A 288,358-nucleotide genomic window follows, 5' to 3' on the forward strand; every position below is an offset into this window, starting at 1 on the left:
CAGGGATCCCCAAGGTGTCAAAAATTCATTTAGTCTCAGTGTGTTTGACCCCCAAAGCAAATCCTGCTGTAGTTTCTTCACGGCTGTGTTTCATAATTACCGCCCTACACTGTGAACTGTGTCCTGAACCCTAAATCTGCATAAGTCGTGGCATTTTTCTTTAGTGAGTCCTGTAGGCAAAGGGGCTTATCACTATCTGCTATACGGGGGGCCGGGAGAGCAGCGCTTTATAAATAAAATATTATTATAAAAATAAGTGGCAGCCAACAAATTCTCTAATCCCTTCCATCTTTTAAATGGAAGGGAAGAAGTGAAATCCTTTTGCCAAACAAACATTGTGGCTTCAGGGGAAACTGCCGGAGCATTTCTGCTAACAAGGGGAAGTCTTTTATGAAAGGAGTGATAGGTACTGGGTGTATTATTCTGTACCCACAGTGCATAATATTTTCCCCAGGCCATATGTTAGAGGTGCCCCATGCCATGCTTTGTTGTCTATGGGGGACTGGGCAGCTGGACGCAGCACCTAATGCCTCTATGGTTCCTCTTATGTCTCGTCTGGGCTCTATACAGAGCTGGTTCTCAGCTACAGAACTGCTCAGTGTTCAGTTGTCCAATTTGCAAGAGATGAGCTTACATGAAGTGTAAATTTAGTAGCCCCTGTAGAGGGCATCATCATCTCTTTGTAGGAATTAGGGCACCAGTAACATGATGGCATGGAGGGATAACTCAAAGTGGCAAAAGTACAGGAGGAGAACTAGAACCTGCTTGAAGAGCCAAAGCTAGAAGAAGGCTTGGAGGTTGCTGTGGGAGACATGGACTTGAGGAGCAAGTGCTGTAGGGCTGTGGAGTGAGAGCCAAATGTTGGGGGAGGAAATAGTGAGTGGGGAGGTGGGGCATAGGTCCAAGTTGCAGTTCCTTGGGCAACAATACTACTTGCCATGGCATCATGTAGATCATCTCCCTATGGCACTTACTGAGGCCTACAGATAAAGCTTGGCCATTCACAGACAGCTGAATCTACCCCACAAACATTAACTTTCACTTGACCCCTGGATGGAGAGGAACCAGTGATAGGTGGGTGTATCCCTCACATCTGTCACTGGTGCCTCTCCATCCAGTGGTCAAATGAGAAGATTGCCTCTTCCATACAGGAGGTACAGAACTATTCACTATACAAGAGGATGCCCTTGTAAGAATTCTGAAGACACAGAACCCACAGCAAAGGGAATTGGAAAAGAAGCATCACAGAGGTAAGGACAGGCAGAATATGGGATGCCACTACAATAGTCTCAAAACTAGAGAAAACGTTCAAGAGGTTAACAAAAGAAACCCAGCCACCGGCTTTAGACCCTTGCTGAGCCTTAGTAAACCAGTTTGGTGTCCCATATGAGGCCCCTATCAGTTTTTCAAGCCAACATTGTTATGGAGATGCCTTTCCACCAACAGTAGGTTAGATATGAGAGGCCCCTATAATTTTTTGGGCCAACATAGTTATAGAAGATGCCTTCCACCAACAGTAGGTCAGATATGAGAGAATATTTCCTATCATGCATACCCTGAAGTTAATATATCCTTGTTATGCCTTTGATTTTCTAATGTCTTGAGGTTAGAGACAGCTCTCTCCTCTTATGACTTTTGAAATGACCTCATGTCAACCCCCAACATATGGAAGTTTTTCACATAAGCAAATAAAGATATTGCCATTGATTTGGAAGTCAAATAGGTTAATTCTATCGCTGTCTCCAACATAAAAGATATTGCCATCTTTAGTTCTGCAAGACCCATATTGATGCCAGCAGTTTCTGTACCCTCCAAAATAGCTTTATCCAGACCATTGAGCCATAAAGATATTTCTTTCATGACAGAAATATTTGCCATCCATCGCATACATGAAATTTCATGTGATTTCATCTCAACTTCTCTCTTCATGGTATCTTTCAAAATGGTCAGTTGGGCACCACCCCATTCCATAGAGATTAATTCTAAAACTTATGGAAAATGGGAAAATAATTATTTTTGTTTAGAAGTTTAAGGGAGGACCTTTTACTTCTTCTGACTTTCTACAGCCTCCACCAACCCAAAGACTGACTAAACAGCTTTTTAGCAAAGTGTTATCCAAAGACAAATCAAATATTTCAGGTTCACCTTTTTGAGCACCTACAAACCCCAGTGGTTGTCTCCAGACCTCATTCTGATGCAGCTGATGTCAGTTCACTGACATAATATCCCTAACCCAAAATCAACCTTGGGAGAATGGCCCTTTGCTCTACTAGAAAACACCTGAAAGCCCAGCTTGAAGGTCAGTTAGGGTGAGACTTAGGATGAATGTTTTTTTTTTTTACCCTAGATATCATGGCAGAGTGGCTAATACAACAATATATACCTATGTCTGTGCTTGTTTCATGAGATAAGGGGGTTCGTGACAAATGATTGGACATTCAAGGGGAGGGGGGCGTGGGCCACAGGTTGGACATTAACAGGGCGTTAAAATAAAGACATATGAAAACCACACACAGTCACTTATATTCGTAACCTGTGACCCAGAAACATAGAACCTATGCTGGCACTTCCGTCCAAAGGTTCCATGATCCAAGGAATGGGAAAAGGTTAAGACAGATGGGGGATTATGAAGAATAAGAATTGTCTAACTGTATTTCTTCAGCCCAACGCTCCAGCTTGGATGCCGGCTATATTTAATTTAGGAAACAATTTAATATGAATCATCCTTTAGCTGAAAGCCGGAGGCTGGTGACAATAATGAACGTGCCAAATATAAACAATAATTTAAGTTTCAACAGAATTAAATGGCCCATTATAATGAGGCGAGTAGAACAGGGCAATCAATTCCGAACTGTAACCTTCCCAAAATGTGCTGCTCCAACCACTGTGTTTGATGTTGATACTTCTCTGTACTATTCCAACCTGCCCATAAGGCAGCAAAATATAGGCCATTCCACTGGAGTGTCTTCTGCTGGTAGTTAGGTAGGTAGGTAGGTAGGTAGGTAGGTTGGTAGGGTGGAGGTGAGAGTGACAAGACAGACAAATAAAAAATGCTTCTCTCACATAATGTTGGCAGTTGGCACTTATGCAGCTGAAGCCCATGAAGATCCTAATTAGACTGCTAATGAGGTTCTCCATGGAAGTGATTAATGTGCAACAGGAGAGCTTTTCCTGCTGCCAACGAGAGGGTGCTAATGGAGCAAGTATTGACAGTTTATGTGAGCCCCGGCGCCACTAATTATTTCCCCTAGTTCCTTAATCGGAAGCCACCCAGTTGGCAGGAACGTGAAACAGAATAACAGTTGCATCACTGCCCGACCTGCAAGCCTTTGGCTGCTGTTAAAGGACAATGAAATGCCAAAACACTTGGTTGGTGACAATTTGTTGGGCACTGCCACTAAGGCAAATCATTAACCTTCAGGTGTGTCTTCCATTCAAATTGCAGTGGCCCAGGGTACTTTCTTCTAGAGCACTGTGACTCCATGTTTTATCTTATCTTATCAAGTGTAACCTGCCCTGGTATACTTGGGGCACTTGATAATTGGTGAGAAGAAAAACCATGGTGGTGCAGTCCTTTAGTATGTAGATACCATGGCCGAGGGTCACTTTTATGGAAGACAAGCAGGGCCAGAATTAAGGTTAGACTGGTTAGGCCTGTGCCTCAGGGGCAGCTGAGGGTTGGTGTGACCCGCGTGGAAGTGATAGACAAGGCAGTGTAGGACAAGGGAGCAAGAGCTAGGGGGCGCTATGTGGATTGGAGGATTGAGAGCCAGAGGGGGGGGCATGCAGACCAGTGGTGCAGAGCATGGTCAGGGGGCAGGCAGGGTGCTCAAGAAAGAAGTATTGCCTTGAAGGGGTGTTCCTGCCATGAGTGAGAACCTTGAGGAGCACCAGCCCTGACCAGAAGGTTAGAGACTTGGTTGATGCCCGACACATTGGTCACCACCAAATGTTTCAGCTTTATTTTAACCTTTAATTGGGACATAGCTGCAATCATCTTGTCTTCTTCTAATACCCCCATCCCAACTAGCAATGTTGGTTTTGTACCTGAGACCCAGTAAATTCACCCCAGGACTAATAAGACCTAGAGTGTCACGCATTACAAAGGACCCAATGGTGACAACAAGGAACTGGTGCCCCCCCATATGCCTCCTTCATTGTCCGATTGATTCTTTTTGCTAAATTTTCATCCAATTTACGTTTCTTCCATCCATGGTGTCTCCCAGACAGAGTTGGATCAGGTATTCAGGTTTATTCGCAGCTTCTCCGCAGTACTCCAAGCAACAAAGCAGATTTTTTTTTAACTGAAATCAGAGGGAAAGTGTCCTTGGATATAGAGGGAATGTACCTGTGGCAAATACCAGCCTTCTCTTTCCATCCTCATTTACCTGCAAGCCAATGACAAGAGCGGAAATTTTTTGGGGGGATATCTCGCTGTTGGGACTTGTTTTAGGAGAACGAGTCTGTTTTAGAAACCCAGGGTCAATTATTCTTGGGGAATTTATATAAAACAAAGGAGCCAGCACAGGAAACTTCGCAGACAATATCTGATGTCACATTGAAAAGAATTGGCGGCTTTCTTAGGGGGTCACTTTTGGGCCCCGACGTGAGGGCCTGTTGTAAGAATCCGGACTCTCGTTGCATGCGGTTTTCTACTGAATTAAATGATGCTCCCACTACAGCCCTGTCTTATTCTTTAACCCATTCATGAAAATAAAGGAAGAAGTCCTGGAACAAAAACAGGATGATTAAAGGGGAACTAAAACTCAAAAAAGAATTAGGCTAGGAATGCTGCACCTTATGTTTTGGGTTTCTGTACCAGCTTAAAACCCTCACAGCCCTTTAGCAGAGAAGGTATGTGCCCCCAAAGATGCCCCATTTTCCTTTCTGTTGATTCCCAGCATATGCTTTGGGCACAGGGCCTGATTTCTGCCTTCAGCGCGCCGCTGGGTCCTAGTGACCACAAACGTCATACGCAATCCCCTGTTCCCCCTCAGATGTGTGTGTCTGCATGCAGGCAGAAATCAGTGCAGTCTGCATTGGACTTTAATCAATAGCCCTGTAGCATCAGCTACAATTGCAGACAAAAACCACTTTCTGGTCCAGATTTGATGATTCCCCCCAATCCCTAAGCTTAGCTGCCCAACAGCAGCCCAGAGCCCACTGAGCATATACAGTGCCATAGGGGGGCATCATACTACCAAGTTAGACGGACCATCCCCTAGGGGGTCCCAATTATTAGCCAGCAAGAACAGGTATGGGATCCGTTATCCGAAAACCTGTTATCCAGAAAGCTCTGAATTATGGAAAGTCTCTCATACACTGCATTTTTTCCAAATAATCCAAATTTTTTTTAAATTATTTCCTTTATTTTTAATAAAGCAGGAAATTGTACTTCATCCCAACTAAGATAGAATGAATCCTTATTGGAAGCAAAATCAGCCTATTGGGTTTATTTCATGTATACATGATTTTCTAGTAGACTTTAGGTACGAAGATCTACCAAGATTATCCATTATGCAGAAAAACCCAGGTTGTGAGCATTCTGGATAACAGGTCCCATACCTTAAAGAATGAGCCAGAGTGGAAAAAAACACCTGAAACATATAATTAGTTGCTATACTCTGATTGGCCACTAGGTGTCAGAGGTGTATAACAAATAAGTGAATTTTCCTTGGCTTTTAAAGGCAATGTAAACCCCAAATACAGTTCCAAAATACAGTTCTGCCAATGTACATTAGAGTTATTGCTGTTAAACTGGTGTCTGTCTTTTTCTGCACAGCTGGTTCCATCTCTTCAGATACTGTAGCAGAATGTAGTCTTCCCTCTATATTTAAAGAATAAGAAACCTTTAAAATAAGTGAATGTAAAATTAATGAGGGGGCTATGCTAAGCACTTTTGTCATTTACGTTCATTATTTATTTTCTTTTAATTCCAAGATATTAAGGGATACATGTACTGTTACTATGAATTAATTTTTTTCCACCAGCGCCATCTGCTGGTCAGTTTCAACCAGTCTGACCACCAAGTAGTCAAGGAAGTTGTCAGGAGAAAGAAAGAGGCTGCTCTGATGTTCTTCTGCTTAGGAATATAATTAGAAACCTTTCTCACATCTTTCCTAAGCAGAAGAACATCAGAGCAGCCTCTTTCTTTCTCCTGACAACTTCCTTGACTACTTGGTGGTCAGACTGCAGGTGGCGCCGTTGGAACAAAATTAATTCATATTAACAGCACATGTATCCCTTAATATCCCTTAATAAAATAAATAAATAATGAATGTAAATGACAAAAGTGCTTAGAATAGTCCCCTCATCCATTTTCCATTCACTTATTTTAAAGGTTTACTTATCCTTTACTGAAATTCGTTCCATTGATGACATTGTCTGTCTTTCTTTCTGGTGGTCGAGTTTCCCTTTAATGGAACAAATAAATCAGATTGCTGGGAAAATAACATTGTGTTTCAGGCTGCAAAGTGGACAAAGTTCTGGGGCTTAATGGAATGTCCCCAACTTCGGGCTGTTTATCAGGGGTCCCGTTGGTACCAGCAAGTCAGCGGAGCTCCATTTGGGTCCCATCAGCCAATAACACTGATTTATTATCCACATTAAATAAATAAGTCCAGAGTTTCTTTCCATTTGCCAGAAATGGTTTTTACAATGAGCTATCAGCCCCCCGAGTACAGTCAGGGCCAAAAAGCAGATGTAATTGCACAAACATCCATTATTCCATGTTGTCATTGTTCCTCCTGCAATTTGTTTGTATTTGGCCGGACGTAGGCTCTACAGCAAGTCATGATGCCATGCGGATATTTGCACAGAAATAGAAGCTATGCATGTACAAAATTATTCAATATATCACATCCCCCCCCTGAAAAAAAAAAGTTTCCCAATCGCAGGAATAGAGAGTGGTCAGGAGGCTGATGCTGTCATTGGGGGGCGCCCAGCTGGGAAAAGCTGTTACTGAATGAGAAGAATTCAAATCTGTAAATGTCAGAGGAAGAAATTAAAGGCAAAATTACACTGCTTGTTCCCTTTTATGGCTAAAATTGAATCACAGAAGAACCGATGGGGAAAGTCAGCCGTGAGCTACTGGAAAAAAACGGAATGTTTCCTTATCAGCGTCAGGTACAATATTTAAATGAGAGAATAATCTTCCCTTTCTTTGCCTTTACATCAAAACAAGGTTGATAAAATAGGAGAACATTCCATAACAGGAGCCACTCATAACAAGGTTACAGATATATAGAAACATTGGGGTAACAGTTACCCTGCTATAGTTCCAGGGGTACCCAGGGCACAAATAAGCACTCACCCCAAATCTCTCCCTAACTGGCCTTCAGGCTGGGCCCCCTTAGCTCATAACAAGGTTACAGATATATAGAAACATTGGGTAACAGTCACCCTGCTATAGTTCCAGGGGTACCCAGGGCACAAATAAGCACTCACCCCAAATCTCTCCCTAACTGAGCTTCAGGCTGGGCCCCCTTAGCTCATAACAAAGTTACAGATATATAGAAACATTGGGGTAACAGTCACCCTGCTATAGTTCCAGGGGTACCCAGGGCACAAATAAGCACTCACCCCAAATCTCCCCCTAACTGACCTTCAGGCTGGGCCCCCTTAGCTCATAACAAAGTTACAGATATATAGAAACATTGGGGTAACAGTCACCCTGCTATAGTTCCAGGGGTACCCAGGGCACAAATAAGCACTCAGCCCAAATCTCCTCTTAACTGGCCTTCAGTCTGGACCCCCTTAGCTCAGAAGGTAACAGATTTTAGACAATTGGGGTAACAGTCACTCTGCTATAGTTCCAGGGGTACCCAGGGCACAAATAAGTACTCACCCCAAATCTCCCCGTAGGGGTCTCCTTAGCGCATAACAAGGTTAAAGATATATAGAAACATTGGTGCATATACAATGTATGTATGTACGTATATTTTTATTTGTAAAGCGCTCCTCGAGGGCAAAGCACTGTACAGCAAAACAATAAATTAGTAGTAACAAACAAGGGGTCATTGAAATAAAAAGTAACAATAAGTGCATTATTAGAAATACAATTCACATAAATATCAAAAATATAATTACAATACAGATTAAGTGCTCAGTGTCAAGGAAACAAAAGGCTAGAGGATCCTACGCCGTAGGGCTTACAGTCTAAATGGGAGGGTAACATACAGACACAATTCAGAGGGGTATTAAGGTGCTGTGGGTTACAGTTTGTTACACTGTTATAAAATAAATATATATATAACAGGCTAAAAAATTATGTTACTTCCCCTTTAAAATACATATCCAGGTGCTTAGGTTTATATTATCCAATTCTTGGATGTAGGTTACATGTCCACTGAAAATGGTAACATTATGGTTACAGGACATGATGAAAAATCATATGAGTTTCATTCCCTTTCCCAGTGTCGGACTGGGACACCAGAGGCCCACCCAAAAACCTTTGACTATGGGCCCACCAATTAATCTTAGACCAGGGGCCCACTCTTAGTATGATTATTCTTCCTTTCCTCCCTCATCTATTCTCCTTTTCTTTACATACTATAATCTATTATTCCATCTATTTAGCCACTTTGTTCTCATAGAAATAGGGAATGACCATGAAATGGGCCAAATGTTTAGCAGCATGAGAGCCTTCTGACCTTGGCCCACTGGGACTTTTCCTGGTATACCTGTGGGCCAGTCCGACACTGCCCTTTCCTGCCTATTTGCCATAAAGGGCACATGTTACAGGGCTCCCATTGTAGTAGTACAGAAGGTTTAGCAGAAGACAGTTGTCAGTGACAAAGGACATGGAATGTAACCTTTTAGGGAAAGTGAACAAAACCCTGGGGCTTTATGTAATACACCCACAAGTACTTAAAGAGCTTAGTTCATTTCCAGCTAGGCCATTATTTAAGATTTTCCAACCCAGTTTTTCTCTGGTTTAGGCCCAGTGAAATAACAGAAACGTTGATGACTTTTCTGCTGCCCCATTCCACCACCCACAGACCTGTGGCACCAGATATTATGTAGATGTTGGCTCATTTAAGATTTCCTGAGTCTGTTTATCTCTGGTATAAGCATAGTGAAATAACAGGAACATTGATGACTTTTCTGGGTTAAACAGTTTCAGCCTGACAATTCTAGACCTGCAAGCTTGACATCTGCACTGGGGAATTGATCCATAGGTCTATAGTTTAATCCTTGATGCAGAAGGACCTTTTGGACAATAAACTGAGCCAACAAACAACCAGGGTGCCTTTTGGGTCTGATTCTGCGTTCCCCCACCCACAGACCAGGGGCACTAGGTGTTTTGTAGATGTTAGCTGCTCTCCCAGCAGTTGGGCGCCTAATTCTAAAACACAGACAGAAAGTAGCAATGCACCGAATGCCTCTGTTCTTATGTAACACTGCTTGTGGAGAAAGAATTCAGCTTGTTCCATTGTTGCCAGCCATGAGGAGCTTGCAATCTAATCTTAGAAAGCAGACGTTGATAAGGCAGCGATAAGCCAAGGTCACAAGATGAGGGATGGTGTTCATCTGGGTCAGACAAGGCCAAGATATCTGATACATGTATGTGCTCAATGACGAAGATAAACATCACCTTTTGCATAGAAACATAGATACCCGGTAAATTCTTTCCCTTCAACCCCCTTCAATTCCTTCCTTCTGAAAGTTCATTGAGGTCTCTATCTATGGGAGCCTCATGCCCATCCCAGGCTTAATTCTCCTACTGGGTTTTACTATTACAGACCCTCTGGCCTGAGCCTATGAAGAATTGCCCCAATAGGCATGAAACGTGTTAGACCCTATCCTTTCACACTTTAATAAATGATTTTGTATTTTAACTACTTTTGTTTTGATTTTTGGGAATCTCACACCACATTTCTATCTTTTAATTGGTAGTATGCCCCCTTTGGGATGCTCAGACTAGATCCTTGTGAAGGCTGCAAGGAGAGGGGCAGGGAGTCTGTGACTCAGTCAGTGGGTGGGACTAAAAACTTTGATGGCAGCTTACAGGGGGAGGGACAGGGAGTCTACAACTAATGCAATGGGCAGGAGTGTCAGGTACAGGTCTTGTCAGGTGTTATGGGGCATGTTTGACTGGCCAGATCATGGTAAGATAGGCATATAAGGCACCATTATTTCTGAAGGTAGACCTTTCTAATGTCAATTTACAGGAAGGAGAAGCAAATTAGTTTTTTTATTTTTTATTTTTATTATTTATTTTTGTAGACATCCCTAAAATAATCATCTTTTTTCTACTATTAATGCCTATCAACTAAGTGTAGATTATAAAATCCAAGAGCCAGGGGGTACCGGCAAAGGCTTCAACAACAGAAAGGCTGCACAGTAGACTTTCTTGGTCTAAAATCATCAAAATGATTTGCAGGTTTGTCCCTGCATTATTGCCTTTCACCATGAAGTGGCAGCAGAGCATCAGTTATAGAGGCGTGGTTAGCGGTACCTGCCTACCTTGTAACAAGACTAGATAACCTAAAGTTTGTTTTTTATTATTCAACTCCCAGAACCTTCAGTGGGCTGTAGTTCTGCACGAGCTGGAATGGCCAAGGCTGCAAACTCCCGAATTAGATCCATCTGGGGAATAATAATCCTGGGGGTTTAGCCCGTTATTTGAACCTTCAGTGCAGCCCTCGATCATCATTCCAATAAATAAACAATGAAACTGTTTTTGGCGAATGGTGAGTTAATAAATACGGTCTCACTTGCGAAATACTTGACATTTTTCGGATGAGCCAATAAAAAATAAATACAGTGTTGAAAAACAGAGCAGTAACAAAAGCCAGTGCTCAGTGCGAGTCCTCCTGCTGAAATCTGCTGAACCCCCTCTGGAATTTTCCACACAGATTTGGAAAAAACACCAACATGATACTCATTTATACTCCCCTGTATCGCTTCCTTAATGGTCTGGTCCATAGTGCTGTTATACAGGGAACTCTGACTAGTATCTGTATTATAAGGGATAATGTTCCCCCTACTGTAAATTATGATATTAGAAGTCACTGGGGGGTTCTGTGACCATATAAAGGCACAAGGCTGCAGGCTGAGTTATACAGGGAACTCTGAGTATCACTCATGTATTATAAGGGATAATGTACTCCCCACTGTAAATGGTAAGGATATTAGAAGTCACTGAGGGGTTCTGTGACCATATAAAGGCACAAGGTCACAGGCTGAATTATTCAAGGAGCTCTGAGTATCACTCATTTGTTTTAAGGAATAATGTTCCCTCTACTGTAAATGATAAGGATATTAGAAGTCAATGATGGGTTCTGTGACCATATAAAGACATAAGGCTGCAGGCTGAGTTATTCAGGGAACTCTGAGTATCACCCATGTATTATAAGTGATAATGTACCTCCTACTGTAAATAATAAGGATATTAGAAGTCACTGAGGGGTTCCGTGACCATATAAAGGCACAATGCTGCAGGCTGAGTTATACAGGGAACTCTGAGTATCCCTCATGTATTATAAGGGATAATGTACCCCCTACTGTAAATGATAAGGGTATTAGAAGTCACTGAGGGGTTGTTCTGTGACCATATAAAGGCACAATGCTGCAGGCTGAGTTATACAGGGAACTCTGAGTTTCATTCATGTATTATAAGGGATAATGTACCCCCTGCCGTAAATGATAAGGATAGTAGAAGTCACTGAAGGGTCCTGTGACCATATAAAGGCACAAGGCTGCAAGCTGAGTTATACAGGGAACTCTAAAGATCACTCATGTATTAAAAGCGATAAGGTATCCCCCAACTGTAAATGATAAGGATATTAGAAGTCACTGAGGGGTTCTGTGACCATGTAAAGGCACACGGCTGCAGGCTGAATTATTCAGGGAGCTCTGAGTATCACTCATGTGTTATAAGCGATAATGTACCCCCTACTGTAAATTATAAGGATATTAGAAGTCACTGAGGGGTTCTGTGACCATATAAAGGCACAAGGTCACAGGCTGAATTATTCAGGGAGCTCTGAGTATCACTCATGTGTTATAAGGAATATGCCCCCCCCTACTGTAAATGATAAGGATATTAGAAGTCACTTAGGGGTCCGGTGACCATATAAAGGCACAAGGCTGCAGGCTGAGTTATACAGGGAACTCTGAGTATTATGCATGTATTATAAGGGATAATGTACCCCCTGCTGTAAATTATAAGGATATTAGAAGTTACTGAGGGGTTCTGTGACCATATAAAGACACAAGGCTGCAGGCTGAGTTACACAGCAAACTTTGAGTATCACTCGTGTATTATAAGGGACAATGTACCCCCTACTGTAAATGATAAGGATATCGGAAGTACCTGAGGATTTCTGTGATCGTTGTCATTCAACCTGCAGCCCTTTGCTTTTATATTATCACTGGTGAAATGTAATTTCCCTACAATATACAGTAGGGCGTCTATAACCCTGTGAATATATTCAAACATACTCAGGGAAATGCCTTTCCCAGCAGCTGGATATTAAGCAGATATTTAGCCCAGAGCCAATATAATCATATTTTTATTTTCCATTCATAAGGAAAGCATCATAATATTTCCATAAATAAAAAAGGAGAAGGAATGACACAAACAGAGCTTGGATTTATTTATGGGTTTTTTTTATTTATCATTGTCATTGAAATCATTAGGCTTTTAAACAAAACATCATTTTCATTTTCAGAATGTAAAAAAAAAAACAACAAATAGACAGACACATCCATGGAACCCATTCATACAGCCAACCCAGTAATAAAAATAAAGCACACAATATACAATTTTCATGTAAAAAAAATAACTTTTTTTGGATTTGTTAAGACAATACAAAACATAAACAGTAGAATTTAAATATGTGTGTGTGTCTCTTTAGGAAGACAGTGATTGCACTTAAGGTTTGAAGTTCAAGTATCAGACAGTGATCACCGAGGAACCAGGTTCACCCGGGTGGCACTTTAAGAATAATCCATTTAATGAGTCTCTGTAACAAGTCCATGGGCTGTTAGAGAATAGGGGAAAGGGGAGCAAATAGCACAAACACATCCCCACCCCCTGAGTAACCAAAAGCAGGATTGTCTATAAATCTCTGGCCACCACAAGGTGGAGCTATTGGGACCTCCTGGTCCCCACACTGAGGTTTCTAGTTAAGCCTGGAGGCTTCACTCTGCTTATCCAAGGTAAGGTGAACCCGGTATTTCAGCACTCAGCCAGTCCCAACGGGGTCAGGCTCAAGAGTACACCCACCCTAAGCCAGTATCCACTTCATGTGTGTACGTCCCTTCCGTGCTGTCTTTGCAAAAGTCCAAAAAAGTGCAAAATAAACCAGCAAAATCCAATAGGCGGAGCTTGGTTCTTTTTTTCTCTGCCATGTCCACAGGTTCCACATGTCCACCTGGAACCTGATCCTTCGTTGACTTTCTAACACTTTTTACGGCATTCCCATCCCCTTTGACTGGGAATCACAGCAGGAATTCCATGAGCTTCTCTAAGGAGAAGACCTTTCTGAAGAAGTTGCTACATCTCCACTCGGATGTTCTGTTCTTCTTCTTTTATTTTTTTTAAGTCTTGAGCAACATTTGCAACATTTTGCCTTTTTTCCAGGTTTCCCTGCCTTGTCTGGGTTTTCCTGCATAAATAACATCCAGGAACTTTGGCTGGGAGCCACCAAGCTGGTTCCCTGATGTGCTGGTGCTCACCCAATGTGGCTTGATGTGACCATCCATAACAGTCAACTGGAGCTTCTTGTCAGGGAGAGACCTTCTCCTCCGACCATACCCCTGCGAGCTGATCTTGTTCACTGGGGCTGTGCTGTCTTTGTCTTTGTCGGTGTACTGAAAGATCTGGTGTGCCAAGTTCTGCACCGTGCAAGTCCCAAATCTGCAGCCCACTTTCACCGACTGCAAGTGGTGGAAGTTGTGTCTGTATCTCTTTACACGGATGTGGGCATCATTGCTGCAAAGGAAAACAGACAATGGTAAAACAACTAAACCTTCTTCAGACCAGAGAACCCACCACCCAATAGAGTAAAGCAAAGATATAAGCCAATATCCTTCCAAAGCAAAGAATGATAAGAGACCTGGAACCCTTTGGATTGGTGAAGTAATATAAATAAGACCAACTCCATCTAGAATATATGTATCTGCCAACTGTCATGTATCTAAAAAGCCTTCAGAGATCCAAAATGACCACTCCAGAACTATAACTAAGAACTCTAAGAGAGGTGAACCCAATAGAGAGAGAACTGAACACCCTCTGAACACCCTCCAGCCAAAAGCATGCAGAGAACAACAGAGAACTTCAGAGGAACTGTACACCCTTCAACTCAAAGTATGAAGATGAAGGCACTTCCAACCTATACAACTGAGAACTGCAGAGGAACCGTACACCTTTCAGCTCAGAGCATATCCTCTAATTATCCTGCAACACCCAAACCTCCTAAAACTCCAGCACCCACCCCTTTCATTCTGCATCCCCATTGCTGGCTCATTCAGAAAAATGCTTCCACTTAAAATAACAGAGATGACCCTTGCCCAGCAGGTTAGCAAATGGACTGTGCTTAGGCTGCAGATTAGGGTGCACCTGAATACTTTCTTACCTGCCATGCTGGAAGTTCAGGGGATCCTTAACATCCTCGTTTTTGACGAATGAGGATTCTAAGGCTGGATCCGTCACCGGCGCTGATTGGACTGCCACCTTCAAGTCCCTTCTTAGCCTGTGCATCCCAAGAGAGCTCCATCTGCAAAGGGCACCCAACAGGTTTTTGTAAGTGGCAAGGTCCTTCTAAGAATGCCAGTGGGTCTGGACTTGACATTTCAGTAAAGGGCAACTGCAGCCAGAGTTGAGATACTTACTTTTTTCTGTCTCCCGGGATAAATTCCATTCTGCCCGCAACTAATCCCAAGAAGGTCAGACAGATGAAGTGCAGCAGGAGAATGGCTTGACACAGATCCATTGTGGACTGGATTCCTGGGTGGGAGAAGAGGGGGGAAATAGTCATTGTTATTATTATTATTATTATTATTATTGACTTTATAGATGCCTATGCAACAGCAGATAACAATCTATCAAATTCTGTGCAGGTGTGTCACCTGCAATGTATCTTTTCTCAAAAAAACTGATGCAAAATCTTCTTACAAAGTGCATTGGAATCACTAAGTTTCCCCCCAAATTCTATTTAAAATAATCACAAAAAAATAAATTTCTGATCCTAAATGTTTAATTTAAGCTTAAAAGCTGCCTTACCTGTTCTGTGTGATGATAAAAAGTATAATCCGACAAGGTTCTTCCAATCAGAATCCTCCAAGCTGTTAGGAGAGAGAGCTAGAGAGAGAGAGCTGCTTTCTGTTGGCTGCTATTTAGTAACAACTGGCTCTCAGGGCTGCTCGGCTGCCTTATGTACAGAACTAAGGGGCGGGGCTTAGGATGAGTGACAGCTCTGCTGTCTGCAGCTCGCTTGCAATCTGTATGGAGAGTTCTGTGCTCTATAGTGTAATTCTAATGTACAGGTTACAAAGACTTGGGAGCAAGACTAAGACTAAGAGCTTAGGTAGGAATATTTGGAGGGCCAGGAGGATAGAAGAAGGATATGTGGGGTTTATAGGGTATGAGCTAAGGTAGGAATATTTCGGGGCTAGGGGGATAGAAGAGGTATTTGTTGAGTAACTAGGAAAAACCCTACTGACAGTCAGGGTGAATAAATTCTCAAGGTCATTAAATCTATCAGCTTTCTTCTGAGCTACTGGAATAGGGGGTTATATTTCAAAAAGACTTTAGGGTAGGGCATAGGTGAAGTTCATGATCTGGTTTCTGGGTTCAAGTCCCCCCTTCATTCAGACAAAGGTAACAAAAAATATAAATAATACATGTAATGCTGACCCTGCTATAGAAGAAGTATCTAGGGCAGTAAATAAGAACTGACCCCTAACCTAGAGCATTCAGGGATGGGGACAGATACAGCTATCTCCCCACTTTCCATATAGAAGTCAGATATCAGTGGTTGGGGTATATATATATATATGAATAAGGGTAAGGAGAAAGCTGTTGTTGGGCTACAGCTCCCACCATATTTCCTGGTGCTGAAGGAGTTAAAAAGGTACATTCTAGCATTCCTGGGCTGCTTATTAAAAGCAATTAGGCATCTCTAGGATATGCCCGAGTCAGATCCGTGCAATATTGTTTGCACTTGCCCACTGAAGCTGGCGTATGGATATCAGCACTACACTCCCCTCCCTTTGTTTGTTAGTTATTGTGCACTACTTAAAGGGAATATACGTGACAGGTTAAGCTGAAAGCCTCATGACATGGCATCTATACTTTTGGGCTGAGTCACCCCATATTGTCATACAACTAGATGAGGCAGATGGGGGGGGTGAGATGTAGCCTCCCTTGTGATTTGGGGATAAATCAGCCTGTGAGTAAGGGGAATGGTATTTGCACCTTCTAAGCCCCATTGGTGCTCTTTATTGTGGGAGCTCCAAGTATCTCTCCAGACTTGATCCCATGATCTAGGTGTGGGGGGGTCATTTGGTTCAGGATCTTTATCAAATTTATAGAGACTGAGACACACAGGGAGAAAGAAACAGCTTTCAGCACACTGGGAGATTCTGCCAACATTGCAGGACCAACATTGGTCTACTGTACTTTACAACATGCTGAGACTTGGGGGGTGTTCTTCTGACAGAAGATGACCAGGCAAGGGGGCTAACTCTGAGCTTCAGTGAGACTATCCCGGGGAGTGCCATGGTTCAGTACTCCCTTCCTCTTCTCTCTAGCAGTGGAGTGGAGATTTTGTTGGTATGCTCTTTAACTAAATGGAGCTCCAATTTTCCTCTCTGAAGTAGGTAGGGGGTGCTGTGGTGGTGTTGGTGGTGTGGAGAAATGGTAATGCTGATCCAAATCCTTTGGTAGAGATAGGGTAAGAGACCTGACTCTCATAATCTCATCACCATCTGATCTCAAACACATGGAATGCGGTGGTTTGACAAAAACATTGTGAAATGTCCATCTGCTGCTTGGGTCTAAGGCACATGGGTAACCCTGGAGCTTTGGTGTAACCATCTGTGGAACCCCTTGGAGCTTCTAATTCCAAGCAGTCAAGGCAATTGGGTTGAGGGCAATAGTGGAACACTGTTCTAAGCTCTTCTGCCTGCACAGGGTTGCCTTGGAGTTATAGAGGGAGACTAAGACTAAGTCTTGGAGGCAGTAGACCCCAGGAGAGTAAATGGACCCTAGTGCTAGACAAGGGTTGAAACCCATGGAGCTGTACAGTGTCTTTCTCCTTCTCTTTATACCAACCACTGGAGCAAGAAGGGATTATTGATCTTTGGTAACAGAAGAACCTATGTTGGTGACAAGTTGTGAAACTCTGCTCTGTACAACTCTAGTCTCCAGCACTGAGGGGTAAGCACGGAATTTAGATTGCAAGCTCTATGGAGCAGGACTGTTCTGGAATGATACCTCCCTCCTCCTATTTCTCATTCTTGTTTCTTCCATTGCACTTGTCAGGGTTCTAAGGAGTCACACATGTCTCCAAACAGTGGGAACCCCCACTGAGTAGATACCCAACAATATCTCAGGATCTTCAGTCCTCCATTGGATGGGCTTGTATTTAACCAGGCTCAGCTTTCTTGTATTCTCCATATAAGTATTTCATTCTTTGGCAGTGACTAGCAAGGGCAGGTGAGGGTGTGGCTAGGGCAGGCGAGGGTGTGGCTGGGCCAGGAATCCACATCAAGTGAAGTCTTTTATTTCAGAGAGAAAGGGAAAGGTGTAATTGACCCGTCTGGGTGTATAAATTGCACCCACCCCTTCTATTGGCCTTTTTTTTGGTTGTTAGTTAAGTTTTACTTATTGACAGCATCACGGGACAAGGTTATTGCATCCATCTCTGCACCACAAACATGAGAGCCGGCACGTTTAACTCCCAGGCTGCTGCATTGTTCCATTTCCATTGGAAAAGGGAGATACTTTTGTGGGGTGCTGCCTCGGTGGAAGAAGGGGTGCAGATTTAGACTTCTTCTACCTGTGCTCATTTTGCTGGAAGAGGGTGTCGCAGGTTCAAGCCTAGCAGGGGAATGCAATAAAAGGTGCAAAGTTTGCCCAGGTCTAGTTTAAGCTACTGATTACCTGATGATTGGTTGCTATGGGTTACTAGACCAATAGCAAACCTTGCACCTTTTATTATTGTTATTTCTTTGAAGTGCAGCTCATCCTGGAGTTGTTCTAACACTGTCTGTGTGCGTAAAAACCTCAAACAAAGTTTTTTTATTAGTGCATAAGTATGGTTACCTGGTGCCTCCTCTGACATCATGTACAAGGGGTACACACCAGAAGCCCAGAGTCCTTTTTTTCACTGCCCCCCTTGTTTCAATGGCCCAGTTCTTTTGGGCCCCTTGGGATTTAAAGGGCCCTAGGCTATAACTCAGGCTTCAAAACAGACTGGTCATTGCAGATTTCAAGAGGATATTTCACAGAGCAGTGATTTTTTCCACCTGTGGATCTCAGTTGTTGCAGAACTAGATCCAGCAGCAGCCAGTGCAGGTAGTTGTAGTTGCAGTTATTAAAAGGGTTGTTTACCTTTAAATTAATTTTTAGTATGATGTAGAGAGGGATAAATAATTCAGAAATTATAAAAAATTAATTATGCAGACCAATGGAACAGTTGCTTAGAATTGGCCATTCTATAACATACTAAAAATTAAGTTAAAGGTGACCCACCCATCTAACACAACAGACTTTCCTCCATGTAGATGGAAGAACAGGTGGGATGGTGCCCCCCAACGTAGGAAGCTTCTTCCATTGACTGAGCTCCTGGTTGGTGAGTGGGCTCAGAGTCTCTGTCTCCTCCAACAGATGCAATAAAATAAGTGATGAGTGCAACACGCCCAGCGAAACTATAATAAAAAGCACAATTTGCTTCCATAAATACAAACTGTATCATTTGTGCACATCGAGGTGCAGCAAGACTCGCAAGCAACTCAATGGCAGAACCGAAACCCACTCACTCCCACTCTCTATAGGGTGTAACTGTACTCTGTGCTGTTCCCAACTACAACTCCCAGCATCCTCAAATAGCCCTGGGCAAGAGGGAAAGCCCAGCAGTTATTTGGGTTTATTCCTTATCCCATAATTGACCTCTAAAGGTGGCCTTATACATTGAGGTGGGTGATATTGGGCTGATCCAATCGTGGGCTCTGGGGCCCAACGATTGGATCATAATGTATGGCATATGGACGGTCGCATTGCAGGGCCGCATCAATAAGCAGATGCTTTTTAGCCCTGCCCGATCAACAGTGTGTGGGGCCTCCACGATCAATATCTGCCCAAAAGTATGACTGGCCCGTGTATGGCCAGCTTAAGGCAGAGGTGTGGGGTGCAACCCCTCCCCATATTAGGTATTAATGGGGTGGTTCACCTACATTAACTTTTAGTATGTTATAGAATGTTCAGTTCTATACAACTTTTCAGTTGGTCTTTATCTTTTCTCTTTTAGTTTTTAAAATATTTGCCTTTTTCTTTTTTCTGTAAAGCTACAAATGTATTGTCATTGCTACTGATACCCCTGGAAGCACCATTCATCATCCCCAGTGAAATTTAGGGCTCTTTAATGCCTAAAGGGGCAATAAAGGGGAGGTGCACATTTAAGTTAACCTTTAGTATGTTATAGAATGGCTAATTCCAAGCAGCTATTCAATATCCATTTTTTTTTATAGATTTTGAATGATTTGCCTTCTTCTTCTGCCTCTTTCCAGCTTTCAAATGGGGGGTTCAGTGTCGGACTGCCCCCCCCTCCCCCGATGCTTGTTTTTTGAAAAAAGAAGGGATCTTTGTTGATACGCAGTGTGTGCATGCACGCCGATGGAGCGCTGTGTGAGCATGCGCACTGAGGGGGCGCCGCACGGCGCTTTGCAGCAGGGGGATCGGGGGGCCTGTAAGGGGGGCCCTGGACTGGAGTCCCGGTGGGCCCCGGGCCCCCCAGTCCAACCCTGGGGGGGGTTACTGACCCCATCTAAAAATAAATGCTCTGTAACGCTACAAATGTATTAAATGTACAAATGTGTTATTGCTACTTTTTATTACTCATCTTTCTGTTCAGGCCTCTCCTATTCATATTCCCGTCTCTTATTCATATCGATGCATAGTTGCTAGGGTAATGTGGACTGTAGCAACTAGATTTCTGAAATTGCAAACTGGAGAGCTGCTGAATAAAAAGCTAAAGAACTCAAAAAACACAAATAATAAAAAATGAAAAACAATTGCAAATTGGCTCATAATCTCCCTCTCTACATCATACTAACAGTTAACCTCAAAGGTGAACAAACCCTTTAACTGTCACACTGTTATTGTTGCAACTGCTCCTGCCGCCTTCAGCATTGGTGCTTACCCCCCCCCAACTATTGAATTTGTTGAAAGCGTTGCTGAGTTCTATCAAAGTCAGAATCTATTCTAATAATAATAATAATAATAAAATAAAGAATAAAATGCAATAAAAAAGGCTGCAAAGTGTTTTATTTATTTATTTAGGCAATTTTGGACTGGGTTCAGGGCGCAGATGAAAGAAAGTTGACATTGGCAGGACTACAAGTGCAACACCACGGCCTGTTGTCTGGGAATTACGATAACACGGCAGGATCCCCTCCCAGGGTCAATATGTGGGGTACGGGGTGCAGCACCCAGAGATAAGTGCCAGCTTGAGCAGAGATGAGTGCACTGAATATTCCAATTGGAATCCATTGCCCTCCCTCGGTGTTAGATCTGCCCCTGGGGGCATTGGAACAGTCTCTTATTCCAAACTGGCATCTCTGGTTGTGCAGCAGGTGCATCTGGCTCACACTCTCCTTATATCAGATAGGAGCACCCTCTGTTTCATAGGGGAGCACAATAATCAGAGGGTGCTATTCAAAGCATTCACCAATGTTCTTACCCCCCCCCAACTATTGAATTTGTTGAAAGCGTTGCTGAGTTCTATCAAAGTCAGAATCTATTCTAATAATAATAATAATAATAAAATAAAGAATAAAATGCAATAAAAAAGGCTGCAAAGTGTTTTATTTATTTATTTAGGCAATTTTGGACTGGGTTCAGGGCGCAGATGAAAGAAAGTTGACATTGGCAGGACTACAAGTGCAACACCACGGCCTGTTGTCTGGGAATTACGATAACACGGCAGGATCCCCTTCCAGGGTCAATATGTGGGGTACGGGGTGCAGCACCCAGAGATAAGTGCCAGCTTGAGCAGAGATGAGTGCACTGAATATTCCAATTGGAATCCATTGCCCTCCCTCGGTGTTAGATCTGCCCCTGGGGGCATTGGAACAGTCTCTTATTCCAAACTGGCATCTCTGGTTGTGCAGCAGGTGCATCTGGCTCACACTCTCCTTATATCAGATAGGAGCACCCTCTGTTTCATAGGGGAGCACAATAATCAGAGGGTGCTATTCAAAGCATTCACCAATGTTGCACCCATTTATACTGTAACTCTTTGAGACAAGGACCTCATCTCTATGGAATGTTCTCATGGCATTGGTCTTTACACACAGACACAATATGTTTGTTAAGTGTAGCACTTTGGGATGACAGTTAGTGAACAGTAATAGACAGGAAGTGACACTCTGTGCACATTGGGCCCAGCGGCACCGATCGGTCTCACCAGAGAGTGTTGCACAATTCGGCTCTAATTAGCCCCATATTTGGCTTTTGTTGTGTAATTATTACAATTGGATGTCCTAGTTAGGAAATCCAATTACCCACCCTGAGTGAGGGCAGCTGCCTTGTACCCAAACATGCACAGCACCATATATAGAGCTGCAGCTCACTTGTGACATCATCCGTGGTTGTAAGGTTTCCCCAGTCTCCACGTGTTTCACGTTCCGCACAGAGGCAAAACAAGCCGCAGCCTGGAGAAAACATGGAGACTGTGGCTGTATGGGTGTCATGGTGATGCTACTTACCTGCGCAGGTAGCCCTGTCATTCTACCTTTAATACTTACCTGCACAGGTAGTCTTGTCATTCTACCTTTTATACTTACCTGCACAGGTAGCCCTGAAATTCTACCTTTAATACTTACCTGCATAGATAGCCTTGTCATTCTACCTTTAATACTTACCTGCACAGGTAGCCTTGTCAATCTATCTCTAATACTTACCTGCACAGGTAGCCCTGTCATTCTACCTTTAATACTTACATGCGCAGGTAGCCCTGTCATTTTACTTTTCATACTTACCTGCGCAGGTAGTCCTGTCATTCTACCTTTAATACTTACTTACCTGCACAGGTAGCCTTGTCAATCTATCTCTAATACTTACCTGCACAGGTAGCCCTGTCATTCTACCTTTAATACTTACCTGCGCATGTAGACCTGTCATTTTACTTTTAATACTTACCTGTGCGTAGTCCTCTCATTCTACCTTTTATACTTACATGCGCAGGTAGCCCTGTCATTTTACTTTTACTACTTACCTGGGCAGGTAGCCCTGTCATTCTACCTTTAATACTTACATGCGCAGGTAGCCCTGTCATTTTACCTATAATACTTACCTGCGCAAGTAGCCTTGTCATTCTACCTTTAATACTTACCTGCGCAGGTAGCTTTGTCATTCTACCTCTAATACTTACCTGAACGGGTAGCCCTGTCATTCTACATTTAATACTTACCTGCACAGGTAGCCCTGTCATTCTACCTTTAATACTTACCTGCGCAGGTAGCCCTATCATTCTACCTTTTATACTTACATGCGCAGGTAGCCCTGTCATTTTACTTTTAATACTAATCTGCGCAGGTAGCCCTGTCATTCTACCTCTTATACTTACCTGCACGGGTAGCCCTGTCATTCTACCTCTAATACTTACCTGCACGGGTAGCCCTGTCATTCTACCTTTAATACCTCCCTGTGCAGGTAGCCCTGTCATTCTACCTTTAATACTTACCTGCGCAGGTAGCTTTGTCATTCTACCTTTAATACTTACCTGCGCAGGTAGCCCTGTAATTCTACCTTTAATACTTACCTGTGCAGGTAGCCCTGTCATTCTACCTTTAATACTTACCTGTGCAGGTAGCTTTGTCATTCTACCTTTAATACTTACCTGCGCAGGTAGCTTTGTCATTCTACCTTTATTACTTACCTGCGCAGGTAGCCCTGTCATTCTACCTTTAATACTTACCTGCACAGGTAGCCCTGTCATTCTACCTTTTATACTTACATGCGCAGGTAGCCCTGTCATTTTACTTTTCATACTTACCTGCGCAGGTAGCCTTGTCATTCTACCTTTAATACTTACCTGCATAGGTAGCCTTGTCAATCTACCTCTAATACTTACCTGCACAGGTAGCCCTGTCATTCTATCTTTAATACTTGTAAAATGGATATTGGGGAGCACCTCCCATCAAGTAAGAAAAACAGAAGATGGTGTGCAAGGTCAAGTAATAAATCACAAGAAAACGAAAAAGAAAAAGAACTGACCCATATATTTGCACCCTCCCATCAAAACGTGTCCACAAACTCATGTTTATACATACATAGGATTTCATTTAATATATTAGCAATAAAAGTTAGGTTTTAAGTATGTGTAAACGTGAGTTTAACGTGTGCAAGTAGCACTGCCATGGTGCCTTTACTACTTACCTGTGCAGGTGGCAGTGTGAGTCTTTTCAGGGTACTTACCTGCACTGGTGGTTCCTGAACTCATAGAGATACTTACCCAAGAAAAAAAAATCAACATGGGGGAGCCATAATGTATTTATGATAGAAGCAACAATGCAGCCTACAATGCATACTGTATATATCAGCTATAACCAGCGCCAGGGGAGAGAAGCAGCAGTTGCAGCACTAAGCCTCACAGCACTAATGCATAGGGCTGCCGTGAGATGTAAACTGGTTACATTAAAACTTTTGGATAAAGGTGCCCATTAGGCAATGAGAGCATTGGAGAGTGAGTAAAGTTACTCGCATGTTACTAAATGACTAGATTTGCCAGGCAAAGTACACACTAATCCAGCACCCACCAAACCAGCTGCCGCTCATCACCTGGCACAGGATTAATCACAATTGTCTTGTGCTTCTATTATGGCAACAGGGATCCAAAACTAGTGTCACCCAGCGCATAGCAATTATATGGATTTTAAGATTAAAGGGCAAGTCGACACAAGGACTAATCATCAAATGAATACTGTTCCAAAGCACCTATTAGTTAGGTGTGAGATACATGTGATTTACATATTATAGGATTGCTTGGGTTTGGCAAATGTCCCAAGAATATAAGGGGCTCGTGCATTGTACTTGCCTGTTGACTATTACACTATAATGAAACTTTAGAAGGCAGGAGTGTCCTTTAAAGGGGTGGTTCACCTTTAAATTAACTTTTATTATGTTATCGAATGGCCAATTCTAAGCAATTTTTCCATTTACCTTAATTTTTTATTTTTTTTTATAGTTTTTGAATGATTTGCATTCTTCTTCTTCTGACCCTTTCCAGCTTTTGAATGGGGGGTTGCTGACCCCTAAAAAAACGAATTCTGTGTAAGTTCCAAATTTATTGTCATTGCTATGTTATTACTCATTTAGGCCTCTCCTATTCATATTCCAGTGTCTTAGTCAAATCAATGCACTTTGGCAAAAATAATATAAATGCAAGTTATACACTAAATGGCAGTGTGTTGGGAGTTTCCTTAAATGAGAAGGATCTAGGGGTTTTTGTAGGTAACAATTCTGGGCAGTGGCATTCTGTGGCTACTAAAGCAAATAAAGTTCTGTCTTGCATAAAAAAAGGGCATTCACTCAAGGGATGAAAACATAATTATGCCTCTTTATAGGTCCCTGGTGAGGCCTCATCTGGAATATGCAGTGCAGTTTTGGACTCCAGTCCTTAAGAGGGATATAAATGAGCTGGAGAGAGTGCAGAGACTAAGTGCAACTAAACTGCTTAGAGGGATGGAAGACTTAAATTATGAGGGTAGACTGTCAAGGTTGGGGTTGTTTTCTCTGGAAAAAAGGCGCTTGCGAGGGGACATGATTAAACTTTACAAGTACATTAGAGGACATTATAGACAAATAGAAGGGGACCTTTTTACCCATAAAGAGGATCACCGTACCAGAGGCCATCCCTTTAGACTAGAAGAAAAGAGCTTTCATTTGAAGCAACGTAGGGGGTTCTTCACAGTCAGGACAGTGAGGTTGTGGAATGCACTGCCGGGTGATGTTGTGATGCTGATTCAGTTAATGCCTTTAAGAATGGCTTGGATGATTTTTTGGACAGGCATAATATCAAAGGCTATTGTGATACTAGGCTCTATAGTTAGAATAGGTATGGGTATATAGAATTTAATTAAAAGTAGGGAGGGGTGTGTGTATGGATGCTGGGTTTTCATTTGGAGGGGTTGAACTTAATGGACTTTGTCTTTTTTTCAACCCAATTTAACTATGTAACTATGTAATGCATGTTGCTATGGTCCTTTGGTCCCTAGAAACCAGAGTACTGAAACTACAAATGGGATAGCTGCTAAATAAAAAGCTGAAAAATTCAAAAACCACAAATAATAAAAAATGAAGACCAACTGAAAATTGCCTCAGACTATCAATCTCTACATCATACTAAAAGTTAACTTAAAGGTGAAGAACCCCTTTAACAGTCCCACTGTTATTGTTGCAACTGCCCCTGCTGCCTTGAGCCCCCTGTGGGGACCTTCTTACCCCCTCAACTAGTAAATCATCAATCAATCTTCAATTTCTAATTTTTTTTTATTGTTTTTGAATAATGTATCTTTGTTTTTTTGATTCTTTCCAGCTTTCAGATGGGGTAACTGACCACCCTCTAAAAACAAATGCTCCATAAGACTACGAACGTATTATCATCTTTCTATTCAGGGCCCTCTACTATTCATATTCCAGTCTCTTATTCAAGTCGGTGCAGGGTTGCTAGGGTAATATGGACCCTAGCAACCAGATGGCTGAATTTGCAAACTGGAGAGCTGCTAAATAAAATAACTCAGAAATCCCAAATAATAGAAAATGAAAACCAATTGCAAATTGTCTTGGAATATCTCCTCCTTTATCATACTAAAAGATAATTTAAAGGTGCACAACTCATTTAATAGCCCTCGCCCCCCCCCCCCATCATGTGCTGTGATCCCTCACCATTTGGGACCCCCAAATCCTTACCAGACCTCCCCACAATTATGGGATCCTACCCCCATTAGTTATGCCACTGTCAGAAGGGCTGTATGAATGCAAAATAATGTGTTTAATGCCTCGGGCAATTATAATACGACATTGAGGGGGGTACATGGAGCAGGTACGTTTCTTATTGGTGGATCCTCCTGCATTAAGTGGGTCATTGAGATCTGGGGAAATGTTTCACTGAGCGGGGTCTAACTACAGCTCCCATCATCAGTATCAGTCTAGCCAAGCGTGGATATACAGCTCCCTGTGCACAATGCCCTTTGCCCTAGGGATTTACTTGTACAACAAAAAAGGAAGTGAAAGTGAAAATGAATTAGAAGGAAGAAAGAATTTCATCTTGTAAGTGGAGTTTGTGTAGGAAGCTCCAAGGGCCATTGGTACTGGGACTGAACTATTGATATTCTGCTTAATTTATAAACAATGAATTCAGTGTATGTATATATATATATAGTATATATATATATATATACAGTATATATATATATATATATATATATATATATATATATATAGTATATATATATATATATTATATATATATACTAGAAAAAAGAGATCTAAATAAAACATTTTTTTACTTTTTCACAAAGCCCCTGAGCTGCAACAGCTCTCTTTTTTTCTAGTGTATATGTATATATATATATAATATATATATATATATATATATATATATATATATATATATATATTATATATATATATATATATATATAACATATTCTGCTGGCTCCGGGGCATTATTTCCTTTTAATATATATATATATCTCCTTAAACACTTTAGCACTAATGTTGTACTGCCACCTCTGTTGGCTCCAGTTCTCCTTTTCTCTTGCTGTGCCCTTGGTTGGTGCATTGCTACCACTTGGCTCTGTGTCCTGCCCCTCTAACAACAGCCCAGGATCTGCATCCACATACCTCCCAAAATTTTGGAAATAGAAAGAGGGACAAAAAGTTTTGCCTCGCAGAGCATGGCAAATTTTTATCCGACCAGCCAATTTTTCACGCCACACCCCCTAATTGAACACATTTCTGTGTTTTTTATGTTTTATTACAGTTTTGCTAATGAAGGTGAATTGCCCTTTAAGCTGTGAGTCAAAGTTCTCCAAAGAGACCTGCTTATCTTAAATAGTTAAAATTGTTACATTGCTTATCTTAGATTGTTACAAAAGTATCTAAGTGAACCTGCCACATATTCTGGGCTCTCTTCTAAGTTTTAGAAACTTTGTATCTTTTTCTGGCTGTTCGGTGCAGGAGAACTAAAATCTCCAGCCTTGATGCCCCTTGTAATGCCCACTGGGAGCCAATGCAATGTACATCCCTAGCCCTGCTGGGAGTCAGTGCCCTTGTAATACCGCTGGCAGTGCCATTCGTCATCCCTAGTGGAACACTGATAAGTCAATGCCCCTTAAAGGGGCATTAAAGGGGTGGTTCACCTTTAAGCTAACTTTAAGTATTTTATAGAATGGCTAATTCTAAGCATATTTTCAATTTCCCTTTTTTAATAGTTTTTGAATGATTTTCTTCCTTCTTCTGACACTTTCCAGCTTTCAAATGGGGGTCACTGACCGCATCTTAAAAACAAATTCTCTGTAAGGCTACAAATGTATCGTTTTTGCTACTTTTTATTACTCATCTTTCTATTCAGGCCTCTCCTCTCCTATTTGAGTCTCTTATTCAAATCAGTGCACGGTTGCTAGGGTATTTTGGACCCTAGTAACCAGATGGCTGAAATTACAAACTGGAGAGCTGCTGAATAAAACGCTAAATACCTCAAAAACACAAATAATAGCGCAAATTGTCGCAGAATATCCCTCTCTGCATCATACTAAAAAATAATTCTAAGGAGAACACCCCCCTTTAATACCCACTGACAATGGCAGCATCCAGGGCCTCAGCGCTGGCGAACTGGGAAGATCGGTCCCGCCCACTCCTGGGAAGCTCTCCAGTGCGCATGCGCATCGCTCAGCTTTCCCTGCGCCCCAAACATGGCCGAGCTGCTGCGGCCAAGATGCTGAGATTTTCCGCTAGAAGAGAGGAAAGAACGCAGCCATGGCTAGGCTGGCCGACTACTTCATTGTGGTGGGCTACGACCATGAGAAGACGGGTAAGTGCGAGGGTTGCGGGCGAGGCATTGGGAATGTTGCCCTGGCACTGGAGCTGCGGGGGATGTTGCCAGGCTGGGGACACTTCTGCACATGCAAACTCCCCCTTGTACCCCTGGCATGGCGTGGGACTTACCATGTGATACAAGTAGGGGTGCGGCGAGGAAATGGGGTGCACGGCCTGTGCCCCAGTGTTTTATAACTTGTTCTTGTGTCCCTCCACCCCTCATGTCACATCCTGAGTGACGCAAAGGGGGATGTCCTCCTCTCCGAGCACAACACAGGACCAGGGATCTCTGGGATGGGATGTAGCCTGACATTCCCAAACTCCTTGCCCCAGGGTTTATTGTATCTGCAGCCTCAGTGAAGGCAGGGCTTACCCACTGTGCACCCCACTATCCACTGTGCACCAACCAGCTGTTCATTTAGAAAATAGAAGAAAACCCTCCAGTGTAAGCCCAATAAATTTATAATTTATAATCCCACACCTGCAACTCAAGGTGGAGGTATTCAAACAAACTGAAGATCCCACAGACAGGCTTGTAAAATAAATTGTTTTTATGCCAAAAGTAGATTAATACATAGCCTTATGCGTTTCTGCGCTTAATCAACTGCTGTGCATCCCTTTCCCATCTGTACATAGGGTTGCCACCTTTTCTGGTAAAAAATACTGGCTTTCCTATATATTTATCTTTTTTCCCTATTAATAACATTGGGATCAACCATCATTTTAACCGGCCAGGCCGGTAAAATGCTGGCCAGGTGGCAACCCTACCTGTACAGGAGGCAAAGGGAACCCACAATGCAACTGTACAGGAAGGAAAGGGAACCCATAATGCACCTGTACAGAAGGCAAGGTTTACCCACTCTGCACCCCAGTCTTACAGAAGGCTGTGCACCCCAAGATTAGGGAAGGGTTATGCTGTCTGCCCCACCACAGGAAGGAAAGGAAACCCACAATGCATCTCTACAGGAGGGAAAGGAAACCCACAATGTACCTGTACGGGAGGGAAAGGGAACCCACAATACACTTGTACAGGAAGGAAAGGGAACCCACAATGTACTTGTACAGAAGGCAAGGGTTACCTACTCTGCACCCCAGTCTTACAGAAGGCTTTGCACCCCAAGATTAAGGAATGGTTATCCTGTCTGCCCCACCACAGAAAGGAAACCCACAATGCACCTGTACAGGAGGAAAGGGTTACCCATAATGTACCCGTGAGTAGGAAACGTCCCTGTTGCTCCCCAACAATAAGGAAGTGTGACATCCCCCTCAGCACTCTTATTGGAGGGAAGTGTTGCCTGTTCTACGGCTCTTAGTGGGAAGGGTTAGCCGCTCAGCATCCCCACTGTAGGCAATTGCTGCGAACTCTGCACCCCCCACAGAAGAGAAGGCTTTAACTGCACTGCAGGCCCAGGAGGCAGAAAGGGTTGCACCCTCAAAGCAGTGGTGGGTTTCTTCAATCTGCCTCCAAAGAGCCTAAAGCTTGGTCTCTTCCTCCCGCTTTAGACGAAAGGGTTCACCTCTTGCCATTTTACCCCTTGCTGTTGGGGTGCTGGCTGTAAGCTCTCCTGTATAGGAAGCCGGAATGTCAGTGCACCTGCCTGAAGGCTCAGGGTTATTATCTTTGTCAGTATAGTGAGAAGCGCACATTGTGCAAAGACACCTGCAAAACCTGTTCCTACTGTGTTTGAAAAGGATGCTCAGTGACGTGTGTGGGAGAGAAGCAGAGGGGAATAGCCGAACAACCCTGATATGTTGTGTTATCAGTGCCAGTGAGATACTGAGCAGCAGTATAGAGCCTATACAATGGGTGCTGTGGATATGAAGTAATGTTATAAAGGCCACTGAGAATATGGAAATTGTTATGCCAAATGGTAGATTATCCACTATATTTATTCACAAGGCTCAGCTTCCATTTTTTTTTCTCTTTTAGGAACAGCATAATCTGCACGGAACATTCCTTAGCTGCCAGATTGCATGGCTGCTTTTGCGTAGGGGCGGCCATGTTGCTCTGCCAGCTGAGGAACAGAACAGCAACTTTATTGCTTCTATGTAGCTGGCGCTTTGTTGGCTGCATTGGAAGGCTATACACCTCAAGATATATTCCAGCTCCTTTGCATCAATGCAAATAGGCAGAGAAGGAATGTGTTGAGTGGGCAGTTCCATTACTGCATTTGCAAATAACATTAAACCCACTGAGGAATGAGTATACACTGGGAAGTTTCATAGAATTAACATTTATGACTGGCTTTATTTCCCCTTTTTAAATTCCTTCACCCAGATTATCATCCTATCTGCGTCAGGTCAATTGTTCGGTCTTCTTAAAAATGCATTTGGCTTGTTACATGGGTCAGGCAGGGGGAGGAAGTTGCCTTTGGGGGCTAATGCGGTTATTTGGGACCCTTGGCGTGGCCCTCACATGCATGCGGCTAGTTCTAATGTTGCTGACATTGTGCATTCAGTTTACAACAGGAATAATATTGAGTGCCCTGCTTGGGGGGTATCCATGGCAAGAACCATATTGGAACTCACTGGCAAGCTCAGAGCTTTATATATAGTCATGTGACCAAGCTTTGGGCTTCTCCATTGAGTCTGTATTGCATGTGCAGTATGGCAGCTCCCACTCAGTGCTCTTTCACTTATACTGATTTCTGCATACCCCCAAAATAACTTAAATGCAACTCCTAGCTGTTCAGCTCCATCTTCCTAATGAGACAGCTATGTATTCAGTCTGGTACATGTTCCTTCTCTCCATCATTGACGCCCACATACAAGTATCTCGCTGATTCCTGTTGAAGTGTTGGGCAAGGCGGTGTATGACGTTGCCATGGAGATGTCTCCGAAGATGTCGCTGGCCCGTAATTAGCAGAAATACCTAAGTAATCCATTCGGTTTTGTTCCGGCAGCTGACGGGTTGAAGGCTTGTTTGAATCGGTGACATCTGTGAGTCACCCAATCGGGTTTTGCTCTGTATGTGAATATCTAGGTGGCTGCCATATTACGATATTCATAATAAAAGGACATTTTTCCTTTCCCATGTTTCCTAGACTCTGAACTATTAAAATTGCATACATTTGTTGCTGGCGTTTTAAAAAAAAAAAAAAAAATCCAGCAACAAATGTATCAAATTGCAACAGTTACATTGTATTAGACTTTGGTAAATGCTTAAGGTCAGGGAGCATGCTCAGTAGGAGGCTTCTATCTGCTGCTGCTGCGAAGAACTGCTGCGAAGAACTGCTAGCAACTAATAGATCGAATTGTAACAGTTGCTCTGTAAAATCCCTTTGCTTGCTAAGTAGTGACCATGTCTGCTGCTGCTTAGAAATGCCAGCAACTAATATATATCGAATTGTAAAAGTTGCTCTGTAAAAGACTTGAGCATGCTCAGTAGGGTCTGTATCTGCTGCTGCTTAGACATGCCAGCAACTAATATATTGAATTGAAACAGTTGCTCTGTAAAAGACTTGAGCATGCTCACTAAGTTCTGTGTCGGCTGCTGCTTAGAAATGCCAGCAACTAATATATCGAATTGCAACTGTTACACTGAAATAAATATTTGCATCCTTTAAGTCAGGGAGCATGCAAAAGGTCTCCAATCTAGAAGCATGCTCAGGGACTATATCTACTGCTACTGAGACATGCCAACAACTAATATATCCGTTTATATATTGTATTAACATGAACAGCCTGGGAAATGAAAGTAAAGGGACCTTCCATGGAAAGATCAATGCTCAAAAGTAATAGCGACAATAAAATTCGTTGCAAAAAAGTAGCCAATATCCACGAAACCTGACCGGGTAAAGCCTATTAAAGGCAAAGTTCACCTTTAAATTAAGTTTTTTTGATATGTTAGATCGTGACTTATCTGTGAAACCTTTCTGTTGGTATTTTTCATGCTTTTTTAGATCATTATTATTCCTTTATACAGGTATGGGACCTGTTATCCAGAATGCTCGGGACCTGGCGTTTTCCAGTTAATGGATCTTTCTGGCATTTGGATCTTCATACCTTAAAGGGATACTGTCATGGGAAAACATGTTTTTTTTCAAAATGCATCAGTTAATAGTGCTGCCCCCAGTCATGTGATTTGTGCTCTGATAAACTTCAGTCACTCTTTACTGCTGTATAGCAAGTTGGAGTGATATCACCCACTCCCCCCCAGCAGCCTAACAACAGAACAATTGGAAGGTAACCAGATAGCAGCTTCCTAACACAAGATAACAGCTGCCTGGTAGATGTGACAGTATCCCTTTAAATCTACTAGAAAATCATGTAAACATGAAATAAACCCAATAGGCTGGTTTTGCTTAGAATAAGGATTACTTATATCTTAGTTTGGATCAAGTACCAGGGAATGATTTATTATTACAAAGAAAAAGGAAATTTTGATTATTTCATTAAAATGGAGTCTATGGGAGACATCCATTCCGTAATTCAGGGCTTTCTGGATAATGGGTTAACGGATCCCATACCTGTACCTAGTTTGTGCCAGCCAATGAAAAAGCTGGCTGCGTGTTTGGGGTTACCAACCCCTGCAGCTGAAAGTGCCTTTTCTATTGGTCATTAATTCTGACTTCCAAACTGCTGCCTAGTTGCTGGCAGGGATGCATCGAATCTACTTTTTTAGGATTCGGCCGAATCCTGAATCCTTTGTGAAAGATTTGGCCAAATACCAAACTGAATCAGAACCCTAATTTGCACATGCAAATTAGGAAAGCAAGGAATTTTTTACTTCCTTATTGGTGCTATGAAAAGTCATGTGACCTTTGGATTCGGTTCGGCCAGTAAACCGGATTCGACCGAATCCCAATACTGCTGAAAAAGCCTTGAATCTTAGCTGAATCCCAAAGCGAATCCTGGAGTCGCTGCAACCCTAGTTGCTATGGTAATTAGGTTTGGATTTTTGGCTGCTAGGGCTTGAGTGTATATATATATATATTATATATATATATATATATATATATATATATATATATATATATATATGACTGTCAGCAGGTGTTCACACTCCATATTATATTGAGTTTAAGTGTATTTATATCATTCTGTATATGTTTTTTTCCCAGCCGGCACATGCTCTGTACCTCATATACGGACGTGAATGATTGCCAATGCCATAGGGGAAGTATAATATATATCTAATAAATTAATCATCCACAGAGTCGGGACTGAAAGGTGTTTTTATTTTGGGGGGGAAGTTGTTGATTGTATCAAAACAAGTCATAATATTATGATCTGGATTGAAGATATACATTTCTTTTGTTTGTGGCATTGGACAGAATGATCAGGCTTCATTGCTAAATGCAGTTTAGATGCTTTGGATCTGAGCACTAGGCATAGAGGAAGCCTTTGTGGCCCATAGATATCCTACACCCTTTAGGCAGGGTGTGTGTGCAGTTTGTTTTCTGTTCAGAATAGCTTATTCTCTGCGTAGAACATTCCATCTCTGTATAGTTGTGTGTGTGTGTATATATATATATATATATATATATATATATATATATATATATATATATATATATAATATGGGTAGGAGGTGCCATATTGATTCCCTTACAAAGTACTGTAAGAGGGTATAGCTTATTGTTTGCCCAGAACATTCCTTCTCTGTATATTTGTATTTATACATATGGGTAGGAGGTGCCATATTGATTCCTTTAGACAGTACAGTATGAGGGTATAGCTTATTGTGTGCCCAGAACATTCCTTCTCTGTATATTTGTATTTATACATATGGGTAGGATGTGCCATATTGATTCCCTTAGACAGTACAGTATGAGGGTATAGCTTATTGTGTGCCCAGAACATTCCTTCTCTGTATATTTGTATTTATACATATGGGAGGAGGCGCCATATTTATTCTCTTAGCCTTTGCATATTCAGTGTAATGCTAAGAGTCCCTGCATTATGTACGTGACTTGCAGACAAGCCTTTCCAATCATAATTCTGCGTATTCTCCCAATTCCGGGCCATCTGGGCAGCAGGGTGAAGGAAAGAAGAGCACAGAGGTCGGAGGATGACGTCTTGGCTGCAGAGTCAGTCTTTACAGTACGAGGGAAAGGGATTCGGTTACAATATCACATGAATAAGTGTAGGACGTGCTCTCACAGCTCACTGGATGATCATTTCTGGGGCTTGTGGGTTTTTAATGAGCAACCCCCCCCCCCCCGATAATGAAATGTTTCAGTTATACAGACATAACAACATTGTGCGTGCAGTGAGGAAATGAGGAAGAATTGGCATGCGGTTTAATTGGAGTGAAAATTGCCATGAAATAGTCCAGTTTATTCAGATATGTAAAATTCCCTAAGTACATGAAATACATATAGTTCCGAATACGCAAAACTGTGGCAATAAATCATTGTGACCAATAAAAATGTTGCTTTCATTTCCTTGGACTGACCGGAGCAATTTCTTATGGGTCACAGCTGCGGAGAATAATGGCTCCAGTTTTGTGAATTCCACTCCTTTCATTTTGTATTATTTGTGGTTTTTGAGTTATTTAGCTTTTTGTTCAGCAGCTCTCCAGTTTGCCATTTCAGCAACCCAGTTGCTAGGGTCCAAGTTACCTTAGTAACCATGCACTGATTTGAATAAGAGACTGAAATATGAATAGGAGAGGCCTGAATAGAAATATAATAATATATTTATTTCTATAATATTATAGAAATATAATAAAAAGTAACAATAACAATAAATATGTAGTCTTACAGTAGAGTCCTGCGCAAAACCAATTTCTAAGACCGCGACCCGAACCGCAACTCGCATATTTATCCACTATCCGACCTGGACCTGCAACTGCCTTATCCGCAACCCGACCCAAAACCCGCTGACCACCGTCAAACAGGATGTGATGTTGCTTCAAACCGGAAGTGACATCATCAAAAGTGATGTAAAAGGACTAAAAATATAGACAATATATCATAAGATAAGAAATTTAGATGAGACCCGACCCGCATCTACCCGCACCTGAAAATCCTATCCTTATTCCGTAGGGTACCCGCGTTTTATTTCGGGTAACCCGCGGGTACCCGACCCCCTGCAGGACTCTACCTTACAGAGCATTTCTTTTTAGATGAGGTCAGTGACCCTATTTGAAATAGAATCAGTCAAAATAAGGCAAATAATTTAAATACTATAAAGAATAAATAATGATGACCAACTGAAAGGTTGCTTAGCATTAGCCATTCTATAGCAAGAAAATGTGAACCGCCCCTTTAATCAGCTGACCTGCTACAAAATTTCAGTAGTCAGAGAATATCAACAGGCAGACACAGCCTTCAGGAAGTATGACATTTCCGGGACTGGTATGGGATCCCTTTTTCCAGAAAGCTCCAAATTACTGAAAGGCTGTCTTCCCATAGACTCTATTATAAGCAAATAATCCAGATTTTTTAAAAACGATTTCCTTTTTCTCTGTAATAATAAAACAGTCGCTTGTGCTTGATCCAAACTAAAATTAATCCTTATTGGAGGCAAAACCAGCCTATTCTGGTTTATTTAATGTTTACTGGATTTTCTAGTAGATTTAAAGGGATTCTGTCATGATTTTTATAATGTATTTTTTATTTCTAAATTAAACTGTTTACACTGCAAATAAATCACTCTACAATATAAAATATAATTCCTGAACCAGCAAGTGTATTTTTTAGTTGTAATATTGGTGTGTAGGCGCCATCTCATCTCATTTTGCCTGGTCATGTGCTTTCAGAAAGAGCCAGCACTTTAGGATGCAACTGCTTTCTGGCAGGCTTTTGTTTCTCCTACTCAATGTAACTGAATGTGTCGCAGTGGGACCTGGATTTTACTATTGAGTGCTGTTCTTATATCTACTATTCAGCTGTTATATTGAGTTAGGGAGCTACTATCTTCTTACCTTCCCATTGTTCTGCTGTTAGGCTGCTGGGGGGGGGGGGAAGGAGGGGGATGATATCACTCCAGCTTGCAGTACAGCACAGCATTAAAGAGTGACTGAAGTTTATCAGAGCACAAGTCAAATGACTTGGGCAGCTGGGGAACTGACACTATGGGGCAAATTTACTTACCTTGAAGTTGCGCCAGAGTTGGCTTTGCCACACTTCGGCAGGCGTAAATTCGCCAGGGCTACGCAAATTCACGAAAATCCAAAGTTTCGCACAAGTTACAGATCGTTTGCAAAGTTGTGCTAGCGATGTTACGTTAGCATACGGCGTGCAGTTAAAGTCCAATGGCTGTATATGTAGCAGCAAACACATTACACTACACAAGGCCAGGGAACCTTAATAAATGTGTTCTAATGCCCTACACATGTGCCCGCAGTATAGTTTAGGTGCCATATGTTATCAAATGTAGGGGGGAAGGAGGGTACCTTAAGTTTTTGGGACTTTTTTGGAGCAATCCCTATCTACTCTATTGCACTTCGCCTGGTCTGAGGTTGCGAAGTAAAGTCTGGCGCAAGAGGTAACATTCACGAAAATTTGCAACTTAGTGAATTAGCGTAGTTACGTCCCTTTGCCAGATCGCAACTTCGCCTGGCGTAAGGGTGGAAAGTAGCGCTAGAGTAGGTCCACTTCGCTAGCGAATTTACGCCAGCACCCGTTAAAAAAATGACGTCACACTGGTGAATTTTCACTAGCATTAGCTACTTCGCCCTTTAGTAAATTTGCCCCTATGTCTAGATTTCAAACTTAAAAAAATCTGTTTGCTCTTTTGAGAAACTGATTTCAGTGCAGTGTTCTGCTGGAGCAGCACTATTAACTGATGTGTTTTGAAATTTTTTTTTTCCCATGGCAGTATCCCTATGGATCCCAGTATGGTATGAAGAAACTACAGAAAGACCTGCTATCCAGAAACCCCCAGTTCCTGAGTATTCTAGATAACATATCCCGTACCTGTAGAGCTTTTGGAAATGTATATTGTAAACTTGTTAGAATTTCACAGTTTTGGGAGTTCCCCTTTAAGAAATAACTGGCAAAGAATGGCTGGTGTGTTTTCCCTTTAAGCAATCAGTGTCCAGTGTGTTTTATTTTAATCCCCAATTAGAAGAGGAAATGGGGTGTGTATGGAGCGCAGTGTAATTGGATTGGCCCAGGTTGTATGGTGCCTCTGGGATTTCTGCGCTTCTTTTGCATTATTACAAATCTTCCCTTTCCCATGTTCTGCAGCTCCGCATGACGGAAGGCAGATGGGTTTGTGGCAAGTGGACAGATGTTTGCAGATCTGACACGGGGACATGGGAAAGGGCTTTCAACTTGACTTAACGACTTCTGAAGGGATGAGGCACCAACACGGGGCCCTCACTCCTCTCACAGCTGTTTGTCATCTCCCAGCTGTCCCCTGTAACCAGTGAAAACACAAAGTGCTTGAGCCTCTTTGTGTTACTGGATGTTGGCACCTTCCTTAATCTTATTAGTGGTGTCTGATAAATACTTACCAGTTGCATTGCTTTCTCAATGTCTAATCTCCATAAAGAACCCTTAATCTTTGTTAAAGGGATACTATCCTTCCAACAGCTCCCCTTCTAAATGATTTCTTTTTTATTTTTATGTTCTTTGCTAGAATTTAGACCCCCGACACACATACGTTTTTTCAGCGTGATTTGGACGTGGTTTTTAAAAAAGCTGACTACCGCGTAAATACACTAGAAAACGTGGCAGAAAATGTATGTGTGTCTGGGGCCTTATAGCCATAAAGCAGGGCGGGACTGCTGCTTCCAATGGAATGAGATAGGATCTCAGCTGCCATAAAGAAGGGCAGGACTGCAGCTACCAATGGGGATCAGATAGGTTCTGTGCAGCCACTGGGACAGAATGCTCTGTTATACAGATGGCTAGAATCTCAGCTGCCATAAAGCAGAGCAGGACTGCTGCTTCCAATGGGGATCAGATAGGATCTCAGCTGCCATAAAGAAGGGCCGGACTGCAGCTTCCAATGGGGATCTGATAGGATCTGTGCAGCCACTGGGACAGAATGCTCTGTTATGCATATAGCTAGAATCTCAGCTGCCATAAAGCAAGGCAGGAGTGCTGCTTCCAATGGGGATCAGATAGGATCTCTGCTGCCATAAAGCAGGGCATGACTGCTATTTCCAATGGGGATCAGATAGATTCTGTGCAGCACCTGGGAAAGAATGCTCTGTTATAGAGATAGCTAGAATATCAAGCCATAAAGCAGTGTACGACTGCTGCTTCCAATGGGGATCAGAAAGGATCTGTGCAGCCACTGGGAAAGAATGCTCTGTTTATACAGATAGCTAGAATCTCAGCCATAAAGCAGTATACGACTGCTGCTTCCAATGGGGATCAGAAAGGATCTGTGCAGCCACTGGGACAGAATGCTCTATTATACAGATAGCTAGAATCTCAGCCATAAAGCAGGGAAGGACTGCTGTTTACAATGGGCACCTGATGTCACATCATCCCCATAATACATGTAAGAAAACAGGTACACTGCGTTGCTTTATGTAACCCGGAACTGTTACGTAACCGAAAACTAACGAAGCCTCTAAATGAAATTTGATTGTTGAAAAGAGAACATGCTAATTGGGAAGCATTTTCCTCCCTATAAAAGCAGCCCACATTAGAGGGTTTAGGGAAGCAGTAAGCCTGAGTGGCATTTATACCACAATAAACAATAGAAGAGTCAGACCCATGAGCAACGGGCCCCGTCGCTGCCCACAGAATTCTCAGAAAATCACTGTGGTTAAAATATGATTCTCCCAGTCACTCTTTGGGGAGAAAGTGATTCAATAGGATTTGTTATATAATAGGATATTAAAGTGACGATTAATTTGTGTATAATATATTCTTAAATATCCTTTATGGGTTTCATACACTGCCCTGAGCTTTATTTTTGAATTATTAATGGGTGCCTTTCTCTTCTAACACCCTTAACCCTACTTTTCATTATTTGCCTGCTATCACAAAGCTTAGTGGACTCCTAGGGGGTTATATATCAAAATCCGTTTTTGTTTTTTTAACGATTTTTTAAATTAAAAAAAAAATGTTACTTTATATTATTTATCATTGAAAAAACTCGATAAAATCGGTTCATAAAAAAACTCTAAAACTTAAGGTTTTTGCTTAAAAAAAAACTTTTTTCCAGCTTTATGCCTGAAACATTTTTGTGAAATTGCTCGAAACCCCTGAATTTTTCGGATTTTTGGTCGAAACTCAGTGCAGGCCATGAAATCTTCAAATTTGAAATGGGACCTTTGCCATTGACTTCTACAGGACCCTGTCCGCTTGGGGGTGGAGTATTTTCAGATTCGGACATTTAGCAGCCTTGGGGTTTAATAAATCACAAAAAAATTGAGGGTTTTTTTTTCACTAAAAATGAGAATTTCATGTTTTTGGCATTCTGATTTTCATAAATAACTCCCCTAGTGTCCTGGGCCGTGGAGTCTATAAGGATTTCCTTTGGAAGAAAGAAAACATTTCCGGAACAGAGCAGGAATACTTTCTCTATCTCACTGCGTAATGCAAGCCCCTCTAACAAGTCTCACAGAGTGTCTCTCCCTCCATATTGTAGCCTAGGGCTGCTGTAAAGGTTTTAGTGGGCAGCAGCCTCCTGCCACTTTAAGTAGCATTGCCTTGCAGCTAAGGATGCACCAAATCCACTATTTTGGAATTGTCCTGAATCCCTGGAACCTTTGTGAAAGCTTTGGAATCTGAATCCTACTTTGCATATGCAAATTAGAATATGGGAAGGAAAAGGTGGAAAAACTTTTTTTTACTTCCTTATTTTGTGACGAAAAGTCATGAACTCCCTTCCAGACCCTAATTTACATATGCAAAGTCGGATTCAGTTTGACTAGGCATAGAGTCCCAGGGTTGGGTACCCTGCGGGTTGCGTGTAGAAGTTCCGGGTGCGGATATAGGCACAGGTTGGCGGTTCTGTTACGGTGGGGTACGGTTTCCAAAAAATGGACCCGCACAGGGCAGGATTTGGATTCGGCAGAATCCTTGTGCCTAGTTAAAGAGGCCAGATCCCGAACTGAATCCTGGATTTGATGCATCCCTACTTGCAGCCATTACTTACATCCCTTATTTCCCAAATTTTGTTAGTAGTGCACATGCACTGCACAGGGTACATGGTTCAATGCCCTTACAACAGGAGATTGGCATTGCTGGATCCCAAAGGTTTAAAATCTGTTTATAGGGGATGGTTCACCTTTAAATCAACTGTAAGGGGCAGATTTATCAAAGGTCGAATTGAGAAGTTATGTGAATTTTTTTCAGCTCCAATAAATTGGAATTTACACACAACTCGATGGGAGGTCATTAATGAAAAACTCTCTGAATTAAACGTCTTAATATTCAACCGAGTACGAACAACCCGAAAATTTGAATCGAAATCCGAAAAAAAACTTGAATGTCAGGAAGGCAATTAACATCTTCAAATGGTTCAACGGACCTCTGCCATTGACTTGTAAATGAACTCAGCATGTTTTAGGTGGCAAATATTCAAATTAGAACCGTTTCCAGGGTCGATTTGAAATTCGAATTTGTGAGTTTTGACCAAAAAAAAATGTTAAAATTTTTTATTTACCATTCGACCCTTAATAAATCTGCCGCTAAGTGTGATGTAGAGAGAGATGTTCTGAGATAATTTGCAATTAAACAATTCAAAATCCACAATTAAAAAAAAAAAAAAGATTAACACTTCGTTCAGCAGGTCTCCATCTTGGAAATTCTGCAGCTATCTGGTTGCTAGGGTCCACTTACTCTAGCAACCAGGTAGTGGTTTGTATGTGACGCTGGAATAAAAATCGGAGAGGACCGGGATAGAAAGATAAGTAAAAAAAAAAAATAATAATATCAATAACAATTAAATTGAAGCCTCACAGAGCAACATTTTATGGGCTGCAGGGTCAGTGACCCCCGTCTGACAGTTGGAAAGAGTCAAATGAAGAAGGCAAATCATTTCAAAATTGCAGGAAAATGAGGATCTATTGGAAGGTTACTTATATTTGACCATTCTAGTACTAAAAATTATGTACCGTAGGTTATCCTTGACATTTAACCTGCCCCTACATGTCAGCTGCCAACCGAGATGACAGTTTCATGGCCCATGTATTAGTACTTCCTGGGAAATATCTAACCAGGGATCCATATAAATTGGATTGGTTTGAATATTACATCCTCTACAAAATATATGGTCAAATATTAAATTGAATCTGAATCTGGTGTCTTTGTCTAATTTATTCTATAGGAATATTGTTTAGAATATTTTTTAACCATCAGCAGACTTGTGCTACTTTTAACAAACCATCCTTAGGATTAGGATGTGAAGTGATTCTGTAGTGGGACCCAAGGAATGGGGGGGGGGGGGGGGCTAATGAGCAGAGCTTCCAACTACTGCTTTCCCTCGAACATTTCATATAAAACTTTTTTATACCTCTCATAAACACCCCAGGGGGAACAGAGCACCAGGCACTAATTCTATTTTCATTCTTAGTAATAGAAGAGCTGTCAGCACTCTGCTTTATGGCACCGTGGTGCTGATCCATGGAAAGTCCTGTTTAGCCGGTCTATTGCTGGGACCCGTGTGACTCCCCATGGCTGTTTACACCTCTCAGTGCTTGTCCTTGGCTCAGACAGAGTAAAAGGAGTATTTAAAAATATGATGCTTTATTGGTTGTTTGGAATTGACCTTGGATGTTTAGTGTGGGGGTTCACTAACAAGGATTAAGGAGCAACTGTACCTCCATTGATCTTAATTTTGTATTTGAAACATAAAGAGCTGATTCTTTATTCAATGTTGTCCCCTTAGCTGCTATGAAAGCATCAAGCACCTGAAGGCCAGTTAGGGGAGATTTGATGTGAGATTAGCAGAATGACTGTTACCCCAGTGTTTCTATATATCTGTAACCTTGTTTTGAGCTAAGGGGACCCAGCCTGAATTCCAGTTAAGGGGAGATTTGGGGTGAGTGCTTATTTGTGCTCTGGGTACCCCTGGAACTATAGCAGGGTGACTGTTACCCCAATGTTTCTATATATCAGTAACCTTGTTATGAGCTAAGCGAGCCCAGCCTGAAGGCCAGTTAGGGGGAGATTTGGGGTGAATGCTTATTTGTGCCCTGCGTACCCCTGGAACTATAGAAGGGTGACTGTTACCCAATGTTTCTATATATCTGTAACCTTATGAGCTAAGGGGGCCAAGCCTGAAGGCCAGTTAGGGTGAGATTTGGGGTGTTCACCTCAAGGTGTCTAAAAACTATCATTGAAGGTGGGGAGGGTTTGTGTATATAAGTTGGGGTTCATTGGCAAGGAGAAAGTACAATTAGTTTGGCAGTTGTGTCTGTTGTAAATCATGAACCCTTTATGATTCATTAGGGCATGGGTTGGACATACTTTCATGATCCCAGCCCCCATATTTCTTCAGTGCAGAGAAGACATTTAATCAAATGACTAGTCCTCAGTTAAAATTCCTGTGTAATTGGCACCTCCTTATCTGTAAACCTGAGACCTGGATAAAGGGCTGCTTTGTACAGAGCTTGTTAGGTCTGTTTTTAACTGTAGGTAGCAAAAATAATCTGTCCTTTCAGAGTGTATGGAAGTAGTGAGATGGGATAACCAGTCCCTTGTCAAGTATAACCATCGTAACCAGGATCATTGTGGTGCCATAACTGTAACCATTGTAGTTCAGTAATGGATAGTTGGTTGCTATGGATTACAGTTGAATTCAGAAAGAAAAGACAATAAACATATATACAAAGTTGCAATGCATTTCTCCCTCCTCCCCAGAATTGCTTTGTCCCCGATGGACCCAGACCTTGGCTGAACCCTCAAACCCACTTCCTTTGCGCTTGCACTTTGCGCCTCTTGGGACCCCCACACACCCATGCTGTTTTTTCCGCTTGACATTTTTTTCCATCCGCTCATTTTAATCCCAATTCCCATTGCACCCAACAGCTCCATTTCCCCCTCGCTAAACTTGACCACAATTTAATTTAAAACACTGGGATTATTTTGAAAGTATGCATGGTGCCTGCATTTGGCTATGAGTTGGCACCATAGTGTAGCCCCTGCTGAACACAAGCAGCCAAATTACACCCCATTTTTCGATATAAATCTGTTTATTTTGTACGGCCTTAAAGCGACCTTCACATAAAAGCGTGCTTTTGAAAGAGGCTGACCACAATTAATTGGAGGTATCCAGCTAATCTAAGCTACACATTTTCTCAGAAATGGCATCAAAGGATTCCATTAATCAAAAATAACAAGAATAAGCCGCTTAAACCAAATACACGTTTGTTTTGTTCCCGTAATGTTTGTTATCAAAATTCAGTTTGTTACTGGAGGCAAGTGTCGCTGCCCATAATGTATCTCTGGAACCGAGCCAGGCTGCAAGCCTTTCTCTTATTTGTATGCTCCTTGTATTTTTAGTTATGGATGGGAGGTGCCGTATTGATTACCTTAGAAAGTACAGTATGAGGGTATAGCTTGTTGTGTGCCCAGAACATTCCTTCTATGTATATTTGTATTTATACACATGGGAGGAGGTGCCATATTGATTCTCTTAGACAGTACAATATGAGGGTATAGCTTATTGTGTGCCCTGAACATCCCTTCTCTGTATATTTGTATTTATACACATGGGAGGAGGTGCCATATTGATTCCCTTAAACAGTACAGTATGAGGGTATAGCTTATTGTGTGCCCAGAACATTCCTTCTCTGTGTATTTGTACATATGGGAGGAGGCAGTGTCAGACTGGCCCACCGGGATACCGGTGGGCCAAGGTGTCAGTGGGCCCTCATGCTGCTAAACTTTTTGCCTATTTCATGGCCATTCCCTATTTCTATGAGAACAAACAGGCTAAATAGATGGAATAATTGATTATAGTATGTAAAGAAAACAGACTAGGAGAATAGAGGTTGATTGAAGAGATGAAGAATAATAGTACTGAGAGTGGCCCCTGGTCTAAAGTTTTATGGTGGGCCCCTGGTCTTAGGTTTTTGGGTGGGCCCCTGGTGTCCCAGTCCGACACTGGGTGGAGGTGCCATATTGATTCCCTAAGACAGTACAGTATGAGGGAATAGCTTATTGTGTGCCCTGAACATTCCCTCTCTGTATATTTGTATTTGTACATATGGGAGGAGGTGCCATATTGATTCCATTAGACAGTACAGTATGAGGGTATAGCTTATTGTGTGCCCAGAACATTCCTTCTATGTATATTTGTATTTATACATATGGGAGGAGGTGCCATATTGATTCCCTTAGACAGTATAGTATGAGGGTATAGCTTATTGTGTGCCCAGAACAGTCCTTCTCTGTATAACATGCATCTCACTGTTATCTGAAAGCAAATATGAGCAATGATGATGTATCCCTTACAAATACTCCAGACAGTTTTAAAGGGTATATGCGCATAAACTTTCATGGGGTTGTTTAAGTAGAGGTCATTATGGAAGATGCATTATAACAGGGGCAGAGTTTTTTTTGTGTGTATAATTTACTGCTTACTCACTGCATCATTTTAATGAGTTACTGTGGCTTTATCATTCATTGGCCACAGACATTAATCACGAGCGGAACTAGAAAGTCACATTGATTAATTTCTCAAACAAAAATATGCTTTAAATGGCTCCAATAATCCATGTTTTGTTTTCTTATGAGCACGGGGTCTTCTTTTCATAACTTCACATTCTGTACCAGTCCCACAGATCTGTCTATACTATTAACCTCTGTGTCAGCTGGAATCTGAGTCTACTTAAGGGTTTAAATGGGAAGTAAACCTTGTATATTGCAAGCATAGGCTAATTCACTAGTTATTAATCTTATAAACATGCGCCTAATCTGTATGTCTTTTATAGAATTCACCGAGGTTTTAAAGGGGTTATAAACCCCAAAATAAATTTGTGGCCAATGAAAGAAAATGTAATTTTAAGCAACTTTTCAATATTCATACATTACACATCCTCACTGGTTTTAGAGTTCTATACAAATGTAATTTCTATTGAAATCCGCATCTGTGTGGCCATTTTTCCCTCTCCTGGCTCCGACATTTCAAATAAGGTTGCAGAATTCAGTTCCCCTCCAGCAAAGACAGGTCTGGTAATCAGCTGTTTCTGTTACATTGTGCAAATTTAGAGAGAATAGCAATGGAGAGGCAGACACTGCTGTCAACAGCAATCACATTGCCTTATAACTATAAAACCAATAAGACCGTGTAATGAATGCATATTGGGAAGTTGCTCACTATTAAAATATCTTTAATTCGGCAACATTTTATATTAGGGTTTATATCCCCTTTAATTCATTCTTCTTGGGGTTACAATTGGGAATGACAGCAGTAACGTGACATATTTTATTGGATTACCAGCAAAAATATAACAGATATAGGCTGCTCCGTCTAAAATCAGCCATTGACCTTACTGAGTTCTGATTGATCCAGACTGAGCGAGATCCTGTACTGACATTTCCAACTAAAATTAAGCACAGCAATAATTGTCAACATGAGTTGTCATTGTCAACATATGTGTTTATAATGCTTTTCAAGGGCAACTTAAGGGAGCCTGTCATTGCCTAATAACCTCCTGCCGTCTTGTAAACATAACTTTTGCTGTGCTATATAGTTATGGCTATATTAGTTAGTTATATATATATATATATATATATATATATATATATATATATATATATATATATATATATATATATATATATATATATATATATATATATATATTTTTTTTTTTTTTTTAAATATATTTAAAATTAGCCAGCACTCACGTTCCAAAAAATCTAAGTGCCTGGGTGCAGTCATAATAGAATAATCGATTATTGTTGATCCCCATTGAAAGTAACAGTCCTGTCCTGCTTTATGGCTGAGATTCTAGCTATCTGTATAATAGAGCATTCTGTACCAGTGACTGCACAGATCCTATCTGATCCCCATTGTAAGAAGCAGTTCTGCCCTGCTTTATGGCAGCTGAGATTCTAGCTATCTGTATAACAGAGCATTCTGTGCCAGTGGCTGCACAGATCCTATCTTTTCCCCATCGGAAGCAGCTGTCCTATCCCTTTCTTCTGTCTCTGAGCAGTGATTGCTGCTTGTGTAAGGTGTAGCAGTGCCTGTTGTACAAGATAGCTATTCTAACTTAAAAAGCAAGAAATAATCTGGTAGGAAATAACTATGTATCCCCACTTACATTTATGCTTTCATCTTCTATCGTTTTGGGAAAATTCTTTCCTAGAGATATCGAGTGCACCTTTTAAAAGCACACATGTGTCCCTATAATCCCTTTACATCATATATCCATAGTGCTGAAGTCCGTATCACACAGCCGGTTTATTTTCAGGATTTGGGTGAGAGGTGAAACCCGTAATTAGTTCCCTTCACCTGTTATTGGTTCATAAATAGAAGATAGTTGACAAGATGCGGAAAATCCAGGTTAGCGGTATCATGAGACCCTGTTCCTGCCTAATTATGGTTCCAGCACCTCTTCCTTAACCTCGTCCCACCTGCTGCACGTTGAACAATTCCAGTATGGGAAGTAAAGTGGTTCTGTCCCGGTGACTAAATGGAAATTGTGAACATTCAGCCCCCCGACCCTCCTGGGGGAAGGGGTTGGAGCACCTACTATACTTCCAAGGAGTATCTACATCAGGGGGGTCCAACCTTTTGGCTTCCCTGGGCCACATTGGAAGAAGAAAAATTTTCTGGGACCACACTCGAAATACACACAAACACTAACGTTAACTTTTGATTTATTTTATTGTAAAAGAAAAGAGGGTATCGTAAACCTAATGAGATTTTTGACATTGTGTTTGAGAAACTAATCTATCAATATCTGGTTCAATGGAAGTAGTTGCAATTCTTAGTGAATTCTCAAAGTGTGTTCATTCTTGAGAAAAGTTGCTCACAAATGTCGGCGCTGCATATATCCCTAGCATAGCCAGCGATGCCGCTGAAGAATGCTTACCTGCCTTTGTAAGTAACCGAACGCTCACTTGTTAACTTTTCCTGCTCTAGAAAGCCACACATGCACACCCCATGTAAAATTTAAAGTACACATGCACACAATTAGCAACCATGTACATACGCGTTCTGTGCGTGACATTGCAACATGACGTTTCCTGGATTGGCGGAAGTTACAGCTTGGCCGCATTCATTTCCATCCTGGGCCGCGGGTTGGACACCCCTGATCTACATCATGGTAGATTTGGGTTCAATGTGACAGTTTGTATATAAACTGAGTTATATAATAATTATATATAATATAGCTTTCTATTGCACAGAGCAGTGCTTAGAGGGCGTTACTGTTGCTAATTGTTAATCTTGACTGGTTCTCAGCGAACTTTACTGCAGGATAAACAGGACAAACCTTCCCCTGTCTACCTTCATCAGTTCAACCTTCACCTGCTAGCACTACCATCTGCCTTCTCTATGTATCTTCAGCTCACTAGAGACTGGGCAGTATCTCTACACTGCCACCTGTAGCTGGGGTAGTTACCTGTCTTCAATTTAAGTCATGGATACCTCTATAAACATACGCAGGATAGAAACATTATTGGGTAGGTTTATGAGCAGGGCAGTTCTAGGGAGCCTAGTTGATGATGTTCAGACCCTATAGATTCACATTTCTATCACAAAAACCAGCCTCTGAGTTCTCTGTGACTTTGCCTTAAAGGGACGCATCAGACAATAGTGCTGCTCCATCAGAATTCTGCACTGAAAACCATTTCTCAAAACAGCAAACAGATTTTTTTATATTCAATTTTGAAATCTGACATGGGGCTAGACATTTTGTTAGTTTCCCAGCTGCCCCAGTCATGTGACTTGTGCATAAGCTTTAGAATGTAACTACTTTCTGGCAGGCTGTTATTTCTCTTACTTAATGTAACTGAATCAGTCTCAGTGGGACTTGGCTTTTACTATTAAGTGTTTTTCTTAGATCTTTCATGGAGCTGTTATCTTGTGTTAGAGAGCTGCTATCTGGTTACCTTACCATTGTTCTGTTGTTAGGCTACGGGGGGGGGTGATAACACTCCAACTTGCAGTAAAGCGTGACTGAAGTTTATCAGAGAACAAGTCACATGACTGGGGGCAGCTGGGAAACTGACAGTATATCTAGCCCCATGTCAGATTTCAAAATTGAATATAACAAAATCTGTTTGCTCTTTTGAAAAATGAATTTAAGTGCAGAATTCTGCTGGAGCAGCACTACTAACTGATGCTTTTTGAAAAAAACATGTTTTTCCATGACAGTATCCCTTTAAGGTATTATAACACAATAGGAGGGCTATATATATATATATATATATATATATATATATATATATATATATATATATATATATATATATATATATATATAGAAAACGTAATGACGGACAGCACTCGCTTGTAATGCTCAAAAGGTGTCTTTATATCAAATATTAAAAGATGACATCACCATATGTGTGCACATATAAAAGCGACGTTTCGAGCCTATATAGGCTCTTTATCAAGCCATGTGAAGCTATGGTATCAAGAACAAACATAATCCATGTGAATATTTAAGGATCATCAAAGGAAGTGACATCGCAACATATTCATTATCCTCTATACAGGGTTGATACATTGTATACTGAACAATGGTTGAATTAGATATATAATATTTGTAGAAACAGATATAGTTACAAAAATAAATACAAATTGTAGTCCTTATTAAGGCCTGCTGGATGCAGTGAATTTAACCTTTTAATCCACCATACTTCTCGTTGTTTAAGTCTAAGTTCACGATCTCCTCCCCTAACTAGGGGGGTACATGTTCTAATATCATAAACCGTAATTGGTCCACAGTGTGCCCCTTTTCTTTAAAATGACGTGACAGTGGTAAGGCAACATTTCCCAGTTTAATGGTGGACTTATGTTGTGATATCCGTGATTTGGCCTTTTGGATAGTTTCCCCGACATAAATCATGCCGCAAGGGCAAACTATCGCATACACTACAAATTGTGATAAGCAGGTGTGGTATCCCATAATTTGAATGGACTCTCCAGTACCTGGATGTAAAAAGAATTTACCTTTGATCACATGTCGGCACTGTTTACAATCAAGGCAAGGATACATCCCACTGTTGCGTTGTCCTAAAAATGTGCTTGCGGCTGGTTTACATATTGGCACTACAGTCTTATTCAATTTGGACCCTATAGTTTTCCCTCTTTTGTATGATGTCAGTGGGGGGGAAATAAATTCCTTCACCATAGGATAGGCTCTACATAGAATCGGCCAATGTTTCTGTAGGATGCCATTTATTTGTCTAGAGAGTCCACCATATTGTGTAACAAAGGTGATTCTAGGGTCCTTCACTTTTCTAGATTTTGACTGTCCTACAGCCTTTTCGGCCTTATCCAATACTTGTGATGGATACCCCCTCTTTTTAAATTTATGTCTCATTTGTTTGATTTGGACATCCCTAATCACTGGGTCACTAACCAACCTATGGACTCGTGTTAATTGGCTAATTGGTATCGAATGCTTGGTGTGCCTAGGGTGGTTGCTATCAAAGTGTAAAATCTGATTTCGGTCAGTAGGTTTGGAATATAATTTGGTCTGTAGCCCTCCTTCTCTATAAACCAATATGTCCAAAAAAGAAATTTCTTTAACATCATGAGTTAGTGTAAATTTGATGGAGGGGTGGAAGCAATTGAGATGATCGTGGAACCGAGATAGGGAGTCAATAGGCATGTGAATGGATGTTACGTGGAAGTAATCAGTATCAAGACTCACAAATTCAATTTTTTCTGGAGGCGTTAGAGATTATATTGAGACTGAATTATTTTGTTTTTCAGGAAACATTTTATTTACAGTTACGTGGAACCGCGATGGGATCTAATGTCGCCCCGTGATATGCCAATACCTTCATGGTTTGGCTTGAAGAACTATTCATATATCGTGATGCTCTCTACCAGGAACATTGTATGGCCTGGTGGAGATATATCGACGATATTTTTGTTTTATGGCGGGGTGACATTGACTCCCTATCTCGGTTCCACGATCATCTCAATTGCTTCCACCCCTCCATCAAATTTACACTAACTCATGATGTTAAAGAAATTTCTTTTTGGACATATTGGTTTATAGAGAAGGAGGGCTACAGACCAAATTATATTCCAAACCTACTGACCGAAATCAGATTTTACACTTTGATAGCAACCACCCTAGGCACACCAAGCATTCGATACCAATTAGCCAATTAACACGAGTCCATAGGTTGGTTAGTGACCCAGTGATTAGGGATGTCCAAATCAAACAAATGAGACATAAATTTAAAAAGAGGGGGTATCCATCACAAGTATTGGGTAAGGCCGAAAAGGCTGTAGGACAGTCAAAATCTAGAAAAGTGAAGGACCCTAGAAACACCTTTGTTACACAATATGGTGGACTCTCTAGACAAATAAATGGCATCCTACAGAAACATTGGCCGATTCTATGTAGAGCCTATCCTATGGTGAAGGAATTTATTTCCCCCCCACTGACATCATACAAAAGAGGGAAAACTATAGGGTCCAAATTGAATAAGACTGTAGTGCCAATATGTAAACCAGCCGCAAGCACATTTTTAGGACAACGCAACAGTGGGATGTATCCTTGCCTTGATTGTAAACAGTGCCGACATGTGATCAAAGGTAAATTCTTTTTACATCCAGGTACTGGAGAGTCCATTCAAATTATGGGATACCACACCTGCTTATCACAATTTGTAGTGTATGCGATAGTTTGCCCTTGCGGCATGATTTATGTCGGGGAAACTATCCAAAAGGCCAAATCACGGATATCACAACATAAGTCCACCATTAAACTGGGAAATGTTGCCTTACCACTGTCACGTCATTTTAAAGAAAAGGGGCACACTGTGGACCAATTACGGTTTATGATATTAGAACATGTACCCCCCCTAGTTAGGGGAGGAGATCGTGAAATTAGACTTAAACAACGAGAAGTATGGTGGATTAAAAGGTTAAATTCACTGCATCCAGCAGGCCTTAATAAGGACTACAATTTGTATTTATTTTTGTAACTATATCTGTTTCTACAAATGTTATATATCTAATTCAACCATTGTTCAGTATACAATGTATCAACCCTGTATAGAGGATAATGAATATGTTGCGATGTCACTTCCTTTGATGATCCTTAAATATTCACATGGATTATGTTTGTTCTTGATACCATAGCTTCACATGGCTTGATAAAGAGCCTATATAGGCTCGAAACGTCACTTTTATATGTGCACACATATGGTGATGTCATCTTTTAATATTTGATATAAAGACACCTTTTGAGCATTACAAGCGAGTGCTGTCCGTCATTACGTTTTCTATATTGTGGAGGACCGACCGGAATCCCCAAGGGACGTGCACCGCTGAACTTGCGATAAAGCGTGAGTGCTGTTACTACTTCTTCTTTGTATATATATATATATATATATATATATAGATGACTGATAAAGAAGCATTCTCAAGACAATGGCTGTTTAGAAAAGACTGAAGCTGTGAGTTGAACTTAGAAGCTCAGGGGGGCCACACACTCCTTTAGGGATGGAATATTTGAAAGGAAACGTGTAGCTACGGTGAGAGCCGTGTACGTGCGCGTGTTCTTTGCGTGTTGCAGTCGGTTTTAGCAGCTGTTCATCAGGACAAATCACAATATTATTGTTTTTGGGTTGTAACGGAAATGTTGATAGGCAGCCTGCTCCCGGGCGACCCATGAATTTGTGCTGTCGCACGACGGCCATTAAATCCATACCATCTGTTAAAATCGAGTATAACTTAAATATATAACATCCTCCAAATTCCCATAACATCACTATCCCCCCCCCCACAACTATCTATCTAAACAAGTACATGGGCAATAAATTGTCTGCAGAAATGTCAGCTGCCTGCCACATTGTCTGCTTGTGTTGTAAACCCTTTTTAAAGAGCAAGTAAAGCAAATACCCGTCTGCTTCATTCTGTTTTTTTGTTTTGTTTTGCCTTCTTTGAACTTGAACTGCAGCCAATATAATAGGAGTTTTAGCATGTACAGATATCTGGAAGAAGATGGTATTGGTACGGTTACAGTCAGTTAAGAACCAGCCTTTGTTCTGGAAGCCAGAGAGTTCATGAGACATGAAAATAGAGACAATGGAGTAGAAATAACTGCTCTCTTGTGGCCCAATCCTTCTCCTCCAGAGGTGTCCAACCTGTGGCCTCGCAGTTCCAGTTCAACAAGAGCTATCAATGTCAGTGCCCTGTACCAAATACAGGTATGGTATTCTGTTATGCGAGAATCAGTTATCCTGAAAATTTACGGAAAGGCCAGCTTCCATAGACTTAATTTTATCCAAATAATCTAAAAATGTAAAAAAGTAATTTCTCTCTGTAATAATAAAACAGGAGCTTGTACTTGATCCCAACAAAGTTATAATTAATCCTTATTGGAAGCAAAACCAGACTATTGGTGTTTATTTCATGTTTACATGATATTCTAGTAGATTTAAGGCATGAAGATCCAAATTATAGAAAGATCCCTTTTCCGGAAAACCCCAAGTCCTCGGCATTCTGGGTACCTGTATAAGTTATATCATTTGGAGATCACTATTCAGGGGACAGGTGTAATTTTAAAGCAAATCTGCATCCAGGCCTTTTTTTATGTGCCCATCACTTAATCCACATGCTGAAGAATTTGAAGATCCAAATTATAGAAAGATCCCTTTTCCGGAAAACCCCAAGTCCTCGGCATTCTGGGTACCTGTATAAATTATATCATTTGGAGATCACTATTCAGGGGACAGGTGTAATTTTAAAGCAAATCTGCATCCAGGCCTTTTTTTATGTGCCCATCACTTAATCCACATGCTGATAGTTGGGGTCCAGGGGTGCAACTACAGAGGACGCAATGTTTGCTTTTAACCTGTTGAAATAAAGTTCTTCGTTTTAAACTACTGAGTGGACGTGGAGCACTCGCCGATTTCTCTTCTACTACAATTCACCTCTAGCTACGGGTTCGGGGCGATGCACCCAGGCCACTCTCATTTGGTGACTGCAATTCCCCCGCTTGTTACCCTCACATTTGTTTGAAGAAGTTTCTGACCCAAGAGCGGGACCCGGGGTTTACACACACCCGGGTCATTGTGTCTATAGGGTGAGCTTTAGATTCTGCCTGCTCCAGGGATAACTGCTTTGATTTAAATTATTTAAATGGCAAGGCCTTATCATAATTTAGCTTTAATTCTTGGACGGCAGTATAGCACCTGTTTTCAACTTACTGGACTGAGCATAGTTTTATTTTCTTACAGAGGAAGCAGACCCTGCGGCTGCAGGCAGGTCTCAGGGGGTATGGGGGGCCCTGTGATACCCTAATTAATGAGTTGTTTCAAAATATATTGGTAAAACAGGACAGCCTCTGGATATTAGGGGGGCCCTAAAATTAATAAGCATCATCTAGTTACACCACACCTGGGGGTCAGTGACCCTACCTGCAAGTGGTAGAGATAAGCAAATCCAAGAGAAACAGTGCCTTCTCTTCATTGAATATGGGAACAATTTAGAGAGCACCCAGACTAGTGGCAACTGCAGCTCTGATTCACCCAGAGGACCCCACAGAGCCCAGAACCACCAAGTGTGGGACGTTCCCATGTAATTGTGGTCTATGTGTTTTACATGATGGAGGGAAATAATGCAACAATTGAAACAGCGTGACAACCTAAAACAACATCATGTGTCACAGAGTCAGCAACACTAATAAATCCCCCCCAAAATGCTGCACAATGGGCAGCTGCCCCACTACATTGTAATAGAAATATCCATTCATTGTCCACCTAATGGTGGGAAGCAATTAGGTCATTTTACCCCTTTTGTCTTTCTGGAACACCCTGTTATAGATATGAAAAATATTTTTGGAGCTCACGGGCATCGGAAAACATGTTTGCTTTCCGGTTATGGGTCCTTGGGGGGCTGCGGTTTGCGCTCCAGTGGGTTTTTGCACAACATCCAGATGTCCATACGTCCTGTTTAATGTGTGTGAAAGATGAGGAAGAATCGGATTTTAAGAGTAACGCCTTCCGTGCTGAATTCAGTGCAAATTGTTGTTTAGGTTGCCCTTTATTTATGGCTCATTTATCTATACAGCACTGAGGCCCACATCTAGTCTACCTATGCCCTTAAAGGGGTGGTTCACCTTTGACTCCACTTTTAGTATGTTATAGAATGGCCAATTCTAAGCAACGTTTCAATTGGTCTTCATTATTTATACTTCATGGTTTTTAAATGATTTGCCTTCTTCTCATTCCCACTTTCAAATGTGAGCATCTATAAGCCGATGCTCTGTAAGTCTACAGATTTATTGTTATTGCAACTTTTTATGACTTCTCTTTCTATTCAGACCCTCTCCTGTTCATATTCCAGTCTCTTATTCAAATCAATGCATGGTTGCTAGGGCAATTTGGACCCTAGTGACCGGATTGCTAAAATTGCCAACTGGAGAGCTGCTAAATGTGTCAAAAAACCACAAATAATTAAAAAAGGACAACCAATTGCAAATGCTCTTGCAATATGAAACTCTAATCATACTAAAAGTTAATTTAAAGGTGTACCACCCTTTCATGTGATGGCAGTATCCCTTTAAAATGGGCCGAAGGCTTTCTCCTATGTGTCCCAGTGAGGAAATTAAATACCACAACCCTTGTTAGAATATTATCCCCCTCCCATCACAGCTTATTTACTTTTGAATCACCCACATTATTTTCTATAAATACACAATGTATCGGAGTGCTTACTGTAAGCAGGCCTGTGGGCTTGGGCTTGCCCTCATTTACCCGAATTTTGTGGGTTGGCTGTGTGCTACATGGGCGGTTAAATAGCTGAAAAATAATAATAATAAAGTTTGTTTGTTAAACTCATCCCACTTTGTCCTTCCTGATGATTAACTATTCCGGTACCAACTACTCCCCCTGCCCTTGTGTCCCCGTGCCCCTTGTGTCCCCGAGCCCGTTAGAGGTGCCCCTGCCCTTCAGCTTCAGTTTGTACTGGAAGTAGGTGAGGCTGAGAGAGTTTCCAAGAATTGGTTCCTTATCTCATAAACACCAACTGCCAAATTCATAGATAATTGAGTTAGTTCTGAGGGGAAAAGCTGTAGCTGATTCATGCCCTCCAGGTACCAGGGACTCACATGTCTCATAAATGAAATGTTTTATGGAAATCTTATAATTTACTATAGTTTATTGTTCTCGGCACACAATAAGCTATACCCTCATACTGTACTGTCTAAGGGAATCAATATGGCACCTCCTCCCATATGTATAAATACAAATATACGGAGAAGGAATGTTCTGGGCACACAATAAGCTATACCCTCATACTGTACTGTCTAAGGGAATCAATATGGCACCTCCTCCCATATGTATAAATACAAATATACGGAGAAGGAATGTTCTGGGCACACAATAAGCTATGCCCACATACTGTACAGGTATGGGATCCATTATCCGGAAACCCGTTATCCAGAAAGCTTCGGAATGGCTGTCTCCCATAGACTCCATTATAATGAAATAATCCAAATGTTTAAAAATGATTGCCTTTTTCTCTGTAATAATTAATCAGTACCTGGTACTTGATTCAAACTAAGATAGAATTAATCCTTATTGGAAGCAAACCCAGCCTATTGGGTTTATTTAATGTTTATATGATTTTCTAGTAGACTTTAGGTATGAAGATCCAAATTATGGAAAGATCCATTATCCGGGAAAACCCCAGGTCCCGAGCATTCTGGATAATGGGTCCCATACCTGTACTGTCTAAGGGAATCAATTTGGCACCTCCTCCCATATGTATAAATGCAAATATACAGAGAAGGAATGTTCTGGGCACACAATAAGCTATACCCTCATACTGTACTGTCTAAGGAAATCAATATGGCACCTCCCTCCTCCCATATGTATATATGCAAATATACAGAGAAGGAATGTTCTGGGCACACAATAAGCTATACCCTCATACTGTACTGTCTAAGGGAATCAATATGGCACCTCCTACATACATAATTAAGGAATGCACCTTGACACAGTTAGCAGTGACCCTCATACTGTCCCCTCCATATATAATGTATTTCGCATTCAAGGCACAAACGCCACTTAGCATCTGTCAGGGTTAAGGCAAATAATTTGTCTTTGTCGGTGTGTATGACTGGATAGAACCAACTGAATCTGTACCGGGAACAACCTATATAGTGTGCAACTGTCAGCTATGAGAATTTCACGTGGGTTAAAGCTTTTAAACCTCTGCTGATAGCATCTCCCATTATTTAAAGGAGATTCAAAATGATATAGTGTTTTTATTTGTTTAAACAAAGTATCCCAAGTATTCCGGCAAGGAAAGTGTTAAATATTAACTCAATTGATGTCTCCCTGTTTTATTCTTATTCATGTTATTTATTATTCATTCTGATTGGCTGCTGTTGCACCCCTTCCCTTGCCACTTGTTCATAGAACCCAACAGGTTATTATAGCTCCCTGTTCTAGCAGGTTCACATTGTAGATTTTTGTTCTGAAAGGGAGAACCTGGAAGGGATTTTAAACAGTGGAATTCTGTCTTTACTGCTGTATTTTATTGCTGCTCTCTGTAACTGAGTGCCGCCTCACTTAGTGTGGCCGGTCATGCCTTTGTGCCATTCATGTGCACGGATCTGGGTTAATGGCTGAGCTGTTTTCACTTTCGTATTTGAATGTTCTGCCCGCAGAATATAAATAGCTTTGTCTTCTCTCCCGACAGCCGGCGTTTGTGTTTAAAGGGCAAGCAAACCCCAAAAATAAACCTTTTCTTATGAAAGAAAATGTAATTCCAAGCAGCTTTCCTCTAAATCTTTTTAAATGTAGTGTTTTGTTCTCCCTTTCTGCACTGTTGGTTCTGACTTCAGAAACAAGGTACAGGTATGGAACCTGTAATCCAGAATGCCCGTGACCTGGGGCTTTCCGGATAACAGAGCTTTCCTTAATTTGGATCTTCATACCTTTAAGTCTACTAGAGAAATTTCCAAATTAGAAAAATTGGGCAGGACTCTCGGATTGACACGGTGATTGACCTATCACCAGTTGACACATCATAGCCCAGCAATGTTACTGCTGCCCTGTGATATCACTACCCTGCCCAGTGATGTTGTCACCCACCCCCCTGGTGGGGAAAGGTGGCAACCCTACTACAGGTGTGGGACCTGTTATCCAGAATGCTTGGGACCTGGGGTTTTCCTGATAACGGATCTTTCCATAATTTGTATCTTCATACCTTAAGTCTACTAGAAAATCATATAAACATGAAATAAACCCAATAGGCTGGTTTTGCTTCCAATAAGGATTAATTATATCTTAGTTTGGATCGAGTACAAGCTAATGTTTTATTAATACAGAGAGCAAATTTTAAATATTTAGATTATTTGGATCAATTGAAGTTTATGAGAGGCGGCCTTTCAGTAATTCTGAGCTTTCTGGATAATGGGTTTAACAGCATACCATACCTGTATTTGGTACAGGGCACTGACATTAATAGCTCTTGCTTAACTGGAACTGCAAGACCACAGGTTGGACACCTCTGGAGGAGAGGGATTGGGCCACAAGACAGCAGATATTTTTACTCCATTGTCTCTCTTTTTATGACTCATGAATTCTCTGGCTTCCAGCACAAAGGCTGGTTCTTAACTGGCTGTATGCAAAAAGTAAATAGGTGGTAACAGGTAACTCGTGTATAGATCAGACCAAGGTTTGTAGATAAAAAAATGGATACTTTATTTATACAATCATCTCTTGCCTGACGCATTTCGTGTCACTAGGACACTTAATCACAGCCTATGATTGTGTCCTAGTGACACGAAACGCATCAGGCAAGAGATGATTGTATAATTAAGTATCCATTTTTATCTACAAACCTTGGTCTGATCTATACGTGAGTTACCAGTGTGTCCTGCACCTACATTTACATTTTGCATATGGATTGTCCACTCGTTTGAGCTGAGGGCCTGGGGCTGGAGCACCGGGGCCACGTTTCTATTTTGGTGAGTGATTCTACAAGATTGATGTTGTCTTATGCTTAAAATGTCTTTGGTTCAGACTTAACTGGCTGTAACCGTGCAAACACCATCTTCTTCCGATATCTGTATGTGCTAAAACTCCTATTTTATTATTACAAAGAAAAAGAAAATCATTTTAAAATTTGGATTATTTTTGTTTCTGTAATTCTGGATAACGGGTTTCCCATACCTGTAGCATAAAGAAGCCTTGCGTGCAGAACACGTTGAGGATGCAGGCATATACAGCACAGCAGCAGTTGAAGTTGATAAATGACATCTGTCCATCAAGTTTAGCCTTCGTGAAAGCTGCCAGACTTCAAAATAACCTTGAAGTTCCAACGCCTGTAGGTGTTTCTACTGACTTAAAGGAGGAATCTTTGTGCACTATATTGAGTCTATGTCGAAAAATGTGGTAGTACAGGTGCCCTTGGAGAAGGGCCCACCAGGAACCTGTGTATGTAGCGTTACAAATGTGCACTGCTGTCTGGAACCAATGCCAGAGTAGCGTAACGGAACAGAGATTCTCTCGCTGTCACCAAGCTTATAGTTCAGTTCTGTCCGTTAAATATGATGTCTTTTTGGGAATTTATTTATCTACTTGGGCCTTGGCACACACGGGTGAAATGCCATAACAATACCAAGTCAAGGCCAAGTAAGATGATTTTCTGCAGCTAGACGGCTCTTTCAGGCAGAAGTAGATATGGCTCCTGCCTTTTGCCCCTTAAATGGGTTGATCTCCTTCCAAACACTTTAATTTCAGTTCTATTGTTTTCAGATTGTTCTCCAGAAATAAAGAACTTTCAGTTACTTTCCATTTTTTATTTTTTAACCGTTTTCCCAAAATTTAAGTTGAATGTTCCTGTCTCTGGTGTGTCAGTCTGGCAGCTCAGTGATCCAGGAGCATCTGAACTGTTCCAATTTGCTACATTAAGTTGATACTAGGGATGCACCGAATCCTCTATTTTGGACTCGGACGAATCCTTTGCGAAAGATTCGGCCGAATACCGAACCAAATCCGACTTTGCATATGCAATTTTAGGGGTGGGAACGGGAAAATATTTTATACTTCCTTGTTTTGTGACAAAAAGTCACCGGATTTTCCTCCCTTTGGATTCGGTTCAGCCAGGCAGAAGGATTCGGCTGAATCCAAATCCTGCTGAAAAAGGCAGAATCCTGGCTGAATCCTGAACAGAATCCTGGATTTGATGCATCCCTAGTTGACACAATTAGTTGATACATTTCTCAGCAGCATCTGTGGAATATTAGCAACTATTGTATCAATTCTAACAGTTGCCTTTAATGAAATTCTTTATTTCTGGTGAACTGTCTGAAAACAACTGAACTGGAAAAAGTGTTGGAAGGTGAACGACCCCTTTAAACATATTTTGGATTTTTTCACAGTTTGGGTTATGGGAGCGGCTGAATTTTAATATATTTTCCTGGCATGCTGTGATTAACCTGATTGGAGTTTGCTGCAGAAAGGCTGGGATTTCGGCTCATACCTGCGTCATTTGGAGCGAATACAAGATTTATGGTAAAGGAGAGAGTGATGGCAGATAACGGTGATAAAAGCCAAGGCATCAGTGCCCTTACTCACCCGAACCCATTAGATCTTCTTTCATTTCGCTCTATCTAAGAATTTAGCTGTAAATATTCTCCCACTGACGCACATCAGGAGCCTGCGCTTCTTCCCCAGTGTCGGTACCGCTCGGATCTGGTCTTCTGTTTGTGCGACCCACCTTCAGTTTCCTAGATACGGCCACCCAACAAACACCTTGTGCCGGCACGGCCTATGACACTGTATAAGCTGCATGGAATTCCTACTCCCTCTTTATTCTGCTCGAAGGAGGCATTGGGGAGGGGGGATTAAAAAATCATATTTACTCTTAATATTTAATATTTGCCCCATTAGAATTAACTGTATCTGATCTTTATTTCCAAGCCTGTCAATCTCAGAACGTCTTTGATGTTAAGGTTGGTGACCCTAGCAACCAGATACCACTTTAAAGAAAACCAGAACCAGTTCTCCTTTAAAGAAGAAGGAAAGTCATCCTACACTTGGTGATGCCAAATGTTAGGCACCCCCAATCAGTATTTACTTATGATTTTAAACCCCTATCAACAGAAAACTGCACCGGCCCAGGGTTATACCAGTGAGCACCACGGAGCAATCCTCTTCCGGCTTCTTCTTTCTTCAAATTTCCTGGGGCAAACAAATGCACAGTTGAACGAAATAGCCGACTTTTTAGTTAAAAGTTCAGCTTTTCGTTGAACTGCGCATGAAGAAAGAGGAAGATGGATGAGACGCGCTCCGTGGTGCTCACTGGTATAACCCTGGGCTTTCAGTTAAGTTAATACAATCACTTGGGGGTAGAGTCCTGCATGGGTCCATTTTTTGGAACCCGTACCTGCAAACCGCAACCCGCATTCTTATCTGCTTGGACCCGCTACCTGACCCAACCCGCAAGTACCTTATCCGCAACCCGGACCCGCTGACCATCAAGAATCAGGAAGTGCTGTCATTGTAAACCGGAAGTGGCATCATCGAAACTAGGCATGATCAGAAAAAAGGAGTAAAAATCGCTATTGAGAAGACCTACAGCCCGACCCGCAAACCGGCAGAATTGCCGACCCGCATCTATGCTTGCACCCGGAACTTCTACCCGCAACCCGCAGGGTACCGCAGGTTTTTGCGGGTAACCCGCGAGTACCCGACCTGCTGCAGGACTGTACTTGGGGGTGCCTAACATTTGGCACCCCCAAGTGCAGGATGACTTTTTTTCTACTTTAAAGGAGAACTGGTTCTGGTTTTCTTTAAAGTGGTATCTGGTTGCTAGGGTCACCAACCTTAACAACAAGACATTCTGAGATTGACAGGCATAAAAATTTGGCACCCCCAAGTGCAGGCATATTCTGAGACCATTTGTAATTGGCTTTCAATTTTTATTATTTGTGGTTTCTGAGTTATTTAGCTTTTTATTCCGCAGCTCTCCTGTTTGCAGTTTCAACAGTCTGTTTTTTAGGGTCTAAATTACCCTAGCAACCATGCACTAATTTGAATAAGAGACTGGAATAGGAATAGGAGAGGGACTGAATAGAAAGATAAGTAATAAAAAGTAGCAATAACAATTAATTTATAGCTTAACAGAGCATTTATTTTTTAGATGGGGTCAGTGACCCCCGTTTAGGGCTATTCCACACGGGGAGATAGCCACGCGTTTGCGGTCGCGGCGACAAAGCGCCACGACCGGCGCAGGCGACAGTTTTGTATGGGCGCCTATGTAAAAACGCCTGTGCTAACCACACGAGGCGATGCGCTTTTCAACAGTCGCCTGAAAATGCCTCGCCAGGCATTTTCAGGCGACTGTTGAAAAGCACATCGCCTCGTGTGGTTAGCACAGGCGTTTTTACATAGGCGCCCATACAAAACTGTCGCCTGCGCCGGTCGCGGCGACTGGCGCGGCGCTTTGTCACCGCGACCGCAAACGCGTGGCTATCTCCCCGTGTGGACTAGCCCTTAAAAGCTGAGAAGAATCCAAAAAAAGGCAGATAACCAAAAAACTATAAAAAAATAAATAAATAAAAAAGACCAAATGAAAAGTTGCTTAGAATGGGCCATTCTATAAAATACTAAAAGTTTATTTAAAGGTGAACCACTCCTTTAAATAAAGTCCGACCAAACTAGAATCCACGATTTGCCCTTTTTTATCAGTAAAAAAAACTAAACATTATCGGATTGTCGGACGAAAACCCTGAATTTTTCATGATCGATGCCTGAAAACCACCAATTTGACTTTTCGCAGGCAAAAACCAGTGGCAAACCCCAAAAAACGAAGAACATTTGGTGAGAGTTAAAACATCTTCAAATGGTTAAGGACACATCTTTCATTGACGTTTACATGAATTCGGCAGGTTTTCGATGGCGTATTTTCTGATTTGGACTTCATGAGCTTTGGCGCATAATAAAAATAATAACAATCAAAAATAGTACATTAATAAATAACCCCTACAAGTAAACACTTTTTTTTAAATATATTTTGATGACACTAACCCTTTTAGAACACATCAAATGTTTTGGGTGTAGTTGCCCTTTGGCTGACGTGACCGACTGACAGTGTTGCTGATTTTGAAGAGAAAAAATGCACAGGCAGGATTAGAAAGAAAAATAAAAACAAATTCTTGTCTTATTTGCAGTGTCCTATTTTCATTCTTCTCAGCCCAAAACATTGTCGGAGTCTTTGTTTCCAGCTCCTTCACTCAATAGGACACTTCATATGTCTTGTTTGGCGCCCAGAACCTGGTGCTGAGGACAGGACTTGGCTCTTGGCTCTTCCTTACAGCCAGCTCTAATTAGGTGCTGATCACATTCTGCTCTGCGCAATTTGACATAATAGGAACCACTTGGAATGAACGGCAGCTTTCACTGCTCACTGAATTATCAGCCGACATGTGATTGGTGACAAGAGAACATGTTATTCTGCTGCTCCTTTATCTGTATTTGTATAGCCAAATTCCATTTCTCATGTTTGCTTAAATCAGTTTAAAAGGCTAAATATAAAAGCTGCCATATTGATTCCCTTAGTCAGTACATTGTAAGGGTATAGCTTATTGTGTGCCCAGAACATTCCTTCTCTTTATATTTGTATTAATGCATATGGGTAGGAGATGCCATATTGAATCCCTAAGACAGTACAGTATGAGGGTATAGCTTATTGTGTGCCCAGAACATAATTCTCTTCATTCCTTCTCTGTATATTTGTATTTATACATATGGGTAGGAGCTGCCATATTGATTCCCTTAGACAGTAGAGTATAAGGGTATAGCTTTTTGTGTGCCCAGAGCATTCCTTCTCTGTATATTTGTATTTATACATATGGGTAGGAGGTCACGGGTGCCATATTAATTCTCTTAGACAGTAGATTCTACTGTCTAAGGGAATCAATATGGCACCTCCTACCCATATGTATAAATAAAAATATACAGAGAAGGAATGTTCTGGGCGCACACTAAGCTACACTCTAGTAGTATAGCTTATTGTGTGCACAGAACATTCCTTCTCTGTATATTTGTATTTATACGTATCCATAGTAGGTGCTTTATTGATTCCCTTAGACAGTACAGTAAAAAGGTTTAGCTTACTGTGTGCCCAAAACATTCCTTCTCTGTATATTTGTATTTATACATATGGGAGGGAGGAGGTGCAATATTGATTCCCTTAGACAGTACAGTATGAGGGTATAGCTTATTGTGTGCCCAGAACATTCCTTCTCTGTATATTTGTATTTATACATATGGGAGGGAGGTGCCATATTGATTCCCTTAGTACAGTACAGTATGAGGGTATAGCTTATTGTTTACAAATCTCTGTGTAATAGTCCCATGGGTCAGGCTTCCAGTAATATCTAGAGACGTGCCCCCCAAGATATTACTCTAAGTGGCATTTGGGCCCTTTTTACAGTGTTGTCCTTGTCTCCTGATGTATTTGGAAGGACAGACAATTTAATGGAAATGATGGAGATGATGAAGTTGTTGGATTCATTGTATCTATTGGGAGACGGGAGCGCCATGCTGAGGATTGTGATGCACATGGGGAGATACTGAGTCCTGAGTCACTCACTTCTCCCAATAGAGACCAGTGCAGAACAAAAGGCCACATTGACATATATTTTACAGATTTATGTTATGGAGATCACATTCATCCCCCAGGAGCACACACATTATGCTTTGAGGCAATCAGATGGGGGCGGAGCTTGGCAGTCCGTTTAATCACACATTTGATATTTACTCTTTGTGTTAAACTGTAAGATATGGGATCAGTTATCTGGAAATCCGTTATCCAGAAAGCTGAATTACGGAATGCCCTTCTCCCATAGACTTCATTTTATCCAAATAATCCACATTTTTAAAAATGATTTCCTTTTTCGCCGTAATAATAAAACAGTACCTTGTACTTGATCCCTACTAAGATATAATTAATACTTATTGTAAGCAAACCCAGCCTATTGGGTTTATTTAATGTTTACAGGATTTTTTAGTAGACTTAAGGTATGAAGATCCAAATTACGGAAAGATCCATTATCTGGAAAACCCCAGGTCCCAAGCATTCTGGATAACAGGTCCTGTACTTGTATTAGTCACTCAATAGATTCTATATCCCCCCATCCATCCTATTATCATTGTGGGGTGTTCCTCCAAATCGGACCCCACATCTGAGCTGTATTTCTAGGGGTTTATTATAAGGGTGAGAATTTAACTTGCTGTTTCTTGTTGGGCAGCTGACAGTGATTTTCTTCTCATTTGGGCCACTCACAGCATGGGCTGCCATACTTATTGCTAGGGCTTTACAGTGGGCTCAATTGGGCGAGAATTTCTCTTTATTTAACCCCTGATCTGCCTCTGTATAAGAGATTTGCTGTGGCAAAGTGTATTGTTTCCCAACGTTCATGGAAAACATCACCAGTTACTGTGAAAAGGAAACGTGTGGTTATACAGTAACATAATGAAGGACATGGTGAAAGGTTTAAGTCCAAGGATTATAACCTCACCCCCCCCCAACTGGTAATAAAGGGGCCCCTTTAGAGTAAGTCTGCTGCTCATCACATTGTGTATAGCCTCTTCCAGTGGCCTGGTCGAAAACTGCCCAAGTATGTATATGGTCCTCTTGTGACATGTCTATATTTGTTGGGGGTGGGGGGTTTACCATAGCCTGTACAGAGAGATAGGTATTCCCCTTTACTAAGCACAATTCAGCAGGAACAGCCCCCTAAGTTTGCTCATAGTCTGTAAAGAGAGATACCATAAAACTATGCTAGCAAAGGCAGATCATGCTGTCAGCAGCAATTGTATTTACTAATCATGGTTGCATATTTGCACTGAATGTTTATAAGGTTGTTTTGAATTACAGTTTGTTTTACTAGGTAATATGTTATTTTTGTGATTGTTTCCCCTTTAAAGATAACTGCTAATTGGTTGGCATAAGTTTCTGTATGTGGCTGGCCATTGATAGCAGATATGATTGTATTGATTCGTATCATAGGAACAAGACACATGATAAACAAGGTTAATAGTGAAACCCAATGCTGCTTATTTAGGCTCAGTGTGGTGCTGTACCCCTTGCGGGGGAAATCCTACGGCCAATCAGCACTGGGCGTCCAAATCAATTGTGAGTTTAGCTCAAGCGACTCATGAAATGGATATCAGTATGTCATTAGTGGCTCGCTTAATGGAAACATTTGTATAGTGAGAGGTATCAGTTTTATATTGTTCCCATTCCTGCTTTTATTGGGCCCCCGCGGGATTTTCATCGTTTGCGCGGCAAACCCCTAATATATCACGGCATCAGAATGATAACCCCACGCTCTGCAAGTATTTCCCACCAATGAGTCCCAGATCTGCTGCGTGTTTCAATGTATCGTTTTATGGGCTGAGGCTTATTTGGAATGGGGTGTTCTATGTTTATTATTGTCCGAGGATAAGGGGCAGGAAGAGGTTAAAGATAATGATCATTTAACAGCGGATCCTTTTCTACGAGCCAATGAGGTCACTGTTTATTCTGGAATACTTGGGCATCTTGGGGACCCCGTACTAACAAACTATGGATTTACAGAACAATAAAGGCTTTGAAACAATTAAGCATAAGCCAGTTGGTTCACAGGCATGTGTAGAGTCATTTCAGCTGCGTTGTTTCAAGAGGCAGAACTAACAGTGCAGAAAGGGATACTGTCATGGAAAAACACATCAGTTAATAGTGCTGCTCCAGCAGATTTCTGCACTGAAATCCATTTCTCAAGAGAGCAAACAGAATTTTTTTATATTGAATTTTGAAATCTGACACGGGGCTGGACATTTTGTCAGTTTCCCAGCTGCCCCAGTCATGTGACTTGTGCCTGCACTTTAGGATGGAACTGCTTTCTGGCAGGCTGTTATTTCTCCTACTTAATGTAACTGAATCAGTCTCAGTGGGACTTGGCTTTTAATATTAAGTGCTGTTCTTAGATCTACCAGGCAGCTGTTATCTTGTGTTAGGGAGCTGCTATCTGATTACCTTCCCATTGTTTTTTTTGTTAGGCTGCTGCCCCCCAGAGGGAGGGGTGATATCACTCCAACTTGCAATACAAGGAGTGATTGAAGTTTATCGGAGCACAAGTCACATGATTGGAGGCAGCTGGGAAACTGACAAAATGTCTAGCCCCATGTCAGATTTCAAAACTGAATATAACAAAATCTGTTTGCTCTTTTGAAAAATGGATTTCAGCGCAGAATTCTGCTGGAGCAGCACTATTAACTGATGTGTTTTGAAATAAACATGTTTTCCCATGACCGTATCCCTTTAAAGAGGTTGTTCACCTTTGAGTTAACTTTTTGTATGATGTAGAGAGGGAGATTCTGCAACAATTTGCAATTGGTTTTAATTTTTTTATTACTTGTGGTTTTTGAGTTATTTAGCTTTTTCTGCAGCAGATTGCAGTTTGCAGTTTCAGCCTTGTGGTTGCTAGGGATCAAATTACCCAAGCAACCATGCACTGATTTGAATAAGAGATTGGAATATGAATAGGAGAGGGCTGATCAGAAAGCTGAGTAATAAAAGGTAGCAATAACAATTCATTTGGAGCCTTTTCTTTTTAGATGTGGTCAGTGACACCCCTGCTTTAAATAGGGATGCACTGAATCCAGGATTTGGTTCGGGTTTCGGCTTTTTTCAGCAGGATTCGGCTAAATCCTTGTGCCTGGCCGAACCGAATCGCAAATTAGAATCGGGAAGGGAAATTGCAGGACTTTTTGTCACAAAACAAGGAAGTAAAAAGATTTCCCCCCACTTTTTTTCTTTCCTGTCCCTAATTTGCATATGCAAATTAGGATTCAGTATTTGGCCGGATCCAAAATACTGGTTTCGGTGCTTCCCTAATTCTAAAGCTGGAAAGAACCAGAAGAAGTTGACATATAATTTAAAAAAAAGTATACAAAATAAATGAAGACCAATTGAAAAGCTGCCTACGATTGGCCATTTTATAACATATTAAAAGTTAGTTCAAAGGTGAACCACCCCTTTAAAATATTTTTTTTTAAAGGGGTATTAGGGAAATTTTATCCCTGACTTTCCCCGACCCCTTTAATCCTGTGCAGTCCTCTGGGTTTTTGAGTGGGAGTTGCCATACTATATGAGAGTCCGAGATCATTCATGCATTCCATTGCAACTATGAGCCCTTCAGGATGTAATGTAAAAAAATGGGGGTTCTTTATTGAAAAGCAATGGGAGTTTCCGTGTGCAATGTCACAGTGGTTAGGTGGTGCCCTTCATTTGTAAGGTCTCCAGTGGAAGTTCTAGTTTCCATCCCCCTTATGAGCATAATAGGGAAATAAAACTGTAAGTGCCACTGGGTCAGGGACCACGTGAATAATTAAATGTTCAGTGGGAGTTGCAGTGATGTGTTGGAGTCCTATAAATAAGGGACACTAACACTGGAGTGCAGTCCTCATCCAAAGGCTGTAAAGTCTGCCCTCTAGTGGCCAAGCTGTCTTCCTTCTTTTTAGCTGATGAGTGGACCAAACCATCTGAGACCTGGAATTTATGTGCCAGCCACCTCTTATTTGACTTGATTGTAGGCCCACAGAATGGTACATATAGATTTATTCCCCCTAAATCCTTCTGGTCTCACCCCAGTGGTTTAGTCATCTTGGAGGCTTTGGGGAACCGTTCACCTCTTTAGTGGTACTGCTTGCTCTGCTGAGCATCCGGGAGTCCTCAATGGTGAGTCTTTCGAGGAGCAGAAGAATATTCTAATCATATCTAGATGGCATGTCATGGTTTTCCATATTTCTGTTGCAGAACAATTCTGGGGGGGGGGGGTAATGAGAACCATTTCTCGGAAACACAAGTTGGTTATTTTTGGTTGTTGCAAAACTGTTTCCTTAGAGTTGGACAAAGAAGAAGCAGAGTTGAAGCCAATGAAAACATGTTGGAAATTACAGAGCTAGTGATCCATGGGCTTGCCATGTCTTGACATCTTCATGGAACTCCTGAAGTTGTTCTGGTGCTCCTAAACCTAGAACCATTTTCCTGGAGTCATTCTGTATGTGGTGCTAGACCTAGAACCAACCTCTTGGAGTCAATATGTGCTTGGTCCTGGAATATTTTTCTTATAGTCTTTCTGTAACAATTGCTAGACACTGGACATGCATTATGGAGTTATTCTGTATGTGGTCCTAGAACATTCCTCAGTAACAGTTAGTCGTTCTTTATATGTGTCTAGACCTAAAACCATACTGTTGCAGTTGTTCTGTTCATAGTACTAGACCTAGAGCCATCCACCTGGAGTCATTCTGTGCATTTTCCTAGACCTAGTCTAGAGCCATTGTCTTGGAGAGAGTCTATACATAAACCTAGAACCTCTTGAAGGCATTCTGTACATGGCCCTAGACCTAGGGCAATTAGTCCGGGGGTATCATTCCATAGGTGGCCCTACAACATTCATCTATCCATTGTGTATATGGTTCTAGACCTAGAACCATTTGCTTGGAATCATATTGTACATGGTCCCAGACCAAGAGCCATGCTTGCAGTCTTTCTGGATGTGGTTCTGGAACATTTCTCATTCTGTATGTGATCCTAGAACACTACTAATGTCATCATTCTGTGCATGTTCTTAGACCTAGAGCCAATGATGATCCATACATCATTGTGTAGGTTGTCTAGATTGTCCATTTTGATTTCTGCTGACTGTAGTGCTGTGCTACAGGGCAGAAACTTGGACCTTTTTGTTTAAATCAATATTTACACAAGATAAGATCCTCATTGTTAATCTATTCGTTTCCTCTGCCTTTACAAACAAAGCAAGATTCTGAAATCCTGTGCGGCAGCTGAAACAGGCCACTCACAGCTCAGTAGGGTTTATGGGGGGCTTATTAGTTAATATCAAGTGTGTTCCTCTTCTGGGAACTGTATGTGATGTGTCCAGCATAACCATAGAAATGATAATTGCATCCAAAAGTTTATAGATGGATGATACTATGGGGCAAATCCACTAAGATTCGAAGTTGCGCCAGGCGCAACTTCGCCGCACTTCGCCAGGCGTAGTTTCGCCAGCGCTCCGCAAATTCACTAAAATCCAAAGTTGCGCACAGGGGTAGCGTAAGTTTGCGAAGTTGCGCTAGCGTTGATTCGCCAAGCGAAGCGAAGTTTCGCTAGCGATGGTTCATTTGCATACGGCGCCAAATTCAAATTTCAATGGAGGAATACGTATCAGCACTACAAATGCCTAGAAAACCTTCAAAACATCAGATAAAAATTTTATTTTGCCCTACACATGTGCCCACTGTATAGGTAAGTTGCCATGAGTCAGGAAATGTAGGGGGGAAGGAGGGGAGCCCTAAAAAAAATTTCGATCTTTTTCAGCCTATCACCCATAATGTAGAAAACACGCCAGCGTTTTTTGGGACTTAGAAAAAATTTTGACTTTTTTTGAAGCAATCCCTATCTACTCTATTGCGCTTCGCCTGGTCTGAGGTGGCGAAGGAAGTCTAGTGTAAAAGGTAGCGTTCAGTACACTGCGCGCGTTAGTGAATTTGCGTAGTTACGTCCGTAGCGAAAATTCGCCAGGCGTAAGGGTGCGAAGTAACACTAGCGAATCTACGCCAGCGTTCGTTAGTGAATTTGCGAAGTAACGAAAATGCCCAACCCTAGCGAATTGACGCTAGCGTTCGGCGCTTAGTGAATTTGCCCCTATGTTTTATATGTAGGCCCAGAAAACTCCTTCTCTGTATATTTGTATTTATACATATGGTAGGAGGGAGGTGACATATTGATTCCCTTAGACAGTACAGTATGAGGGTATAGGTTATTGTGTGCCCAGAACATTCCTTCTCTGTATATTTGTATTTATACATATTGGAGGAGGGAGGTGCCCCATTGATTCCCTTAGACAGTACAGTATGAGGGTATAGCTTATTGTGTGCCCAGAACATTCCTTCTCTGTATATTTGTATTTATACATATGGGAGGAGGTGCCATATTGATTCCCTTAGACAGTACAGTATGAGGGTATAGCTTATTGTGGGCCCAGAACATTCCTTCTCTGTATATTTGTATTTATACATATGGGTAGGAGGTGCCATATTGATTCCCTTAGACAGTACAGTATGAGGGTATAGCTTATTATGGGCCCAGAACATTCCTTCTCTGTATATTTGTATTTATACATATGGGAGGAGGTGCCATATTGATTCCCTTAGACAGTACAGTATGTGGGTATAGCTTATAGTATTTTGTGTATGTGAGGATATTCATAAGAAATAATGGTTTCCTATTTGCTACACAGCCCTGTGATTGGCTAAACTACATTCCCCACACTCAGACGGAATGGACGGGTCAATAAAATGTCAGTAAATAAACATTTTGCAGCAAATTTCATCCATATGGGGGGCTGGAGGGAGCATGTGGTTTCTTGATCTAAACATGTTACGTTGCTTATTTTACACAACAGAAAGAAATGGATGGAACCTGGGCCCATAAAGGGGAAGTAAAAGTGAAACTGACATGGAATGCTCTCCCCTGACATTTAGTGAATGCTGTCCTCCTTCCCAAAACATTCCCCCCCCCCCTTTACATGTGCTTCTCATAATCTCCACTTACACCTGATGCTCTTGGCTGTGCTACTGAGTAAATTAATCACATGCACAACAATCCCATACAACTATATTTTGGCCTCAAGTATACAGGCACAATTCAGCAGGAAGAGTCCATATATTTGTCTATAGACTGTACAGAGAGCTGCCTTAAAACTATGGCAGCATAGGTATTCCCCTGTACTAAGCACAATTCAGCAAGAACAGTCCCCTCAGTTTGCTCATAGCCTGTACAGAGAGATCCCAAAAAACTATGGCAGCATAGGTATTCCCCTGTACTAAGCACAATTCAGCAAGAACAGTCCCCTCAGTTTGCTCATAGCCTGTACAGAGATATGCCATAAAAGTATGGTAGCATAGGTATTCCCCTGTACTAAGCACAATTCAGCAGGAACAGCCCCCTAAGTTTGCACATAGCCTGTACAGAGGAGATAAAATATATAGCGGACCCTATACAGACTATTTACCATGTAAAACTGCATATGACTGCAATGGAGTCATATTGATTTGTGTGAGAGCTGTTGGTTGTCCTCTAAACCTGAGAAGCTAAATATTGGGATGTAGTATGTGGGTAATACTCTCGTGTTTGTTCATTGCTTAGTACAAAAGTCCCCACACAGCAAAGCCACATGTACTGTACTGTGTATGTGACCTCTGGACAAGTCAGTGGGGTTTACCCTGCAGTGGGTAGAGCAGAGAATAGAGCTGCGGGTAGAGCAGTGTGTAGTGCATTGGGTAGTTCAGCGGGTAGTGCAGGGGGTAGAGGTGCGGGTAGTGCAATGGGTAGTGTAGGGGGTAGTGCAGGGGATAGTGCAATGGGGTGGAAGGTTGGGGTGTATAGCAAGTAACTAAATGTGGGCTGTTGCTGCTTAAGAATGATTGCATTGCTTTGAAAGCCCATTATTATTCTAGGAGTTAACCCCTAAGTGTTATGTGAGTACACATGGCCAGAACTACCCCCCATAGGCATGAGGGGTGTTAGCAGCAGCAGTGAATGTGTGACAGATGGTTGGAGGGGCCATGGTTGGAGCTGTCCAGGGTACAATGTTTTATGAGGGGGACAGTTCCCTAAGCAGGTGGATTCCCCAGTCAGACGCAGATTTACCAACTCCTGCTACATTGTTTCAAGATTCAGAACTAGGCAATAGACAGCGGCAAACATGCTGCTTACAGCAACAATGACATTTTTACACAACTTCATAAACATGGAACATTCAATTCAGCCCAGTGACTTCCAATGCCCTGAAATGAAAGGCACGGTTAAACCACAGCTGCCTGAACTGTGACTCTCACGTAACACATCCCCAAGCAGATTAAAGGACAAATTAAACTTTTAATTGTCCCAGGCGCTGTTTAATGAATGTTAGTAATTGTTTCTGCATGACTCCCTAATCATTCTGTGGCACGGGATTTTAATTTCATTTGCATTTTTTTTACATTTTCCCCCAAAATCATGTTTTTTCCTTTCCCATTAATCAGGTTAATCATTCCGAATTTAGATCTTTTATTTTGGTTTAATTTTTAACCCTAAAACATGTTTGATTTCTTTCCACCAAATCTGGCTTATTATGGGCAACGAATGTGCATCTTATCAGTTTTTGGGAATTTTCCAAAAAAAAAAAGATTCCCGCTACGTTCACCTATTTATTCAGGCGTGGGTGAATGTATCCCAGAATATCTTTGGCTTCTGTAAAGGAGGAGTTATTTAGAATTTTTGGGCAGATTTGTGATGGAGCCAGTAATTCTCTCAGGGAGATTGGTGAAATCAAACTGACGCTCTGTGGCCCCATCCTTGCACTTGGGGTACCACCCGGCTCCGCCTCCCTACCTAAACTTTCATTTCATTCCTGCGTTCTTTAAGTGCGTTGCGTATCTCCCATCCCAAATATTTTCCTACACATTGTATTGGTCACGGGATGTGGACATGGACCCAGTGAGTTAAATATTAGCCCTGGACATGGCGGGTGGGCGCCAGTTATTTAGCTAAGTGCCACCTGTAGGGATAAAGGTCTGGCTCCATTGTATAGAATAAGTGTGGAAAACAGGCAGTTTAAAACACCTGCTCCTCTCTGTTGACATCATGTGCAATAATGTTATTCCTTCCATACTCTGAATGTTACAATGTGTGATTTGGTTGCTATAGACTGCAGGCTGTGTTTGGAAACAGTCCCAATTCAGGTTGCTAGGGAGCTGACCTAGACGTGGTATCTGGGCCGTAACACCTCCACTGCAAGACTAATGTTCTTCGTGTTCTTTCTAATTTGGGGGCAGGGGTTATAAACGTGTTTGCATAAAGCTGTTCTATGATGAAGTGCAGTGATAACGTCTACATTACAGTCAGGGGTTTACTTGTCCTTTAAGCACTTCTGTCACATGTGCTCGCACTTTCCCCGCATAGCTACGACTAGTGACATTAATGGGACTGCTGAATTGTGCACTGATGCGAGACAGACGTTTATGTAATGGATGCAGGGCCAAGGTGAACTAAAATGAATCAGTTGGGACTGCTAGAAGGCGTTCCCGAGACTCTGCAGGGTGGCACTGGCTCCGTATCAGCATGTGGCACCGCCACTGGATGGAGAGAGGAGCGGCACTGCTGCATCCACGTGTCTCCTGGCAGAATTAAAGCAGAAAACCCCATTCATTTCACTGACTGAGACCGTACTTTACTTTTTAAAGGCAAACTAAGCCACAACTGTGTCGTACAGCTTCCTACATGCAGCAGCCTGTCTATTTCAGGTTAATGCCTCCCTTGGATTGGCTGGTTGGAATGAATTAGCAGTGATGTGACTGTGTCCCTTTTCTGTATTCTACGCTGCTCACCTGGGCACAAAAGAACAATAGACCGAAGATTTGGATCTGTTGTTGCTACTTCTTAAATGGCTGGTAGCGCCAATAAAATAAGAAAACTGCATGCACAATAAAACAAAATAATTTTTTTTACCCCCAATATTCCCTTTAAATGGCAGTATCTGTAGCTCTTTAATAAAACCGAGTTGATTCTACGTATTCTCACAAACAGTGAGGTTAAAGACGTATTAACCACGTGCAGACCGCAACTGCCAGCCACATTAAAGGCAAAGCACTCATCGCGTCTCTCGACTGTTGGTGGTTTTCTACCTACACGCAGAGGAAGGCGATGGGAAAGGAACTCATAACCTAAACCTTAGAATTAGATGAACTGACGATACAGAAGATTATATGTTATTCTTTGTATTTAAACTCAAATACAAATGCCTCATTTCTAGGGTTGGGGGTGGCAGCTTTGACAGGTGGAGAAGAAATTAAATGTGGGGTCTTTGCCAAAGCAGAACCATTCAAAATCTTCTTTTAATTTAGGCACAGAAGGATTCGGCAAAATAATCCAGAGGTTTCCTATGACAGATTGGAGCGACACTCCCTTCCCCCAAGGAATAGAACTGGTAAGTGTAATATATACAACTGCTCTATCTATCTGCTCTCATCTATCTATCTGTGTGTCTCTCTGTCATTTATCTATCTATTTTTCTATCTGTCTGTTTATTTGCCTGTCGTCTGTCTTTGTCATCTATCTATCTATCTATCTATCTATCTATCTATCATCTCTCTATCTCTATGTCATCTATCTATCTGTGTGTCTCTTTGTCATCTATCTGCTATCTATCTATCTATCTATCTCTGTGTCATCTACAGTATCTGCCATCGATCCATCTGTCTATCTGTCATCTATCTCTCTTTCACAAGAACCAGAGTGTTGATCTTGGGAAGTCTAAATAGTGTTCTTAAACTTGGTCCTTCAGTGAAATCTATATTTATATACAGGATTTGTTTTGGAATGCTGCCCCAGGCCTACTCTTACTAGTCAAAAAACTCTGAGTTGTCCTTTAGCATAGAAATTGGGGCAGAGAGAATGCACTGTCCAGGATGTAGATGAAGGATGCACTCAATGCACTCATAGGAATGTAATACTGGTGGCAGTGAATTCCCCTTAGCTGAGATTGCACACACTAATGGTTTCCTACTTGTTGAAACATTGAGATGTTCTCTGTAATTCCATGTGCAACACGGTGTTTCCCACTGAGATGCCCTTCTGCATTATTGACTGTAATTTTGTCATGTCAGGAAAACATAAGGCTCATTCCAAACCCAACAATAGGCTCAATTAATACACTATTGGGTCACTATCTGGACAAATTGTTGGCCCAAAGTATTTAGACTCCACTGACTGCGACTTCTACAGGTCTTCTGCTATTTACCTCTAGAGCAGTGCAAAGTTGTTGTCTGTTGTGACAAATCTCATATCATCTGGCAGTCTGATGGATGAGTAATTGACAGTTTTGTGTTTGTGGAACAGATCAGGGGCCCCTTTTCTGTTCCAGCACAATAATGCCCCATGCACAGAGCCAGGTCCCTACAGAATGGATTTGCTGTGAGCCTGATCCCCAACATCAGTGCCCAACCTCACTAATGCTCTTGTGGCTGAATGGAAGCAACTCCCAGCAACAATGTTCCAAAATCTAGTGGAATTTTCCCAGAAACATCTACTATATAGAGGAACCTGACTGCACAGAGCCCTGACCTCAACCCAACTGAGCCCCAACTGTGAGCCTGATCCCCAACATCAGTTCCCATATTTGCTAATTCTCTTGTGGCTGAATGGAAGCAACTCCCAGCAACAATGTTCCAACATCTAGTGGGAACCTTCCCAGAAGCCTCTATTATGTAGAAGAACTTGACTACACAGAGCCGTGACCTCAACGCAACTGAAAACCTGTGGGATGAATTGAAACCCCGACTGTGAGTCTGATCCCCAACATCAGTTCCCAACCTCACTAATGCTCCTGTGGCTGAAGGGAAGCAACGCCCAGCAATAGTGTTCCAGTATCTAGTGGGAACCTTCCCATAGAAGTAGAGGGCACATACATTGTAAAAAGAATTAAAAAATGTGATAAAAATGGAAATGTATTGGCATACATTGAAGAAAACAATTCAGAGGGAAAATGTATCTCTTAGCAACTAGACAGCTTCTGAAAATAAGAGGGTACTTTCCATAAATGACTGCTTAATTGAATCAGCATGCGCCGTCTGGGACACCTTTCCCTAAATGAACAGTATGTCCGAAGGAATGCTTGCCAAGCGTGAGGCTTCGGAGTTAAGAGCAGCTGCATTCAAATACTGGCGCACGAGGATGAACCAGTCATTGTTGTCAATGACCCAGTTTGAACTACAATTCCCAACACTGACCTTGGGTTTGTTTGCATAAAAATTATTGCATCTGAATCTTTTATGGGTCTGAAAGCAACACAGATTGGGAATGTTTAGTTTTTTTGATGGCAGTGTCCCTTTAAACCAATGCTTATTTATAGGCCTGTTTGCCATTTCCCTCTGCTCATTAGATCCACTTTTGCTTTATTTTAATGTGCATAGAAGGGGGCAGCTGGCAGTGTTTTGATGGCAAACCCTGGATCCTACTTTTCCATCATGTAATCCATTTTTTAATAGAAACCAGTTTTGGAATTATAGCCGTTGTTCCGTGTTGCTGGGAGACCAAACACAGAAATAATGGCAGCCTGGATACAGTAGTCTGTGAGTCATTTGCTTCCAGCTACAGTTGCCCGTGTGTAATGGGACCTATGGGCTGAAAGCTGATTGGTTGTTAGAGGTTGACCTGCTTGGGTGCCCCTCGCACCTGAGAATGAATGTGATGGAGAGAGACCTTGTAGATATTGGGCTTTGTTTCCAAGCTCCATGCCCCATGCTTAAAGGAGAACTAAACCCCCAATGAGAAAAGCACCATCCACTACCCCCCCCCCTCATTGGTATCCATTCCTTGCTTCCTCTCTGCATAGTACATTAGTGCGGAGCTTCAGGGCATCATCGGCCCATTTTTTCGTTTTCTTTAGAACGGGACCGCTGACATGGAACTATTGGCGCATGCGCAGTTGTAGCCGGTCTGGTATTCATGCCAACTGTGCATGCTCCAGAAAGTCGTAAATTGCAGAAGAGAAGACGATCCAAAGAAAACTAAAGATGTGAAAGGTGGCGCCCCCTGGAGCTCCGCTGCTCCACTCTGCTTGAAGAAGTGAGATTGACATTTGGAGACACTTTTTGCACTAATGCCCTATGCAGGGAGGGGGACTGTAGGTGGTGGGGGTTAGTAAACAGGGCTCTTCTCATTGAGGGGGTTTAGTTCTCCTTTAAGGAACCATAACCATGGCTCCAACCAATTATGCTTACAAAATTGTTTTCAAGGCTCCATGCTCAGGGGAACACCCTTGTTCTTACCACTTCTCCAAGAAGCAGCTTGGTGGGTAAAAACCAGGGGTGACTGAAGGGTTTTAATTCTGAAGGGAATTGGTCAATCTGAGCTCATACAAGATTACGTTTATTGGTTAATAATTAAAACAAAAAATCTTTTGGATAATGATTAGATCAGACTCAATTGATAGACTTTTACCGGGGATGTTTCCTTTTGATCCTACTGGCTGAAATATTATGTTTGCTCTTCTTTAACCGCTTCTTTCATTGGACGAAATTCCATTCAAGGGAAGCCCTCTAGATGGAAATACACCATGTGCCTCCGTGCATGAAGAGACGTACGTGTGATTAAGAGCTTGCTCCCAAACTAAACGGGTGGTTCATCTTTTTTTTTTTTTTAACATCATAACTTTTATTGTGCACATAACATGACATACATTTGCATTCACAATCATTTTGAGTTTTATACCAGTTTCAACAGTCATATACTGTACATCCCTTAATTGGTTGAATATAAGAACTTACATCATTTGCATGTCAAGTTACTACATATTATGAGCATTGTATTAAGCCAGTAAGAACAGAAATTAAAAAAAGCAGGGGAAAACGTTATTCTAACTAAATAAGTGTGGGAAATTTTGTACCATTTTAGTGGCATTTGAGGAGTCCAATACTTTATGGGTCTGTTTCTCCCATTTTTACTTAGGGAGAGGGCCAATTGCCCCATATTGCCTCACATTTTTCTAGAGATGCTCTCTTGATGTACAGGTATTGCATTCTGGTGATATGTATTTTCATTTGATCCAGCCAGCATTGATGCGTTGGAGGTACTGTTTTTTTCCATTGCATAGTTACACATCTACGGGCTTGGAATAGACATTGTCTAATAGTTATCATTTGGAACTTATTATATTGGGAGCTTTCACCTATACTTAATAAGGCCAGTTCTGGAGAGGGATGTAGAGTTACTCCTGCAGCTTCTGAGATCGTTCTTAACACTTTTCGCCAGTAATGATACAAGCTAGTACAATCGCACATCATGTGAATAAAGCATCCAATGACAACTTTACATCTGGTGCACATTGGAGAGTGTTGTGAGTTCATTCTATTCAGATGGATTGGTGTGAAATATGCTCTAGGTATAATATACCTCTGTATCTTTTTGTGGTCAGCATTTGGGGAGACAAAACGAGGGGCATCCAGGGCATCCTGCCAATCATCTGCTGTTCGTGCGGGGATATCTTTTTGCCATATTGTATATAGGTTTGAACTGAGTTTATCATGTTTGCAGAATCTCAATATCTCATACAGATTAGATGCTGGTTGTATTGCAGCTCTAATACTCTACAAAAAGGGGGTTTACTCATCTTGAAGTGTTCAGATTGAAATGCGTGCTTGACCTGCGCATACAGTAGCCAGGAAGTATCTGGGATCCCAAACTCCTGTTTAAGTGTTTCGAATGGTTTAATTGTATTTTCTAAGAGTATGTCCCTTATTAATTTTATACCCTTATCAGTCCATAATTTGGTTGATGCAATGTTTTGGAATTCACGGAGTCCCATATGGGAATGTCTGGGTGCTTTGCCAGGGATAAGCATATAAGTTGAGCATGCTTCCACATTTTCTGACCTAGTGGCATTAAGGGGTGAACCAGTTCAGGAGTTCTGCCAGGTACAATTCTCAGCAACCTATACAAATTTGGCATTTCAGGTTCCCCTGTTGCCTCTAGAAGAGCTGTTGATAAGCATTGGGGGTCCGTGGTGATCCAGGGCTTTATATGGGCCAGTTGCGTAGCCAAAAAATATAGCTCAAAATCCGGCAATGCTGCCCCCCCCCCATGAGCTGCAGATCTCTTTAGAATGTCAAGACGTAGTCTGGGTCTACCCGACCCCCAAATAAAGGGCCCCATTAGTTTGTCCAGTTTACAGAAAAAGCTTAAGGGGATAGCCATGGGAGAGTGAGATAACATGTATAACATTTTTGGGAGTATGGTCATCTTTATCAGACTAATTCTACCTTGCAGATTGAGGGGAAGGTTTGTCTATTGTTTGAATTTGGATTCCACCAAACCCAGTAGTGGAGACACATCAATTCCCAGTAGGACGAAGCGGCAGTGAGACCTCCACCACCAAGTACTTGAATTTATAGACTACCGCCAACTCGTGATTATTGGGAGTAAGGGTATCTGGGTGGGTGTCTACTGGTAACAGGCTGGACTTGGAGAGGTTCACCTTCAGGCACGAGAAGTTGCTGAACGCCGTGAGAACATTAGCCAGTTTCTCCAGCGACTTGTCACTATCAGCCACGTAGACTAATGAGTCATCTGCATATAGTTGTATTTTTTCTTGAATGGACCCACATACCCAACCTATGATCTCTGGGTCCCTTCTTATAATGGCTGCAAGAGGTTCAATTGCCATGGCAAACAGGAGTGGGGACAGTGGGCACCCCTGTCTCGTTCCCCGTGAATGTTAAATGCGTGGACGGTATACCATTAACTACCACCAGCGCAGAAGGTTTAGAGTACAGAAGTTGAGTGAGCGCTAGGAATTTTGGCCCAATCCCCATTTTGCTCATCACCTGCCACAGGAATTCCCACTGTATCAAAGGCTTTAGCAATGTCTAGTGCTACCAGTACTCTTTTGCCTTTGTTAAATGGGTGGTTCATCTTTAAGTTAACTTTTAGTGTGTTATATAGAATGACTAATTCTAAGCAACTTTTCAGTTGGTCTTCTTCATTTATAAGTATTTGTATTTGAATTCTTTTGTCTCTTTCCAGCTTTCAAAAGGGGGTCACTCAACCTATCTAAAAAAACATATGCTCTGTAAGGCTACAAATGTAATGTTATTGCTGCTTTGTATTACTCATCTTTCTATTCAGGCCTATCCTATTCATATTCTAGTCTCTTATTCAAATCAAGGCATGATTGCTATGGTCATGTGGACCCTAGCAACCACATGACTGAAACGGCAAACTGGAGAGCTGCTGAATAAAAAGCGAAATAACTCAAAAACCATGTATAATAAAAAATTAAAACCAAATGCAAATTGTCTCAGAATATCACTCCCTACATCATATTCAAAGTTAATTCAAAGGTGAACAACTCCTTAAGCTTATTGAGGGTAGGGTTGTCAGCTTTAAAAAAAAAAAAAAAATACCGGCCAGTGGTGGGGGCGGGTAATAAAGGGGTGGGCCGTGACGCAAAGGGGCGGAGCCGACAGGCAGTGCCGTAAAAAGGGGCGGAGCCACATGGTAGCACCGCAAAAGGGCCGGGGTCACATCGCAGAAGCCAAAGGAAATGTAAGTTTTTACTGAAGGACAAGGGCTTTTGTAAAGGGTATTACAAATTACCGGCAGCTACATTGCCAGTAAATTTGTAATACCGGCCCCGGCCCTGGCAGGTGTTTTTACCGGCTAGGCCGGTAAAATACCGGCCGGGTGGCAACCCTAATTGAGGGGACCAATTAGGGCAACTACAAACATTGCTGCCTTCATATAAGGCAAGTATCGCTCCTAATTTCAGGGCTGTGGAACAATAATGTTACTGGAATCTGCATGATCCTGAGACGATACAGAGAATAATAAACATAACCAGTTCAGTATTTGTTTCATAAAACCACATTCTAAGTGATCGACTTGACACGAGGGCAGCCATGCTGGTTACTGTGGGCGGGGCTAAAGCTTTCAGCCCTTATAGTCAACTCAGATGGGTCCAAAGTTTTAAGGGAAAACCAGCGCTTACAGCACGAGGTCAGGCTCACAGAGAAAAGAATAAAAGAGAAGAGAGAGATTTTCAGCAATATGGCGTAGTATTTTCCAAATGTGTTCACACGCCTTTTGTGATTATCTTATATAATGAATAAAGTGTCCCTTATATCCACTCAAACGTATCTTTGTGATTTATTAACCACTATCTCAAGCCTTGTACCGTGAGGATTTGTATAGGGGGGTACTCACAGACGTTTAGGAAAATGAGAAGTGGATATCAGCAGCGGATTCTGCATGCGGCTCCAAAACTTCATCCCACTATAAGAATGCGCTAACATAGTGTAAAATTGTAAACATTTTAATTAACAATCAAAAAAAATACACTCCCAATGTTCCAGTGATAAGTTCACATATAATATTATGTTCCCCCCAGTCACCGCTTCTGCGTTCCTAAGAGTCTCCAAGCAGTTGGTATATGTGCGAAAAGTAGCCGGCGTCTTTTCCCACCGCGTGCAGACCTCAGGCGCTTAGCGATGGCGTAATACCCTTCTCCTTCTGTCTACACGAGTTTCCCTGCTCAGTGATCCTCCATGTAGTCCCCACTCAGATGGGTTCCTTTTGCCTCATTCCTCAGCCTTTTGTCAGAAAGTAAGTGAACGCAAGAGCCACAGTGGAAGTTCCTACATTACAACAGTAGATAAATCCCAACATATGGGTAAAATTAATTTCTTGTGATTTTTTTTAGTCTGTTTTTTTGCTTTTCCTAGAATAAATATGATTTTGTTTGAGGTTCCCCATAACACAAACTTGTGTTACATATACATTAGTCTCTCCTTGTGTTCCTTTCAGGAATTTCTTTTTTCTTATCTCAAACTAAACAAAGATGGAAATGTCCAGCAAATGCACGGAGGGAGGTAGAACCAGTAGTAGGGAATTAAAACCACTACATGTCCTGTCAGCGAGTCAATTGGAAATAACTTGTTCTGGTCAGTCCTGTGTCCCCCTGGGGCCCTTGTGAACTGTCAACATTTTTTGATGTTTAATCTCTCCCCCACAAATGGGAGTTAACTTTACTCAGCTGTTTGGAAAATAAATATAGAATATATACTTGCCTTAATATTAGTACAAAGTCTTCCAAACTGAACATGGGTAGGTGGCAAACCAGTGGAGTTATGTACCCCTGGAACTATAGCAGAGTGACTGTTACCCCAATGTTTCTATATATCTGTAACCTTTTTATGAGCTAAGGGGGCCCAGCCTGAAGGCCAGTTAGGGGGAGATTTGGGATGGGTGCTTATTTGTGCTCTGGGTACCCCTGGAACTATAGCAGAGTGACTGTTACCCCAATATTTCTATATATCTGTAACCTTTTTATGAGCTAAGGGGGCCCAGCCTGAAGGCCAGTTAGGGGGAGATTTGGGATGGGTGCTTATTTGTGCCCTGGGTACCCCTGGAACTATATCAGGGTGACTGTTACCCCAATGTTTCGATATATCTGTAACCTTGTTATGAGCTAAGGGGGCCCAGCCTGAAGGCCAGTTAGGGGGAGATTTGGGGTGAGTGCTTATCTACTGCCCTGGGTACCCCTGGAACTATAGCAGAGTGACTGTTACCCCAATGTTTCTATATATCTGTAACCTTGTTATGAGCTAAGGGGGCCCAGCCTGAAGGCCAGTTAGGGGGAGATTTGGGATGGGTGCTTATTTGTGCCCTGGGTACCCCTGGAACTATAGCAGGGTGACTGTTACCCCAATGTTTCTATATATCTGTAACCTTGTTATGAGCTAAGGGGGCCCAGCCTGAAGGCCAGTTAGGGGGAGATTTGGGGTGAGTGTTTATTTGTGCCCTGGGTATGCCTGGAATTATAGCAGGGTGACTGTTGCCCCAATGTTAACATTGTTATAACTAAAGAGATCTCTCACAAAGTTGAAAAATGGGGAGCTTTGTCCAAGATTTCTGGAAAACCAAGTACATGTATAGGATCCATTATCCGGAAACCTGATATCCAGAAAGCTCCGAATTACAAAAAGACCATCTCCCATAAGCTCCATTATAATCAAATAATCCAATTTTTTAAAAATGATTTACTTTTTCTCTGCAATAATAAAACAGTACCTCATACTTCATGTAAAATAAGATGTAATGATTCCTTATTGGATTCAAAACCAGACTATTGGTTTTATATAATGTTTACATGATTTTCTAGTAGACTTAAGGTATGAAGATCCAAATTACGTAAAGATCCATTATCCGGAAAGCCCCAGGAGCATTCTGGATAACAGGTCCCATACCTGTAATAGCAAAATCCTCACTTCAGCTGTGCAAATGTCATTCTCTTGAATAAAATGAACTTCCTGGCATTTATAATGTTGGGAAGATAAATGAAGGTTTATTTTGGAAATTATCAAACAAGTTGGAATATTCCACAGTTTACAGTCAGAAAAGCTGAATTGTGGTTGGGGGAGTCTGGCTGATAACAGATGTGCTGTCAGTCTGTTTTTCCCATTATAGTTAGATTACTAAATCCCAAATCTGAAAGCAGGTTGAGCAAAAAAAAAAAAGCACCTAAAAACTGTGAAAAAGGATATTCCTGACCCGAAAGGCAAAATAAATAACCATAAAATTCAGAGGCACGACTGCAAAAATTCCATATAACATTCAATTTCACATAAACAGATTTTAAGGGAACTTTTACTGAGTTGGGAATCAGCCTTTTACCGACAACAACAAGATTAAATGAATAAATAAACAGGAAAATGAATCAGTGGGTGGAAATGTTGGGTGCCTTCCCTTCACAAGGTACAGTTGGCTAATTAAACTGTCATCTTAGTCATTTGAAAAGAATAACTGCACCTGAAACAGAAATATCAGCAAAAAGTATTTTTAGTAAAAATCAGTTTCTACGCTTGTGCCTACAGGGGTACCCAGGGCACAAATAAAGATTCACCCCAAATCTCCCCCTAACTAGCCTTGGAGCTTTGTTGAAATATAGTATAGCAGACCTTATAAAATCAGTACCCTTTTCTTCCATCACTATCAGAATATTGGGGCCCTACTGTGAGAGTGAGTGTGATGGCAGACATCCAGGAATGTAAGACATATCTATAAAACTAATATTTATTGTACTGGAGGTCAGTAATATATTTATGTGGCTCCCCAGTAACTGTCAGACTCTTATGTGCGCCTCGATGAAGCATTACGTGCTAGTTTCCAACAGATCGGCACTCTTCCGCAAATCAACAGAAAATATCACTTTTAGCAATTTGTCAGCATGTGGAAATTTCAATTTCCTTAAGACGTTTTTTAAAAAAACAAACAAACATATTTTTAGGTTCTGTTTTGTAATCAGTTGCAGGAAACTTGGTCAATTTCTTTGTTGTGCTTTCCGGAACTGAACCAATACAGTTACTGTATCATATACAAATACATGTGTGTGTGTGTGTATATATATATATATATATATATATATATATATATATATATATATATATATATATATATATATATATATATATATATATATATATATATATATATATATATATAAGATGGCAGATGAGAGAGATAGATAGAGATTGGTAGAGAGAGCGAGATGATAGATAAATGACAGAGAGACAGACACATACAGTCAGTCAGTCAGATAGACAGATAGAGATTGATAGAGAGAAAGATGACAGAGAGAAAGACAGAAAGATAGATAGATAGATCTATAACAGATAGAGAGATAGAGAAAGAGAGAGAGAAAGAAAGAGAGAGAGAAATAGAGAGAGAGAGGTAGATATATGTAGAGAGAGCGATAGCTAGAGGTGGGTAGGTAGGGAGAGAGAGAGAAGTAGATAGATTGACAAATAGACAGATAAAAAGATAGATAGATGACAGAGAGACAGACAGATAGGAGTAGGTAGATAGGAAGAGAGGGAGAGAGAGAAAGATAGGTAGATATGTAGATATGTAGAAAGAGATATATAGGTAGGTAGATAGATATGTAGAAAAAGATAGGTAGGTAGATAGATAGATAGAGATATACAGAGAGAGGTAGGTAGAGAGAGATAGAGAGACTGATAGGTAGGTAGATAGAGATATTAAGATAGAAAGCTAGATAGAGAGGTAGGTAGGTAGAGAGAGAGAGAGAGAGATAGGTAGATAGACAGGTAGGAAGAGTGAGAGAGAGATAGTTATAGATAGTTGGAGAGGTAGACATATCAACAGATAGAAAGAGATTGATAGTGATAGATAGATGCGTATCATTTGCAACCCTCCAAATTTTACTTTGGATTACATTTTTGATTGGCTTGGGCTCCATCCTTAATGACCCCTCCCCCATTTTAGGATATTCCAGCTGTATTTGCCAAGATAGGTGACCCCCCATCCCCTTTTTCATCTAATGCCAACAAAAAGAGAAATCTCTTTTATCTAATTTCTCACTCCCAAAAAAACAGTAGCGCAGCTTTGTGTTTTTGTGTTGGTGGCGTAACACTGATAAGATCAAGTGTAAATGAAAGGAAAGTGTTCCGGAACTCATGCACCTTCATGCCTCCTGCACCTGCAACAACAGCAGTGTTATCATATTATTGCAGCCCCTATCAGAACTCTCATATCTGTTTCCCAGTGATCCCCTCTGTGCCCATTAGATTTGATCATTATCAGTGGCTTTTAGTTTTATTTTTTGTTAGAGGAAAGGCAAGTTTGGGAGTTAAGGAATAGTTTAAAGAATTGTGCATTTTTCAGTACCCCTGCTAGAACCTCCTTTCTGTTTGTTTTTCTCATTTGGTCACTATATTCACTATACTCAGCCCATCATGGGAAAGGTTCTGGCCTGTTTTAGACAATTGGGGGTGTACTCCTGAGGGGTGATGGCTGGGGGTGATCACTGGAATGTACTGGGTAAAATAGGCCCAGTTCCACCTGTCCACAACCTGCTGCTCTGTGCCAACATAAATCTGTAGGTGATATTTGTAGTATCAAACCCCCCCCCCCCCCCCACATGCTACCCCCTTGGGTTTATCATAAAAACATGGGCATGGAGGGAGGATCCAGATGATGGAAATTATGCATACAGAACAGTGGCGTAACTTCATATTTATTATTTATGCCCCACAGCAAATTACTTTTCAGGCTCCAAAATATCTAGAAGTTGACCTGTTTTATCAATATTTATTAGGGGTGCACCGAATCCAGGATTTGGTTCGTGATTCGGCCTTTTTCAGCCCTGCCCTGCCGAACCAAATCCGACTCCTAATTTACATATGCAAATTATGGGCAGGGAGGGAAATCGTATGACTTTTTGTCACAAAACAAGGAAGTATAAATGTTTTCCCCTTCCCACCCCTAATTTTAATATGCAGATCCGGATTTGGTTCGTTATTCATCCAAATCTTTCGCAAAGGATTCGGGGGGTTCGGCCGAATCTAAAATAGTGGATTCAGTGCATCCCTAATATAAGTAGCCCTTATGTGGACTGGCAGCCTACAGGAGGCACTACGTGACACTACACCTAGTTTTAAGCAATTAAAACTTGCCTCCATGCCTTGAATTAAAAATTATGGACTGGCAGCCTATGGCAGGCTCTGTTTAGCCATAACCCTGTTTTTTAGCCAACCAAAACTTGCCTCCAAGCCTGGAATTCAAAAATAAGCACCTGTTTTTAGGCCACTGGGAGCAACATCCAAGGGGTTGGTCAGCGGCCTCAAAGCAGGTGCTTATTTTTGAATTCCAGGCTTGGATGCAAGTTTTGGTTGGATAGAAAACCAAACAGAGCCTGCCATAGGCTGCCAGTCCACATAGGATCTACCAAATAGCCAAAGACATTCTTTATTTGGCACCCCCAGGAACTATTTTCATGCTTTTGTTGCTCCCCAACTCTTTTTACATTTGAATGTGGCTCATGGGTAAAAAAGGTTGGGGACCCCTGGTCTAAGGGAATCAATATGGCACCTCCCTCCCATATGTAAAAGTACAAGAGAAGACTTGTTCCCTGCATAAAAACTTCTCATGCTGTAATTTTTGTGTAAGGAGATGCATTTGCCCTTTAAATGTTTTTCCTATCTCCCAGCTTGCCGTGCTGATGCTGTGGTGATAGAGTAGCCGAGTGGCTGTGAGTCAGGTTGCAGATTAGCAGAGTCAGGAGATGGGGGGGCACCAGTACATGACCTGTGTCACTGACAGATAGAACAGTTATTTGCTTGGAATGTGTGACATTTCAGCATTCAGCTTTTCTGGAATGCGACGGGGGAACTTCCGGGAAACGCATAACTTTGCCTTGAGAGGAAAGAATGAGGCTGCATGGCAGGGAGCCTATCCATGAAAATGTCTATTAATTAATGACCAGTCTTGCACTGCTGGTTATAGCTCAGTATTATGCCTTTGCACTGCTGATTATAGCTCAGTATTATGCCCTTGCACTGCTGGTTATAGCTCAGTATTATGCCCTTGCACTGCTGGTTATAGCTCAGTATTATGCCCTTGCACTGCTGGTTATAGCTCAATATTATGCCTTTGCACTGCTGATTATAGCTCAGTATTATGCCCTTGCACTGCTGATTATAGCTCAGTATTATGCCCTTGCACTGCTGGTTATAGCTCAGTATTATGCCCTTGCACTGCTGATTATAGCTCAGTATTATGCCCTTGCACTGCTGGTTATAGCTCAGTATTATGCCCTTGCACTGCTGGTTATAGCTCAATATTATGCCTTTGCACTGCTGATTATAGCTCAGTATTATGCCCTTGCACTGCTGATTATAGCTCAGTATTATGCCCTTGCACTGCTGGTTATAGCTCAGTATTATGCCTTTGCACTGCTGATTATAGCTCAGTATTATGCCTTTGCACTGCTGGTTATAGCTCAGTATTATGCCTTTGCACTGCTGATTATAGCTCAGTATTATGCCCTTGCACTGCTGATTATAGCTCAGTATTATGCCTTTGCACTGCTGGTTATAGCTCAGTATTATGCCTTTGCACTGCTGATTATAGCTCAGTATTATGCCCTTGCACTGCTGATTATAGCTCAGTATTATGCCCTTGCACTGCTGGTTATAGCTCAGTATTATGCCCTTGCACTGCTGGTTATAGCTCAGTATTATGCCCTTGCACTGCTGAAATGGCTTCTTGCTTTGATAGGGGAAGAGGTGCAAGAACTGTAGGGACCCTATGTTGGGTTGCTGTGCTGTATGTTTTGTGTTTTTTTTAGAGATGCAACGAATTCGGGAATTTGGCCAGGATTCAGCCTTTTTTCAGCATGATTCGGCCAGAATCCTTGTGCCTGGCCAATCCGAATCCTAATTTGCATATGTAAATTAGGGATGGGAAGGAAAATCATGTGACTTTTTGTCACCAAACCAGGAAGTAAAAAATGTTGCCACACCTTTTCCTTTCCAGACCCTAATTTGCACATGCAAATTCTGCGGCACAAATCTTTCCCGAAGGATTCAGGGATTCGGAATCCCAAAAAGTGGATTCAGTACATCCCTAGTTTCTTTTAAAGGAAAAATAATACTTTGGGGTTCTGTACCAGTCCAAGGGAACCACAGCCCTTTAGCAGGGAAGAACTGTGCCCCCAAAAATGCCCCAGTAGCTCCCCATCTTCTTTTCTGCTGATTCCCAGCACTCGCTCTGTGCTGCTGTCACTTACTGAGCTTAGGGACTGACGCACAAGATACTGAATATAATATGTATATAATGTAATATACTGTAAATATTCTTTTGATTGCTAAATAATTTAGATCATTGGTGCAAGGCAACTTAGAAACCAGCACAATTAGCACCAGAATGTCATTATCAGCCGTGCGGAATCCGATTATGCGAACCTCATTTTTCACCTTGATGATTTGTGATGATCCCCTATGCTTAGCTCGCATGTGCTGAGCATGTGCAGTGCCACTGACACTCCTCACAAAATTCAAAATGGGAAACTCCTGTGGCAGCTCTCAAGGTCAGGTTCATTACTGCTATAGAGATGCCGAACCTTGAGGCTGGTGCAGCAAGTTCAGTACATAAAACGGGGCATTTCTAGCTGTATTAATTTCTAGAGTTTAGTTCTCCTTTAAAGAGACATGAGGAGAAGCACGTTGCCTCGCTAATTGTTGGCCGCTCGCTTGTCTGGATGAATAAGCAGCTTTTGGTTGATGTGTGTTTCGGCACGTCCCTTCATAGTCTGTCCCTGTAACCTTATCAGCATGGCAACATAATAGAAAGCAGCGCAGGCGTTGTAACCCTTAGTGTCCCACTCCCCACTGCGCCACTACAACTGCACCGATACTGCCCAGCTACATGGAATGTACGTGCCACCGTGTGCCTCCATAACTGCACTCTGACAGTCACTATACCTATTAAAGGCAACTCATGCCCAGACTAAACTATTTTAATTATTTTTATTAGTCTGGCTGCTAGGTCTTGTCACATGGGCAGCAACCCCGCGCCAGTTACGGTACAGGCACATTTTACTTCATTCAGCATCTGGATAAACATTTGGGGTGCGCGTGGTGCTTATGATTTCTGAGAACGTGTTGGGCCGGGATGAGTTGGATCATTCACTTACTAATGTGATTATCCCAGCAATTACTCACTTAATAGGATAATAGAAAAGGATAAGATGCTGCTTTCATATAAAATGCTAAGACAGGAATGTGTGTGGACATGTAGAGCTTTCACTTGTAGCCCAGGTGTATACAAATAAGGAATGTTCTGGGCACACAATAAGTTCTACCCTCATACTGTACTGTCTAAGCAGGGAATCAATATGGCACCTCCCTCCTCCCATATGTATAAATACAAATATACAAATAAGGAATGTTCTGGGCACACAATAAGTTCTACCCTCATACTGTACTGTCTAAGGGAATCAATATGGCACCTCCTCCTATATGTATAAATACAAATATACAGAGAAGGAATGTTCTGGGCACACAATAAGCTATACCCTCATACTGTACTGTCTAAGGGAATCAATATGACACCTCCTCCCATATGTATAAATACAAATATACAAAGAAGGAATGTTCTGGGCACACAATAAGTCATACCCTCATACTGTACTGTCTAAGGGAATCAATATGGCTCCTCCCATATGTATAAATACAAATATACAGAGAAGGAATGTTCTGGGCACACAATAAGCTATACCCACATACTGTACTGTCTAAGGGAATCAATATGACACCTCCTTCCATATGTATAAATACAAATATACAGAGAAGGAATGTTCTGGGCACACAATAAGCTCTATTCTTCTTCTGTCATATTTCTGCCTACTGAGACAAGTCCGTAAGACAAAAATATAAGAAGTAGTGAAATAATCGAATTTGCGCTGCTCTTAAATCCCCCCCCCCCAATTCCAAGTAAGGCCGTGTAACAGAAGGAAATAGGATAGGGAATGTTTTTTTACTTTCTCTCTAGGAAATAGATATGTTTATGTTTATAAAAAGTCTCTTAACTGTTTCTGGGTTTCGATTTGGGGTTTTCTATTCCTGTAACTGGACCCCAATGAGAAATAAAGGGCAACAATGCCATGCTTATCTGAAATCCTTGCACCTGACTTTCCTTCATTGGGTTTCTCTCCAGTATGAGTTTGTTGTTGGAATCAGCTGTAAAGTTTCCTATATTTGCTAATGACCCTAAAAGCAATAATTGATCCGTAACTCCCAGTCACCCTAGGATCCAAGGAATAAAGTAATGCGGGAGCCTAAGCTAAATTATTAAAGGGGCAGTTTACATTATGAACTTGACAAAAGCATTATCACCACCTCTACTCTACCCAGGATAATTGGTTTAAATCGAGATAGCGAGCTCTGTATAAACAAACCCCTCCTTTCCCAATGCAGCAGCAGCCTTTGTCATGTGGTATAGATATGTATATGGTAACTCTACGCAGGGCTTCTCCGTGGGCTTTACTAGCTTCTCCTCTACAAAAAGTGACTTTGCAGAATCACGGTTTCGCGGTGTAAAATCACGGTTTTGCCGTTTACATTTTAAGAGTTTAGAGCAAGAATTACAGCCATAGGTCTTTCAGAGAATTTTGTTTTCCTTTTTGCCATTTGAAGGCTTTGTCTCGAGATATATATATATATATATATATTATATTTACACTTATGTTTTTTTTCCCATTGGCTGAAGGGCTTGCAGCTGTGAGTGTCACAAGTTTTATGTGGTGTTTATGTGGGTTTATACTGCACTGGAATGGTACCAAGTGAATGGACTGTGTTCAAGCCTTGGCACTGGTGAGCTGGGAATGCAGACTGGCACGTTGGAGGGTCACACAGTAGTTGGCACCGACTCGGTACATTTTATGGCAGAACAAATACGTGTTTTGCAGCATCTGCTCACCAATCCAAACAGGACTAATTTTCTGGCTATTCTGTTAGTCGGTGGGATATCCCCGCGGTGCCAAGGAATGGGAGCAGCGACAAGGGGGGCTGCTCTGTGTCTGACGCTGTAACTTGACCCCCCTATAAAATTCAGTTTAACATCCCTGTTATTCCCTCTCCACTTTCGCTCCAAGGCCATTCGATTTGCTCCTTGTCACTCATGTCTAGCAGATTATGTCTATAAAGCCTCCCCAATCTGACTCAAAGTTAAAGGGTCAACGAAAATAATCTTCTAACAAAGGAAAGAGGAAAAATAACATAAAAAGTCACTCGAGGCATTTGTATTTCTCTTCTGGAATGTGATGCTTTTGTTTTTACATTTATAACCAAACCTGTATTGGTCAGTGGTAAAATAACAATTTGCCTGAATAATATTCTTGTAGCTTCAGTGCAAACTTAGCAGGCTGTTCCTGCTGAATTGTGCTTAGTACAGGGGAATACCTATGCTGCCATAGTTGTATGGGATCTCTCTATACAGGCTATGAGCAAACTTAGGGGCTGTTCCTGCTGAATTGTGCGTAGTACATGGGAATACCTATGCTGCCATAGTTATATGGGATCTCTCTGTGCAGACTATGAGCAAATTTAGGGGGTTGTTCCTGCTGAATTGTGCTTAGTACAAGGGAATACCTATGATGCCATAGTTGTATGGGATCTCTCTGTACAGACTATTGGCAAATTTAGGGGACTGTTCCTGCTGAATTGTGCTTAGTACAGGGGAATACCTATGCTGCCATAGTTTTATGGGATCTCTCTGTACAGGCTGTGAGCAAATTAAGGGGATTGTTCCTGCTGAAATGTGCTTAGTACAGTAGAATACCTATGCTGGAATGCAGAGCTGTTAAGCACTGTAGTTCATGCTTTGGCTGCTCTCTTTCCCTTGGGTTGGCAGGGAGTGGGGCTTGAAATTAAAAAAAAAAAAAGTACCATTTTTTGTTTTTCTACTGCATTGATTTCTCTTTTAAAACATGTATAAAATGACTTTACATTGATGTGCAGTGGGACAACGATCTAAGTTCTTTATAAGTATCATGCTCCTCCCCCAAACGTTCCATAAGAAAGAGAGCAGCCAAAAAACAAGTATTGAAATATATATTGCTCTTTATCGGGGGGGGGGGGTTGGTAATAGATCACATTGGTCAGTAGAATGACGCACACGTTATACAGCCCTTATTTACTACTGTGTACATCTGTTTTCTGTGCAGATTTTGCTAAAGACTTACAGACCCACCCAATACCCCCCGGGATTTGGGGAAACACCGAAATAGTCCTGGGTTGCAGTTATTGGACACACCAAGTGTGGTGTTAGTTAATGTCCTGCTCTGGGATTGTTTTGGGGTCTTCCCTGTACGTCCTGCTCGGAATTCGTTCCAATCACTTTTCACCCCACAGTGTCTGAAATTCGTTATCTTTCTCTTGTTACAGACACACTATGCATAGGATGTGCCAGGAGTCGCGCTGAGCAGTGCATGACTTTAGTCAGACAACATTGTGCATTTGGGGGTCTTCATCCCACAGATGTACAGATAAGGAAAATCCCTGTATTAACCCCTTCATGGCACAGCCCAAGCTTTGTACAAATTGCCTATGGTGCGAGGCCCCATTGTGCACAGCAGGGTATTTTGTGGCTGCATTTGGTGTTATATAGATGAAACATTTCTTTTTATGCGGGTTCTACATATATTCAGATACAACTAGGGCACTTTCCTGTCTTTATGTTATGGACACTTTACTGTGTCCCCAGGATAATTGGTTTAAATTGAGATAACGAGCTCTGTATAAACAAACCCCTCCTTTCCCTAAGCAGCAGCCTTTGTTATGTGGTATAGATACGTAGATGGTAACTACCGTATACACAGGGCTTATCCATGGGCTTTACTAGCTTCTCATCTGCAAAAAGTGACTTGGCAGAATCAGGGTTTCGCAAAGTGAAATCAGTTGAAATTTTACGCGTTTAGAGCAAGAATTAAAGCCGTAGGTCTTTCATAGAATTGTGTTTTCCTTTTTGCCATTTGAAGGCTTTGTCTCGGGAGATATATATATATATATATATATATATATATATATATATATATATATATATATATATATATATATAATATTTAACACTTATGTTTTTTTTCCCATTGGCTGAAGGGCTTGCAGCTGTGAGTGTCACAAGTTTTATGTGGTGTTTATGTGGGTTTATACTGCACTGGAATGGTACCAAGTGAATGGACTGTGTTCAAGCCTTGGCACTGGTGAGCTGGGAATGCAGACTGGCACGTTGGAGGGTCACACAGTAGTTGGCACGGACTCGGTACATCTTATGGCAGAACAAATACGTGTTTTGCAGCATCTGCTCACCAATCCAAACAGGACTTTTATTTTCTGGCTATTCTGTTACTTACTAGGGCGCTTTCCTGTCTTTATTATGTTTATAGACACTTAACTGTATATTGCATTATAATCGAGAGTATTTCCCCATAATTCAGCAGGAGCCGTTCCTTTATTTGCTCACAGACCACTATGAATAAAACTATGGTAGCATAGGTATTCCCCTGTACTAAAGCACAATTCAGCAGAAACAACCCCTAAGTTTGCTCTTAGTCTGCACACAAAGATACAAAAAAACTATGGCAACATAGGTATTCCCCTGTACTAAGCACAATTCAGCAGGAACAGCTCCATAAGTTTGCTCATAGCTTGTACAGAGAGATACTATAAAACTATGGTAGCATACGTATTCCCCTGTACTAAGCACAATTCAGCAGGAACACCCCCCTAAGTTTTTTCATAGCCTGTACAGAGAGATAACATAAAACTATGGCAGCATAGGTATTCCCCTGTACTAAGCAAAATTCAGCAGGAACAGCCCCTACGTTTGCTCATATCCTGTACATAGAGATTCTATAAAACTATGGTAGCATAGGTATTCCCCTGTACTAAGCACAATTCAGCAGGAACAGCCCCTAAGTTTGCTCATAGCCTGTACAGAGAGATACTATAAAACTATGGCAGCATAGGTATTCCCCCTGTACTAAGCACAATTCAGCATTAACAGTCCCCTAAGTTTGCTCATAGTCTGCACAGAGAGATACCATAAACAATGACAGCATAGGTATTCCCCTGTACTAAGCACAATTCAGCAGGAACAGACCCCTTCATTTTAATTAATACATTATAACCCTGGGGAAAGTAAAGAGCTAAGCAAAGAAGGAATAACCCCATTAGAGCTTTTACAGAGATATAAAAATATAATAAAGTATATTTTGGTTATTTTTTATGACAGAATCAGGGGTATTTATAATGACAGGGTGACGGCATTTTTTTATGGAGGGGGAGTCTTATGAAAGAAGTTCCCATGAGGAAGCAGGAACCAGGGCCGGGGAATGCTGCTCACGTCACATATTTAGACTTTGATACTGAATTCCACATTATATAACGGAGAGATAAACCACTGGGGAAATGTCCATTTATCGTTAAAGCACTCAATAAAATACTATTTCACTAATTCACTGAGCTAGCCACTGACTCCGCTAATAAATCTTTATTAAAGGAGAACTAAGGCCTAAACTTGCATAATGCTTGAAATGCTGTTCTTTTATATACTGACATCACTGTACCAGCCCAGAGGTTCTGCAGCCCTGTAACAGTAACGATCCAGTTGATCCCAGCAGTTCCCTATCCTGGATCTTGTTAGTCATCTTTTGTGTGTCCGTGGCACTGCACATGCTCAGTGGGCTGCTGTTGGGAAGATAAAATGAGGGGTCGTGGGAAATGATCAAACCATTAGTAGAAAAGGAGGTCACATTAGTCATAGAAACTGATTCTACAGGGCTGAATGATATTAATCAATTTTGATGCAGACTGCACTGGTTTCTATGCTGCCATGTAATATAGCTTCGTATTAAATATTGTGACTGTTATATTGCATATATATACTGTATACATCTTCAGGGGTACAGATCTTCCCTGCTAATGGGGATGTGGTGGCATTAGGCTGGTACAGAACCCCAAAACATAATCTGGGTCATTTGGTAAATTTGCAATGGAAGCAATGTGCTACATGTATTCCACTGTGCCCCCTGTTGTGTACGTAGAGTTTTAGGGCTTGTAAGAATAGTTTTTGTGCGTTTTATGCTCCTGACAGAGTTTTCCTGAAAGGATAATACATTGTGAAAGAGCTTGCAATTAGTCCTACCCAGATATCAAAGCAAAGGCCAATGCCCTGGCCTCACTAGAGCAGCATTTCCCAAATCCTGAAGAGAAGAAGCAGACGCCTTTATGATTTGTGACTTCCCATTAACCACCTTCTTCTAATAACCCCACTGGCGTAAGTCATATCTTATATAATACAAGTGCAGGAATGTTTATGAAAGCGATGGGATGGGGATTGAGGCCGGCAGCCGTTATGGGATAGATGGATCTTTTTGCTGTTGGACTAGGATCCTGCAGCCCTTAGACTTAACAATTACGATCTTTCTTGGAAAAGATCTTTCCAAGAAAGATCGTTTGTTTCAATACACATGTGTAGAGCTGAATCATCAGATATACAGGTAGAAACAATAGAATTCCACCTATATCTGATGATTCAGCACTAAGAATGGCTGATGTTTGGGTTCCTTCAAAGGCACCCGATCAAAATTTTCCTTCCAGCTAGATCGATGAGCCGACCGATAGCCAGGTCTTCTGCCGATATCGACCGCCTCTTTTCCCACTATACACGCACCGAATATCGTGCAAAAATTTGTTTTGTACGATATTATCTGTGCGTCTATGGCCACCTTTATGCTCCCTCTGTAGAGCAGTTTAGATAAGCCTCATTCGTTAGATAAAGCCACTGGCAGCTTGGTTTCTATGTCTGGAACAGTTTGTGAATCCCAGTTACATCAATATGTGCCATGCACACATGTTAAATACATTACTGGAGGCTCTGGTGATTATGATGATGATGATGTGTTTGAGGAGGGCTTGGTGGTCATGGTGGGAAGATCTCACTTTTCCTTCCATTTGATTGATGCTTATCCCTCTCCCAAAAAGGAGCTGGATGGAATTAAAAGGTGGCAGGGATTTGGCCAATCATGAGAGTGGTTTGGCTAGTTGCACACCATAAAGTATCAGGGCTTGACCATGATAGGCCAGGGGATATGTTAATGAATCTATTTTGGCCAGAGATCCCTCCAGCCTCATTTGAACTCATCAGCGGTTGAGAAAACAGCACAACCAATGGTTTTATTTTTGCCTGAAGGATGCAATCAGTAGAAAATTAAGGTTGGAAACAGAAAATTAAAGCAAAGAGGAGTCTTCTGACCATTCTCTGAACCAGTGTTCCCCAACCAGTGGTTTGTGGGCAACATGTTGCTCACAAACCCCTTGGATGTTGCTCCCAGTGCCCTCAAAGTAGGTGCTTCTTTTTCCATTTATGGCTTGGAGGCGAGTCTTGGTTGCACAAAAACCCGGTTTATGGACAAACAGAGCCTCTTGTAGGCTTCCAGTCCACATAGAGATGTCAAATAGCCAATCATATCTTTTTTTTTGGTGCCCGCAGGAATTTTTCTCATGCTTTTGTTGCTCCCCAACTCTTTATACATTTGAATTTGGCTCACAAGTAAAAAAGGTTGGGAACCCCTACTCTGCACAGTTCTAATTTTTCAACGACTGTGATCAATCAACCAAAGGGGAGGGGGATTAATTCATGTAAAGAAGTTATATTTCCTCTAAGTTTACAACTCTGGAAAATAGAGGTGGTGATTGCACAAATCCATTTCCAGTCAATTACATGTGGCTCCAGGAACCCTTTATACCCAAGATTTGCATGAAGTTATAAGGAAGAGAAATGTCATTGAGTGCGGGGAACCTTTGTTTGGATAATTACTCCATCCAGATGGCTTGTGTGGTATACCTCCATTGTTTATTGATCCAAAGTCCAATCAAAGACATCTTTATTGCTGCAATTCATGCTAGGTGTCAAAAATTACGAGCCCATAACAGGGAAGATCTTTACTAGTCGCCTGTAGAGTTGTTTTTATTTGTTTATCTTGCCAAATGGGATCAACTTTCAGTGTTTCCGACTCTAGAAACGGTGTTATAGGGTTTATTTTAAGGTTTATGAAACAGAAATATTTTGATGCCCTTTTACCTAGGGCAGTACCCCTAAAATACTCAGGAGCTCCACTAGCCTTGGATGATATTTTCTTTTATGAGCCATAGAAAGTCCACGGGCCTCTAGTTGGACAGCCCTGATCTAAGGGAAGGAAAGCTTCGCTCATCAGATATTGCATATATTTCCTCTGCTGCTCATCTGGACTACATGTACCATTGAAGCAATTTATCTGTAGACAATTCTCCTCCAGCCAAGACTCATTTTCCCTCAATGCATTGCATGCATCTTTCATTCTAATTCACAGGTCTGTTAATTATATAAAGTAGAGTCCTGCATCCCATGTATTTTGCTTGGGTATGGGTGCAGGTCTATGGGTCTGTACAAATCCACATCTTCTGAATTACATCGCTTTCAGCTTGGGGTGATGCCCCTTGGTGATGGAACATCTGGTTTCATGATAACCTGATAGTACTGGATTGGGTTACAGCTATTACATTCAAAAAAAAAAGTCAGATCAGGTCCAAGAGGATAAAAATTAAGGTTGCGAGTCAGGGTATCAGTAATTGGACACGTGCAGGATGAACCAGGTATTGTGGGAATTGGAGTTGAGGAACCTCAAGAGGGGAGAAAAAAAATACCCTGCTAGGTCAGGAGCTAATCATGGCAACATTGGTATTTTGGGATTAAGTCCAGCACGCCTGGGTCATAATACTGACAGGTGAACCATTTATAATCCCGGGTCATTTGTTCCCCTTCATGTCTGATTTACTTGTGTAAACCAAAGGATACATTAAAGTGTTTAATGTAGCAAACTACATTGGAGAAATTAAATGCAGACTTAACATATACATACATTCATGGCTCATTTGGGCGCATTAAGTGTCACATGTTTGACATGGCTTTTTGCGGTGCTGACTGTTTCATATCATACATTTACATAAAGCACTCTAACTTTAATCCCTTCAAATCCCTTTAATTGTGGCTTTCTTTTTGCCAGGTCGGTTACTGATGTGTGCAGGATTAGCATGCACTTAATTCAGTCTCTCCCTACTTTATGACTGTGCTGCTAATGGGTTTATGTAACATTCACCTGGTTCTTAGGGCTTAACAGCCTGAATGGCTGCACACTTCAGGGTACCATTTTGGGCATTCTTTTTGAGTGGGTCTTCCCGGGATATAATGAGTGGGTTGACCTGAATCCCTCAGACGGTTTGCCAGTAGGTTGGGGAAATTTGAACCAAGAATGTGAGTCCCAAATTAAGGTGTGAGTGAAACTTCAAGAAGCCCTCCTTTGGTGATGTAATAGGTTGGTCCCCTACTCTGATCTCGCTGATTAGAGGAGTTGGGTGCTGTTTATAAAGAAGAAGAGGGCTTCAGGCTGGATTGGGAAGTAGCAGGTTAGGATTGGGTTTGGTTTGAAAAATGTCTCACCCACCAATTACTTCTGGGTAAGTAATTTGTTAGCTCCTACTTCTTATAAGTGTCAAAGTTCTAATTTCCAACTTGGGGTCAATCTTGGGCATGTCTGGTGAAGCTGCCACTGGAAACGTAGTGAGAACCAGGACTTAAAAAGCAGAAACCTTTGATCAGGAACCAGTTCAGCAGAGAGCTGTTGGTGCCTGACTGGCCACAAAAAAGTTACCATAGGAAGTACTTAGATAACGCTAAAGGCAGGTGGATAGAACCTTCCAATGGAGTAGTCCAGTTGGTTACGTTTAATAAAGATGCCTGGACTGTATTCCCCATGCTGGCAAAATGTTGCGCCCAGCCTTGGCCATGCTTCTAAAATAACCATAAGTGGTCAAGCTTAGACCATTGGGACATCAGAAGAACGTGTATCCTATCTGTGGTCACCAACACTACCTGTGTACCTCTTGTAATACAAGAAGCCTTTGACTATGGCTTTTGGGATTGGGCAGGTACTTCAAGAAGCCACCTGTATCTCTCGTTTCCCATAACACTGATTTACCCTTTATCCCAGGAAACCACAACCACAAATGTAGATACCCTAAGAAGCGAATAGTTTGGCTCTGCTTTCCTGCCGTTTGATATCTGTTTACTTTACAAGTGAGTGATTATCTGTGGGGCAGCCATGTGGCTTAGTCGCTGGCCAGCATGGGACTGCCGAGCGTCTGCTTTGAGAGGAATGCATAAGCTTTGCAAGGTATGTGAGTATTATGTATTCCTGCTCTTAAATCTCCAAACAAAATGTCACCGTCAAATAAACAATCAAAAATGTTTTGCAAATAATTCTTTTTAGTAGAAATTCCTGTGATTCAGGGGGGGGGCCCAGTTGTTTGTCCCGAAAGCAATGCTTCATGCTCGTTGTGGCTATATTTAAACTATCTGGAGTGGTGGCATTAAAGAAAATTGAATTGCCTTTGGCATTGTTTCCTTGCGTGAATCAGAGTCATGTTCCATTGATGTATCCTCATCACATCTACTCTCCGTCTCTCCTGATGGGACAAGTTCCAACCTTAAAACCAACACTGTTGGCAGCTGCAGTCTCTACTGATTGCAGCCTCATAAGTTTTTTCATGGCACGAACAGGGGCCACAGTAGCTCTTTAAGGAAAAATGCCCACCCTACCTCAAAACCAGCCCTGGTACCTATCAATATATCAGTCTAAAGCCTGACAGGAGAAGCCGAGAATCCCATCTGCACTCCTTCTGATGGTTTACCTTTCCCCATAAGCCGTGGATTCCTTACTAACTGGAATGTTTATTGGCTTTGGGCACTGGAGATATGGAGTGTGCAGACGACCATGTGGTGGATAAATATATATATATATATATATATATATATATATATATATATATATATATATATATATATATATGCGCCAAAGTAGTGCCTGTTGGTCAACTCCTGCATAACATTTTTGACACACTGATTCATGAATCAATTTTGAAAGCTGAAGCTGTCCACCACCACTTCTTGGCTTGAAGGGTATGAATGTTGATTTACGGATTGTGTGTGTTCTGTAAAAATTCAGTGGAGTTCCCCCCGCCCCCCCACGGATATTATGGAGTGTTTATGCGGTCAACAATCCTGCAAAATTCTTGGTATAATCCATTGTTCATCTGTAGAGCTTAAAGACCCCTCCTTGTCCAGAAACACTGATAAACCTACTGTAAATTGGGATGGGAAAACCCAAAAAAAATAAATAAAAAAAATAGCCGGGTCAGGTACCCGTGTCTGTGTTTAGGTCTCTGATCACGATGATCCGTGCTGGAAGCAGGAAGTGAGACTGAACAAAATGGCAGCCGTGAGCAATGGCGCCAATTTCTGCATTTTTCAATGCACTCCAGTTTAATAGAGATTTTATAATTTAACAGGGGTCCGGGGGGGGGGGGGGGGGTTTGTGGGCCAGTGTAAATAAATACTAAAGGTTACAGGCATTAGCAGACAGCATTTACGGGTTTGAAGCCATAATTCTGGTTGCTGTGGGTTACAAGACCTGGTGCAAACAAAATATGACTATTACAGACAGGGTTATTATTATTAGCTTGTATTTAGAAAGTGGCAACATATTCTGTAACGCTGTACCCAGATGTCATACATAGACATAGTATATAAATAAAGACCAATACAGGAGGTAATGAGGCGCCTCCGATTTTATTTCTCGTTTTCCTTATGAATGACGTTCCCTGGATTTGCTGCTTTTCCAATAAATAACATTAATGGCTTCAAATAATAAATCTGAAAAGGTGACTTTCCTAACCAAATATCAGTGACATCCTGTTTGGACGGATGGGGGCCTTATCAGAGGCAGCACGGCATCTCTCTGAGGGGGCCACATGTTATTTTACTAAAACAATAATTTTTTTCCCTATCTAATCGTTGCTTTTGTTCTTCATCTAAAAAACACAAAAAACATCCGACTCATGAAGGCGAGTTTGGGTTTCTCTGCACTTTTTTGCCAAAACCTTGTGTTGGTTGAGCAATAAAAGAGCAGTTGACCATATTAGCCTTTAGTAGGATATAGACCAATGGATGTAGGATCCCTTCCAACATGCAGGACCCTCTTTACAGATATGGGACACAATTCAGCCATAGTTCCAGGGCAGCAAATACATATTCACCATAACTGATATTATCTATGGTTTAAGGATATCTATCAGACAAGGACTGCCTTAAAAAACTGATGCAATCCTCTCCATACAGTCCTTATAAGGCCTGCAGTAGGATTTGGTCAATTGATTGACGGTCAAAGGTCTGCCAAGAATGTGGGTGGCCAAATTGCTACAGATCTGCTTCTTTGGTGCCTCCCCAAATTAGTTGATCTTTAGGTTTATGACAAGCTCGACTGTGTGGTTTTTGTATTAACCAAGTCCCTGCTCTGGGATCCCTTCCATTTGGGCAGCATTGTACTTGGGGTCCGGGTTAGAGGCCTGCAGTGGGTCGGGTACCCGCGGGTTACCTGCAAAGAAAGAGGGTACCTTGAAGTATGAGGGTATGATTTTCAGTTGCTGGTCTGCAGGTTGTGGATCTCATTTATATTTATCTTATGTTATATTGTCTAGAGTTTACTCCTTTAAAAATTTTACAAAACTTTTTTTTTGTCTCTGCCCACTTCTGATGTTGAACGGACAGATCAGGTAGCAGATCCAATCGGTTAAATATGTGGGATGCAGTTCGGACGGTGCACTGCGGGTTTGGTTCCTCATAGAACTCTAGTTTGGGGGGTCCACTGGGCAGCGCCCAGCCGCAACCCCCAACCCAACTACTTGAGCCTTAAAAAAAGGCTCAGTTTTTTTGTTAGTTCATCTTTACAAAATCATATATTACAATTACAAAGCAAAGTTTTATTGGAAATAATTCTCAGCAAGACAAATGCATTTGTACCAGTTCTGTCCATATTTACATCAAGTCTGGGCTCTGGGCAGCTATAAATCTATTGTACTGAATGATTCCTGCTTCTGTGAGCTCCTCTCCCCCTTCGCCCTAAGGAATGGTGGCATCCAGCCAAATAGGTCAGCCAAACTGGGTCAGAGATTTTTTACAAGTGGTTGTACGTGAGCACCCCCTTATCATCACAGAACAACGTATGAAGTCAGAAACATAATAAAGAAATTGGCCTTTGAAACTACCAGCTGGTTAACATATTTTAAGGAGTCTACAAGAAAAGGAGGTAGTTGTAAGGATCTTATAACAACTGTACCAGCCCAAGGCAACCACAGCCCTTTAGCAGGAAAAATCTGTGCCCCCTGAAGATGCCCCAGTAGCTCCCCATCTTCTCTTCTGCTCCCAGTTGCTGTCACTTACCTGAGCTTAGAGACCCACTCACAATATACAGTGTATATACACAATATATAAGCCACAATACAAGGCTGCTTGGTAATTAATTTAAGCCTCTGCTTCAATGAAGATGAACCTCCCTTTCTGCTAATGGAATGGAACTAATAAAGGATTGTTTTATCTTTATTTAGATGTGATCTGTGAGCTTTAGACATAGATAGACTGCACTTTCCTTTATCTGCCCCTCTATGCAGGAATTCCAAAGTATATAAAAAACGGTAGTTGAGCTACAAGGAAGCACAGAACATGAAAACAATAGTGTAGTTGTTAAAGTGGACCTGTTACCCAGACACACAAATCTGTATAATAAAAGTCCTTTTCAAAAGAAATGGACGGGTTCGGGCCGACCCCTGGACAAAATGCGCGGGTCGCGGGCGGGTCGAGCTCTTCTCCTGCTCTCCCCGCCCGCGACCTATTGCTGCCGGCTTCAGGCGCCGAAATTTATAGACTTCTGCCTGCCCTTTTGTGACGTCGGGGCGGGCGCGGGTCTATAAATAAAGGGGAGCAGCGGGAGCGGGTAGGGGGCGGGTTAAGGTAATTTCTCGACCCGCACATCGCTACTTTCAAGATGTCACTGGTCTCCACAAATTCCCCCATTCTCTTAAATTCACCATTTAATAAAGTAGCCAGTGCATGGGGATGGACATGTCCCCCAGGTTCTGGTGCACAAACATAATTCTTACTTGATGCAAGACTTGCCTTAATAACAGTGTCCACAAAATGGCTCCTGCCTGCTTGCTATAATTCTGAATTCCCATACTGAAGGAAACAAGATTCAAAAAATTTATATTGTATAATTAACGTTCATTTTGCTTGACCAATGTGATAAAATAGGATTTTGAATAATTTTTTTGGGTGACGGGTCCCCTTTAAATATAAAAAACATTTTCAGCTATTTTTATAGATAAAGATTTTACAAACTGTTTATTGCTCCTTAATATAATGTGAACTATTGAATCATGAATGCATGGCACGAGCAGCAATTCCCTGGCTCCTGCTTCCTCAAGGGAACTTCTTTGATCGAGATAAAATCTAGATCCTGTCACTTTTTATTAAAAATACACCTGAATTCTCTGTGAAACAAAATCTGCTTTATCACCTTTATCTTATTTCTTTGCTTTGCTTTTTACCAGTCTCATAATGTCAATTTGAGACTGGGAATTTCTTCCTTATTACCCACCTTGCTACTTTTTTATATGCTCACATTTTTGTCTTGCTGAAATACGTTTCTCAAGGGCAAGTTCATACAATACAGAAGCAGTATCAGCCGTATCCTTTTTTTTTTCTTTTAGGGTTTTGTTCTCCTTTAAGATAGACAGTAGTTAAAATCATCAAGGGGGTTGTACACCTTTAAATCAACTCTTAGTATGATGTAGATAGAGAGTGATATTCTGAGACAATTTGCAATTGGTATTCATTTTTTATCATTTGTGGTTTTTGAGTTACTTTTATTCAGCAGCTGCAATTTCAGCCATCTGATGGCTAGGGTTCAAAATCCCCTTGCAACCGGGCGTTTATTTGAAAAACAGACTGGAATATGAATTGAAGAGGGTCCGAATAGAAAGAGGAGGTATGAAAAGTAGCAATAACCATACATTTGTAGCCTTACAGCGCATTTGTTTTTAGATGTTGAATACTGGAAAGAGTCTGAAGAGGAAGCGTCTGATTTTCAGGAATTAGTTTGTTAGCATGAATATACATTCTCCGCTTGGCCTCAATAACCGGGACCCTTGACCTCGTTTTCATTTCGGTAAGGAATGTTGGCCCCGGGTGCTCATCATCATCGTGTTGGATGATTCTCATGCGGACAATAAATTTACAGCTGTAAGAGAGAGATGAACTTGGTCGGTATAATACGATGGAATACTCGTGCCATATACACATTCCTCCGCTCGGCGAGAAATAGCTTTATCCTTAATTTTGTCAACACAAGGGACAGGCCTGCCCACTTACATGATTGTTTGAAACCCCCCCCAGTCGCTCAATGCAACGTTTTTTTAAAGGGATTATGTCATGCAGTGTCGGACTGGCCCACCGGGATACCAGGAAAACTCCCGGGGGCCCTCTTGCTTTTAAACATTTAGCCTATTTCATGGTCATTCCCTATTTCATTATGGGAAATCCATAATATTGGAAGAATATAGTTAGTAGATATAAAAGACTAGGAGAATAAAGAGATTGAGTGAGAAAATAGTTTGGAAAGTGGGCCCATGGTCTAAGGTTTTCTGGTGGGCCCCTGGCATCCCAGTCTGACACTGCTGTCATGATTTCCCTAAATTACACTGTTTACACTGCAAATGATTCACTCTACCATGTAAAAATATAATTCCTGAACCAGCAAGTTTATTTTTTTTTTAGTTGTAATATTAGTGTGTAAGCAGCCATCTCAGGTCATTGTGCCTGGTCATGTGCTTTCAGAAAGAGCCAGTGGTGCACTACAGAACTCCTTTTCAATGTAACTGAAGGAATCTCAGCAGGACCTGGATTTTACTATTGAGTGCTGTTCTTATATCTACCAGCCAGGAGCTGTTATCTGCTGATGGCCTGGGGGGGGGGGGGGGTAGAGCGGGTGATATCACTCCCAACTTGCAGTGCAGCCGTAAAGAGTGACTGAAGTTTATTAGAACACGAGTCACATGACTGGGGGCACCTTGGAAACTGCCAATATGTCTAGCTCCATGTCAAATTAACTATAAAGATATCCATTTGCTCTTTTGACAAACTAATTTTAGTGCAGAAGTCTGCTGGAGCAGCACTATTAACTGATTCATTTTGAGAAAAAAACATGTTTTCCCATGACAGTATCTCTTTAATGTCTGATAATGAAATTACATATCTTGGATATCCTTAGCGCCGGATTTAGTGGGCGGGCACCCCGAGGCTGCGTGGCCTTGGCGCACGGCTGCATACCCCTTTCCCTCCAGGCCTGGATATTCTGCGCCCCAACTGAATATTTTTCATGGAAACCTTGGGACCCATTAAGGGGCTGTTATGCTTCTGACTTTTGTTTCAAAGTAACTGATTCTTTTTCCATCCATCCATCATTATTGCTCAAGAGCTTGTGCTGGGGATCACAGCAGCCCTGCAGAACTGGACTCTCTCCGCCAGGTGGACTTGTGGGACAGAGCTCTAAAGAGAACCCCCCCCCCCCCGGCCTGACGCTGGCATGGATTAAATTGAGACCATTCCTTTTCTATTTGCAATATAATATATGGGCCAAGTAATATAGTATAGCATGCAGCTGATATTATTGCATTGGAGGCTCAGGAATTCACAGGGCTGATAGTGGAAAAAATATTTATTTATTTGGCTCTGGAGCCAGGAAATCGGCAATGTTTTGCCAGCGCTGCCGAGTAATATTTGTTCAGAATTGTCCTGTTTTCAGATGGAAGTTTGTGCAAATCCGTTTCATCGTTAAATGGATTTTTTTGTTTTGTTTTTTATTTGGTGGGGGGGGATATACAGAGTTTGTTGTTGTATTTATCCTACTGAAAGATTGATGGACTTTCACATAAATAAGAAGTGTAATAAAAGTTGAAAGTTATATATGCAGTGTGACAACATAGCCTATCAGATGTAGGATTATGGAGACCTGTCTTTGTCCACCATAATTTTATCTGGAAACCCGTTATCCAGAAAGCTCAGAATTACAGAATCCCATAGACACCATTTTATATAAATAATCTATTTTTTTTTTTTTTTTTAAACTATTCCCTTTTCTCTGTAATAATAAAACAGTAACTTGTACTTGATCGCAACTAAGATATAAGTAATCCTTATTGGAAGCAAAACCAGTCTATTGGGTTTATTTAATGTTTATAGGATTTTTTAGTAGACTCGAGGTATGAAGATCAAATTACAGAAAGATCCGTTATCCGGAAAACCCCAGAGACCATGCATTCTGGATAACAGGTCCTATACCTGTGTATATAATATTTTTGGCAACATATTGGTCGGGTGCCCATCTGAAAGACCCCATTCCTGAATCGATTAGCATTTTTATAAATGGGTTGACCTTATCCATGGGTTTAGAAATAGATTGGGCAGGTTTTGGCCAGCAAGGTGAGCCCCTGACTCACACTTATCTGATGTTCTTTACCAGGGCCACCATCAGGAATTATGGCAAGTGGTCAGGCTTTGGGTTGGGAAAGGCGGGTATGGGTTGGGTGCTGGTTTTTAAAAAACAGATCACTGCAGGTCTCTTCTATGGGGGCCTTAACTGCAGTATTCCTCTGATGGCAGCTCTACATCACCAGTAGAACCAAATCCAAACCCTAGCATTATTTTTATTCTTCTCGAATTTGCAAAATGTCTTGGATTTGGTTATATATTTGGCTAAATCTTTGTTGAAGGATTCAATATCCAAAAATGTTAGCTTTAGCGCATCCCCTGCTATTTACTGTTCTGCTGCTTGAATACAGACATCTGATTGGTTGGGGCAGATCACTTGTGTATAAGTGGCGCTGTTGTTTAGTATGGAGTGTGGTAGACCTGTGCTGTGGTACTGCGAGTGACAAAACTATCAAGCCATCTCCCAGCTGCAATAATGGCAATATATATTATATAACAATATATATATATATCTATGTGTGTGTGTGTATATATATATATATATATATATATATATATATATATATATATATATATATATATATATATATATATATATATATATATATGATCCCACTGGTGTCTAATAAAAGGGCAGCTAGTAAGTTGCAGGTAAAACTTAGTCCCTTTGTAAAATGTATAATTAAGCAATTGAATTCTTAATGAATCAGATGAAAATTAAGCGTAGGACTGGCCAGATATGGGATGACAGTGACGTAGTTGGCCAGCTTAAATATATTGCAATATATGGACAAACAATCCCTGTGTTGTTTAAAGGGTAAGGCATTTTTTAGTAGCAGTATGCACAAAATGTCTCTGTCTTAAATATATTGATAATGGGTTGAGTGCAGAGGACCTCTTGTAGTTGACTATATGTATTTTGTGGTCACACCCTCATTGCACCCCCGCCTAGTGTTTTTAAAAAATAGTGGTGAGCACAACTTTCCCTTGTTTGTTATATATATATATATATATATATATATATATATATATATATATATATATATATATATATATATATATATATATATATATATATATATATATATATATATAGTGAATAAAGTACCCTCTTTTGTAAAATATAAGGATATTATAAGTTACCGAGGAGTTTCATGACCATATAAAAACACGAGGCCGAAGGCCTAGCTCATATTTTACAACTGGGGGTACTTTATTTATTATAATACACAAATTTCAATGAGTGACATCAGAACTCACCGTTTATAAGGATATAATTTACAAGATATTCATGGCTTTTGTGTATTATATATATATACATCACTTTAACCTTGGAGGGATTGCAGTGAGCTTGAATGATATCAGTGAGTTGCTTTGTAGAGGCAATAAGGTATTTAAAGTCTATTATTCTATTTAGCAACTCTGTCGGGTTAATTATAGCCAAGCTTGCTAGCAGATGGAAAGACAGACCTTTAACCCTTTCCTCTGCTGATAGTATATCAGGCCACCAGGGATTCGCTCAGGAGACTCTCACTTTCAGCTTTCAGGACACAAAATGAAATGCGTTTTTTGACTCACTAGTGATTGAGATTTTTCTCTTGGGAATATCGCACTTCAGTAAATGTTTGCCAGTAGAGCCGACTCCTTATCACATTGCTGCCACTGAGTGTTGTTGAGTCACAAATCACAACCTTTTAGCCTCGTCTTCCCCTTTCACCTCCATAGCAGCCATTCTCTGTAACAGACAGTTTGTTTTTCCCTATAAGAGATCTGCCCACCCGCAAGCATTTAGATGAACATCTTAGGAGAACCTTATAAAGAAGAAACTAAATAATCCCATCTAATAACTAGAGTGGCAATGCTGCACCGTAATGGAGTTCTATACCAGCCAAGGCCACTACAGCCCTTTAGCAGGGAAGATCTTTGCCTCTCAAGATTCCCATATTAGCCTCCCATACAGATAACATTAATTTTTTGATGATTTCCCATGACCCCTAAGCTTAACTTCCCAGCAGCAGCCCAGAGCCCACTGAGCATGTGCAGTGCCACCGACACACAAAAGATGCCAACATCCAAGATGAGGAGCTGCTGGAGGCAACTGGATCATGACTGTTATAGGACTGCTCATCTTCTGGGCTGGTACAATAAGATCAGAAAATAAAACAGCGTTTCTTTCCATATCCTGGATAGAACATTATAAAGGCTTTCATTTGGGATGTCTGGGTTTTTAACATGACAAAAGTGCCCATTGTGACATTGTCGTCTTTTGCTTCCTTTCTAGTTTTGTCAACCAGGAGGGTGGCAGCTTTCTCGAGAGCGGAAACAGCCGACGTTCTTCGTTGTTGTCTTAACGGATATTGACTCTGATCGACACTACTGCGCCTGCCTGACTTTCTATGAGGCTGAAATCGACTTACAGGTAAAATATTAACCAAAATACGTGTTGTTCTCTTTCTTGTTGTGTCCAAAATGACAGAAGTATTGTCTTTGTTAAAAGTGGTCTCAATCACTTGGGGGGCTGCCAAATGTTTCCTGCTTGTACCTGCCACCCTGGGCCAGTGATCCTGTTAGCAGAAAACTGTACCAGCCCAGGCTGAGTATATTCCCTGCAGTGCCCAGAACAAGCAGAGAATGTCTGCGAATGGAGGATTCTCTTGCCAAGGAGAAAGCACTTGTATGAGGAATCATCCCTTGGGTCATCAACCTTGCCTTTTATTGGCAGTTTGCCTACAAAATGCTATGGGGTAGCCTGGTGTAATAACCATAGCAACCAAACTGATGACGGTAAATGCTGCCTGCCAAATTGGCGCCGTGGCTGCTGTTAAAACATCATCCCTAAAATTAATTTAAAAAAATGCTTGTATCAATAATGTATTATTAAAGTGCTTGTGATAGTCCCCTCTTATAGCCCCTTTAATTACTAGAGATCTTGGTGCTCCAACGTAACTTCTGGTGTCAGAGATGCCTATGCTGCCATTACAACCCCCACCCAGAATCCTCAGCATGCTTCTAGTGCAGTTGGATAATGGGTTGTTCATCTAGACGACTCAGAATGCTTATTACATTTCCTACATGCACATGGAAGCTCATCTTCGAGGTCAACTAGAGCAAGCATGGGGATGAGCACTTCTTTTATATCCTAGATATTCTTGGATCTGTGGCTGAACAGTTGAGAAAAGTGGGGCCCTCGACAAATCAGATATGTAACTGCAAGTGATGGAAGGAGGCACAGTGACATCACTAAGCAGTGACATCACTAACAGAGTTTAGACATGACATCACTAAACTCCGTTTATTTTTTACAGGTTACTCAAGAACCATAACAATATGTATAAGACAGTACAAGACATTAGAGCATTTCATTTCTGTAAAATGAACATTTTTCTCTTCAGTTCTGCTACACTTCCCCCCCCCCCCCATGTGACGCAAACTTGTGATTTCTTCTCCTTTCAGTAGTAAATATCATCACAAGCTCCGGGAAAGGTATAATCCCAAACTATAACAACGCAACTCAAGAATTATGTCCCAGTGCCATTTTTTTTTTTTGCATTCGCTTTCTTTCCAGGCGATTAACAGTTCTTTTGTGGGATGACTATGAAGTATTTTTGGCGTTTTACTACTGAGGCTAATCTCGTATTGAGTGAAAGCGTATGTGAGAGGCACAGGAAGACGACCGCTTTATTCCTTTTAATAAGGATGGCTGAAATAATCTGGGGGAATGGTCACAAACTGGAAGTTCTTCCAAGAAGTCTTTGTTTTTTGGAAAAGAAAACTCAACGAGGAAATGGTTACAAGAATGATGCTTCTGTTGGATTCTTTTGTCTTGTCAGCTTCCGTTCTAGTGTACAGAAAGATCACAGGGAACCTAACAGCTATTTGTTTACTCTGTCTTTGTAACTATAAGGGCAGGGGCACACAAAGCTACTGGGGGAGATTAGTCGCCAAGTGACAAACCGCTTCTTCTTCGAGCAACTAATCTCTCCAAACTGCCTCCCAGCCAGCTAGAATCTAAATCGCCGGCGGGATGGAGCACTCACAAGGAAACTTTGGGCGACTTCGGAAAACGAAACGCTCAGAGTGTCATCCCGCCAGCGATTTTGATTTTATACTAATCTTCCCCAGTAGCTTTGTGTGCCCCTGCCCTAAAGGTTGTTCTTCCGTTCACTTGTTGTACTGGTGACATGGGTTGTCCCAATGTCTGAGTGTCAGACGTGATCCGGTATTTGTAAGGTAGGGTGGCTGGTCACTTTGGGCAGATTTATTAAGGTTCTAATAGTAAATTAGAATTCTCAATTTTTTTTATGTGTCAAAACTCACAAATTCAAATTAAAACGCACCAACTCAAATGTAAATTAGAATGTGAGATTTATCACACTTCGACCATAGAAACAGTTCTAATTCTAATATTCGCCACCCAAAACCTACCAAATTTGTTTACAAGTCAATGGCAGAGGTCAGTTGACCCATTTGAAGAGGTTAATTGTAGGGATATACTGAATCCACTATTTTGGATTTGGCCGAACCCCCCGAATCCTTAGTTAAAGATTTGGCCGAATACCGAATCCGAACCCTAATTTGCATATGCAAAATAGGGGTGGGAAGGGGAAAACATTTTTTACTTCCTTGTTTTGTGACAAAAGTCACACGATTTCCATCCTACCCCTAATTTGCATATGCAAATTCGGATTCGGTTCGGCCGGGCAGAAGGATTCAGCCGAATCCGAATCCTGCTGAAAAAGGCCGAATCCTGAACCGAATACTGGATTCGGTGCATCCCTAGGTAATAGCCTTCCTGACTTTCGCGTTTTTTTCAGAGGAAAATTCAGTTTGAGTTTCGTTCGTATTTGAATCGAATGCAAATTGACTTTTTTGGGTCGTTCCCATTCGATTGAATTTTAGACGTTCACATTTTTTTCTTAATAACCTTCCATTTGAGTTGTCAATACAATCGAATTTATTAGAGTACAAAAAATTCACATCAAATCGAAATTGAATCTTTGATAAATCTGCTCCCTTGTGTTGGTGGTACATAGAGGCTAGAAAAACCTAGAGCTTTCACCCAAAGAACAATTACCGCCACTGTTCATACTACAGGTATGGGATCCGTTATCTGGAAACCCGTTATCCAGAAAGCTCCAAATTCTGGAAAGGCCATCTCTCATAGACTCAAATAATCCAAATGTTTAATGATTTCCTTTTTCTCTGTAATAATGAAACAGTAGCTTGTACTTGGTCCAGGATATAATTGATCCTTTTTGGAAGCAAAACCAGCTTATTGGGTTTATTTAATGTTTCCATGACTTTCTAGTATATTTAAGATATGAAGATGAAAATTACAGAATTCGTTATCCCGAAAACCCTAGGTCCCTAGGTATTCTGGATAATGGGTCCAATACCTGTACTGTACCCTATGACATTGTAAAGTTCCAACCTGTCCAAACTACAAGAGGGGTTGTTCATCTTTAAAAGAACTGTGTTAGTATGATGTAGAGAGTGATATTCAGAGAAAATTTGCAATTGGTTTTCATTTTTTATTATTTGTGGTTTTTGGGTTATTTAGCTTTTTATTCAGCAGCTCTTTACTTTGCAATTTCAGCGTCTATCTGATTGCCAGGAACAGTAATGTTTGGTGGAGGAGGAATGGGCATCTGCTGTATCCATGATTTGGTCCCCTGGTTCCAGTGAAACCTTAACATTACAGGGTACAATGATATCCTTGACTATTCTGTGCATTATACTTTTTGAAACAGTTTAGGGGGCCCTTATCTGTTCCAGCACAATAATGCAACTCAGTTAAATCCCTGTGGGATGGAACCCCGACTGTGAGCCTGATCCCCCAACATCAGTACCCAACCACACTAATGCTCTTGTGGCTGAATGGAAGCAACTCCCAGCAACAACTCCCAGCAACAATGTTCCAACATCTAGTTGTAACCGTCCCAGAAGAGCAGGGGCAGTTATACCAGCAAAGGGAGGGGCAACTTCATATTCACCACCATGGTTGCAATAAGATGTTGGGGGGGCAGGTGTCCCCAGGTTTACGCTCCCATGATTTACCCAAAACTGAAGGTTGCATAACCCACATTAATGTAATTCTTTCTTTCCTGAGAACTGCGACTTTTAATGTGACTTCAAGCCATCACTGATCTTTGATTCTCATGGGGTAGGAATCTTTTTATGTAAGTTTATAAGGAATCCATGGAGAATCCATCCCAACTGCTTAACTTGGCATGAAAGGATCATTTATCAGCATTAGTGCATGCAAACAATACCACAATGTTTCTCTTTAAAATTCCTTTGAAGCATCTTACTTCACTTTGGATTCATTATTCTGGATGATTTTATTGTTTTTTTCCAGAATGAAACTATGCAAGTTCCTGTGTATGTGCTAAATCAGAGCAGTGCCGTAGTGTGCCATTGATGAGAATTCTTCCCTAATTGCGATTTATTTAGGATGACTCAAACAAAGAGTTTGGTAACTTTTTTGGCAGATACTTGAATTCAGGAAGCTTCTCCTTTTTGACAGTATTGTATTGTAAAGCAATAAATAAATACATTTTCAAATCTCTCCTTAATTGGTCCAAGAGGGGCCCCCTTAGTTCATAATGAAGTTATAGATATATAGAAATATTGGGTTAACAGTCACTCTGCTATAGTTCCAACGGTACCCAGGGCACAAATAAGCACTCACCCCAAATCTCCCCCTAACTGGCCTTCAGACTGGGCCCCCTTAGCTCATAACAAGGTTACAGATATATAGAAATATTGGGGTAACAATCACCCTACTATAGTTCCTTGGGTACCCAGGGCACAAATAAGCAATCACCCCAAATGTCCCCCTAACTGGCCTTCAGGCTGGGGCCCCTTAGCTCATAACAAGGTTACACATATATAGAAACATTGGGGTAACAGTCACCCTACTATAGTTCCAGGGGTACCCAGTGCATAAATAAGCACTCACCCCAAATCTCCCCCTAACTGGCCTTCAGGCTTGGCCCCCTTAGCTCATAACAAGGTTACAGATATATAGAAACATTGGGGTAACCGTCACCCTGCATTAGTTACAGGGGTACCAAGGGGCAGCAAATAAGGCATATTTTGTGCACCCCACAATTGATGAAGCACTTCTTCTAATGAGATCATGCTGGATATTTTCCTGTACTAAGGCAAAGGCTAGAGTGACTGCTTTGGAGAAGAGGGTAATGGTTGTGAGTTTGAGAGGTCCACTGTAAAAGAAGCAAAAAAAAAAAAGAAAAACAAAACAAGAAAAAACTTAAAAGAATGTATCCTAATCCCCAAGGTTTGGAGTTCAAATATTTGTGGAAACCATTGATCATTAACATTCTCTGCATGCTCATGAAGATAAATCATTCTAAATGTAACATTGCCAAAGTGACATCTTAAACCCATTTCTGTTGCCCATCTTGCCGGCAGTTCACTTAAATATCTTCTGTTCCCATCATCCCCTGAAGAGATGGGGGAACATTCATTTCATATTTCATTGGTTCATTGTCCTAAATAAAGTGTTTCCAGAGAAATACTTATGGATACGTTGAGTATTAATGTGTTCCTATGCATTGGAGTAGTTCGGCGAAATCCACTAAAACATCTAAAGGTCCAAGGGTTTTTTTTCTTTCATAGAGGTCCATTGCATAGATAGAGCATGTAGGATGGTTATACTCATCAAAGGCACCAAACACTGATTGATTAACATTGTTAGTTGTCAGAGTTGGTGGGACACCAGGAAGCATCCTGAACCCTCTCCGGGTCTGCAACACTGGAGAATCTTTTTGAGGCTGGTCAGCACTGGGTGATTGCAGGTAGAAGATATATGTGGGGGTGGGGGGTAAAGAACCCTTAGGTTGGTGGCCTTCCATAGGTGGTGATGGCCCCAAGTTAGGCCCAGGTATCCCAGTCACTGGTAGAGTTCTACCATAGCTGGTGGCTTATGAGGTAGTTGCCTACTATTTAATATGGGCATGATCAACAAGGGGAGTGTATGTCATGTTGGTTAGCCTTGGGTACAGTTAGTTTAATTTTTCCTGCATAAATTATTACACTTCCTTAGGTTCTAGACTTGATCTGGTCTTTCTACAGAGTTTAAGGTTGTTTATTTTTGTTTGGTGTATTGCATGCACAATTTAGGAATGCCCTTGCCTGACTATGGCTGAGGGACAGCCTTGACTTTCAGCTCTGTTTAACCAAAATCCAACCAGTCTTCACTATGGAGAAGCTGACCGCATCCATGGAGGACACTCGGTGGACTTGGTATGGACATTTGGACCCCTTGGATTCTACAAATCAAACTCTCATTATGATTCTTCCAGTTTTTTCTTTATTGTTGCCTTCAGGGGAACGTTTGATTCTGCCTTTTCTCTTTGTTTCTTTCTTTCTCTCCTAATATGTTTGCAATTTGATGCAGTTCTCAGATGGACATTTGAAAAACATTAAAAACAAATTAGAAAAAAGACATTTGATAAGCGTAGTCTCTTCCAGGCTCCTGCTTGGACCTAATTTTATATCTGCCTCAGCCTCGTTTTTCACCAAATTCTTGAGGTCCTATCTGTTTTTCCTGTTGTAAAGAGTGGGCCCTAATGGACAGCTTCTGGTGGGCTCCCCCTGCCCAACACCGTTAGGTATTTTGTTGGTTACTTATATAAGAATGTATGATGTTTCAGGTTGGGGGACAGCACTGCCCCTTATGGCATATTCGATTGGTGGAGCAGCCGAGTTCAAGGTTTGATGTGTTATCTCAAAGGCTTCCAACAATGTGTTTTTGTGCGCGTCTTTCATTGGTATCTGTTCGTGGTTAGCTTTTATGATGTGTTTTGGCACTTCTCTTGCTTGGTTGTCCTAATGCGGCTGAGATCGAGTCCAGGTACGGGACCCCGCTGAGTACACACTGAAATTCGCAGTTCAACATAATCACTTATTACATTCTGTGCTGTGTGTAATCCATAACGATGTGTCTGTTGATAGCCGCTGTAACCACAGAACTCTTCAGGCTGTGGTTGATTTTCAGGGAGACATCACCTTCCCATTCTCCAAACGTCTTCAACGAATAAAAGGGTTTTGCTAAACTATAATCTGTTTTGGAGTTGGGATTGACTGTTGAAGCCAGAGTGTTTATATTGTTCTGCCCCACTGCATTCTCCATTGCAGTCAATTTGTGCCAATCATCTGCCCTTCTCTCGCCCCCTACTCTGATGGACTGATGTTCTATTGTCCAACACACCAGTTACAGACAAAACAATTGCTTTAACAGGGCAAATATTTAACTGGTCCTGTAAACCGTAGCAACCAGATAGTTTCTCCATTCCACCGGCCTGATTGTGTTTATACATCCATGACTTGCTGTCTGTCTGTGCAGGCCCCGTAATACAGAGACTTGCAAGTATTTATCCAGAACACAAGGGCCCTGGCAGGTGTATGTGCTCTGGTACATATCAGCGCTTTTCCCGTCTCTGCTTTCCGAGTGCCGAGACCGAGTCTGTCTGCTCATTCTCCCCAGGGGATTATCGGCTTGACATGTTTTGGCCTATAATGAGCAGTACATGTTGTCTGATCTTGTAACGAGGGTATCAATTGGGTATCGGTTTTCATATTAATGCTTTTTAAGTGCCGGGAGAAATAAAAAACCAAGCATCTCTAAGGGAAGGTCTGTTGGGGGGGGGGGGGAATGCCGCTCAGATTACAGAAGCCTGTTCTGTACATTTCAGTTATTCCCTTCCCACCCAGGAGTAGACTGGACAGTAGCAGAATTTTACTGGAAACTTACCACCTCTAGTTATAGGATAGTCATAATACATGTGCAGGGTTGCCGGTCACTTTGCACTGTATCAGACTTTTTTTGCATAGAAAACAATATATTAGTAGGATATTACTGTGATAGAGTGTAAGATCTTAAGATTACCACTTCCTGTTATGAGGCCAAATCATTTCATGTTTAAATGGCTTATAAGTCTCTCTCCAAGGTGCTGATTATATATGGATATTGATAGGAATGCTCTGGGACCAAGGACTCACTAATTAATCAGAAGGGTGATCCATATAGCTTGAGCTTGGTGGACCCATCTGTGGATGGGAATTCTCCTTGGTACTCTGAAGACATATAGTCTTCTGTACGATTCGGTCTCAAGCAGCCAATCGCTTCAGTGCTTGAATTAGAGTGGGTGCAGAGAAGGGCAACTAAGCTGGTAAAAGGTATGGAAAAAAGGATCCGTCTAAATATTCGGAAGTGGTTTGTTACAGTGAGAGCTGTGAAGATGTGGAATTCTCTCCCTGAATCAGTTGTACAGGCTGATACATTAGATAGCTTTAAGAAAGGTGTAGGATTGCTTTTTAGCAAGTGAGGGAATACAGGGTTACGGAAGAAAGCTCATAGTACAAGTTGAGCCAGTTGCTGATCCGATTGCAATCCTGGAGTCAGAAAGGAATTTGTTCCCCATCTGAGGCAAATTGGAGAGGCTTAAGAAGGGGTTTTTTGGCCTTCCTCTGGATCAACTAGCAGTTAGGTAGGTTATATATAGACTTAAACGGTTGAACTTGATGGACGTGTGTCTTTTTTCAACCTAACTTACTATGTTCAGTCCAGATAAGTATCTAATAACTTCTACTTGCCTTTAACTGCAACCACCCACCCTACAATGAGGGTCCCATCTCCCATTAGGCCGTAGCTTTTAGACTTTTCACCTTTGGGATCTTATACATGTTCAATGTATTTCTCTCCTAATAGTTCTTTATAAACAAGCTTTGTGCCAGACTGAGCTCAGCTACCCCAAGACAGAGCTAAAGGGTTAAACCTTGCTTAGGATCAAGCCTTAATAATGTAAAAAAAAAATGGCTTCCGGAATTTTTCTGTTTAGTATTGGCCATCTGGGCTCTGCTGTCCTGAGGGGGGGGGGGGAATGTGCTTGTGACCCATTAAATGACTGATATTGTCTATATGCAGTTTCTCACAAATTTAAAGCAAGTTAAAAGCTTCCTGTTTATATCAGGTTTTGAGAGATGAAAATATGATCTGTAAGCAAACGTAACCTGGCAAACACTCTGATTCCAGGGTTAAGGAGGTCTAACCTATCATGAACCTCACTGACACGACTCGTTGGGAACTTGTTGAACTGTAGCTGAAGTTTAGTGGTAGGAAATGATAAAAATAGGGCACAGTACTACAATGGCCAAATCCTAAAGCCACATTCAGGGTGTATTAGGTCCTTAAAGGGTTACTGTGACGGGGAAACATTTTGTTTTAAATACATCAGTTGATAGTGGTGCTCCATCAGACTTCTGCACTGAAATCTGTTTTTCAAAAGAGCAAACTGATTTTTTTTAAATTTAATTTTGAAATCTGGGCTAGACATATTGTTAGTTTCCCAGGTGCCCCTAGTCATGTGACTTGTGCTCTGATAAACTTCAGTCACTCTTTACTGTTGGAGCATGTTGGAGTGATATCACCTCCTTTCCCCTCATCGGATAACAGCTCCCTGGTACATAAAAGAACAGTACTCAATAGTAAAAATCCAAGTCCCACTGCAACTCCTTCAGTTACATTGAGTATTAGAAACAATAGCCTTTCAGAAAGCAGTTCCATAGTGCAGCACTGGCTCTTTCTGAAAGCACATGACCAGGCAAAATGACCTGAGATGGCACACTAATATTACAATTAAAAAAAATACACTTGTTGAGTTAGGAATTAAATTTTATATGGTAGAGTGCATTATTTACAGTGTCAATTTAGAAATAAAAACGACACCATAAAATCATGACTGAAGTCCTTTAAGGGAATGTCTTCATTCTGAATGGGTTGCAAGCGGGGTCAGTTGGGGAATGGATTGTTCAGTGTTTGAGCAGCTGAGACACCATAAGATACATACATCTGATTTTATTGGTTCACAGGTGCTGTGTCCTACCAAGCAATTTGTCACACCTTCACATTTTGGCAGGCTCTCTTCCTCTAGGAACAGGCTCGGAATTATGCAGAGGCCACCAAGGCCTAGGGCGACAGGATTTTAGGGGGCACCAGTATTTTATGGGGTGACGTGCAGCCGAAACAAGACCATATTGGTTCAGAAACACTGGGGATGAGCAGACGATACAACAGTTTTTTTCATTCTCCTGTGCGTGAATCACCATTGCTCCGGTCCCGATGATGAAAATTTGAGCGAATAAAAGGGGAGGGGACAGGATGACAAACGACAGCAGGCCTAGGGGTGTCCTCTATGTAAATCCGGCCCTGTCTAGGAACTCCTGGAAAGTGGCTCCAAATAGCCCTATAGGTTAGTGGAAGTTTCTTTCTTCCCTTCCAGGTATTTTCCTAATAGTCAAGCACTCCAGTGTTCATTGCTGACTACCATGGGTGCAACAGGTTCAAGCCATTGGTATTCCCAGACAGAGGGAGAAACTAAAACTATGCCAACATAGATATTCCAGTAGACTAAGCAGAATTCAGCAGGAACAGTATTGTTTTCCTGCAGCCGAAGCAAAGACTCGTGCTCTATTAGCAGAGAGATCCAGCTTTCTTGCACGCAATACCCAGCCCTGCTCATGTTATGCTATGGATAGAATGGCTAATGACTGGGGGGGGGGGGTAATTGCCAAGCATAGCATTTAAACATTCTCATTTTTCTGCAGAATTTGTATTTGTATTTTTTTTTTTTTTTGCCTTACTTGGAAAATAAAGATATATAATCTTTTGTATTTTTCAGGGAACCAAACGGGAGCACAGCGAAACGGAGGAGGAGGATTCGGGACTGATCCAGCCTGCCCAAGTGTTTGCCCCTAAGAGCCTGGTGTTGGTTTCAAGACTAGACTATCCTGAAATTTTCCGGGTAATCCATATTTTTTTTTGTACTTTGGCGTGTGGCCCCTAAACGGAACACTGAGTGCGGCCTTCAGGGATCTAGTGGTGGCCCTTGAGACATCGCAGTGCAACGGGCCCCCCTGCAAAATATTCAGAGGGCCCAGTGCACTCTGATCCCCATCCTCCTGCCTACTTTCCATTCCACCTCCACCACACCCATGTCCTGCCTCTACCACACCCACCGACTCCGCCCACTCCTGGCTGACTTGCTTCCCTTTTCTTCGCCGTAAGAGAGATGGGCTGGGGAGCTGGGGTTTTTTATTAGCTATAGAGAAAGCAGAACCCACAGTCCGGGCCCCCCTGCGACTGCGGGGTCTGCTTCCTCTATAGTTAGGGTGGCCATATTGTATATGGGCCTTTGTACAGTGTCCGTCTGGCAGGTCGGGTGGGTTTGGGTTGGCTAAATTAGGATTAGAATGGAGGAAAAGCAAAGGAATCAGAAATTCCCACCAGCCACAAAAATGACTTTTTGGAATGTTTGTTGGGGCTTTGTGAAAGGAAAGAATAGTTATTGTCCACAAGAAACCATTGCTGTGTTTTTCTCATTCCCAGGCGTGCCTTGGCTTGATCTACACCGTTCATGTAGACAGTCTGAACGTGTCTCTCGAGAACCTGGTGTCCAACCTCGTGACGTGCATTGTGCCATCTGCCGGCGGCTCCCAGGTGAGTGCCAGACCAACTGCAGCTTTGCACATGATAGCCACATTCTTTGTTTACAACGAAAGGAGAACCCCAAGCCTCCCATTTGAGATTCCTGCCCAAATTCCTTTCCCTGATAAGGTCAAATGGCTTAATGTCCCATGTGAATGCAGGAGCAGATCAGATTGCCCCCCCCATTTTTAAAGCCATTACTGGTAGCAAGGTAGCCATCATAAAATCTGCATACCTCCAACTCTCTCTAATGAATTAAAGAAATAGGATCTGCTGGAAGTGGAATGCAGTTGGGGCATATGAGTGTTGGCTCTGGGGGAATTGGGATGGCCTAGTTTGTAAACTGGGACCTGAAGGGGGAACAACATAGATTAATGAAAGCTGCAATGCTTAACTGGCCACTAAGTTTCCCTAATACAGGGGCTGTTTCTAACCTGTGCTTCCATAGTTTTATGGGATCTCTCTTTACAGACTATGAGCAAACTTAGAGGGCTGTTCCTGCTGAATTGTGCTTAGTACCGGGGAATACCTATGCTGCCATAGTTTTATGGTATCTCTCTGTAGAGACTGAGCAAACTTAGGGGGCTGTTCCTGCTGAATTGTGCTTAGTACAGGGGAATACCTATTCTGCCATAGTTTTATGGTATCTCTCTGTAGAGACTGAGCAAACTTAGGGGACTGTTCCTGCTGAATTGTGCTTAGTACAGGGGAATACCTATTCTGCCATAGTTTTATGGGATCTCTCTGTACAGACTATGAGCAAACTTAGGGGGCTGTTCCTGCTGAATTGTGCTTAGTACAGGGGAATACCTATACTGCCATAGTTTTATGGGATCTCCTTGTACAGGCTATGAGCAAACTTAGGGGGCTGTTCACTGCTTGTCAACCTGTGGGAGGTAATAGGGAGAGTTGTGGCCAGCTATCCTGAGAAAAATTGAGTATCTTGTAAGGCTAAGTACGACGCCCCATAGAGCCAGGGAGGAAACAAAACTATAAGATCTTAATGCATCTCATTTTGGAGGAAATCTCCCAGTTTCTAAGAAGAGCAGAGAGAATAAAGGAAGTGGAAATGTCCTTTTTTTTTATACAAATTCCATCAATCAAAAATAAATATATTCTGCTTTTGTGCCAGTCTCGCTTTAAGGCAATACTAAATATAAACATGCTCTAAATATGAACATCTGTGGATTTCATTAAATTTAACTATTTATGGCCATAGAAGATCCAATTATAACTCGTCGGAAATGCAAGGACAGGAGATTGGCACGGGGAGCGACTCCTTGGGTGCCTGGGTGACTCTCTGTATTACAACGGGCCGGCCCGTTCCTTGCATCCCGCTCATCTCACATGCTTTATATCAACTGAATGGGAATTCCACAGCTATTCCCTGGTGGCACTTCAAAAAGCCAGAATATTTCATTTGGAGATGATTTATGGGGAACATTGTCCGTGTCAGAGTTACCCATGTAACAAACCAGCTGAACTGGATCGGCTCGGCTCGAACTGGTTATAATCAAGTTATTTTGCTATTTGGTTACATAATATTGGATTTAAGGCTAGGAGATGCTCTATAGAATAATAGCAAAGCTGCAGGCCATATATATATATATATATATATATATATATATATATATATATATATATATATATATATATATATATATATATATATATATAATGTTGGCCGAGGTGCTGTATGATCTTTTTGCTCCATAAAACAGAAATGCACGACTCATGAACACGGTTTAGGGTAAAGACAATAAGGGTATCCACTTAGTAGGACGTAGAGAGTGATATTCTGACACAATTTGCATTTGGTCTTCATTTTTTGTTATTTGTGGTTTTTGAGTTATTCGGATATTCATATACAGCAGCTTTCTAGTTTGCAATTTTAGCCATTTGGTTGCTAGGGTTGATTTGGAATATCAAGGAGAGGCCTGAATGAGTAATAAAAAGTAACAATGACAATAAATTTGGACAAGGGAAAGGGTCCGGAGAATAAGGCAAATCATTTAAAAACTATAAAATAAAATAAAAAACGAAGGCCAATGGAAAAGTTGCTTAGCATTAGCAATTCTATATCATACTAAAAGGTAACTTAAAGGTAAACCCACCCTTTAAAGCCAAGTCAAGTTTGGCATTGACCAGAGGGTAAAACGGGTTTCAGGCAGGGGTGTAACTATAGATGAAGCAGTCCACGCAGTTGCAGGGGGGCCCAGGGAACAGGGTCTGATTCCTCAATAGCTATTAAAGGAGAACTAAACCCTAAAAATGAATGAGGCTAAAAATGCCATTTTTTATATACTGAAATTATTGCAACAGTTTCAGCTTGTCACTAGCAGCAATGATCCAGGACTTCAAACTTGTCACAGGGGGTCACCATCTTGGAAAGTGTCTGTGACACTCACATGCTCAGTGGGCTCTGAGCAGCTGTTGAGAAGCTAAGCTTAGGGCTCGTCACTAATTATCCAGCAGAAAATGAGGTTGGTCTGTAATATAAGCTGATGCTACAGGGCTGATTATTAAATTCTGATGCTAATTGCACTGGTTTCTGTGCTGCCATGTAGTAATTATCTGTATCAATTACTATTATCTGTATTAACTACTAATCAGCCTTATATTGTGACATTTGTATTCTATGGGGCAAATTCACTAAGATTCGTAGTTGCCCCAGTGTCTGCTTCGTCGCACTTCGCCAGGCGTATTTTCGCCAGCGCTACGCAAATTCACTAAAATCCAAAGTTGCGCTCAGGGGAAGCGTAAGGTTGCAAAGTTGCACTAGCGTTAATTTGCCAAGCAAAGAGAAGTTACGCTAGCGATGCTTAATTTGCATACGGTGCCAAATTGAAGTTACAATGGAGGTATATGTAGCATCACTACACAAGCCTGGGAAACCTTCAAAACAGCAAATACATTTTTTATTTTGCCCTACACATGTGCCCACTGTATAGTTAAGGTGCCATGAGTTAGGAAATGTAGGGGGGAAGGAGGGTAGCCCCAAATTTTTTTTCGATCTTTTCAGCCTATCACCCATAAAAAAAGAAAAAACGCAAAAAATTTTTAACTTTTTTTGAAGCAATCCCTATCTACTCTGTTGCACTTCGCCTGGTCTGAGGTGGCGAAGGAAGTCTGGCGTAAAAGGTAGCGTTCAGAAAAATGCGCGTGTCAGTGAATTTGCGTAGTTGCGTCCATTGCGCAAATTTGCCAGGCGTAAGGGTTCGAAGTAACACTAGCCAATTTACGCCAGTGTTCTTTAGTGAATCAGCGAATTAACGAAAATGCGCTACACTAGCGAATTAACGCTAGCGTAAGGCACTTCGCCCTTTAGTGAATTTGCCCCAATGTGTACTGTATATTGTGAGTGGGTCCCTAAGCTCAGTAAGTGACAGCAGCACAGAGCATGTGCAGTGAATCAGCTGAAAAGAAGATGGGGAGCTACTGGGGCATCTTTGGAGACACAGATCTTTACTGCTAAAGGGCTGTGGTTGCCTTGGGCTGGTACAGAAGCACAAAACATAATGTACAACATTTCTAGCTACTTCTTTAGTTACGCTTTAGTTCTCCTTTAAGAAAACCCCTCCTCCACAGCTGCTATTTTACCTGCGGCGAGGAAGGGGGACGCAAGTCGGGTGGCGCGTGGGCAGGGCGGATGTGGGTGGGGTGGCGGTGGGATGGTAAGTGGGCGAGGGGATGGGGATCGGAGTGCACTGGGTCCTTCTGAAGATTTTTTTGCAGGGGGGCCCGGTACACTCTAGTTACGCCACTGGTTTCAGGTGCTTTGTCAGTAAAATTAATATTTCGCCTCTGGATTTTCCAACCAAACCTGCCGGATACTTGTTTATGTTTTATACTTTGGAGCCAATGATACTTAGTACTTGAGCGTCCTGCAGTCTGCGTGTTGGTTCGGAAGTATTTAAAGGGTAACCTGATGTGACTCATCTATCATGTCCCCTAACCCCATGGATGTATTCTCTCTGATTCACATTGAAATTCAGGGCTCACCTTGGGGCTAATCCTTAATTCCATTGTGGTCAATGAGGAGATACATGTTGGGTTATTGAAATTTAATTATGAGATTTGTTTGATCTCTTTGCAGAAACTGTTCTCCTTGGGCGCTGGGGACCGGCAGCTGATCCAAACGCCTCTCCATGACAGTCTACCTGTCACCGGAACCAGTGTGGCACTCCTGTTCAGACAGTTAGGTAAGTGCCAATACACACAGACTGGCCAATCATAAACAGGTATGGGACCTGTTATCCAGAATGTTTGGGACCTGAGGTTTTCCCAATAATAGATATTTCCGTAGTTTGGCTCTTCATACCTTAAAGGAGAAACAAACCCTAAAGTAAAAAAAAAACCCTACCCTACATAGACTCCCTCGCTCCTCCCCCTCCCAGCCTAGCTACTGACCCTAAGTCTCTACTTACCCCTCCGTGCAGATTCTGTCCAGCAAAGTTCACGGCGACATCTTCAGCTTCTTCGGTAATCTTCGGAATTGCTTTGGCAATTTTAGTGAGTTTCGGTGCATGCTGCCAGTTGTCTCGAGGCAGAAAATGGCTCCAACTGCTCATGCGCTGCTATGCCGGTCTCATTCTGAAGATTACCAAAGAGAATAAAATGGCATCCTTGAACTCCACTGGACAGAATATGCACAGAGGAGTAAGTATAGCTAGGCTGGGGGGGAAGGAGGGGGGGTCTATGTAGGGTAGGGGTTTTTTAACTTGAGTTTAGTTCTCCTTTAAGTTTATAGAAAATCATATAAACATTAAATAAAGGAAATAGTTTTTAAACATTTAGATTATTTGGATAAAACTGAGTCAAAGGGCCTTTCTGTAATTTGGAGCTTTCTGGATCACAGATTTCTGGATACCTGTTCTTTGATTTCCCTGCCGTGTGCCTATTTGCTGTCCCAAAGAACTTGCAATCTGTTGCGCTTAATCTGAATAGCAATGGCTGTTTCTTTTCCTTAAGTAACCCAGACTCTCGGTGAACAATTGCTTCATTCGATCATTTATCCCATGTAACCCAGACTCTCGGTGAACAATTGCTTCATTCGATCATTTATCCCATGTTCCTTCCTGGTACATAGATTTCTGTAGTAACACAGAGCTGTCACTCACAATCTCTCTGGGAAGCAGTGCCGCAGGAAAGAACTATAAATATCTGCACTTTTTTTTTTCTTTTGTGGTGCAAGCAGGAACTCTAGGGCCTATATTGTATGAATAGAACATGCCATTGGTCATACTGGGGCCTCTGTGTGACCTGCTCTGGTTCAAGGGGCATGAAACCTCTCTACTTGCCATAACTGGTGTTTGTCTAATCTGTACAGTCTAACACATGTATGTGTTTTCCCTTTCACTGTGTTGTCCCATTTGTTCTGTCCAATGAGCAATTCTGTTTTTATCACCTTATTTTCCGGCACGGGACTTTAGGGGGCCTCCAGATTAGGGTCTGATCAGCATAAATCAGCCTGAACTGCTGGACGCAAATATTTTGAGTTTGGACTGTTCCTGCTGAGTCAGGCATGTGCCCCCTTCTGCCTAAAGTGCTATTTCTGGAAGCAAACGTAATGTTGTTGCTTTTCACCTCCCATAGACAAAGATTTCCAATAAAAACTAAGAACATACCTCAGGAGTGTAATGTACAGTAGCCCCCCCCCCCCAACGCCTAAATCCTAATGGATTTAGTTACTTTGCATTAGTCGCCTACTGATCTGTCTCAGAATTCCTGCTCCACATGGGCTACTCACCGTTATCTCCTTGTCCTGAACTAGCCAGACAGTGATGGGCATATGCACTGGTGTCCAGGAGCAGCAACTTCTGGGGCAGCAGGGGGCTGTTTTGGGAAGTCTGGATGGGGGGGGTTCTACAGAGTTGTCTTAGTTTTATTAATACAGAGATAAGAAAATATGAAGAAATAAGATTATCACATGCAGCCAACAGCTGTGGATCTTATTGCATTTGCTCCCCACCAGAGTCGAGCAAGGCCTTCACTCCCCCCTGGACACACGTTCCCCCCCCCCTGCGCTGCTACCCGAGGAGGCTTTATTTAGATCCTTATGTGTTCGGATGCTTCTATGGAGAGGTAATGTGCTGGCGGAACCTTGCTCCAACGCTTCCAGAACTTTACTGCACCTTGGGGACTGAATAAATCCTTGCAACTAAAATGCAGAATCTCGGTAAATCAGATCCTTGTTTGTGTAAAGGAATGTGGAAATATCTTGGCCCGGTGTTTTGCTTATTGGGCTTGCTTTTACGGGAAGACTCTGCTGTGCTGCCAACGAAGATCATAAGAATTTTAGAATTATCTCCTGATTCCCTATAGACCCAACACTTTCCTGATATAGGTGGGCAGTTTCTTTTTGGGGCTTGTGAGTAGGAGCTGCTGTACCTCATACCCAGTCATACTGTGTGTGGGGTTTTCCCCCGAGGTCACATTTGGAGGGTCTGTAGGAGATAAATGTCTATCCTATCCTACAAGACTCCCAAGAAGCCTGTTTAGTGTTGAATGGTGTGTAAAGCTGCCCATATACCTTGAGGTGGGTGATATGAGGCTGAGGATCACAATAAGCAGAATACGGGGAGTTGGATCAAGGTACGCATCAACGAACTGGTGTGGCCCTCAATCCAACAGGATTAAACCTGCCCAATTGACATCTGTCTGACTTTCGATCAGATACCAATCAGTGAAGCCCGACGGAGGGCACCATTTACTGCCCAATAAGCTGGCAAATTAATCTGTCAGTATCTAATATCTGTTCGTGTATGGGGACCTTAAAGGAGAAGGAAAGGCCTTTACTTGACGGTGCCAAAAGTTAGGTTATAAGTGATTATATATACTTAACTTACACTCCAGGCTGGTGCTCCTATCGGCAGAAAACTTCAGCGATCCGGAGGTTTTTCCAGTGAGCACCACAGAGCTATCGTCTTCCTTCTTCTTTCTTCAAATTTCCAGCGGCAGGCGCAGTAGAAGAAGCCAGAAGCCAATTGCTCCGTGGTGCTCGCTGGAATAACCCCCAGACCGGTGAAGTTTTCTGCTGATAGGAGCACCAGCCCGGGGTGTCAGGTAAGTATATACAATCACTTGGAAGTGCTTACATTTTGGCACCCCCAAGTAAATACCGACTATCCCTCGCTATCTCATATCTATCACATCAACCATCTCCGCGCTGCCTTATCACACACGGGAATTCTATGACTCTCGCAGCCGACTCATTTGTTTTCCTGCTGAAAAATTTCATCTCAATCTGTTTTGCTCTCGCATTCTTTGGACACGTGAAGCTGACGATGAGCAAACGGAATGGAACTTGGGTGATGCAGCAGATTTCACTTTTCTCTGATCCTGTAACTGTAGAAAGCAAAACCCTGCGAGTCGGGATGAACACGGGAGCACTGGCTTAAATTACGAGGATAACATTGTTTGTGTTGCCCAAATAGACTGTAAAATAAAGGATTGACTAAAAAGCTAGAAAGGGCCCCATTCCTCCGTTTTTTTTAAAGAAGGGGTGCATTGGTCCAGGCAAAAAAAAGTTAAAAATCAAGTCCAAACACCTATTGTAAATAGACCACCCTCTTTTTGATCTTACGGGTGTTGCTCTATGGCGAATACATCAGCTGTCACAGGAATGCGGGAGTAATCAGGAGCCCCGATTTAAAAAAACACTTTTTAGTTTGAGCAGTTTGCTTCCCCTTGTTTTCTCCATTCATAATGTGCTTTCTGCTCTGTAGTGTGTCTGGGTGGGACTTGGCACCTGCCAGTTAAGCAAAGACCACACTTGTGTGCAACAGAGGAAGTCCCACCCCTTGATGCCCTATAGAGCAGAAAGTACACTCTGCATGGAGAATGCAGCACAGACGCAACCCTTAATTTTAGATTTGGCATTTCAGAGTAAGGCTGTTGGCTGGGCACGTTGCACAGCAGCCCTTTGGCATATTAGTAAATCAAAAAATAAGGCTTTAGTTCCCCTTTAAAAACTGTTATTCCTATTAGCATAGAGGAATCAGTATCACTTTAAGGGAAGAGAATATCCTCCTAATGAATGGGGAGTACGACTAATAGAAGTGCATGTTCCATGCCTTGAGCTCGGAATTATAAGGAACAATGTGGGACTGATTGTTGACAGGATCCCCCAGAACAATACAGAGGAAGCAAACCGTGACAGTAGCGCAGCGTATCATTCTAACCAAATGTTATTGCCGGCCCAGAATCCTTTGCTCTGGAAAATCTGGAACATATTTTCTGTCTGTGTACGATCTGATATCCTTGTTACCTTATTACACACTCATCCTTGCAGCCCAAATTAAGCAAATGTCTGTAATTCTGTGGTCCCCGCGCCCATGGGAAGTCTCCGTGGCAAGTTCAGCAACACTTGTATCCCCATCCTACAACATCTCTGTCATTTTTTTATTGTTTTTTTTATTATGACTATGCATAGAAGCTAACATAGTTTCCCAAGATGAGCTCCTTTCTCAATTCTGCAGCCTTTGTTGCTAGGCTTTAAGACAAGGAGCATCTCATAATACAGAGGGCTTATCTGCAGATTATTTTTTGTTTTTTTACTATCTTCTCCTTTTAAAACAGTCACTTGGCAGAATCAGGAAATGAATCAGCAAACTGGAAAGATATTTCTTAAAATAAAAGGCAAAAAGTATGTTCAGCTCAATGCACTATTTATTGAGCTCTCTTTTTAATTCACGAGGCTAAGTAGCCATCTGGGCTTAGCCATAATGATGCAGGTGCAAAATACATGAAGGGCAAAAAGGTTTTTTTCAAAGCCTACACAGAAATTCATGCCGACCTGCTAAGGGTGTAGTAGAGCCCAAATCAAATCATTATATGTTAGTAGTGGAAATGTACTAAGCTGTATCGTGTTTGTCACCCGGAGCAATTTTCCCTGGTTCCTTAACAAGGGGTCACTGCACCGACAGTATCATTCTTGGCTTCTGCTTATCAGCTGCAATAAAATAACCCAATAGGCTTTCTCCGTGGCTCACAGAACATGGTTTTACGGTACTTAACCTGAAAGGATCTCAGAAGAGCAATAAAATTAAAAATATTCCAGTTTATGGCAGGAATTGTAATAATTACTTTGCATCAACCCACAATAGGATTTAGTTAAACATATGAGCGAGAGGTGCCATATTAATTCCCATAGACAGAACAGTATAAGGGTATAGCTTATTGTGTGCCCAGAACATTCCTTCTCTGTATATTTGTGTTTATACATATGGGAGGGAGGTGCCATATTGTTTCCCTTAGACAGTACAGTATGAGGGTATAGATTATTGTGTGCCCAGAACATTCCTTCTCTGTATATTTGTATTTATACATATGGGTAGGAGGTGCCATATTGATTCCCTTAGACAGTACAGTATGAGGGTATAGCTTATTGTGTGCCCACAACATTCCTTCTCTGTATACAGGCAGTGGTAAGGGCCGGTGTTTGCAGTGCATGTACCATCAAGAAACACAGATCACCCTGTCTCCCAAATCCCATAAGTACAGTACAATATATAAGAAGGGCCTGGGAGTGTAGGAGACTGGGCCTTGCTGGGCCAGGAATGTACCAAGATGTTCCCACGTGAGGAGTGTTTAATAGTTCTCATATGACTCTGCCATGCACATTATTAGTTAATAATGAAGCTCTTGTTTACAGTTATTAGAGAAAGTGGCCCGTGCATATATAATATATTCCTGTCATAAATGTTCCCTTCAGGACCCGATCCACTGGACACATTGTATTTGCTGGGTTTGGGCTGTGCCAGAATATTCTTCTCTCACTCACTTAATCCCTTGTCGTAAATATTTGCTGTGCTGCACCGTTGTCTGCCAAATTGCTGCAGATTCAGCTCAGCGGGCGAGAAAATGGTCCAGAAAAGCCCGGACCCATGTGATTGCCATACATCCTACATAAAAACACCTTACCTAGTCCCAGGATCATGGGAGTGCCCAATAACACCATTGACTGCCTGAATTGCTTATATATATAGGAGCAGTCATCCTAGTGTGTTAGTGTTCACAACCCTTGGAGAAGGTCCCTGCAAGCTCTATATCCTAACTACCTACATGGGCAGGCTCCCTTTTTAGTTCTCCTATCATATTTTGGACAAGTTCCAAGGAAGTTCTAATTTAAATACAGTCTCTTTTTTTAGGTAACAGTAATTAAGAAGCTCCTGCCGGCAGGATGGCATTCGGAGCGATTCGTTTCCCAAAGTGGCCCAAAATGGAAACTTCGGGCGACTTTGGAAAACGAAGCGCTCCGAGTGACATCAAACCGGCGATTTTCATTCAAGCCAGCAGGGGAGGCAGTTTGTGGATACTAGTTGCCCCGAAGAAGATGAGATTTGTCGCTGGGCCCCGAATCGCAGCGTGTCTCTTATATTTTCAGGCTTGCTTTTTGTTCTCCTATCACATTCATGTTCTATACAAAGTGCCAATAAACTTCTAATTAGAATGGCGCCTATTCTTTTTAATTTCATCTTTTATTTGGTAAGAGTGTATCAGTCTCCTCCTTTTCATATCAGTTTTGTAAATCCTGTCTAGCTATATGGGCAGGCTCACTTCGGGGGCCCCCCCCATCCCCATTCTGGACAGGTTCACAGTATTTTATTCCATCACACAACAGTTTCAGGCTCCATTTCTTGAGGCTCATTACCAGAAAAGGGAAAGTGCACTTGAAGGAGAAGAGATTTGTCTGAAATTAATTAGTGACTGGGGTTTCCAACTCTAATAAGGTTTTCAGAGCATTAAGTATTTCACCCCTTCGAGATGAGAGCCTACCCCTCTGTATTGCCTGTAAGTGCTTGCTATTATTTATTGTCTCTTCGGATGAAAATCATTCTAAATCCATAAGTGCTAAATTCTTATCCACATGACTTGGGGTGGGAATATCCAGATCTCCCGGGTGCAACTCCCCCTTATAAATCTGGAGAACTGATGTTTTTTTAATACGGTTAATGTCTGACCTTTTCAGCTTATTATTTATGTCGGCTCAGCTCATCTGCCTGAAGCTTTGGTCCTTACTAGCATTTCCCTTCCCCTCTGAGACAGGCGAGCGCAGGATGCACAACGTACATAGTTCAGGAGTTTAGATGCCGATCAGCTCCAGCACATTCCTCTGGATTTGCCTGTAGGTGCTCTGCAATACACTTGATTTTTTGGTTTTACGCCACTAGTCATTCACACGTAAAAAAAAACAATCCTGGTCCCAAATTTGAGGACTAGTGGAAAAAACTGGAGTTGAGAATGGGAAACATGATGTGGAAGAAGAGGCAGAGATCTGGATTTGTAGGATGAAGTAGCAACCACTTGTAAGCTGCTCCGGGCCTAGAAATGACCTTACATGGGCCCCACTTCTGCCACTAGTTTTTTTCCTAAAGTTGTCCTAGCTTTCCTCTTCATTTGTTTCTCTGCCTTCTCCCCTATTCTCCCCAAAGTATGTCTTCAAGTTCCTATTATCATCATCATTCCATTTTCTAGTTCAATTTCATGGTCTTTCTCTGCAGTTTTCTCTTGGACCTCCAAACCAGTCCCCTTAATATCACAAGCCCCCCTTTTCATGCCTTCTTCAACTTCTTTTCCATTATTGTCTTCATTCCTTCTCTTCTCCCGTTTCTTCTCCCTGCTTTGTCTTCCTGTCTTCTGTCCGTTCTCTGCTTTCTTCTTTCCCTCCCTTTTTTTCCGTCCTTCTTCCAATCTTTTGATCTATTTTCTATACACTGCATATTTTGTAATGTACTTGTCTGTAGACCCAAGCCTGGACTGGCAAGCTGTGGGTTCTGGCAAATGCCAGAGGGGCTGCTGTTAGATGGCATAGAGAGTCATTATATGGTGGGCTGTTTTGGTAGTTGAAATGCCAGGGCCTATTTTTAATCCCAGTCCAGACCTGTATAGACCTGACTTTTAGAACCTGCGTGACCAGTAGAGGCTACCAGGCTCAGATCTAGGGCAGTACAAAGTAGAGGGAACACACCTTCAGTCGTAGCATTGTTAGCATATGTCATTGGTTCAAAGTGCTACAGCCTTTTCATAGTTTTGCTCATTGTATGATGCTTAGTTTGGATGAAGACGCAGGACTTTCCGTCACCGTGTAGATTCTTCCCGATATCTGTAGATTCTCCTGCAAGTGACAACATGGAAGGATAAAAATAATTTGACATTTTAGGGACAAGAGACACTAAGGGGCCCCTCACTTCCTGCAAGAGAACCAGGTCATATTAATCTCCTATTTAATGCAACAATAGGACCCCAGATAGTCACATATGAGTGTTTATCTCTTTCACATTGTCCTCACAAACAACAGGAAGATGTTAGATTAATGTATTTCTATCACAAGGATGTTTTTCACTCTTGGAGGTCCTAACTTCTTGTTTTATTGAAAAAAAAAAAAGTCAGGAAGCAAATCAAAAATTTCCGGGTTCCCACCTGATATTCAGCAGGATGTTATCTGTCAGTGGAAACTGCCTGCTGTCAACATTCATGGCTGCTGTAATACATCTGCATCTGTTCCCAGAAAAACACGATGTCTATCCCTGTTTACTGATCTGCCCTCAGGGAGGAATCCTTACTACCCGTCTCATTTGTATGTAGTAGGGTTGTCCTACATGTGGTCTTTAAGTTGTCCTTGGACTACAAGGACACTGACACTTTTGTCACCACCTTGTCTTACTGCCATTCATGTCCTTCTCTGATAAACATCTCCTACTGTTTGTCCATCTTGTATTCCTGTCTTGTTCTACTGTCAGTATATTTTCCTACTATTTTCATCATGCTCTACTTTCTCCATTTTGTACTACATTATTCATGTTGTTCTACTGTCTCTACCTTACACAACAGTGTGCATCTTGATTAGCAGTCTGCATCTTGTCTTGCTGTATCGCTTATGTCCTACTGTCTCCCTTGTGTTGTTCTTCCACCACCTTGTCCTTCAGGCTCCCAAGACGTCCTTCCAGATACGACCCTCGAGGCATCCTTTCTGGCTCTCAAGTTGTTGTTCTGGCTCCCAACGCATCCCCTTGGCTCTGACTCCCAAATGTGTCCTTCTGGCTCTCATGGCATCCTTTTGGCTCCCAAGACATCCTTCTGGCTCTGACTCCCAAACGTGTCCTTCTGGTTCTGATTCCCAAACGTGTCCTTCTGGCTTCCAAAGGAATCTTTCTGGCTCCCAAATGTGTCCTTTTGGTTCTGGCTCCCAAAAGTGTCCTTTTGGCTCTGGCTCCCAAACATGTCCTTTTCGCTCTGGCTCCCAAACGCGTCCTTTTGGCTCTGGCTCCCCACGCATCCTTTTGGCTCTGGCTCCAAACGCATCCTTTCGGCTCAGGCTCCCAAACGCAGCCCTCTGGCTCCCAAACGCGTCCTTTTTTCTCAGGCACCCAAACGTCTCCTTCTGCCTCTGGCTCCCAAACGTCTCCTTCTGCCTCTGGCTCCCAAACACCTCCTTCTGCCTCTGGCTCCCAAATGCCTCTTTCTGCCTCTGGCTCCCAAACGCCTCTTTCTGGGTCCCAAACGCATCCTTCTGGCTCTGGCTCCCAAACACGTCCTTCTGCCTCTGGCTCCCAAACACGTCCTTCTGCCTCTGGCTCCCAAATGCCTCTTTCTGGCTCCGGCTCCCAAACACGTCATTCTGCCTCTCCCTCCCAAACACGTCATTCTGCCTCTCCCTCCCAAATGCCTCTTTCTGCCTCTGGCTCCCAAACGCCTTATTCTGCCTCTGGCTCCAGCTCCCAAACGCGTTCTTCTGCCTCCACCATCTTTTTTTACTGTGTCAACCTTGTTCTGCTGCCACTATCCTGCTCCTACTATCACCACTTCAACACTTTACATTTTATAATTAGCACTGATTTTTCACTTGTACCTTGTAAATGTTTGTGAGGATCAAATTGAATTGATAAACTCAGTGTATTAGCTGATTCATAGTAAGTACATGATTTCATGTCTCTGTCCTGTGGATTAGAAACACTGTGTCCTCAAAAACAATATAGTGAAAAAGAAATGAAGATATTTTAATATTCCTAAAACATATGTTGCACGGAGTCTCCTTGGAAACCTTTTGTGTTATTGGCCAGTAACAATAATATTCTGCGCTCTATAATCTGTGTGTAGAATGTAACACGTTTTTTGCTTTCCCATCGAATTCTCTGAGATATTGTTGTTAGAAATGTTTCGTATTATAACTCTGTTGATGGAAGTGATAAGGGAAGCTATTTTTAGGGAATGATTATATATACAATTCCTCACCGATCAAAAACAGAACTCATTGTTCTGCTGAGGACATGTAATCTGTTCCTACAGATAATCTCTAACACTGCCAGCTAAAATATTTGACCCGGTAATCAAAATAGTTATTTAAAGGGAAACTCGACTCCAATGTTTTTTCCAATATTTTCTCGTTGGCAGCAACTAATACAAATAGGTGGGATATTGTTTCTGTACCATATAGGGGTATAGCTTATTGCATGCCCAGAACATTCCTTCTTTGTATATTTGTATTTATACATATGGGAGAATGGAGGTGCCATATTGATTGCCTTAGACAGTACAGTATGAGGGTATAGCTTATTGTGTGCCCAGAACATTCCTTCTCTGTATATTTGTATTTATACATATGGGAGGAGGGAGGTGCCATATTGATTCCCTTAGACAGTACAGTATGAGGGTATAGCTTATTGTGTGCCCAGAACATTCCTTCTCTGTATATTTGTATTTATACATATGGGAGGGGGGAGGTGCCATATTGATTCCCTTAGACAGTACAGTATGAGGGTACAGCTTATTGTGTGCCCAGAACATTCCTTCTCTGTATATTTATATTTATACATATGGGAGGAAGTGCCATATTGATTCCCTTAGACAATACAGTATGAGTGGTTTTGATTTTAGTCTTTAAAGGGCATGTAAAGGCAAAAGAATAAAATCCCTTTTTTATTTTCTTTAATGAAAAAGAAACCTATCTCCAATATACTTAAATTAAAAAATGTGTACTGTTTTTATAAGAAACCTGGCTGTATGCAGTGAAATTCTCCCTTCTGCTGAGCAGGGAAATAATCCTACTTATGAACAGCAGGGGGAGCCCCCGTCTTACTTCCCAGCCATGTAGCTTTGTTTATGACGATCCCTAAGCAGCCCAGACCACAATGAGCATGTGCACAGTCTTAGTCTTGAAAAAATGTTTAACAAAGTTACAAGATGGTGACCCCCTGTAGCCAACTTTGAAAGCATAAATTATTTGTTTGATTAGGCTTTGTGGTGCAGTAATTCATGGTTATATTTAGTATACAAAATACAGCATTTCTAGCCTTATTCTATTTTAGATTTTACATGCCCTTTAATGTAAACAGTATACAGAGAAGAAATGTTCTGGGCACACAAAAAGCTATACTGTCCCCAGCTACTAAAACTTATTGTGTGGCCAGAACATCCCCGATATATTTTTGTATTGCTTCCATTAAAGACTAAAATCAAAACTGCTTTGGCTTTCAGTGCTACTTCCGAGTTCTGCTAAGTCACTGTTTGTGGAGGAGCAAGGTAGTAAGACACATTCTTGTATCATTAACTGCTTCATATCAAATTACTTTTGACAGTTACTGGCTAAGAGTTTGACCACACCTCCAGCCAGTGCACGGCAGCCTGAATGCAGCTCAGCAGAGCTAAGTTAAGGGCCATGATGGGTGACTTACCTAAAAATGTACATTTAATTTGCTATAACAAATCCTCCTCCTTGCCACATTTTCTTGCTGATAATGACCCAGATAATACCCGGGCCTCCTGTAACCCCTGCACTGGAATGTGGAGAGAGGAGAGCTGCTGTGCTGGGGCTTTATCATTGCTATTTATTGTACATGCAGAGCAATAAAACATCCATCCGTTCTGCATGAGCCACACTGCAAGGACCTGTCTCGTCATAGCCCATTAAACAGACTGGCCCCTTGGGCTGCTCACATATTCTACTGGACATATATATATTCGTCTATATATATATATATATATATATATATATATATATATATATATATATATATATATATATAATTGTATATATATATATATATATATATATATAATTGTATTTTATTTATTTTTTGTTTTGTTTCCTTTACTTTGTAGCTTTTCAACTTATATACAAGTATATATTTCTGTTCTTTCCAGGTATCCAGAATGTGCTGAGTCTTTTCTGTGCCATGCTGACGGAAAATAAAGTTCTGTTCCACTCGTCCAGTTTCCAGCGTCTCAGTGATGCCTGTCGGGCCCTGGAGGCTCTCATCTACCCCCTGAAATACAGGTGAGTTCCCTGAATAACAATGGCCGCCGCTCAAAATTCTTTTGATGTTCTTCTCTGCGCTGTAGAGTGTTAAGGTGATCATACATGGGCAGATTAAAGATGCCAATATGGGTCCTTTAGACTGATTCGGCAGCTTATCTGCCAGTGTGTGGGGGCTTCCGATGGGTCTCCCCAATCGATATCTGGCCTAGATATCGATCGGGGAGGTTTGAGTTTTCCCGCAATCAAGGACCACATTGGCTAGTTGATGCAGTCCTAAGACTCGTCGGTGCCCATTTTCTTCATTGTAATCTGATCGTTCGGCCTTTGTTTGGATGAACCCAACATCACCCTGCCATTGGTGGGCATATTGGGGAAAGATCCGCTCGTTTGGCAACCACAGTGACCTCACCTTTAGATTAACGGCACGTAGGGCTGAATAATGTCCCTGCTGCCAGTAGCCTATGTAGTTACTCCCTCCTCTGAATACCATTATAGGGGGTCTCTCTTTTTCTGCCTTTTGCCCCTGGTCCCTCTTTCTTTCTCCACCATTCTGTCCCTCTTTCTCCCCACCATTCTGTCCCTCTCTCTCTCCACCATTCTGTCCCTCTCTCTCTCTCTCTCTCTCCACCAGTCTGTCCCTCTGTCTCTCCACCAGTCTGTCCCTCTCTCTCTCCACCAGTCTGTCCCTCTTTCTCTATCCACCAGTCTGACCCTCTCTCTCTCTCCACCAGTCTGTCCTTCGCTCTCTCCACCAGTCTGTCCCTCGCTCTCTCCATTAGTCTGTCCCTCACTCTCTCCGCCAGTCTGTCCCTCACTCTCTCCGCCAGTCTGTCCCTCACTCTCTCCGCCAGTCTGTCCCACACTCTCTACGCCAGTCTGTCCCACACACTCTCAGCCAGTCTGTCCCTCACTCTCTCCGCCAGTCTGTCCCACACTCTCTCCGCCAGTCTGTCCCTCTCTATCCCAAGTCTCTCCCTTTACCCCAACCACCAAAATACATTTTCCTTTGTCTCTCTCAAACTGTTGAGTTTTCCTCATGCTTAGAAAGTATTTTCTCAATTCCCTGGAGATTAATAGTCATTTCTGGAATGTGTTTTCTCCGCCTCGCAATATGTTTAACTGCCTGAAACTGGTCTCAACAACCTGTGTTTGGAATCGGGCCCCCCCCCAGACACATGTAGAATCCGCACACAGGACACGGCAGCCCTTAGCATGTAACGTGAGTGTGAGAGGTAGAGACTGTCACTGGCAGCGCCCCCCTCCTTCTGTTTCATTGGTAACAGGGGCATTAATCACTGTCTCTGCACATTGTTTTCCTTCTATTGCATTTTATAAAAGTGTATTGTTTATGTGCAAAGAGCATTCCTCTACCACTGGACAAAGAGCAGCGCAACCCCTATGTTTGCTGCCTTTCTAGAAAAAAAAAACAGCCTTCCTATATTTTTCTATTTCTGCCAAATTAATAACAGAATTAATTCTTCCTTTAGCAAACATACTGCAATGGTGCAATCCCTCCCTCCCTGTCACAGTCGTGCACAGCTAATAACAGTGCTCCATTTGTTTCAGTTACCCGTACATTCCAATCCTGCCTGCCCAGTTGCTCGAGGTGCTCAGCTCCCCCACTCCCTTTATCATTGGGGTCCATTCTGTCTTCTGCTCGGAAATTCACGACCTGGTAAGGAAGCACAACCCATTATTTTTATTGGGTATTACTGATCACATGACAAGATTTAAACGGCCAGATGCACATTTAGTTTCTGTCATTTATTTTTAATAAAAAGATCCATCTGTGCTGCTGCTGGACTGATGCCTGAAAGAAAATACCTGTTGCAAAGGGATACTAGACCTGTTGCAAACTTTACTCCTTTAGATTAACATTACACAGGCATTGTTTGCGCCCAATCTGCCCATGAAATATGTTGTATCTTTAAGGGACAATGTCATGGAGTAATGAACGTGAAGCAGTTGAGATAGTGTGCCCCCTACAGGACAGCAGGCGCCATTATTCTGTTTAAGACCAGGAAGCACATCATTCCTATTGCAGGTCACTCTTTGCTGCTCCCCTTATGTTACTTCTTTACATTATTGTCCTTCAGTTTTGTGATATTTTTTGGGGGTCCTTCTTGGGTTGCACCAGCAAAAGCAACATGTTTTATGGGCTAACCATCTTCCTCTCCTCTCCTGCAGTTGGACGTCATTGTTGCAGATTTGGATGGCGGAACCATTCAAATTCCAGAATGTATCCATCTGTCCCAGATCCCGGAACCTCTGCTCCACCAGACCCAAGCTGCTCTCTCACGCGTACGTTCCTCAACTGGTTGGCATGTTCCCATCAGGCTTCTGACCCAGAGTGTGTCTTCCAAATATTCACAGGGCTAGACTGAAGCCAATGATGCTAGAATATATGCATGGCTGGACCAAACTAACGGGGGCTTGGCTTCTGTGGATGGGGAGGGGCTTCATAAAAATGGCTGGGTTTTGTCCTTAGGGGCATGGTTTGGTATGGACTGGGTATATGAGTATTTTATCATTTGCAGGGTTGAGCCCACCTATCAGAGCATTGAACAATGGACAGTCTTGATTAATCAGCAACCAGCTCAACTGTTAGATTATTTACAGTGCAATTGAAGCCAATCAGATCATAAAACAAACAACTGCGGCCAATCAGAACGTCCCAATAATAATTACTAGCTCCTTGCACCAGCTCTATTAGCAACACAGCGTATTAAGACTTGCTTCTATATGAAATTAAGTTTATTCTTATAACTTGCAGGTGCTGCATCCTGACTTGGAAGCTGCTGATTATGCATTTGCCCCGTCGCGCTCCCCGTTACCGCACATGAAGCTGCTGGTGAGTATCACCTTGCTCTTTCATCTTCTCCCAATTGACTGCTCCTGTATGTATTTCTTGGTCCCCTTTAATACTCCTTTTTTTTTTCTTTTGTATCCTCTAATACTCTGCAGTGGAGCATTTAAACGTAAACACATTCTTTGGTCCATGTCAGACCAGTTGGCTTGCTAAACTCCTCCTTATCTGTAAGCCTACTTTGAGAAGGGAGGATTTTTTTTTCTTATACAGAGCTCCTTATCTCTATTTAAACATTACAGGGGAAGGAGAGACAGGCAATATTTAAATAATAATCCGTTGGGATAGAAAATAGTAGGAAAAACGTGGATTTTCTTAATGAAGTACTAACAGAAAATCCTAAAGCCATTGTACTTTAAAGACCCCAGGCGTCAGAAGAGGGAAGATTAAGGATGTTGCTGTGTTTACCACTTAGTGTAGTGAAGGAGGATATTATATATTATTATAGACTCATTTACAGGATAAGTTGTCTGTAACCATTTGGCCTCTTCCAGCAGGGACCTGTAGATGCCCACCAATAACATTTTTATAAGTACAGCTATAAGACCTGTTATGCAGAATGCTCGGGACCTGGAGTTTTTCCAGATAATGGATCTTGCCGTAATTTTGATCTTCATACCTTAAGTCTACTAGAAAATCATATAAACATTAAATAAAACCAACAGGCTGGTTTTGTTTCCAATAAGGATTAATTATAGTTGGGATCAATTACAAGCTACTATTTTATTATTACAGAGAAAGAGGAGATCATTTAAAAAATGTTGGATTATTTGGCTAAAATGAAGTCTGTGGGATACAGCCATTCTGTAATTCGGAGCTTTCTGGATAACAGGTTTCCAGTTAACAGATCCCGTACCTGTACTGTACATTCTGTACGTAGTGTTTGTTTTATTGGTAGGGTTGCCACCTTTTCTGGAAAACAAATACTGGCCTTCCTATCTATTTATCTTTTTCCTTATTAATAACATTGGGATCAACCATAATTTTTACCGGCCAGGCCAGTAAAATACCGGCCAGATGGCAACCCTAGCTTTAGGTCATGTAAAATATCCTCATAGCCCTGTCGCTGGCTGTCTGATGTATTTGCTGGCCCTATGTGTTACCAGATGTATACAACAATATCTGAAATACTTCTGTATATAAAAGCACAAGTATCGCCAAAAAGTTTATGGGCTAAGTATAAAAACAATATACCTGTGGCCTCTTTGTGCAGGATAAAGAAGTGCGAGCTGTTTTTCTGAGGTTGTTTGCCCAGATATTCCAGGGGTACCGGTCCTGTCTCCAGCTCATCAGGATCCATGCAGAACCTGTCATCCACTTCCACAAGGTAATGGGCAACAGTATAGTGTGTGGTCTATTGTGTGACCAGAACATACTTTCTCCATTTTATGTCCCTAATGGTGGCCATACACGGGCAGATAAAGCTGCCGATATCGGTCGTTTGGACCGATTTGACAGCTTATCTGCCCGTGTATGGGGGCTTCCGACGGGTCTTCCCGATCGATATCTGGCCACGATATCGATCGGGAAGGTTGGATTTTTACCCGACCGACCCATCGGAGCCGCTTGGCGCATCGTAATTCGATCGTTCGGCCGTACGGCCGAACGTTCGAATTACCCCCGATATAGCCATGCCGTTAGTGGCATATCGGGGAAAGATCCGCTCGTTTGGCGATGTCGCCAAACGAGCGGATCTTGGAGTCTATGGCCACCTTAAGGGTCAGGCCACACGAGCAGATTCGGGGAGATCAGGCGCCCCAGCGACAAATCGCCTCTTCTTTGGGGCGACAATCTCCCCGAACTGCCTTCCCCCTGCCCTCCGCCAGCTAAAATCAAAATCGCCTGCGGCAATGCACACTCGGCCCTTCATTTTCCTCAGTCGCCCAAAGTTGCAGTTCGGGGATATTGTCGCCCCTGCAGAAGAGGCGATTAGTCGCTGGGGCGAATCTGCTCGTGTGGCCTGACCCTTAGACAGTTTCAGGTAGAAAACACAGTTTGTTTTTATACATGTGAGTTTTTATACATGCTTGTGTTGCTCCCCATGTGGCTGTGGCTTTTAGGTAAGAAAGCTTGGGGACCCCTGCCTTAGAGAATATATGGCCTGCTGGTCTTGCCGGTTAGTTTCTGCTGGTTTAGCTGCAGCCACAGAGTGCAGGGCAATCATGGAAACCATAAGACAGTTTCCCATGGGGCTTTGGATTTGCTCCTGAGCTTTATCTCCTTAGTCAGATCTCATTTAGAAATAATGGGATTATGGGGACTGGAAATCCAATTAGCGGATAAATCCCAAACGAAGACACTAATTGGAAGCACATTGTTATCTCTCTTACATGGAATTTCTCATATGGAGATCAGAACCCTAGCAATAAATTGAGTTTCTTTATCCTGTGGTTATAGTGCGTGCTTCTACCCTTTTTTGGCAAAAAAATAAATTGACGGTGCAGGCCTATGTGTTTTTGAAATGAGACAAGGTTAGAACTTTACCCAAGGCAGCACTTTATTACCAAGGGTGGCAAATTACCCCACGAAATACTTCTTTCTCAACCTTTCCTTCCTGCACTGGATGATACAAATGCTTAGTTACTTGTTAAAAATGTTTAAAGGGGTCCCTTTTAGCTCCGAAGTCCACCAGCTCTGTCAGTTTTGAATCCCTTCAGCATTCCAGGTGGAGCATCCAGAACTGGCTTATTATACTTTATTTGCTGCTAATATATTTCCAGGCCAGAATGAACAGGCGCTGAGAAAAGCCTATTTGAGATATATATATGCCTATTTTACTAGTGGAAAATTCAGCTGAATATTTGCAGATGAGAGAGGCCCTTAAATTCTGCCCATAATAAACTGTCAACTGCGGCTTGGAATGCGTCTCTCTCATTTATGAATGCACATGTACTGAGCCTTTCTATCTGTCTCCGTAGGCCGCCTTCCTAGGGCAGCGGGGTCTGATCGAGAATGATTTCCTGACCAAAGTTCTGAACGGAATGGCATTCGCTGGCTTCGTGTCGGAGAGGGGGCCTCCATACCGATCATGTGATCTCTTTGACGAGGTACAGTATTGTGCAAGGCTTGAACTCAGTTCTGTTCATGTAAATGAAAGGGGGAAACATTCCGTTGCTAGGAAGTTATTCTCACAGCCAAATGTTTCCATCGTTGGCCAAGTATTCCCTGTACAAAGGACATGTCAGATATAAACAGGCTTATCTCTAGCAAGAACATGCACAACAAGAACAGGAGCCTTGCTAGGAGCAGATAAACACTGTTCCTCAGAGGGAGATTTATTTTGGTTAGTTGCACCTCACAGGAATAGGGAATGATGGAAGGGTTGGCATCAGCCAATCAGTGATCATAGTAAGTGGACAGTTGCAGGGATGTTGTGGGCCTATAAGGACGAAGACAAAACCATGAAGGCAGAGACTAGGACTGTCTCTGCTGCACAAGATGTATTCCATATGTCTGCTCTGTGCACTCTGCAATCTCCAGAGTAATTGCTTGCAGTCCAATCACTGCTGCCAGACCCCGGCCCTTTCCAATCATATTGGGTTACAGCCTTAACGATGAACAAATGGGTAATCATGTTAGTGGGAATACGGAATAGCATGTGTGGCATGTGCTTTGCACGCCAGTGCACCATCACATTCACACTGGTGTTTTTTAACTGGCACACCAAGGCAAGGCTGCAAGTGGGAAGGGCAGGTCACAAGGTGGCATGGGGTATTGTATTTATGTTTATGCTGCAAGCTCTTTGTATTATCCTTTGGCTGATGCCGTACCTTTGTCTCTTGCCCCGGGTGCAGCTAGTTTCCTCTGAGGTCGAGCGAATCAAAGATGATGAGCAGAGCGATATGTGCAAGATTCTGAAACACATCCGGGAGCTTGCTGAGCAACTCTTCAAAAATGTAAGTTAGCCTAATGCAGCGTAGCGACACAGGTGAGCGATCTGTTATCTGGAACGCTTGGTACATGAGGTTTTCTAGGTTTAGGGGTATTGCATATAACTATGCAGTGATCTGGCAGATATGGCGACCCTTAATGGAACAGTAACACCAAAAGTGTTATAAAGTAATAACAATATAATGTAGTATTGCACTGCACTGGTAAAACTTGCTTCTACTATAGTTTATAGAAACAAGTTGCTGTGTAGCCATCGGGGCAGCCATTTAAGCACAGGATACACAGTAGATAAGACAAGTACTACTATAGTTTATAGAAACAAGCTGCTGTGTAGCCATGGGGGCAGCCATTCCAGCACAGGATACACAGTAGATAACAGATAAGTACTACTATAGTTTATATAAACAAGCTGTTGTGTAGCCATGGGGGCAGCCATTCAAGCAAAGGATACACAGTAGATAACAGATAAGTACTACTATAGTTTATATAAACAAGCTGTTGTGTAGCCATGGGGGCAGCCATTCAAGCACAGGATACACAGTAGATAACAGATAGGTACTACTATAGTTTATAGAAACAAGCTGCTGTGTAGCCATGGGGGCAGCCATTCCAGCACAGGATACACAGTAGATAACAGATAAGTACTACGATAATTTATATAAACAAGCTGCTGTGTAGCCATGGGGGCAAACATTCAAGCACAGGATACACAGTAGATAACAGATAAGTACTACTATAGTTTATATAAACAAGTTATGTTTTTAAAGCAAACACGCCAGTTTTGCCAGCACGCAGCAACAGTACATTATATTAATCTCTTCGTTTTTGTTGGTGTTACTGTTCCTTTATTAACCCTGCTTTTGGATTCAAGGCACCAGACTAGGATTGACCCTTATTTACAGTCTTTATTCTTCGTCTTTGGTTTGGGCCAGATGGGCATTTTTCCCCCATCATGACAATGGGATAAATTAGTGATAGGAACTAATTATAGATTCCTAAAATCATAGTCATGGAGGCCCCATAGACACGTAGATTCAGTGTCATCAGACTGAGACATAAAAGTGGCGCAAGTTCCCCTTTCCATTGTGATGCCCCCGACCTGTAAGCGGTGATCCAGCATCCCTGTAATTCAGTCTGGACCGATGTACCCCCTAATTAAAGCTCTGGCATTCTTTGTATTGCATTCTGTCTTATTTGGCAGCGCCATAGAGATCCTATTGTTGCTGTGGGTCTTTGCAGAACACGTTAATGCTTACCCTGTGCAAATAGCTCTGCCGGTCTGTCATTAGCACCATCAGCTGAGCACCCCGGGGGCTATTCATCAGTTATTTACTGCATGCTCAAGCTTTACTGAGGTGCTTTCATTTACATCTGCTCTTGTAGAAATCTCCCAGCATCCTTGGCTGGCTGTCAGGAGTTGTAGTAGTCAATCCGCCTACCATGAATCATTCCTTTTCCCCATTGGAACACCCCTTTATAGCTCAACTATCTTAGAGAAGTTCTTATTCCATTGCGGACATCAGTTAATAGTGCTGCTCCAGAAGACTTCTGCACTGGAATCTGTTTTTCTAAAGAGTAAACAGATTTTTGTAATTTAATTTTGAAATCTGACATGGGGCTAGACATATTGTCAGTTTCCCAGCTGCCCCCAGTCATGTGACTTGTGCTCTGGTAAACTTGTTACTCTTTGCTGCAGTACTGCAAGTTGGAGTGATATCAACCCCCTTCCCCCCCCCCCAGCAACCTAACAACAGAACAATGGGAAGGTAACCAGATAGCAGCTCCCTAACATAAGATAACAGTTCCCTGGTAGATCTAAGAACAGCACTCAATAGTAAAATCCAAGTCCCACTGTGACACATTCAGTTGAGTAGAAGAAATAGCCTGCCAGAAAGCAGTTCCATCATACAGTATTGCCTCTTTCTGAAAGCACATGACCAGGCAAAATGATCTGAGATGGCTGCCTACACACCAATATTACAAATAAAAAAAAATACACTTGTACCTTTTCAGGAATTAAATTTTATATTGCAGTGTGAATTATTTGTAGTTTAAACAGTGTAACTTAAAAAAAAAAACTACACCATAAAAATCATGACAGAATTATAATTTAAAGCCGATTTTTTCCTTTCCAAAGTATAAAGCACTCGTACATGATTTGGTACCTCCTCTTCTAATTCTTTCTTTCTTCCTTTACCAGGAAAACCCAAACCCCCACATGGCATTCCAGAAAGTCCCTAAACCCACGGAAGGTTCGCATCTCCGAGTCCATATTCTTCCCTTTCCCTTAATGAATGACCTCAAAGTGCAGGAGCTGATCCAGGAAGGACTTAATAAGAACCAGAATGCCATCCTGTCGCCCCGGGCAGAAAAGAAATGTGTGGTGCCGGCAGGATCACCTGTAGGTAGGGAAGCAGGTTCCTTTGGCTTCTTGTGTTCATTTTCTTCTACCCTAGTATCAAGGCTGGGACTCCTTTTCAATATCTAAAGGGATGGAAGTGCCCCATACCCTGTCCTCAAATGATCCCCTGTATCTCTAAGTCAACTAAACAAGTAAAAGCTTGGCACTAACTTGCAAAGTGGACGTGAGCAGTTGCTCAGGCATGCACAGTGGTTGTGACTCTGCAGACCTCAGGCATCGTACACCAACAAAGCTGAACTGTGGGTTCAGCCTCTGACCCAGAGCAGGAAGTAGGAGTTTATCCTTTGTACTGCTATACTGGTCCCATGCTGAGAAAGAGAAACGTTGCCACGGCACGGTATGCCTTAAAAATTATTACAAAAATTGAGGTGTTAGTACCACACTTTGGCCAAAATATGTAAGCTCACGTGCCACATCAAGGCCCCTCCTACACTATTTGTGAGCATTCTGTTGTAGTGCATTTAAAATCAAGTCCCCCAGTAACCAATGTAGTAAGACCATTGCGCACTTACCCGTAGCTCAGGAGCTATAGTGAAAATACAGGGAGCTTTTAAGCCCCAGCTAATTAACATACATCTATAAATTAGGGATGCACCGAATCCACTATTTTGGATTTGGCCGAATCCCTGAATCCTTCATGAAAGATTCGTCCGAATACCGAACCAAATCCTAATTTGCATATTCAAATTAAGGTCAGGAAAGGAAAAAGTGGAAAACTGTTTTTAATTATCGCGTGATTTTTCCTTCCTGCCCCTAATTTGCATATGCAAATTAGGACGCCATTCATCCAGGCACAATGATCTGGCCGAATCCAATTCCTGCTGAAAAATCCAAATCCATGCATCCCTACTATAAATTATTCCCTGTTTTAAAGGCTGAATGGCAGCTATAGGCAGTATTTGGTTACAATTTGTCACAAAACATCGCTCGGTCTAACCCACCATGTAGCGTTTATCAGCTGCTATAGACACCATTGTGCCATCGCTCGATCTGACCCACATTCTGGAGTTGACCAGCTGCTATAAACGATTAAAAGCCAATATTTGTACACAAAAAGAAAAATTGCTCACGGTTTTTCTTTAAAAATAATTATTACAAATATAGAGTTGTCAGTACCACACTTTGGCCAAAATATGTAAGCTCACGTGTCACATCAAGGCCCCTCATTGTACGTGAGTCCTACACTATCCAATAGCATTCTAAGTTTGAAGTGCATTTAAAATTAAGTCCCCCAGCAACCAATGTGAGTAGTAAGACCATTGTGCACTTACCCTTAGCTCCGAGGCTCTGATGAGAAAGCAGAGAGCATTTAAGCCCCTGGTCCTATGCTGTTTGAATCTCTCACCTTCAGGTTTAGTCGGCTTGACCCTACTGGTGCAATGGCAGGCGATTACCACTCAAAAATAAGCTTCTGCTGCACCAGTAGGGTCCGTCCGATTACCAGGAAGCTATACGAACGGACAATTGAAAACGTTAAACCCTCGCGGCCATGCCACGTGCTCCTGCCTGTTTTGCATTGCGCTTATCAGACACCCACGCCATTTGTTTCCCCCCCACCACCACCACCACCACCAATGTGGGAGATTTTCGAAGACACTGCTCATAATGAATGTTATTTTCATGAATTGGCATGTAACAAAGTGTCAGAATTCCCCGAATGTTCTTTTAGCAGACTATAAATAAATAGATCAGTGGGAAGATTGGGAATAATAATTGTGTTTTTCTAAGAAACCTCTTATTAAATTTATTATTAGGAAAACATCTCCTTTCGGTCCTGTGAAAAGGAGATGTAAAGCCTTAAAATAATTATGGCTAAAAATGCTGTATTTTATGTATTGAACTTATGTACCAGCCTAAAGGTTCAGCAGCCCTATAACAAGAATGATATAATTATTCACAGTTGCCCCCAGCAGCTCCCCATCTTGGATCTTGTTAGGCGTCTTTTTTTGTGTCAGCGGCACTGCACATGCTCAGTGGTCTCTGGGCTGGTGTTGGGAAGCTGAGCTTAGGGAGCGTAGGAAATCATCAAACAGAAAATGAGCATTAGGATTCAGATTCAGTTCGGTATTCGGCCGAATCTTTCCCGAAGGATTCGGGGGTTTTGTGCATCCCTAGTTTATATAAACAAGCTGCTGTGTAGCTATGGGGGCAGCCATTCATGCACAGGATACACAGTAGATAACAGATAAGTACTACTATAGTTTATATAAACAAGCTGCTGTGTAGCCAAGGGGACAGTCATTCAAGCACAGGATACACAGTAGATAACAGATAAGTACTACTATAGTTAATATAAACAAGCTGCTGTGTAGCCATGGAGGCAGCCATTCAAGCTGAAAAAGGAGAAAGGGCACAGGATTCATAGCATTAGGAATCAGATTCAGTTTGATATTCGGCCGAATCTTTCCCGAAGGATTCGGGGGTTTTGTGCATCCCTAGTTTATATAAACAAGCTGCTGTGTAGCCATGGGGGCAGCCATTCATGCACAGGATACACAGTAGATAACAGATAAGTACTACTATAGATAATATAAACAAGCTGCTGTGTAGCCATGGAGGCAGCCATTCAAGCTGAAAAAGGAGAAAGGGCACAGGATTCATAGCAGATAAACTCTAGTATACAATGGGGTTCTTAAGAATGTATCAGTTATCTGCTATGTGCCCTGTGCTTGAATGGCTGCACAACAGCTTTTTTATATAAACTATAGTAGAGTTTCTGAAGCAAAAACACCAGTTGTACCAGTGTCGCACAACAGGACATTATATTTAAATTACTTTAAAACACTTTAATTTTTTGGTGTTACTGTTCCTTTAATCAGTCGATAGTCGAGCTCCCAGTGGGCGCAAGAGGTGCATCCTACCAAGAACATAACTATGAATTATGGGAGAGACATGCACACCACTTACTGGCAAGGGCTGAACCTACCTTACCCTTCTGCTTTGACTCCTATAAAGTGTCCTGTGCATACAACATAAAAAACATATCCAGCCATATTGATGAGAGATCTGCCTCTTGGGACACAAGGGGATTTTTCTCTTGTTTGAGGTCTGCAGCTCATTTAATCATTTTAAGGCGCCTCATGAAGTGGACTTATAATGGACTCCTAGGAAAGTATATATATGTAACCCACGCCTTGCTGGACGTGTGCAGGACCAGATTTACATAGCAGGCACCCCTAGGCCCACTGACATTCATCTCCCCCTGTCTCCTCCCCTTCATTTGTGCACATGTGCAAATTATCAACCTTGGGTCCAGAGCACTTGGGATTGGAGCATAGGAAACAATGGTATCTTCTTCCCATATCCAGTTGGGCAACATGCCACCCCTTATAACCCTGCCACCATAAGCCTAGGCCTATTTGGCCTTTCCACAAGTCCAGGCCTGGACGTGTATCATGCTTCTCCTCTAGCTACTCTCTGCACCTTCTCTGTGCTCTTCCCATTCCCTTTCCCTCTAATATATCCTGCCCTGGAAACTCAACCCTCAAACCCACATTTGACCCGTGCAGTTAGGATTCCTTTTGCACCTTTCTCAGCCCAGGGGGATTAGTTCTCCCATTGCTCACATGTTTGGACGGCCCCCACTGGCCCAGACCCGTTCCCCCAATTGGCCAAACCCCCCAAAGAAATAGATGATGTGCCGCAATATGTGGGGTTCCATCATTTGAACATGCGCACTGAAGTTTCCAGGTTGGGAGGGGGCCCCCGGGACTGCTGGACGGGCCCTTGGTGTCACAGCCCCGGTGGGCCCCCAATGTTCCAGTCTGACCCTGTGTAAGTCATTGCTGGGTGTTCTCTGAAACAATGGAGCAGAAGCCGACTGTTTAACAGGGAGACCTGTCATCTGTTACATTGTTTCCAGAATTCTATGTTATTTCGTCATGAAATGTAAAATTTTGGGTTTTATATCCCTTTTATCTGCATTTCAGTCCTGCAGTTCACCTTGTTTTATCTTGTTTTATCACACTGGGAAGCAGCGGACGTACTTGAATATGTAGGAATGTTTCTGAGGGCGGCAAGTCTGCTTTGCTGTTCCGTGATTCAGCACTTTACAGAGGTTCAAGGTCCCTCTCTCGCAAGTTTCCCCAAGTGTTTCTGTATCCGTTGTCAGACGTTACGTTGGAACATGGTCTATAAATACAAACAGTGCAGAGACCTCGTTCCCTAAATATCTCATTATAATGACCCCATAAGGAATGATTGGGCTGCGTTTTACTATGGGTAGAGAACGTAATGTGCGTTTGCAATAGTAAGGGCGGCAGACCAATAGGGGACTAAGAGTCCTACGATGGTTCCAAAAAGTACAATAGCTCTGGCATTATCATCCTGAAATTAACTTCAAGGCAAACTTCCTCTTTACTCATAATATGTTTATTATACTGTAGGTCACGTGTAGCTGCAAGCAGGGCTGGAACTAGGAGTAAGCAGAAGAGGCAGCTGCATAGGGTGCAATGATAAGGGGGCGCTGGGCAGAAACCTCTAAAATTGTCTACTGCCTACCCCTAGTCCATGTTCGCACCCCTTAATCTTACTCCACTTCCTTCGCTCCTGTCACCCTCCCCTCTGTTGCTCACCACTCCCTCCTGTCACCCTTCCCTTCATTGCTCACCCCTCCCTCCCCTCTCCTCCGTCGCTCTCCCCTCCATCCTCCCCCCCTGCCCTCCGTCACTCTCCCTCCGTTGCTCACCCCTCCCCTCTCCTCCATTACTCTCCCCTCCATTACGCTCCCCTGCCTCATGCCACCCTCCATTGCTCACCCCTCTCCTCCGTTGCTCTCCCCTCCCTCCTGTCACCCTCCCCTCTGTTGCTCACCCCTCCATCACTCACCCCTCCCTCCCCTCTCCTCCGTTGCCCTCTCCTCCGTCACTCACCCTCTCTTCACCAACTCTCCCTTCCGTTCCTCCCCTCTGTCGCTCTCTCCCTCCTCCCTCCCCTCCATCACTCTGCCATCTGCCACCCTCCATTGCTCTCCCCTTCGTCGAGGTTGGGCACGAGTGGCCAGCCAGGTAGCCCGGCCAGCCTAGCCCGGCCCTGGTTGCAGGGGCTTATGCCAATCCTCACTCCGGTGACACAATCATCACTAATTCTGGTTTCACTTATTTCAAACATAAATATTAACCCCCTCAAAGTAGCTTCATGCATCAGATAACACATCAATGCATGCAATGCTTCAAAGGGATCTCTGCCTTTATAACCCCAGCGATATATATCGGCCATAAATCTGTTCTACATCTCGACAGGGCTTTAAGGATGAATAGATAGAAGGAAAATGTTTCATAAATCACTAGTGGATATGTGTGTTAATCAGTACGTTAACCCTTAATATATATTTATTTTTCCAGTTTCAATAGTGGACAAGACAAGCTCAGTGTTTAACAGCGCACGGAGACTAGAAGTCGTCCGCAACTGCATCCTGCACATATTTGAAAATAAAACTCTGGAAACTGAAAAGGTAATGTGCAACTTCCTATAATAAAATTACCCATGCACCAACTGATACTGACTGCCACCCGGCTGCAGCATTTATTCATAAAAGTCATCTGTACCAATGGGGCAGAATGCTCTGTTATACAGAAGCCATAAAGCAGGGCAGGACTGCTGCTTCTAGTGGAGATCAGAAAGGATCTGTGCGGCCCCTGGGACAGAATGCCCTGTTATACAGATAGCTAGAATCTCAGCTGCCATAAAGCAGGGCAGGACTGCTGCTTCCATTTGGGATCAGATAGGCTTTATCTATAGTGTAGCTGTTATTAAACACCCTCTTCTCTAAAAACAACAACATGTTTATTATTAAAGCCGCTGTGCATTGGGGTCAGTATAATACAGCACAAATATTTCTTCAGCCTGTTCTATTTATGGAATTGTAGCAAAAATGTTGGATGTTCGTGAGTTAACTGTTAGAAATGTGCCACTCTCCGATTGCGAGTTCCGTGCCAAGTCCATATAAAAGTCTGGCTCTTGGTTAATGTTTTGGGGTAACAATTCTGATATGTTTCTGTTCCCAGACCCTGCCGGCTGCACTGCGGGCGCTGAAAGGAAAAGCCGCCAGACAGTGTTTGACAGAAGAGCTGGCTCTCCATGTTCAGCAGAACCGCGCCATGCTCAACCACCAGCAGTTCGACTACATTGTGCGGATAATGAACTGCGCCCTACAGGTACCAGCACACACTTCCCACTGGGCAATTAAGGGGTCCAAAGCAAACTGTCCATTACGGGGCCCCTATTTTAATGGAGAAGTCAATAAGCAGACGATGCTGCAATCAGTGCAGGGCCCCAATGTGCTCTCCCTTATGGACCACCCTGACTTATACAGTACCTATGCGTTTATAGAGTAAACATCAGTCCCTGGCCCAATGGAGCTTGCAATCTAATGTCCCTATTCACCCAATGCACACACTAGACTTAAACCAATAGGTAGCTAATTAGGCTGCCTAAGTGTTTTTAGAGTATAATAAAAAATGGGAGTACCCCAATGAACCCAACACAGATACAAGGAGAATATACAGCCCAGTGCCCCAGGCTGGGATTAAACCTAGGACCCCAGAGGTGCAAGGCGCAGTGCAAACCAAACCATTGAGCCGCTGCTGCCCAAATACATAGTGTATAGTTTAAAATAAAGTTATTAATCCCCACTGTGAGTAAAGCACTGCAGGGAAGGCAGGTTTATGACAGCCTCACACCAGTCTGAATGTGAAACATATTACATATTTATAACAGATATAAATCCTTTTCCCCTACTGCCCATGCCTGCGCCTATCTCTATACTCATATTACTTTCTATTGGTCTTAGATCATTCTATGTTACAGCTCACCTGTAATGATGGACTGTCCAGTACATCTATGTGGCTGAAACAATGTTGCTTAAATGCACTGGGCAATAAAAGCCCCCTATGCCTCATCTTCATATCAAATGCTTTGCAGACCTCTAAATATGACTATATTATACTCATCAACTGGGTACCTGGGGGCCCACCAGGACCAACCCCACCTACACTCTCCAAACTGAGACCTAGGCCATTAACCCTCTCCCAAATGAGACTTAAGCCACCAACCCTCTCCCAACTGAGACTTAGGCCACCAACCCTCTCCCAACTGAGACTTAGGCCACCAACCCTCTCCCAACTGAGACCTAGGCCACCAACCCTCTCCCAACTGAGACCTACACAACCAACCCTCTCCCAATGAAGACTTAGGCCACCAACCCTCTCCCAACTGAGACCTACACCACCAGCCCTCTCCCAACTGAGCCCCACACCACCAACCCTCTCCCAACTGAGCCCCACACCACCAACCCTCTCCCAACTGAGACCTACACCACCTACCCTCTCCCAACTGAGACTGAGGCCACCAGCACTCTCTCCCAATTGAGACGTAGGCCACCAACTCTCTCCCAACTGAGATCTACACCACCAACCCTCTCCCAACTGGGACCTACACCACCAACCCTCTCCCAGCTGAGACCTAGGCCACCAAACACTCTCCCAACTGAGACATAGGCCACCAAATGCTCTCCCAACTGAGACCTAGGCCACCAACCCTCTCCCAACTGAGACCTAGGCCACCAACCCTCTCCCAACTGAGACCTAGGCCACCAACCCTCTCCCAACTGAGACCTAGGCCACCAACCCTCTCCCAACTGACACCGTGATCAAGAACCCCAGACTCCCACATTCTTTGTTTCTCTTCTGCACTAGAATATATATATATATATATATATATATATATATATATATATATATATATATATATATATATATATATATATATATATATATATAAAAATAATGTCAGACATAAGGCTATAGAGCGCCCATGTTAGCTTATCGTCCCTGAGTTCTGCGTGTGTAAAACCTGCTCATTTTTCACAGTGATTAACCGCTGGCCCATCAGCTGGACTTAATCGATGCAACATGATTGCACGCTGCGTTGCCAAACTTCGCACAGCCAAATTCAACACAGGCATAAAATATGTGCAACACATTTCTTGGCTTTCCCTTCTCTAATCTAATCTCAGCACACACATGCGATAACAGATACACGCTAGTAGTATCTGTTTTAATCTGGCGCTATCATTGCAACCTGGAATGTGACTACCTGCAATTAATAGGCATTCATTAAACATTCTCATTGGTTTTAAAATTATAAATGTAATTGCATTTAAAAGCAGTGTCTGACTCTTGAAACAATGTAACAGGACTCCGTTCTCTAACAGGTCTCTCAAGCTGCTGGCTTCTGCTCCATTGTTTCAGGAGTCAGATCTGGCAGTGCAAAGAATATAAACAGTTTGCATTGGAGGGGATAAAATAAGAAATTTAAATGAATAACCACAAACAACTTTAGGTTGTCAGAGTAGGAATGTTCTAGACAAACCCACATACTGTCTAAGGGAATAAATATGGCACCTCCTACTCATATGTATAAATACAAATATACAGAGAAGGAATGTTCTGGGCACACAATAAGCTATACCCTCATACTGTACCATCTAAGGGAATCAATATGGCACCTCCTCCCATATGTATAAATACATATATAAAGAGAAGGAATGTTCTGGGCATACAATAAGCTATACCCTCATACTGTACTGTCTAAGGGAATCAATATGGCACCTCCCATCTATATGTATAAATACAAATATACAGAGAAGGAATGTTCTGGGCACACAATAAGATATACCCTCATACTGTACTGTCTAAGGTAATCAATATGGCACCTCCCGTCTCCCATATGTGTAAATACAAATATACAGAGAAGGAATGTTCTTGGCACACAATAAGCTATACCCTCATACTGTACTGTCTAAGGGAATCAATATGGCACCTCCCATCTATATGTATAAATACAAATATACAGAGAAGGAATGTTCTGGGCACACAATAAGATATACCCTCATACTGTACTGTCTAAGGTAATCAATATGGCACCTCCCGTCTCCCATATGTGTAAATACAAATATACAGAGAAGGAATGTTCTTGGCACACAATAAGCTATACCCTCATACTGTACTGTCTAAGGGAATCAATATGGTACCTCCCATCTATATGTATAAATACAAATATATAGAGAAGGAATGTTCTGGGCACACAATAAGTTATACCCTCATACTGTACTGTCTAAGGTAATCAATATGGCACCTCCCGTCTCCCATATGTGTAAATACAAAAATACAGAGAAGGAATGTTCTGGGCACACAATAAGCTATACCCTCATACTGTACTGTCTAAGGGAATCAATATGGCACCTCCCATCTATATGTATAAATACAAATATACAGGGAAGGAATGTTCTGGGCACACAATAAGCTATACCCTCTTACTGTACTGTCTAAGGGAATCAATATGGCACCTCCCTCCCATATGTATAAATAGAAATATACAGAGAAAAAATGTTCTAGGAACACAATAAGCTATACCCACATAATACAGATGAAGAGAGAAGGAATGTTCTGGGCACACAAAAATATTTATTGTTTACAAATAAACAATCAGGAATGTCCCTGTTCCCCAAGAAAGATATTTTTGCTGTAAACAACACTGGCTAATAAAATAAATACTTATTGATGTAAACTTTAGATACAGTTGATATTAGAGTAAAATAAAACTGGTAAAAAAAAAGAAATACCGCCAAATGCATGTGCAATTCTATAAAATGGCTTAATGGCAACAGACTGACTGGGCTCCTTATCTGCGCTGCCCAATTAGTGGGAGATTTATGAGTGTTTACAGGCTGCGCTTTTATGGGTCAGTTTTTCATTCCGTACATTTCTTAAAGGCTTGAGGAACGCTGCTCATGAGCCCAGCCATCTGTACTGTGTGTTTACAGGGGGGCCCTGGTGATGCTCTGTCATGCAACAGCTTCTAATATCTTTGGGCACAAGTGATCTACTTTTTGAAAGGCCACACCATCCTGGAGCTCAGGAGGCCAGTGGGCTAATAATTGGCGCCCCCCTGTGGTGAGGACCCTGATAACTTTGTGGGACTCAATGATAACTAATAATGGCGTATAGCAACCCTCGGATAAAACCTGCCAGAATGGAAAAATAAGCATTATGAGCAGTGAGTTATTTGGGTAAATAAAAAGCAAACACAGTGCTGAATCCAATAGAAATTATATTTTTGGAAAAGTCCCCCACCCTTTTTTAATACTATTTATATACAATTAAATAAAATAACCCCAGAGAACTATATATGCATTCGTTGGTTCAGCAAAGAGCGAGTTATTATGGCACAGGGTGTTCTGTCTCTGTATATTGGTATCTATGGGTCTCGGTGGGTTGATTCTATCCAGAGTGCTCTGGGCTGGTCAATTACATCACCGTTTGCTTGTGGTTTCTTTCCCATAATAATTCCATTGGTATTTTGAGGCCTTTCATGTTCTAAGCAGGGAGGAACCTGAAATTGTCATAAATCGTTGAGGGGAAGAGAGACCTGATCACTAGAGCTCTAAAAATCATAAGGAAAGTGAGTTGGGGAGTGCAACTTTGCCGCTTGCAAATTTCCTTCTCTCCATTGGATATTGGAATATGAGATTCAAGAGACTTCTTTGCTTCTTCTTTCACCCCCCCAAGGGGGTGGCAAATATTATCCAACTGGCCAACTGCCCCTCCTGGGCAGTTCAATCAAGCCCCTAAAACAAAAAACAATAATCACCCTTTTCCTTCTTGGGACCCACCCTTTTACAAATGACTGCAGTACCCACCTAACCCCCTTATGGCAGTACTGAGTGTTGGACTTCAGATGTGTAAGGGACCATTTTTCTCTTATCAGTGGGTACTGAAATATGTGATTGAAAACCCCCCAGGTGTCAATGAATTCTGCAATGAGACTGGCAGAACCTTCTCTGATGCTCTTGTTATTGGACGTTCGAATATGAGAAGAGACTTTTTCCATCCTTCTCTCATCTCTTATTGGCTGATGGACAGTAGAACTGATGGAACCATCTTTCGCATATCATTGGGTTCTTGATTAAGAGCCAAGGGAAAGCATCTTCCACCAGGCAGTTGAATCAAAGTGAAACAGTTTACTGTGTCCACAGCCTTACACGTTTTGTGTTACAAACACTAAGTCATAGGCTCCAAAGAAGTCTGCTCCCTGTACTGAGGGCTCATGGAGGTGCACCTGGGCCTCTTCCTTTATGTGGTGAGTAATCACTTACTGTTTGGAGACCCTTCCTCAATATTTATTAAGAGCCAAGAGAGGCCATTGTCTTGTCTTTCTCTGTCTCCATTCTGTCACAGAGTGATGGAATATGAGGCTGAAGAGACGTTTGCCCCCATTCTTTTCTAGTTATTGGGTGTTGGTGTATGAGACAACGAGATAGTTTCACAATTCCCCGTACTATCAGGTGCTCAAATGTGACAGTGACGGTCACATTTGGTCTAGTTACATAGTTACATGCAGACGTGGAATAAAATACTTGCTTAGGCAGTGAGCAGTGATTTTGTTTCCCAGGAGCTGAGAAATAACAGTTTGTATTGGCAAGTGAGTAATTCATGCAGGTGTTCTGCTCAGAGGAACATCTCTCAGAACTTTGAGGTAGTGCCTACAGCTCCCCACTCCATGGCTGAGGTTGGTTGCGTCTTTCCTCATTACTTGTATTCTAACACTTCAGCATAGCTATAGGTAGGCCTCCAGCGGGCATGCTATGGGGGGCGGTAACACTCTTTGCTTGTGGTTAGTCACATCTGATTTCTGTTTGCCGCTTCACAGGGGGCTTCTCTATGGTTATTAGGATCAGATTTGTAGGAATGTGAAAAATCAGACTGTCGTCTCTCTCTCTCTTCCCCTCGTTTTTCTTGTTTGTTTGGTGAAGCAGCTCATGTTGGTACATCCTCCATTTGCCTCTTTTTGTATTTGATGCCAGCAGTAAATGAGCATCAACATCCACTATAAATGTATTCCCTAATCCTGGATCTTGGGTCTGCCATACTGTAGCTTTAGGAAATTAGAGGAGTATTTTAGCAAAACCTGGTTTGGGGGGGGGGGGGGCAGGTACTATTGACCAGATATTCCTAACTCCACTAGAAAATTACATTTACAATTTAAATGTTTGGGTAAAGTTGTCTGCATGGCTTGACTGTTTGGAGGGGTTTGCCAGTCGATGTTCCGTGCTACAGAAATTTTACGAGCCCAGGACTGAAATCTAGGAGGGGTTTGACCACTTCCATGTCATGCCAGACCACATCCCTTCATTTGCTAATGCCAGTGGTATAAATACAGATGGCTCCCGAAAAATTTCAGGAGGGTTGATGGGATGGCCCTAGTAACCGGACAACAAACTGGAACATTAAAAGTAGGGTCAATGGCCATGGCAGACAGATAGGGCAACTAAAGCCCATGAGAAAGTTTGGTTATATAAATCCCTCTTAATTCATAATGCCACTGCTTTTGGCTGCCAATTATGTGCCACAGTCCAGCTTGCTCTCTATTTCCAGGGTACATACTTAACAAAATTATAGCAAGAGCCTGGCATTGACCTACGTATTGGTTGTCCTTTTTTGCAACCTGGCTGAGGAGACATGAATAGGTAGCTACAAGAAGAGTTAATGGAGGTGGGACACTGGTACAGATAGGTCATACCATCTCTGATCATAATGATAACATGACCTTGTGCGCACCGCTTCTACGTATATACCTGGTGCCGGCTTTTTAATAAAACTAATGAAAAGGGACAACCACACCATGTTTAAAAGTAATAAAAGGGAAAGTTATATGTTGTCTCCCTCTTTAATTAAATGCAGGTATCTAGTCCCTTTTCTGTTGCTGTTGAGAAGAACAGAACGTCTGACTTGTTCTACCTGTAATTTAGATTATAATGGGCAACTTTTTGGTTCTCCCATTTCATGTCTTTGATACCGTTCACCTGAGCCTACCTTGGGGAAGATTTAAACTCGAAATATATATTTGTGACCCCATTAACCCTCGCTTCATCAGCCTATACCCCAGCAGAGTTTAGTATTGTTTCTAAAGCACCCACATTATAGTGATAAGCAAGTTGACCCAAAACCTGGTTGGGCAGGTTCGAGCCGTGAAGGTGTGCTTCCAAGCGCGAGTTCCGGCAGGTGGTGGGTCAGTCTTCTCTAATCCCCATCATAGAGGATCAGAGTCATAAAGCAGAAGATAACTTTTGTTTGGGTTGCGTTCAGGTTTGGAAGAAGTGAGTTAGGGCTTAAACATTTCTGACCCACTCATCACTACCACGTGTGTTAAGTTTCTCAAACTGTTGCAAAGGTTCCTGCGAGGGGTCAATCCTGACATCCTGTTAGGATAATGACTATTTGTGCTAGACATTCTTAGAAGCCCATCCTGAAGGTCAGTTACATTGACTTCTATTCAACCCTAGATAGTCTTAAAACTAGGGTTTAATGGCTGATATTGCAGTACTTTCATATAATCCAAGATCCAGCTCTGCCTATTAAGTACCATATTGAGGTTTTCTGTATACAAAGAATAAGGGATGTTTGACTTTTTGTACAAATAATGCAAAATGAATCTTCTTGCTGTTGGTCACTAGCTAACACATTAGATAGTAGAGAAAAGCAGAGAGTTCATGTTGTATTTCACGTCTTAGTTTCTGGAAATGGGATGTAGTTTTACTACAGGCTTAATAGGAAACTCTATTTTCGAAAATGTGTCTTTATGTGACTCATGATGCTCTTTAATAGGCTTGCGTTCCAGTATGCGTAAGCTGGTGGAAGGTGTAATGTAGCTGTGGTTTCTGGCGTTAACCTTTTTTTCCTCTCGCAAACAATCATGGGTATTCCAATTTTAGGCCAAGTCAGTACTCATGTAACTGCACGTATATTTTGCACAACCTTTAAGGGTTGACATTGTTCTAAATAAAGCCTTGACTGTCTGTCTAGGAAAAGTATGAAAATATGAAGATGTATTTGTGTTGTATAATTTGACCATGGGCCCTGATTCTTTGTTTATGGGAGAGAATGAAATAATTTACTAGCAATCTCGGACTATTCCTTTATTCGACAAACTATCCCTGTATTAACATGACAGCAGCAAAAGCTCCACATAAGACTGGAACAGTTGCTTAAAACTCTTCCAGCTGTGTTTTTAAACAGGTTCCGAATTCTGGCGAACAGTCCAGTCATGGCCCTGTGAGGCGTGCCTGATCAGTCTGACGGTTTTAAGGACATACAGTATTTCCAATCAGAAGAAATAAATAGAAGTTTTTTATGAGGTTCTACAACATAGATAGGATATTGATCATTTAAAACACCACAACCATGATTATGCTGTAAATGAGATTTTTATGAAGAGCACTTAGTGATGTAGTCTATAATCATATGAGCCATAATTCCTAGAATATCTAAAACTGTAAATAGAGTTTCACCCCAAATCTCACTGTAATTGACCTTCAAGCTGGACTTCTAGGGATGTCTAGGAAAGCAAATAGGCTTTCTTCCAGAATCTCCTCCTTAATGGCCTTCGGGCTTAGCCATCCCTGCCATTCCCACAGTATCATTTATATTTATAATTCTGGAGCTGTGCCTTGCAGATAATGCATAGTAGTAAGAAGTTTCCTACTCAATGCCTATTTTTGTGCTTTGGTCCGTTCTGTTACAAACTCCAGCCTATGGTTCCATGTTCTGTTACTAATTTCTGCAGATAGTCTTCGATTAAGTCTGCTAGACAAAACAAGCTCCTAAAAACGTATTCTCATAATTATTTTACCCTCACAACTTGTTTGGAGGAAAAGTCATGGTGGCATCAAGCCATAAGCCCCCAAAGAATGACCAGCTCAATATTATAGCTTAATTAAAGCCAAACTTTGATTTTGCATTCATCAAAATTTCCATTCAAGCTGTTTCTCAGTTGGAGGGTGTTAGACAAAAAGTAGACGTATCCTAAAATGCCAGAACTATTATTAATTTTTAAACCTCTCTATGATTGATGATCTGCTCCAATGTAGGTGCCAATTCCATAGTCAAGGCTTTCTGTATGATTTCAGATCTGGAATTAACCAGACCTGCTGCATCTTGTAAAAGACAAACAAAACTGCCTGTTATACGAGGGCTTATTAGATTCCCTGAGATATGTAATTGTCATAAAAGGGTTGTGTGAGCACAATAACAATGTTAGAAATCTAGATGAACATGACTGTAGCAGTCACTCAACCCTATGGTTGTTGGCAAATCTAGGATAGTTATGTTTTACCCTAAATCTCATCTCAACCTAATTAACCTCAAAGATGGGAATTCATGTAATCACCTTGTTCCTGAAGGCAATGGGCAGATCCTTAGTAGTTTTGGCATGTTTTATATGTCCTTTCTGAGAGCCAGGCCATAAGCCCTCTTTAATTTTCTTGCCCAGAATCTCCCCTAACTTTTCTTAAACCCCTCTCTCTCTCTCTCTCTCTCTCTCTGTCTGGCTCTGTACAGTTCCATTAACTGCCCAATATATAACTTTTATTCCTCTCCTGTAAAATTCCCTCTCAATCTGCTGTTAATACATTCTTCCAGTAAGCCCATAAAAAAAACTAATATGCTCTGTACGTTGGCATTACTGCTGATACTACAAAGCATTGCGTCCCAGCTTGGGAAGGACGCCCTTCATTAGTGCCTGCTGGATAATTATAGGCCACAGTTGGCTTCAGAGCAGTTATTTTAACTTGCATAAAGTGAAATGTTAGACAGGCTTTGATATACAGGGAAAGTCAGAGCCAGATCTACATATCTGAATGCAGATAAAATAGTTTTCTACTGCTTTCAGGCAATTATCTGCCCTTACATATGGTGACTTCAGCAGCCTCAATGGAACCCGATTATGGCGCACTGGAAAATGACTGGAGCCATAGTGTCCTCCAGCTACCAGTTGATGTGGTGTTGGTCATGCTATTCACGATAGTTGGGTTTCATTCCATTTCATTTTGTCAATTCCTTCTTATCAACTCATTAATGATGTCTTACCCATAACTCTCTACTCTTGTTCTTATTGATTAGGACATACAAATTAAGTAGTCCTATGGAAAATCCTTGAAGAAGCTATGCACCATAGCAAGCTGTTTATGGAGATCTTGAGATGATATTCAAGACTTATAGACATGTTGGCATATGGTTGCCACCTAGGCAGTAGGAATGATACTTGACCCCTATTGATAGGGCATGGACCTAATTGACCTAAGAATCCGTTGAGGTTCCTCAAAAAGGGTGTCAACTCATCAAAGCATATCATCAACAGTCTTGGTTAGCTAAAGCAGTCCTATGAAGATGTTCTGCCCACACTTGACAAGGGGGATAATAAGGGCAACTCCTACTCATATGTATAGATACAATATACAGAGAAGGAATGTTCCCTACACAGAAAATGAGCAGGCGCATTGACCTAAACATATACTGAATAAAGAATGGTAGTGCCCTGGTGAATCAACCATTGACCACCAGTCAACAGCTGGTTTTATTTACTGGTGGAGGGAACCAATGGCAGCTTTGGGTCACACAACTCTTGTACTTCTGTCTTCTATGTAACGCAAGGTTACTGATCTGGTCTCTTAGGACAGTACAGCGTGCACCAGACTTACTGAACTTGTTGATAAGGAAAGTAGGCTGAAATTATAATGTATGTGCTCGGAGAGGGGAGCTATATTAGTTTTATGGTGATTAGAGGCATTTACTGGTGTGTTTGTTGCTGACTAGAGCTCCTAATGGGAGACAGATATGCGTCTGGACGTGGATTATACGTCTGCTCCTCGTGAGGTGCCCTATGCAAGGAATTCATATACAGATTTAATGCCTCAGCTAATTGCAGCCTCTAATTCCTCATCTTGAGGAATTCTCTGCAATCCATCTGACATACAGTTGGGTCATTTTTTGGACAAGCCGTTCTGTTTATAATTTCCCCTGTACATAAACATTGTGGAATAAGGGCTAACGTTGCTTATTAGCTTTATATTTAATAGCATGGTGTAACTGTTATGGCAGCTCCCACTCATGTATAAATACCAATATAAAGAAAAGAGAATTAGGCTGAGCTAGGGAGTGGTTAGTTGTAATATTTATCCTTTGTTGATTATAGTTGGGGGTAGTTTTGTGTATAATCTTTCTTTCCACTGACAATTACCTTTTCCATGTTTTGCGTGCCGTTACCCCACGCGGAATCGTTAACGCTTGGACCAGTCCCACAGCTGGTGTTTTAAGGCTTTGGACATTTCTTGCTCCAAACAACATCCAGCTGGGAGAGAAAACAGCACAAGAATCTCAGCATTCCAGCCGTTTCCTTGGGAAAAGGTTTCAGACAGAGTTTGCCGGACTTTATTGCCATGGGGGCCTCATGACAGTTCCTACAAACACGCGCGGCATGTCAGCTTAAGGAGAGTCAGATGTGTGTGTTGGGGAGTTATTTTTCTCATTATTGTGTATTGTTATAGAGATGGAGGGGATAAGTGCAATTTCTGCCTGTACAGTCCATTACTCAGCACAAGCCCAGGAACCCAGCACGGTACTCTGTTGTGTCATGATAAAGTCATTGTTTGTGTGAATTCATTAACTATCCTCTGTTCCATGGAAATATGCTAATTACTCCCATGTCCCACATATCCAGCCTCTCCAATATTCCTGCAGAACTTGGTTATGATGTTTGGCTTGGCCACAGGTTGTCCTATTGCCATTGAGTATTCCTATGCTTTGATTGGCTACAACAGGGGTTCTACTCCCACCCCTGTGCTTTGAGTATCACTCATGTATTATAAGGGATAATGTACCCCCTACTGTAAATTATAAGGATTTTAGAAGTCACTGAGGGGTTCTGTGACCATATAAAGGCACAAGGCTGCAGGCTGAGTTATACAGGGAACTCTGAGTATCACTCATGTATTATAAGGGATAATGAACCCCCTACTATAAATAAGGATATTAGAAGTCACTGAGGGGTTGTGTGACCAAAAAAAGGCACAAGGCTGCAGGCTGAGTTATACAGAGAACTCTGAGTATCACTCGTGTATTATAAGGAATAATGTAACCCCTACTATAAATGATAAGGATATTAGAAGTCACTGAGCGGTTGTGTGACCATATAAAGGCACAAGGCTGCAGGCTGAGTTATACAGAGAACTCTGAGTATCACTCATGTATTATAAGGGATAATGAACCCCCGACTGTAAGCTATGAATGATGAACAACCTCAGGCATACAAAAAGGACAAGGACCCACTACAGTTTTTATAACCCCTGTCCCCTCTTGACCGCTATAAAGACAACAGAGTGAGTCCATTAAACAAGTGGAGTAGTTTGTGGGTCGATGTAGATAAGAAGTTCTGTATTTATATTTGCAACAGCAATTCCACAATCATGGATCCGCACACACTAGTTTTTCTGCAGTGGGGAAACCCCTTTCTTTTTATTTATATTTACCACCAATATCAACGTTTCGGGGGGTACAACCTCCCTTCATCACGAAGCCCCCTCCTGACTAAGGGAGGTTCTACCCCCCAAAACGTTGATATTGGTGGTAAATATAAATAAAAAGAAAGGGGTTTCCCCACTGCAGAAAAACTATCCATGATTGTGGAATTGCTGTTGCTGAGGGGCCTTGTCTGATCAGCGGATAACCAGCACCACTATAGCAGCGAAAGTGAGTAAAATTCCGGGTGTGTGGTGTAATTATTACAATATAACTGTATTTATATTTGGCCATTAAACATCTCACATTAATGTAACACACTAGACTGTAAATAAACTGCAGCTCAGAAGAGCCGTCCCAGGCACACCACCAGCAATGCGTCTGGGTTTCCTTACACCCCATTTATTTATGGTTTCAATACGGAATCTCAATTGCACTTCTGGGGGGGACCCTCAACTTGGGGGGGACATGAGGGTGCACCTGCCCTCCAGCCCCCGACTCAAAGCAGGTGGTGCGATTGCAGCCAGTCTGGACAGGCTCTGCTGCTTGTGTATATTTTATTCTTCCCTGTTATTATGAGAATTCACCCAAAACAGAACTCCTTTGATCCTGTTCTGAGACTTTCCCTGTTTTCTCTCCATAGGACTGCTCGGCTTCCGAAGAATACGCCATCGCTGCTCAGCTGCTCCCTCTGGCGACGGCGTTTTGCAGGGTAAGTGAATTCTCTTTCCAGCCTGGAGATGAGAAGCATTTTATCGTGTTGCAATCACAGCAGTCCTGTCTTGCTTTATGGCTGCGTCACTGCTATAGTCTTTTACAAAACACACGGTAGGTTCAGATACCCTTTGTCTAAACGTTTTTTATCTGATGGGCTTAGAGAGACGGGAATGTGCAGTGACATCAGCATGACGTTTATGTATTTGCGTATCAAATACTGGAATGGGTTAATCCTGTCTCATCTGCTTGTGAGATAATGAAGCGGCTCAGCAGCATTCGCTTCCCAAACCTTATTAAACAACAACAAGAGACGCTGCCGGGATCATTATCCTCCTGCTCTTTATTATTATGCTGTTTTGTCCCTAATAAACACCATTGTCAGTGCAAACATGACTCATGGGACAGAGGAGCTTATTCCTACATTCCATCACGTAACCAAATCTCTCGGCTCCAGGTCCTGATGCTGAGGACTTCCTCTTGCTCATGGGGAAAGAATCAGCACCAGGAATTCTAAACCACATAGTCCTGGTACCAGGAGTCATGTGTTGGGCAAATAAATCCCCCGGAGAACATACTCATCCTGCACCTCCCTGATCTATAAATACAAATATACAGAGAAGGAATGTTCTGGGCACACAATAAGCTATACCCTCATACTGTACTGTCTAAGGGGATCAATATGGCACCTCCTCCCATATGTATAAATACAAATATACAGAGAAGGAATGTTCTGGGCACACAATAAGCTATACCCTCATACTGTACTAGGGGAGATTGTGGATGCACACCTAAGGCCAATTTCAAAAAGTTTAAAGCCCTGTCTAAATGATTCAAGTAAATATGCAAGTGCATGCAATTTTGAAACAGGGTTTTTTTGTTACAAAGTTATGATCATAATTTTGATAAGCCACCATACCACGTCAAGGTAAAACCCCACATGGTGGTCCCTAACTTATTTATCTTTAGTCATAGTAAAAAAGGAACATTACCTCTCTGTGTAGTAACAATTCTTTATGTAAACATCTCCAGTGCTTTGGTTTCAAACTCTGTGCTAAATCTTCCCCCGCCAACTGCTAAGCGGCTTTTAAGAGGGAGAGACTGCCTTAACCAACGCCCATTTTAGAAAAGTAGAAGTCAGGTGTTGTAATTAAAAACAAAGTAGAGTGATATGTGCAGTTGCACAATAGTGTGTATCCATGTGTAAGTGAAATGTGAAGGTGTGTATGGTAGTGGTAAGGGAAAGTGTATGTGTATTTGGGAGTATGTATGAAAGTAAGCATAGAATGAAAGGGTGTAGAAGAGAAATAAATGAAAGACACAATAAGTGTGTGTGTGTGTACATAGAAAAGTGTCTAATGGGACGTTGGTTTTTTCACGGCTAGATCCTCCCATGCCGCTAGCATCTATGGCTTTTAAGGGAGACAGATTGCACAAACCAAGGCACAACAAGTGAGGGGGACCACCAAAAGTACCAATACCCTCATACTGTACTGTCTAAGGGAATCAATATGGCACATCCTACCATATGTATAAATACAAATATACAGAGAAGGAATGTTCTATGCACACAATAAGCTATACCCTCATACTGTACTGTCTAAGGGAATCAATATGGCACCTCCTCCCATATGTATAAATACAAATATACAGAGAAGGAATGTTCTGGGCACACAATAAGCTATACCCTCATACTGTATTGTCTAAGGGAATCAAAATGGCACCTCCTCCCATATGTATCAATACAAATATACAGAGAAGGAATGTTCTGGGCACACAATAAGCTATACCCTCATACTGTACTGTCTAACAGGAAAAAGTATAGTAAGATAACAATATATAGCAGAGGTGTAGTTGTCCTTTAATACAGTCACTGGTGTAATATAAGTAGTGTTATACAGAGTAAGACAGAGCCGTGTGGATTCATGACACGTTCGTGCTGAGACTGGATACCTGGAAGCTGAGCATCGTATGATTATTTCTGAACAGTAATGAAAGACGAGACCTTCTCCTGGACGCATCTCTTGCCAAATATTATGCAAAAGGTCGGATTAAGAACAGAATCAAAGCCAGAAATCTGACCAAACTGCTTCCAATTATCGCACGCTGCCCTGTCCAACTGAAACACGCGGCCACTGGCCAAACAGATGATACTTCTTGCTGTTATATAAGTGGGTGAAGGCACTTTCATATACTTGTGTAGTTGCATCCAAAGGAGGTGCTGACATACCTATGTGGGACCAGACGGGGAAAAAACGATTTATCATAATCTAAATAACGAGTCGTTAAAGTAATGTTTTACATGTACATATATGAAATAATTTCATTTATATTTCAGGAAAAATGATAAATTGAGCCATCTTCCATGTATCTATCAAAAAGATAATATACATTTATTAGCTGCTGAATTGTGCTTAGTACAGGGAATACCTATGCTGCCATAGTTTTATGGGATCTCTCTGTACAGACTATGAGCAAACTTACCACAAACTGACTGCAAGGCACCACCTTACATTTTGGCTCTGAGCAGTTTAAACACTTTGTATTTCCAGGTGGCCTTCATGCTAAGGGCTGAAGGGCCTTGGAAGTAGGGTATACCCTGTCTAAACAAGTATTTTCGGGGTTAAAGTTTTCCTTTTAAATCCCCCCACTTCTCTATTGCGTTTCGAGGCCACATTCTTTGAGACCTAAAGGGAGATTGAGATTTGAATAAGGCTGGAAATTACCTTGAAACAACCAACTTTTAATATTAAAATCCCCTTGCTGAAAATGGGTTCTCCACTGCAGACAACGTAAAGCTTCCCACGATTTATTTCAATGATTGTAACTCAAACGCTGCTCACATCTGGGATGAGTTCAGTTACTTTGGCTAAATGTTCTTAATTGTCTAACTAAGCCATTCTATATCATGCTCTTGTATCTTTAATTGTAACTCCGCCTTACGTTGCTGCCGTCCATCCACATTTATGCCATCTCAATGGCACTTCCACGTAATGGAACGCATTTGCGTTCCGGGACATATCCCATAATGCATCTAGCCTCCGTTTGCCTTAGCAGGAAACGGTAGTGACATCACACGCGGTCATGTGTTTGCGGTGATAATTATATCTTTGTTGGGATCAAGTACAAGCTACTGTTTTATTATTACAGAGAAAGGGGAAATCATTGTAAAAAATCAAGATTATTTGGATACAATGGAGTCTATGGGAGACGGCCTTCCTGTAATTTGGAGCTTTCCGGACAACAGATCCCATACCTGCGTGTGTATATAACAAAGGGTATCTTTCTCTTTGTAACAAACATGTATAAATAACTTGTATAGCGCTACTTTGTGTACGCAGCATGTTGCTACAGTGCAGTAATCATACACAGACAGTGCCATAAATAAACAGTTACTCAGATCAAGTGCTCCATGCAGAGACACACGGGGTCCACAAGAGACCTCCCTGCATTTTGGCTTTGACCCGTTTTCCTTTAGGGAGTAGTTTAAGCGCTTTGTACCTCCAGCTGGCTGCAGAGGGGGTTAACCGGATTCTGCCTGACCCTGCCACCGAGGGTTAAATAGGTTAGCCAAGTAGGGATTCCATTTCTGTCTGTCTTTCCTGACAAGTCAGTCATCACCCTCCTAACTAGGTGTGCCCTACTGGGGGGCGCCTTAACACCGCAACTGCCACACCACTCAATCACTTTTATCCTTTTCCGTCTGTTGCTGTAAGTGTTATAGCATTTTAAGTGACTTCAATCTTGCTTATCCCACTCCAAACAATCATAATAAGATCCATTATCAGGGAACCCTTTATCCAGAGAGCTCCAAAATACAGCACTAAGCTCCCAGAAATCCATGCAACTCCACTAACGAGACCCTGCTCCCCGGCCAGAAGAGTCAAAGCTGCTCATTGCAGTTGGTACCCGCCATGTCCAGCTGTGTCGTTCCCAGTTCCAGCAGCATGTACAATAGGGATTGCTGCGGTTTGGGACCGTGGCCCTAAAATAGGTGTAGTACTCCTTTAATAGGGTTTTTATTGCTTAAAAGGGGTTGTTCACCTTTAAATTAACATTTTGTATGACGTAGAGTAAGTAATATTCTGAGACAATTTGCGGTTTTTGAATTATTTAGCTTTTTATTCAGCAGCTCTTCTGTTTGCAATTATAGCAATGTCACAGCTAAGGTGCAAATTACCCTAGCAACCATGCACTGATATGAATACGAGACTGGAATATGAATAGGAGAGGCCTGAATAGAAAGACGAGTAATAAAAAGTAGCAATAACAATACATTTGTAGCTTTACAGAGCATTTGTTTTTTTTAGATGGGGATCAGTGACCCCCATTTGAAAGCTGGAAAGAGCCAGAAAAAGAAGGCAATTAATTCAAAAACTATAAGAAGTAAAAAATTAAGGTCAATTGAAAAGTTTCTTATAATTAGCCATTCTATAACATACTAAAAGTTAACTTAAAGATGAACCACCCCTTTAATCCTTATTGGAAGCAGAACCAGAAAGAGTCAGAAGAAGGCAAATAATTCAAAAACTATAAAAAAAGAAAAATGAAGGCCAATTGAAAAGTTGCTTAGAATTTGTTCGTTCTATAACATACTAAAAGTTAACTTTAAGTTGAACCCCACCCTTTAAATCACTGTGCTCCATGTAACGGAATCAGCACTTATTCTTCCCAAGGAAACTGCGGAAAACAAAACAACGGCTATGTTTACCCAAGTGTTCTGGATAATAGATCCCGTCCTATCCATTTTTTGTCCAGTTAACCCCATAGCTGCTGGAGATCTTTACGCATTCCTGAGACAGTGATTAACGAGGGCCCCTATGAGTCTCAGGGCAGGGAAATTTTGGCACACGAGAGGCAAGAGAGCATTTAGGGCTGGAAATGATAAGGAGATCACATTTTTCTACTTAGCGGAATATTGGATTTATGACTTCAGCCTCTGGAGCAAGAGCAGCTGCTTCATACAAAGTCATAGAATGACACAGCAGTTGGCCGGCCGGGCGGAGGCTCGTGCGCTTAATGAAAGGGCAGAATTCAGCCCCACAGCTTTGCCTTAAATGGTCTGTGTTTTTTAATGTCAGCAATCCGACCTGTTAGTCCGACGGGTCAGTCTTGTGCTTTATTTTTCCAGATATCGTTGCCAACCTCTGCACCCAATAGCAAATCTTCCTACACATAATTTCCCCTCTCGAATGTTCCTTTCCGTTATTTATTTGCACTTTTTTATTTTAGGGAATTCTCGTATTTCCAATATGGGGCAATGAATAACACCCATCAGTCAGTGTAATTACGCAAGAGAATTTAATTAGGGGTGCACCAAATGATTCAGTTTGGGATTTGGGTAAATCCTGGTGTTTTTGTCAATAAGCCCCCAAACTAAAGAGATAGAGAGGGGTGTCCAGAATCATCACTTTGGAGACTGAAGAGTGAGCGCTGCCTGGGGAGCATTTTTGGATGAGAAAGATAAACCCCAAATCATTCCATGGATTCAAGGAACTGCGATTGGTCCCTCATGCAGGGCTCTGAAATTGCTGAGATTCTCATACAAACCAGACACCAGTCTTTTTGGCTTTGTGGAAAACAAGAATGTTTCGCATTATCCTCTCCCTCTGTAAATAATAACTTCTCCCTGCCCGTGTCGCCTCTACCCAAAGATTGTGAGTTTTCTCTCGTATACAACAAACTGATAAAATGTAGATTTGCGGAATTATGTAAACCGCAAAGAATGGGAAATTGTGTGGTGATATGCAAACCCAGGGCTGTGTAGCCGAGCTACTGTGTGACTGGGGCAGGTAAACCCAGTCTGTTTATTAAGTTATATTAAAGGGTAAGTAAAACAAAGTCAGCATAGGTATTCCTAAGCCCAATTCAGCAGGAACAGCCCCCTAAAGCTGGCCATAGACTCAAAGATTCGCTCGTTTGGCAACATCTTTCCCCGTTATGCCACTAACGGCATGGCTATATCGGTTGTAATTCGAACGTTTGGCCATATGGCCGAACGATCGAAATTACGATACACCAAGGTGCTCCGACGGGTCGGTCGGTAAAAAAATCAAACCTTCCCGATCAATATCGTGGCCAGATAACGAACCGGGAAGACCCGTCGGAAGCCCCCATACATGGGCAGATAAGCTGTCAAATTGGTCCAAACGACCGATATCGGCAGCTTTATCTGATCGTGTATGGCCACCTTAAGTTTGCTCATAGTCTGTACAGAGAGATCCCATAAAATTATGGTAGCATAGGTATTCCCCTGTACTAAGCACAATTCAGCAGGAACATTTTAGACTGTTTTTTCCCTTTAAGTTTGATGCAGGAAGGCAGGTCACTGATTTCCAACCCCTATGTTTAGTAACAATGCTGAGTATGTTTATCCATCTTCTAATCCTTATACTTGGCACAGATGTCTCTTCAAATGCAAAGTTAATTAAAAAGTCAAACCGAAGGTATTCCAAAGGAATCTGCTTAAATGTTTTGTTTACATAACTGCGTATGGGTGTTAACAATTATATTTGATAAAGGCTGTGTACAGTGTGTGTTATATCAGTTAATTGAATTAGAGGGAAACTATTTCAGCTCAACAGATTCTATTGTAGCATTATATTGTTATACAGCTCAGCTCTAACATTTGGCTGACTCGTTGTGTGAGTACTGCTCATGGGATAACTATTAACAAGGCTGTCCATAGCTGTGGGATAATAGTCTCGGGGAAGGGAGTGTGACTGTGGGATAGCAGGTATAGTAGGGAGAGATGGTGTCTATAGTAACAGTGGGGATAATAGTCTATGGGAAGGGAGTGTGACTGTGGGATAGCAGGTATAGTAGGGAGAGATGGTGCCTATAGTAACAGTGGGATAATAGTCTCTGGGAAGGGAGTGTGACTGTGGGATAGCAGGTATAGTAGGGAGAGATGGTGCCTATTGTAACAGTGGGATAATAGTCTCTGGGAAGGGAGTGTGACTGTGGGATAGCAGGTATAGTAGGGAGAGATGGTGTCTATAGTAACAGTGGGATAATAGTCTCTGGGAAGGGAGTGTTACTGTGGGATAGCAGGTATAGTAGGGAGAGATGGTGTCTATAGTAACAGTGGGGATAATAGTCTATGGGAAGGGAGTGTGACTGTGGGATAGCAGGTATAGTAGGGAGAGATGGTGCCTATAGTAACAGTGGGATAATAGTCTCTGGGAAGGGAGTGTGACTGTGGGATAGCAGGTATAGTAGGGAGAGATGGTGCCTATTGTAACAGTGGGATAATAGTCTCTGGGAAGGGAGTGTGACTGTGGGATAGCAGGTATAGTAGGGAGAGATGGTGTCTATAGTAACAGTGGGATAATAGTTTCTGGGAAGGGAGTGTGACTGTGGGATAGTAGGGAGAGATGGTGTCTATAGTAACAGTGGGATAATAGTTTCTGGGAAGGGAGTGTGGCTGTGGGATAGCAGGTATAGTAGGGAGAGATGGTGCCTATAGTAACAGTGTTTTCATTAAAGTCAGTGTAGGGAATAGGATTTTGCAGAAGTAATAGCTCGATTATTGCTCCTTAATATGCCACACTGATTATTGTTAAGTTTGACCACTTAAGAATTTATAATGTACAGTCCACCTCTTAGATACAAATGATCTTCTTTTCAAAATTCTAGTGAAGGGTATTGTCTGCCTTCTGACAATATATTGAAATGGGTTCCTTTTCCCATGCCAAGCAGGAGAGACTCATTTCTTTGTGCCTGCAGCACGGCTGGCCCCTTTGTTACACAGCAACTTACCTTGACCTGACCTTAATCTGTACAGTTGTGTTTACTCCGCTAACTAATGTCTAACTTGGGCAGAGAGTTCAAGCGGCTCAGCCGAATACAATGTATGGAACACTCTGAGCTGCCTTTTGTGGAGTCTGGCCAAGGTTTCCCACTAATAGTTGTGGATTCAACCGGAATCTAGTGATATCGGTACTTTAGGAACATCTCCAGCCAATTATGGAGAACATCAATTACAAAGTCTTAGGGAAAAACTCATAGGTAACAGCCAAGTAGAATAAGTTTGAATGTTCTTTGTGCACAATGCAACCCCTTTGTAAAGTCTAATATTATATTTATTAGAGGATTTAGTCTTGTTCCTGATATGTTTTATTCCACCAAACAGTTGTTTTTCAGCCCACAGAGCTGGAGACTGCTAAATAAAGCTGACACCAAGGCCACGTACACACTTTCCCCGATAAAACTAGAAAGGAAATGAATAAAGAAGATAAAAGATTGAGATTTAGAGATGTTTGTGCTCATTAGAGCATTCTGGGAATAACTCAAACACAACGACTCCCAAGGTTAAGCCACCACATTCCTGGTGCCAACCTGCCCTCTGCTGGTACCACTACTGCTTTACTCGCATCAGAAAGAAAAATGTTGCCAGAATCTACATCTATGTTGGGTGGGAGGGGTGAACGGGTGGCTCTACAGGGTCCATTGGATGAATGATTGTCCCACTTTATCTTGGAGTATCTTTGTTGTTACTTGTTCGTGGACAGGCTTTAAAACCAATTCATGTTGTTCTAGAAGTCTACTGGTTATATTAAACTCATTGTTGTTCTTACCCATGTCTTCATTGGCTGATGGCTGTTCAGAGGGCAAGTAACCTTCTCCTAGTGAAGATTTGGGTGTTTTTATGGACAGTGGTGGCCAGACTGAGCCACTGAAGCAGTACGTGGTAGGCTCATCCTAAAGGCATTTTGGAAGAGGCCTGGGCATATTTTCTGTTTTCCCGTCTAGAAACCTCTGAAAGCCTAGCTAGATGCTCAGTCTCTGTGGTATTGAGCATTTGCTCATAGTTCAGTGATGATTATTGGTAGTAGGCAAATATTTTTCTCCCACTTTGTGTATTAAATGTTAATGTTTCTTTCAATCTCATTACTGCAGAAACTGTCAGCAGGCGTCAGCCAGTTTGCCTACACCTGTGTCCAAGACCACGCAGTATGGGCCAATCAGCAGTTTTGGGAAACCACATTTTATAATGACGTGCAGAACCAAGTGCGTTCACTCTATTTGACCACTAAAAACAGCAATCAAGGAACGTCTGAGCCCAAGGTGGGTGTTGTCGGATTTATGCTCCTATGCAGCCACGATGAGTAAGTCCCTCTTGGATTTGAATCAATACTTACTCAAATCGAGCCTGGCCCCGAAGTTCCCCCTGGGCCTGACTTGAACCAAACAGATTCTCTCAGGAAACTAACCAGACAGCTTTATTTGAGGTATACATTAATACAGAGTATTACAATACAGAGTATTAAATAATAGCTCACACGTCCTGAAAGCTCGTGAGGACGTTGGGGGACAATAAGCAATACAACAGATGACTATTTAACCATTTCTTCTTCCATGGGGCTGATCCAGAGGCATCCAATCATCATTCTTGTTTTAGCATAACTGTGTCACTATTTTCATCTTAGTGACAGACTCACAGTCTCAGTACAAAAGCCAAATAAGGTGCAACTACCGTGTCAGCACAGTGTCCAGAATGGTATCTATGCTGTAGTTTCTGAAACGATGTGTCTTGCTTGGCCTTGCACTATACTTGTGACATGAGACAACAGATGTATTCCTTGTTCTGTGCAAACATTCTATATTCTAATAACAGAATGGCCTTTAACCTTGAGCTTCTTCTACAACACGGCAATTCTGTAACTAGTGTTGTGTTCTATAATCTTTGTTCTTTGATAATAACCACTTATGGCTTAAATCTAAAACTCTGATATCTACAGGTGTCTCGTCCAACCCCTTTCTCTTGGAACATTTTAGAGTCCTCTAAACAGGTCTATCATTGAGGGAGGACAGACAGTGGTCTTATATGGCACCCAGTGCAAACAAGAAATACAAAACAGGTTGGGCTTTATGACAAAGGGGCAGAGTAATTTGGGACTTGATCTGGTGCATGAACAGATGAGCATGTTGGGTATCAGGTGGCTTTAGTGGTTGTAACCCTCAAATCATTACCTTCATCACCTGTAATCTCATGTAGCCTTCTGTGTGACCTTGGGGTTATCATAGGAAACACACTTGGTTTGATTTTTCTCTTTGACATCCACTAAAGGAAAATGGTGTTGAATCTGGAAACCCAGAGAGAACGGTTATGGACCTGGCGGCGGAGCAGTTACGCCTGTGGCCATCGCTCAGCAAGGAGACCCAGCAGGAGCTGATCCAGAGCGAGGAGAGCACAGTGTTCAGCCAAGCCATTCATTTTGCCAACCTCATGGTGTATCTACTGGTACCGCTGGACACCAGCAAGAACAAACTGCTACGCACCTCCGCTACAGGCGACTGGGAGAGTGGCAGCAACAGCATTGTAACCAATAGGTGGGTGTTTAAAGGGTCAGTGTGACCCAGTTGCCAAAGATGGTGTTAGGGGATGAAACCTGGTCTGTTACAAGTTGCAGATCCGACCAGCAACCCCACCCAACAGGATTCCATGAGTTAATTGGAGCACAAGCCATTGTTTGTGCATGTTGGAATGCGATGCACATCCTTGTGTCGCCACTTAGATTAAATGTCTGATGGAGAAACCATAAACAATGGCAGTTCTGTTGCTTAATTGGAGGGTAATCGGGATGACCTCATTGTTTATGCCGTTAGGTTTCATTTTTTCAAAATGACTCTGTGCCATTACTACTGTCAAACGCTGAATTCTCCATTCAGTACAAAATGCCACAGACTCCCAGTTTCCAACCACGAGATGGACCTACTGACCCCAGTGACCCAGAACGTGCCTCTTACAAGTTCCCCCGCATGTTTTAAATCATCCTGTCAGTCTGTTACGTGTGATGCATCCCCAGTATCTCCAGCTTAAAGGAACGGAATCGGAATGCACTGTTAAATACTAATGAGATATAAACCCAAAATATAAAGTTTTCCATAATGAATGAAATTGTTACTATAAGCAACTTTCCCAAAAACATTCATTAGACATTTCTTTTCTTTTATTCGTAAATGAAAGAGAAGGAATGTTCTGGGCACCCAATAAGCTATACCCTCATACTGTACTGTCTAAGGGAATCAATATGGCACCTCCCTCCTCCCATATGTATAAATACAAATATACAGAGAAGGAATGTTCTAGGCACACAATAAGCTATACCCTCATACTGTACTGTCTAAGGGAATCAATATGGCACCTACTTCCCATATGTATAAATACAAATATACAGAGAAGAAATGTTCTGGGCACACAATAAGCTATACCCTCATACTGTACTGTCTAAGGGAATCAATATGGCACCTCCCTCCTCCCATATGTATAAATACAAATATACAGAGAAGGAATGTTCTGGGCACACAATAAGCTATACCCTCATACTGTACTGTCTAAGGGAATCAATATGGCACCTCCCTCCTCCCATATGTATAAATACAAATATACAGAGAAGGAATGTTCTGGGCACACAATAAGCTATACCCTCATACTGTACTGTCTAAGGGAATCAATATGGCACCTCCCTCCTCCCATATGTATAAATACAAATATACAGAAAAGGAATGTTCATTAAGCTGCGGCCTCCTGTTCATAGATAAAGGGAGAGTTAATGGAAGTGACCCGCTGCTAAGAAAGACGTATCTGGATACCTTCCCCATCTAATAACAATGATGAATGTATTGCATGTGTTTGTGCGTTCAGCATTGCAGGGAGCGTTGCTGAGAGCTACGACACGGAAAGTGGGTTTGAGGATTCGGAGAACGACATTGCGAATTCTGTGGTGCGATTCATCGCCCGCTTCATTGACAAAGTGTGCACTGAAAGCAGCGTAACGCAGGACCACATCAAGAGCCTGCACTGCATGATCCCTGGTGAGCTGCCCCCCCCATGCAAGCAACATGGCAGCTTCCATCCAGGCATTGTTATGTGTCTCATCATTATATCTGTTTGCATTATTAGGGATTGTGGCGATGCATATTGAAACCCTGGAGGCTGTACACAGAGAAAGCAGAAGGCTCCCCCCTATTAAGAAGGTACATGTACATGTATTGTCACTTGTGCTGTTCAAATAATACTTTGTTCTTCTATATTTAAAGGGTAACTAAAGCTTCATAATTGCTTTCTGTTCCCTATGATTCTACATGCCACTAATTGCTTTTAAATTAGATCCAGGAATGTAATTTATACCCATTAATGCAATACATCAGCATATTCCTGTGTTTTATTTCCCTCACTGATTTATCTCTCATCGTCCTGCCATTGGGAAAGAGAGATAAAGATTTCCTTGTGTGCCCACGGTGACCTTACGGGGCCCTGGCCAATTGCTCTTCAGAAAAGAATTCTTTACATTAACTCACCCATTTGTCATCTGCCATCAATGATCTCACCTGAACCCATCCCTGGATTCCCTGGAATTCATGTCTGCATTCCGCAGGGCTCCCTGGGGAAAAGTTTGTGTGATACATTATACTGTCATGTTTTACAGCCTAAAATCATGAGACCAGCCTTGCTTCCCGGGGAAGAGTTTGTGTGCGAGGCTTTGCGGGTACTTCTGGACCCCGATGGCAGGGAAGAAGCGACCGGAGGAATGCTTGGAGGACCTCACATTCTGCCAGCAGAGGGGGCGCTGTTCCTTACAACATACAGGATCATATTTAAAGGCACGCCCCATGATGCGCTAGGTACGTTATGTCTGTAGCTTGAGTCTGTGACTTGCTTTCTTTACCATCAGTCTTTATGACATGATGTAGAGTCTTGCATGGGTCCAATTGGAAGGACCCGTTCCCAATCCAAACCCTCTAACCTGACCTGCCACCCAACACATCCCCCTAACCAGAGCCAGTACCCGACCCGGGCACTATAAGTCAAACTTACCACGGGACTTGTGAAAGTGATATCAGCACATTCATCAGGAAAGGTACAAAAAAAATTTCCTTGCAATACCAGGAAAGGTGGGAGGGTCCAGGCCCACTCATTTGCCAGATACCCAAACTGTTTACCCACTGACTACTCGCACGTCAGGGAATCAGGGATTTTATACCGACAACCCGACTGCTTAGCGGCTATTCCACGGGTACCCGACCCGGTGCAGGACTCTAACATGATGGAACGTTGCATTGTGGAAAGTCAAAAACGAAAGGCAAAAGAGTAGTTTGGCCGACCCCTCCAGGTGCCTCCAGGACACAGTGGTTGTTAAACTTCTTCATGTCAAGACCATTTTTGAGGTCCAACATTTGGTCATGGCCCCATTGGCTCATTTTAAGGTGACAGATATGAATGATATAAGTATCTAGGACAGAAAATAATTGTTCATGTGAAATCTTACCATCATTTACCTTAAGCTTAGTGTCCCAGGAGTAGAGGTGACCATAGACGCTCCTATAAAATCGTATGAAAACAGTTTTGTACGATATTCGGTGTGTGTATGGTGGGAGACGAACCAACCAATATCTGCAGAAGACTTGAATATCAGTTGGCTCATCTTGAAGGCACCCGAACATCGGTACAGTTCTACTGTTTTTCCCTGAGGATTCAGCTCTACATGTGTGTATTGAAACAAACAATCCTTTTTGGAAGGATCTTTTCCAGGAAAGATCATAATTGTAACATCTCTGGCCACCTTAGGCTGGTGAGCAAGTAAGCAATGAACCTATAGCTAACCTTAGTTGGCTGCAATCTGAGCCCCCCCCCCACCGATCCAAGTCAGCCAATGTGCTAACCTTACAGCTTGGAACCAATGACTTGAAGAATGCCAGCTTGAGAGCCATGGAGGTTGACTTCTCATAAATGTCTGGCATATGTCTGTTATGAGTCAAATGTTGCCCTGCCACATGTTGAACCACAATCAGGGCCTTAAATGATGTGGTTGGAGTAGAGTGTTACAGAACTTATGGTAGATCCTAGGGAATGAGTAAGTGCCCAGTGCACAAGATGAAGAGAAATAGATGACGAAAGAAAAGAGCCGACATATCCTAGAGAGGAATGTTTTCCAAATTGTTGGGACGGCCACACTATGGGGCTTCCAAGCCTTGTTGGGGATGGGGCAAGTCTTAAGGCCAGTTTTAGGGAGAGAATACTTATTTGCTGTCCCAGATACTCTTGATCTTGGTGGTCAGTCAAGGCAAGATGGTGGTGTACATGCACCTTTGAGTTTTTTAGCAGTTCTTGGAACTATGACAAAATGGCTTATCCAACCTTGTTAAAAGCTCAGGGTGGAGGGGCTGGCCACACATTGGGCTTCAAAAGTAGACTTGGCCACACATTGGGCTTCAAAAGTAGACTTGGCCACACATTGGGCTACAAAAGGAGTCTTGGCCACACATTGGCCTTCAAACGTAGACTTGGCCACACATTAGGCTTCAAAAGGAGACTTTGGCCACATGTTGGGCTTTAAAAGGAGACTTGGCCACACATTGGGCTACAAAAGGAGACTTGGCCACACATTGGGCTACAAAAGGAGACTTGGCCACACATTGGGTTTCAAAAGGAGACTTGGCCACACATTGGGCTACAATAGGAGACTTAGCCACACATTGGGCTGCAAAAGGAGACTTAGCCACACATTGGGCTGCAAAAGGAGACTTGGCCAAATGTTGGCCTTCAAAAGGGGGCCTGAACAAAAAAGTTCACCAACAGCTCCTCTATAGAGTGGCAAATAATGATAGTACTGGTACCCAAAACTGTAGGGCATGGGAAGAGCATAGCTGGGCGTAGATACTTATATAATTATGTGCCTGGCTATCGTTTGACACTTGTTTGGTTTCTATTACCTGGAGCTGTTAAGTTAGCCAGCCGACCACCTGTTCTCCTTCTGTGAAACCGTTCCAGACCCTTTCAAAGCTGAACAAACACCCATCTCCCAGTCGCTCCATCACCCAATGGAAACCGCAATATTTTCAAGCTTGTTCGCTTTCTGCCGAGTATATGTCGGTGAGCCAGGCGCAGGCATGAGGAATGTTCAGGAATCAGTCACAAGTATTTCATTGGCTTGCTGGTGTGCATGGATCTATTTCTTGTGTGCCTTTATAATAAATCCGTTTTTATTTGTTGTTTTTTAGTTATTTAGCTTTTTAATTCGGCATCTCTGCAGTTGCTGGGGTCCACATTACCCTAGCAACCATGCATTGATTTGAATAAGAGACTGGAGTATGAATAAAAGAGGGGCCTGAATAGAAAGACATGAGTAAAAAATAGCAGTAACTGTACATGTGTACCCTTACAGAGCAGTTGTATTTTTTTAGATAGGATCAGTGACCACCATTTGTAAGCTGCAAAAAGTTAGAAGAAGAAGACATATAATTTAAAAAGTATAAAAAAAAAATAATAAGGACCAATTGAAATGCTTAGACTAGGCCAATCTATAACATGCTAAAACATAACATAAAAGTGACCCCCCCCCCCTTTAAAGGAGAAGGTAAAATAATTGAGGGGGGCAATTTCTCCATATTTCCATGATCCAGATCCAAGTTGTTCCATATAAACTGATGGGATGTGACGGGCTTGAGTTCTTTGGGAAAGCATGGCGGGAATCCGCTTCAAAGAAATAACCTGACACTTGGCCAGTGAACTTTACACGCGTGTGATTTATTAGAGCCGGCTTATGCATTTGATTTACATGAAACAAATTAAGTTTAATTGTCAGGGAGAAAATCAGCTGTTCCCCGACATCCACATCTGCTCACAAATCATCTTGCTCCTGCGTCCCCTCGGCACATCCCTATATTTCCATTGCCAGCCCCGGGATTTGTAGCCTCTTGAATAGCGGCTCGTTGGCAAATGAGGATGAAGAACGATACAGGATTCATCAGGCCGCGCGCGTGTGTGTATTTTAGTATTTATTTAAGTTTGTCCATTTTCTTCTTCATTTGTATATATTAGCCAAGAACAACTTGTACTGACCCAAAACGCTTTGGCGCTTGTTAAGGGTTGCATTTACTTGTTTTTTATTCCAACGCCAGTTAGAGATTAGGGTTATATAACCCATATGTTAGAGGTTGATTTTGTTGATCAAGTGATTCTCTAATTGCAACTATTGGACAGATACCATAAAACTATGGTAGCATAGATATTCCCCTCTACTAAGCACAATTCAGCAGGAACAGCCCCCTAAGTTTGCTCATAGCCTGTACAGAGAGATCCCATAAAACTATGGCAGCATTGGTATTCCCTTGTACTAAGCACAATTCAGCAGGAACAGCCCCTACGTTTGCTCATAGCCTGTACAGAGAGAGATCCCATAAAACTATGGCAGCAAAGGGATTCCTTTGTACTAAGCACAATTCAGCAGGAACAGCCCCTAAGGTTGCTCATAGCCTGTACAGAGAGATCCCATACAACTAAGGCAACATAGGTATTCCCCTGTACTAAGCACAATTCAGCAGGAACAGCCCCCTAAGTTTGCTCATAGCCTGTACAGAGAGAGACCATAAAACTATGGCAGCAAAGGGATTCCTTTGTACTAAGCACAATTCAGCAGGAACAGCCCCTAAGGTTGCTCATAGCCTGTACAGAGAGATCCCATACAACTAAGGCAACATAGGTATTCCCCTGTACTAAGCACAATTCAGCAGGAACAGCCCCCTAAGTTTGCTCATAGTCTGTATAGAGAGAGACCATAAAACTATGGCAGCATAGGTATTCCCCTGTACTAAGCACAATTCAACAGTAACAGCCCCCTAAGTTTGCACAATTCAACAGGCCTGTTTCTCCTTTCCTTGTGGTTCTCCATAAGACATATTCAATGTTTGACCCAAGCCTATTTACCTTTTTCATAGTGGGAGAACAGACCGTTGTCCGCAGCGTTCCCATTGCTTCAATAACGCGAGAGAAGAAGATAAACGTCCAGAACCAGCTCCATCAGAACATGCAGGAAGGGCTGCAGATCCGATCTGCCACATTCCAGGTACCAGCGCCAGATCTCTAGTCCAGAACATAAAAGCTATCACTATTGCATTAATATCTGGCGTTCGCCATACAAGACAGTGGGAGACACGGGAGGTCAAATTCAGTTGCTCATAGGGTCGACTCTTCATGGCATTTAAGGTGGAAGTTTTTAGTTCCCCCTTTAACTGTGATACTTGCAACTTTAAGGACACAAATCTCTTATGAAAGTTCCAATGTTTAATTGTGTGACGTATTAATCTGTTACTGCTTTCTGTTCTACTCCCAGTTAATGAAAGTGGCGTTTGATGAAGAGGTGAGCCCAGAAATGGTGGATTTGTTCAAAAAGCAACTGATGAAGTTCCGCTACCCGCTCTCTATCTTCAGCGCCTTTGCTTTCGCCGCAGGCCAGACGGCTCCTCCTATAATCTTGCCCAAGCAAAAAGAAAAGAACACTTCCTTCCGGTGAGCTCCAGTGCTCGGTGGTACCAGGATCTTTATTTTTTTATTGAAAACTTTACAACAGAATATGAACATAATTTAAATGTGAGAAAGGTTTCTTATTTTATTCCTAAGCAGAAGAACATCACAGCAGGTGGCGCTGTTGGAACAAAATTCATTCATAGTAATAGTACATGTGTCCCTTAATAACTGGGAATTAAAAGAAAATAATCAATATAAATGACAAAAGTGCTTAGAATAGCCCCTTCATCTATTTTACATTCACTTATTTTAAAGGTTTACTTATCCTTTAAATAATGACTTTTTCTTTGTTTCAAACTGACTTTATATTATTTGTTTCAGAACAATCTCAAAAACAATTGTAAAAGGAGCCAAACGGGCTGGAAAGATGACTATCGGACGCCAGTATGCTGCTAAAAAGAAGACTGGCACAATATTGGAGGAGAGGGGGAGTCGTTCTGGTGGCAATGAGGATGATGACATATCAGGTATATATAAAGTTTTTTGTATTTTTTTTTTTTTTAATCCACATTATTACAAATTTCCATGTTCACATGGGCCTGGCACTGTTTTTCCCAAGTTGGAAGGTGTGCCCACGGGTAAAGTGCCAACTCTTCTCAGGCAGCAGCCCCTCACTATTTACCAGGGGAGGCAAAAGTGGCGCTCCTTGTAACTTTAAGATCGGATTTCCGGTTTTCTTCAAATTCGGCTCTTCTAGAGCAGAGAGTGCAATTATGCTCTCTGCGTTAGCGTCCTGGACCCCTCCGACGTCTTTGTGGACCCCACCTTGACCCCCTCCGGTGGAAAAAAGGTGAGCAATACTGGGGAGGGTTAGCGGCAGCAAAGGCAAGCTGCCTCAGGTCGCAGAGGGGCCAGGATGGCCCCTGGGTGTGCAACTCTAGGGTGGCCAGTCATTGGAGATTAGGCCTTCACCAAGACAGATTGTATTCTATGAAACGTTGGGGCCACTGTTGGACTGGGGTCACGGTGTCACTGTTTTGTTTAGCCAAATCAAATGTTTTTGTAATTTTTTTTTTATCTTAAAAAGGCAGCTTCGCCTTTAAATCGTCTTCAAAGTGTAATGTTCCTCAGGCACAAGGTGCATAACATTGTTAGAAGGGGTATTTGGTAAGGTCCAATCTATTTGCACAGTTTCAGATGATAACGAGCTGCCAAGTGGAACATTAAAAGCCTCAGAAAAGTCCACAATGGAGCAGCTGGTGGAAAGGGCCTGCTTCCGGGACTATCAGCGACTGGCCCTGGGGACCATTAGCAACAGCTCCACCCGCTTCAAGTCGGAGCATTTCCGGGTCACTGCTCTCAACAGGATGTATTCACTATGCAGAAGGTAAGTCTTTGCCATTCTGAGCATCTCATTTCCATTGGAAGCCATTGTTCATCCCACATAAGGGCTTTGGTGCCAGTACTACTCTGACTGCCCCCCCCCCCACTTTCAACGCTGACATTGTATTTTCTTTGATCCTGAAGTTACCCAGGGCTGTTGGTAGTCCCTCAGTCTGTGCAGGACAGCAGCTTGCAGAAGGTCGCTCGATGTTACCGTCATAACAGACTTCCCGTTGTCTCTTGGAAAAACTCCAAAACCAACGCTGTGCTTCTCCGCGCCGGGGGCTTTCATGGAAAGACGGTGGTCGGGCTCTTTAAATCTCAAAACACACATACAGCTGGTGAGTGGTGGGCCATGATTACAGGGAGGAGGCATTTCTGATATATATTTGAGGCTTGTGGTACATGGGGTACACCACTTTCTGTTGACTTTTCGACACTTGTCCTCCTCACCATAAAGTTTACCATTAACTTCATTACCAGTAGCTTGCAGCAGAGCCCATAAATAGGGGAAGCCAAAGGTAGCCAATAGGCCATCTAACAAGTGCATTTTCTGCTCTTCTTCAGCACCAGCCTCTTCTTTAGAGTCTTCCAGCAGTATCGAGCAGGAGAAGTATCTACAGGCCTTACTCAATGCTATCTCTGTCCACTACAAAATGAATGGAAATGGTACTCTTACTGTTAGACCAACGCTCGCTCTGTCACCAGGTAACTCATCTTCTCTGTATTTAGTAGCTAGGATATTCCTAAATCCAAAGCTTGAAGCATCTGGAGAATAATTGCTCAGCTTAGTCTTTGATTAATTACAATATTTTGGAGAATGTTGTTTGTAGACAATTATTTCCTATTCAGACTTCAGAATTATTTTGTAACAGCAATGTAAACCTTACATGGGGCTCTGTGGGTCCAGTTAAGAATGGCAGCCTGTCATGTATATTATATGGCCCAAAGTATCTGGACAACTACATGTCCAACATCTCACCCAAACCAAGGGGGTTAATAGGACGTTTCCCCTCCCTTTACTGCTATAACTGCCCCGGTGCTTCTGGGAAGGTTCCCACTTGATGTTGGAACATTGTTGCTGGGAGTTGCTTCCATTCGGGCCACAACAGCATTAGTGAGGTTGGGGATCCGACGCACATCCGACGTTGGGGTTCAGTTGAGTTGAGGTCAGCGCTCTGTGCATTCAGGTTCTTCTATATTATAAAGGTTTCTGGGAAGGTTTCCACTAGATGTTGGAACATTGTTACAGGGAGTGAGGTTGGGCACTGATGTGATCAGACTCACAGTCGGGGTTCCTAGTCATCCCACAGGGGTTCAATTGGGTTAAGGGCTGGCTCTGTGTAGTTAGGTATTCTGTTCGGTCCTGGCACTGTGCATTGGGCATTATTGTGCTGAACGGGCTAATGTAGGAAGTGCAAAATAGTCAGGAATGTCATTGTACCCAGTAGCCTAAAGATTTTACTCGTACCAGAGACCCAAACCATGGAAACAGCCCCAGACCATTATATCTTCTCCACCAAACTTAGACCTCCAGTGCAGTTGCAACATCACAACAGGTGGCATTGAATGTGGTGATATTTTGGATTATCTGTCTCTGATCACACATGCAGGGTGCAGCGTGGAAACTCCAGATACTTTTATCTAATATAAGTAATTCTAAAACAACTGGACTTGCTGAGTAATCATTGAAATGATTACTCAGCAAGTCCAGTTGTTTTAGAATTACTTATATTAGATATACCATGACCTGGATAAATGAGAATCTTAGTCATCCAGATACTTTTGGCCATATAGTGTAACAGTACTCACTCAGTAGTAAGTTCTAATGTATGGTATGTTTCTATCCTCTGTAGAGGCCTCCTATCCCTTAATAAGTAAATACATATATAAAAGCTTTATATAACAGTCAATAGCCCTGTGGGTTCAGTAAAGTATAATGTATAGAAGCTTATCCTCCTACATTTCTCTGGAAATATGTAAAATGTGCCCTAAAGTCTGAACAAATGATATTCAGATCCCATTTCTCTTTGCAATTTGTACCTACAGCCTTTTGCTGTTCCTCAAATAATAATTGGAAGCTTAGATAGTGCCATGCCTTGTGTTGCCAATTAACATGTAGCGTGGCAGAGATCTACGTGGTTGGTGGTGCAACATGTGCCCAAGCCAAGTTGAAGCACTAAGTGCAGGTTACAATCAAAGCGGATGGGTCTTTGAGCACATTAACAGTCAGATGTTATTCTAGTGCTCCGAGGGGGGAGTCTTAAGTTTAGTGATAAAGAAAGAGATTCAGTATTGATCTGGGGTATCTGGATCCCACCAAAATGTGTGACCACCCGACTGCCACTGTCTGACACCCCTTCATTTCCAAAAATCCCCACTGGAAATCCCCAGCTGCCGCAAACTCGCTGCACCCTTGATGGGTAGCACGCCTGGTGTTTAAAGTGCCCACCAGGACCCATCAAGGTTTCTCCTGATGTCCCAGTGGGTCTGTCCGTCCCTGAAGAGATAAGGGTTCAGGGATGGAATCGGTCGAATTGGCCCAAACCCGTGCCCTTGATTGGACGCCCTCTTAAGTAAACGATATTTGACATGGCATGTAATCATGCTTCCATCCCTGAGTTTGGAAGTCAGGAGGAAGCCCCCGGTGACTGTCAGGACTGCCCTTGGTGTCGCAGCCCTGGTGGGCCCCCAATGCTCCAGTTCGACCCTGGATGGACATGCAAGTCCAGACAAAAAATAGGAAATTCCCAACACTAATCTCATTAATGGAAGTTAAACATTGTTTTCAGGTTTAAATACATTTTTACCAAACAGAACAAGATTTGGCATCTTGTGATGGATACAAGACGCCATAGGCTGGAACCTCTGAAAACCAGCATGAGAATTATACGGTATATGCACAGAGGAAACATATAGAGACGGCACAGACTTTACGTAGACATTTGGCATTGATATGATTTTTGTGCCGTGCAATGATGTCTAACCAAAGTTTGCTCCTATCTGTATGCCCCCCCCAAGGCCTCCATAGGAGAGCAGCTCCTTTCCTCTCATTCCTATAGGGAATTTAAGCAGGACTCGCACCGTCAATGTCAGTGCATTCTCTTACCCAGAGCGAGTATTAATAAATTCCTATTTTATTCCAGTTGTCATGTGCTGAGCCATGATAGGGTTCACTGTGTGCCCGACAGGCGTATGTGACTGAGAGTGTTGCCCAGGCCCGGACTGGCAATCTGTGGATTCTGGCAAATGCCAGAGGTGCTGCTATAAGGTGTCATAGAAAGTCAGTATTTAGTGGACTGATGGGGGCTGTTTGGGCCTCTGTGTGGGCTAATTGGGCCTCTGTGTACCTGAAATGCCAGGGTCTTTTTTGACTCTCAGTCCAGCCCTGTTGCCTACTTATCTCGATCATCTGATGGAATCCCAGCATAGTTATTCGTTGTATCAACCTCCTCGTACATTAAGGCTGATATAAAATCATGCATGCGTTGCTTTAACCTTCTGCGCTTCCACCTCACCAGCATCCCCTCATCCCTTAATCACACCTTTGTCTTTAAAGGGAAACTGCCATGAGCGCAACAATGCCCCAAAGCTTTTGTGCAATGAATCTGTTTCACCAATAGCTTTTTCTTATTATTTTTGAATAATTAGTGTTCCGCCTGTGCATGTATATTATTCTTGCTGCAAACAACTCCGTCACATTGTGTTGTAATTTGCAAAATTGCCAACCTGGGCTGCAAGTATGATATACCAGGTCATCAAGTATTAGTCTAGAACCAGTGCCCCCAACCTTTCTGTGCCCACATTTGGGGCTGCCATCTGCAATCATGGGGCCCATACTACTAAGTTAGCAGGACCCTCAACCCAGTTGGACCCATTAGCCTACTGGTTACCTGAGCCCTCTATGTGGTGTGCCCTGCCAAGGAGTAAAATGGAACCACAATGTAGAAGAAAAATTTCCTTGCATGCATGACCACACTCCCCCAATTTTGCCAACTTCCATCCATAATCCTCTCAAACCATGATTACACCATCCCCCCAATTATGCCAACTTCCACCCATGATGCTCCCAAACCATGACCACCACACTCCCCCAATTATGCCAAACTCCACCCACGATCCTCCCAAACCATGATTACACCATCCTCCCCCAATTATGCCAACTTCCACCCACGATCCTCCCAAACCATGACCACCACACTCCCCCAATTATGCCAACCTCCACCCATGATCCTCCCAAACTATGACCTCGCTTTTTTCATGGCCGGCAAATCAAGCCACAGAGCCCTGACTGCAATGTAAAAAGTGGTTGGAGCACCTGCATGGAGGCCATTTGGATCAACATCTAATGAGGTGATGATCAGCGTGTTGCTTGGAAGCCACTGGTTGGCAATGACTGGTGTAGAACTTACAGCACAATTGAGATGTTTGCAGCAGGAAAAGAAATTAAAGGGGGAGATTACTAATCAGCAGATTTATTTAACATTTTGTGGATATTCAATGAGAGTTCTCCTATAACAGCTTTGCCATGCCAAGAAATGAGCCTTGGAGCAAACGATTGTTTGACATTTAATATCGGCATAACAAAACTATCCAAACCAGCTAAGACTTGTTGTGTACATGTGCATTTCATATTTGTCTGTGTTGTGTGACCTGTTTCACTTTTGATGTTTTCGTTTTTTTTCTGTGTCCAACTGACTCCAGGCAGTGACCGAAAGGCTTCCAGAATGTCCAGTGTGGTTAAACATGTTGTCCCTAGTCACATGGATGGCAGTCTGTCCCATAGCTTTGCACGCGGAGGTCAGTAAGAACCAGAGATCCACAGGCTAGGGGACTCCCCGAGACATCGGATCAAATTTGTTTTGTATTTAATTTGTTTTTTCAATTAATAGACCTTTGCTGCAGGTTGAGATGTTTCTTATTCCCTTGATAGATAGTTACTCATACACAAGATCATTGCAATATGTACAGATCAATATCTTCCATAAGGCATGGAATTTCCCATTAGGGGTGGATGGAACTAATTATCCTTAAACCCTTAAATTCATGGACACGCTGTTCCCTGGCAACTCTCCAAACTCATGCAGAAGCCACTAGAATATGAAGACCTTATAGAGCCTCACCATTCACTGTAGAGTTGCTTCTGTGTCCACCTGTTTTTATAGAATTTAGGTTTTTTTGGAAGCTTGTTAGTGACCTTTATATGTTCTACCATCTAGTAATTACATTTAACATTGTGTCCAACTGTTTGTAACCTTAGGGCTAGTCCACACGAGGAGATACGGGGAGATTTTGTCGTCTGGCGACTAATCGCCTCGTGTTTTGAGCGACTATCTCCCTGAACTGCCTCAGCGTTTTTCCCCATAGGCTGCAATGTAAAGTCGCCTGCGCTAATGCACACGTGGCGATGCGTTTTCTATAGTCACCCGAAGTTGCCTCACTGAGGCGACTATTGAAAACGCAACAGTGAGGCAACTTTGGGCGACTATAGAAAACGCATCGCCACGTGTGCATTAGTGCAGGCGACTTTTCATTGCAGCCTATGGGGAAAAACGCTGAGACAGTTCGGGGAGATAGTCGCTCAAAAGACGAGGCGATTAGTCGCCAGGCGACAAAATCTCCCCGAATCTCCTTGTGTGGCCTTACCCTTATATGTTGTCATCATTATTACATGTAATAACTTTAACATATTCCACCCCACCACTTTGTAGTTTTGTGGTTGACAGAATGAGTCTAGAAATGCTACACTTTATGCGTTGGGGTTCTGTACCAGCCCACAGCCCTTAAGCAGGGAGATCTGAAGATGCCCCAATTGACTTCCTGTATGCTTTGGACTACTGTCTCCTACCGGAGCTTAGATAACCACCAACATGTCTTAATCAACCTTGTAGAATCAGCATCTATGGTGCATGTGACCTCAGTGACCCTCCAATGACCCCTAAGCTCAGCTTGTCATCAGCTGCAAAAAATGGCCTAACAAGATCCAAGATGGTGAACTCCTGTGGATGATTTTAAAGGCCTGGGTCATTACTGTTGTAGGGCTGATAAACTTCTGGGCTGTTACAGTAAGTTCAGTATATAAAATACAGCATTTCTAGCCATGTTCCTTTTTCAGGTGTTTGACTTCCTTTAACCATTTCAAAATCCAGCACGTCAAAGGTTTCCTATAAAGACTGACTTAGGGTTCTGCTCCACAGGCATTGTTGGGTGCTAACCAACCTCTAGGCACCTCTTTCATTTATTTACAGGTGTTGGGTGGGTGGCTGGCCTTAGGGGCTGCATTTACATTCACTCTAAATTAAAATGTAAAGGTAAAGATTTAAGCAAGCCCTTGCATCAAGACTGTGCCTAGTAGGGGCCTGAAGGGAAATCACATGACTTTTTGTCACAAGGAAGTAAAAAAAAGATCGGTATTCTGCTGAATCTTTCACGAAGGATTCAGGGATTTAGCCGAATCCAAAATAGTGGATTTGTTGCATCCCTAGTTTCAATACAATCAAAGATAAAGTCACATTCAGTGGCATGAGATAATTGGAGAAGATGCCAATGTAGCCTTTAGATTTCAGTCAATGACACAATTTTAGGCTTGCATTAATTGGTTATGTATCTTGAGGCTTTTTACTGGCTGGGCCCTAATACTGGCTAAAGGAAGTCATTGATGCATTTTAATTGAGAAGGGGCCTGTCTCACAAGCAGATTCCCTGTATGAAGGTAAGTCAAGTTATGTAGCAATAAACAGGGTTGAGTCTGGGCTGCAATTCAGATCTGGGCCTTTAAATTACTATTCCTTTAATTATGAAATGTTAATTAAGTCTCAGCATCTGCAGTCTGATCTTAAAAACATGGAAAGGACCCAAGTCCATTGATAAAGAACCTTTGGGGCGGGATGAGATTTTGCTGTATCTTGATTGGTTGAAACTTTCCAATGGGAAATCTGTAACCGTGATCTGTGTCTGCTTCTCTGTCTGCACTTGACTCTCACTGTAAATTTCTGCCTATTCTCTCTCTCTCTCTCTCTCTCTCCTTCTCCTATCCTGCCGTTTAGTCCTTGGGGACAGGGATAATCTTTTCCCCCCAATTATAATCCCAAATCAGATACTATGGCGCAAATGGAGACTGTCCATCTGTCTTGTAAATATCATCATTATCATTACTGGAGATCTGCCATTACCATTAACACCCCAAGTTTTCAGAAGGGCCTTGTTGCATATCTTTTACCCCACAGATGGTGCATATAGCTATTATGTGTGGGCTGGTTATTGGGGAGGGCGGCAAGGGCCCTTCACCATAGGTCTAAATAACTTTTAGGGCTGTCTACAACTAATTTTTGAGAAAGTTGGACCCTCAAGTTCTGGTTTTCTGGTGGTCCTTAGAAGGCCCAGTCTGACACATTGTGCAAGTGTGAAGCTGCCATTCTATAGAAATTGGGCATCAACCTCATGTTATTTAAAAAACAAATACAGGTGAAAGTGTGGCACTTGCCCTTTAAGTTTGTTTTTTTTCTGGTTTACACCCCTACCAGCCACCGTTCATTCCAGCCCCCTTATAGTGCCAGCGCTAAGAGTTGTTTTCTTGGACAACCCGCTAGATTCCATTGCTAATGATCTTCACACTGACGTCACCTTTGCAATGGAATCGATGACACACGTTTGCAAAGAGATGGTTGATGTTTGGCTGGTAGTGGCTCTGCTCCCTGCCAATATCACTGGCCATAAAAATGCAGTTTGTTTCCAGAGAAGGGATAAGTTCCATAATGTTTCCATGCCTGTTCCTGTAACAGCTCTACTTCCACCACTTCTTCTATGGTTTAGGCACAGACCTCCTTGGATTTGTCCACCTACCTTGTTCTTTGGCCCTAACCAACCACAATGGTTCCTAATCACAGAAGAACAAGAATATTTTCCCTCTAGTGGTGGCTTAAAGCCCTTCAACTGTTGTCAAACTACGTATTCCATCATACTCTGAAGACCTTCAAGTCTATGTACTGTATGCTTTCAGATGTTCTTCAGCACCCACCCCTAGACAATACTATAAATAAAGTGTTATTATCTTGCCTTTCTGTCTCTTTCCCTGTTATGCCGTTTACTCATTCGCTCTCTCTGTGACTTACTATTTCCTATCTCATTTCCTAATTACAGTTTTCCACCACCCTATAGGATTTCCCATTGTTTAATAGTAGCCACCACGGCATTGGCTTTACCACTTCTAATGCTGAGCGGGGATAAGTTTTCTTTTTTTGGCAAAGGGCATCAAACACATGGATCTTTTCCTGATTTGCCCCCCCCCCCACCCCATCTAACATTTGGCCACAAAGATCAAAGATAAGACCTCATAGGGAACCTATGCAGTTAGTTAAGGGCCATAGCTACAGCCCAATGTATTCATTGCCCCATCTTCCCAATCTGACCGAACCCTAGTCAGATATTGATCAGAGCAGACCATTGTGGCTCCAAGTAGTGACTAGGTAGGCTTAGGATTTTCAGTTGCTCTCCTTGTTTATTGAACTGCGGATGGATATTGGTGTGAAATCCAAAATGGAGCATTTCGCACCAAAATCCTCGGTGTTCTGCCTGCACCTGATTGAATACAATGCTTCCGGTTGCTGGCAGAGCACTAGTGGGGGAGCAACAGGCCCTGTGTATGGCCATCTAACCTCTATATAGCCCAACTTTAATAGGCCTTTAAGAATAAAGGTAAGTTCGTAGCACCTTCTTTTCCCACAAACCCTCCGTTTTCACCCATTCATTTCCAACACTAACTCTACTGATATTTGTACCTTAGGTGTATGGGCGAGTCTACGCTCAAGCAATCGCTTAATCACCACTCAGACACCCCTTATTGATGTTGGAGCGCGTCTCGTGGGTAAGGACCCACCTACTACCTACACTGACCATTCTGCCCTGCAAAGCCAACTACTCAAGCGCCAAGCTGCGCTCTACATATTTGGCGAGAAATCTCAGTTAAGGGTAAGATGCTTTACTCTTCTTATTCTTCATTAAGGTGTTTATTTATAGTCTAAGATATACCCAAATACTGTACTTTCTCAAGGGAAGCAATATGGCAGTTCCCAACTTTATTCTTAAATGAGAGCCCCTCTAAATTAAGCCGTAGACTTTCTGTTCTTCTAATGTTTCCGAATATCACAAGTGAATGTGCACTGGAGGGTTATGCTAATAAACATGGACCTCTTAAAAGATGAGAAAAATGCCTTCAATTGGACCCAAAATACTGTTGACTTTTCTCCGTTCTCAGAAATATTCGGTTTTAGAAAATTAGAATAATTACAGGGAGCGGGATGGATCATTAGGGAAAGTATTTCCTTGTTTTTCTGCTGAGCCCTCCAGTGTTTGCTCTTGTTCCCCTTCAAAAAAATAAATCACGGGTCAGAACTTGAACATTTTGCACAATAGTTGGATCGGGAATGTTTGTGCCTAGTATGTATTTAATTATCTTAATAGTCGTGGGCTCTGCCTATAAATACGCCTTCAAAGTGGCCATATCAATCTCATCTCGGTCTGGCAGTGCAATTCATTAAATTTGTTAACCTTTTGCGTGCAACCAACTTGCTGTATGTGCAGGGAATATACCAAGTGAGTTGGGTGGGTAAACCTGAGTCATAATCATAGGGACACGCTACTAAAAAGCTTTTAAAAGCAGAAAAACGCATATTTTTGTTACAAGGTAAGCTGTAAACTGTACTTGGAGATGGTCTTGTGATGACCTACACAACAGGGTTGTAAATGTATTGCAGCAACAACTATTGTGCACCCAACTTGTATAAAGGTATCAAGAGACTCTGACATTGTAGATAGTAAGTGAAAATCAGCAGAATCAGCTCCTTTGGTTTGCTAATAGGCTGTACAGATGGGTATTCCTCTGTACTAAGCACAATTCAGTAGGAACAGCCCCCTAAGTTTGCTCATAACCTGTACAGAGAGATCCCATAAAACTAAGGCAGCATAGGTATTCCCCTGTACTAAGCACAATTCAGCAGGAACAGCCCCCTAAGTTTGCTCATAACCTGTACAGAGAGATCCCATAAAACTAAGGCAGCATAGGTATTCCCCTGTACTAAGCACAATTCAGCGGGAACAGCCCCCTAAGTTTGCTCATAGTTTAGTATATAACCCCTGTTGTAAGCACTAACATCCCGTGCTCTTAGACTGTACTTACCATTTCTGCAAGAATATTGTGCGCCTAGTGGCCAATTAAATGAGTGATCACTATCACTTTAATGTGAAAACCTAAAGCCCAAATACCATTATAATTGTTGCAGTGCAGTTTCAGAATTCCACTGATGTCTCTTTGTTTATACCCAAGCCCTAATCACCAGCGACACTTGAATATTCCGGCAGAATTTACATTTATGGTGCTGTTATACACACAGTGTGATAATCCCATGACCCAGGCAGATTTCTGCCTCCCGCTTACAGGACATTGGTCTTTCGTTCTGTATCTCGGGCCATTTGATGCTGTGCCAGGAACAGCTGTAAGAGGAGCGGCAATTTCTCCAGGAAAAGCTCCATTGTACAAGGTTGTTTGTCCAACCTCGACACTATCTCTTGTGCCAAAGGAATGCCATCCATCCTCCATGCCCTTATTGCCTGCAGCATTCTCACACCGAGCCATTAAACCTCTGCTTGCATGTTGGGCCCCTATGTGCTTTCTTTTTCGTGGCAGATTAACTCTGGCGCTATTCCCTTGCATGCTATCAGTGACCTTACCCCCTGCCTGTGCCTTGTGCGGGGGGTCGGGATAAAGGGGTCTGCCCTAGCTTTTAGGCAAAGGCAGACTCGAAGAAACGCTGTGCCTTTTGGCCGGTGCCTTTGAGTTTTTGGGACTATGTCTCTATAGAGTCCATTACACCCTTATGCACGCTTGCACTTTTTTGTGTTTGCACTTTTGCACTGGGTGATTTGAAGCACTTGCTGGGGATTCAATAAAAATCAGTGTCATTTAGCACTGTAGACCCCGAGGTTGCAGTGACACCTTTCTAGCACTCCATGCTAGAGTCCTGCGCGGGTCCATTTTTTGGAACCCGGACCTGCAAGCTACAGTCCGCAACCCGGACCCGCAACCCGCATTCTTACCCGCTTGGACCCGCTACCCACAAAGTAGCGGGTCCACAACCTGGACCCGCAATCCACTGACCATCAAGAATCAAGAAGTGCTGCCATTGTAAGCCGGAAGTGACGTCATCGGAAGTAGGCGTGATCAGAAAAAAAAGGAGTAAAACAGGAAGTGCTGTCATTGTAAACCAGAAGTGAAATTATCGGAAGTAGGCGTGATCAGAAAAAAGGAGTAAAAATCGCTATTGAGAAGACCCGCAAACCCACAGAACCACCGACCCGCGTCTATACCCGCACCCAGAACTTCCACCCGCAGTGTACCGCAGGTTTTTGAGGGTACCCGACCCGCTGCAGGACTCTACTCCATGCTGCGAAACGCATCGGCACAAGCCTACATCTTATTGGTACAAGCATCCAAACTGCTTAATGGGAATTTTCATGGCGGCCTCTTTGCTGATATACATTGTTTAGTTTATGTTGTCACCTCTGGAGCTTTGCTCTTTCAAGTATCTGAACTTTTGTTCTGTCTCGGTTTATATTTGCCTGTACACACGGATACAATCGCTAGGCCCTGGGGCGAAAGACTCATTCTTTACGGCATGACTGAGCATATTCAGAGCTTATTACCTGACAACAGTTTAGATTTGCTCAATATGAATTATAAGGAGAGAGTAAAACTCGTACGTCAGACCTCTTGGAATCCCAAATCTTACATGGGGGTTGTGACATGGTCCAGGACTTCTCAGCAATATTATTGAATATATTTCAGATTGGTTAATAAACTGACTTGAAATCTCGCCTCAACTCTCCTGCAAACACATTAACCATGCAGATTGTTTTCCCTTTCTGTTTGACTAATAGGAATAGTGAGGCCTGGATTTTTTCCTCCTAAAGGCGGTTAAAGTATAAATAAACCTTTAAAATTGATGAGGGGGCTATTCTAAGAACTTTTGCAATTTACATTGATTATTTATTTTCTTTTAATTCCAAGATATTAAGGGATACATATAGAGGAACATTTATCAAGGGTCGAATTTCGAAATTTGACCAATCGAAATATATTAAAAAACTCACATTTTTTAAACTCAGGTCAATAGGATTGACCCAAAAACTCAGATCAAATTCAATTTGAATTTTAAAAACTCTATTTTCTTCTGCGAAAGGCTGCAACTAACTCCAAATTGATCCCTGGACATCTCCCATAGCAATTCCGCTAATAAATCTTGAAAACTCGATTCAAACTCCCTAGTCAAATTTGACCATTTTGACCATAAAAAACTCGAAAATTCGAATTTTTAATTAAAATTTTCAATTTGACCCTTGATAAATCTGTGAATGAATTTTGTTACAACAGCGCCACCTGCTGGCCAGTTTCTGACCAGTCTGACCACCAAGTAGTCAAGGAAGTTGTCAGGAGAAAGAAAGAGGCTGCTCTGATGTTCTTCTGCTTAGGAATAAAATTCTCACTTCTTTCTTACTTAGAAGAACATTAGAGCAGCCTCTTTCTTTCTCCTGACAACTTCCTTGACTACTTGGTGGTCAGACTGGTGGGAAACTGACCAGCAGGTGGCGCGTTGGAACAAAATTCATTCATATTAAAGTATTCCTTAACATCTTGGAATTAAAAGAAAATAAATAATACATGTAAATTGCAAGTTCTTAGAATAGCCCCCGCATCAGTTTTACATTCACTTATTTTAAAGGTTTACTTATCCGTTAATTACTACCTGAATGATTCTCAACTGAAAAATAAGTTTTTTGAACAATAAAATAAAACATAACTCAAACAACTTTCCAATATACATTGATTTTTTAGTGGTTTTTAAGTTATTTGCTGTTGAAAGCCATGTCTCTTGGGTTATTTACCTTCTTCGGCTCTGTATTCCAAAATAATGTAACAATTAACAGACCTGATTCTTGTTAAATTCTTTCAAGAGGCGGAACCAGAGAATATAAATGGCTAAACTCGCACTGCTCTCCGTACCAATTACCGTTACATATAACTAGGAAACTGTTGACATTTTTTTATTAATAGATATATGGGACTTTAGCTCAAAATGAGATTATCTTTCATTATACAAAAAGCTGTATGTAGCAGATGAAGATACCCTTTAATATCTCCGCCTGGATTGCATCTCCTTAATGCAAAACCAATGAGATTTGTTCTTTTTTAATATAAATAAATCCAACTGAACCACTTTGGACTTTGTTCCAACACCTGCCGCTGCTATTTAGTTGCTTGCTTGACCTAAGGCTCACTTTCCTGTCTCGCTCTAGCCATCCAATAAGGAAAGGGGGTGTGTCCCTGCTCATTTCGAAAAACAACTCTCATCGGCAGTGAGCTTTCAGGGATCAGTAGGATGCAGAGCGAGACTAACCAGATTCTGTGGCCGCGAATGAAGTACCATCGCACCTCGGATACCTAAGTCCTCTATGAATGGAGTCATTGCCTGTGTTACTCAGACTACTTTCATATTTTATTTGAAGATTTGAGAAGTGATCGTGAATAAGAATAATGGTTCCAGAAACACCTGGCTTGAAGCGTTCTCCGGCTTTGGGGACTTACTGGAATTTTGTTGTTTGGCTTGCTATGGCCCAGGAGACCTTGAGCTGGTTATTATTAGCTTTGCAGGATATTGGGACAACCCAACAGCTTTCTGGGGCTCTCGCAGCCATAACAATTACGTTCTAATATCCACTTCTCATTGTTATGGAATATATGGTCTTTTCTCCGTACCACTGGTCTTTTGTAGGCTGTGGCTTTGGGATACCGTTTCTTCACCTGCCGGATTAATATCGAAATCGAGAAGAATAAAATACAGAAAGAGCAAGGGAGAGCCCAGAGCAGATATTTTGGAATTGAGGAAATTGCCATTTGCCTGCAGACGAGACCTTAAAGGGACATTCAGAGAGCTGCCTGGCTCACCTTTGCCCTGCTAGATCTTTAAAAATCACAGTTATGCCAAGAGCAACCAGGATTTGATCATTGCTGCTCTCATGGGAAATCTTCAACTAAAGGAGAATTTAGAAATGCAAAGTCAAGAAAACTTCAAATCCTATAGAAAAAAGTGTCCAGAATTTATAAAATGGAATAAACTGAGATCCATATCTTCTAACGATACGTGTCCAGAGTTTGGCATGCTCCTCATGCTACCCGATGTTCAAAGTAGGCTAGTAGGTAACTGTAATGTTGGTATGATATTCATCTTGCGATCTTACCTCAACCACCCTGGATTTGATCTGACTCTTAAGGGGTGGCCTTAAGGAGAGCCAAAATGAGAAGAAACTGTAGCGCCTTTCATTTTTGGGTCTGTCCCTTACGCATGTGAGACGCCACAGTCCATAGATGGAAGCATACATGGAAGCATAGGAAGGTCGATAGAAACTGACACCATGGTGTCTATACATGGAGAGATTGTTGGTAAGTAAGGTTGAAATTAAACCAACTGCTTGGCCATGTGTTGTCCACTACCTTAGCCATTGGTATCATGTTACTTTTGTTTCATTTCAGTATTATTACTGCTTTACACATTGAATGGATGACATGCAATACACATTGGTTAGTAAGCTTGCATTGATCTTATTCCCATGGGACCTTCTAATTCATAACTGGCAAACTAAAGGTACAGACGACGCTTTTCCTAAACTCAACTGTGTGACTTGCCTTTCCCAGCATTCCTCAACAGCCCCAAGCTGGCTGACTTTGTGTATTGTCACTTTGAATACGTGTTGACATTTGATGACCATGTCTTCCCTTTCTGCAGGGATTCAAGTTTGACTTTGCTCTTAACTGTGAATTTGTCCCAGTGGAGTTCGGGGACCTACGGCAAGTCAAGACTAGTTTTAAAAAGCTGATGCGAGCCTGTGTCCCCAGCAGCATCCCTACAGATTCAGATTCAACATTCCTGAAGGCTGTGGGAGAATCAGAATGGTTCTTACAGGTAATCACTTTTATAATATTAGTGTTTTACCTGCAGATATATATGGGGCAAGTAAAATACAAATAAATGACCTGGCTTGTTCCCAACATGGGGGAGATGGGCAAGGGTCTTACTTAACTTGCCCTTGCAATACAAGCTCTTATTTAATACAGGGGAATGAATGTGATACTTTCCCTGCAGATTCACAGGATAATCCAGCTGTCTGTCATCATATCAGAGCTAATGGAAAGTGGTTCCTCGGTACTGATTTGCTTAGAGGATGGATGGGATATCACTACTCAGGTAACCATTAAACATCATATGGCCAGAATTACAACCCTTGTAATAAAATGTGTTAAGTCTGGTCAAGTCACCTATAACAACAAATCAGTAATTTGCTGGTCATTTGTTTGGTTGCTGAAGGTGCTTAACGTGGACAAATGTTGCCCAAGCCACCACTTATTGTCCCCAAGATACTAATCTGGTTTATCTTAGTGATAGTTCCTTAATTCTTTATATTCTACTCTTCTTCAGTCTTACTCTGCCTAGATACCACCCTCTATTCCTGCCTTCTCCTTTACTATTCTTCCATATTCTTCTGTCTGTATCCCACCTCTGTTCCAGCCTATTAATTCTACTCATTATCTCTTCTGCCCTGGTCTCTTCCCACCCAAGCACATTTCCCAAGGAAGCAAGAGAACTTAAATCAGCCAATTGTGCCATATCTATAAAGAGTCAGAAATGCCTAGCCCTCTGCCTAAATCATTCTTACCAAAGTGATATCTAAGAGGAACTATGGTAGGAGAGAAATGAATAAATTGTTTTTATGGAGGAACATGCTTATCTGCTCTAGGTTGTCTCTCTGGTACAAATCCTGGGAGATCCTTTCTACAGGACTCTTGAAGGTTTCCGCATGTTGATTGAGAAGGAATGGTTGTCGTTTGGCCATAAATTCAGCCAGCGCAGTAATCTGTCGTCCAGCAGCCAAGGAACCGGATTTGTACCCATCTTTCTGCAGTTTTTGGATTGTGTCCATCAGGTGAGCACCACAGTGACTGTCCAAGTGTCCCTGGCTATCATTGTTCAAGACACTTAAAGTATGCCAAGGGTAAAACCGGGTAATTCAGTCGGACACAGAGGCAGAATTGATCCAGGTTAAAAATGCTCTAGTCCTGATTGTCTGAATCTTTACTTAAAGTAAGACAAGCTTCAGTTTCTTGCCAGAGATCTTAGCTGAGTGCTATTCAAGTCTTAACAATGATTGTGTGTGAATGGAAGGCTAGACCCTACTGAATAAATCATCGTAAACTCAAAGTAGTTCCAAGCAAACCAAGGGCTTTGTAACAGATTAGATCTTAATCCCTGATAGTTCCTGCAATTGAAAAAATGAGTTCAGACTTTTTTTGTTTTTCCAGCAACAGCCCAGAGTGAAACGAAAACATTGTGTCCGATTTATTAATCCCATAAATGCCGACCAGTGCCCGTGTTCCTTTCTGCTGTTAAGGGAAGCACAGAAGGAGTTATTTCTAGAATAAAACAGCTTAGAAAAACTTGTTTATGCCAAATTTCCCAGGTGTCAGCTGAATTATTAGCTCTAAACTATTTTGTTTCAGGAGACAAACATCTGGGGCACAATAGCCTGATGATGTAATCACCAAAAAAAGTACCTTTTCTTCGTATAGTGTACCCAAAATGCTTCCGCCGAGAACGGAAAGGGCAGATGCATAAAGTATGGGGCAATAGGGTCTAATGTGATGAACTGGTTCGGACCTTGTTAAAATCAACATTTAAAGAAGCAGTTTACCTTTAAATGGGTTTTATGTAGATTTACCTTCAAAGTGCCTGGGCTTCACCAGAAACCCCTAGACTAAAGCCATTCTGAGCAGGCTTGATATGTTAAAGCTTATGGCACTAGGATGCCTTCTCAGAAAAACCAAGGAGATCAAACCCTCATCACCACAGACAGCCCCATCTATAGGAACTGTGCCGGATGGGAAGCTGCTTTGACAGTCATGACCAGACTCATTAGCTGGCCTTGTTTTGAATGGTTCTAAGAATTTATCTTTTGGCTGACCCCATAATGATCAACCAGCCTGCATGTTTTTACAAGTGTGTTTAAATATATACAGACCCTATAACCCTTGGCTGCAAATCTTGCTGCATTGCATTCATTCTCTGATAGAGGGTCTTGTTGATTGTGTCCAACTTGACATTATGTCATGTCATCGCTCTGTATCGCCCTGACCATAAGAGCATCTCCATCACTCATGGGATGCTGGAATCTCCCACTTCTTTTTCTCTTTCTAGATACATAATCAGTACCCAACAGAGTTTGAGTTCAATCGATACTATTTGAAGTTCCTGGCATACCATCACGTCTCCAACCGCTTCAAGACCTTCCTGCTGGACTCCGACTACGAGAGATTGGAACATGGTATGTGACAGCGCTCGTCTGCAGCTCATTATATCGTGAAGGCAATCAATTTCTACATGATTCTCTACATAATTACAAGTCATGTAATTGGGAAAGTGAAGGTTGATGAACTCCAAAGCTATGAGGAGCATCTACTAGAATGATTGATGCTCTGAGGGAACCCAGTGTACAGTTCCAGAAAATTATTTTATAAGCATTGATTGACTTGAGATTAAGCAGTCACAGAGTGCTAATGTTTTCTTAGAAATTCCAAAAAGCTTTTTTGTCTTTACTAAGTGATGATCGCATGAAGTTCAAGTGCAATTTGTATGAAGGATCTGTGTTTAAATGAAAGCAAAACACTGTCTTAAATCAGTAATGATTATTTGACATGCCCTCGTCAGTTAAGTGTTTGTGTATTATCTATATGGCCAAAAGTTTCATCTGCTTTTCCAACACTTCTTTCCCAAACCAATGGGATTAATATCCCCACAGATTCCCCATTAGCTACCTTCACAGTTCTACTTTGCAGAACCGTTCCCTTCTTTTCTCTCAGGCCTTTCCACCGTTAGCATGGAAACAATAGTCAATAATTTTTGCCTTGCTATCTACTTATGCCAGGGACACTGTTTGAAGACAAAGGTGATAAACACTCAAGAAGGGGCATTTGTATCTGGGAGTACATTGAGCGGATACACAAGAAAAAAACAGTTTTCTTCAATTACCTGTATGCTCCAACTGAATTAGAGGTAAGATTCTCTCTGGGACACTTCATGTTACTGGCATAATATCTTTCAAGTCCTTACGTAACATGTTACCTTCTCGACCAGGCGCTGAAGCCAAGTGCCAACATCTCAACCCTGAGAAAGTGGGAATACTACAAGGAGGAGACATTGGCATCAGGTCCCTCCTATGACTGGATCATAACCCCTTCCAGATTCAACACTTCAGATGAGACCGACTCAGGAGAAGAGGCCCAGCAGCAAGGGAAGAGGAAAGTTGTTTGGCCATGTTATGATGATGTCCAAAAAGTACAGCCTGATGCCATCACTCACCTTATGAATGTAAGTCACTGAACTTCTTGTTATGGTACTATAGTCATCAAAAAACTTAGGAATACAGGAAAAAAAGTCTTTGAGCGTTGGCTTTACTGCAACTATACATTAATTAGAGGCCAATAAATCCCAAAGCCACATTCAATTGTCTCCAAACATCTTCTCATTATGGTTAGACTTGGCGCTTAAACCAGTTACATCCTTTTTACATGACAAGAATGAATCCCCAAAATATGTGCATCACACACCCTTTGTATTAACATTTCACATCTCAAGGATCTATGGTAGAGCCTCTATCCCGTGGGGTATTTACTGCTGTGAACAGTAACAAGTGCTACCCTTTAAGAGTTGTTGGAATTATATAGAGCACTGAACTGTGTTTTGCGCTTCTGTGGTTGACAGAATTTTAGGAAGTGTAGTAACTGGCACACGCACACACACATTGTTGACCGCAAAGAAAAAAAATGCAGATGTGTAATCATTTGACATGTGTAGCTTTCATACTGTGTAAAAAATAACAAGTCCTCGGAGGGAAGTAAAATATTCTGAATTTTATAGAAAACTCTGTAAACCGATGCTCGCCCACCGAGTTCCTAAAGCAAAGCCAGGGTATTTGATTAGATTGCAGCCAGTGATTTATTCCACTGTTGTTGGAGCTGATTACCGTAGCTCTTGGCTTTTGATCTGCAGATATGATGACAACTAAGTGAGGATTCCAACACCACATTCTAATCTGACCACTAATAACACTTGAAGTAAAATTGGACTGCTATGTCAGGGTCTTTTGAGGTTGAAGTCAGGACCAAGAAGAAGAGGCTAGACTCTGGAGAACAAACCAAAATGACCTCTTGGGGAAATCACAGGCTATAGTTGGGCTGGAGTGGAATAGACAGTTTGGAAAGGGTCAAGAACCAGATACACAGGCAGTACAAAATAATTTAGAATGCACCCAGGAACTTAACTTAAAAGTCCTATCATCAGGCATTGAACCTGGGTCATTAACACCTATTTCAGTACTCGGAAGTCAAACACCAATGTGCAGACATTTATACACGATGTATTGGCCATGGGTGCTGCCATTTTGGATCCAGAGCCATTGAGGAATGGAGCATAGGAGTGACACACTCTAGATCATTGATTCCTAAACTCTGGGTTTGTCCTACCTGAATGTGTATTTGGGTGGGATTTTGCTCACCTGGAAGCCCAGCTTGAAGGTCAATTTATTTGCAGTCTGAAACAATCTTGGAACTTTGTCTCAATAACTGATAGACAAATGTTTAACCTTTTTATGAACTGTGGGTTTAAACTGCCAACAAGAACTGCTCTGGATGAAGTCCACAGGTGTCACACAGCGTTTAAATCAACCTAAATGAAACGGTAAACAACACTTCATGGAATTTCATGGAGTCAATGTTGCTAAATCAAAGCTCCAGCTAGTAGTGGAGTATTTGCAGGCTGTTTATTGCTTACAACAGAGTAAATCTAGGTTACCAGGAATGCAAATCCATGTTCTTCAGATATTTGGCTCCATCCACTACGTTTTAGTCACACTTTTTACTCCCTAATAAAACTCCATCCTCACGCCTCCACATGGCCTTAAAAAAAGTTGAATCATTTCACAGGTTTGTTGTTATTATAATGTTTCAAATCCATCCACCATCATTTGCTTGATGCTTGTGGCCTCCAAGATAGTGTTTCATGATCCCAGGCCAGGAAATTCCTTTAGCAGCTAGCCTAATAAATTACTATCACATCTGGGAGGGGGCAGAATGCTGATTGATCCTATCCATGGACAGGAACATGAGCAAACTGCCTGAAACAGCGAATTGTAAAGCATTTTAAAGGGGAAGTAAAGGTCTGTATTTACTCTTCATTGTCAACGTGAATGGATCCTACACTAGTGGCCATACATGTTATGGCATGCAGCCATAGAGTTTCATCTTATCTTCATTTTCTCAACTTCCAAGGTGCCATGCACCAGCCAACACAGTGCATCGGAAGAAAAAAAATTCAACGTTTTATTTCTGGTCTAATTTGAGGATTTAAGGCTCAGGCTTCCTATTTGAATTCCAGCCAATCTTCTGTCTGGCTGCACACACTGTGTGTCTGCCCCGTTCCTCTTGTCAGGATGTTATTTGCTCCTCAGAAGAAAGAATATTGAGTTTACAATAGAAATTACAGATTAATTAATATTCTGCTGTGTAACAATTCCTTTTCTCAGCTCATTATAAGAACCCGTCCAACTGTTCTCATCTAAACACTAGAACAATAGGTCACGTAAAGGACATGCTATCATGGTGTTAGGAATAAAAATTATTTTGAAATGACTTCTACCATTGCTGTTTAATGAAGACCAAAATAAATAAATAAATGTTACCGTTGGCTCCAGTTATGATCAGTGTCATCCCAGATCCATAAAAAAAATTCCTGACCTTTTTCCCCTGTTGCTGCACGGATCTTGTAATAAAATGTGCTCTGAACACTGTGTCCCATTGCAGGAGATTGAGAGGTTGGAAAGCAAGTTAAACCAGACCTCAGAGAGGTGGCAGCTTCTGTGGGAGAGGGCCAAAGTCAAGCTCAAGGAGAACGCAAAGAAAGAGAACGTGAGTACACGTACCCAGCAGTATAATAGGGGTTCAAGGCTGCAGACTGATTTATACAGGAAAATTAGTTTTATATAATGAATAAAGTTTTGGCTACTGTAAATTATAAATATATCCAAGGAATCCTTGGTCTATGAAACAAGATGGCTACCATGACCCATTGTGAAGTTGACTATCCTTTTCAGATATTCTTTTGTCGTTTCCTTCCGTCTTCTTGTTGACTTTCAGAGCAATCCAGCAAGCCTCGTCTCAGCCAATTTGCAGTCCTACCAGAAGAGATCAATGGTGCATCTTCCTGATAGCGGCCTGGGAGACGAACAGAACCCCAACGCTTCTCCTTCCAATGGAGTCGACAGAAGAACTGCAACACTGTACAATCATTTTACCTCCAAGAACGAGGAGAACAGGTATCGCAGTGACACTAACGATCATTTAGGTTTACTGGTCAAAGCTAGGAGCTTCAGTATGAATCTAGTGCTTTCATAATTTCTGATATTTCTGATGCAGGCTGTTCATTTTTTGTCCATTTTACCAATGTATTAAGTGATTTCTGAGAAGACCCTTTTTATTGTGCCTATGCAGGTCATTTGAAGGCATACTCTACAAAAGAGGAGCTTTGCTAAAGGGCTGGAAGCCTCGTTGGTTTGTACTTGATATAACGAAGCATCAGGTAAGCAAAGCCTTACAGAACCATGTAATGAACGGTTCTATTGAAATGTCTGTTGTAACATAGTAACATAGTAACATAGTAAGTAAGGTTGAAAAAAGACACGTCCATCGAGTTCAACCTTTTTTTTTTTTTTATTAACTACCTATCTGCCAGTTGATCCAGAGGAAGGCAAAAAAAAACCCATCTGAAGCCTCTCCAATTTGCCTTAGAGGGGGAAAAATTCCTTCCTGACTCCAAAATGGCAATCGGACTAGTCCCTGGATCAACTTGGACTATGAGCTATTTCCCATAACCCTGTATTCCCTTACTTGCTAAAAAGCCATCCAACCCCTTCTTAAAGCTATCTAATATATCAGCCTGTACCACTGATTCAGGGAGAGAATTCCACATCTTCACAGCTCTCACTGTAACAAACCCCTTCCGAATATTTAGGCGGAACCTCTTTTCTTCTAATCGGAATGGGTGACCTTGTGTCAGCTGGAAAGACCTACTGGTAAATAAAGCATTAGAGAGATTATTATATGATCCCCTTATATATTTATACATAGTCATCATATCACCCCTTAAGCGCCTCTTCTCCAGCGTGAACATCTCCAATTTGGCCAGTCTTTCCTCATAGCTAAGATTTTCAATACCTTTTACCAGCTTAGTTGCCCTTCTCTGTACCCTCTCTAATACAATAATGTCCTGTTTGAGTGATGGAGACCAAAACTGTACGGCATATTCTAGATGGGGCCTTACAAGTGCTCTATAAAGTGGAAGAATGACCCCCTCCTCCCGTGAATCTATGCCCCTTTTAATACAGCTCAAGACCTTATTTGCCCTTGATGCTGCTGACTGGCATTGCTTGCTACAGCCAAGTTTATCATCTACAAGGACTCCAAGGTCCTTTTCCATAATGGATTTGCCTAGTGCAGTCCCATTAAGGGTATAAGTGGCTTGGATATTTTTACATCCCAGGTGCATGACTTTACATTTATCAACATTGAATTTCATTTGCCACTTAGCTGCCCAGATTGCCAGTTTGTCAAGATCATGTTGCAAGGATGCCACATCCTGGATGCAATTAATTGGGCTGGATAGTTTTGTGTCATCTGCAAACACTGATACATTACTTACAACACCCTCCCCTAAGTCATTAATGAACAAGTTAAATAAAAGTGGACCCAATACTGAGCCCTGGGGGACCCCACTAAGAACCTTACTCCAAGTAGAGAATGTCCCATTAACAACCACCCTCTGTACCCGATCCTGTAGCCAGTTTCCTATCCACGTGCAAACGACTTCATTAAGCCCAACAGACCTTAGTTTAGAAAGCAGTCGTTTGTGGGGCACAGTATCAAACGCTTTGGCAAAATCCAAATAGATCACATCTACTGCCCCCCCACTATCCAGAATCTTACTTACCTCATCATAAAATTCAATCAAATTCGTCTGACATGACCTATCCTTCATAAAGCCATGCTGATTGTTGCTCATAATGCCATTCATTAGGACAAAATTTTGAATGTGATCCCTTAACAAGCCTTCAAATAATTTGCCCACCACAGATGTCAAGCTTACTGGCCTATAATTGCCAGGCTGAGATCGTAATCCCTTTTTAAATATTGGAATAACATCAGCTTTTCTCCAATCCATAGGCACCATACCAGATGACAGTGAATCTGAGAAAATCAGAAATAAGGGCTGGTCTAAAACTGAACTAAGCTCTCTTAGAACCCGGGGGTGTATGCCATCAGGCCCTGGAGCCTTGTTTACATTAATTTGTATTAAAGCTTTTTGAATCATAACCTGAGTCAGCCACTGACTAGATTGAGCTGAACCATTCGTGCAGTTATTTAGTGAGCCTGTGAACCCAGACTCCTCTATTGTATACACTGAAGAAAAGAACTGATTTAACACATTTGCCTTATCTGTATCTGTTACAACCATACTGGTACCATTATTTAATGGAGCAACACTCTCAACCTGCATCTTTTTACTATTAATATATTTAAAAAACTTTTTAGGGTTAGTTTTCACCTCCACCGCAATCAACTCTTCGTTTCTTTTCTTAGCCTTCCGGATTGCTGATTTACAACATTTATTACAGTGTTTATATTCATTAAATGCAGCTTCTGTCCCTACAGATTTGTAGTTTTTAAATGCCTTTCTCTTCTTTCCCATTAACTTCTTTACCTCTGTATTAAGCCACACAGGATGATTCTTAGAGCTTCTACGTTTAGTCCTTAAGGGAATAAATTGAGAACAGTAATGATTTAATATCATTTTAAAGGACAACCATTTCTGTTCTGTGTTTTTAGCTGAAAACCTAATGCCCCAATCAATGCTCTGTAGGGCAGCCCTCAAGGCACTAAAATTAGCTTTTGCAAAATTCATGGTTTTTGTTGCCCCAGTATATTTTTGTTTTTTGCACCAGACATTAAAAGATATAACATTATGGTCACTATTACCCAGGGGTTCAATGACTTGCACATTTGCTATAAGTTCTGGGTCATTTGAGATCACTAAATCAAGAATAGCATTTTTTCTGGTAGGCTCCTCAACAACCTGTGCTAAAAAATTGTCATGCAATAAGTTTATAAACTTGTTCCCATTAACTGATCTAGCAGTACCGTTGCTCCAGTCAATATCTGGGTAATTAAAATCCCCCATTATTACTTTACCTAAACTAGCAGCCTTTTCTATTTGCATTAGGAGCTTTGTCTCTTCCTCCTCACTTACATTAGGGGGTCTATAGCATACGCCTACAATTAATTTGCTGGATTCTTTACAATTGGTGAAGAACTCCACCCATACGACTTCTGGCCCCTCATTTTCTAACATAACCTCCTCCTTTATATGAGCTTTTAAATCCTGCCTAACATACAGACATACCCCTCCTCCTTTTCTATTGCCTCTGTCCCTCCGAAACAAAGTATAGCCACTGATATTGACTGCCCAGTCATGCGACTCATTCAGCCATGATTCGGCCACACCAATCACATCATATTTTCCTTCCATCACCAGCAGCTCCAGCTCTCCCATTTTACCAGTCAGACTTCTTGCATTTGTAAACATACATTTAATACTGGCACCATATTAAACATATGGCATGTGGTCCTCCCTATCCTTAACAGTATCCCCAGCCAAATCTCCTCCCCCATTTTCCCTTTCTTTGCCCACCATCTCATCTAACCTGTCTACCACTGAATCTTTTACTGAACCCTCCCCCCCCACACCTAGTTTAAAATCTCCTCCAACCCTCTAGCCATCTTCTCTCCCAAAACAGCTGCCCCATCATCATTGAGGTGCAGCCCATCCCTAGCAAAGAGCCTGTAGTCGACTGAAAAATCAGCCCAGTTCTCCAATCATGATCTTCATAATTGGTGCAAGAGCAACTTCACCATCACCTTGTGGCTTCAGCTCTTCTTCATCTCCAGTAGTAGTACAATTATGTGGTTCACTTGGCATGGTCTTTATATCTGGAATAATGTACAGCACCTTTCAAGAACTTGACCACAGGATATCTGAGTTGAGAACACTCATCAGATACAGAGCTCCTTTATCCCCACCAAGCAGCTCCCTCTAGACATACTCTTGGTGCACCTTTATTCCATTGTTGTACAGAGCTGTTTCAGCCATGCTCAACCTGGTTGACACCGTTGTCTGCACCAATTGGGTGATATTTATATTTGATATCCTATTGCTCATTCAATAAACATGGCTTGCCATAGCAACCTGTTAACTGTGCTGTTATAAGTAAGAGATGGCACTGGGATCCAACACCTACTGAACCACCTCATCGCAGGCATTGGAAAACATGGAACCCAATACAATAGCATTGGGGACTTAGTAATGGGACATGATGGGTACTAAGCAGTCCATGCAACCAATCTTCTATCTTTGCTATAGGTTTATTTTTACTGCACCTTCTACTATGGCTTATGGGTACTTGTAGATCAAGCAGCTTTAAGTCCCATCAGGCCTAGTTGCCCACTTCATACCCAGAATCCTTGGTTCTATGCCTATCCTTGGCTTAGTATCCATTCTTCACACCCTCAGATATCCCTGCACATTCAGTTCCCAGGTTTCTCTTCATGCCTTTCCCTTACATTTACCGTTAAGTTTCTATACCCCCTCTAGGCACATAATTTAAAATTTTTCCAGATTTCATTATAAATCTAAAATAACAATGCTAAAGTTCTAAATCCTAAGCAGCTTTTACCCTTTCATTAAAACAATACTGGTTCCTATAAATAGCTGATTTATTTGACTCCATTGGGAAGGGTACTGGATCTGGAATGTGCTTTTAGCTGGGTAGGTAGGAGGTGCTCTATGCTTAACTTGTTGGCAGTCGGGGGGAAAGTATTTTGTTTGGTTTCTGAAATCTGCATTTCTCTTTCAGCTGAGATACTATGATTCAGGGGAAGATACAAGCTGTAAGGGTTATATTGATCTGGCTGATGTTGAAACGGTCATCCCTGCAGCCCCTACTATAGGAGTGCCAAAACACGCCAATGAAAAAGCATTCTTTGATGTGAGTACAACTTTGTAACTAACTCACTAAAGAACCTTTCTTCTAAACAACATTCCAAACTCAGATCTAGTTCCAGGTCACAAAGCACTCACCCCATATCTCTCACTAACTGATAAAAAGGTTACAGATATATAGAAACTTTGGGGTAACAGTCACCCTGCTATAGTTCCAGGGGTACCCAGTGTACAAATAAGCACTCACTCCAAATCTCCCCCTAACTGGCCTTCAGGCTGGGCCCCCTTAGCTCATAACAAGGTTACAGATCTATAGAAACATTGGGGTAACAGTCACCCTGCTATAGTTCCAGGGGTACCCAGGGCACAAATAAGCATTCACCCCAAATCTCCCCCTTCAGCCCACTGCTTTACTGCTCCCTTGGGTGACCAGCACTTTTACATAAGAACTTCCAGCTTACTGTATGTGATGTGATTTCTGTCTGTAGTGGTTATTGTCCATGTTGTTTTTGGGGTGCAGTACTGCTACAGATCTTGGGTTAACACATAAATGTGTTAATCTCTCTCAATTCTGTGCCATTTTTAGCAGAGGCCAAGACGGTCACGGATCTGTGATTCCTGCATAATCTAAGAAAACAGAACAAAGGTGGAAATCTAAAATAGATTGTATGAATAATTGAAAGCAGATAACAATGTGAAACAAACACATTCTTCCAAGATGTAGAAATGTTAGGGCTCCCTTCCAGATGCCATCTGGGACCCATCGCATTAAAAGGGTGGGGCCCAAATTCCATCGAGTGACCTCACTGGGAAATGGCAAAGGGAAGAGCATGGCACTTTCTTGAAATTGTTTTTATTGGGATAAATCTGGCTACTATACCAGTCACATTTACAGAGTAAATAATTTCATATGTTTTAGAGCCAATTAAGCTAGGCCTAATTTGACGTTTGTGGAATCTGTTCTGTGTGTGTTGTGCATCTAACAATATCCATGTTTCATGTCCAGTACACTCTGAAATTCCCCTAGTCGGCTTTCATGGAGTCTTCTAGTCCCGCCACACTGCTTGAATTACAGACTCCCTACCCCACCCCCTGTAAGCTGCCATAAGAGTGTTTTAGTCCCACCCACTACTTGAGTCACAGACTTCATCCTCTTTTCTGTAATCAGCTTCCATAGAGGTGAATACCCAACCTGCTCACTACTCACAGATATCCTAAGTATGCGGACAGTGATTCAGCTTGGTATGAACACACAGCCATGAGCCACCCTTGTCTCTTTTGCAGGTAAAAACCAACAAGCGGGTATATAACTTCTGTGCTCAGGATGCTCAAAGTGCCCAGCTGTGGATGGACAAGATACAGAGCTGTATATCTGATGCCTAAAAACAAAGAAAATCTAAGGAAAAGCCGAAGAGAAAAAGATGGCACTCATCATGGCCTTTGTGAGCTTAATACCCCATCAGTTATGGTGGTTTGTATTTACCCACCTGAAGGAATGGGGTATGAAGGAATCAGCCGTGCCTAGCTAAACAATTTTCTATTTGACAGTGGCAGCACAGGGAAGCTTTATACGGCTTCATATATGAGTATTATTGCGTTGATGTAAAAGCACACAATGGTAGAATCTGGAACCTTCCCATTTTATTACCAAGAGAGATGCAGCTAAACTGGACCTGTGACGTTTACATCTTAACTTTTTCTGGTTCTGCCAGTTTGGCTTCATTGGGTTATGACACCTTCAAGGTCATTTCAGGAAGGATACATGTATATATAAAATAGTTTGTGTTTACATAACAAATTGAAATTAGATATATGAATGAATTACTGCAGGTAGCCTGGGTTTGGGTCTAGCGTAAGTGCAGTGGGTTAAAATGGTTTTGACGTGCTTAGAACTGGAAGATTGCCGTGCTGGAATTGCCTCTCTTCAAAGCTAAGGAAGTGCCAAGTGCTCAGCATAATGTATGGTGGAGAAGTTAGGCATCCGTTCCATTTTAGCCGGCCTCTCATCTCAAAGTGGGGTGGAGAATTCAAACAGCCACCATATGGTGGAGAACGTGGCAGCTGGTATTTGGTGGAGAATGTGGACATCCGGCATATGGTGTGGAATGTGGACATCCGGCATATGGTGTGGAATGTGGACATCCGGCATATGGTGGAGAATGTGGACATCCGGCATATGGTGGAGAATGTGGACATCCGGCACATGGTGGAGAATGTGGACATCCGGCATATGGTGGAGAATGTGGATATCCGGCATATGGTGGAGAATGCGGACAGCCAGAATATGGAGGAGAATGTAGACGGCTCGCATTTGGAGGAGAATGTGACCACCCGTTCCAGTAAAGACAACCTCTCAGCTTTCCGTATGGTGGAGTAATGTTCACGTCCATTCCAGTGCAACTGGCCTTTCTAGGTAACTATTGCACATGCTTCCTCCTCAGTGTAAATAACGTATAAATGCACTACCCCTTATAGCAAGCACTTGCACTTATTCCGATGATGTCCTGATGAACGTCACCAAGAAGAAACAAAGTACAACACTTGGCATGTTCAGGAATTTTAAAAATAAAATGTATCCACTGTGTACATAATCTGTTCCCAATGTGAAGTAATTTGATACTTTTAAAAAAAAAAAGAAGCCCCCTTTTAATACACAAACCTTTTATTCTGCTTCATTTTCTTATTCAAAAAAAGCACTGGGGACGGTCATGTCCTTCAAAAAACAGACGGCGTCCATGATTCCAAAAAAAGGACGTGTCTTTGCCACAACCACTTCTGACATTGTTTACTGGAATATTTAGCTAGTGCTTTGGATTTTCAATCTGGTTACCTTATATTTCAAGGTTTGTACTGTATATATAAATAATTTTTGTATTTTCGGATGTTTCCATTTAAACCTGTAATTTAATATAAACATGACCCGGGATTAAATTAACCAAACTGACCCTGCCTATTATCACTTTCTTAATCACTTTTCCTGAAAGCCACTGTTTTTTTTTCTCCAAAAAGTGCCGAAAACTTGAAATGCTTTACCCTATAGGACCAAGAGTTTGGGTTGTTGTTGGTTTTTATTTTGGTTTTTTTGTTATTCCAAAATGGTCTCCACTTTAACATTTTGTAACACACGGTTTCTAATTGAAAAAAAAATGCCCCATTTTTGCACATTTGTATTTTTCTTTGTATATGAAGTACCTTTTTATGTACTTTGTAATGTACGGATCCCATGGCTCATTAGGTTACTCACTGGGGCAAATTAGGCAACGGTTTATTTTTTAACTCGTTTTAACAATTTTATGTATTTGTTAATGATGTGTCTGCTAACCATCTTGTAATAAATATACTGCTAAAGTGCAAACAAATGACAGTTGCTTAGTGATACGAAACTGGGAGTTAATGGGAAGCCACAGATTTCTATTCTTTGAATGGGACACGAATAAGGAAAAACACGTGGAAGTTGATTAAAACCACCTGAGATGTTCAACCTCGGAACTGGTGTGAAGCTGTTTCTAAATATGTAACCTTGCATTTCCCATAATAAACATCACTGTGACTGGTCCAAGTTTGCTATAATTCACTATGTAATGTAAGACATACTATTTGAGCTCACCCTAAAAGATTAGAATGCTGCACGCTCGTCTGGATTGACTTTAAGACACTCATGGCACGACCAGCCAATGGGGTGTGATTTTTTTTATTTGCTTTTACCCCAAGTAACTACACCACTATAACACTCATTAGTGGAACTCAGGTTGACTATAGTATTCTCTTACATCTTCTCTCACAGCACCTTACATATTTTATTTCTGCCTCATTAGTATGTGGTCCAAACTCCATACTGTCAGCTTCCATACCTATCATCCTATCATTTATCCAGGTCATGATATACAGAATCAAGTGGAGATAAGTATAAGCAACTAGACATTCTGAGTATTCAAGAAGACTCAAAGTCCATTTGCTTTAGACTTATCTCCAATAAATGACGAGACAGCACCTACTGCAATATTGTCTTCAGGAAGACAAAGGTGTTTTCTCAGTTGACCCTTGTAGGCTGATCGATACTTTATGCAATTGATATGGCACATACAGTATTTGTGTCAATATATTACAATATGAGAGTGAGTTAAAGTAAAATGCAATCCCACCTTCAGGAATCTTGAGTTTCTTCTAAAAATAGAATGGAACATGCCCATCATAAAGACTGGTGGGTGATGACCTGTTCTCTCCGAGCTCCAGAAGATCTTGTATATATAACTATATGCAGCCTTTGACATACACTTACTGAACACACAGTTCTGAAAACATGAGATTCTTGTGAGTTGAGGTCATTCTAGCACCATTACATATTGCTGCTTTTTTTCCCCTAAGTATCCAGGGTTTCTTATTAATTGTTGAAATTCTTCACTGTAGCAGTATCTGTTGGTGAGACCAAAAAATGAAAGCAGATGATGCATTGGCAACAAAACTGGCCTCGACACCCTTCTCCCCTGCCGCTTGGCTGTGCTGAATCCAGCATTACCAGGGATGAACCTGTGAGCTCAGTCTAATGATATCTGAAGTGGAGAGCGCGGGTCCCAAGGCGTGTGTACAGGCTGTCCTTCAGCTCTACAAGGAACAGATGGACTGTCAAGAGATGCACCATTGCTCAAATTTGGGGCATCCCCAAGGGCTGCATCCATATCTAAACTCGGGAAATGGTGTCCCTTTTTAATTTACTTTTTAAAAGCCACAACCAAAAATATGACACAAGGAAACAGGACATACTGAGAAGCAAGTGTTTGGGAAATTTAATGGAGATACTGTATGTCCTAAACGGGTTTTCTAAATTCAAAGAAAAATTTTTAACAACAGATCTTAGAATTGAGCGTCAATGATTTGAAGTGTTCCATCTGTGGTGTGGCTGGACCTTTAGAATCTAAAACGTCGATACAGAAAGCAGTAGGAAACCAAACATTTGGTCTAATACAGTGGTTGTTCTTGTGATTCCACAATCCAAGTTTGTTGGCAAACCAAACTCTAATAAATGAACAGATGTATCAGCCGTCATCATGGATCAATCAATGTTGGCACTTATTAATACAGGTAGGGACATTTGCTCACAATCAATACTGATCAAATAATCTGGGGGAAAAAATCAGAAAATTGCCCAGAGATTTCTATGAAATTTGAACATTGATCAATGTGCCCCATCTTGGAAAAACAAATTTAAATGTCACCGGGTGGGGAATCTTATGAGCTAGTTTGTTAATGATTATTATGGCTCGATCAGTGTTGATTCATAAGAATTTGGAGATTTATTAAAAAGAAAGACGATTTTTTAAAATTGCCCACAGCCATCTACTATGGAATTTGAATTCAAGAATTTGACAGTAAATTGGTTGATCCAAGATTTTGGCATTCATGCATTTAGCAACAACATTGCTCAACATCGATACTAATTAATTTTGTAAAAATTTTGAAAAAATGCCCATAGACTTCTAGGGAATTTGCTTATTGGCAAACCAAACTCAGATTTAACCATGGAAGTTCTTCTTGGCAGATTCATCAATAATCATTATGAATTGGTCACTGTTGATTGATCCATAATGATTGTGAGATTAATCAACACAAATAGGGAAACTTGTTCAATATCGATTTAAAAAGCTTGGGGGGAAAATGGCAAACGTTTCAGTTTGGTGTTCAAATTCTGAAGTTTTAGAGTCTTTCAAAAATATATTCTTCTAAGTAAAAAAAACCTTTTTAGTTTGCAAGCTAATAAACTATTTTTATGGCGAAACCACAAACAAAAATCAAGCAGGACTGTGTATTGACACAGACAAAACATGAAATTCCCATTTTCATTGAATACTGGAGAGGCTAAAACCTACTTGTATTTTTAGGGCAATCAATGCAACTGCCAGTCAGATCCTATCTACAGACCAGTGTTAGTGGGGCTCATGAGGGAACTTGGCTAAGGCAATCCTTGACTGCATTTCTCATTTAGTATGTAAGCAAGAAGATATGCAAGGTGGCATCAAGCCAGAACCAGTGTATGAGGCCATAACAGGTCTACCCACCATTAAATGGCAGACTTGTATATTTCCTCAGCCCAGGACCAAACTGGTAAATGGATGTGTTAAAATTCTTTTTATACACATTATGTATTGGATTATTGGCTTGTGTAGCCCCTTTTTGAATGTGCATCTAATCTTGTAAGAGGCAGATCTCAATGGTTAAACGTTAAGAATGACACAACCAGATTGTTGGAATTCCTTTGTAGTGCAGTGTTTTATATGACACCCAAGGGTTTTCCAAGAAAAGGGGCCATTATGCATAAAGACACCGACACAAAAGACAAATATTGCTTCTTCTGAATTTAATTGGAATCAGTTTCCTCCCCGGAGCGCTTTCTATCTTTGGAGACCATTTGGAATGAGTTGCTGAAGACCTGAGAGTGACCACATCTGACCGATTCATAACCAACATAATGTAAAAGACATGTAGTGGATGAAGGGAATTGCTATCTGCAATTAAGACTTAATCAAAACAGAAATCCAGTTATGGGTCTAACCAGTAGAATGGCAAAGACTCCTCAGACCATAAGTCCAACTTGAACAAATCTCCATCCATGTCATCTTCCATCATCATCATCATGAACAACACCTGTTACAGAAGGAAAGGAACAATGGCTTGGCCATACATACATTGCTATCTTCAGCTGCCAAAATAGTTGACAGGAGATCTTAGAAGGCCCATCACTTAGTACTAAGTGACCAGTGCCTAAAGTCTGGTAATGAGTAGATTTAACCAATCTGCTGGGGGCCATACACTTGGCACTGTGCTGAAGACTTTGGTTCAAGGTTTTCTGTATGGGTGATGGCATTTCCCAAATATTCTCAACCTATCATGGTGAAAAAGGGAATACAATTGCCAATTGTGCAATGATCAGTTAGTGAACCAGGTAGGTCTTTCCTGCTGGACTATCATTATAGTATTTATATAGAGATGGGCCATCGTCGTCCTAAAAAAACCCAAGCAAGGATTTAACACTTTTCATGTTTGGTTGTGATACGATTATTCAGTTGCTTCCCAAACTGTGAAACTGGACCCCTAGGGGACCAAGCAGTGACTGGAAGTGTCTGAACGACAGATTGGCATACATCTGGAACCCAAGTTTGAAGGATAATTGGGGTAAACAGTTATTTGTTGCTCCAGCTGTGTTTGCAACTGCGGCCAAATGTTGGTTGGGCTTCAAAGGGGAGCTTGAAGGCCAAAATACTTTATTATTATTATTATTATTGTCAAAAAGGAAACTGTATCCGTGAATAAAGCATACAGCCAAAAGCGGAGTACTCCAGCGTACTGCTCAAGTTAAGATGCTGTGGTGCTTCTTTGCTCTTAGACCTCACCGCTGGTCTTCAATGTATCCATAAACTAGGAAAATGAGAGCAATCCAGAAGCAGAATTTCTGCTGCAAAGTGTTTTATTACTGACTACCAAATACACAACATGTTTAGGGTCTTAAACGCCCTTTATCAAGTGTAACACAAAAGGAAATGTTTTGAGAACGTAGATTGCACCCTTCCGTGTCCAAGGTGAAAGTTCATAGTCTACAAAATTTAGCACATCCAGAAATATTCAATTTGATGAATTTCTTGGATCTGAAAATCAGCTTGACTGATGGGAAATGACATACTGATCTATATAGAAAATCCGTAGACAAAAATAATTTATTGCATGCAAAAAGCTTCCACGGCCCAAAAGGGATACGTGCAATTCCTAAAGGCCAGTTTGTACATGCAAAAAAGATTGCTTCAAGGCCAGCTAAATATGGTGAAGCAACAACCACCTTAGCTAGGCGGTTTGTAGAAAGCAGCAGAATGTCCAAGAACACAAAGACTCCAAAAGATTAAAGACTCAACTATATTTCCACATTTAACCACCATAGTGGTAAGATTGAAAAGGTCATTAAGAAAAACTGGCCCTTGATAGGTAACGTTTCTTGTACCGTGTTAGCTTGTTGAAAAAGTTATAGGGTAGAACTTTTGATATGAAGATACAAGCAGATAGACAATTTGGCCACCTATTTACTCAACCCCCACTGTTTTGCTATAAAAGAGGCTGCACAATTAAAGATATACTTTGCCCCTCGGATACAAGGCTGGAAAAGCCAAGGTTTCTGGGTAAACCTAAACTCGGGACATTCTCGTGTTTAAGATGTAACTGTTGCTCCTAAAATGAACCCCCCAACAAAAGGTTATGGGGTAAATTTAAAAACGTATGCTACTTGTAACGCATGTAATATATTTACTAAAATGCCCATGTGGTCTGGGTGACGTTGGGCAAACAAAAAGGGAGATACAAGTCAGAATTCAAGAACATAGGGGTAATATTAGGAATTTTAAAAAGAATACCCAAACAGATACACAGGTTTCTAGGGACTTTACAGAGTATACGCATAACCCTATACAACTCAAATGGTGTCAGAAGAAACAACATTGGATAAGACAAGTGGTAATGGGCAAAAAAAGTGATTTCAACTTGAAGGTAAATGTATTTAGAAATTGAATTGCTGGTTGTGATATATAACTAAAAGTAGGAATTAAAATAGGAATGGTGCTAGAGTAAAAGTAATACTGAAAACTGTTTGGCCCTCTAATTAATATCTATTTCAGCCTGTACAGCATAGTTGTATCATCTACTTTTATTATTGTGTTTCGTTATGCCAACTATGATTTTATTTACAGACTGGAATTCACCTTCACAGATTGGATTAGCTAATGACCTGCTACAACCTTATGGTATATGACGCTGGACATTTAAATCTTTGCGTATTACGTTACATCTCACAACATGAAGATAATTTGGGATTAGACGTTATTGTATATCTTGTCCTTTTGCATTACTGTACTATCACATTGAATATTTATGGATGTGCTAAATTTTGTACACTATGAACTTCCACCTTGGACACTAAGGGGTGGGATTTAAGTTTAAAAGGTCAAAACGTTTCATAAACTAGGAAAACAAGAAGAGAGCAACCAAGAAGCAGAATTTCTGCTGCAAAAGGTTTTACTACTGACTAGCAAATACACATGTTTCAGGCCTTAAACGCCCTTTATCAAGTGTAACACAAAAGTGTTACACTTGATAAAGGGCGTTTAAGGCCTGAAACATGTGTATTTGCTAGTCAGTAGTAAAACCCTTTGCAGCAGAAATTCTGCTTCTTGGTTGCTCTCTTCTTGTTTTCCTAGTTTATGAATGTAGGATACAGCATTATATGGAGCAATAGAGAAATCTGCTCAGAAAGCTCTACACTCAGTCTGTGGTGCCAGCAAGTTGTCACTACTTACCCCCCCAATGGCCAAACTCCTGTCAGCGGGAGAAGATCCTGAGCAGAACTCACTGGCTGCTGCTTCTCCCTTTCGCTCTTATTTTCAGAACCGTAGGCGATAATTGCTCCCCATGAAGTCTGAGCCGCTGAGAGGTCATTTAGTTTGGTCTTTACTAAGTGAAGAAATCACTAATCCCAATAAACTGGCAGAAACCTCTTTATTTTTCAGTCTGATGAACACAATATCCTTCAGTGATCCATGGATTTTACTTCTGGCAGAGGTCAATACATTACTGAGGAGCATCTGTTGCTCAGTGGGAACTATACACCTGTTCCTTTACCGACTAAATACAACTGAGCTGTACCCTTTACTGATAGAATCCCTTACTGGGGCCATACATGTTCCTTTACTGATAGAATGCTTTATAATTATCACCTTTGCTACATGTGGATTCTCTTACCTTTTCCCAGCCTATTTTCTGATCTGTGTCTTATATCGGCTCTTTATGTCAGATTTGCAGAGTTGCTTCCGGCTTTTGAGCTTCATTTGAACTTGAATTGAGCTACAGACGTGTGTAAGGTCCAACCTTAGAGATCTTGTGAACATCACTCGGCTCCTAAAGTGCCTGGGGACAGACCGCTACAAGTTAATTAACCCCATTGGAGATATTAGTGCTTTTTGGATCCAACCTAATGGAGAGGAATTTGTCTTCACGTTAAACCTGTATTTTCAGGGTTTAATAAAAGGTATTTGATGGTTCTGAGTGAACAGTAAAGCCAAGGGTTGAATGTGAGAGTTACTCGCTGCTTCTAATCAAAGGATTCTAAACAAAACAATCTTGTCTGGGTCTATTCTGCCAGGCTGTGTTGGATCAGGTCCATATGGATAATGAGTAGCCGTAAACACTGACCTGTTGAGTGATCTTGCTCCCAAAAGCCCAATTGTCTATCAACCACCAAATTTGCCTCTCTGGGATTTTATACAGTAAGTGCATAGCATTATCGGGATAGCACAATGATTGAGGCATCACAGAACCACATTTGGGGAGGGGGGGGCTAAAGACCTTCTTCAGTCTATGGGGCAGATTTTCCAGGCAAAGTGCATTGGAGTACATAGATCTTCCTCAATCTTCTGTTACTTACATCATATTTTTAGTGGAAAAAGTTTCTAAGTTCCAAAAAACGCTGGCGTATTTTCCTTTTTTTTTTAGCTTGCAAAAGTCCTTAAAATTTTTTTTGGGTAATCGGGTTCTCCCCTACGTTTTCTAACATATGGAACATAAACTATACACTGGGCTCATGTGTAGGGCAATATAACAACTTTATTTTCTTTATTAAGGTTCCCTGGACTTGTGTAATGTAATGTATTTGCTACCACATATGCGTCCATTCAATTTTAAATTTCCAGTCGTATGCAAATTAGCCTGAGCGAAGACCTCTAACAAAGTTGTGATAAGCAGATTTGAACGCTAGCGCATCTTCGTTTTTATTGCCGAAGTGACGCTAGCGAAAATTTGCCAACGTTCGGCGCCCTGGATGCATTTTATTAAATAAACATTGTCTGAGCGAATTTTCACTTTGCAAAGTGTTGCTCTGGCTGCGAAGCCGTCACTGGCGAATTTTCACCGCTTAGTAAATTTACTCGTATCTTATCTAGAATACTGCAGGCAGTGTAGTTTTAAGTTATGTATTATGGGTACATGAGTCAGGTCCAATCCATGCACACAAGCTTATTGTCTCTCATTTCTTCTCTGAAAGTGGAACAAATATGTCCTGAAGTGCAGAAGCCTAAAATTAATAATATATTTTCCAAACGCAAAGCCCAAACTTGTTTGTTTTCCCCGGAAAAGAGGAATTTAAATATAAAGCAGGTTACATTTATGACCATCTGTTGTTCTTCAGCGTCTTCTAACGAAGCCAACTACATTCTTTATTGTGAGACTTGTGCTGGCAAATCCTCCAGCTAAACACAAACACCACCAGGGGGTTCTTTATTTTATTGTTTTCCAGGGAATGGATAACTGCGGGCAAAGTTAGAGGGATGGAAGAATCTGTTCATTCTGGGTAAGCTGGTGTTCTTGGAATGCGAGCACTTGGAGCTCTGACAATGGAAAGAGGAGGGAAATTTCACTTTCTTGGTTCAACTACAGTAAAAGAAATAAAAATAGCACTGTGGTTGCTGTGAGTTACTCTTACACCTGTATTGTGAATTCCTTCCTTACATGATACCCTAATATTTTAGGGCTATAGGAATACCTGCTCAAGCTCAATATCTAAAAACACCTTTAAGAAAACTACATTACGCTGAACACAAAAAACAGTATTTGGGGAAAAGCCAAGGGCGACAAACAACTGCTCATTCGTAAACGTCCAGAGGAGAAACACACAGATGTATTGGTGAGATGGAAATGAGGATGAAGAAAACACAGTGTGAAACCCAGTTGAACTCAGCGCCTCTATCAGGATTGTAAATGATGTATACTTATATTTATCCGGCAACAGTTACCAACGTCTGAGGAATTCTCCCTGTGTATAGAGGAAATGTAGCTGCACAGAGACAACCAGTTTAATCACTGTCATCCCCAACTGGATGCTGATATTATAAATATGAGTTGGTTGACAGGTTTGGGTCAAGAGGATTGTGTTTGCACATAAGACATGATGGGGTCTCAACTTTGATCATGAAGTCCATGCCAAGGAAGCACTTTGCAGAACCTTCACTGGAGTCATTAAGTACTGCTACGTCATTCCTGGCACAAAGGGCCCACAGTTTACTTGAAGATGTCTCGTTCTCAGGTATTTGCCTCAGCTTTCAACCCTAACCAGCCCAATGTGTACTGAAACAGTACAGCTCCAGGGCAGTTGCCTGTGGTCTAACCTTATGGTCCACCTCCACGCTGATACTGGCACCCACTCTTCTTCATCTCCCTATCTCCAAACATGAGCTTGCAGCTGTTTCTACCCCTTGCAGGGTTCACTATACAAAAATCCCACCATCATATAAAGCCATGATCATGCAACCAACAATTTTATATGCAGGAATCATAAGTATGTATTTGTTTGTCCTTCCCCAGTGCCACTTTCATTCCTTGGCAAAAACATTTAATTTTTCAACCAACAGCTGTATCCCACACTCCTTCCCTACCCAGGGGTTGTAAGAAGGACCCGGAAACCATTGTTATTCAGTCGAATTAGTAATATACATCCATGCCAGAAGTTAGCAACGCCATACAGTAAATTATTCTATGGACTAAATTGTTTCCCTACCACCCCACAGTCTGAGGAGGAAACATAGGAATTTGCTCAGCTGAACCTTCTGTTTGTGCACCTGCTCAGTGAAGGCCTTAGTGGAGCTGGAAAAGGAATCTGAAAAATCGCATAGAGCATCATAAAATAACGGGATTTGGAGCATGTGCTTCACAGTATAGAGGCATTTTGCTGTCTAGAAATAGACTTTACTAAGGACCCTCCCACCCCCATAAGGCTTGTCAATACCTGTGATTTTGGATACAGTTGTGTGTGACTTTGGATAAAGGTGATTATATGGTGTGACATTTTTGGGTAGGAACTGTTGAACTGGAATGAGTAGTAACAATGAGTTTTACTTGTTCTCCCAGGCAGAATATTTTTTTTTATAGGAGATCAGTTCAAGGTCCAGTCAGAGAAGTCCTATCTCGGTCAGCTGCTCCGTCCACCAACTTCCTTTTCTCCTAGGAGAGGACATGCTTGTAGCTCCACCAGACATCGTCCTGAACATTCCATTCCACAGGATCCTGCAGTGAGCTCACAATGCAAATATTCCAGCCATTTCATTTGGGAATGATTGGCTAATCGTTATCTTGGATAGAGATGCATATGCTCAGCTGTTTGTGTATAATACCGGCCATATCAACTCAAGCAAGCAGCAGGGGCCAAAAAGATGTATATTTTAAATTCACAGCTCTGGGAAGCCTCGGGGTGACAGATAGTTCTCCTCCCTGTACATGAACAGGGATCTGGGTGGACTTGGCTACTGCTCAGTCAATAAGAATGTTTTATCCTTTGAATAGAATTCAAGGGGAAGGAAGGATAAAATCACTGGGGGTGCCAAGTTGTTAGGCACTCCCAAGTGATTATAGTCCCATACCTGCTACCCCAGGCTGGCAATCTTCTTAAAAATGCACCAGTCAGGGTACTGTATGTTGTGCACCAAGTGCTCCAATACTCAGGCTACCAACGGAAACCTATTTTTACAATGGGGCCCATTGCAATCACAAAATGTTTGGCCCCTGCATCATATCGAATGTTGAATATTGTGTTTCATGGCACTATCAACAGTTGTACCTCCTGATGGTGAAATGGCCCTCAGTGATGAGAAAATTATCTGTACAGTCTGCACATGCGCCAACACATTAGAGAGCGTTACCCCCCCCCACACACACCTAATACAGTATGAGTGCGGTATGTACCTTCCAGGTTAGTTGCACATTTGGAAAGTGGGATGGAACCTCCATGTCAAGATACTTTTTTCATAGGGTAGAACAATTGGAATAGGACATCCCCACTAGTGAAGGTGACCCACCAAGTCTATAAAAGGGAGTCTATGAGCCACCATTTCTTGTCTTGAAACCCTTCAGTGGATGTAGTCCATAACCTTGTAAGAGATGTCAGAAGAGCCTAAGCCAAGGTAAGGTCACAATGTAAAGGACAACTAGCTAGAGAGTGTGGGTGAGAACTTTACCAACATAAGGACAAACTCAGCAAGTCCAGTTGCTTTAGGCTTATCATTACTAGACACTGAACCAGGTCCCATGAAAATATTGGTAACAATAGTGTTTATAGATTATCAACCTCTTAATAACCACTGGTGTCCATGCATGGTAGACCCTGTTATGGCTGTTTCTGGAACCCAAGAGTCCAGTGTCTACCTAGGGTCCACTGGAGAAACTGATGCTCCTCTCAACAAGTGTAGATCCTTTAGACTTATCACTACTAGATCCTGAACTCAAGAACATGAAACTATTTGGCAATTGTATCATAAATCATTACCGAGCCGTTAAAAACCACTGGCACCAATCTGGCTTCTTGAGTGTTAGAGGACCAGGGGTCAATTTAGCAACCTAAAATATAATATATATATGTATTTATGTTACTAAAGTATATATACAAGTATATATGTTTCGCTCTATTATTATTTTTACATGGCGCAGGTCAGCATGTTTTTCCCTTACAGACCCAAAACACATTTGTTTTGTTCCAACAGTGACAGGCTGAAAGAATTCCTGTTTCGTTGCCATATCTGACTAAGTAACTTAATCTTCCATCTACATAAAAATGATCTAGTCCCCTATAAACCCACATCCCTATTTCTCAATTCACTTTATTATTCAGCCTTTTATTAAAGGACCAAATCTAAATATGGATGTTCCGGAATATTTTTAGTTGTTTACAATAAAAACATGAAAAACAAACAAGGATCTGGCAGTGGAACCTATTTATGAGGAGCTTCGAGTTCGCTATTATCAGTTTATCCATGAAATGCGTTGGCTGGGAATCAGGAGTTTGTCCCGTCTCATAATCTCACAAGCACCTTCTGGAATTGTCTAATCACCTGAGTCACATTTCAAGGACAGGGAACGAAATGTGACCCCGATTCTCTGGATGTTCCATGAACTGCCTGGAAAAGGGGGACTCATCTAACCCACGCGTAGTAAATATTTCCACTATTGGATACTGGTACCATTTGTTATGTTCATTATTATCCATGAGCAGAAAAACAGATCTGGCAATTTAGTCTGTTGTTTCATTTTGTGGTTAGTGGAGATTAAAGAGCAAGTAAACACTTTTCTGTTGTGGAATTTGCAACTTATGCACATTTGTTTTGACTTGATAAAAAAAAGGGTTTGCTATATATATACATTCCATGGGTTCATAACTAGGTTTTAAGTCAAGCCCCCACAGTCATTGAGTGGGGAAGGCAGACAAAGCTTCCATTTGACTGTAGCACCCCATAACCCTACCCATTAATGGTGGTCTTATGCCTTAAACAAGGTGTGTTGCTCTTGAAGATCCCTTGCCTATATAAAGATATACTGTTAGACTCAGTTTTAGGCATTTACATGTTCCAAGGGTTCTTCTGGTGGATGCAAGTCCTAACTGGGCTCCAGCCAATAAGAATCCCCATCAGCCCATGCTTATTTCCACTTTGGACCTATATGAAAACCTGTACCAAGTTAGCACTTTCCATATGCTGCAAGAGGCAGCCTACGGTGTATCTGATGGACCATTGGAGTCCCTGTCTGGTGGACCATAAGAGACACTGTTGGATTAATGGGTAAATCAAGGTAAAGGAAACAAAGCAGGGAGGTAAAAGTCCATGACAAATATGACCAGACATCAATAGTTAGGACCACTTTACCTTGAAGTTGAAATGGTGGCTTACAAGGTTTATGATCATAAAGGTAAACAATTGTAAATAATGAATAACTAGTAAAACATGGAGCCTGGAACTACCATGGGTTACGTCCCATTGAAACAAGAAACACTGTAAACAACCTGCAGCAAGCCCATCACCCAAAAAAGTAGGAGCTTGGAGTACCATAGACCTAAGTCCCACCATTCAGGACTTGATTGATAGACATTAAATTGTGATTAGAGCTACCTCTTTAAACCAGGACAACGAATCACTCCATGACTAAGCAGAAAAAACACCAACTCTTCCACCAACAACCTAGCATGGAATCCATTAAATCCTCTCCTGTTGTCTTTTCTCTTAACACGCATGCATTGATACAACTAAAGCAAAAATAGTTTCTGGCAATGCAACATATAACAAGCAATGAGCCATATCTTTAGTTAATTCCATCTCCCAAGGATTATATCATTCTGAGGAATATCAGGCTTACTCATGAAATAGAGTGCAACATGCGAAGGAGGAGCGGCAGTGACCAGATGCTCTTAAAATAACAGAGGAGAGACAAAAATCTTGACTAAGACCTCAGCCCAGATTCACAAAAACACAGGCCCCTGTGGCACAAGAGGATTAATATTCGGCCTAAATTTAGCTGTTGTCTTGAGTCGGAAACACTGTATATTCATGTATCACATCGCCAAGAAATCTTAATCAACAACAGAGGAAAAACATTGCTAAGTCTTTCCTATGGGGTGAACTGTTATCAATCACGCAATGTACCTACAGCAGAGCAGTAAAAACACAAAAAGGCATGCATAACCCTTATGGAACCTTCTCTTTCTGTGTAACTAAAGACAATTTATAAAACTAATTATCATGTATGCCTATGTAGAATTAATATTAGTGAATTGAGGCAGGTTGCTTGACAAGTCTGGGCAATCTATGTTCAACTAATAGACCAGCTCAAGTCCAGATCAACAACTGAACTTTGTTTTCATTCCTGGATGCAATGGCTCTACTAAGGGGAAAGAAAAGAGTAGAACCCAAAGTAGAAACAACTACAACTTCACAGCAGGGAGATGGTGCTACTTTCAGGAAATGATAACCAACCCCGATTTCTGTAGAAACTGAGTTACTGCTAACTGTAACTTTTGTTATTTGATTTGTCCCAAACAAAACAACCACTGATTCGCTTTTGTTAAAATGGGTCACATGATGTGAAATGATGAGCCACAGAGAGTTGACAACCCTTAAATTGCATTGTATTAATCACATCATATTCTAGAGACATGATGAGCAATAAGTGGGTTTCAACTTCAGGACTTTATGTTGATTGTACAAACATTGAGGAAGAAGACCTTATTTAGGTATCTGAAACATATGTCCCTACCTGCTTTTTCATGGAATAGGTCATAGAGCCAATAGCCCCTGAATCCTCCCTGATGAATGGCATAGAGTTGAGCTGATACCCTGTATATCCATCACATTATCAAGTAGAAGAAGAACATTATTTTCCAAAACCAAGCCTATACAGAATACTCTTTAGAAAACCAAATTTTGTTGTTGTGATGGGAATTGTTTGGTCCTTGTGGTGGCTTGTACCTTCACAACATAAGAACAAGCCACCATAAGAACCAAAAATTTTCCACCACTGATCCACAGATTCCCAGGAGACATTGGTCTTCGCCAGTGTTTGAGGGCATAGATGATGACTACTGTAGTAATATTTACATGTGCCTTTCCTCTGAAACTACAATGTGTTGGTCCTTGTGGTGGTTTGTATCTTCAGGAAATGGGAAAAAGCCACCATAAGTACCAAAATATTCTCACCACATATCCACAGTTTCCCAGGAGATGTGGATATTCTTCAGCTTTTCAGGGAATAGGTAACCACAATAATCATATTTACTTGTGCCTTTCCTATTAAACTACAATTTGTTGGTCCTTGTGGTGGCTTGTATCTCCAGGAAATTTTGGGTGAATAGATAATGACCACAGTAATCATATTTACACGTGGATTTCCTATGAAACTACAATATTTTGATCTTTGTGGTGTCTTGTATCTACAGGAGATAGGAAACAAACCACCATAAAAACCAAAAAATCTCCACTGCTTATCCAGTTATCTCCAGTTTCCCAGGAGATGTTGGTTTTGCGGGCATAGATGACAACCACTGTAATCATATTTACATATGAAACTACAATTACTGTGCAGTTTGTGAAACCCTCTTCAGCTGACAGGTGTGAAGTCATCTGCTAATTTATTTTTTGTGAAGAAATATCTAAAATATCTCCAGCGCATTCTTCACCATGAAGCTAATTTCTCCTGTATTTTTAGCATGAGGAATGCGATACAGCATTTGTTTGTTTTAGGGAAAGAAATACATGGAAGTCCATTATGATCTGTTTCCTAAAGGTCTCTATGGGACAGTTGTGTTAGATGAGGAAAAATCTTGGCTGGCCGGTGGTACAGCTGCGAGGGAGTATTCAGCTCATCACAATACAATGTCCAGAGATGAATGCTCCAAATGCTAATGAATGGAGATGAGATATTGAGAAATTGAGTCAAACTGGTTTTGCCTGGTTTCTACAGGATATCGAGAGGATGAGCTCTTCGTGCAGATTGGCCACTCATGACTTGGAGATGTTACAACATGGTAAGGGGATAGAACGCATTGTTTTTTATGGAAAAAATAATCTGAGGTCAGGAAAATATAGCCTCCAGCCCACAGTATGCCATACCCCTTATAGTATGTTGTAAGGTAGCAACCATTGGGTGGAACATTATCATTAAGGAAGATTCATGCCCTCTTGAAGTGAGGATATGAATTACCTTCAAAGAAAAGAACCATTGGCACCCAAATATATCTGGGGAAAGTTGTATCACCCCATTGTGCAGTTCTACACCTGCTCCCAGTGGCTGAGCTGGCTACTCTGTGTTGGCCCAGTACAGGTTTTTCAGTAGATGTCCATATGACATGTAAAAATGCAAGTTGAGAATGTTTATATAAGAGGGAAATGATGGAATCTTGCACCCCCCAGTTATTATCTCAGTAGCACTTTGCACATATTTCTCTTCCCGAGACACTAACAGGAGCCCAGATTAGGGCAGTGCTAATAGGGGACCCCTTCCTGTCCAGAGACAACATACAGGGATTGTGACTCACAAGAACACAGTGTTCCTTCAATTGCAGAGCAGAGTCTATTTATCATTAATAGCACTGAACGTTGTATTAAGTAACACAGAAAAACAATGTCGGTTATTGAAATCCTGTACGGAATTCTTTACTGGAGCTGTGTTTGGGGGAGCCAATAGATATGACCAACTTGGGTCCTGGACATATTAGGGTCCCAAAGAGCAGAATTTGTAGGGTAGCAATTTAAAGGATATTGATATAACAGATCCAGGTGAAAGATGGAGACAGTAGGATTGAAGAAAACAGTAGGGCAAGATCAAGACAGTAGGGAAAGATGGAGACAGTATGTCAGGATGAAGACAGTTGAGCAAGATGTAGACAATAGGATAAGATGGAGACAGTAGGTCAGGATAAAAATGTTAGGGCTGGAAGGAAAGAGTGGGTCAGGATAAAGACAGTTCAGCAAGATAGAAGGGCATAAAGGAGATTGAAAGCTGGAAGGAGACAGTTAGACAAGATGGATACAGTAGGTCAGGGTGGAGACAAATAAGCAAAATAGGGTGATAGGACAGTAGGTTGAAGTAGAGAAAGGAGGGCAGGATGAAGACAGTAAGATTAGATAAAGACAGTAGGACAAGATAAAGATAATAGGGCAGACTGGAGACAATAGGTCAGAATGAGACAGTAAAGCAGGATGGAGACCATAAGGTTGGATGGAGGTAGTAGGACAATATGGAGACAGTAGGGCAGGATGAAGATGTTTGAGCGAGATGGAGACAGTAGGGCAAGATTTCAACAGTAGGACTAGATGAAAAGAGAAGGTTAAGATGGAGACAGTGGGGCCGGATGGAGACAGTAAGACTAGAAGAGGCAGTAGAGCAGGATGGAGACCGTAGGACAAGATGGAGACAGTAGGGCAGGACAGAGATGATTGAGCAAGATTCCAACAGTAGGGCAAGGTGAAAGTAGGAGTAGGTTAAGATGAAGACAGACCAAATGGAGACAAGTTGATGGTAGGACAAGATGGAGACAGTGGGGAGTGAAGATAATGGTAGGGTAGCAGTTGTCAGTTCAAGTCTCAGTTGAATGTCCAGCATTTGACCAGGGTCCACTTGAGGTCCAATATTTGGTCAGGGCACCATTTAGCTCATGAACTGGGCACAGACATTGGATAATATTGGTGTATAAGCCATTCAGAAATATTTTTAAGAATATCTAGGATAGTAGATACAGAATCACCCCAAATCACACCCTAAGTGACCTTCAGACTGGGCTTCCATATGTATCTAGGAGAGCAAAAATACTTATTTAGGTCAATACTAAAGTATCCTAAGAACTTAATTATATGGGAACTTCTCCTTTAAGAAGAGTTGAAATCATACAGATCTAGAGGTGCCCCTTTAAGACTGGATTGCAAGGCCATGAGGCATCTTTTATTCATTGTTGTTGCGGTGGGAGGGGGGCTCAGGTCGGTGTTAGGTAAGGTTTCTGGAACTGGTTATTAACATTCCCCCACAATTGGATCATAACACTGGTATATATTAGGGGGACCTTGGGCCTGACAGACTCCCAAAATAGATTTAATGCTGCACCCCCGTCATCAATCAACCCATCTGGAGCAAGCGCACTTCTCTGTAATTTGTGACAATAGTTGACCTTTAATCTGCTGTTTCTCTGTTTGAATGAGGGGCTGAATATTGGGTGCAGGGCTGGAGGGAAGGTGAGTAATGAGTGCCGGGTGGGACAATGAGCAGAACGACAGAAGCTCTAGGTGCAGAGTTGCGTAGAGATGGGTTAAATATGCCTGTCTGACCCAGTACCGACCTCTTGTACTTGCTGACCCAGTATCAGTCTCCAGAACTTACTAGCCTCATACTTATCTTTTGTACTCACTGTCCCAGTACCGACCTCTTGTACTTAGTGACCCAGTATCAGTCTCCAGAATTTACTAACCTCGTACTTGTCTTTTTTACTTGCTGACCCAGTACCGACCTCTTGTACTCAGTGACCCAGTATCAGTCTCCAGAACTTACTAACCTCATACTTATTTTTTGTACTCACTGACCCAGAACCAACCTCTTGTACTCACTGAACCAGTATCAGTCTCCAGAATTTACTAACCTCGTACTTATCTCTTGTGCTCACTGACCCAGTATCAGTCTCCAGAACTTACTAACCTTGTACTTGTCTTTTCTACTCGCTGACTCAGCACCGACCTCTTGTACTCAATGACCCAGTATCAGTCTCCAGAACTTACTAACCTCATACTTTTTTTTGTACTCAATGACCCAGAACCAACTTCTTGTACTCAATGACCCAGTACTGACCTCTTGTACTTGATGGACCCAATATCAGTTTCCACTACTGACTGACCCACTGACTGACCCACTACCAATCTCAACTACTCACTGACTTACTACCAACTTCTTGTATTGCTGACCCATTACCAATCTCCATTACTCATTGGTACTAGGTCAGCGAATACAAGTACTGGGCCAATGAGTACTGGAGACAGGTACTGGGTCAGCAAGTACACAAGGCTGGTACTGGGTCAGTGAGTACTAGAGATAAGTAGTTGACCAGTGAGAGATTGGTACTAGGTCAGCAAATACAAGTACTGGGCTAATCTCTTACTGGTCAACTACTTATCTCTAGTAAGGCTGGTACTCGCTGACCCAGTACCAGCCTTGTGTACTTGCTGACCCAGTACCTGCCTCCAGTAACCATTGCCACAGTTTCCTATCTTTAGTACTCATTAACACAACTTGTAGTACTTACTGACCCAGTAATGATTCTGACAGACAAATGGAAATCTTTTATAAAAAAGTAATTTGACGAATAACTTGTTGCCTCGATATTTAATTCGCCCTGATGAAACATAAGTCATTTTCTAATTGTATCTCTCTGTCTAGTGAACTGTCTGTCTATGAACAAATGTCTTTGATTCCTTTTATGGGGAAATGATGACACATTAGATTGGACCAGTGGAGGTGAATTCCTGGCAGGTTAATTGGCCTTATGATAAAGTAGTGTGTGTCATAGAGAATTCGATTGTAAGCTCCACTGGTGCAGGGACTGATGAGAATGATGTATACTCTCTATACAGCACTGCAGAGTGTGTTGGTGCTATATAAATAAAGGAGCACTAGTGTCTCTGCTGCACATGAAATCAGATGCCGCTTGGAATCTCCAGTGCAATGCTGCCATCTAGTGGTGGTTTTATATTAGTACTGCTGGACATGCAGCATACAGTCCGACAGACTGGAGGGATCTTTAGTTTGTGAAACCCCCCGCCAGGTGATGCTTTAAATGGGGCGTGGCTAAAGGGAGTTCTGGTCAAAAGTGGGAGTGGCCAGATTTTGCATACGCTTTGCAGCATAAAAAGAGATAATTTCCAAAATGTACAGAAATGTTAATTTTATACATGGCATTTGTTACACTGCAGGGATTTATCACAAAAACACAATTATTTTAGAATTCGGTTTCAATAAGAAAAACATAAGAAAAACCCTTCGGTAATAAAATTAGTCGCAATTCTCTGAATGTTAAAGGCATTAGTGACTTGGCGACGGTGCAGAACCTCAGTAGCAGAGAAGGTGTTTGGAGCTGAGTGGACCAGGCAGTTCTGTTCCTGATTGGACACAGTGTATGTGATATCACAGGTCTGGGGGGTCCCTGGGAGTCCGTCTAAATCCCACCCAATGATCCGCGGGGGCGTTAGCTAGAGCTCAGATTAACAGAGTTTACGATTTCATTTTCTCTTAACTGATGTAACTCAGAAACTCAGACGTTAACAAACCTAAAGCCACACCGTTAGTCCTGCACCCTACTTTTTTGTTCTGGCACCCTTGGGTGCTAGTCTGTACTGGGGCTCCTCTTCTCTTGCCAAGACTTTTCTCTTTGCTCCAGTTCTCCTTGGGTGAATGACGCTGGTCCCCAGTTTGTCACAAGCCCCGGATTCTTTGAACCTAAATTGCACATAGAGGAAATCAGATTTAAAAGGTGGCGCTATTCTATTGTTTCCTATAGGGGAAAAAAGGCAAAATGTGGTACTGCAAATATCAAACTCGTAAAGGTTTCAAGAAACCTCAAAATCTTCCAAGCTCAATTTCTCACCCCCAAACACACCCATTTCACCAACCTGGTTGTATTAGTCGCATTAACCCTTCATGTTGCAGTACTTTGTCTTTCCAAGATCTGGTCTTGCTGGTGGCCTCCTCTAGATTCTTTGACACTTGCTGCAAGTAGGATAGTTGCACAATATTATCACCTGGCAGTCATATTGGCCAAAATGTGTTAATATATGGTGACCCATGAGGTTCAAGTCATGATGCATGGAGGAAGGGTTAGTAGAGGCAGTAGGGGACCCACAGGTACCAAGGTTCAATTTATGGACCACAATAGGGGCTTGTGGGGGACATGTGGAATTTGGGACGGTGGGGAACCTGGGTTTAGTCTTATGAACAAGTATGCTATAAACATGTATTCATTTAATTGGGGCCTCATTCTGCTTAGCTGGCTCTATGATTTCCAATAGCGGTACTGAGGCTCTCACCTGGTACTGCTCTAGCGCCAGAATCCGTTCCTTCTCCAGCTGCTCCAGTTGCTGCATGGCATCCTGCAGAGCCTTCTCCTTCACCTCGCGGATCTGCTCCAGCTCCTTCTTCTCCGCCTCCGTCATTTTAATGGCCGCCTCCTGCTCCTTATGGAGCTTCTCCAGCACTTCTCTCTTGGCTGCCTCTTCTTCCAGAAGCCTGCACCCCAAACTCATGTCAGTAACTTTCATTATATCTGTAATCTATTTATCTATCTGTCATCTATTGGTCATCTATCAATATGTCATCTACATATCATCTATCTGTCATCTATCTAGAAATCTGTTGTTTATATATCATCATTTATCTGTCATCTATCAATCTATTTATCTGCCATCTATCTGTCATCTAACAATCTCTTTGAGATCTATCTGTCATTAATATATCTATATGTTTGTCATTTATCAAGCTATTTATCTGTTTGTCTGCCTGCCTGTCTGTCTGTCTATCTATCTATTGCCACCCACCTGTCAGTGTATTATACAGCCTAAGGGCAACAATAACTAACATTGCACCAATCCCTGGGTCAGTCCCTCCCCCAGGGTTATAGAAACAGGAGACCTGGATTACCATGAGTTAAGTATTGTTTTGTTTTTAGCATTAGTGGGTTTGTTGTGAAACAAGTAAAATAAGATGGATTCAGTATTTGAAATAAGAAGCTAAAGCCCAGTCAATAATCAATAAAAGAGAGGGCTTGGGAACAAAACCCCCTCTACTCTTCTACAGTATAAAGTCAATTTCATGAAGTCCTGTTATTCCACACTAGGTGGCGCCATTACCCTACAATATACAAAGAACTGTAAGGACCTCTAATTGGGCAGCCAATATAAATATATATAAATATTGAGCAAAAAAACTCCAACACTTAAAGATAGTGTAACCGCCCGAGGGTAACTGATGCTCATAATTATGTAGAGCAGATGATTTCTCATGAAAAAAAGCTTTGGACACAATAGGGTCAGCGATAAGATTGGCAAATACACATGATGTCAAAAACATAAGCCATGATGACAAGTTCTGCTCTGATTTGAAATGACTGTAACGTGTATGTAGCAGGGAACTTGTGAATTAATTCTGAGCACTAATCATCTGTGATTCATTGTGGGTGATGAGGAGTGTACATGTGCATGAGTGAGCGTACATGAGTGTGTACAAATGTGCTTGAGTGTACACAAGTGTCTGAGAGTGTGCATTACTGTGTCTGAGTGTGTAAATGTGCTTGAGTGTGCATGAGTGAGTGTACATGAGTGTGTAAAAGTGTGCTTAAGTGTTTGTGAGTGTGTACAAGTGTGCTCATGAGTGTGCATGAGTGTGTAAGAGTGAGTGTGCAAGAGTGAGTGTGTAAGAGTGAGTGTGTAAGCGTGTGTGTGAATGTGTAAGAGTGAGTGTGCATGGGTGTGTAAGAGTGAGTGTGCATGAATGTGTACGCGTGTGTATGAATGTGTTTGAGTGAGTTTTATATGTTGTTGTTTGGAGTTAGTAAATCCATCACATATATTACAGATTAGACCTTTATCTTGGGTACAAAGTGTGCTGCTGCTATTTCTGTCTCCAACACAGTCACTGAAATACACAAGGTCCATAAATCTGGTGCTGTTCCTGGGTCCGGTCATTAGGAAGCAGCAGTTGGATGACCTCAGCCAAAAACCTGCCCCATTTGCTATGGACACTTTAGTGTAAGTCGCTATTAACTGAAAGTGTTTGATTTCACCAATCAGAAGAAAGGAGCAGAGAAACGCAGCCAATAGATGGACAGGAGAAGAAGTCCATACCGTGCCTGATGGAGCCTGGCGTTCTCCTCCTCTTGACGCGCCTGCTTCTCATCATCCAGCGCCTCCTGAAGCTTCCGGTACATTTCCTCCAACTCCCGGACACGAATTAGATTCTGTTGTAGTTCATTCGATTTCTGTGCAACCTGTGCTTCCATTTGCCGACGGATCTGTTCAGATTACAAAAAGACACCTTAGCTTTACCCGCCATTGCCCAGGCCAGTCCCTGCCAGGGGTGCTGAGATACAACATGGTCGGCAGCCTCTAGTAAAATGAATTAGCACCCCTGGGTGGCTTATGTATATTTCTGGGGCACAAGGGATCTATTTACCAAAAGTTCTCGTTCCATTTCTGTTTGGAACCGGTCCTGTAACTGCGTTTGCGTCTCCTGCCGTTTGCGCTCTTCTTCCATGGCACGAGCCGCAGCCTCCCTCAGTTCCTGGTAAAACAAAAAGAAAATTTTTGGATTTTTGGCTCAATAAAATGAAGAACACAATTTGGCTCATTTATGAACCCACGTGGCGTGTGCAAAGTGTAATTGTGAACACAAGTCACCGTCTAATATACCTGGAGTGCACTGAATTCTCCCACAACTCAAGCGAACTTGTGGCCACATGAGGGGCAGCTGTTTCTGGTGAAATTTTGCCCGATTCGTCCTACTTGTCAACTTGAAGATAATGGTAGCTGACCAGCACCGCAAGTTCTGTCCAACGTCTTCCATGATGTGGCCAAACTCTCGAAATAGTCATAACGAGAAGTCTATAGGGGCGCATAGGTTGACCAAGGGACATATAGCTGCCCTGGAGGGTTACCAGGCAGGCTGTGGGCCTCCAACTGGACAACCTGTAGTCTGGCACCCCACACAGTCTCTTAGAATTTTCATTAGTGTGCCAGAGTGTTGTCTGAGTTTCCAAATGATGTCAATAATATGAGATATAATGGTGCTTAAGGCATTTCATCTCGGTAACATTTCCAAAGAATAGTCTATGACAATCCCTCTGCTTGTGGCAGATATCATTAATTAAAGGTGAGTATAGGTATGTGAGCAATGAGCAGAGCCAGTGTCAAAGACTTTTCTCATAGACAAAGAACCCCATCCACTATTGCTTTGCTCTCACCTTCCTCGTGACTTCTAACTCCTGCTGCTTGGTCTCATTGGCCAGCTGTAGCTCCTTCATCTTCTTCTCCATTGCCTCTTGCTCTGCCAGCAATTTCTTCCGCAAAGCCCTTCGTTTCTGACGAGCCTCCTTGTGTGGTGGAGGGAGTTGGAACTTGCGCAGATTGACCACTGTCTGTATGGCTGCAGGAGATCAGGCAGGTAAGATAGGTCAGGCAAGGTAGATAGGTCCAAACAAGAAGACAGACAGGGTCTTTGGGAACCACCCTTCAACATTTCCATGTCCTTCTAATCCTCCAAATTAGCATTAGTGGATCACCCCCAACCTTTTTTACCCATGAGCCACATTGAAATGTAAAAAGAGTTGGGGAGCAACACAAGCATGAAAAAGGTTCCTGTTGGTGCCAAATAAGGGCTGTGATTGGCTATTTGGTAGCCCCTGTGTGGACTGATAGCCTACAGGAGGCTCTGTTGGGCAGTACACCTGTTTTTTATGCAACCAAAACTTGTCTCCAAGTCGGGAATTGAAAAATAAGCAGCTGCTCTGAGGCCACTGGGAGCAACATCCAAGGGGTTGGTGAACAACTTGTTGCTTGCGAGCTACTGGTTGGGGATCACTGTCCTAGAAGTTATAGATGTTCCTTGATTAATAACCAAACCTCTAAACTTATATTTTATTTGCAATAGGCTTGCAAATACTTCATAAGACCAAAGGTAGACAACTGAATGGATCTTTGCCCACTGTGGCTCTCCAAGTGGCTTCCCAATGGTTGAGGGTCTCTGCAGGCCCACCAGGAGAGGAATGTACCCAATCTTAAAAACCCTACAGCTTTATATGTGACCAACCATCAAAATATATTAGCTGGGATGGTCATCATTTAGGCACCACACATGGACCAATCAGCTACCAACTTATTGGTCTGTTATCCGGGTCATGATATACGTTATGTAGTAGAAATAAGTCTAAAGCAACTAGACTTTCTTGAAATTATTTCACCACTCATCCGAGGGCTTCTTCAGTTCTTAAGGGGCCATTTTCATGAAAACGGATAAAGTCCAAATGCTTTAGACTTTTTACTACTGGTGGGCAAGTTGGGCATCTTCTTCATCCAGACATGCCAACTGTGACCAACTCCCCACCCCCATACAGTCACTGTGGTTACTTCCTTCAGCCATATCATTAAAAATATGGGACAACTGTGCTAAGTATGACAGGAATTCTGACTGAGTAACGAACTCATGACCTAGTGTCCAAGAACCTTCTCTCAATACACTTGTATCCCTCATTCCAAGTATTTGTTTTTCCTCTATTTTACTCTGTCTGGAAATTATTATATTTGATTAGACAAAGATGACTCTGGCTCTGAATGGTGAACAAGTCAATGGAAGGGGAAAAGTTTAAAGTTGTAGGTTAACATCTGTAAAACCAGTCCTACTCATGTACCATGGGATGTATTGGACACCCAGTATGGGCTCTGCAACCATATATGTGTCAAACCTTAGAACTACCACCCTAGAACACCATGGATGGTAATTGTTAGAAGCTTTGAACTTCACCAGCTAAGCTGACTCAATACCTGGTTTCCAACTCACCTTGAATCCACTCTTGCTTTTTCTTTTTATCTGAAGCACTGATTTCGTAACTTTTCTCCAAACATTTCACAACAAAGAGGCACTTTCTCCCGTCTTTGTCTGGCAACGACTAGAGTAACATATAAGGGAAATTATTTTACTGCTTTATTGACCCACTGGTTTTGAACCCCTGATATAGAAAGATGAGGGTCTCTTGAGTGATCCTGCTATCAAAAAGCCAATGGGGTTGCCACAGCTCTAACACTTCCCATGCTAGCCCTGAAGATCCATTTAGCTGTGTTGCTATTTGGATTAGTTTGGTATGGTCAGAAGTGATGGGTGGTGTGAAACAAGGCATCACTTGACATTATACTCATTGGCTCCTGCATTGTATTGTTTTGAAAAATGAGATGGGGAGTTGATGGAAACCCAAGTATTATATCATAGAAATGCCCAAACAGATGTATTTAAAGAGGTTATACATTATTAATCAAAGCCATGCTTAGGGGGGAGAGAAATTAGGGCCCCCTATTTAGATACCAATTGGGCACTCTATACCCCTTAACTCTCCCGAGGACATGTTCTATTGCCCCTGTTAGTCTTAATATTTGGAACTTAATAAGTTGGCAGAAGTGCAAGATGGATACAGTAGAACACATTTGGAACAGTAGGACAAGATGAAGACAGTAAGACAAGATGGAGACAGTAGGACAAGATGAGGACATTAGGAAAAGATGGAGATAGTAGGCAAAATGGAGACAGTAGGGCAAAATTGAAACAGTAGGGAAAGATGGAGACAGTAGGGCAAGAGGACAGTAGGGCAAGATAGAGACAGTATTGCAAGATGGAGACAGTAGGACAAGATGGAGAGAGTATTGCAAGATGGGGACAGTAGGACAAGATGGAGACAGTAGGACAAGATGGAGACAGTAGGACAAGATGGAGACAGTAGGACAAGATGGAAACACTGATGGCACTTGTAGGAAAAAATTATAGCAGTAGAGCAAAGCAACAGTAGGTGGGGCATTATACAGAGCATATTACTACCATGTGACCATTGTTACCTCCACACAGCAATTTTCATCCAGAATAACTTCTCCTTTTTTGTCCTTCAGATCCTCACTGCAGTAGTACGTTACTATGTTTGGCTTCAGCACAAACCAGCGCTCAGTCCAGTTCTTCCTTTTGTGCCCTTTTTTACACAAATATCCCTGAAAAGAAAAAAAAATTAGATGGATAAATAAAATAAAATCATGGAAGATGCCCTTTCAGTTGCCCTCAGCTCTGGCACAAACTTGAGCCAACCAAGCAATATTCAGGTAACTGGGTTGGGTTGCTAAAGGGTACGGCATATGATTAGGACTAGTTGGTCAGTGTAGATGCTCCTGTGTATAAACCCACAGAGCAGATATTGACCCCAACAGAATATGAAGCCTTGGAAGATCTACAGGGCACTCTATACAGTCCAACCAGATTGAATAATCCTCATAAAAGGGTTCTCGGGCCCCAGTATTTCGCATATTCGTATTCCAAAGTCACCTGAAGTTTCCTCGTGAGGCAACTTCGGGCGACTTCGGAATACGAAGCGCCGTGTGTGCCATGCCGCAGGCAACTTTCCATTATTGCCGGCGCAAGACAGCGGGAAGTCGTTCGGGGAGATTGAAAGCCGCAAAGACGAGGCAATTAGTCGCCAGGCAACTAATTCTCCCCGAATTGCCCAGTGTGCCCTTACCCTAAAAATTTGCCTAAGTTGGTAACATTTTGGAAACTGTATCTGTGGTTCATCAATTACTTACATTGTATCTTTTTACCTTTCAAATAACTTCTGAATATAAAATTATTTCAAGGGAAAGGTAAATTAAGTAGTAGGGAAAGTGTAATTGTTTTTGTAGCCTGCTTCACTCTGCACGTTATAATTGCCTTACCTCGTAAAATTGCTCAATGAATTGCTTTACTATTGGACTTATGGATCTAGATGGACTTTTTTTGCAATTGGACTTTTTTTCACGTGAGGCAACTTCGGGCGACTTCGGAATACTTGTTGACTCATATGGTTTTGGTATTGGCTCAGTACATGGCAAGTGGTGGCATGCTAAAATGCACTCCTAGTTATGAGACTCACTTACTAAGATGTACAGCTCTCCATGTTTTTCCCCCACCATACATGCAGTGTTTTCCAACTTGTCATATGCTTTAGGAAATGCCTATCCTTTCCACTTAAAATTTAGACATTTTGGACCAAAATGTGCTTGTTTGCAAACACAGCAGCTTGGTCTCCTACCATAGACACCTGTCAGTCAACCGGAAGGTCTAATGTATTTCGGTTAATGTTGGGGAGAGACCAGATTGCCGAGAGCAACTGCAGTACCTCCCTTCCACCATCTACAGAAGCTGGACAGTTCCCATAGGACTGCAACAGAACAGCGCCACCTATTATTTTGTGCTACAGATAAGACACTGGTCAACTATTTCCATCAGCCATGATGTCCTTACCTGCTTCAGAATGTCCAAAATGAGCTCATTAAAGACTTCGTTGATGGCCATGGACACAGTGGCATGGTCAATGCCTTTGCTGAACTGACCACTGCCAATGAGCTCAATCAGTTCCCAGGCAGAGAGGCCGTTCTGCTTCTTGTCCAGCGCCACCTTGTAGTCCTCGAACAGGGCCTGCTGCCAACCTCCTCCCATGGCTTCAGTCAGCTTCTTCAGCAAGTACTCGATCTGCAACACCAACGGGCGCCAGTTAGTCCTTATTCCACCTGAAGGAAATCTTTTAAAGGGGAACTCTGCCCCTAACAAATTTTATTTGCATAATAACATGGCACAATTGGCATATGCCCTGGCCATCAGAGGGGCACCTTTGAACAGCAATGTCCTCTGGTACAATTACTTATCAGTGGCTTATAAGCTTGAACAATGGCTGCCAAACCTGCTGCCCTCCAGCTGTAACACTGCCCCCTGCTGTTTAATGGCCGCCAAGAGGCATGAGAGGCGCATAGGGACATAGTCACATTCACAACAAACAACCTGCTGTCTGTCAACTGCTGATACCATAAGAAAGGGAAATGTCTGAACTTGACAACAGTTCATCGCAGAGAAAAATCAGATGTAACAGCAGATAAGGCAACTCCACCCACAGCCAGTTAAAGTGACAGCTTTCTAGAAACTGCCAGTTACGACTCCTAGCACCCTAGAGACTGCCTGAGATACTCAAAATAGTATTTCTTTAAAAAGGGGAAATGTTTTCCTTGTTTCTAACTATCATGGAGCACAAAGAGCCCCCTGGTTGGCATGGAGTTGGCAGAATGGGCAGACTGACATTGCCTAAATCCAACTGGAAGGGTAAGAGTTAAGCAGGGCGGCCATGTTTTTATACGACATGTTCCTCATATAAAGTTGTGCGATGTCACTGCTCCAGTTATATCAGGGGAAACACAGAATGATGGGCGGGTGGGTGTTTTCTTACATTTACAGTACAGGGTGCCCCCCACCCCCAAGGACTGGAAGATCAGGGAGAAACATCAGGAGCATCATAGGTGATATAAGAGAGTGCGCCAGGAGAGATGCGCCCATATGGCTCCTGATATAAAAGAAATGAGAAGGATCTAAAGGGGAAGTGAGATGCCAGCTCAGTTCTGTGTGCCCAATATGATTCCACCTCAGTCAGGCACTCACTGTGACTCAGTGTAGGATTTTCTGGTAACACACCAGCTTCCCCTGCCTCCTGTCCCTAAACTCTCTGCCTCCTGCCCCTAAACTCTCTGCCCCTAAACTCCCTGCCTCCTGCCCCTAAACTCTCTGCCCCTAAACTCTCTGCCTCCTGCCCTTAAACTCTCTGTCCCTAAATTCTCTGCCTCCTGCCCCTAAACTCTCTTCCTCCTGCCCCTAAACTCTCTTCCTCCTGCCCCTAAACTCTCTTCCTCCTGCCCCTAAACTCTCTGCCTCCTGCCCCTAAACTCTCTGCCTCCTGCCCCTAAACTCTCTACCTCCTGCCCCTAAATTTTCTGCCTCCGCCCCTAAAACTCTCTGCCTTCTGCCTGCACTAGCGGAGACCTGAAAAACTTAAACCCCATGAAAGTCATCTCCTGGCAACAGGCACTGGCATTAGAATGAAATCATTTTGTTCAGACTCATGACCAGCAGGGATGTCAGACAGTATGGCAGCTTCCGCCTGTAACTTACCTCCTCGGGCACAATAACCAGTGGGAATTTTTCTTCTGACAAGTAATTGAATATGGTCCACACTTTGAAGGCGCTGTCTTCACTGATGTACAGGGGGGTGTTGGGGAGGTGTTTCTTTGCACACAGCGTCCAGCACATCTTATTAAATTCCACTTTGTTGAAACCTTCTTGAACCTTCATAATGGGAAAAACAATGAACATCTGAATTACTGGCATGTTTACTGGAACACATAGGGACCCCCCCCTCCTCACACACACTGTTATCAGCCCACTAGCACAGCGAGAAAAACAGCACCCCTAGTGGTGATCTATGGTGTTCTTGGTTTTGTCTAACTCGCCTTCAGGCTGGGCCCCCTTAGCTCATAATAAGGTTACAGATATATAGAAACATTGGGGTAACATTGGGGTAACAGTCATCCTGCTATAGTTCCAGGGGTACCCAGGGCACAAATAAACACTCACCCCAAATCTCCCCCTAACTGACCTTCAGACTGGATTCCCTTAGCTCATAACAAGGTTACAGATCTATAGAAACATTGGGGTAACAGTCACCCTGCTATAGTTCCAGGGGTACCCAGGGCACAAATAATGAAAAATACAGATTTTTAGCAAGGCCGACTCCTGAACATATTGAATAAAGTTTATATAAAAGTCTTGCTAAATATATTTCTATTTCCCTGCAACATACTGAGCTCATTATTAGTCAGAACTGAGATGACATTTCCTACAAACCACAAAGGACACAAATGAGTGTAAGTCCTGTTTGCCAAAAAAGCAGTAAATAATAGTGATAGTGGCTATAGGAGGGGCTGTCCTGTACTGTAACTGAAGGGGGTTGAGTATTTGCCCTTACGGGGTAGAAGGAGGTAAAAGTCTTCCCTGACTATGACTGTAGGAGACGAGAGACACCCCACTGAAAATAGGAAGAGAGGGCAAGGGTATAAAAGAAGGGACATGAGCAGGAGTAACTGGAAGCACCAGCGTGCAAACAGAACATTTATGTCCCCTCTGCCCCCCAATCATGTTCTCCTGTAAATCTGGGAGAAGTGCCAAGGGACACAGAGGGAGGGTGGCTAAACAACAACCTCTTTGTAAAAGGAAGAGACACTTCCCTTCTTCCTAAAGCAATAATTTATTTGCAACTCCAACACAGGGGGGGGGGGGGAACCTTCTTAGCAACATTGGCTCAAAATGCATCAAAAAAGCCCCACCATCCCATTGTCATTCTAATTTGGTTAATGCGGCCGGGCAGCTGAATCGGACTGTGACTAGCAAGTCAATGACGTCTACTGGACCACTTAGCCATTCTCACAGTCATTACTGGGGAGTGAATATCAGAACCCAGCCTGCAACATCTTAGAGCCTCCATTCCTGCAGAACCTCTCCTGCTCTTAAGTCCTTAGGTCTTGCACAGATCTGATGCTCTTCAGTGATCAGTTTCTGTAGAAACTCTTACTTCTTAAACTTTTAGCCTCTATTATATAGAAGAACCCGACTGCACAGAGCCCTAGTCTCAACTGAACTGAACCCCTGTGGGATGATTGGACCCCCAACTATGAACCTGATCCCCAACATGAGTGCCCAACCTCACTAATACTCTGAATTGAAGCAACTCCCAGGAACAATGTTTCATCATCTAGTGGCAACCTTGGCAGAAGAGATGGGGCAGGTGCAGCACCAAAGAGAGGGGCAGCCAAATTGAACCCTTTGGGATAAACTGGAGCCCCTGACTATGAGCCTGATCCCCAACATCAGTGCCCAACCTCACTAATCCTATTGTTGCTGAATGGAAGCAACTCCCAGCAACAATGTTCCAGCATCTAAAGGGAACCCAATTACCAAGACTAAATGAACTGCACTAGGGGAAGTTATTCTTTGGTGCACACACCTCTAACTAAGTGATAATGTTGCAATTAGCTACCACAGTTATGACTATGTCATGCATGGGGTTTGGATTACTGCTACTTTCTCCAAAAAATAGGAAACAGCCACTAATAGCAACATCAGCATTTTGTTATGCAAAGAAATCCGCATTCTCCACCAATATTGGGGCCTCCTAGGGACCACCAAAGAACCAGACAAAAGGGCCCTATCTCACAGCAATCAGAGTGGCAAATATTATAGAAGCCTATGGTGGAAAAACAGAGAGGGCTAATGGGAACTTACATACGCCACCACTGCCAGGCCCAGTGGGTAGTTACGCCAGTGCAGATGCTCTAGGAGGCCATTCCAACAGTGTTCTTTACATTGCTCTGCACAGCTGGGGTCCCGGGTTCTGATTTGACCAGGGAACTATCTGTGCCAAACGTGTAGTGGCCACTTATCGAATGGAAGGCAATGTGCAAAAAAACAACTTATAAAGCAATGAGTGTCTTGCAAGCTCTTCTGCAGCAGGGACTGACGTGATTGATACACCTCATTTGTGCAGTATGGGAATGTGATGTCCCTATGGGAATGCAGGCTAATCATACATTCTATTGGACAAGCACATGAGAGAACTCAGAGGAAAATGATCATAGGGTGACGTTTGCACCGCACAAAAGGAGCCATGTGCCGGATCACTTTCCCAGCAATGAGTTACTTTATATAAGCACAATAATAAGTGTATCCCTATAAGGAGCCAAGTTTATCTCCCCTGGAGTGCAGCTATTGTGCATTTCCCTGGCGACGTCACTATCCCATTGTTCTGCCACCAGTCTAATAATTTCCACCCTGGTGCGTGGAGCATGGCATAAGAAGGGTTAAATGGAGGTTTTGCTAAGTGCAGCTAAGGATCTGGCTCCAGTTGCCAAACAAAGGAGGGATCTGGAGAAGAGATTCTATCTCGCCCAGCCGTCGCTATAAACTGCCTTCCCCATTGTGACATCACTGTGTTTATTGAAAGGCATGGCATGGTATATGGCGTCTGTGCCCAAAAAGGGGAACTGCTGAAATGAGTTAAACCTTTGCCTTAAGGAATGGCTGTCAGTGTCACTAATCACTGGGCCCCATTGCAGTGGTCATATTTCATATTCAGAGAGATATTTAACCATAAATTCCAAAGCAGTGACATCATGTTAATCTATATTATACCACTGACCTAAACTTTCTGTTTCTCCTTTTTCATCTTCAAAAAGACAGACGTCCCCCCCCTGCCCCGAATCTCTCCCACAATCATTGGGAACCTGTACCTGAAAGATATTTACTTACCTTGTCCAGGATGAATTTGTTGAGATAAGGCATGTACCCCTGGTTGGACACCGGACCCAAGTCATTATCTCCAAAATGTTCCTCCAAGGCCACCGGATCATGCGGGACGTTAAGTAATGTGCAGAGATTGTGGGACAGAACCTGGGGAACAATAAATAAGTAGGTTTTAGCAAAAAAAAAAATAATTGCTGAATTGTGCTTAGTACAGGGGAATACCTATGCTGCCATAGTTTTATGGTATCTTTCTGTACAGACTATGAGCAACCTTAGGGGACTGCTCCTGCTGAATTGTGCTTAGTACAGGCCTATAGGGGAATACATATGCTGCCATAGTTTTATGGGATCTCTCTGTACAGGCTATGAGCAAAACTTAGGGGCTGTTCCTGCTGAATTGTGCTTAGTACAGGGGAATACCTATGATGATGCCATAGTTTTATGGTATCTTTCTGTACAGACTATGAGCAAACTTAGGGGGCTGTTCCTGCTGAATTGCGCTTAGTACAGGGGAATACCTATGCTGCCATAGTTTTATGGGATCTCTCTGCACAGGCTTTGAGCAAACTTAGGGGTCCGTTCCTGCTGAATTGTGCTTATTACAGGGGAATACCTATGCTGCCATAGTTTTTTGGTATCTCTCTGTACAGACTATGAACAAACTTAGGGGGCTGTTCCTGCTGAATTGTGCTTAGTACAGGGGAATACCTATGCTGCCATAGTGTGGGTTAAAGGAATCCATTCTCAGCCCATGGGAACAAAAGTTGGTTATAGTGACTGTCCTCAATCCCCTGCACCGAGTCCTGACACTGCTTGGCACACTGGCAGATGGGCAGGTAAAGGATTGGGGAAATAATAACAATGTCAGACTAAATCTGCCCTGTTCTTTATGGCAAGCTTTTCCTGTGTTTAGCAGTAAATAACCAAAAAGAATTTCAAAAGGGGAAGTTCAGCATATCATTTAAAAAGAAATGACAGAATGTAGATCTCATGTGCCAGATGGAAATTTGAATATCCCCCCCCCCAGGCAGGAAATCCCCAGTAAAAATCATATTCTTTAGCTTTAATCTCTAAAAATTAGATTGCTATTAAAAGCAGTGTCTGTCTTCTTATTGTCTCTTCACTGCTGGTTCTGACTCCTGAAGCAATGTAGCAGAAGCTAATAGACCTGGAGGAGTGCTGTGGAGTAAAGTACCCCAGGCCAGCAGGTTTTTTTAAAGAAGAGGTGAACCAGCCTGAGGAATAAAGGTAGTGATTTTGGTTACTGGGGTCCTTAAAAAATGTGCACCCCCTTCCCAGAGTTTTAGGCATTGCTTGTCCTTTAAGTAGCTAAAGAATACACAGTCGCATCAGCTAATGACATATTCATTGTCTCAAGACCAGTTGAATATCCACTGTGCAGTTGGTCGTATTTAAAGTCAAGGGGCATTTACAGAGCGTGAGATTTAAAGCCAGGAGCAGTTTCTGGGTATGGGGGGGGGGAGCAGGTGGTGGATGTTGGGCTGCCTTCCACATGTGCTTTATATTCATTTAACTGAGCACTAAACCCACTGACTGGAACAGCCAGGTTTCAGGAAATCACTTGACTCCCCAGTGATGCAGAAAGCCGCCGCCCCCACCCCTGGTGACTGTGTGCGTAATTAACCCTATCAGTGCCGCATGTAAATAAAATCTGTCTTTACAGAGCTGTGCAAACCAAGGGTTAATATATGCCCACCCCTCACATCGAAACCTGATCCTAGCCAAAAATCTGAAATAGGTATCTAAAAACATTAAGTGGAGTTCCCCTTTAAATTCAGATTAATAGGCCAAGAGCACAAGCAGCAGAGGATGAACAGAGATGGAAAATGAAATTGCAGGTAGGGTTGCCACCTTTCCTGACGGGCTGTGTTGGGGAGGGGCAGTGACATAACAGGGGCAGACCAATCAGGTGAAGTGGTGGATCAATGACATACAAGGGGGCGGGAAGATAATGTCAGGGGTGTGGTGATCACTGATTGGCCAACTGTGGAGTAAATATTGGGGAATCCTGCCCGGTTTTCCTAATGTGGAAAACCGTGCAGGCAGTTTTGACCCAAACAGCCCCTCAAGTCAAAACCGGACAAGTGGCAACCCTAATTGCAGCAAGAGGTATAATTACTCCAAAATAAATTTTTTAGGTAATTGTTACAAAAATAAACCAAAAATGGGTAGGACCCTTATTATGAGAGGGAGGTCAATTGGTTGATGGTAACCGAGAAAAAGCAGAGATTCTCAACTGATATAAGTTCCAGGATGCTGCCACTTTGAAGAATGATTTCACTAAAATTGGAAAACTGGCAAAAGAGGCTTAATGTTTATAAGTGCAAGGTACAAATAAGATAAATGTGAGTTATTTACTTAGTGTGTAGTGTTTTGAGGGTATCCTTAAAGGAACGGTAACACTAAAAATTAAAGTGTATCAAAGTACTTAAAATATAATGTACTGCTGCTTGTATTGGTTAAAAAAACGGCTATAATTTATATAAATAAAGCTGCTCTGTAGCTATGGGGGCAGCTATTCAAATTTAAATATAGCTAAATGGCACAGATTACACAGCAGATAACAGATAAACTCAGTAAAACACCATTATATCCTACAGAGTGTATGGTCTTTCAGTTATATAACCTGGGCCTTTTCTACTTTTTTTCCAGCTTGAATTTGGAGGGGTTGAACTTGATGGGCTTTTTTCAACACAACTTAACTACGTAACTACAGTATGTTAGAGACCCCCAATGCTCTGCCCTGTGCAGATATGACGCATTACAGGGCAATATTAATAATATGTTTGTTGCGTCTGTCCCAGTTCTACACGTCTGCACTTGTGGTAGAAGCAACCAATATACATACAACTCACTGAGTTACAGAACGACATCCAGCAAGGTCAACTCAGCTTCTAGATGATTCACAGGGAAAAAAATCCCAGTCTCTCCAATTTGCCCACGAAATGGAAAAAAATCCTGCCAGGCTCTAACATTGTGTCTTACTAATTCCAACAGCCTCTTCTTCCTTCACTTACTAAAAAAAGTATCCGACCCTTCCTGAAATTTCCTACTGTATCTGCCAGTACAGTTACTGCTGTGAGAGACTGAAGGCCAGTTAGGGGGAGATTTGGGGTGAGTGCCTATTTGTGCCCTGAGTACCCCTGGAACTATAACAGGGTGACTGTTACCCCAATGTTTCTATATATCTGTAACCTTGTTATGAGCTAAGGGGGCCCAGCATGAAGGCCAGTTAGAGGGAGATTTGGGGTGAGTGTTTATTTGTGCCCTGGGTACCCCTGGAACTATAACAGGGTGACTGTTACCCCAATGTTTCTATATATCTGTAACCTTGTTATGAGCTAAGGGGGCCCAGCATGAAGGCCAGTTAGAGGGAGATTTGGGGTGAGTGCTTGTGTCCTGGGTACCCCTGGAACTATAGCAAGGTGAAGAAGAACAATTCAGCGCACTGGTTTTTCGCAGCTGAAACAATGTTCCTACATGACAAAAGCAAAACCATATTTCCCTGCCTTAGAGCCATTCAGGTACTTTGGGGGGACAATCTAGAACACAAGGTACATATTTGGGCAGTGGGGGTGATGATTTTGAGTGAACATTAAAGAAACACATTTGTTTTACACTAAAAGTGGGTTCATGCCGGATTAATTAGCATTAATTACAAGACAGTTACCTATTATTACAGACATGGAGACCATACAGGGAGGCAGATAGCATTGCCTGTTGCACAATAATGGCTTTAAGGATAACATTTCCCATGCCAAAAATCATGAGAATACGAAAGCAGCAACATATTCCAGAGCGCAGCACAGATTTGCCCTTTATCCCAGTGAACTGTTACCAGAAAGTGGGTTTTTGGTAGACTTCCAAACTGCAAGAAAATGGTGCATACAAACAACTATGTGCAAACAGATGGGCACAGGTAGGTACCACCACATACCCCTGGGGGACAGTTAAAGGGGCACTTACTTTGAGTTGAGATCTGGAGACACACTGGGTTGTGCCCAATTCCAGGGCAGAGAAGGCATGCCAGATGGGCTTGATCAGCTCCTCTCTCAGTGCCATGACTTTCCTCCAAAGGCACCAAGTTTCCAAATATTTCCCTGCCAGCTCCCTGAGCTGTGTCCCCTCCCACCTATGACTGGGTTCTTTCCTCGAGTCTGCCCAACCCTGGGTGCCTGGCACAAAAGTGCAGGGTGAGGGTGCTCATTCCATCCAGAAAAACACACTGAGCTGAAAGAATCAGCCTGAGGGGTGGGGAATGAGAAACTAAACGGGGGCAGGAGGCAGTGGTACTGGTTATGGGCTCCACAGTAAAATCTTACTAGGGCCCCTATTCATAAACCTCCCCCACCCCCGGCCTCTAAATTCTCCAATAATAACAATATGCACAAGGCCAGTGCTATCTCCTCACCCAAGGTAACTCAGAGCATTCCCTTCTATAGAAATAGAAACAGGGCTGCTGGGCAGGCGGCATGAGTAAAGGTCAAATAAAACCATTGAGATTAAGTGGGTGCTGTTCTGCTGTTTGAGTACAGGGAGAAAGACTTGTTTTGTGAGTGGGGGACCCCATAGAGGTGCTGCATCCCACAGGAGAGGGCAGTGCAACTAATAACCCAACCCCTCTTAATAATGGTAGAATAACAAGGTAACATTCCACAGCACTGACCAATCACAAGGCAGGAACAAGTCATGAGAAGAGAAGAAAGTCTTGTGATAAGAGATAAGCAGCAGAGGTTCCGACTCCGTAATGTAAGTCTAGATTCGTGATCCCCAACCAGTAGCTCGTGAGCAACATGTTGCTCTCCAACCCCTTGGATGTTGCTCTCAGGGTCCTCAAAGCAGGGGCTTATTTTTGAATTCCAGGCTTGGAAGCAAGTTTTAATTGCATAAAAACTAAGTATAGTGCCACACAGAGCTACTTGTAGGCTGCCAGCCCACATAGGGGCTACCAAATAGCCAATCACAGTCCTTATGTGGCACCCCAATCGACTTTTTCATGCTTGTGTTGCTCCCCAACTCTTTTTACATTTGAATGTGGCTCACAGGTAAAAAAGGTTGGGGGACCCCTGGCCTAGATCTAAACATGCTCCATAGTAGTTGAGGTTAAAATAGTACGTGTGTCCATCAAGTTCAACCCCCTAGTCCAAGTCACTCCTATCTGATATACAGGGGTGCTAAGGATTCACATGCACGTGCCCCATTGTTGTGAGTCACCATGTGACCATGGCACCACAGCTGGGAAGAAGATACCAGAGCACCATTTCTCTAGAAAGCCTTTGGGTGCTGCAATGGGGAGCACAGTGGCTCCATTTTCTCTAAGGTTTTTCACTGTCTGACTGACAATAATTATTATACTGTCCATGTGCCCAGCCCAAATCTGCACAAGGGATTCCGAAGAGGTGGAAGAAAACAGTGGGGTCCCCAAGCTGGTTTGTTTTTATAGTAGAGCTGAACCCACCCAGGCTCAGCCCAGTTCTTCGTGGTGAATGGGTTTAGTTGTCCTTTAAACAGAGTCTACAGTCCACCATTTTCTCCCCCTGTAGAGAATCAGTTTAAGCCTCCCTCAAGGCGACATTTCATCAGGGTGATCATTCTCGCCTCCTTACTTGCAGGTTGCTCAGGCATTTCAGGTCAAGTCTATATTCATATATTACCCTCAAGTCTGTTGCACTCTCAAACCCAACTGCTAACCAACACAACCTGGACCAGCTATCAGTGGCCAGTGGTCTATTTGGGGGGCTGAGGTAAAATATCAGTTGAAGCTTTTAGTCATTCTATGCAATTGGGGTGTTGGAGCTCAACTCTGCATGGCAGCTGCCCAGAGCACTAAGATCCATACAAATCCTTATGCCCCGAAGGCAAATCACACAGGGTCAGAAAGGCATAAAATATCATCTTTACAACAGAATTTAAAGCTGCACAGTCCTATAATGGAATGTTTTAATAGAAGAAAAAGTATAATCTTGTTGGATGAGTAGAAAACCTCTCTCACCCTGTAACGGACTTGACCTGGGTGTAAAAACCCCAGGTCCGACACTTAAATGTAGAATTCAAATGAAAGGCGCTGATGAACAATGGGAAAAACACTCACCCGAAGTCTTGAGTGGTCCGGGTGCATCGCCCCGAACCTGTAGCAGGGGGTGTGTGTACTTTCAAGTATAAGAAAATCGGCAAGCACTTCCGGACGCCACTTCAGATAGGTAAAATTCAACTTTTATTTCAATTGCATTAAAACCATACTATCCTCTAGGATATTGCAATTGAAATAAAAGTTGAATTTTACCTGAAGTGGCGTCCGGAAGTGCTTGCCGATTTTCTTATAAAATATCATCTGTTTCATTTGGAAGTCTGTAAAGCAGCATGCACTCGATGAATAGCTGGTTGAACAGTGGTCGGAACCAGCAGTGCAGGATGAGCGCATATCTTTATAAGCAGTGAGAATGAGGTTGAGAATGTGATATTTTTGTTAGTGCTGCCCATTGTAACAAACACAAACCCAGTCCCTGGGCAGAGTCTTCTGCTGCACCCTTTATACAAAATAACAACATTTCCAGCACCAGCTCAATTCACTAACTCGCACGGCCGCATTTCTCTAAAATCTGCCCGACCGGTTGGTCCAGGTCATGCTGAGCTCTGATGTCACAGACACATACCAGCGCACCTCTGGCTACAGGTAGTTAACTCCGTCTCTGGCAGCCAAATGTTCAGGCTTTAAAGGGAATGCAAACCCAAAAATACAATTTCTGCAGAATGAAAGAAAATACCATTCTAAGCAGCTTCCCAATATCCGTCCATTTCTTCTCACTGGGTTTATAACTACGAGTAACTGTCATTGTTATTGGCAGCAGTGTCTGTGCGGCCATTGCTGTTCCCTGCCTTGACGTCACTATTGAAACAATGTTACAGAAGCCGCTGATTGATGGGTGTGAAAAGAAACAGGCATTGGTGACTTGTGCTACATTGTATCAGGAGGCAGCAGCCAAGGACACAAAAGGTTTGTTATATATAAAGCCACGCTAGGGCGACAGTTGCATAGAAACAAATATGGACACCACCAGGTTATCTCATTATGGGGAATGGTCAATGACTTTTAGCATAGTAAGGGGGGGGGGGTGAAGTTTAGCCAAAAAAATGGCTGCATTGTTGGTGTAACAGGTTCACTCATGAACTCTCCCCGGTCCGACAGGAATGTTCTGAGCCTAAGGGAAGAACTTATCCAACAGGCACATAATTCCTTTTTAAAGGAGAGACCTGACTGCTGCTACATTGGTTCAAGAGTCAGAACAAGACCCATTATACTGTTAATGCAGCACTATATAAATAAAAGTATTCATACACTATGGCAGAGATTCCAGCAGTCGTTATAAATAACCTTGTTGAACTAGTGGCCATATACAGATGTATAGTCAGCTTTAGGGGTTCTATTGTTTACACCAGGGCAGCCACTACGTACTGAACAGTTCACTTCACAGGCAGATTGGGTAGCTATGGGGCCAACCTACTTCAAGGGGTTGTTCACCTTTAAATTAACTCTTAGTAAGATGTAGAGAGGGATATTCTGAGACAATTTGCAATTGGTTTTCATTTTTTATTACTGGTGTTTTTTTTGTTATTTAGCTTTTTATTCAGCAGCTCTTGCAATTTCAGCCATCTGGTTGCTAGGGGCCAGATTACCCCAGCAACCATGCACTGATTGGAATGAGAGACTGGAATACAGAGAGGCCTAAATAGAACAAAAAGCAGCAATAACAAGTTTGTATGCTCTGCCCGTTCCTGCACTGCTCATTATTGATACCACTCCCAATGAGGGCAGGGCTGTTCTGTATAATCAGTAAAGAGATTATGAGATTATCAACATGGAACCCACTGATAATTTGCCAGGGAGGAAGAACTGGTTTTAAAGGGTAACTAACCCCAATAGCAGATTTAAGAGAATCTGCTAAACCCAATATCTTATTTTGAGATTTATGTTGGCTGGAGTGGCATTTTCCTGCTATAAATCAACTTAATGATCATCATTTTATTTTTGAACAAGAAAACAAACGTTGAGAATTTGGGCTGAAACCCAATAAAAACAGAAAATACTTTGCCAGAAATACACATACCGGTTCCATTCATCTAAAAGCCACAGGCTACACCCAGAATCACTGTATCGCCTCTTAACCCTTCCCCTGCCCAAAGAGCCTTCCCAAAATAATAACAGCTATCTTCCATGCTGTGCAACACGGGAGGGTGCCAGTAAGTACAGGGCCCTGCACCCACTGTTTCACCTTATCTTGTGCGTCTTGTGCTGGGATATTACACAAAGAGATTAAGTTCCTGGAGATAAACAGCCAGTGCAGGGAAGCTATTAGATATTATTAAAGTATTCATAGCATATTCCACAGTGCTGTACAATAGCAGGGTGTACACCAAACGACTGGCTGATAAAGGAGCCCTGCTCAACAGAGCTTACAATCTAATATATCATTAAAAAGCAACCCAATGCATTTGCTGATGAGGCACAGATCAGTTTTTTGTTGTTTACTTTTAGCTTTCAGAGTTTTTGTAGCAGAGACTCTTCCTCTTTAGGGAATTCCCCTTTCCCACCTACCTCCTGTATTCCGGCTAACTGGGCAAGTAACTGGGCACGAGCCGCTGGGTATGAGGGTGTCCCTATTTTCAAATTCAATATCTTGGGAGAGGGGGTAATGAAATGCAAAGTTTATACCAGCTCTGTTGTTACATCACCTTCATGACATCATCCTGACACAAGCCTGAAAAATATCACATCTATACATCTATAAATACCACAATGGAACCGTGTGTCTCGTACTTGGCCCCTCTGAGCATCTGATGCGTAAATATGGACCTCTAAATACAATCCCAAAGCAACCAATCAGATTTTTGCTTTGAAACAGGTGACTCATTATTACTTGCTGATTGGTTGGCCACTTTGGGAGTAATATAAGGGTTAACTTTTACTGGCACAATAACTGCAACCAATCAGCAATTCATTAGTATTAGCTCTTCTACAAGCAGCTAGATGGTACTTGTCATTTGGATACAAGCCCAAAGCAACCTATCAGCAGTTAGTATCATGATATCAAACAGCTGATTGGTTGCATCTCATGCCATGGCTTTCACCTCTTGCTCCAACTGAACTGAAGCCATAATATATATATATATATATATATATATATATATATATATATATATATATATATATATATATATATATATATATATATATATATATAGTCAGAGATGCATCCCCCAGCATAGAAATATTTTGGGGGGGGGCCTCCTCCACTAAGTCACTAAGGGCCCGATTCACTAACTTCGAGTGAAGGATTCGAAGGTAAAAAACTTCGAATTTCGAAGTTTTTTTTGGGCTACTTCAATCACGACTACGACTTCGAATCGTAGGATTTGAAGTAAAAATCGTTCGACTATTCGATCATTCGATAGTCGAAGTACTGTCTCTTTAAAAAAAACTTCGACCCCCTAGTTTGCCATCTAAAAGCTACCGAAGTCAATGTTAGCCTATGGGGAAGGTCCCCATAGGCTTGGCTAACTTTTTTTGATCGAAGGATATTCCTTCGATTGTTGGATTTAAATCCTTCGAATCGTTGATTCGAAGGATTTAATCGTTCGATCGAAGGAATAATCCTTTGAACGTTCGATCGTACTATCTGCGCTAAATCCTTTGACTTCAATATTCGAAGTCGAAGGATTTCAATTCCCAGTCGAATATCGACGGTTAATTAACCCCCGATATTCGACCCTAAGTGAATCAGCCCCTAAGTGTGAGTGACCCGTGCTACCCATATGCCTCTCTAACCAATATGTCTGGAAGCACATACTTGGTCTGGGACATTTAGCAGGTCCCTGCCGCTCCTCTATAAGTGGCCCCTTCAGTAATGCCTGTTATTAAAGGGATACTGTCATGGGAAAACATGTTTTTTTTCAAAACGCATCAGTTAATAGTGCTGCTCCAGCAGAATTCTGCACTGAAATCCGTTTCTCAAAGAGCAAACAGATGTTTTTATATTTACTTTTGAAATCTGACATGGGGCTAGATATATTGTCAGTTTCCCAGCTGCCCCTAGTCATGTGAATTGTGCTCTGATAAACGTTAGTCACTCTTTACTGCTGTAGTGCAAGTTGGAGTGATATCACCTCTCCCTCCACCCCACCCCCAGCAGCCTAAGAACAATGGGAAGGTAACCAGATAGCAGCTCCCTAACACAAGACAACAGCTCCTTGGTGGATGTAAAAAAGCCAAGTCCCACTGAGACTGATTCAGTTACATTAAGTAGGAGAAATAACAGACTGCCAGAAAGTAGTTCCATCCTAAAGTGCAGGCACAAGTCACATGACTGGGGGCGGCTGGGAAACTGACAATATGTCTAGCCCCATGTCAGATTTCAAAATTGAATATAAAAAAATCTTTTTGCTCTTTTGAGAATTGGATTTCAGTGCATAATTCTGCTGGAGTAGCTCTATTAACTGATGCTTTCTGAAAAAAACATGTTTTCCCCATGACAGTATCCCTTTAACAGCTTCCCATGACAATGTTCTACAATGAAACGGAGGCTCATTGCACAATTCAGTGACCGGTTTGCTAACGTTGCACTATAAGTTCCTCCATAAGTCAATGCCAAAACAACAGGTTTCCTGCTGCGAGCGATGGTCGTGGCTGGTTTCCGAAACAAGGGGCAGATGTTGCATTGCTGCATCATAGTGTGACTATAACCTCAGTCACACATGCTGCCCCGATTTGCTCATTTAAAGGCTCATGTCACACTGGTGATTCAAAATCAGACTGTGTATTGTAATGAAAGGAACAATGAGGGCTGTGCAATGTGCTGTGGGTACACTGAGGGCTGTGCAATGTGCTGTGGGTACACTGAGGGCTGTGCAATGTGCTGTGGGTACACTGAGGGCTGTGCAATGTGCTGTGGGTACACTGAGGGCTGTGCAATGTGCTGTGGGTACACTGAGGGCTGTGCAATGTGCTGTGGGTACACTGAGGGCTGTGCAACATGCCCTAGGGCAGGTAGGACTGTGAGCACTTGAGGCCAAGCAATGCACTTTAATAGCACTTAAGGCTGTACCATAGATAAACCCTCTCACTACCCACGGGCAGTTGCTGTGAGCTAATAGTTTAACCCTCTGTAGGACACACACAAGCAATGTGCATTTATACCAGGAGTATCAGGAACAAACAAATGCACATGAGAATTGCATTACACTTCCTGGTGGCCGGGAATTTCACAAGGAACCTGGCGTGAGATTTAGTGCAAAGTCAGCTGTGGGAATTCACAGAAACCAGTGTCCAGCCCTAGTGCCACAAGGACAGTCATCCGCTCACACTGTGCCAAGTTTAGATAAAAGGAGCAGCATTGTCTCCCAAAGAAGATGACATTGTTGTGGCAAGAAGGAAACACAACAAAATCACATTTGGCTCCTGCGCTTGTGTTACTCAATCACAGCACAACTGCCTCCCTGCCCCAGGGATACTTCCCCTTTATCTCTGACCCGACAATGTCATAGTTCTCAATCAAACCTTGTATGGAGCCACTGGATAAAATCTCTAGCCGTTAGTATCTTAGCCCGAAGCAATAGGGTATTCGACCAAAAAGTATTTGGGGTGCACTCAACACCCTGTATTTTAGAGCAGAGAAAAAATGTGAGAAGATCACTAATCAACTATACTTATTTATACATACTGTAAGCAGAACAACCCTTATCTAGCGAACCATGGATCCCTGTGACTGTGGGATAGCAGGTATATTAGGGAGAGATGGTGTCTATAGTAACAGTGGGATAATAGTCTCTGGGAAGGGAGTGTGACTGTGGGATAGCAGGTATAGTAGGGAGAGATGGTGTCTATAGTAACAGTGGGATAATAGTCTCTGGGAAGGGAGTGTGACTGTGGGATAGCAGGTATAGTAGGGAGAGATGGTGCCTATAGTAACAGTGGATAATAGTCTCTGGGAAGGGAGTGTGACTGTGGGATAGCAGGTATAGTAGGGAGAGATGGTGCCTATAGTAACAGTGGGATAATAGTCTCTGGGAAGGGAGTGTGACTGTGGGATAGCAGGTATAGTAGGGAGAGATTGTGCCTATAGTAACAGTGGGATAATAGTCTCTGGGAAGGGAGTGTGACTGTGGGATAGCAGGTATAGTAGGGAGAGATGGTGTTTATAGTAACAGTGGGATAATAGTCTCTGGGAAGGGAGTGTGACTGTGGGATAGCAGGTATAGTAGGGAGAGATGGTGTTTATAGTAACAGTGGGATAATAGTCTCTGGGAAGGGAGTGTGACTGTGGGATAGCAGGTATAGTAGGGAGAGATGGTGTTTATAGTAACAGTGGGATAATAGTCTCTGGGAAGGGAGTGTGACTGTGGGATAGCAGGTATAGTAGGGAGAGATGGTGCCTAAAGTAACAGTGGGATAATAGTCTCTGGGATGGGAGTGTGACTGTGGGATAGCAGGTATAGTAGGGAGAGATGGTGTCTATAGTAACAGTGGGATAATAGTCTCTGGGAAAGGAGTGTGACTGTGTAGTAGGGAGAGATTGTGCCTATAGTAACAGTGGGATAATAGTCTCTGGGAAGGGAGTGTGACTGTGGGATAGCAGGTATAGTAGGGAGAGATGGTGCCTATAGTAACAGTGGATAATAGTCTCTGGGAAGGGAGTGTGACTGTGGGATAGCAGGTATAGTAGGGAGAGATAGTGCCTATAGTAACAGTGGAATAATAGTCTCTGGGAAGTGAGTGTGACTGAGGGATAGCAGGTATAGTAGGAAGAGATGGTGCCTATAGTAACAGTGGGATAATAGTCTCTGGGAAGTGAGTGTGTTACTTTAGAGGGACAGTCACATTAAAAGAAATTATATTGTTACAAAGAAACATATGTTGCTGTGAGAGAGGCACCAGCACAGACCCCAGCGCAGTACAGTAAGGAGAGTTGGGAGAGACTGATCGGGTGGGAGGGGATCAGGAATGTGCAGGTGGGCAGCAGGGGTGCAGGTTCCCAGGCAGATGCCCCAGGGGGAAGGGGGTGCAGGGGACTTACTTTGAGCTGAGATTTGGACACTTTGCCGCACTTATCCACATCCAGGGCAGTGAAGGCGTGCCAGATGGGCTTGAGCAGCTCCTCTTTCAGTGCCATGACTCCAAATGCAGCAAGTTCCTGATTGCACCCTGCCCCTGAGTGTGTTCCCTCCCACCGACCATGTGATGCTGTTTCTTCCTGAGCCTCTAACCTGCCCTCCCCTGGGTGCCTCACACAGAGTACAGGGTGAAGGTGCTCCAACCCGGCTCAGTGTAGCAGGGAAATGCAAAAATGTACAAAGGAAACAGAGAAACAAAGTAACACAACGTCCCCTGCACAGTGTGTGACTTAGCAAGAGTTTCAACAACACTACACTACTACCCTTTCCTCTATGCTCCCTCTGAGATCCAACTGATACTGAACTACAACTCCCAGAATCCCAAACCTTCAACTCCTCACATGCCTGCCAGTGGCTGCAGATGTACAATTCCCAGCATTCTTAGCCAATCAATCGCCTCCCATTTCAAACAACGTTCCAGCTCAGTGGCTCCCCCCAGCTCTTGTGAACTACGATTCCCAGAATCCTTTACAACCCAAAGTTTTTTTCAGACATGCCTCTCTTATAGTAAGATTTGCATTAAAAAGTGGATTCCCTTGTCAATTGTGAGCATTAATGGGCCCCATCTCCAAAAACATTTTTAGGGTCCAAACCTCCCAGTGCATCACTTGCTCTGCACACAACTTGTCTCTCTGCTCTCCAGATATAATCTGTGCATCTACCCATATGTATAAATACAAATATACAGAGAAGGAATGTTCTGGGCACACAATAAGCTATACCCTCATACTGTACTGTCTAAGGGAATCAATATGGCACCTCCCTCCTCCCATATGTATAAATACAAATATTCGGAGAAGGAATGTTCTGGGCACACAATAAGCTATACCCTCATACTGTACTGTCTAAGGGAATCAATATGGCACCTCCTCCCATATGTATAAATACAAATATACAGAGAAGGAATGTTCTGGGCACACAATAAATGAGACCCTCATACTGAACTGTTATATGGTTGGCTGGGGCCTGGTGCCGGAGTACAAATTTCTGCGTATAAGGAGATTTCTGTCACTTTATATGGCATTTCATACACCAAACAAGCAGGGACAGAGCCTTGGCACACAAATGAATGGAACATCAAGAGTATGACAGGCGCTTAAAGGGGAAGTAACACAGCACATTTATTTGTTGTATTCTGTTTGCTGTTGTTGTCACATCACCCAAATGAATTCTTTCCTCTCTATTGCCCCCAATAGGACAGCTAAAGGAGGGCAAAATCCAGAACTAAAGTGAAAGTGAGCATGGGGCGTCAGGGGCAAACGGGGGCACCCTGTACTGAATGTGTCATATCAATGGAATGGAGAGAAAATAGGAGCTAAAAATGTAAAACAGATCATTACTCTTAAAGGAGCAGGATTCCCATGCAGGATTTTTGCCAATTAGTGAATTTTATTTGCCGAGTTTAGCAACACTCACTTGTGCAGCTGTCGGCAAATAGAGGTTTCACTTCCCTCTGAGGCTGCAGTTGAAGTTGTCACATTGTCTGTTGTTATTAATGGGACATCCACAGCTCTCCCTGCAAGAACTCCCCATGGGACCCGGACCCAACACTCCCCCCCCCATCTCAGCAGGTGGATGGGTCTCCGCCCAACAGCTTGTGTCGGGGAATTACCCACCGGAATGAATAAAAAATTCAGTAGCTGTATATAGTAGTGGGGAGTATATAGTCTATTATTAAGTGTCCTGTGGGGACACGAAACGCGTCAGGCAATTATTTTTTATACAAGATGTAAATAAAGATTTTTGTATTACTATAAAAACTTTTGGACTCCTGGATTCTACTAGGGTTGCCACCCGGCCGGTATTTTAGCGGCCTAGCCAGTAAAACACCTGCCAGGGCCAGGGCCGGTATTACAAATTTACCGGCAATGTAGCTGCCGATAATTTGTAATACCCTTTACAAAAGCCCTTGCCCTCCAGTAAAAACTTACATTTCCTTTGGTTTCTGCGATGTGGCCCTGGCCCTTTTGCGGCGCTACTCTGTGGCTCAGCCCCTTTTACGTTGCTGACCACCGGCTCCACCCCCTTTTGCATCATGGCCCACCCCTTTATTATCCGCCCCCACCACTGGCCGGTATTTTTTTTTTTTTTTTAAAAGTTGGCAACCCTAGATTCTACTAACTAATAACTTTTTTTTTTTTTGGTGCTCCGGAATGGTGCCTGCTCGTTATTTTAGGTGTTTGTAGGGAGTATATTGCAACCCTGAAATCTGTTCCGGCATTTTTGCATTATGTGGCACGTTACATAGTAGGAAATTAAACCGATTTTCAGCTACAAGGTTCAAGTGTTTGGCCAGAGATTATGGGGGTAGTTTAACATGTTCATATGACTTAGCGTTTATATATATATATATATATATATATATATATATATATATATATATATATATATATATATATATATATATATGTATATACTGGGGTAACAGTCACCCTGCTATAGTTCCAGGGGTACCCAGGGCAAAAATAAGAACTCACCCCAAATCTCCCCCTAACTGGCTTTCAGTCTGGGCCTCCTTAGCTCATAACAAGGTTACAGATATATAGAAACATTGGGGTAACAGTCACCCTGCTATAGTTCCAGGGGTACTCAGGGCACAAATAAACACTCACCCAAAATCTCCCCCTAACTGGCCTTCAAGCTGGGCCCCCTTAGCTCATAACAAGGTTACAGATATATAGATATAGAAACATATAGATACAGATATAGAAACATTGGGGTGACAGTTACCCCGCCATAGTTCCAGGGGTACCCAGGGTACAAATAAGCCTCACCCTAATTGGCCTATAATTCCAGGAATACCCCATATCTCAGTTGAGCCCCCAAGCCACCAGTAAAGGGAAGGAACCTGTTCCTTATTATTACTAGGGATGCACCGAATCCAGTATTTGGGATTCAGCCGAATCCCCAAATCCTTGGTGAAAGATTTGGCCGAATACTGAACTGAATCCAAATTGATATATGCAAATTAGGGGCAGGAATGGAAAAAGTAGAAAAAATTCTTCTTTTGTCATGGAAAGTCACGTGATTTCCCTACCAGACCCTAATTTACATATGCAAATTAGGATTCGGTTTGGCCAGGCACAAAGATTCGCCCAAATCCGAATCCTGCTGAAAAAGGCAGAATCCTGGCCGAATTCCAAACTGAATCTATATAAAAGCTATAATAAAATAGTACCGTAGCTTGTATTTGATCCCAACTAAGATATAATTAATCCTTATTGGAGGCAAAACCAGCCTATTGTTTTTATTTAATGTTTTGTGTACAGAGAATCGCACTATGAGTACACAGCAATATTAGCACCACCTTGTGGCAGCCCTGGGAATTTTGTATCATGCATGGGACCTGTTATCCAGAAAGCCCGGGGGGGGGGATTAATTATATCTTAGTTGGGATCAAGTACAAGCTAATATTTTATTACAGAGAAAAAAGAAATAATTTTTAAAAAATATTTTAGATTTGCTTAAAAAGGAGTCTATGGAAGATGCCATTCCCGTAATTTGAAGCTTTCTGAATAATGGGTTTTCTGGATAACGGATCCTTTATAACCAAACAGCCCTGCACCTTGAATTCGACAAACAAAAAGCAAAGCTTTTCTGCCTAGTGATGTAGAGGTGAACAGAATGAAGGGTAGGGGGTAACAGCCAGGGTTGGGCACTCGTAACCTCTACAGGTGGCCATAGACATTTTAAAGGATAAGTAAACCTGTAAAATAAGTGAATGTAAAACGGAAGTACTTTTGTAATTTACATTATTTATTTTCTACATGTATCTTTTAATAGCTTGGAATTAAAAGAACATAAATGAATGTAAATAGCAAAAGTGCTTAGAATAGCACCATGATCTGTTTTTCATTCACTTATTTTAAAGGTTTACTTATCCTTTAAAGGAGAACTAAACCCTAAAACTTATTGCACCAGCCTAAAGTTTCAGCTTGTCAATAGCAACAATGATCAAGGACTTCAAACTTGTCACAGGGGGTCACCATCTTGGAAAGTGTCTGTGACACTCCCATGCTCAGTGGGCTCTGAGCAGCTGTTGAGAAGCTAAGCTTAGGGGTCGTCACTAATTATCCAGCAGAAAAAGAGGTAGGTCTGTAATATAAGCTGATGCTACAGGGCTGATTATTAAATTCTGATGCTAATTGCACAGGTTTCTGTGCTGCCATGTAGTAATTATCTGTATTAATTACTAATCAGCCTTATAGTATGACATTTATATTCTATGTGTACTGTATATTGTAAGTGGGTCCCTAAGCTCAGTGACAGCAGCACAGAGCATGTGAAGTGAATCAGCAGAAAAGAAGATGGGGAGCTACTGGGGCATCTTTGGAGACACAGATCTTTACTGCTAAAGGGCTGTGGTTGCCTTGGGCTGGTACAGAACATAATGTACATCATTTCTAGCTACTTCTTTAGTTAGGCTTTAGTTCTCCTTTTTGTTCAAGCAGCAGGCGGTCATGCCAAAACCTATCAACAGCAAAATTGTTATTCCTGTACATTGCAGCAATTGCTACTCATTCAATATGTGCCACTCACCTTGCCCTTTGTATGAACAGGGCACATCTAGATCCAGGTCCACTTCTACAGGATCCAGAACATCCGGACCTCTGAGTAGACAAACTTTACTCTTGATCATTAACCCATCATCACCTGGTTATGTCTCATCTGTGCACATGTCCCTTTTGATGTACAAGTTCCCATCGCTAGCTCCAGTGATCTCTAAAAATATCAGGAGTCTGTACCACCTGGGCTTCCGTATGTCCCTGAATGTGGGAGAGACTTGTAGCACAATGTTCCATTTGCCTCCGTGGTACAAAAATCCAGCCCACCCAGCCCCTCCAGCCAATCCCAAGGCGGCTCTCAGTAACATAGTAAGTAAGGTTGAAAAAAGACACACGTCCATCCTTTTTTTTATTTTTTTTTATTATTATTATTATATCTGCCTAACTGAAAGGAACAGAAAGATTCTTAAAAGGGATACGGTCATGGGAAAACTTTTTTTTTCATCCGTTAATAGTGCCGATCCAGCCGACTTCTGCATTGAAATCTTTTTGAAGAGAGATTTTTTTTTTTTTTAATTTTGAAATCCGACATGGGGTGAGACATACTGACAGTTTCTCAGGTGCCCCCAGTCACCTGATTTGTGATCTGATCAACTTCAGTCACACTTTACTGCTGCACTGCAAGTTGGAGTGATATCACCCCCCTCCCTTCTCCCCCCGCCCCCACCCAGCAGAACAATGGGAAGATAACCAAAACATCCATGTCCCACTGAGACACATTCAGTTGAGTAGGAGAAACAACAGCCTGCCAGAAAGCAGTTCCATAGTGCAGCATTGGCTCTTTCTGAAAGCACATAACCAGGCAAAATGACCCGAGATGCACCTACACACCAATATTACAACTATAAAAAATACACTTGTTGGGTTAGGAATTAAATTTTACACGGTAGAGTGAATTATTTGCAGTAAATAATAAAACACCACCATAAAAATCATGACAGAATCTATTTAAGAAAGAGGAAGGCACATGTAATTTATTTACAGGGTTTTTAAAGACAAACCGACCATCACAAACTCACAACTGAATGTACAAGAGGCGCAGCTTTTTCATATATGTGAACAAACATTATGTGCAGAACCCAGAAACTTCTGATCAACAAATTCTGTCCTGGCAGCGGAACTCCAGTTGCTTTTAACATGAATTCTATGTTAATATATTAAACTGACAATGGAGGGAGGGGGAACAAATGAAGATGAAACACGTTTTACTGAGACATATTAAGAACATTTCCTAACGCAGCCAATCAGATTTCTCCGCTCTCACGCCTGTCAGCCAATGAGAGCCCACGGGCAAGCAGCTGCTAATATCAGTAAAGCCTCTCACCCCCTGGGTTCTCTGTGGAATCAGTAAAGAACCCCAAAAAGTTTTCAAACATTAGGCAAGATTGATCTAGATCTGAAACAAGAGGTTGGGGGTCGCTAGTGCAATTACGGCACAAGGTTCCTATTCTGCACTCGCTTTACTGGTGGCGACCGAGCGGATTTGGGGGGTGCAGAACGGGAGGTCGCTGCTCTGCAAGGATTTGGCATGAAGGTACAAGTCACATTATGTATTTCTACATACAAAGAAAAGGAACAAACGGGACACAAAGTTCTTTACAACGGGTGTTGGGGGGGGAAGGTGCATATTTTCCTGTTGAATCATGGGAGTTATGGACATAATTACAAGCTACGGGGCCATTAAGCACCTTCTGTGCGAGATACCGGGACCAACCAAGTTCATCATCAGCCGAGGGGACAATGTAAAACAATGATTGTTTAAAGGGGTGTTTCAACTTTAAGTTAATTTTCAGTACGTTATAGAATGGCCACCTCTAAGCAACTTTTCAACTGGTCTTCATTTATTTTTTATAGTTTTTGAATAACTTGCCTCCTCCTGACTGTTTCCAGCAGGGGTCACTGACCCCATCTAAAAAAACAAATGCTCTGTTGTAAGGCTACACATTTATTGTTACTGCTACTTTCTATTGGGCCTCTTCTATTCATATTCCAGCCTCTTATTCAATTCAATGCACGGTTAATGGGGGAATTTGGACCCTAGCAACCAGATGACAAATTGCAAACTGGAAAACTGCTGAAGAAAAAGCTAAATAAAAAACAAATAAAAAAGTGAAAACCAATTGCAAGTTGTTTTAGATCATCCCCCTCTACATGATACTAACAGTTCAGTTAAAGATGAACAACCCCTTTAATGCTACACATTTTACAGGGAATAAAAAGGAAGGGGGAACAAAAATAAAGAGGGAGGGGGGAACAAAAATAGCAGCATATTTCATGTGGCACATATGGACTGTGCCCGTACATTGCCTGATGCTAACAAAGTGCTCAAAGTTGAATAAAATCCACAATAAAATGTACCCAGGTACAATTTCGAATCGCCGGTGCCGAGTTTCTCCAATGAATTTCCCATTCATTCTAAACTGGCGAACCCGGCGCGTCTATTTTACACATTTACATTAGAGAAAAAAAAAAGAAAAATACCGCATTAAAGTAAAACCTGAACTAAAAAAAGCTGTAAACTATTACAGTAATGTAGACTTGGGAGCATTAAATAGAAATGGGCCTGAAGCAGAGCTTGGGCATCATGGTGCTACAACTCACCATTGGCTTACACCAGTGTATTTAAAGGAGGGGGGTCCCTGGCTCCCCCATATCCTTCTACCATCTGTCTTGATTAGACTAAGAATTTACCACCATAGAGGCTAACAATCTGGGTCCTAATTGGACATAAAAGCCTTAAAGGTCAACAACTCCATCCCATCCATTGATGACACTTTGATCAACAGTTATTGATCGTGTGCCATTGAGTCCGGACTTCGGATCAACTGGATCATAATTCAGGACAAGTTGCAAAAAAACTGCCAACTGGGATGTTAGAGCTTTAACACCTACAGCTACTAACGCAGCGTCTGTTAAACTAAACTACGAAAGCTGCTCGAATGGATCCACACGAAACAAGGTGAAGGCGACAATCGTGTACTATATATGTCAGTACTAAATGTCAGTATATAGTGAGGCTGACGGATCGGTTCATCTTCTTCCCGATGAGGCGGGTCGTCCGGTTGTTCTGAGTCGTGGATCGAGTCGCTATCCGGTCGGGGAAATGGGCTCGTTCCTCTGCCGCTGCTTTGGCTATTTGTGCTTTCTTCAGTTCCCTAGAAAACAAATATTGGATCGTATATTAGAGCTTGTCACGTTCAGACCAACAGTTTTAGATGGGATGCAAGCAATGTAGAGTAATATACGGAGACAACTTGCAATTTGTTTTTATTTTATTATTTGTGGTTTTTTGAGTTATTTAGCTTTTTATTCAGCAGCTCTCCAATTTACAGTTTCAATGGTTGCTAGTGGCCACCTAACAACCATGCACTGATTGGAATAAGGAGACTGGAATGTAAATAGTAGAGGCCTGAATAGAAAGCATAATAAACAGTAGCAGTGACAGTAACTGTTTAGCCTTAAAGAGTATTTGTTTTTAGATGGGGTCAGCGACTCCGATTTCAAAGCTGGAGAGAGAGTCAAAAGAAGGCAGCAAATAAATATTGGGAAGGTTCTACTAAAGGGGTTGTTAACCTTTGAGTTAACGCTTGGTATGATGTATATTCTGAGACAATTTGTAATTGGTTTTCATTTTTTATTATTTGTGATTGAGTTATTTAGCTTTTTATTTAGCAGCTCTCCAGTTTGCAATTTCAGCAATATGGTTGCTAGGGCCCAAGTTACCCTAGCAACTATGCACCGATTTGAATAAGAGACTGGCATAAGAATAGAAGAGCCCTGAATAGAGAGTAATTAACAGTAGCAATAATAATCATTGTTTAGACTTAAACATTTGTTTTTACATGAGGCCAGCGACCCCTATTTGAAAGCTGGAGAGAGAGTCAAAAGAAGAAGGCAAATCAACTATAAAAATAACTAATGCAGACCAAATGAAAACTTACTTCTGCAGAAGTGCATTTTTAAACTTCTCGGCATCGAGTTCTATGCGCAGCTGCTCGGCGCTCTTGCGAGACGCGGATAGGAGAACGGAATGCTTGACCAGGGCCACGGACGAAGGCCTTTTCTCTGGATCGGGTGAAATCATAAGCTGCGGGCAGAAAATAAAGGATGAGGGAGTTGCCCTTGGGCTTTGATCTAGGGATGCACAGTTCAGAATTTGGAAAGGATTGGGCCTTTTTCTCGCAATCCTTCACTCGGTCAAACCGAATCCTAATTAGCATATGCCAATTTGGGGTTGGGGAGGGAAATTGCGTGACTTATTGTCACAAAACAAGGAAGTAACAAATGCTTTCCCCTTCCAATCCCTAATTTGCATATGCAAATAAGTATTCAGATTCAGCCAAATCTTTCGCGAATACAATTTCTGCTGAATACAAAATAGTGGATTCGGTGCATCCCTACTTTGATCATATCCACACAACTCACTAGGGTTAATTGGATATAGAGACTAAAGGTTAACACTTACCTTGATTAAGTCCACAAACTCTTGAGAGAGTAACTGTGGCACCCGGGGCAGCTTGCCCTGTCTGATCTCGTGCCACTGGTCTCCATTGGTAGGAAAGGGCTCTGCTCCCGCTGCGCTCCACACTGTCAGCGCCAGGGCAAATATATCAGCTTTTGCCAAGTGGGTATAGTTCTAAGGAAAGAGCAGGAGGGGGAAATGTCAAGGAGCAGCTCACCAGACACAGACGGCTCCAACTAATAGAGAAAACCCTCCATAAACATAAAACCAGGGTACTTAAAATTGAGGTTTCACTGTATTAAGTTTTCCCGCATATTACATTTTTTATTTGTGGTCCTGCTAATTTATAATGCATTTCTATGGGTGCATTTCCCTGATTCTAAGTCCCGGATTTTACATTAAAATTTTGTCCTGATGTTCCAAAAAACTGCTTTTTTTCCCCCCTCTATGAATGTTATTATTTGTGAAATAGAGATGTTTAAAATACTAACCAGATGTATATTGTGCTATGGTTCTGCCTGTAAATGGTCGATTCCAATTAGTCTGCCCCTTATACAGTCCTGCACCAATCACTTATTGCTTTAGGTTGTGTATGTGACTGCCAGAAAGGCCTTGCACATGTCCCCCATAGTGTAACATTAACACTGCAATGTTTAACCCTTGTTATTAACACAGTAAATATTGTGCCTCAAAGTAAAAGACTACTGTGCTTATATGCTTTCAGCAAAGTTACTTTAACACATTTCTCTGATTTTACATTTTCCAAGATTTTACATCATTTTTTCCTGGTCTCCTGAAAGACGTTAAACGGGGATTCTACTGTATAAACAAAATAGATGACGTACCTCCTGTAGCACTTCATTGGCAAGAAACCGACTGTCACCTTCTTCCACTTGGGGACTGGAGACTCTTGTTACGTGACCAAGATCACCTTAAACAAAAGGGAAAGTGAAGGTTGAGAACACGATTCATACATTTCGGGTCAAATTTTACTTCTAGTGCAAGGCCAATGGAAAGGAAGGCAACGATTGGACTCGGATGCTCTGTAGCAGTTAAAGCACTTTGAAATTAACTTTTAGGGTCCAAATGACCCAGCAACCATGCACTGGATATGAATAAACCTGGCCATACATAAAGAGATCCACTCATTCATCAAACGAGAGGATCTCTCCCCGATATGCCAACCTTGAGGTGGGCGATATCGGGGCTGATCCAATGTAGGCCCTAGGGCCCAAAAATCAGATTACAATGAGGAGAATACAGGCAAAAGAATATATGACGGCATCAATGAACCGATGCAGTCCTTGACTCGACGATTTATAACCTGGCCTATTCGGGAAGCCCGTTGGAGGGCCCTCATACACTGTCCAAGTAGCTGCTGACTTTAACGGGTGGTTAAAGTTAACTTTTGGTAAGTTATAGAATGGCTGAATTGAAGAAACTTTTCAATTAGTCTTCAATTTTTCTTTTTTATAGTTTTTGAATGATTTCCCTTCTTGTGACGCTTGTTGCCGACCCCCTCTAAAAACAAATGCCTTGTAAGGCTACAAATTTTTATTTCTACTTTTTATTACTCATCTTTCTATTCAGGCCTCTCCTGTTCATATCCCAGTCTCTTATTCAAATCAATGCATGGTTGCTAGGATGATTTGGACCTTAGCAACCATAGTGCTGAAATTGCAAACTAGACACCTGCTGAATAAAAAGGTAAAAACTCAAAAACCACAAATAATAAATGAAAACCAATTGCACGAGGTCTCAGAATATCCCTCTCTACATCATACTAAGTTCGTTTAGAGGTGAACAACCCCTTTAATCTGTCAGCAGCTTATATCTGCCCTTGTATGGAGACATTTAGAGACTGGAATATGAATAGGCGAGGCTTGAATAGAAAGAGGAGTAATAAAACATAGCAATAAATTCTAAGCCTTACATAGCATTTGTTTTTTGATGGGGTCAGTGACCCCTATTTAACAACTGGGACGAGTCAGAAGGCAGCAAATCATTCAAAAACTACTAAAGAAAAAATGAAGGCCATTCTATAACATACTAAAATTAAAAGTTAGATCAAAGGGGCACAGAATCTTCATTTACATGTGGTTCTGCCCATAGCCATGTCTGCCATGTACATAAAAACAAACTTTTGTAAGGAACAAAAGCAGAGAAATAATTACCTATTTTATAGATTACTTTTCCGGAGCCACATTCCTCATCGTCCGCTTCTTCGACTGCCGTGTTTGGGAGGGTCGTCCTTGATATGAATATGTTACCTGGTGAGAGGCAATGCATTCAGGACATTGGATTTGGTACTTTGGGAAACAAATGTGGCACAGAGATCCCCTCCCCCCCCCCCTCAGAAAATGACATTTAGCAGCGTCTGCAGGAAGAAGGTGTTTGGAGTCTGTACTCACTCGGCTTTATGTCCATGTGCACCAGTGACATGGAGTGAATATATTTCAGGCCGCGAGCCACTTGCAAGAGCAAATCCTTTAATTCTGGCTCCGTGAAATATTGCATCGTCCTGTAATTCTCACTGATGACATCAGACAAGCTCCCGCCTGCAAAACCGGAGAAAAACCTTTATCATCAAACAGAATTAAGTCTCCAAGGAGCAGATTTAACCCTTTATACACCAAACAGAAAAAAGTGCCAGTCCTGTAGATTCTGCATTCACAGTACAATTTGGGGAGCACAGGCTGAGGGCCACAAGTCTGTAATGAACAGCTATACAAGTATAAAGGGCAGCGAGGGTTAAACCAGGCAGGCAACACATTAGAACGTACAGAGTCTTTATATCCAGTGTCTAGAACATGGTCATGAGCTTGAAGTTGCTTTTAGAATGATGTAGAGAGGGATATTTTGAGAATTTGCAGTTGGTTCCCTTTTATTATTATTTGTGGTTATTTAGCTTTTAATTCAGCAGCTGTCCAGTTTGCAATTTCAGCCTTCTGGTTGCTAGGGCCCAAATGACCCATGCATTGATTTGAATAAGAGACTGAAAAATGAAGAGCAGAGGGCCTGAATAGAAAGATAAGTAATAAAAAGTAGCAATAATGATTGCCTTACAGAGCCTTAGTTTTATAGATGGGGTCCCCATTTGGAAGCCGGAAAGGGTCAGAAGAAAAAGGCAAATAACGCAAAAACGTATAACAAATAATGAAGACCAATTGCAAAGTTGCTAGGAACTGGACAATCAATAACATACTAAATATTACCTCAAAGGTGAACCTACCCTTTAAAGGGGTGGTTCACCTTTAGGTTAACGTTTAGTATGTTATAGAATGGCCAATTCTTTTCCACTTTTCAATTGGTTTTCGTTATTTATTTTGTATCGTTTCTGAATGATTTGTTTTCTCCTTACTCTTTAAAGCTTTCAAATGGGGGTCACTGACCCCATCTAAAAAAACAAATGCTCTGGAAAGCCACATATGTATAGTTATTGCTAACTTTTATTACTTATCTTTCTATTCAGGACCTCTGCTATTCATATTACAGTCTTGTATTCAAATCAATGCATGGTTGCTGGGGTCATTTCGACCCTAGCAACCACATGGCTGAAATTGCAAACTGGAGAGCTGCTGAATAAAAAAACGAAATAACGCAAAAACCACAAATATAAAATGAAACCCAATGGCAAATTGTCTTGGAATATCCCTCTCTACATCATACTAACAGTTAACTCAAAAGGTGAACAACCCCTTTAAGGGTCTTCAACTGATAAGCTGTGAAGTGGTCTGACACTCACCATTACAATACTCATTCTGAATGAGCATGTGGTCATCTTCTGCCCAAGCGGAGTAGTATCGGACCACATGGGGGTGCTGTCCCAATACAGCGTGTGCATACACCTCTCTCAAAGCATTCTGCCTGTTGGGAAGAGAAAATATTCAAGGTTACAAGTTCATAAAGTATTTTATTACTTTCCCTTTTTTCGAATGATTCATTTCATTGTCCCACTCAGGGGGGGGGGGGGGTCAGATTAAGTAGACATCACAGAAAGGCATTGGAGAACGTGGGCAGTGTGAGGGGCTTGAAGCTTTTCTCAGCACAATCACAGGGCTTTACATTATATAGAAGGAATGCAACTAGATTGTTCAATGATGTATGTCAGGGGTGTCCAAACTGCGGCCCGAGGGCCACATGCGGCCCGGGATGCATATGAATGTGGCCCAGCTTGGTTCCCGAGGAAACGTCATGTCAAGGATATAGGAGGAGGGGGGACTCTGCCCATTGCCCAGTTAGTAATAATAATATAATAATAAGTCTATTTAATATCCAGGTGTCCCATTTTCCAGTGTATAGCTCCATCTGGTTATCCAACTGGCATTGTAGTTCTTTTCTGTGTATTTCCTTTACTTTTACAAACATCAAACGTGTTTGTGTATTTCATGTGTGGCCCCAGACAATTTTTCTTTTTTCCAATGTGGCCCTGCGAGCAAAAAGTTTGGACACCCCTGATGTATGTAGTCAGGACCTGCAGTGCAGAGAAGGGGACTGGCACTTACTCATCCACAGAGCCGGCAAGGGGCTTCTTCGATCGCTTTATGGCGTAGATGCAGCCATCGAGTCTCTTCACGCATTTAAACACAGAGCCGAATTCTCCGGAACCGATTTTCTCCAGTTCATGGAATTCTGTTGCGTATCGAGACTTCATGTTGCTTTCTGTTATTGGGATCCGCTGAAAAAGTACATGGAGAGAGCTCGTTAGCTGTGAGCACCATTCCCACTGCCCCAGAACATCTCCCTTTCCCAGGCAAATATTCACTTACCTTCGCGGGCCGGATGTCTTCATCTTCCAGTTCACAGTCGCTGCCTTCCATGTCTTCCCCACAGGAGCTGAAAGAAGAACCAAAGATTAGGCTGCGGTTCTGTATTAGTGGGACTGGAGCAGAGGGTCCGACGCGCCCACCCATCACAGGTCATTGAATTTGACCCAGAGGCGGAGGGCGGGATGCTGGGAACTGTAGTTCTACAGCTGGAAGGCAATAGATATCCCCTGGCTGACAGTTAGAGTTAGGGAGATAACTGGCAGTTGTAGAGTCAAGGAAAGAGGAGAAACTCACTCATTTAAAAGTGCCCTTTTTCTCCCGCGACAAAGCCCGGCAGAAGACTGGATTTCCAAGGAATCCGGGGTGAAGGGGTTGATGTTGACCTGAGGGGTGCTGTACACAAACTCTGGCTTTGGAGCCTTCTCCGCTTCTCGGAATAGCGTCCCGCCTCGAAACCTCAATGCGCTCGAGCCGATTCCTCGAGCTTTCGACAATAAACTCTGAAGGGGTTAAAAAAAACGTAATTACACATTTGACGGTCAAGCAATGTCTGACCACACCCCATATCGATCCCTTTCAAGTGTAACTGGCCAGTTTGATGTCTGTCATTTATTCCTATGGGAAGGGCGCGGATGATTCCCAAAGGAATCAATGATGGGGGATTCTGGGCATTTCATTGGTCAACCACTGCTCAGGCAACAAAATGTCCTTAAGGTGGCCATACACTATACGATTTGCTCGTTTCGCGACATCACCAAACGAGCAGATCTTTTCCCCAATGTGCCACTAACGGCAGGGCTAAATCGGGGATAATCCGAACGTTCGGCCCCATGGCCGAACGATCGGTTTACGTCGAGCGCAATGGGCTCCGACGGGTCGGTTGGGAGAAAAATCAAACCATTCCGATCAATATCGTGTCCAGATATCGATCGGAAAGACTCGCCGGAAGCCTCCATACAGGGGCAGATTAGCTGTCAAATTGGTCTAAACTACCAATACCGGCAGCTTTATCTGCCCATGTATGGCCACCTTTAAAATTGTATAAACCCCAAGGCTCAAACACAGAAAGGCATTAGTCCGGAGCCGCCCTGCCCATTCCCTGCAGCCCAAGGACAGGGTCAGTTGACCTTTAACTTGTGCTCTTCCAACAAACCGGCTCAGAGCTGCAGCACTCAGAATATACACTGGGCAATGGACAGGGCACTTAATGGGACAAAGGGCACAAGTGACTGAGCACAAGAAGCCATTTAGCCACAACTCCCAACACTAAAGCCAGGAAACTGACCCTCCCCCACCCAAAGATCAAATTCCACAGCACTGAGTAGTGGGGGAGGGGGCAGCACTAACAGGGCCCACCCACATCCATTCACTCACAAACAAGCACTGATTTAGGATTTCAAAGCAACATTGCACTTCAGTGCCGCTGCCCCCCCCCCCCGTCCCAGCACAACCCATACAGGTACATTAGGAGGTACCACGACAGGTCACACATTATCATTTTAGACACAACACAGCGGCACATCCCTTGTTAAACAGGAGCAGAAAATTGGAGTTGGTTGAGATTTAAAGGGGAACTCTACCCAAAATGTGTCTCTTGCCCAATGAAAGAGAAACTTCCCAATATCCATTCATTCCACATTTCCATGGGTTCCATTATCCCTTATAATACATGAGTCATACTGTTCCCTGTATAACTCAGCCTGCAGCCTTGTGCCTTTATATGGTCACAGAACCCCTCAGTGACCTCCAATATCCTTATCATTTACAGTAAGGGGTACATTTTCCCTTATAATACATGAGTGATACTCAAGAGTTCCCTGTATAACTCAGCCTGCAGCCTTGTGCTTTTATATGGTCACAGAACCCCTCAGTGACTTCTAATATCCTTATCGTTTACGGTAGGGGGTACATCCCTTATAACATGAGTGACAGTCTCAGCGTTGCAGAGTTGCTAAGAGATTAGACAGGTAACTGCCAACAGATGTTATAACCAGACAGTCGAGAGACACTGATGCCACTTGGAATTGAACCCAGTGCCCAGCAACTCTAGGGTTACTAATACAGGAGTGTTCACTGACTTAACCAGCAGTCACAACACTGAATCACACACAGGGCACGTGGACGCCCACACGCTACACTAGTGTGAATACAAAACACTCCTGATAGCAGCCAGTGTGTATTGGCAAGAATACTTTGGCCCATCTACACTGGGTATTAGTCTCACACACACATAGCATGTTAGGTTGAGAATATAAAATAAAGGTATGGGACCTGTTATACAGAATGCTCTGGACCTGGGGTTTTCTGGATAACTGATCTTTCCGTAATTTGGATCTTTATACCATAAGTCAACTAGAAAATCATTTAAACTTTCAATAAATCCAATAGGCTGGTTTTGCCACAATAAGGATTAATTATTTCTTAGGTGGGTCAAGTACAAGGTTCATTTTATTATTACAGAGAAAGGGGAAATCGTTAAAGGGGTTGTTCACCTTCAAACAACTAGTTCATCAGATCATAGATCATCAGAAATAAAGACTTTTTCCAATTACTTTCGGTGTCACTGTTTTTCTAATGTTGAAGTGTAAAGTGTCATTTTTCTCCTTCTAAAGCAGCCCTAGGAAGGGGGGGGGTCGCCGACCCAACTGTTCTAAATTGATACATTTCTTATCTGTATCACTGCTGAGCAGAAGCCGAGTTTCATAAAAGTCGTTTGTTAGAATTGAAACAATAATTATATTCCCCATAGAGCCTGCTGAGAAAAGTATCAACTAAATGTTGCAAAATGGTAACAGTTTAGAATCAGCACCTGAATTACGGGGCTGCCAGACAAACTCCTCAACTCTACACTCAAAATAAATAATGGAAAGTAATTGAAAAAAAAAAAAAGTCTATTTCTGGGGAACAATCTGAAAAACAACTGAACTGAAAAAAAAGTGTTTGGAAGGTGAACAACCCCTTTAATAAAGATTTAGATTATTTGAGTCAAATTGGGTCTATGTTAGACGGCCTTTCTGTAGTTTGGAACTTTCTGGATAACAGATTCCATACCTGTATACAGGGAGCGAGTCATGGTAGGCCTCTGGTTAGGAGGATACAACACATGCAGTGCTGTTGGCCGTGGGTTATACACAAGGGAAAGGGAATATGACATATACTGCAAGTATGAATACACATATAGGGGAATGTGTATAAATGACAGGTGTGAGTAAGCTGTGAGTAGGATACACACAACTCCAATATCTAGATTATACTCATTACACAGGGCTCCCCTCTCCTTGGGGCATTTACTGAAGGAATGAGGGACACACATTGTGGATACAGAGAGCAGGGAGGTGGGTTATCTTTTAAGGTGGCCATAGACGCACAGATAATATCGTATGTAACTAATTACGGTACAATATTTGGTGTGTGTATGGTGGGAGTCGAGCCGACTGATATAGGCAGAAGACTTGGATATAGGTCAGCTCATTGGTCGAGGTGCCCTTTAAATTATGACCTTTGGAGGCAGCCGAACATCGGCCACTGTTAGTGCTGAATCGTCTCACGATTCAGCACTAACGAAGTCCGATATTCGGGCGGCATACAAAGGCACCAGATCGAAATTCTCCGTCCAGCCGGATCGACGAGTCATCTTTCTATTCAGGCCTCTTCTCTTCATATCCCAGACTCTTACGGTGGCCATAGACGTAGAGATCAACAAACGAGTGGATCTCTCCCAGATATGGCCACATTGAAGTGGGAGATATTGGCTGATCCGATCGTGGAGTCTAGGGCCCAATGACTGGATAACAATGCACCCGAAATGGTGCATTGTTATCCAAAATTTTTTAACCTGCCAGATGGAGATCTGACCGACTTTCAGGCAGATATCGATCAGGGAAGCCTGTCGAATGGCCCCACACACAGGCCAATAAGCTGCGGACTCTGTCAGCAGCTTTTATCAGCCCATGTATGGGGGCTTTTATTTAAATGCATATTTGCTAGGGTAATGTCGACCCTAACAACCAGCCGTCTGAAATTGCAAACTGGAGAGATGCTGAATAAAAGGGAAGTAACTGAAAAAAAAACACATAAAAATGAAAAACTGCAAATTGTTTGATAATATCACTCTCTGCATCAGAGTAAAGGTGGCCATACACAGGCAGATAAAGCTGCCGATAGACCAATTTGACAGCTAATCTTCCCGTGTATGGAGGCTTCTGACGGGTCTTTCTGATCAATATCTGGACATATCAATTGGGAAGGTTTAATTTTCTCCCGACCCGTCGGAGCCCATTGCGCTCGTCTTTCGGCCATAGGGCCTAATGTTCAGATTACCTGACATAGCCCTGGTGGCCATACACGGAGAGATGCGCTCGTTTGGTGATGTCGCCAAACGAGAGGATCTCTCCCCAATATGCTACCTTGAGGTGGGCAATATCGGGCTGATCCAATCGTGGGCCCTAGGGCCCAACGATCGGATCCTAACGGTGGCTTTACGGGCGGGCGGATCGCGGGACCACATCAACGAACAGATGCAGCCGTGATCCGACAGGATTTTTAGTCCCATCCGATCGAGATCTGCCGATTTTCGCACAGATCTCGATCGGGAAAGCCTGTCGGGGGGGGCAATAAGCTGCAGACTCGGTCTCTTGGCAGCTTTTATCGGTCCGTGTATGGCCTACCTTAAAGGCATATCGGGGAAAAGATTCGCTTGTTTGGTGATGTCACCAGACAAGTGGATCTTATAGTGTACAGCAACCTTAAGAGTTAACTTAAAGGCGTACGAGCCCTTCCATAGAAGAACAAGGCGAGTAGAGAGAGACATAGGGAGAGATATATGGGGACACAGTGATTTATAAACACATAGAGAGAGATTTGGGGTGTCGGTACCTTGGGGGTGTGCGGGGTGTCGAAGAGGCGGAGCTTGCGGAAAGTCTTGTGGGGCGGGGTCCCGGGGCACTCGGGGATGGGGGATGTGGGTCCTTGGGGGGATCGGGTGGGGGAGGCGGGAGCCAGTTGCCGGTAGGACGGGGAGTCGCTCATGAAGAAATCCCCGGGCGATTTGATGGGAGACGATCCGAACCCTTCCTCCTCCTCCAACTCCTCCCAGGAGCCTCCCGGCGGCTTCCCTTCCTGCTTCTCTCTCTGCCGGGACACGGGCGAGTCGCTCTCTTGAAAAGCCGAGTCCTCCCCGGTGCTGTGTCCGTCCTCCTCCTCCTCGTCTGTGTCGCTGAAGAAGAGCTTGTGGCGCACGGGCTGGACGTTCATATTCCGGGGCTGGACGTTCATATTCCGGGGCTGGACGTTCATATTCCGGGGCTGGGGAAGACGGCGGTGGATCGCGGGATATTCCAGAGCACTAAGGCAGCTGCAGGGCCGGAGATCATTATCCAGACCCCGGGGCTCGAGTGACAGCGGTACCGATGGTCAGTGACACGGTGACACCCAGAGGCGGAGCCGCTCACTCACAAACACAAACAAACGGTGCCGGAGCTTAGGCGCCCCCCAAGATCTTTCTCTTCTCAACAGCAGCAACACTGAAGGCGCGACCGTTACCCACCAGAGGGCGTTAAACTGGGCGGGTCAATGGGAGGCGTTCCACAGAACGAGAACCAATACCGCGCGATGCTGCCCGACTCCACGTAGGCGTGGCCTATTGCTGCCAATGGGAGCCGGAAATTCCTTTTCAAAAATGGACTCCCCTGGTGGCTGCAGCGCATCCTCGTGCTCCGTGACGTTATTTTGGCGCGAAGGTTCCCCCCCTCCCCGCCCAGCGAATGCACTGCTCGGCGTGTCACTCACAATGTAAATAAAACAGCCCCGCCCGCAGCGTCTGTGATGTGTTAGTAAGGGGGCTGGGCTTAGCGGCTGTACCGCGTGATGGACACGTCTCACGAGTGTAGCGGCCGCAGCCATGTTGCTCCTATTGTTTCAGCTGTTTGTGGGGAAATTGAGGCCGTCGCAGGGAGGTGGGGGTTGTAGTTAAACCACAGCAAGAGCCGAGCAATTTGTGCCTGACTCGTTCATGTAATTGTTCATCCTTAATACCCCGGGGCTCATACCCAGAGCTCCCTCAGCTGACTGCCCTGTATTTACACTCACATGGGGCACTGGGTGGGGGAAGGTAATTAGGGAGGCACCATAATGTGACTTATTGTAATGAGGAAGAATCAACCCAGAGGGTCACGGGAATATACAGCAATGTAATCAGTTGGCCTAAGGGAAACACTTCTATAAGTGCAAACACGAGATGTCCCAGAAGCATTAGAGGGTTTGAATCATAACCGACTCTTTGAAGGGAGAGGAATTTATGGATTTTGAAGTTGTTCCGGACTTGGCCTTTGAGTGCAGCTTGTTATTACCCCCCAGGGGTTGGTTATAAAAGATGTACATTAAATGGAAATATTTCTGTTACTGTTCAGTTACCCTGTGTTCCACTGCTGACAGTCTGTACTATTCCTTAACTGTCACCCCAGGTTCTGCCTCTGTATATAACATTCCTTCACTGTCACCCCCTGTTCTGCCTCTGTATATAACATTCCTTAACTGTCACCCCCTGTTCTGCCTCTGTATATAACATTCCTTAACTGTCACCCCCTGTTCTGCCTCTGTATATAACATTCCTTAACTGTCACCCCCTCTTCTGCCCCTGTATATAACATTCCTTAACTGTCACCCCCTGTTCTGCCTCTGTATATAACATTCCTTTGCTGTCACCCCCTGTTCTGCCTCTGTATATAACATTCCTTCACTAAGTTCACTGTCACCCCCTGTTCTGCCTCTGTATACAACATTCCTTCACTGTCACCCCCTGTTCTGCCTCTGTATACAACATTCCTTCACTGTCACCCCCTGTTCTGCCTCTGTATATCTATAATATTCATACACAGTAAAAAGCTTTCCAGTATAAGTCAATATAATGTCTCGCACACTTACCTTTTGTGGTTCATCTGTGAAACCATTAGGGAATCCCATTGTGTTGCCCTGACACCCCAAGGTGCTGTTCCTCTCCCAAAGTCCTGCAGATATAATAGTGACCCTGATTGGGGGGGGTTATGGGAGAGCCGGATAGGTGGGTGCGAGTTAGAGAACAATGGGGATCCAGCAGTTCTTCCAGTAAGTGATTGTTGGCTAATTGCAGGTAGGTGGCTCAGGTAAGTGCTGACTGTGGCCGGTCCGTTATGTCTCAGGAAATCCCATAGAAACTCAGCCGTCCTGATACTGTCGGTGTCTGTGAATGATCTACCCAAAGTCTCTCTGGACACAAATGGCTGTTGATTCCTCCCGGGACCCTGCTAAAAAGGCAACACCTTGGGACACAGTGACAGCCCCCAGCAGCTGCTCCTCCAGCACCCGCTCATCCCACCTCTCCCCTGGTCAATTCAACTTGGAGACAATCAGTGGGATCCCTTAATCCACTTAATATATCATTAAGGCTACAGGGACCAGACACACCCTTTAGGTAGATTTATTATATTAAAGCCCCCTGCCCGATCTTATCTCATTATCCACAGTCTGAGTCCAGATAATATCCGCCGGCACAGAGCTCTTCCCAATGTCTGCCCAGCAAACAGCCTCTGGCACAGTGAGCACCACAACCTTATAAAGAAACCCCTGTTATTAAAATAATGGTATGGTCCATTGGGTATGTGCCACTCTGCAGTAGGGGCAGGAAAGTGACTTTATCCAATCACATGGGTGGCCCTTGGCTCCAGTATACAGAGTGGTAGTGGTGACACCCTCTAACCCAGGACGATTGAGGCCAGGATTGTCCAGCTGTCACACACTGAGCAACCAGGTTGTCCAATCTGTTACTATTCAACTATTTGGAGGCCATCATCATTAGTTGGTTTAATCAAACTCATGGTCATTAAGGATTTAGGTGTAAGGTGGGGCTGGGTATCATTAGCAACCTCATTGTCCAGCCTTAAATGTGATTTGGATTAGAACAATTCCGTCATCCAGTGGTCAGCGGGCCTCTCCACAGGAGCTTGCACTCTAGCGTTAAAGCTATTTTTATCTTCAGGATAACATGGGATAAAAGTCACATAAAGTATGAGGCGTGAACAGGAAACAGAAGTTCCTACATGATGTCACATATAGTAACTGTGTAACAGTAAAGGTGGAGAATGTATTGTGATTGGCCAAAATTTCTTTCCTATATTATATCTCATCCACAGTCATGTGTTAACCTCAACCTGGGATACTGGTCTGGGATGGGAGTGTAGCACTAGGTAGATGCTTAATGTGTAGGGACGGAGACAAAGGGAAAGTGTTGGAAGGGTTACTGCCTGCTCTGCTCTCATTTCCCTACAGAAATAGGGATAGATAGCACTAGATAGGTACCTAATATATAGAGACAAGAGGAAAGTGTTGGAAGTGTTACTGACTGCTCTCATTTCCCTACAGAAATAGGGATTGGTAGCACTAACTAAAAGGCCCCCATGCACAGGCCGATAAAAACTACCGACAGACCAAGTCGGCAGCTTATTGGCCTGTGTGTAGAGCCCCCCTGACAGGTTTTCCCGATCGATATCTGGCTAAAAATCCAGTCGGATCGCAGCCACATCTTTCCGTTGATGCGGTCCAACGATCCGACCGTCCGTTTGGCCTCCATTCTGATCCAATTGTTGGGTCCTAGGGCCCAATGATCAGTTCAGTCCGATATCACCCACTTCAATGTGGGTCGGGGAGAAATCTGCTCGTTTGACGACATCGGCATATGAGCGGATCTCCCTGTGTGTCACCCCCTGTTCTGCCTCTGTATATAACATTCTTCACTGTCACCCCCTGTTCTGCCTCTGTATATAACATTCTTCACTGTCACCCCCTGTTCTGCCTCTGTATATAACATTCTTCACTGTCACCCCCTGTTCTGCCTCTGTATATAACATTCCTTCACTGTCACCCCCTGTTCTACTTCTGTATATAACATTCCTTAACTGTCACCCCCTGTTCTGCCTCTGTATATAACATTCTTCACTGTCACCCCCTGTTCTGCCTCTGTATATAACATTCCTTAACTGTCACCCCCTGTTCTGCCTCTGAATATAACATTCCTTCACTGTCACCCCCTGTTCTGCACTGTATATAACATTCTTCACTGTCACCCCCTGTTCTGCCTCTCTATATAACATTCCTTCACTGTCACCCCCTGTTCTGCCTCTGTATATAACATTCCTTCACTGTCACCCCCTGTTCTGCCTCTGTATATAACATTCCTTCACTGTCACCCCCTGTTCACTTACCTCCGTAAATTTGGCAGCGACGACTTCGCTCACATCACAACACTTCGCCAGCCGTAGATTCGCCAGGACAGCGCTAATTCTCGTCCAGTTGCGTCCAGGGCACCGAACTCTGGCAAAATTGCGCTAGCGTTGGCTAATTTAAATACGGTGGGAAGTTAAAGTTGAATGGCCGTATATGTTGCAGCAAATACATTACTTAACACAAGCCCAGGGAAACCTTAATAAAATAAAATAAAGTTGTTATATTGCCCTACACATGTGCTCAGTGTATAATTTATGTGCCATATGGTAGGCAATGTATGGGGGAGCCCGGGTACCCCAAAAAAAATTTACGGACTTTTGTAGCCTATCACCCTGAAAAAACTAAAAGACGCCAGTGTTTTTTGGGACTTTCAACTAAAGATTGAAGAAGCCCTATACATTCCATTGCACTTCTCCTGGTCTGAGCTGGCGAAGGCAAGTCTGGCGGGACTGATAACGTTCAGCAAAATCCGCATCTCAGTGAATTTGCGAAATAACGCTCTTTCGCCAGAGCGAAACTTCGCCTGGCGTAAGAGTGCGAAGTATCGCTAGAGTCTATTGCCTTCACTGGCGAAGTAACGCCAGCGCCTGTTAGTAAATCGGCGGAGGTAACAAAATGACGTCACTCTGGCGAATTTTCGCTAACGTTAGTCACTTCGCCCTTTACTAAATTTCCACCATAGAATCTGTTACAATAGGGAAATGTATTGAGACTGAGCCAACCCAGAAACCCAACTCATTTATGTTACATTAGTCTCAAATGAACGGCTGTAAATTCAGTTTCGCTCACATCTCATTGTCTCCCCCAGTCTCCGGCAGCCGCACATTGTCTCCTAATGGATCACTTCAAGGAACATTTAAGCCCTAATTAGGTAAAGAATGAGCACCAGCCGCTTCTAATGGGACTCTCTGGGCCTTTGTTATCACTTTATTATTCCCTGATGGAAACAAGTCTGCAAATAAAAGAAAAATAGATTTAGGCTGGAATCCCCCAGTGCTCTAGTCCCTAAATGTCATCACTAGAAAGGGCAGACGCTGACAATATTATCACACAATAACCTTTCTCTCACTTCCTCTTCCCTTTCCTGGTTTTGATCGGTCCATGGCTGAGAAATTGGTGAGCTGTATGGAAATGCACCGCTATCTTTTCTATATTGTTATAATACAAAAATGTCAGTCAATAAAAGGTATATCACATTCCCATAATAAGAAGGAAATTCCCAATACTATAACCATAATATAAATCAATGATTTGAGTAGTTTCTGCTGAGTGGGAAGGGCAGGGGTTTCTCTTGAGAGGCCCCTAGTTACTGATCATAACCCAAACTACTAAATGACCAAAAGTATGGGGACCCCTGCCTGTCCAACATCTCATTCCCAATCCTATGGGGTAAATATGAAATTGCCCCTCCCTTTGCTGCTATAACTGCCCTGGTGCTTCTGGGAAGGTTCCCACTAGATGTTGGAACATTGTTGCTAGGATTGCTTCCATTAAGCCACAAGAACCTTAGTGAGGTTGGTCACTGATGTTGAGGATCAGGCTCACAGTCAGGGTTCCATCCCCAACTGAGTTGCCCCTTTTTTTGGTGCTATAACTGCCCTGGTGCTTCTGGGAATGTTTCCACTAGATGTTGTAACATTTTTGCTGGGAGTTGTTACTGGGAGTTGCCTCCATTCAGCCACAAAAGCATTAGTGATGTTGAGGATCAGGCTCACATATGGGGGTCCAATTCATCCCACAGTGGTTCAATTGGGTTGAGGTCAGGGCTCTGTGCAGTCAGGTTCTTCTACATAATAGAGGCTTCTGGGAAGGTTCCCACTAGATGTTGGAACATTGTTGCTGGGAGTTGCTTCCATTCAGCCACAAGAGCATTAGTGAGGTTGGGCACTGATGTTGGGGATCAGTCTCACCGTCGGGGTTCCATCCCACAGGGGTTCAGTTGGGTTGCCCCTCCTTTTGGTGCTATAACTGCCGCTGTTAGGGTTGCCTCCTATATATTTTATCTTTTTCTTTTCCTATTAATAATATTGGGATCAGCCATCATTTTTACCGGCCAGGTGGCAACCCTGGCCCCAGTGCTTCAAGGAAGATTCCCACTAGATGTTGGAACATTGTTGCTGGGAGTTGCTTGCATTCAGCCACAAGAGCATTAGTGATGTTGGGCACTGATTTTGGGGATCGGGCTCACAGTTGGGGGTCCAATTCATCCCACAGGGGTTCCGTTGGGTTGCCCCTCCTTTTGGTGCTATAACTGCCCCGGTGCTTCTGGGAAGGTTCCCACTAGATGTTGGAACATTGTTGCTGGGAGTTGCTTCCATTCAGCCACAAGAGCATTAGTGAGGTTGGGCACTGATGTTGGGGATCAGACTCACAGGGTTCCAATCCATCCCACAGGGGTTCAGTTGGGTTGATGGCTCTGTGCAGTCAGGTTCTTCCCATTCTGTAGGGACCTGGCTCTGTGCATGGTGGGTATTATTGTGCTGGAACAATAAAGCCCCCCTCAAGCTGTTCCACAAAGTTGGAAGCTCGGAATAGTCAGGGATATCATTGTACCCTGTAGTGTTAAGGTTTCACTGGAACCAAAGGCCCAAACCATAGAATCAGCCCCAGTCCATTATTCCTTCACCACCAAGTTTACTGTTGGTTATTTCATGGGAGAGGGATGGGTGCAGCCTGAGGGTGCCTCCTTATGTTTCAGGAAAAAAACACATTGCTTTTTAATAGGAAAAAAGCTTTCCGTGCTCTCGTAGAGATAACGTGTTGAGGCAGTTTGGGGAGGGGCAGCAGCACAGAGTACTATTATTGTAGATTTGTCAGTGTTCAAAGCATGTTGTCAACTTACATGGAAATCAGTTTCTGAACTGCTGTGTGTACAAAGGAAGATAGTAGCAGACTTTTTCTGCACTGTGTGTAACCCACCTAGAGGGTCCTCACATGAGATCCTATGAGAGAGCAGATGGGGGTCATGTCTGAATCATAAGGCCCCCCCTTACATTTGCCCTGTTTTGCTGCCCCTTGTGGTGGGTTAAGTAAGTCAGACTGATCCTTATTACTTTGACCCCCAAGCCTACTCTAGGCTTGCTATGTGCCTTCTTCTGATCACAACCTGATGCAAATAATTCCTCCAGCAGAGTTAGTTTATTACGAGGCTTTGGGATTAAGTTGAGAGTCATTGGATTCTGGGAAGACCCTCCTTATTGACCTCATTAGCATTGAAAAGCATTGGAATCCCAAGCCTCAGTTCCTGGAAGCCTACAAGAGCCGGTAGAGTGGTACAGGAAGTCTCTGTTTGCTGTAGGAATGTATCTGGAATGAACTGGAGGTAAAGGTTGGTCATAGGAAGCTAAACTGAGTCACTGGGGTCCAAAAACAAAAAACGATGGTGTAATAGGGTCAATATTACAGGATAAACTAGTTTTGCCTGTGACTCACCATTGGATGCGGGAGTAACCCCCAGCCTGTCATCATAACTCCAAAGATGTCATCAACAACAGTGGCAAATTTAAGGGGCTGTTCCTGCTGAATTGTGCTTAGTACAGGGGAATACCTATGCTGCCATAGTTTTATGGGATCTTTCTGTACAGGCTATGAGCAAATTTAGGGCACTGTTCCTGCTGAATTGTGCTTAGTACAGAGGAATACCTATACTGCCAATCCTTTTATGGGATCTCTCTGTACAGACTATAGCAGGGAAATAATGTCTACGCCGCAGGGATCCCCAACCTTTATAACCAGTGAGCACCATTCAGAAGTAAAAGGAGTTGGGGAGCAGCACTAGCAAGAAAAAATATCCTGGGTGTCAAATAAAGGGCTGTGGTTGGCCATTTAGTAGCCCCTATGTGGATTGCCAACCTACATTGAGGCTCTGTTTGGCAGTGCATATGGTTTTTATACAACCAAAACATGCCTCCAAGCCTTGAATTCAAAAATAAGCCCCTGCGTTGAGGCCACTGGGAGCAACATCCAAGGGGTTGGAGAGCAACATGTTGCTCATGAGCTACTGGTTGGGGATCACAATATACAGAGAAGGAATGTTCTGGGCACACAATAAGATATACCCTCATACAGTTCTGTCTAAGGGAATCAATATGGCACCTCCCTCCTCCATATGTATAAATACAAATATACAGAGAAGGAATGTTCTGGGTACACAATAAGCTATACCCTTATATAAAGAAATGTACAGCATATGTATATGGAAACACACCCTTGCCCAGAGAACAAATCACCTTTCTATGCTTTGAGTTAAATCCTGTGTTCATGTTTGATTCTTGTGTTATTGGCCGGCTATCCATGCGTGGCCCCTGTCAGTATCATTCAAAGGCGACCTCTGATCCCTGGTGTTGGGCGGCAGTGAGACTAAGAGCCGGGCAGGGACATCAAAGGCTCCTTATGAGCAGAGATCAGAGAATGAAAGGCTTGAGTGTAAGTCTAAGTGACATGTATAGAGGCTTTTCCCTTTAATAATCCCCTATGATGTACAGGGACAGGGGATCTGCTGGCGCCTTTCATCAGGGTAACATGGATCTTGGATTTATGGGTGTTAATCTCTCGCTGACACTGTGCCATTCTGCTGTAACATGCCAACATACTGATACTGTATCTTCATAATATCATTTTCCACTATTTCTGCTTTTATTAAAGAATCTGCTAAATATCCATTACTGAACATTATTGTGTTATTATTGTGTATATATAGGCACATTTTATATAAAAGAAAGGGACTGGTGCATTTAAACACTGAGAAGAAAATTAGTGGCTTGAATGCCCACTAAGGAGGCAGTTTGGAGAGTCCACTCTATAGTGCCTATAAAGCACTCACCCTAAATCTCACCAATTCTTTTGGGACCCGTTAGTAAGGGAAGAAGCCTTGCACCTTAAGGTGTCACTGATTCATTCCCTTGTAGCGAGAATCAAAAGTGAAAGAGAAGAAGGCTGTTCCTGCTTAACCTGCTTTCACTGGCACATGGAATTCAAATGCCGCCCGCAGGGCATGGAAACTGACCCACAAACATTGTATGTGATTTGACTTGTGGATTTCATGTGGATGCAGTTCCTTTCTTTAATATAAAATCACCATTGTCTTTATCCAGATCCCTTGTACCTATAAGTGAGACTCACAGAACCTGTTCCTCTGGGTGGGATTAGCGGGTGCTGCAGAGGCAGATTTGGGTGGCAGGTCACAGTCTGTTTGGGTAAAGGGAAGGTCTCCCTATAATAAATGTATAAAGAATCCAGATGTGATATTGGACATGAAAAATAGTTTTGTGCAAGGCCCCTGGCATACAGGCCTCATTCTCCACCAACTGAGATGGGCATAAACATGGCTGTGCGGATTGGAGTGAATGCTTTCTGCCTAAAATCGACTTGTCATTTATACAGGGCCACATTTAGGTGCTTCTCCTCCATAGGAAGAAAATGCAAGCAGGGGATATGCCCCATGTGCCACAATAGCCTTGCACTAGGAGGTCAGGAACAGCAGGAAACGTGGAGGACTGATAGGGCAGCAACCTCCCCCATTTAAAAGCAGGAGCATATAATCCACATCCTGCATGGCTTTTTAGCATTTCATTTAGATGCAGGGTGGCATGGGAATCAGTGCAGGCTGCAACGGGCAGCAACATTTATTTCCAATATGTTACATGCAAATATATGTTTGTGTGTGTATATATATATAGTATATTATAAATGTAGAGCTTCAACATTTGTCCTATGACAAATATCACCACCCTCTTAAATAATGCTGATCACCAGTAACCCCCTAGGCTAAAATTGCATGGCCCTTCCCCCCACTCACATGCACCCCCCCTCAGTATCTTTGACACTTCTTGCAATAAAGTGTAAAAGCAGCATGTTAGTAGCACAGACAGCTGTCACTATGTGTCTTCTCTATGGGAAATCTGTTCAACACCTGCTTATTTATTCCAATGTATCGGCCTGTGATGGCACCAAACAGAACCAACTGCCAACTCAGTGCAGAACTATAACAGGGTGACTATTACCCCAATGTTTCTATATATCTGTAACCTTGTTATGAGCTAAGGGGGCCCAGCCTGAAGGCCAATTACGGGGAGATTTGGGGTGAGTGTTTATTTGTGCCCTAGGTACCCCTGGAAATATAGCAGGGTGACTGTTACCCCAATGTTTCTATATATCTGTAACCTTGTTATGAGCTAAGGGGGCCCAGCCTGAAGGCCAGTTAGGGGGAGATTTGGGAGTGAGTGTTTATTTGTGCCCTGGGTACCCCTGGAACTATAGCAGGGTGACTGTTACCCCAATGTTTCTATATATCTGTAACCTTGTTATGAGCTAAGGGGGCCCAGCCTGAAGGCCAGTTAGGGGGAGATTTGGGATGAGTGTTTATTTGTGCCCTGGGTACCCCTGGAACTATAGCAGGGTGACTGTTACCCCAATGTTTCTATATATCTGTAACCTTGTTATGAGCTAAGGAGGCCCAGCCTGAAGGCCAGTTAGGGGAGATTTGGGGTGAGTGTTTATTTGTGCCCTGGGTACCCCTGGAACTATAGCAGGGTGACTGTTACACCCAATGTTTCTATATATCTGTAACCTTGTTTTAAGGGGGCTGGGGCTCCGGTATCACTATTAAAACTGTATAATTTCTCAGGCTTTTGCTGATGCTCCAGGGAGGGTAGAACAGAAGTGACATTTAGAAGGAACATAAAACACTCTGATAAATCTCCCTGTCAGCCTAATACAATCAGCTCAGGGCTGTGGCCCTCCCTATTTCCGTTGGCCCCTCATATATTACCTGGATTTTTGTTAGACATTTTCGGCTGCTTTGTTTCTGCTCCTGAGTTTCCTCTCTGATCCCTGCAGTTGGCTGATAAGCATCCAGTCGCTGCTGGACAGGGTAATGTGGGACCTTGCTGCCTTCCCAATGAATATTTAAAAGCATAACATGTCATTTATAATCCTGTGCAATGTCCAACAAGGGTAAGGGAACCTGAGAATGAAGAAGCTGAGAATGAATTTTCCTATCCACGTGATATATTTCATAACAATAGCAATATACGTTTTCATGCTTAGAGTAAATATATATATATATATATATAATACACAAAAGCCATGAATATCCTGCAAATTATATCTTTATAAACTTTGAGTTCTGATGTCATCAGTTATAAACGGTGAGTTCTGATGTAATTTCTGTCATATGCCTCACTGAAACTTGTGTATTATAATAAATAAAGTACCCCCAGTTGCAAAATATGAGGATATTATAAGTCAACTCGGAGTTCCATGAACTGTATATTAACATTTGCCCTTCGGCCTCATGCTTTTATATGGTCATGAAACTCCTCTGTAACTTATAATATCCTTATACT

The 288,358-nt window shown here is 42.3% G+C and overlaps 4 protein-coding genes across 7 annotated transcripts; 1 reads left to right on the forward strand and 3 right to left on the reverse strand.

Annotated features, from left to right (window-relative positions):
* Positions 1-12,598: 12,598 nt before the first annotated feature.
* adm.S (adrenomedullin S homeolog) lies at positions 12,599-15,338 on the reverse strand. The gene is made up of 4 exons (XM_018260290.2): positions 15,233-15,338; positions 14,842-14,956; positions 14,586-14,726; positions 12,599-13,942 (listed from the first exon to the last, which is right to left on the reverse strand). The coding sequence occupies exons 2-4, from the start codon at positions 14,940-14,942 to the stop codon at positions 13,549-13,551; spliced, it is 636 nt and encodes a 211-aa protein (XP_018115779.1). The 5' UTR covers positions 14,943-14,956; positions 15,233-15,338; the 3' UTR covers positions 12,599-13,548.
* Positions 15,339-28,062: 12,724 nt separating this feature from the next.
* sbf2.S (SET binding factor 2 S homeolog) lies at positions 28,063-213,076 on the forward strand. Of its 2 annotated transcripts, XM_018260291.2 has the most exons (41): positions 28,063-28,268; positions 74,245-74,327; positions 108,954-109,091; positions 119,377-119,499; positions 120,084-120,194; positions 124,279-124,384; positions 136,326-136,458; positions 138,007-138,115; positions 138,628-138,741; positions 139,214-139,291; positions 140,520-140,633; positions 142,225-142,353; positions 143,101-143,202; positions 145,398-145,602; positions 150,962-151,071; positions 151,625-151,774; positions 164,613-164,681; positions 173,585-173,752; positions 174,756-175,018; positions 176,334-176,503; positions 176,592-176,665; positions 177,118-177,313; positions 181,406-181,533; positions 181,801-181,976; positions 182,316-182,461; positions 183,126-183,321; positions 183,462-183,658; positions 183,885-184,025; positions 188,022-188,117; positions 192,099-192,283; positions 198,151-198,327; positions 198,508-198,609; positions 199,160-199,345; positions 200,614-200,740; positions 201,341-201,468; positions 201,550-201,783; positions 204,273-204,377; positions 204,606-204,784; positions 204,960-205,047; positions 209,435-209,566; positions 210,805-213,076. In XM_018260291.2, the coding sequence occupies exons 1-41, from the start codon at positions 28,214-28,216 to the stop codon at positions 210,901-210,903; spliced, it is 5,622 nt and encodes a 1,873-aa protein (XP_018115780.1). In that variant the 5' UTR covers positions 28,063-28,213; the 3' UTR covers positions 210,904-213,076. The 2 variants fall into 2 exon arrangements, with proteins under 2 accessions (XP_018115780.1, XP_041416928.1); XM_041560994.1 differs by lacking the exon at positions 188,022-188,117.
* Positions 213,077-231,760: 18,684 nt separating this feature from the next.
* swap70.S (switching B cell complex subunit SWAP70 S homeolog) lies at positions 231,761-258,274 on the reverse strand. 2 transcript variants are annotated; one of them, XM_018260292.1, is made up of 12 exons: positions 257,865-258,274; positions 244,783-244,923; positions 241,594-241,767; positions 239,905-240,132; positions 238,476-238,622; positions 237,433-237,541; positions 235,841-236,022; positions 235,054-235,161; positions 234,726-234,892; positions 232,914-233,112; positions 232,500-232,596; positions 231,761-232,326 (listed from the first exon to the last, which is right to left on the reverse strand). In XM_018260292.1, the coding sequence occupies exons 1-12, from the start codon at positions 257,958-257,960 to the stop codon at positions 232,214-232,216; spliced, it is 1,761 nt and encodes a 586-aa protein (XP_018115781.1). In that variant the 5' UTR covers positions 257,961-258,274; the 3' UTR covers positions 231,761-232,213. The 2 variants fall into 2 exon arrangements, with proteins under 2 accessions (XP_018115781.1, XP_018115782.1); XM_018260293.1 differs by lacking the exon at positions 257,865-258,274 and adding an exon at positions 248,764-249,303.
* Positions 258,275-263,473: 5,199 nt separating this feature from the next.
* On the reverse strand, positions 263,474-279,108 carry wee1.S (WEE1 G2 checkpoint kinase S homeolog). Of its 2 annotated transcripts, none has more exons than XM_018259531.2 (11): positions 278,679-279,108; positions 272,052-272,257; positions 271,758-271,824; positions 271,494-271,666; positions 270,734-270,855; positions 269,400-269,546; positions 269,163-269,258; positions 267,834-267,919; positions 266,992-267,162; positions 266,468-266,613; positions 263,474-265,681 (listed from the first exon to the last, which is right to left on the reverse strand). In XM_018259531.2, the coding sequence occupies exons 1-11, from the start codon at positions 278,715-278,717 to the stop codon at positions 265,528-265,530; spliced, it is 1,407 nt and encodes a 468-aa protein (XP_018115020.1). In that variant the 5' UTR covers positions 278,718-279,108; the 3' UTR covers positions 263,474-265,527.
* Positions 279,109-288,358: the final 9,250 nt, after the last annotated feature.

Source organism: Xenopus laevis, chromosome 4S (assembly GCF_017654675.1).
Source record: "Xenopus laevis strain J_2021 chromosome 4S, Xenopus_laevis_v10.1, whole genome shotgun sequence".
NCBI lineage: Eukaryota > Metazoa > Chordata > Amphibia > Anura > Pipidae > Xenopus > Xenopus laevis.

What these genes read in the sequence shown, in the direction of transcription:
- adm.S (XM_018260290.2), bottom strand. Translation starts at nt 14,942, where the DNA reads ATGGATCTGTGTCAAGCCATTCTCCTGCTGCACTTCATCTGTCTGACC. An exon ending in ATCCCGGGAGACAGAAAAAA is followed by an intron (nt 14,727 to 14,841) that starts GTAAGTATCTCA and finishes TGCCCTTTGCAG; the next exon opens with ATGGAGCTCTCTTGGGATGC. An exon ending in CTGAACTTCCAGCATGGCAG is followed by an intron (nt 13,943 to 14,585) that starts GTAAGAAAGTAT and finishes TTTCCTTTGCAG; the next exon opens with CAATGATGCCCACATCCGTG.
- sbf2.S (XM_018260291.2), top strand. Translation starts at nt 28,214, where the DNA reads ATGGCTAGGCTGGCCGACTACTTCATTGTGGTGGGCTACGACCATGAG. An exon ending in AAGGAACGTCTGAGCCCAAG is followed by an intron (nt 173,753 to 174,755) that starts GTGGGTGTTGTC and finishes CATCCACTAAAG; the next exon opens with GAAAATGGTGTTGAATCTGG. An exon ending in AACGCTCGCTCTGTCACCAG is followed by an intron (nt 184,026 to 188,021) that starts GTAACTCATCTT and finishes AACTGACTCCAG; the next exon opens with GCAGTGACCGAAAGGCTTCC.
- swap70.S (XM_018260292.1), bottom strand. Translation starts at nt 257,960, where the DNA reads ATGGCACTGAAAGAGGAGCTGCTCAAGCCCATCTGGCACGCCTTCACT. An exon ending in AGTTAGAAGTCACGAGGAAG is followed by an intron (nt 235,162 to 235,840) that starts GTGAGAGCAAAG and finishes TTGTTTTACCAG; the next exon opens with GAACTGAGGGAGGCTGCGGC. An exon ending in AAATGGAACGAGAACTTTTG is followed by an intron (nt 234,893 to 235,053) that starts GTAAATAGATCC and finishes TAATCTGAACAG; the next exon opens with ATCCGTCGGCAAATGGAAGC.
- wee1.S (XM_018259531.2), bottom strand. Translation starts at nt 278,717, where the DNA reads ATGGGATTCCCTAATGGTTTCACAGATGAACCACAAAAG. An exon ending in AAAAGGGCACTTTTAAATGA is followed by an intron (nt 271,825 to 272,051) that starts GTGAGTTTCTCC and finishes TTCTTCTTTCAG; the next exon opens with CTCCTGTGGGGAAGACATGG. An exon ending in AGTTTGTGGACTTAATCAAG is followed by an intron (nt 266,614 to 266,991) that starts GTAAGTGTTAAC and finishes TTCTGCCCGCAG; the next exon opens with CTTATGATTTCACCCGATCC.